Raw genomic sequence first — 288358 nt, forward strand, 5'->3', positions numbered from 1 at the left:
GTTTGCTTGTGTTTTTTTTGTTTATTCATGTAATTGGGTGTGTAAAGGGAAAACAAAAACAGATAACCTTTCCATTCACAGGAACATATATAACTCTGAACCGTTTACATAAATAATTATGCGGAAGTAGGTGACAAAGAGAAAAATAAAGTAATTTACCAGAGGTAACTCATGTAATCGAACACACAGGCACTGGCTTCCTTCACGCCCCAGGATGCTCAATCCCCTGCTCCCCTCCACCTCCTTCCACCAGACCCCCACCCCTGCCCCGCCTCTCCGCCCCACTCCGCTCCCACCCCATCTCTTCTCGCCCAGTTCTGTCCCCTACTCTGAGCGTGCCCCATCCCTGTTCCTCCTTCCCTTCCCCCCCCCCCCCAGGAGAAATGTCTCCTGCATACCGCATAATAGCTGATCATGGTGGGCTGGCAGCACTGGGTGGAAGGGGGAGGAGTTGATTGGTGCAGCTGCCAGTGTTCAAGAGGCACTGGAATGGGAAGGGGGAGCTGGCTGCCAGCTGGCTGCTAAGCACCCACTAATATTTTTCCATGGGTGCTCCAGTCCTGGAGCACCCATAGAGTTGGTGCCTATGATCTGACAGATTTCTTTGGGGGGGAAAAAACAAACCAACCCAGTAATTCTGAAAAACATCAGAACTTAACTAGGCTAATCAGCATTTACAGATTTTCATGGAAAATGCTGCCAGAGTGACACACTACAAGGTAACATACAGTAGCAAGATGTTAAGGTAATGTCATTCATTCAGATGTGTTAATGAATATAAGGGATCAGTTAATGTGTTTTTTCCCCATTTTCATGGAAAGTGGGTATAGCTGTCCCTGACAAAATTCTATCTAAGAGCTTGTCTTCACTACCGGAGAGATTGAGGCTGCTGCAATTGATGCAGAGGGTGTCGATTTAGCAGGTCTAGTGAAGACCCACTAAATTGATGGCAGGGCACTCTCTGGTTGACCCCGGTACTCCAGCTCCCCAAGAAGAGTAAAGTAAGTCGACAGGAGAGTGTTTCCCATCAACATAGTGCAGTGAAGACACTGAGGTAAATAAATCAACCTAACCTATGTCGACTCCAGCTACTTTATTCACGTAGCTGGAGTAGCGTAACTTAGGTCGACTTATCCCGCTAGTGAAGACAAGTCCTCAGAATAAGGTGGTTAAATAGAGACTATTTCTGAACCTATTGAAGTTAATGACAATATTCTTAATGAGTGCAAAATCAAGGCAATAACTGGTAAATAGGACACAAAAATGGACTGAAATTTTAGAAATAGAACTGTGCAGACCTTCTGTTTACAAAACCAACAGCCATATAACATTCCATGTTTTGTAACAAACTTGGAGTCCTGGCCCAGTTTGCCCAAAGGTAGGCTACACTGTGCAAACATTCAGAGCAAACCTGGTTCTATTCACAGATAATGCCAAAACTATAAAAATTGTGTCATTTCCCACAGATTTGACACAAGAACTGATGAAAGAGCATTGTTTTGACTGAGTTTCATTTGAAGATATTGGTGCACTCGAGCCCACACCCACCAACTCTCCAGTGTTATGCTTTGGGTGGGACATCCCACATCTGGCCCTGGTTTTTAAAGTTGCCCTGTGGTCCTGCATTGCCATTGCAAAGTCCAGGTGATACCACTACAACAGACGCCACTACAAAAGGGGGTGGGACAGGCAGGAGAGTTAACAAGCCTCAGCATGACGTTGCGCAGCTGGGAATAATAGCGATCAATCTATCGGATAGTGTGTATGGGGGGCAATAACTAACTAATAACCCCTCCTCCTTCAGGGATATGGGATGGTACATCCTAAGCATTCGGTGTCCAGGCAGGATCATCATAGCTTCATTCGGGGAGGGTTCACATTTATGTGTGCTGCACTGAATAGCAGCTGGCATGGGATGAGCAGAGTGCTTAGCAGCAGCAGTGGAGCTCAGAGGCTGGAGGTGGTTGCAGCAGCAGTGGCACAGCATAAGATACCTCTGTATTCACGCCTAGTGATTCCCAAGTGTTCTCTTCAGACACTTGTTGCTTGGCCTTTAGCAAAGGGATTTAAAAGGAATGAGAATCATTGTTTAGTTTCTTTATAACAAAGTCCTATGCTATTTGAATGTTTGTACATTCGGTCACAATTCAGGGCAACTGCACTTGTATTCTCTCTTCAGTGTCTAGCAAGACACCCACTCTAAGCTCCAGGCTTCTCAGTCGTCATCTCTCTTGGGTGGAGACATATATTTCTCTTCTTCCTAACTGGGGTATTTCCAGGCTGTTTAGTTCACTGACTATTCTGTGATATCCCTGGCAAAAGACGGACCGCCTAAACTTTTCTCCTGAGGTACCACAGAGAGTCTAATTGCTCACGGTTTTAAGTTACCACACACCGCTCTTTATAAGCAATCACATTTTTTCTTAAGGTAAAAGCATTACAGAGAAAACATATTAAAACCCATAAACGAACCTACACACATGGAAAGAAGCTTAACAGAGGTCACACCTCTTCCCTAACTCTAACAGGAGATCTGGTCAGTGATTACTCCTTCAAGCCCCACACAGGTTTTTTGCTGTGGTCACAAGTTCATCACAGCTTCAGCTCCGAACAAACACTCAATTCGTAGGAGCTCTGCAGGCCAAAGGCTTCAACCCTTCTCTTCCCCCTGCCCAACATCCTGTCCATTTGCTGGATCAGAAAGAAAGCCCTGAGTCAGTTTTAACTCAGGCTATTTAACCAGAAGTGCTTTGCTTATCTGTTGATTCATGGAGAATCAAATTTAAACCAGTATATGTGAGCCTCTCTCCAGGTGGACATAGCTCTCTGGAGGTATTATAACATTCTTTAATTTGCCTAACCACTTCCCACTGTCCTTAGTTACTGAAGGACTGTGGTCCCCCTTCCCCATGGAAATACATACAGTCCCTCAAGAGTACATAGATATTTGCATTTTAATACCATATATTCCTAAAAATTCAGTAATGCTTAGCTTAAGTTCAATAAGGTTTGTCCAGGATATTATTGTAAGCAGAGTCAGGATGAACTCTACCCTGACATCGGGTGGTGAATTATGGCAAGTGTGGAAAAGAACTCCAGGGGCTGATCTTGTTTGCATGGCACACCCACCCGCCTGGCATGAGACAACAGCAACTGATAGTGGTTACTTTGGATGGGGTGGGATCTCCAGTTTCTCTGTTATTGGAGCAGGAGGAATAAAGTGTTGTTACCCTGATTATGTGAATCAAGGACAATGAAACTGTTTTATGACAGAGTGTCTCACCATCACCTAAGTAGCACTCGCTAGATAAGGGATATGGGTTCCACAACCCAGTGAATTGAGAGAGGATGGGGACAGATATTTGTATCTGATGGCATGGGCCCCCTTTGAGGGCTTGAAACACCAATTGCACCATCTCCTCTCTCCACTGTTGAATGTCAGAGCTAACTTTGATTCCATTAGGAATCTAGTTACAGGCTGCTGAGCTCAATTCACTTTGGGCCCATGGTGCACCAGCACTGGGGCTCCCCTACTATGAGCTGAAATCACAAAAGAGCTGAAATCACAAAAGAGCTAAAGTTATTAAGAGCTGAGAGCACTGAGTGCTGTGTTAACTAGTGGGGGAGCCTGAAGCTATATTGCTAAGCGGCTGGCGGAGCAGTTTGCGGGGACGGCTGGAGCGGCTCACAGGTCAGTGAGTGGAGCCATTTGCGGAGACAGCTGGAGCGGCTCACAGGTCGGTGAGTGGAGCGGAGCATCTCGTAGAGCAGAGCAGTTCGTGGGACGGCAGGAAGTGGCCTGGCTCGTGGTGAAGACTGCGGCGGAACCCCACGGAGAGATGGCCGGTCAGCCTCAGATCATGTAAGGTGCCCCTTAACACCCTGCATGCCCCCCTTTTACTCTGAGGCTGCACTGACCAGGGACAGAGACTTTGGGGGTTGTTGGACTTTTGGGACTTTGGGTGGTTGCTGGACCCAAGAGACTTTGGGGGTGTTGGACTTTGGGGACTCTGGGTGATCTTTGGGTTGCTGGATTCAAGAACCAAAGGGAAAGGACACAGCCCAATTTGCTGGGGTGGGTCTTTTGCTCATGGTTTCTGTTATGAATCCTGTTTGTGGTGTTTTTCCAATTTAATGCTGATGTCGTTTACCTCATGTTATTAAACATTTTCTGCTACACTCAGACTCTGTGCTTGCGAGAGGGGAAGTATTGCCTCTTAGAGGAGCCCAGGGGGTGGTATGTAATTGTCCCAGGTCACTGGGTGGGGGCTCGAGCCGTTTTTGCATTGTGTTATTGAAACGGAACCCCTAGATACAGAACCCGGCCCTTGTTGCTGCCAACTTAGATGGGCAGAAGGGTTACATTATCATATCTGTCAGACATATATTTTTTAATAAAACAGTGTGTTCAATTTTTTTAAAAAAAGGTTTACCACATTGTGTGCCTCATTTCAAGGTGTGTTGTCCCGCATTATCCTTCATTTTGAGGGTAACTTTTTCTAATTTCAGAGTCTGGTGTTTGAGAGGTAAACTCAAACCTTAAAGCAAAATTCAGGATAATTTTTCATTTTTTGCTGTCTGAATCTATGTGAATGACAGAATTCAGAATAGCAAAAAGGAAGATGTTGGAGATGGAGGAATTTGAATGCATGATTTGACATCATAGATGGGCAAACCAGTTGTGAAACACATGAGAACTAGCCTAGATCTGTTGTCTCCAATTTATCCAAACAAAAGACAACCAAATCTTTTCTAGTAGAACATAAACTAGATACACTTCTTAACAAAATTTCATACTAAGCACTCTGCAAATGTTTTCATTAGTGCTAGATAGAAACAGAATCTTCTGATGCACAGGAAATTCTGAAATTAAAAAATATACATTGTTCCAAATCAGTGAAAAGCCAAAATTTCAAAATTTCCTTTGGAATGTACATTCAAAAATATTTGGATTCAGAACCATGGAAAAATTTGGTGTCACTAATTTCAAATGATATTAATTTGATAACAATGATTGACTTTGTTTTGACTTTTATAGTATATTAAAATATTAAGTATAATATTAAAATTTATACTGTAATACAATGTACAACTCAAAATAAAACGAATCTACATTATCCAAATGAAACATTTTGACATTATCTAAGTGAAACAACTAAGTCAAAATAAAGTGGTTTGACTTTTTCCAATCATACATTTTGTCAAAGTTATGTTCCTTCAAAATGTTTTGACTTTGACAAAATTGCACCCCAACCCAATCTTTCACTTATCACCTGTTGCCTCTTTTCCCCCACAGTTCTTCCCAGTGTGTGCTGGGTACATGGTGGCTGATGTAGGACTGGTATGGTTCTTGCCTTGTATATAAGTGTAGCTGACTTCAGTTATGAAGTGCATGGTTATGTGGAATTATATTGTACAACAAACTGACATGAAGTGACATACTGTGATTCCACGTGGCATAACATGATTCAACATAACATGACACACCATAACTCCAAAATTGGGAAGAGATCAAATTTCCTTTCAGATTTAATATTATTCTGCCTCCAAATAGCCTGTATGTAGCCTGAATGTTGTGCAGATGTCAAGCAGACTGAGAATGTGTGAGAAGTGCATCATTTGAGGTAAGGACTGTTTGGAATTCCCCCAGGCTCAAACTGAAAACTTGAGAAGAGAAGTTCAGCAACACAGCACTGAATTTTCCTCTTTTTCTGGCACCACTAGACATATTTGCTACTGGTGCTGAGTTTAAGGATCATGCTTAGTCTGGATATTTTCCCTATTAGTGGCAATGAAATATCAGAAAATAAACTTTTTCCCTGAAAAGCAAGTTGCTAGCTGAAATCTGTGTGCATATTCTTGGAAACCCTATGGTTATTTATAGGACGTTAATCTGCCTTAAACCAATCTAAACCCACTTTTATTCTATTTTGAATGTATATTGACATATAATGTGATATACCCAAGCAAAGGGCTAATTTCTGCCCTTGGTTACACCCTTGATGTCCCGTGGTGAAATGGCTGGCAAAACTGACTCAGAACCATTATTTTAATGGGTTGGGAGCTGGGATTATCAATCTGTAGACCACCCCATTAAAATTCAACCTGCAGCTCCTGAGCTACAAGTAGCACGTCACAGCCCTGCACGTTTCACACTCTCTTCTGGTTTGCATTATTGCACAACAGCTTGGCGTGATGATGATGATGATGATGATGTTGATACAGACAGACTAACGTAGACAGATGGATTAAGGCTGGCAAGGTACTTTTATCCTGAGGTAAGTGAAAACATCATATTGGCATATGCTACAGAATGATTTTGGATGGCAGTGCTGTGGAACAGAACAAGATTTCTCAAACCAGTGACTGGAATGTCAGGTCAATTATTATTAAGTTTTACAATTAACAACAATAATTATTCTCCATGCAAAAAAGCTTTGTGAAGTCATAGCTAAGGCTGCAAGCTCATGTCAGCATTCTGAGTATGTATCACCTTTCAAGAACACTAAAGAGTTAACGTTGCAATGAGCCACAGTCACAATATAGCAACCACCAGAGCAGAGACAACAAATGCTCAAACTTGAACAGTAACAAAACAATCCAATTTTTGTGTGTGTGGCAAACCTCACCCTCTCAACGCTTTGAAGGCCTCCTAAATCTATAAGGAATTTGGAGTCCATATGCCACAAACTTTAGGAGGCACCTTGGAGCCCTAATAAGCTCATCACCTCCTAAAGGAGCCACAATTAGATTGCCAGCCTGTCCCAAAGAGGAAACATAGGCAAGTCAGCTTTGATCCAGCCACAATAGACTTGTGGAGGGGCAGACAAAGGTATTGATGACTGGGGTTGAGATATACATTGTATTACAATAGAACCTCAGAATGAGCAACACCTCGGGAATGGAGGTTATTCATAAGTCTGAAATGTTTTTAACTCTGAACAAAATGTTATGGTTGTTCTTTCAAAAGTTGACAACTAAACATTGACTTAATACAGCTTTGAAACTTTACTATGTAAAAGAAAAATACTGCTTTTAACCGTCTTAATTTAAATTAAACAAGCACAAAAATAATTTCCTTACCTGTCAAATCTTTTTCTAAACTTTCCCTTTATTTTTTGTAGTGCTTTTGGCTTCAATTGGGTACAGAGTGGTCAGATAGCTTCAATGATTAGTCATGTTAGTAAGGAGTGGAAGATGAGGCCAGAAGGAAGGAATTACTATCTACAATTCCCCATAGCACTGCAACTTCAGTGGACAGAGATGGAAAGAACCTATCCAGTTAGGCCCAGAGCCTCAAAAGTTTTTAGGTGCCTAACTCCCATTAATGGGAGTTAAGCACCTAAATGCCCATGAGGATCTGAACCCTGATAACCATAAATGAAAACTTGGCCCTTGTTTTGCCATTGACTTCAACGGAGCCAAGATTTGACCACATGATTTCCAGAATCTGCTGTTAATGGGACGCCTACACAAAGGGTGTGTCTTACGATATGTTTGTTCTAAAAGTGGCCAGTCTTCAAATAGAAATGCAATAGGCACAATGCATTTGTGACACATGCTTGTGAAATTGTATGTATGAAGGAGAAATGTCTTTGACTCATGATGTCTCAAGGGGTATTTGCAAACAGGCATTGGAGTTGTTTTTATTCCTATCAACACCATTGAGTGCCTAACTATTGAGAAATCCTAGGGCTCTCTGGGCTTGTCTACATAGTGCCAGCAAGGTGCACTAGAGGGGTACCTAGTTCACATTGGTGTAAAGGAGGTAAAGGATTACACAGCTGAACCCACCACTGGAATATGTGATTTATAAGAATACTTCAGCTACAAGAACAAATTTCCAGAGAACTGATTCTTGGCAATAGTCTTAATCAGGTTCTCTCCCTCCCCTGCATTTAACAAACACTCTAAAATTGGAGACATCCATTTTTATTTAAAAAAAAAAATCTTCAGATTTAATTTGGTCTTTATGGTCTCTTTCTCACAGTATGTCAGGCAAGGTTAAACTATTTGTACTGAAACCAATACAGTACAGAATTCTAGTCTTTTTTTAGTCTGCATTGTTAGGTTAATGTGCTGATGTGATAGGAGAGAAGCAAAGTGAAGGTTCAAGAAGGCTGAAGGGCTACCTGCTTCCTACTGCACTTTCTACTGAAAGAACTCTCTCAACTGTAAGAACTCTTTTTATTGCCACTGTGAGGACATTCTTAAGAGTGGTGAACACTACAGAAATCCTGAATGTTATTTTCTGCCACTGTAGAATTTTTACAAGGAAAGGACTGAGTTCATGGATGGTTATAATTTCACAGGCTATAAATGGGCATTTAAAACAATAACACATTGGTGAAAATAGTCTAAGCACTGTGATCACTGACTGCTTATTCCCTATACATATATAGCATGTAACAAAAAAAGATGGGTCTCATGAATTTTTGCAATATGTCATTTTCTTAAAACACCTTAATTAGAGAAAACATGCCAAAATACAGTACCATCTTTATTGCAGAATGTAGCAACCACGTTTCTTGGTAGTCAATTCAATATTTTTATTCAAGTTTAAATTGATTGCTTGGGAAATGAATGATAAACATTTTTTTAATTGAAATCCAAGGCAGCTGGATGCTTAACAGGAAAGCTGAGTATGTAACTAGTAATACTTGAGAGGTTCTCCAAAATCTTGAAAGCTTCCAAAACTATGATGATTATAAATTTTTACAAGTTTTAGATAATTATGCATGACATTTAATAGAAATCTTCCAAAGTGGCTGGCTGGAGCTTATCTGAGCTCAAATGAAATTAACCATTAAAAGTAAACTTCATATGCAAACCTGCATTGTTTTGTGAAACTGCTATTACAACTATAATTTTACAAAACTGATAAAACTCTAACTAATATAAACGGTGAGATGGAAGTCATCTGTCTTTTTAGACAGAAGATATAACATTTTTTTTAATTTTCTTTGACTTCTCTTGCCTCAGTAAAATCTCTGCCTTTGATGCAAATACTTATTTGCTTTGATACAATTTTCTTACATCAGAGCTTTAACCACATCAAATAACGTTTGTGTAATCACAGCATTTTAATATGGAAGAGTTTTGCTTGATATTTGGTAATAAGAGATCTAAACCTGCTCCCACTAAAGTCAAGAGCAAAATTCCCATTCAGTTCAGTGTGGTGCAGGATGAGGGCCTACGTGAATGGGTTACATAGAGGATATGATCAAACAAAGGGATCAAAAGAATTTTATTTATCCTGCACGCTTTATTCCAGCTAAATTCCCATTGGGTAAATTGAATCTGAGGTATCTTCATAATAAAAATAATACTTTATACTCACATAGTGCCTGTTATCTAATGACCTCGAAGTGCTTCACAAATAACGGCACACAGAACTCAAAAATAGCTGATCAGATTTTGCTGGTTTTTATTTACTTTGGGCAGAGACCAACTATGGAAAATTTAATCCTGAAAGGAATGTGTTTGAGAAAATTCTTAGCAACTGAAAAGTGGAGTTGTAATACAACAATCTAAAATATTGCAGTCAATGCCACCCCTCATATATAATATTCCTATGGCAAACTCTAAATCTAATTACACAATGTAAATTATTTATTTAAACAATTTAAAAAAAATCAGTGGGAAAGTTAAACAATCCAACTTTAGTCTTCTTTCAGAAGGTTTATTATCATAGTCTCTTTAATATCAGCAAAAAAGTAAATGCTAACACATGGAAAATATAGGGGTAAAAACAACGGTATTTGCTTATTAAAGGAATTTTGAGTGGGAATTCTTAAATGATGGCCAGTAATGGAATACCATTAATAAATTGCTTTGAGAGTTATAAATACAAAACATTAATGGAAAGATGTTGGCTAATAATGTGTCTGTTCTATTTAAGATGTCATCCTGAAACCCATCACTGATGTGATGAGAACTGTCCTTACATGAGTAGTCCAGTTGAAGTAATTGTTTACATCCCTTTCTATTGCAAAGAGACATAAACAAATGGGCTGGTACACAGCTAAACTAACTTTACAGAAAATGGTTTTAGGCCTAACAAGAGCAGCAGCAATAGTGGGAAGTCACCCTGCTCAACTTAATAAAGTTACAACTTTAAACCCTCATTGGGGCTTAGTCCCAATCTTGCAAAGTCTTATGCATATGCTTAACTTTAGATGTTGTGAGTTCTCCCATTGATTGTGATGAGCCTACTCATAGGGTGAGATTCTGTGCTGAGCCTCTGAGAGCCACATCACAGAAGTTAAAGTGTCAGTTAGCCACTTTTGCTTCCTCTCGAACTTGGGCTTTTTGGTGAGGCTCCCAGTGTAACTTAGGTCCCCAGATCTGCCTTTCTAAGACCCAACAGACTTCTTAGGCTGTCCTATGGGCCTCAGCACTGCCTGGAATCTCTGCAGCACTACATACAGCAGCTCCACAATGCTACTCCCCCTCAAACATATGTCCCTCCCCTCCTGCAAAACCCCTATCCAGAGCTTGTGAGGGTGTCCTAGGAAGGCAGGAAAATACCTGCACCAGGAAAATACTTCACCTGCTGGAACTAGGTCATTTAGGACCCCTTTCACTCTGATCCATTTACCTACCATAAAATGGCTGGAGTAGGCATAAGGAGCTCAGCCACAGTGTATAATATTGTGTACATGCTTAAGTCTTTTCAGAATGAAGTCTGTATCTAGGAGCCTTTAAGTATAACATTGTTAATCAAGGATAATGTTTATATATTTATTAAAAATGCATTAGTCAGAGTCATTTTTATAGTGCTCCTCATTGTATTATCCTATTACCTATTTGTCTTTCCCATTCAAATAAAAAAAAGTTAAAAGATGGAAAACCAGAAGCAGCTGATCTTTATAATAGAGGATTTGATCAAATACATCTTCTCCTTTAGTTTAACTTATATTGAAATCTAATATCATGATACATTTTGCCAATTTTATTGGATGTCTATTTCAGGATCTGCTATCTTAGAACCCAACAACACTGCACTGTGGAGTAAATTAAAGCTACAATCCTACAAACATTTCTGTCCATTCCTAAGTTCAAGCTTGTGAGAATTCCACTGACTTTAATTGGACTACTCAGATTTTTAAAGAAGGACATGTGTGTAAATGCTTGCAGGATCGGGGCCTACATGTGAAGTATGTTGGCACAGTTCCCCAGAGTACCATGTGTTGGGACGGTGCTAAGTTATTATGAATTACTGTGGCTGATATGAATAAGTGTGGTAAGCATGAGTTTGGTATGAGTTGGTATGTATGAATTTGCTAGAAGATTCTGGGAGTAGGATTCTCTTAGCATTAGACAGATAATGTGAAAATTTACTGGAAGTGCTGAAATTGCACTTGAATGGTTAATAAAGGCTCTCTCCATGTGTATGTTTCAACATCAAACTTTGGAATATATCAACCGGGGGACTAGCTCGCCAAAGTAAAGAAGATGTAAAATCATGTGATCAGTGGGCGTGGTACAGGCTGACATGGGTCAAAATGACCCCTCTGGATGGCATCACACTAAGAGATGATTGAGGAGAAGGTAAATGTTGATTGAGCTTTGGTCTGTGTCTGTTTTGCAGCCTCCCTTCTAAAATATTAATGAGAGAAAACCAGTAATGAACACCAAGAGGGCATATAAATGCTAAACAAAGTAAATCAGTTAGTTAGTTCCCCAATTAACATGTGAAGAGGTCCGTGATGCTGTGAGACAGAAGGCATTGGGGTAACCAAGACCCTGCTATGAGGGACCTTTGCGAGATTCTAGAACCAGAAGGCCTCAGGGTAACCAAAACCCTGCTTTGGGGGATATTTGACAGACCAAATACCTGAGTGGGGAAAGAAGAGACGAAATCCCCATCTAGAATTGTTAGCTATGTCTGCTTTCTTTGCCAGTCAGGATACTGTGTAAGGTCAACAAACAGGACTGAGGGTTTATGCTTGGGGAATTGAGGCTTATTAGGGAGATGTGTATTATGTAACCCAGGGGTTGGCAACCTTTCAGAAGTGGTGTGCTGAGTCTTCATTTATTCACTCTAATTTAAGGTTTTGCGTGCCAGTAATACATGTTAACATTTTTAGAAGGTCTCTTTCTATAAATTTATAATATATAACTAAACTATTGTAGTATGTAAAATAAATAAGATTTTAAAAATGTTTAAGAAGCTTCATTTAAAATTAAATTAAAATGCAGAGCCCCCCCAGACTGGTGGCCAGGATCTGGCTAGTCTGAGTGCCACTGAAAACCAACTTCAGCACGCATGCCGTAGGTTGCCTACCCCTGATGTAACCTTTACTGCTTGTGTGATTCTTTCTCAAATAAATTATTATGCATTAAGAATGTTGTTCCCGAATCTTCACTGGTACCGGTAATTATCCACCCCATTGTGGGTCATTAAAGATCCATGTCAACACCATGGAGGTACAAATATGAGTGTTAAATATTTAGAGTCTTATGATATCCTTCTGTTACATTGTACTATGCATAATGGAGTCGAAAGACAACCATATAGCTGGTAACAGCACTAAAACTGTATCATCCTCCTATTAATAGTGACCAGAAGTCCTCACCATTTATCATATTATATGGTCACTACATGGTATAAAGCTGATCACTGGGGTGGTTGAACATCAGATGTATGCTGTTTATTCCTCTGTTTTAAACATCAGAACTTGTTCTGCAAAGTATAGTTGAAACTGCTGGTTTAGGCAGTTTTAGCTCTTCCTCTGTGATTTTCCCATACCAGTTATACCATCCATGGAAAAAAAGTCAGTGTACTTGGGGCTTGGGAGAAAAGGGAAATGTCTCTGTTTTCCCAAGGAATCTGGAGCATGCATAGAAGACCACACATTTCAGCACTGTCTCAGTCTCCCATCTCAGTCCACGAAGAAAGCATGTGGCAGATTTCCCCGCTTCTCAGAGGATGGGACATTTTTGAACAAGTACTCCCCTCCATGCCTTTTTATGCGCAAAGGCCATAATATTTTGGGGAAGCTATTAAGGCCTAGTTTTTCATCCGTATTATGTCATCTGCAAGTCTGGGGAAGACGATCTTTCAAATTCCTGACCAGAACTTTGGAACAACCAAAGAAGAAATGGCTCAGAGATAATTCATCCCAATGAGCCCCATGCAATCCAGGACAGGAGTTTGGGAGGTTAATCACAGCTGTGTGAATACCAATGCAATACAGACACGGTGACTAAAATTCATAGTTGTTTCAATATTGTGTATCAAAGTCTTGATTTAAGGAGCTTGCAGTAATTCAAAACACAGCAGGTACTGGTCTTAATGAATAGCTTGTAGCCTGTGGCTTAAATTCTGCCCTCAGAATTGTGTATAAACAGAAGTCCCAGTAATTTTAATGGGAGTTTGGCAAGTTTTAGCAAATTGTGGGGAGTTTTCCATCACATTTCAGTGCCATTACATTTGTTCTGTTGCCTTGAATAGTTGGAAATCTGGATATTTTTCCAGGAAGATGAAAACCCTTATACTCTAGGTAATGTAATACAGTATCCTGTATATCTGTAAAATAGCAGGCATGCTGCAGTCACTATAATATAAATTCAATCCATATAATCTCTAATTCCCTTGAGGGGACATATGTGTAAAGACAAAGCCTAAAAGAAAAAGTTCCTAGTCATGTTAGGTTTATCATTTTTTAGTGGGTAGTCTTAAGGTTTGAGAGAGGGCCCTAAATTAACTAAACCAATTTTGACATTGTAATACCATCTTTTATATAGTGGGATATAGCCAACTCCAATCTGATACTGCAGTTCTAACCATATTTCATTTAGTCAGCTTCACAAATGAAAGCTTTATAAATGTCAAATTAAAAAGAAGAAGAAGAAAGAAATTAGGAGCTACCCTGCTGTCTGTGTTCAGTGAGATTGGGGACATGAAAACCACAGTCTGAGTACTCTGCAAATAAAAACTGTATCAAGCTTAAAGTATGATTGTCCCAAAACAAAAGTAAAACTTGGTTCCACTTTGTAGTATAGATGAGTCTTTACTGTGCTTCTGAACTCTACTAAAGTTTTTGACAAGCCCTTGACAGAGAAGCATTGCAGAGGATAGTAGCTAGAAAGAGGGTTTAAAGAGAGAACGGCAGGTACAGAATGTGGTGTAATTGATATGACTGTATTTTCTCAATTCTTTTAAATTTCTGTGTGAAGTGTTGAAAACTGTTAAAATTATAAACTATCACTTTTAAGTTTGTTAGGGGTTTTCTGATCCTGCCTATAGGCTAGGGGGCTCTGTAAGGAAGCATGCATTCTGGGTCGAGCAGTGTCTCCGCAGAGAGCCAGCTTAGAGCAAGGTGGATGAGTTGTGTCTCTCTGCCTTAGGGAACAGGCTGCTTTGTTCCTTTCATTTTGGGGTTCTTGTATGGTGTTATTCTGGATTCTAAAAAATAAAATGTGTTATATTTCAGCCTTCCTAAAGAATACTGTATGTTTTTCTCTGTGTGTGCTATGAACACAACACTGTGGAGTTTGTCAGTTTGTCTGATATGAGGTCCAACTTTGGAGAGCAGTTTCAGTAGAAGAAGTCTGATGCTACAGTGGGAGTTGTACATACTGTTGACTTTATATTCTTTCTTTCTAGTTTTGTTGGATTTTATTCATACTATAAATAAGTCATATGGATTGAATGATTGATCTTTTTGTATGGCAAACATAATAGAAGAGACAGCAGAGTGGTCTCCTGGTATATTAGAACCTCTTACACAGCAGCAGTAAAGCTGCTTTGGAAATACAGTGGCAGATCTGAGAAATGAGAGAAGTAACTTAAAATACAGGAAATCAATAAAATAACCAGACTTTCCTCAGCAGCATGAGAAGAATGAGATAGTAAACATTGCTGAGGTTTGGTAAAGTGTGGAGCTGACGATTCCTTTTCCAGAAGGTCCCAGGACCTGAAACAACCTCTCTAGGAGAGCAAAGAATCCCCATTCATGTATTAGTGCCTTCAGGAAGTGTAGCCCATTGGTCTTCATACTACATATGCCTCCCAGCTTCTTTGAGTGTGGCTTGATGGCCATACTCCACTCACAGATGTGCAGGAGCTTCTAGCTGGATCACTTCCACTCTCTGGAATCTTCAAGGACCACCTTCATAATCCAACAGGGTAAAATTGTCAAAAGCATCTAAATCACTTAGGAATCTTTGAAAGTCAATAGGTCTTATGCTTTTAAATAGAGCTGTGAAAATAATTGATTTTTTGATTTGTTGGCAATTTTGAAATATTGAGGGAAGGGAACTGGTTTGGGTTGACCCTAAAGTGTTGTTGTTTTTTTTTCAAAAGTTTTGGCAAATCCAAAATTTGGTTTGACCTGAAACGGAATGTTTTATTTCAGTTTCTAGCTTTATTTTCCTTACTAAATAAATAAATAGAATTAATGGTAATGTTGAAACAAAAAGTTGTTTTGAATAGAAAAGTCTAAACATTTTTTGACTTTTTTATTTTAGAGGAAGAGGGAACTAAAAAAAATCATCAAAATCTACACAAATTTGCAAAATGTTTCAGATAACCCAGATATGCATTTTTCACTGAAAAAAGTTTTGGCTGAAAAATGTTATTCCCTCTCCACTCTTAACTGACTGAGGTGCTTTTGAAAGTTTTACCCATTATCCCTACCATCACATATATAAATTAGTAGCAAACACCTTCATGCATTAGGTTGCCTGTTTGCTCAGCTACCCATCAAGCAATCAAAGGAAAAGGAAATTTCAGTCTTACTACTGACATTTTAAAGGCCATTTACCTGCACTTAATACACCCCAGAATGCATTGCACTGTGATGGAATATCCAAAACAGGATGAAACTTGTTCACATTGCAGTTCAGTTGGAATTATGCGGTTTGTGAGAAGAGAACCTGAAACTCTGTGTGAATTGTATTGAGTGTGAACTCTTACTGATGAACTCTAGATACATTGCAAACATAGTAACAGTTCAGTATATGAATAAAAGTGAATCATAATACAATATGTAACTATATAGCATACCACATAGTCTCTAGGGAATGTCTGTATACACAGTGTGTACTGTGTGCATGGTACAGTGCTCTCTGATTAAAAAAATAATTGCTTCTTTAAATTCTATTATGAATTCTTTCTTTTCTTCATACCCTCTCATTGGCTCCCAAGAACAATATTAAGGTATGGGAACACTGTTCGTAATCTGTAATCTAAAACATTTATTAAAAATTCTATCATGTAAAGGTATGATATCTATTTTTAAAAAACCAACCACTTTAGAAATGAGAGCATTGTTTAGATGGTTAACTGGTAAAAAAAAATACCATTAGGGCTAACTTAGTCTCCTGCTGTGATAGAAATTCTGAACTGAGAAGAAAAACAGAGTTATCTCTAATTATGACTCATCTATAGGGTGACCAGACGTCCCGATTTGATCGGGACTGTCCCGATATTTGCTTCTTTGTCCCGCGTCCCGACCAACGTTTGGTCGGGACACTGGACAAAGAAGAAATTTTCCCTGCCGCTCCGGCACTCGGGCCCCCCCCGCCCCGGCTCCGCCCCCTCCTTCCCCCATTGGCTCCCTCCTCAAATCCCCGCCCTGGCCCCGCCTCTTCCCCAGCATTCCTCCTCCCTCCCAGGCTTGCAGCATGGCGGTGCAAGCCTGGAGGGAGGGGGTGGCGGCGGCAGCGGTGCCTGGATCCTGGAGCTGGTGAGTCAGCTCCAGCACCCAGGCACCGGGCGGGCGGGCAAAGGGGGCCTTGCAAGGGAGGGAGACAGGGAGGCTCAGCTGTGAGCCCCCCCGCCGCGCCAGAGGGCTTCTTCCCGGGCTGCTTCACCCGGGGCCGGGAGCGCAGCCTGAAGGCTGCTCCAGCCCTGCAGCCCGCAGGGCAGCGCGGTAGGTCCAGGCGGGGACAGCGCGGAGCGGGCAGGGGATGGGTGGGTGGCGCGGGGGCATGGGCCGAATCCCAGCTGCTGCCGGGGAGCCCCACCCCACGCCTCTCCCTCCCGTTCGCGGCTGCGGCTCCTTCCTGGCGGGACGCGCCCCCCGGCCTGCCCCACGCACATGCGGCGCACATCCAGCTGCTCCTTCCCGGCGGGAGGGAGACTAGGCGTGGGGGACGCGCGCCGCATGTGCCCGGGGCAGCGGGGGGCGCGTCCCGCCGGGAAGGAGCCACAGCCGCGAGCGGGAGGGAGAGGCGTGGGGCTCCCTGGCAGCAGCGGGGATTCAGCCCCTGACGCCCACCCGGTTCCTGCCCGTTCCGCGCTGCCCCCGCCCAGACCCACCGCGCCCCGCATATGCCCGTGGCGGGCCAGGGGGCGGGAGGCTCCGCGGGGAGGGCAGCGCACGGGGCCTGCTAATGCCCCAGGCCCCTTAAAACTTTTTTTTTCCCTCCGTTCCCCCCCCTTTTTGCTCCGCCCCCTTTTTTGGCTCCGCCCCCGTCCCGATATTTTACACTGGTAATCTGGTCACCCTACTCATCTATCTAGGTCATTTAAACCTCTAACCCTTTTCTCATGTGGTAATGTAGCAGCTTTGGTAGATAATACATTCCTACTCTAATCACTGCATGTGTTATTTCTCAAATGTGGGTTTTTAATATACAAAATGCATTGGGAGAAATATATTTCTCTACTGTTTTTCCTGAGGATGATAAGAATGAAAAAAACTATAACTGTGTTACTGGGGGGGAGGGCGGGGGGGGAGGGGAGGGGAAGATACTTGTTTTTGTTGTTGTTGTTGTTTTTTAATAAAAGAACAACCTGAAAAGGATTTTAACATTTTACCTTTGAAATATTTCATGTGCTTTATTTACTATTGTAGGCTCTGGAGCCTTTTGTTAACATCCTGGAAATTTAGAGATATGATTTTGCCCACTGCAGGGCATCTAAAATATTTGCATGAATTCATTAGAATTATGTTGAAGATGACTAAGAAAATTAATTAAAAATTGAATATACACTGAGGGCTGTAATTCATAACCAATAAGGTTCAAAATATGTTCCCTGGTTCATACCATAGTCCACATGCAAGTTAAAATTCATGAAAATTAGACTTGATACTATATATCGTGTTTCACTTTTTCATTAAAAAGTTATTTAAATACTTTCATTAAATGCAGCACATGTTTGTATGTTAAAGGAAATTGTATTGGAAATGTAAATGATCCATTTGACATTGAAAGAAAATAGAGACTAACACTTTTAATTAAAAATGCAATCCTAACAGGGTTTGCCCTCCTCAGCTTTGAAATATAATGCAAACACCTCATTAATTTACAAATTATTTAGTTAAGAACCATGCTTACTGACAAGTTTTATATACTCTTCCTCCATGGTGGGTCCAGTTTCTGAGGAAGTCAATAGCAAAACTCTGACTTCAGTGGGGAACAGCGCTAACTTAGGACAACTTCACCATAGTTACCTTACTCCATGACAATCCAACATCTTGACAGATGAAAGGAGAGGCGACAAAGTCAGTCTGTCAGTGGTACTTAGCAATAGTATGGGAATAGAGCCCATTGTGTGAGTGGCAAACCTTCCCACAGTGGCTACTGGTCCACTAGCCAGATGGAGGTTGAAGCATACTCCGCTTCCTGGCTCACCTGCAGGCCTCAGCCTGGCTCTCTGATGGCTCTCCTTGGCCTTAGCCTGATTTCTCCAAACTGAGCAATTGTGCGTGGGATTTTCCCAGTTGTCAGTGGGAATGCTGAATTTCTTGAGACCTTGCTTGACCTTGTCACTGTATCAGAGTTTTTGGCCTTCCTCTGCATCGTGGGCAGTTCTTAAGTTGGCCATAGAACACAGCCTTTGGCAAATGATCTTGAGCCATGTGCTCCATGTGTCCCAACCAGCAAAGCCTGTGAATGTCCAGCAGAGTCTGCATAGACTGTAGGCCAGTTCTCTCAAGGATTTCGATATTGGTGATCTGTTGGTCACAAGTAACTCCAAGGATTTTTCTAAGACAGTGGAGGTGGATACTCTTCAATCTCCACTCCTGCTTGCAGTATGTAACCCAGCTTTCACAACCATAAAGGAGGGTACTAAGGACACAAGATTGATAGACTGACGCCGTTGTGTTCAGAGTTAACAACGTGTTATTCCAAATAAGTGAGGTAAGTTTGCCAAAAGTGACAGAAGCTTTGCCGATTCTAGCATCAAGTTCTCTATCAAGGTTAAGTGAGCCAGTAAGAATTGAGCCAAGATAGCAGAAGTGATCCACGTTATCCAGAGCTTCATTATTGACATAAATTTTAGGTGGAATCTTAGTACTTTGTGACATGACAACTATTTTCTTATTATCGATTACTATGCCCAACTTGGTGCATTGTGACCTGCAATTCATCAGATGAAATAGAGACAAATCCATCATCATCTGCGAAAAGCAAATCCCAAATAGTAAGCTGGGTGACATGTCTTCTGCTGTGCAGTCATCTGATGTTAAAAAAGCTGATGTCTATCCTGGATTCAATTAGTACACCAGATTTCCAATGGTGTACTTAAGAAGATGCCAAAACCAGTGGGCATTTAGACGCAGCCTTGCTTCATTCCAGGATCAATACTAAACTGGTATGATGTCTTATTTTCCGACAGTATGGTTGTCTTCGTTCCCTCTCAGAACTCATGGAATAGGGAGAGCGCCTTTTGTGGACAGCCAATTTTCAACAGGATCTTATAAATGCCTTTCCTGCTAAGTATGTCAAAGACCTTTTGTGGGTCAACAAATGCTATGTAGAGAGATGTCTGTTGTTCACAGCTTTCTTTTGGAACAAGCACAATGTGAAGGACATGTTGCTCATGTAGCATCCAGCTCTGAACCCACATTGGCTCTCAGGATAGATTCTCTCATCAAGGACTTGGTGTCTTTTCAGCAGGACCTTTGCAAGCACCTTGCTGACCATGGTGACTAAAGATATCCCTCAATAATTGTTGCAGTCTTCTCTGTCCCCTTTTTTCTTATATTGAGTAATTATCTTTGCATCTTTCGGATCCTGGGGTATGTGGCTTTCTTCCCAACAAGTGCAGAGAAATACCTGGTGTCACTTGCAAGATTCCTCCCTCCTGCCTTTAGGAGCTGTGGAGGTATCTGATCATTGCCTGTTGCTTTCCCAGGAGCAATCGCGTTGATAGATTTCTCTACATCTTCAAGAGTCGGTGTTTCAGCTCCTGCATCATTGGAATCTGGGGATGGCAGCTAAGGCAGTATCACAGATAATGGAATCCTTTGAGTTGAGTTCTTTGTAATGCTTAGTCCATCTGTCAAGTTGTTCTTGCCTGTCAGTCAATATAGTAACAACTTTCACTTTCAGGTTTGCAGTCTTTTTACAATGTGGCCCAACTGCTTCTTTAATTCCATTATAGATACCACGAAGGACACCTCTTTCAAAGCAGATCTGAATCTTTCTGCACAGGTCTTGCCAATAGTTCTGGGCATATTCTCTGGTGGTGTTCTGAAATGCAGCCTTAGCCTCTTTAAACTTGAGAATGCTGAGCTTGGGTGGGTAGAAAGATGAAACTTGCTTTTTCTTTTCTATAAGTGGGAGCAGCAGATGTTCACACACTGTGAACCACTCAGGATGTTTTTTCTTTGTTGTTCCAAAGACATCCGGGGCAGTAGCCAGTGTCTTGCTCTTAAAATTTTCCTACATAGTGTCAGAATCAAGGGAAACAGGTTAATCATTTTCAAAAACACGCTCAAGTGCACACTGAAACTTTGGACAAGTGTCAGAGTCCTTCATGTTACTGATTTGAGACAAGGTTTGCCTTTTGGCTTTGCATAACAGATCTTTTTAAGATGTAATTGGAGCTTTGCCCTAGCAAGAGCATGATCAGTGTCACAATCAGCACTACGTATTGCTACAGTGTGCACTACATCGTGAATGTTTCTGCGACGCTCAGGACAGGGCCGGCTCCAGGCACCAGCTCACCAAGCTTGTGCTTGGGGCGGCACCTGGAGGGGGGCGGCGCGGTGCTCCGGCTCCGGCCGCCGGGGAGAGCAGAGCCCCGGCCGGCACTCCGCCCTCCCCCCGCGCTCTGGCCGCCACTCCGCCCTCCCCCCGGTACTCTGGCCATGGGGGAGAGTGGAGCCACGGCGGGCTCGCCGCCCTCCACCTGGCGCTCTGGCCACGGGGGAGAGCGGAGCCGCAGCGGGCTCACCGCCCTCCCTCCGGCACTCTGGCCGCCGGGGAGAGCGGAGCCCCGGCCGGCACTCTGCCCTCCCCCCCGCGCTCTGGCCGCCACTCCGCCCTCCCCCCGGTACTCTGGCCATGGGGGAGAGTGGAGCCACGGCGGGCTCGCCGCCCTCCACCTGGCGCTCTGGCCACCGGGGAGAGCGGAGCTGCAGCGGTCTCGCCGCCCTCTTCCCGGCGCTCTGGCCGCCGGGGAGAGTGGAGCCCCGGCCAGGCTCTCCGCCCTCCTCCCGGGGCTCCGGCAGCCAGTGGAGCCGCGGCAGGCTCGCCGCCCTCCCCCCGGCACTCTGGCCGGTCGGGGAGAGCGGCCTGCGGCCGGGCTCGGTGCCCTCCCCTGCCGCGCTGGGGTGGGGTGGGGCGGCGGGAGGCTTTTTTCCTTGGGGCGGCAAAAAAGCCAGAGCCGGCCCTGGCTCAGGATGAAATTAAGGTGATGCCAGTGTCCCGATCAAGGGTGCCTCCATGTGAACTTGCTGTGGCTTCTGCCAGCAAAATAGATGTTCAAGTTTATCAGCTCACCAGATGCACAAAGCACAAGGCCGCACTGGCCATTTTCATTGAAGCTACCTGTGCCATGTTGGCCAATTATTTCCCCCAGAACTCCCAATCCTTACCCACACAGGCATTGAAATCACCAAGAATGGTAAGTCTGTTTTTTGCTGGGATATTCTTAATGGGTTGTTCCAGTTGAAAATAAAACTCATCTTTTTGCTGTTTGCAATAATCAAGTGGTGGTCTGTAAATGGACTAAAGAGTCAGGGTTCCTGAGTTCGTGTTTTCATCCAGCCACATGATCCTCTCGTTGATAGGTACCGGAGGGATCCATGCACTGAGGACAGACTTCTTGACAGTGAATCTAACACCTTGTATCCTTGGGTCATTGTCAGGTTTCCCAGACCAGTAGAAGTGGTAATTTACTTCATCTAGTGATCCAATTTTCAGAAGCCTCATCTCGCTGAGGGCTGCAATATCAATGCCGAATTGATGTAGTTCCCTATCAATTATGGATGTTTTCCAAAGTTCATAGTCTTCCCATTCAAGTCTGGTTAACATAGTGTGAACATTCCACCAAGCAATGATTAGTTTAGAGCCAGGAAAGAAGAAGGTGGAAGGAAAGATTTTTATCCCACCTTTTCTAGGGCCTTCACCAAATTGGGGCAAGCAGACCACCATTAAATAGGGCTGCTTGGACATCTGAGCTGAGCTACTGCCAAACTCCCAGGTCCTTTCCCACCAGAACGAGTGACCATTGAGCACAGACCCTTGACGCCTAGGCAACACAAAGAAAGAAGGGGTTGGCCCTCCACCTTTTCTCTCGGTAGGAACTATAGAACTCTAATAGCAAGACAAAGATCAAGACGATTGGTATAGGCCTACTGTAGCTGAATTGAAGAAATTGTCTACCTTTTCGCATCCTCAATTGTAACTTTTCTAGACAGGTGTGGTCCCAATAGTGTGGGTACTGCTGGCCAACAAAATACTGGCTCATCCACTTCTGTGGGGACATTTCCTTCACCCAGGGAGTTCTGCTACCCCACTCATTTTTCTACCCACCCAAGCTTAGAACTCTCAAGTTTAAAGAGGCTAAGGCTGCATTTCAGAACACCACCATCTGCCCAAATCTGTTAGAGCTTCCCAAGGGGAGACAGGTTGTCACTCGCCATTGTGTTGCTGGCTGCACTGTCTACACATCCAGTGGAAAATCCCAGGAGAAAGACCGGCCAGACCCTTGGGGTTACTTCATTGGGACAAACATATTTAGTGGACTAGAATGTAGCCCTGACTGTGTGCCAATAGAAAGGTATAAGAGAGAGTAAATCATACACACACACACTTACCCCTTGGACCTCTGCGTGGGCTCTCCATACTTTAGGTCCAGGTGTGCAGGGGTAAGGGATGCTGAGTGTCTACTTTCTCCCTCATTCTGGTGCAGGTGGGCAGGGAGCAGGCGAAGAATGGGTGGAACTTTGGCTTTGCCGCCAGTGTACTAGGAAGCAGAGTTGAGCCTGCTTTGGTACAGGTAGAATCCAGCAGCGATTTTCTATACCATTGGAGCGGGTGAGGAGCAGCAAAGAAAGTGCAGCTCTGCATATTAGGAATTTATGTGGTATTTCCAGCTCTCAAACTAGGAGGTGCTATAGTGGGACCTTGGTTTCTGAAAAGCCTTAAGAGTGAGTCTGCCCCTACCTCTTTTCCTCCAAAAGATGCTGTTAGAAGGAAATATCTACCTTTTACCCCATGAAGACCAGGGCAAGGGAGAGCTCAGTGGTTTGAGCATTGGCCTGCTAAACCCAGGGTTGTGAGTTCAATCCTTGAGGGGGCCACTTGGGGATCTGGGGCAAAATCAGTACTTGGTCCTGCTAGTGAAGGCAGGGGGCTGGACTCAATGACCTTTCAAGGTCCCTTCCAGTTCTAGGAGATGGGATATCTCCATTCATTATCTTGTCTGTGCAGACTGTTCACACAACCCTATTTGCATCTTCATAAGCCTTTCAAAGGTGTTCTATTAACATGCTAGCACCTCAGGAATTTTCACTGGAAAATGCTTATATGGCAAAACTGAAATATTTTGGTTTAAATGAACTTTCAACAAAACTCAGGCGGGGTTCTGATGGTAACCTGCCTGGTTCCCTGCCACCTGGTCTGATGGGCTGCTGGGGAATCTAGGATTCCAGGGTCCATAGCTCTGGGGAAACCCCACCATGGAGACTGCCTTGAGATGGGGACACCAAGGATTGGAGGGCTTCTACTTGTAGGCTTCCTTCTTTGTGCCCATGGTCTGCCCCCAACCCCTCCAGGCTGCTCCCAACTCTGGGGGACTCCCTCAGTTGCACCCAACTCCTGGGGCAGCCTGGGGTGTACCCCAGTAAACAGGTGCAGAACAGAAAGTCCCTCAGAGGTGGGGCAGCACAAAGAGTTACTCAGAGTACAGGAAGCCAATTGATTAGATTCCTAAAAAATCAAACCAAAACTGTTTGTTGTTTGAAACTTTTTTTTAAAAAAAGTTCAGTTTCCTTTCCCTGGGAAATTTGGAAGTGTCTAGTTTTCATTCCAAATTGGAACTATTTTTTTCCAAAATGTTGGAATTTTCCCCAGAATGGGAATTCTGAGTTTTGACAACTTAATTATTATTTAAATCAATTTAATCTTTCCAGAACTAAGTGCCCTTGGAAGGGCTAGACAACATGATAGAAAGTTATCAGCAAAAAACCCCCAAGACATTACAATATTATCTTCATAACTGGTGAGAGACCATAGAGGCCAAGGGAAATCTAGATGCATTTAGAGTAGGGTTTAAATAAAATAAAAAATTGTTACAAATTTGAAACTGAACCTCATTTTGAGATTTTAAAATGGATAGTTAACTTTGTAAAAGCTTAGACCCTGATTGTGTCAAATCTTATCCAGGTGAGTAAGTTTGTGAAGTCACTGGTTCTATTCACATGCACAGAGTTATTCATGTGGATAAGTCTTTGCAGGACTGGGGGCCTTTTTCCCCACTCCTCATTCTCTCCTACTTCAGCAATTCCAGATGGAACCAGAAAATGGGGAGCAATAGATTTTAGGTCAGGAACTACTCTTGTGTGATTTCCCAGACAGTCATTCAACCACTTGGGCTTTCAAAAAGGTTCTGATCAACATGAAAAATTACTGGTATTTATCCAAAGCTAACTGAACCTTTTTCTCCTGAGACATATCTCCTCATGTTTGTGGGATTTGATTGTTTGTTTTATGCTGAATTCCGGAGACTTGGGTTTGGAATCCTTATGGGTGTTCACCATAGGAAAGACAGAACCACATCCCTCATACTCAAGTACACTAAATAATAGGTGAACCTCAAAAGGTTCAGAAGGTTCAGCTTGCTTTGGAGAAACACCTCATATTTATGATGCTTTCCTTGGTCTACAGAACATTCCACCAGTCCTGGGGGTTCTGCTGCAGTGCCTTCCATTTTTGCTTGGTAGGGGCCTGTTACTAAAAATATTTTTTTCCATTTGTACTATACGAGGCTCTAACTCTTAAGAAAACATCTCTTGAGCAGTGGAAAGGACAACATAAAAAAAAAGTGTGTTTTCATTTTAGTTGAGCATGTGCTATCAGGGACTATGCCATTTGGGAGATAACCCTGTCTTCACTCTTTGAGCTTCATCTGAAGAGGGCAAGATAACAAAGTGTGTTCTTGTGTGAGCTGAGCTTGTGCAATCAGGGATTATATCACTGGGGAGCTGTCTGCCTGTCTCATTGGTACTTCACTGGAGCAGACTGAGACAAAGTTACTGCCTTTAACAAATGTGTATATTTGGTTTTAGTTAATAAACTTGTGCTGGCATGTCAGAAGGACTTTGGAGATACTTGTTTTTATTTTCTTCAGTGTTATAACATGTTAGGGAAGAGGTGAAAGTAAGCCGGTACGGGCTGGTACGGCATACCGGCAAGAGCTGGTATGCCGTGCTGGACCAGACCGGCTTCTCCGGCAGTGCTTTAAAGGGCCCAGGGCTGCAGCTGCTGCCGGGAGTCCCGGGCCCTTTAAGTCACTGCCAGAGCTCCGGCAGTTGGACTCGGGTGGGGATTTAAAGGGCCTGGAGCTCCGGCCCTTGCAGGGAGCCCCAGCCCCTTAAAAGCACCACCCAAGCCCAGCTGCCAGAGCTCCGGTGGTGCTTTAAAGGGCCTGGGGCTCCTTGCAGCAGCTGGAGCCTCGGGACCTTTAAATCACCTCCAGAGCTCTGCCGCCACTACCCAAGCCTTAGCCCAAGCCCTGCCACCCCGGGGTAGTGGCAGCAAGGCTCCTGGGGTGATTTAAAGGGCCCAGAGCTCCACCACAGCCGGAGCCTTGGGCCCTTTAATTCACCCCAAGGCTCCCAGATGCTTCTGCAGCTGGTAGCTCTGGGGTGATTTAAAGGCCCCGGGGCTCCCAGCCACAGCCAGAGCCCCAGGGCCTTTAAATCTTGAAAGGCCCCCCCTCTTCCCGTTGAGGCCACGCCCCGCTCAGGACTCCAGCATACCGGTAAATCCTTTAAACTACTTTCACCCTTGTGTTAGGGACACTAAAATCATAGTGTCTGATTCTCCACTGTCTTGCATCTTACGGCGCCATTGCATCTGTGCAAAGCAGACTTGCAGCTCTAACTAAAGTCAAAAGGAGCAGTGGGTGATCAGCACATTTTAAAACTAGACCCAGTGAATATAAAACACTATTGGATCAAAATGATGACATTTTACCCCAGCTGTGCACTCCCTCTATCCAGGTGCAAGTACCTACACAAAGTGCAAGGTAGAAAGGAAACCAGGCCTACCTTGAAAAGCTCCTGGAAGTGTTAGAGTTATACACCCCTTCTTTCTACCTTAGAGCTAACCCCAAAGGGTTAGTCTAAAATATACTGAATGGGAGAGTAAGTGTAGAATGCAACTATACGTTAGAAATTGAAGAACTGATTCACATTAAATAAGGCACTTCTCAAGAAGTTAACCAAAAAAATGACCCAAATCTTTTTTTGAGATTCTTAAAAGTTTGGTTAAACTAATTTGTCATTATTTTTCATTTTTACGGGTCAGTATCCAAACAGAAATAACTAATTTCCAAGAGGCTGTACTTACAATATTTTCAGTTCAGTCAGAAGGAATATGTTCTAAAAGTTTCAAGAAAATAACCCTGTTCTCATGATATTTCCTCCCAGATTTGCAGACCCAAGAAATTTAGATAGATTGGATGAGCTTCTGTGCTGTTTGGTGCTCATTGGCATAGAACTGATATTGAATATTTTGAGGTTCTCATATTGCTCCTAATTAGACCAGTTGGAAATCAGACTTCCTGTTCCCTAGGAAATTCCAACATTCTGAAATTTATTTTTATTATGACTCAGAGTGAAAAGCTGAATTTTTTTGTAATGTGCACATTCCAAAAAATCCAAATTGTATTCCGAATGATCAAAATGTTTAGTTTCAATAATATCTAAAAATTGAAATGGAACATAAATTAAATACAATTTATATATTATATAATAAATGTAATCTATACTTATAATGTTAAAAATCTATATTTAATACAAAAGTCAAAAAAGAATCAAACTGATACTGAAATTAAACATATCAACATTATTGAAACAAAAAGGGAAAGTCTAAATGATTTAGACTTGTTCCCAGAGAAAATTTCATCAAAAATCAACCTGTTTTCCTAAAATATTTTAGTTTTAATGAAGTCGCATTTTCTAGTGGAAAACTGTTGCATCAAAAATGTTTCACTCTGCTCTATTGCTAATAAAAACCTGCCAGGATTTCCACTGCCAGTCCAGTGGAAAACACAGAAACCAGTATTATTAAAGAACAATGGCAAAAAAAATAATGTAACTATATCATCAGGTAGCTGACACTTGGGTGGGTGGGGAGGGGGAAAGTTGCCGGTACCCAGCGTACTTGTGGCAGGCTCCACAAAGAGAATGGGCTAACACAGATCCATCTATGAGTACTTAATTACCAAGGTGGCTGGGCAGTAGTTAATTAGCCAAGGAACACTTGAGCCTGATAAAGGCTTATGAGGTCTCAGTCAAGAGACCCCAGAACACAAAGAGGCAGTTACGGAAGAGAGGTACTTCTCAGGGGAGCTGGTTAGAGAGCAAACCAGAAAAGGAGACCTAGGAAAGGTGATCCTGAAGGGAACAGATTCAGAAAGGGTTATGAGAGGCAAGGGCAAAGCCCTAGGAAAGTTCAGTCCTAGGAAAAGAATCTTACCAGGCACCAGCAAAAGTTCTGTGTCATTGGATAACTATACAACACTCCAGAGCTGCAAAGTCCAGGAAAGAAACCCTTCCCTGGGAAGCCTGACTCCAGAGGAGGATCCCAGGTCAAGACCCCAGGTGAGGAGCCTGGATGCAAGAGAAGGAGGGATTTGGGTGGGGATAGGCTGACTAAAATTAATCCTACTCCTGCCACATACACACAGTAGGATGCATAATTTAAGACTTGTTGGCATACTGTGTTTGGCCTTTGATGAAATAAACTAGACCCCTGAAGGGGCACTGCTCACTGTATATAAACATCACTGCATGTATTGATAACTCATAAGGGGAAACTGAGGCAGGGACACAACTGTGGTTCCATGATGAGCCTCCAGGTGGAGCTCCAGGGATAAGTGCTTGCCATAACATGTCAAGTAAACAACCTGAGGAGAGTGGATTCTACACTATTCATCGTGTTCATTGAACATTTGATGATATGACTCATTTCAACCTCTGTGCAGAAACTAACATTTGTGAAATCTACTAATGCTGAAATGAGCTTTTTTTTTTTTTTAACTAAACTACTATAATTATACTATCTGAGGCTGATAATATAATTACCACAGTTCAACTCCATTAGGAAAACCCTTTCATTGTAACATCAAGATTAAGTTAAACTGAGTCAACTGCTACAGAGGTTCGATTAAAAAAAGAACCTGGAAAGTGCTGGAAAGAAGTGTAGTGTCACAGAGGCATTTGAGGTTGGTGGTGGTTGTTTTTGTTTCTGACATGAATAATTAGGAGGTTAAGTTGGTTAGGTAACAGTCACAGTAAATGTAGTATCAGTGCCGCTATATAGGTGCTGGGGAAGAAAATCTTGTTCAAAATAAGAGTATTTTAAGGTCCCACATACTAGATACAGTTCTAATCATGAATAGCCCCTGCAAGGCCACTAAGGTGTAAGGAAGAAGCTTCTTCCAACCTCTTGTGGTCTGGGGAGTTGAGGGATGTTTCACTCCCATTCTGCTTCTGGATGCAGGAGTCCAAAAACGGGGTGAGTTGGAGATAAGAACATGGCTTATGCTTCTTTCACCTTCTATCATTCAGCTGAGTGTGGTCAGTGCACTGGTGGGCAGCAATCTGTTCTATCCTAGTAGAAAGAGAGCAGATTGCTTGCCCCTCCATCCCCATCTCCAAAACCATGGAACAGCTTGAAAGTGAGAGTACCTCTTGGGTTATATCTGTGCTGCAGCAGGGAGCTTGTCTCCCAGCCTGTGTAGACAGACTTGCAGTCGCTCTATTTGAACTGTTGCACTAAAAATAGCTGTGTGGACAATGCAACGCTGGCAGAGGCTTGGGGTAGCCGCTGAGGCCAACCCTGCCCAAGCCGCTGGGTCTGAGTTAGTGTGAGTCTGTCTGTCTTCCCAGGCTGGGAGGCACACTCCCAGCTGCAAAGTAGACATAACCCTCTGAGTGCTCGTCCTGAGGCAATGCAGCTCCACAATGACCCTTGTGCAATGCTGTGGCTTAAACTCTGACCCGCTCTGCATTGTACTGAAGATTTCGGGATGATTCTGTAGACTCCTAAATGACTACATACATTGGGCCAGAGCGTTAGATAGTGTAAATGGGAATACCTCCATTGGCTTTAAGGAGCACACCAATTTACACCAACTGAAGATCTGGCCCAAAGTTGTTTTTAGCAACTTTATCTCACATCTCTTGTATCTCAAATACATTCTCATCTGTGCTATAAAGTGCAGAAGAAATGTGGAATAACTGCTCAGTTCCTTCCTTATTGATTAGAATGCTAAATACCAAAGATGGGATACTCACCCCCACTCCAACCTCTGTGTTCCACTCCAGTGCTGTGCAATGGGCGGGGGGGAGGGGGGAATCCCCCTTGTGATATCATTGTATTGGGCCATAGTCAGGTCTGGGGAGAATGCTGTAATATAAAGTAGTCCCCAGAATAATGTAGGTAGTCCTGGGGCCTATTCTGAGTCCCAGACCAGGCCAAAAGGGAGAGGATGCAAAGGCAGGTGAAAGCCACCTTTGTGTTCCCCGCCCACCTGCTTCCCTGTTCCCTCCCTCCTGCACAACTCCCTGAACTGCTTCTTCTCTGCTGTACTTTCTGGAGGCACAGCATAGAATGTCCCCCTACAGATTGACGATCTTTTTAAGTGATTCTGATTCTTTTCTGAAGTACCACTGTGAAAAATGTGTTGTGAAAAAAAAAATCATACCCAAAAGAATAACTACACAAAATAATAACTATATTAGACAGTCCCCAGTTCCGTTTTGGGTGTGAAATGTCAGTTGTGTTAATGTTGCTTTGCAGTTTAAAAAAAAAAACCAAAACAACAACTTTGAGTTTTTATGACCAAGCAGAGCATTGCCTGAGCATGAATCTCATTGTTGATGGCATTCCCCACTGAGCAGAGGGGCCAGCGCAAGTGCACTATTTCAACATTGTTTTGAGGACTTAAGTGGTCCTTAGGCCTTCTGTATGGGTCCTCCACACTCTGGTGAATTTCAGTCTCTTGAGGGCTATGCTCACTGTGTGTTGGGAGTCACTCTTTAGCCCCTATATATAGGTTTCCTCCCATAACCCACTTGTTTCTTCCTGCCCTTGTTTCCTTTCTTTTTCCAACATGTCTGGACGGAAGCTTCAGGACATGTACACAAAATGATGCCATTTCCTCATATATTTGTCTGTTTCCTCATATATTTGTTTTACACAATTTTGTGGTATCAAGTATCAGAGGGGTAGCCGTGTTAGTCTGAATCTGTAAAAAGCAACAGAGGGTCCTGTGGCACCTTTGAGACTAACAGAAGTATTGGGAGCATAAGCTTTTGTGGGTAAGAACCACGAGGTTTGTTGCATGGGTTGGTTCCTGAGTTAGAGTTGTTATGGTGTGGTGCGTGGTTGCTGGTGAGAATATGCATATTCTCCCATGCAACAAACCTCGATGCCAACTCTGCCCACATGTCTACACCAGCAACACCATCACAGGACCTAACCAGATCAGCTACAACATCACCGGCTCATTCACCTGCACGTCCACCAATGTTATATATGCCATCATATGCCAGCAATGCCCCTCTGCTATGTACATTGGCCAAACTGGACAGTCACTACGCAAGAGGATAAATGGACACAAGTCAGATATCAGGAATGGCAATATACAAAAACCTGTAGGAGAACACTTCAACCTCCCTGGCCACACAATAGCAGATGTAAAGGTAGCCATCTTACAGCAAAAAAACTTCAGGACCAGACTCCAAAGAGAAACTGCTGAGCTCCAGTTCATTTGCAAATTTGACACCATCAGATCAGGATTAAACAAAGACTGTGAATGGCTATCCAACTACAGAAGCAGTTTCTCCTCCCTTGGTGTTCACACCTCAACTGCTAGCAGAGCACCTCACCCTCCCTGATTGAACTAACCTCGTTATCTCCACACTGATTTATACCTGCCTCTGGAGATTTCCATTACTTGCATCTGAAGAAGTGAGGTTCTTACCCACGAAAGCTTATGCTCCCAATACTTCTGTTAGTCTCAAAGGTGCCACAGGACCCTCTGTTGCTTTTTACAATTTTGTGGTTATCTGACTCGTTACTGCACTTCTTCCTCCTTTAGGTTCTTCCTTCCTCTCTGGATATAAAGACACCAGCTTTCTAACTGCCATTGCCTTTCCTGCTCTCATTTAGTTGTCCCTATCTTTAGGAATTTTTGTTTGTTTTGTAGCTTAGATCGCTTTTCTGTTTTCTTTGTCGCCTTCCATATTTGGAGTTACAGTGCTCCAAAACCACTTAGATTATTTTTCAAGCTTATGTTTGATGTTGTGTGTCCTCTGACTTTGAACTTTTACAGGTTTGACTTTTGAATCTTTGCAAGATTTTTTTTTCTATATCATCTTTTCCCTTGGTTCATTTACAACTGCCCTTTTCTTTGGACTTCATGTCTCATCTTACCATATACAGATTTTCTACTGCCAGTCTACATATTTTCTTTCATCTTCTTTCATCTAATATTTGCTCATTAAGGTTGAACTCACCTGCCATTATATTCAAATCTAAAAATACCATGTCAGCAGTTTCACTAGCTCAGATAAAAATATATAAAGGTTTACAATTATCATGCATTTAGAACAAAGGCTGATCAACAGATGCAACCAAAAAGAAACATAATACCACAGTAAAATATTGTATTACTATAGGTAATTATATTACTAGGTGTATTACTAATACCAACTTCATAGCGGGACTGTGAAGACCAATTCATTAATCTCACAAAGCTATCTGAAATCCTTGGGTTATATACATATGAATATGACTAAATTGTAATTGTCATATCAGAACAGACCAATTGTCCACATACTCCTTAGAGCCTGCCTCTGGGTGGGTTCTAAGCAATGGAGATCAAACCCGAGATCTGTGAATCTTAATATGTGAGCTTCTACTGTCTTAAAAAAACAAAACAAACAAAAACATGTTGCTTAGCCAAAGGCTGTACCATCAATCTTAGATATCCTAGTCACCACTAGAAGGGGACAGAGTACCACACCAAGTGAGCCTGGTTTCCACTCCAGGAGTAAGGTACATATCCTATCCTGGAGTCAAATTAATTTTCAACCAATGAAAGTGTTTGTTAAAAAGTTTGTTTGGGTTGAAATTTTCCAGATTTTTGATGGAAAAAAATAAACAAACAAAATTGTTTGTTTTTATTTCAGTTTTCTTTACAAATTTTCAGTATTGGATTTTAGTTTCTTATTAAAAAATAATGGGAAGTATAGAAAAATGTAATTAAAAAAAACCTGAAAAAATTATAATTTTTGACCAGATCCACCCTTTATTTCTGATTTACAGAAAAAAAAAATTGAGGCACAGACATCAAGTAACTTGCCAAGGTCACATAAGAAGTCTGTCGCACAGTGAGGAATAGTTCCCAGGTCTCTTGTTTCTCAGACTTAACCACAAGACAATCTTTCCTGCTATGTTTGTTTGTTCCACCTGATGGAGTCTTCCCATTCATTTTGATATATTGCCATAGAGGAAATTTGCGCTAAGCAACCAAGTCAGACTTATAGTGAATGTGTCCATTATTATTTTAAAATGTGATTTTTCTTTAACAAACAATGCTGAACTCCTGCTATTACAAAAGCACTGGACATTGAATTCTTATATTCATCCACGGGCTTAGTACAGCCTGCAGGCAGTTTCAGTACATCTCTATTCTGCCCATGATTCAAATCTGATCCATAGGGATTGTCTTCTTTCTCTCAGTGAGAGATAATTCAGTCTACACTGTTGAGCTTGACAGAGAAATTTGGTCAGTTACAGATGGCGTTTTGTGCTATTCAATTCTGTTCACTAGGGAATTGGATAAAACTACAAACTTCAATCCCTTTAGGAATCTATAAAACCTCAAAAATTTGCCTGAAGTCCAAAGCTTCATCCAGCAAGCTAAACTGGCTTACTCCTCTATTACAAACAGTTTGCATTGGTGAGTGTTAGTACATTTATTTATATAAAGACAAGGGGTTCCTCTGCAGGTGTAAATTGGCATAACGCCAATGATCTCACAGTGCATGGAGATCAGGGCCGGCTCCAGCATTTCTGCCGCCTCAAGAAAAAAAAAAAAAAAAAGCCGCGATCGGCGGGGGCAGTTCAGCGGCAGGTCCTTCGCTCCTAGAGGGCGTGAGGGACCGGCCGCCCCCGAATTGCCGCAGGTGCCGCCCATCTCCCTTGGCTGCCCCAAGCACCTGCTTGTTAAGCTGGTGCCTGGAACCGGCCCTGATGGAGATATCACCAACATTCAGTCTGCTACTAGTTTATTGTTCTTTATGTGTTCAGAACTCATACGTTTCTGTTGGTTTGCAGATTGTCTCTGTTCTTATTGTAACAACTACAGGGACTGGGTTATTTTTTTTGACAACTTTTATAGAAAAGTAGAAGATGGATTGTTTAATATTTTTCTCCTCTTATGGATGTTATAGCAACCAAAAAAGAGAGAGAACTATCTTTGGGATAAGGATTATCAGTCAGAAATGTCTGCTTTGCGCATTGTGTTTTAACTACAAACAAGCCAGGCCTCTTGTTACACTCAGCTGTGGCACCAATAAATCAATACATTCCTGTGTGAATGCAACTGACCCTAGAAACTTCTGATCAGAATGGAGGAAAAAGTCTGTTGCCAAAAAGAAAAAGCAAGGGGAAAAAAACCCTATCCCATGCTGAACAATTAATGCCTCTAAAATCAGTAACCAAGAGATAGTTATAAATGACAGATTAAAGTAAATGACTAGTTCCTGACCAAAAACAAAGTTAAACTTTCACCTTTCATGTATAACCTCCCTAATATGCAAGTGTTTGGCTTGAGTCAGATGTTTCATGGTTCAGTCTAAGGGTATGCTTTGTAGCTCTTTCTTCTTTAATTATTGTAGTATCAGTTTAATGATTCCGTGAATAAGAAAGCTTTTGTTTTGCTAATCTTCCCCAAGATAACTGGCATATTGTCTCCTTCTCCTGTTTACCCTAAGCCGAAAAGGTATGTAGGGGACTTCATGCATGAAGTGCATGACACTTTCCTCCTTTGATCTGATTGCAGTATACAGAACTAGTTAGGATGGAAGTGAAACCACTTAAGTGCACTGTGCTAACCAAATAATAGCTTCAGCTTCTGAGAATGTGTGTGTGGGGGAGGGCGAATCAATAGACTTTTAAGTTTTCATTGTTCTCCTCCATCTTTGCCATTTAAATCTAGTTGTTGATTCTTTCTTATCTTCCAAATATTACAAGCATCTCATATTTTGAGATTACTTCCTGAAAGCTCAAGTTTCTTTGTGCTGGCTGTGAACTTTCTCTCTTTCCATCAGCCCAACCTTTTAATGTTTAATGCACCCAATTGCTTGTGGTTTGGGAGCAGCTCAGCAATCTTGTACAAATCCTCAATTTCACCAGTGCTAGAATTTTATTTTATTTATTTACTTGGTATTTCTTTAAGGAGATTGACATGACAAGCTATTTAAATATAATATTGGTTGAGTGACTCCTTGTGGAAAAAAGAAAACTAAAAAAAAATGTGGAAAATACCATATCATGTATACAAGGTAGAGAGAGCAGAGATACTGATTTGCCTCTGTTACATCACTTTTTTAAATTATTATTATTACTATTTATTTTGAATTGCTGGGGAAATATAAGGTTTTAAAAAACTGCAGCAACTTTAAGATCTTGGGTGTGCAGTCATGATATATGAGTAATTTTTCAACCATATTGTCTAACAGTTCATTTTTGTCCAGTACAAATGGGCAATAGGATTTGTATACTTAGGAATAGATATATAGTTTTTATTAAACTAAAACTAGACATGGGCCTGAGGAAAAACCTCAGACTTGAGCACCCCAGATCCAAACTTAGTGTAACAAACTGTGGCCACATACAGACATTATGTTGGTTAGATTAGCAGGGATCAGAACCAAGGCCTTCAGTACAAAAAGCAACATCTACCACTTTAGCTAAAGCATCACTTCTTTAGCCCGCTAGAAAATATAGGCTCTTATAGTCATTGGGCCTAGCCACTAGATGGAAACATGATGCAGTGTGTTAAGCTGGTATATTACTTAAGCATTTTAGGCCATCTCTAGGTCATTTGCTGTAGATAAAATGAACTTAAGGAAAACTTATGCTGAGGATCATGACACAATCCATTTTAACATTAGAAAACATTTTTCTCCTTTTGAATTAAATATTTGTTTCTCAGAAATAAACCACAAATAAGACAATTCATATGCTGATTTTTTTTATATATGTGCAGGGAGTAAATAGAAAAAAAATAAAGAAAAAAATAAATAAAGCACAAATACATAAGGGGCAAAGTAAGGTAAAACTAGAATTGTCTGAAATGTTCCCCATAAAGCCTATGGTTTCAGGTATCTTCATTTGCTCAGTGGTTTGATCATTGGCCTACTAACCCCAGGGTTGTGAGTTCAATCCTTAAGGGGACCATTTAGGTAGGGATCTGGGGCAAAAATCTGTCTGGGGATTAGCCCTGCTTTGAGAAGGGGGCTGGGCTTAGATGATCTCCTGAAGTCCCTTCCAACCCTGATATTCTATGATTTGCATACATTTTGATTAACCTGAGCTAATTTATGGTTTTGCAACAAGGGCACAGAAAATACACAGGTTTTTGCATAGTTTCTCAATGTGAAAGTTGGTCATTTTGACTGAGATTTGATTAAAGGCTTTAGGTTAACTTCATCTTGAAATTCAAAACAAAGCCAGGGATTGCCAACCCATTCAGACTGCAATCAAAGAAAGGTTGAAACAAGCTCCAAGAAAGTGAAACTTCTGAGCTCCATGTAGTTCTCCTTAAAACCCAACTAGAGGAGAAAGGGGAAAGAGACAATGGGTTTGTGGGTATAAATGCTCTCTGGCCAATTTGAGGTGCTTTATTTCTAAGCAATGGCCTTGATCTCACAAAGAAAGTGCTTTGAAGCAAACGAGGGTCTGTGTGGGCAGAGGGATCTGCCCACAGGTATGAGATTGCATGATTGGAGTCAAAACTACTATACCACAGGGCATTCAATATTAGATCAGAAAATTAGTTCCTGTGCCCTGAGTCTAAGCCCTATCTCCAACCTCATTCTTCTCCCATTTCTCCTATTTAGCTGCCCTTCCTATAGGAATGATTGAGAGTATTTGCATAGTAAGATACTAGTCAGCATGACTGAGGGTGGAAGAATATGACATCAGCATTACCCAAAAGTATGATGTGAAAGTGGTCCTTTGATCAGAGTAGGGTGACCAGAGAGCAAGTGTGAAAAATCGGGACGGGGGTGGGGGGTAATAGGATCCTATATAAGGAAAAATACCCAAAAATCGGGACTGTCCCTATAAAATCAGGACATCTGGTCACCCTAGATCAGAGGTATGAGGAACACAGGCCAATAGCCAAGTGAAAAAAATGTGGAAGCTGTTGGCAATTATACACAGGAGGGCTTGGGGGTCCTCCCCTGGAAAACTGTGAAGTGTCAAAACCAAGGTCTTAACTTTAGAATAATGTAGACAAGATTTTTTGTCTAATAAAGCCAAAAACGGAAAGCCGGTCTGCTTTTGATTTGGATTTCTAGAATAACACAGCAAATAAATTACCATGTATCAAAAAGCCTGGGCTAGCAAAAGCAGCAGTCATGTCATTCTCAGATACACTAAAAAGACATCATTTTCCCTTGGCAATATAGTGGTAGCCTGCACAGCTGAACAAGAATTATTTCTCTTGATGGGTTCCAGTAACAATCCCAACCTCTGACTTGCCCTTTTAAGGGCCTTCATTTTCCTAACCTGTCTCTCTGGGGTTGGCCCTTTAAATTTGGCAGATCCCAGCAGCTACAGCCCTAAAGTAGCCATTTTGCAACTGACTGCTGCTTGCTGCATCTTCCTCTTTTCCAGTTAGGTAAGTATTCTTATCACCATATTTTTCCTCTTCCTTTGCTGAAGGAAGATGGCTGCTCTTATTCCTTAAAATGTTAAAGAGATATGAGAGTATTGTGTAGTTCTGTGATTGGGGGATGCTATGGTATGCTGTTTCCTGTAGTAACAAATGACATAGGCTTGTTACTAGCACTGTAAATAATTTGTGGGTGTCTCCCTTGTCAGAAGATACTACATTGCTACTAACATGTTCCCACTGTAGCTGTGTGTCTCTTTCCCTTCATTTTTTGTTTGTGGGGAGGCGTACTGGATGAGAAGAGTTCAGTCCCCGAGTACAGGATGAAAAAACATTATATATTTGCTGTGGTTAGCACATACATAAGAGGCCTTGCTCGCTGCCTGCTCCTGTGCCCATTGAAATCAATGGCAGAACTTGAGTGGTGCTGGATCAAGCCCTTGGAGAGCTGGTAAATGTAACCTAATATGTGCCAACTTTTCAAATGGAAAGTAAGAAGGATCTCCAAAAGCCAGAAGTAGCTGTGAATGGTGAGAGCATCTCTCTCTTTTGCTATCTACCTTCTTTTTGTCTACAACTGGGAAATTTATTTCCTCATTCCCCTTCCTCCCCTCCCCCTCAAAATAGCCAAACAAGCACTACATCTTAGATTTAAAATGTTGCAACTCCTCTCACCCACCCTCCCAAAAAGGGCGGGGAGGGGGGACTTTTTATACATAATAGTAACAAATAGTCTTGTCCTCCTGGTAACTTTAAGTTTTTCCTACTTTATCTTCTTATCCTTTACTTTTCTCTTTGTTTCTTGCTCCATTTTCATTCATTTTTGGTTTCTGTGATTTTTCTTACGCTAACTCTTCAATAATTTTTCATCCTTTTGTTAAATGTTAAGATTTTCCCCACCTAAAAGTCTTTCTTCAAGAAATCTTGCTTTTCTGGTGTAAAATTTCTCTCATCTAGTTTTACCAACAGTGTCTTTCTTTTCTCTCCCTTTCTGTTTCAATTTTTCGTGTGTGTGTGTGTAGAGAGAGATTAGTAAGACTCGTACTTTTCAGCTTGGAAAAGAGACAACTAAGGGGGTTATGACTGAGGTCTATAAAATCATGACTGGTGTGGAGAAAGGAAATAAGGAAGTATTATTTACTCGTTTTCATAACACAAGAACTACTGGGCACCAAATGAAATTAACAGGCAGCAGGTTTGAAACAAACAAAAGGAAGTATTTCTTCACACAATTCACAGTCAACCTGTGGAACTCTCTGCCAGAGGATGTTGCGAAGGCCAAGGCTATATAAAAAAAAAACTAGATGAAATCATTGAGGATAGATCCATCAATAGCTATTAGCCAAGGAAGGCCAGGGATGGTGTTTGGCAGAAGCTGGGAATGGATGACTGGGAATGGATCAGTTGATGATTACCTGTTCTGTTCATTCCCTCTGGGGCACCTGGCATTGGCCACTGTCGGAAGACAGGATACTGGGCTGGATAGACCTTTGGTCTGACCCAGTATGGCCGTTCGTGTGTGTGTGTGTGTGTGTGTATATATATATACAGAGAGAGAGAGAGATTTTGTGTGTATGTATATATGTATGTATACACTCAAACACACACACACGTGTTCTCTTTCTCATCTTCTTGTCTAACACCATTGGTCCCCTCTCCACACTAAATACAATGTTCTCTGCTGTTGAACCTATTGGGAATGAGGTAACATAAGGGGACCTACTTACCTTTAAACTATGGGTGATGAGAGTATTTTGTGTGGGTGAGTGCATCAAAACAATTTTGAGGGTTTCACTTCTCAAATGCTAGAGTGGGTTATTAGACAACTGTGCAACTTTAGTTGCTCAACTTCTACCCATAATTGCCATCAGGTGATCCAGACTGCTCTCTTGTTCAGTTAACTAATCCATAATACAGGGAATCATGTCCAATAATTGAAAAATATATACTAAGGACAAATTACTATTTGCCTTACTCAAGTTGGCCTTAAACTTCTTAAACTTTTAGAAACCAGAAAGGGCAGTGTCTGGCTTGATGGTAAAGTATCAGGCTTAAACCTTAAGAAATTAAATGTAGAAATAACCTCTCAGGTCATTCTGTCTATTCCTACCACAGGGTAGTTCCCTATAAAATATTCTTAAGTGTTTTGTCTAGTCTACTTTTAAATGCTTGAGAAACTGAGTTTTTACCCTATGTTGAGGGTGATTGTTGCTGAGTAATTTGCTGCTGTTTGAATTTGTATTGCACCTTTCAGAAGATTTAGAATGCTGTACACAATTAGAAGGTACAATTATATACATTCAGTTTCACTCACCACTGGAATATAGTCCACTGTGGAGAGGATGAGGCAATGGACTTCACTGTTAGGAGATAGGTCCTGAAAGCTTCAGTTCTACATTGGTTTGTTTCATTACATGGGACAATCAAAATATTCCTTCTCCCTCCTGGCTTTTCTTTTTTATAAAACCCTTCACACACTTGTAAAAATATAGAACACTTAGGCAATAAAAAGGGGGTGGGACTGGGAAGAGAGAATAAGAATTCTTAAGGTTTGGATGAATAAATAAACTTTTGAAACTTAGCTAAAGTTTTCAGAATTTATACATTTTCTGCAACATCAGTCAGAAGAGTAACCATGGTATTAATGAAGACCAGGACCATTCAGTGCAATAAATATATGAAGAATACTGGGATTCCTGAAAATTGCAGCAGTTCTGTTTTATGTTTAACAGAGGTTGGGTTTTAGCAATGACATTTAACCTGAGGAATCAGTAAACAGGTTAAACATTTGTTAACCAATCCTTTAAGGTGGCTTTTGTACTCAGCACTTTGCTGGATTAGGTCCTTAGCTAGTTACAGAGCCAATGGGAAAATATTGTCCCTTTATTAGCAGAGAAATGTTTCAGCATCAATCAAAAACTACAATCTACTTATTGTACACATCAGAGCTCAAAATAAACTCAGATCACTGAGCCTAAACTGCTTAGCACTATGGAGTCCTTAAAAATGACTTTAAGTACACACAGTTAAAATGGTCCTGTGTTAACCTTTTCTGTGGCCAGGACATAACATAATGCCATTAACACTGTGAGATCTTACAGCCACAAGTCATTTGCTTCTAAAGGAAACAGCAAGACACAAAAACATCCCTTACAAGATCAGCATGAAAATCACATTCAATCTCCTGGCACATACAGATTACATGCAGGTTACCAAGGTGCATGTTATCATTTTCCATACACAAAGAGCAGTCATATACATTTGTTTTGAATTACTTTTCTTTTAGATTAAGGGGGGAAAAGGAGGACAAAAGAAAGTCTCCTACTGAGAGAGCACAGTGTATGTTGTCTTTGTAACTTTCTGCATCACTTTCCCTTACAAAATGGAAGCAGGCAGATGTGAGGTACATATTAAATATGCTACAGTTTATAGAATAGTAGCTGATGGCACCCGGGGTGGACAGATTTCTGTGATATTGTAGTGGAATGTTTCTGCTATCTAAAGTACTTATATTATGGTAGTACCTGAACACCTCTCAATCTTTATTGTATTTATTTTCACAACACTTCATAGATAGAGCAGTGCTGTTATCCCCATTTTACAGATAGAGAACTGAGGCACAAAGAGACTAAGTGATTTACCCAAGGTCACACAGGAGGTCTAAGGCAGAGTAGGGAATTGAATAGGTCCCTTGAATTCCAGGCTATCACCCTAAACACTAAATCATCCCTTCTTCTCTCTCTGGTATTTCTCTTCTAATGCTTTTATAATGGAAAGTAGTTCAGTGTACATTCAAAGATGGGTTATAGACTGAAGAGTTTAAATCCCTAGGATTAAGTGTGTAACTATTTCTGCCATGAGTTACAGTTAGAGCTGGAGTGCAAAGAATATCCTGTGGAAGAAAAAAAAATTCTTGCTATTTTACAACAATTCACTATGGTCAAAACATGTGCATGTATCTACCTGTAAGTCTGCAGCAGCTGCAAGAGATACTTTTCCTTGTTTAGTCACTGTCTCTCCTTTCTTAAAAAAAAAAAAAAAAATGTGTGTAAATGTAGAGCTCGTGAAAGGGAGGAAATAATAACACTAGTTTAAGCCAGCCATAGTGCTGGCACTGTGTAAACTTCCTTACCCAGCTGTGCCTGTATACTTCAATCCTGACCTACACAGCCTCCTGCTATTATGGTCTTGGACATTTATTGGGAAGAATCAGCCAACTGTGGAGGTTTTGTGATATCTTCAAATGAAAGCTAACAGGAGAGACCACCAAACTCATTTTCATTTACAGGATTTGAACTCTGCTCACCAGAATGTAAGGCAAGTGCATTAACCTTTATCCCCACCATACTGTGTGGGTGTGCCCTTCCTCATATCGGAGATCATAAACTGCTCAGGAAAGCAGGCAAAGATGAAAATCCTGAGAAGCAATCTTTTGGATAGTATTGGTCAATATTGGGCACAATGCCAACATAATGGTATTCTTAGCCCATATGCCATTGTCGTGTTCAGAAACAGCTGTAAACACTCTAACAGAAGTGGGCATGTGAAAACAAGTGACCTTTCTTTGAATGCCAGTGATATTTCAGAAACAGTGTTAAACCAAACTGATGTGGTTTACAATGGAATGCAGGTGTGCCGCATGGCTAGAAAGGGTTGAACATCCTCAAAAGATATGCGGGGAGAGACTGTTTGTGTTTTTGTGTATTTACATATGTGTGACTAGGGTCAACAATGTAATCAACAGTCCCTGTCTATGCTGTATTCTGATAATTCAGAGGTCAAAAGAACATCCTATCATTTAAATGAATTGTAAACATGGGATATCTCTGTATTCATCTCTCTTTGAAATGTATAGCAAATAATCTGTGAATGGTGGAGGAACAAGCAAATTGCCTTATGTTAATTCTATAGCTAAGTACAGGTGATGGACCTCCTTCAAATTCATGCTAATTACCTTTTGAACTCCCAACTTGTCAAAACACATGAAATTGTATAAAACAATGTTTTTCAAACTGCGGGTCACAACCCAGTATTGGGTCGCGGAATGTAAGGCACTGGGTCGCGGTGGCTCTGGTCAGCACCGCCGACCAGGATGTTAACAGTCCCATCAGCAGTGCTGCCCACCTAAGGCAGGCTAGTGCCTACCTTTTCCAACACCGCGCTGCACCCCAGAAGCAGCCAGCAGCAGGTCCGGCTTTTAGGCGGGTGACATTGGGGCTCCACGCACTGTCCTCACCCCGAGCACCGGCTCCGCACTCCCATTAGCTAGAAATCCGCCAATGGGAGCTGGGGGGGGGGGGGGGGGCGGTGCCTGCAGGCAAGAGTCGTGCCTCCGCCTAGAAGCTGGACCTGTTGCTGGCCGCTTCCAGGGCACAGCGCGGTCCATGGGTCCAGGACAGGCGGGAAGCCTGCCTTAGCACCCCCACTGCACCACTGACTGGGAGCTGCCGGAGGTATGTCCGCACCACAACCCCATGCCCCAATCCCCTGCCCAAGCCCTCCCAAACTTGGAACCCCTTCCTGCACCCCAAACCCCTCATCCCTGACCCCACCCAAGAGCCTGCACCCCCATCCCAGAGCCCTGACCCCTTCCCGCACCCCAACCCCCATCCATGAGCCCCTCCTACATCCCAAACCCCTCATCCCCAGCTCTGTTGGGTCATGGGCATCAGCAATTTTCTTCAACTGGGTCCCCAGAAAAAAAGTTTGAAAACCACTGGTATAAAAGATACTTGGGTCCTGATTCTGTCATCTCAGATCTGCTTAACCTTCATCGGAGGAAGTTTGAGTCGCAAGGCTGATGTCCCAGTTATGCTGGTACGCCTTGAATATGATATTTGGACATTGGACTATGACCTCTGAATTATTTCTGAAAGAACTCTTTGCAACTACAAAGCTCAGCTTCTTTGCTGTGAATCTGAACCTCAGTGAATTGAACTCATGTCTCTATGTATTATGATCTTTTAACCATACTCTCTCTCTTCTGGTTTTTAATAAATTTTAGTTTAGTTCAGGGGTGGGCAAACTTTTTAGCTTGAGCCCCACATCTGCGTGGGGAAATTGTATGCAGGGCCATGAATGTAGGGCTGGGGCAAGGAGTTGGGGTGCAGAAGGGAGTGTAGGGTGTGGGAGGGGGTGTGGTGTGCAGGAAGGGGCTCAGGGCAAGGGGTTGGGGTGCAGGAGGGGGCTCAGGGCAGGGGGTTGGGATGCAGGAGGAGTGCAGCAGGGTGTTGGGGTGCAGGAGAGGTTTGAGGTGCAGGCTTTGGCCTGACGTTGCTTACCTCGAGCGGCTCCGGGATGGCAGAGGCACGCAGTGGGACTAAGGCAGGCTCCTGGCCTGCCCTGGTCCCGCGCCGCTCCCAGAAGTGGCCAGCATGTCTGGCAATGGCTCCTGCAGGAGGGTGCGGGGGGGCAGAGGACTCTGTGCGCTGCCCTCGCCTGCAGACACCGCCCCCCGCAGCTCCCATTGGCCGGGAACGGGGAACCACGACCAATGGGAGCTTAGGGGGTGGTACCCGCAGGCGAGGACAGCACATGGAGCCATCTGCTCCCCCCCCCCCCCCCACCAGGGGCCACATAGATATGGTGCTGGCTGCTTCCGGGAGTGGTGCAGGGCCAGGGCAGGCAGGGAGCCTGCTTTAGCCCCGCTGCACCAAGGGGCTGACAATTCCGCAGGTTAGATTGAAAGCCCTCACGGGCCAGATCTAGCCCGCGGGCCGTAGTTTGCCCTCCCCTGTTTTAGTTAATAAGAATTGGCTGTAGCGTGTATTTGCGTAAGATCTGAAACATTCATTAACCTGGCAGATAATGTGTCCGATCCTTTGGGATTGGTAGAAACTTTTCTTTTATAAGATGAAATAAGATTTTTCAGAAATCATCATATTTGACTTGGGTATCTGAATGGAGGCCTGAGGCTGGATCACATTAAGGGAACTGTGTTGTTTGGCCTTCTGAGTAACCAGTAAGGCAATAAAGAAGCTGTTTTATGCAGGCTTGGTAAATCTAAGTATTGGAACATCCACCAGCTTTTGGGGGATTATCTGCCCCATTCTTTGCAGTTCACCCTAATTGAGTGACCACAGATGGCCCACACTGGGACCCTGGTCACAGCAGGATATATTCCTATTTACTTTTAGGGTAGATACCATAGGGAGGGGAGGAGAAATCAGAATCACCCAATTCAAGGTGAGTCTGTCTCCATGATGAGGTCTACATCACAAATTTACTATGTCATGGAATCCAGTTAGCACAGTTGGTCATAATCTTGTAGATGGAACTGAGTTATTTTAAACTGTTGCCATAGTCATAGTTGCATCTCTGTCCCCTTTCTGGTTTCTCTGAGTGTACCCCCTAGCTATCAGGCCTTGTATCTTTATCTCTCAAGGGGTGAAATTCTGCAATTCTCCCAGTATTATACCAGGCCCTAGGTTACAGCACCCTGTGCATCAGCTGTGTACCCAGCAGGTCCAATTGCATTTGGACATTGACCATTCTTCCGTTCAGGAGTCAGTGACCAGTGGTGTATATAGTATTGACAGCCTTCTAACCAAAGTATCGTTTAGTGAACAGTAGGAACAAAACATTTAGAGAAAAAGGATTTTAAAACAACAGTCTACACACATGTCTATCTTACCTAATGATCCCCTGATAATAACCAAGGCAGGTCTCGCTTCTTTAGGCACTCCTAGCAGGCTCCTGTGTGTCAGTCTGGTTCCCCCAAACAACTTCCCAATCTCTTTAAAGGGAGAGACCCTTTTTAAACCACTACAGTCCTTTTGTTCTTGTGTTCCCAGGCTTTGGCCCTTCTGGCTAAAACTAGTTTTGGAGATTGGCTTGGGAACAGGTAAAATCTTCCAAATGAAGAGATTGGACATTATCTTGTTACCCGTCCTCAGGCTTATCTTGAGCCATTCTGTTTTCTTCCTGCTTGCTTTTCTTTACAACTCCTTATTGAAGAAAACCAATGTATTTATACAGTAAATACCCCAATAACCATGTCAACATGATATATTCATACATTATTACAGAGCAACTACACTCAGTCAAAACTCTATCCCTGAACAGGATATGTTATACTGGGTCCCCAGACAGAGTTGATTTTGCAGTGTAGATGGGATCCATAAATTTTAATAGGATGTTACACATTTCTTCTAATAATGTTGACAAGCCTTTGGGAATGATTTGCTACCCAGTTCTGGACAAGATGGGCAAATTCTCCATGAGTGTAAATTGGTGAAGCACCATTGAAGTCAATGTAGCTGTATTTGAGCAAAAAATGGAATGCTGCTTTCATATGGACTGCTCATGCAGTTGCTTTGTGTGGAACTCCAGTGGAAGTTAATGGGAGGCTGGAATAAATAGTTCTGCATATAGTGTGAAGCCCTATAATGAGCTGTAAGGAATTTTCTCTCTCCCCCTCCCCCAACCCTCACCCTTTGCAGCAGTAGAACCATTTGTTTTCTAAAATCATTAAGGAAACAATCAGAAAAAGCCCAGGCATTTTTTAGGGTAAATGATCCTCTTTGTTTACAGTGGTTAAAAAAGTGATAAAATCCTAGATTTGTATGCTGAAGACTACAGGCAGAGCGATTTCCTGCTTCTTCGCTCTCTTCGCACAATCTTCTGTTCTTGCTACCCTTGTATCTTTTTTAGCATGTGAACTTTCCTATTTTTGTCAAAATGAGGTAAGAACATCCATTAACTGAATTCAGCAATGAGGCAAGAACAGTTAAGCATTTAGCATCTGTTTCCATAGAAATGGTAAGTCACCCTTGATTGCAGTACAGTTATTGATATGCATAAAAATGTCAATATATTGAGATTTAATTGACAAATATTATTTTCAATCTAAACCATAAATATATTGAATATAAAATGTGTCTAATGGAAATTTGCATGTGTGAGGTCTATAAAATGCCTATTTGTAGAAGTATATATTTGTTTTCTATTTAGTGCTTTTACTATCTGTTCAAATCTGAAATCAAATTTGAGATAGGACTAGTCAGAAGAGGTAATCCCCAGACTGAAACACTCCGTATTATTTTTAGTCTGATTCAGATCCAAAATTGGAAAAGCCTGTCCTATACCAGCGGTCCATTCTAAATCTTGAAAAAGTCACTGATTTTTGTAAGGTTTCCACCATTCATGATGGCAAAAATCTCACAACTTTATTTGATCTCATGAGATTTTAGATATTTAGAGTCACAAATCCAAGTTCCACATTGTTTAATCCAAACCCTAGCTCTAATTCACTCTTCAGCCCACACGCTGAGCCCTAGTGTAAACCTAATTGGATCAGGATCCAAGCAAAGTACTGGGTCAACCCATCTCTGCTTACTGCAGGATATCTCAATTATTTATGTATGGTAATTATTCCACAGTCTGGTGGCTGTCACGTACAAGAGCTCATGCAAAAGATTTGGAAGCTAAACAAAGTATTTCTCTGGCCTGATCCGCCACTCACACTGGTTTTACACTGGTGTAACTCCATGGACTTTGGTGGAGTTATCCCTGATTTCCATTAGCGTAAAAGAGGTGAGAACTGAGGCCCCGGTGCTCTGTTCATTCAGAAAGAGTGTCATACATGTAGGCCCTTTTCTGCAAAGACTTACACACCTGCTTAACTTTACACATTGTAAGGAGTATCACTGAAGTATAGGGACTACTCTGTGTGTGAATTTAAGCATGAAGAATAACTGCTTGCAGGATTGGGCTCTGGTTTATAACTGTTTCAGGGCTGCAGTATTGCATTTGTAATTAATCAAGTTATTAATCAGAAATTCCATGCAGTAAAAAATAATTAGATGTAAATGGTAACTTGTATTGTCATTTTCATTTGTTTGTCATGTTTGATAGCTTATCCATGCTTCCTCTGTGACTTGGCAGAGAAGGCATACTACTGAATCACTGTACTCTGTGGTGTTCATAAGAATAGGATTCTGGTGTGATTGCAGAATCAAGCAAAAGGAGAAGTTGGGCTGGGAAGGAGATGGTTTTAAACAAAAATATCAACAGGCACAAAGAACAGAGGAAAATATCCACCATTTGTGTGTTTAAATATTATTTTTTGTTCAAATTTACTCCACTGTGAAAGTCCTTCTATTAAAAAAAAAATGGTAACAGGCAAGGAAAGCCGTTATATCACATGAAATCACCTGGGCACTTCCCTAATCATGTATTTGTAAACTATCATTAAACAGGGGAGAATGGAGGTGTGACGGCTTCGGTCACAGAGACCCCCTTGGGATTGTCACCTAACATGCTGAGATTACCTCTGAGCCTGTTTTCCCTGCCGGCTTGGGACTCCAGAACCCTGCCTTGTTGAGCCAGACACGCTAGCCTGTTTCAACACAGTCCCAGGTCTGGTCCACGCTTCCCAAAGCTGCAGACTTTAACCAAAAACTGCTCAGCAGGTCACCTATCTCCAGCAGCCAGACACCCAGTTCCCAATGGGATCCAAACCCCAAATAAATCCGTTTTACTCTGTATAAAGCTTATACAGGGTAAACTCAAAAAATGTCCACCCCCTGTAATACTGATAGAGATATGCACAGCTGTTTGCTCCCCTAGGTATTAATCACTTACTCTAGGTTTACTAATAAACAAAAGTGATTTGATTAAGTAAAAGTAGTATTTAAGTGGTTTCAAATAATAACAGACAGAACAAAGTCAGTTACCAAGCAAAATAAAACAAAACACGTAAGTCTAACCCTAATACATTAAGAAACTGTATACAGGTAAATCTCACCCTAAGAGATGTTCCAATAAGCTTCTTTCACAGATTAGACTCCTTCCTAGTCTGGGCCCAATCCTTTCCCCTGGTACAATCCTTGTTAGTTCCAGCTCAGGTGGTAACTAGTGGATTTCTCATGACTGGCAGCCTCCTTTGTTCTATTCCACACCTGTTTATGGCTTTGGCACAAGGCAGAATCTTTTGTCTCCCTGGGTCCCCACCCCTCCTTCTAAATGGAAAAACACCAGGTTTAAGATGGATTCCAGTACCAGGTGACATGGCCACATGTCCTGTGAGACCCCAAGCCTCCATTCCTTCCAGCCTGGCTCACAGGAACGCAGGAAGGTTTGCAAGTAAACAGAGCCATTTACAACCAATTGTCCTAGTCAATGGGCACCATTAAGATTGTAAGCCACCATTAATGGCCCACACTTTGCATAATTACAGTAGTACTTCAGAGTAATACTTCATATTTCTAGTTTTAGATACAAGAATGATACATACATACAAACAGGATGAACACACTCAGTAGATTATAAACTTTGTAATGATACCTTACAAGAGATCTTTTGTATAAAGCATATTCCAGTTACATTATATTCACACTCATAAGCATATTTCCATAAACATATGGAGTGCAATGTCACAGGAGGATCCAATTCTGAAAGGTACAGAGCATCATCAACTCCCTGGAAGATGCTGAGAACCCTCCGCTCCCAGTGGAAGTGCTCAGCACCTTCCTGTATCAGGCCTACATGGACATGGAGGGTATTATTTTAATGATAGAGCATTGGTTTAAAATAGAAATTGTGGCTGAATCTTAGGGCTTAACTACCCATGGTGTTATTCAGGAATAGTTACTGTGCTTTAAATTTATGCTGAATTTTTAACATTATCACATAGGTATTGTAGTTCCTATTAAGAGCCAATATTTTCCAACAATTACCATGTTGTTGTATTAATTATCACATTAATTCTCTTTACTTAGACAAGGAAACAATTGTGTAAGCCACTGATCAGTGTATTGGTGTCCTCTGTGCCTGATTCACCAAGGATGTGAGTCTGTTACGCTTCTCAGCTGGAGAACCTGATTCTTTTGCTCAAGCTCTAAAGACTCATGCTTTTAGTTCTGGAGGTCTCCAATTCTGTCCCCGGTGTCCACTGTAATACTTTAGAGAATATGGTGTGGTAAATGTTGGCCTTCGTAACATGGACAATATTCGATTGTTCCAAGACCTGGGGTGTACATTTATGGGCAATGTCTGGGGCTCCTTGAGACTTAAGATCTAAATTGTCTCTTCTGTATTGTGGTATTTTGGTGGGGGGGAAGGATGGGAGGTAGCCAAGCAGCCATATGGGGGGTGGAACTTGGTACCACCAGTATTTTGTGGAGGAGGGTTTATGTCAGATTTAGCTAGACTACTCTAGCATGATCCGTTAGATGTGTTCTGGTGGAGGAGATAACTGAATCTGCTTATGAGGATCAAATGACCCAACACCCCACATAGGGAGTGTCAAGGGCTGGAATAGCTGTCTCAGAGAGGTTGTTTTTTTTTCAGTCTTTCAGCATGCCCAAAAGTTAGGAAGTGATGGATTCTCTTACTGTCATCCCCACAGTTTTGTCTATTCAAAACCTAAAGAATTAGGCTTAGTGAGCTAGAGGAGAGTGAGGACTTGTCTACATGGAGCAGCCAGGTGCTCTGTGGGGTTTTGACTTCTAAAGTACTCTAATGTGTTGCACACTACTTGGTGCGTGTAGACCCCAAAAGTTCCCTAGCACGCTTTAAAGCAGCACTATGTTACAGCGGACTAGTGAACCTCTAGTGCATACCAGCAGAGTCTACATGGACCAAGTAATGTGCAACACATTAGTGTACTTTATAGATTTTCAGTGGCACCCACAGTCATACACATGTTAAGCACAGTGCATACCATTGGCAGTAACAAATTAAGGCATTGGCAGCCCAGTTCATGGGGGCGATGGGGCGCAACATGAGTTCCAGCTGGTCTGGTTCAGGAGCCAGCCCAATGTCAGTGGCAAATGGGGAGCAGAGGTGGCTGCACCACTGCGCACTCAGATTTGGACCCATGGCCCCTTCTTCATGAGGTGGGGACTGTAGGGCTAAACTTAGGGTTGCCAATATTGGTTGGACATATTCCTGGAAATTTCACCACATGACATAATATTTAATTAAAGATTAATCTTTAATTCTTTGAGACTCCTGGATAATTCTGGAGGGTTGGCAACCCTAGCTAAACTTGAGTGTCACTGTAACACCTGTGCAGTAGGTTGCAATGCCACTCAAACTATTTTGGCCCCGCTGTCCCCCCTGTCATGACAGAGCAGCTGTGGGTCCAAACCTGAGTGGGTAATGCGGCAGCCATCGCTTCTCCTCCTCACTGCTGCTGTGCGGCCTGCTCCTGCACCAGAGCTCCCTCCTGGCAGCCTGTATGGGCTTGCCCTGCTCCCATCAGTCTGCATCCCTTCTGCTCTGCCCACAGACTTGCTCAGCGACAGACTCAAGAGCTGATACAATTACAGGGTAGCTTACACTGAGTGCCTACATGGGGGAGCCAGCCAAAGAGGGGAGTGGGGATCCCTGACGGGAGCATACACAAGGGATATTGCCTAGTATAAGATTTTTTAAAAAGTGTATGTGTAGCTGCCATGCTAAATTGAAGTCAAGAATTTTTTGGAACAACCCAGGAAATCATGCCCCCATAGGGTGCAGTACCCCACTGTGTAGACCAGCCCTGAGTTTCACCATTACTGTTCATGGGTAAAGACTAGAGTGTAGGTCCAGGGCAAAGTTTCAACTGTAATTCTGAAACTCCTCGTTTAAGGCCTTCACAGCTTCTTACCTTCTTGGGATATGTCTATACATGAGGTTTGAGTCAGTTATATTTTACCACATGTTGATTAAAACAATTGTACTCTGTAGCATAGACACTATACAAATGTTTGCTCCTGGATGTGTTTAACCCTATGTTGCATCCCTGGGTTTTAATACAATTAGCAACAACCTCTGATTCCTACAATTGTAGATACATGTTAAAACATGACTCAAAATTCCTGTAGTACAATTACAGAGAAAATAGAACATTTCCCCCACCAATCCCTTTAACCATTCATCCTCTGTAATGACCCTGATCTTAATTGTGTGTGTGTGTGTGTGTGTGTGTGTGTGTGTGTGTGTGTGTGTGTGTGTGTGTGTGTGTGTGTGGAAAATGAATACTTCCTACAAAAATTACTCTAAAACACTAAAAATTTGAATAGATAATTAAACATTCTATAGAAAGAGTATCAACTAATCCATAGAATTAAAGAGATTTATAACTCTACCATAGTGTTCTATAGATTGATTTAAAAAATCCTACAAAAAGATTCATTGCCTATTCAATTCTATGGAATTTTCCATAAGGAATACATTTGGCAGGCTTTCATTTTGGAAGCCTTAAATGTCAAAGTTGCTTCTTTTATTTAAAAGGGTTAAACTTTGTTTTCCTTGTCTGAATTGGCTTGAATCAGTTTTAAACCTAACCCAAATGCTATTTTGTTATTTATTTCCTATTTAATAGTCCTTTAGGAATTGCTGTTGCTTAATATAACTCTAAAGCTACCAGTTACAAACTACGTAAATATATAATAGATGCATGAGTGCATCTTGGGATGAATGCATTATGGATCAAGAACTGTCATCACATCCTTCACAATTACATTATCAAATGCTCCCGTTGTGTACACCTGTGGCTCGTTGGCAATGCTTTTTATTCCAAGGGCTATTGATCACTGTGTACTTTCAGAGAGAATCAGCTCAAAGTTATTTAACACAGGTGTTTCTGTAATTTAGATACATTGGGAGATTCACCATGATCAGTAGTCTTCAAAATTATGCTCTCCACCTGTGTGTGGTGAGGTAGTCTACTATTACCTCGCTGCTAAGCATGCTATGTTAAAGTTAAGCACGCATGAATGTCTTTTCAGGATCAGAACTAAAATTTCTTACACTGACTACTCCTCAGTTTCTATGTTGAAACAGCATTGCCAAATCTCACAGTATTTGTTGTTTCTCTTAATCTCAACAGTCTACAAGTTATTAGATGAGAATTTCAGCTGCTGCTGCTTCTTTTTTTTAATAACTTTCTAGCTATCTTGGTTGTGGAAAAAAGCTCGAAAGGCACAAACCCCAACATGTATTATTTTTAAAATCTCATGATTTTTAAACCAACCTGCTGATTTTTGAATGGGGTTGGCAATACAGTTAAAAGGAAGACACCAGTGTTTTTTTTCAAATATTCCAAAATAATTGGATCTTGTTTTAATAAAAACTATTTTGACACTCTGAAATATATATATTTAATATATAGCTACATATGAAAGCCTGGAGGATGCCATTTTGAATGAAACTAGCAAATGACTTAGGGGAAAAGAAGAGGGATTTTGCATTTCAGTGAAGGGGAAAAGCAGGTGATGTCTGGTTATTTTAAGTCACTTTTACCTTTTAAATTCATTTTTAATTATATATTACACACAAAAAGACTACATCAAAAACATTGCTGAACCCCTGTTCTTGTCCCTTCTGCATTGGAATCAGGCAGCTTCGTCCTCCACAATGGCTAAGCCTAGCAGAGAGATCATTCTTTCTCCCAGCAAAGGAGGGATAAAGTCCCTGCTCTCATTTCAGGTGCCCAGACCCAGCACAGCCAACAGCTGTCTAATGCTGCAATTTCAGGGAAAGTCCTGCTCAGCAGTGGGCTGTTGCATGCCTGCCCTACATGGACACAATCTTTCAGGAATTTAGCTCCTAAAATCTAACAAGTCTCTACTGAGCATGTGCAAACTGCAGTTTTTCAAAGGCTTATAATTTTGCCAAATTAATGTGGTCTTTCAAAGGAATGGCAAAAGGCAACGCCCTAACAGAGAGATTAACCCCTGCCATGTTCCAAGTCCCTGCTCCAAAGCATGACAAAGAATTTATTTAACTTTGGCAAAACGAGGTATTTTTCTGTAGTCTCATTCCTGTAAACAGCTGAACTATTTTCACTGAAAAAAAACATTCAGCCTGAGGCAGAGACCAGTCATGGAAAATTTCAGCCGAAATGGTAAAGTTTGGCAAAGTTATAAGCAACCGAAAACAAGATCTTATCATGGGAAGTGTTAGACAACCTTAATAACATGCTGTGCTATCAGCTCACATCCTCCTCATCCCCTGTATACTAATTCATTGCTGTCACTCTAGTTTTACACTGTTGTAACTACTCATTTCACTGTAGTTACCACAGCAATTTTATTTAAGTAAAAAAAATCAAACTATAACTTCCAGAAACTAAACCATACCAATAAGCTACATTTTCCACAGTAATACAGAGAACAGAGTACATAATGAGATCTGATAGCTCAAATACTATCAAAGAAACACTCCCATGAAACTCTCACAGAATACAAGAGAAATATAATGAGTGAAAACGTGCTCTGAGTGACAAGGATGTAAATTGGCAGTAATTCCACTGAAATCAATGGAGTTACCCCAAATTTACGTCAGCATCACTTAGAACAGACTTTGCCCTTTTGACTTCGTTTGTAAATTCTAGTGAGAAGGCAGATATCTGCATTCTAGGATCTCTTCCAGAGAGTTGGCCACTAGGGGGAAAAATCCACAATCAAAACTATCATCAAGAACATATTAAAAAAATAACCCACAAAACTAGCATGTCAGAGAATGAGTCTTTCCAAATTAGTAATCTAACCCCTTAAATCTCAGATATCAGAGCACAATCACCCAGGGCCAAATTCAGATCTGATGTAGTTCAAGTTGAAGGCTTTGGTGTTATATCAGGAATTAATTTGGGCCCTGAATAGTTTTTACAGAAGTATTTTACAGAGTCCTTTACATGGACTCATCCAGTACCTCCTTTTTGATTTGTTCAGCCAAACTGAAAAATAATCCTGATTCCTGAGCCTCCTCTAGCGTTCTGAAAATATAAACAAGTCACATATTCAAATTTAAGAGTGGCAGCATGCAGACTCCTCAAGGAAATACCCATTTTGTGGAGTGGATCTCTTCACAACCTGTAAAATGTGCTTTCCTTTTAATCAGATAGGTTGAAAGAATTCTAACTGGATTCCCATTCACTTAATATTTTTCCCATACTTCTGTCCATGCAAGGTTGTAACTTCTTAATGCTGCTGTTTCACAAACTACCAGCACAGTGTTGAACATTGTAGAAGAAACAACCTATTTTAGCAGGAGTTCTATCTGAGACAAATGCAACAACTATTCCAGGGATATACATGTCCAAAACCTGAGTAAGCCAATTACCAAAGAATTTTCCAGGATCACTTTTAATTATAGCCCTGGTTTTTAGAACAATGTATAGTAGAACTTCATTTTGCTAAGTATCAAGGGCATCGTATTCTGAGTCAGAACTGTTTATATCAGACTTTTATATCAACTTCTTGAATGTTTTGAGTGTTTCTTTTTCAGCTAGTTGTGTGGGAAGTGAGAATGGTTTTGAATCCAATTTTAATTGTACTACCCCTATTATTTACATGTAGTTTCAGAAAAAAATGACATGGGTATGCATTTATGACCATTTTTTCCATGCAGACCATAAGAAGTTTACAAACAGGCAAAGTACTGGCATGACAATGAGGTGGCTTCCTCACTATTAGTCAGAGAGGTAGAAGTGGTGAGCCTTCTGGAAATCCTGATGGACTGGGGCTATGGAGCAGAATTTAATCTCTTGCACTGGTGAAAATCCAAGATAATTTTACTGATTTCAGGAGGCTAAGGGCCTGATCCAGTGGTGACTGAGGTCAGTAGAAATTCTTAGAACGATTTGATCAGATGCCTATGTTGGATATTACCCCAGTGTAACAAGGATCAAAATCTGGCCTTATATATGACTTACTTGAAAACAACACCATATTTCAAAGAAAGTAAAATATCCTCCTAGAGCTTCATCAGCTTGTGGATACAGAGAAGTAACAATGGGCAAATGGGAAAATATGTTGTTCTTTTAAAGCAATAGGGAACCACTGGGGCTGTTTCTCTTTTTCCTTATACAGATGTAAATCAAGAGGAACTCCACTGAAGTCATTGTAAAACCAGGCAGAAATATGTCCAGTGAAAGTAAATATCCATAAATCAGTGTCCTTTGTTGCAACTCCCTAACTTACTAAGGTAAAAGGACTATTTAAAAATATATTTTTTTTTCTTAAGCCTCATTATACATTGGTGTTACTAATGTGAAATTCTTCTCATCTACCTTGAAGAAACAAAACTAACGCTCAAAAGTCATATTTAGTAAGGAATGACAAGTCCATGAAATGTTGTCTGCATATCAGCGTGGGTTTTTATGTTCAGCATGACCTGCTGCTTTGATATGAAAAGGCATCTGAACTGAAAATAGTTCACTGCTAATGAAATGCATAGTCAAGGTCAGAGTAATTGCTTGTCTTCATTCAAGTACTTACTCCTAAAGCTTAACCATGAGATACTGCCTCCTTCCACTCCCCTAATAAAAAATAAAAAGTCCTGCATTACCTTGATACATTCACTTTTAAATAATAAACTGAGATGTTCTCTGTTGTGTCAGAATTTCAGGCCAGGTGGTCAAAAAGATAACATGACAACTTTAGGAAGAAATTTCCTGCTTTTTCATGCCTTCAGAGCTGACTTTTTCACTCCTTCTTAAAAGCTGGCAGGCAAAAGCAGGAACATTCCTGAAAAAAGTAGAAAAGTCACATTTCAATACACAGCAGCTTTCAAAGAAGTGAATGGGCTCAAGTTTCCAAAGCCTAAGTCCTGATTCATGTTAATTTTTGTGAAGGCGTTGACAGCTTTTAAACTGTGGGGGATCCTCAGCCTCAGTAGGGAGAGATGAAAATTTACACCAGCAGAGAATCTACTTCATGGGATCAGCTTTTTACAAGTGCTGAGCATCCCCAATTCCAGACTCAAATTAAAAAATGGGGCTGAGTGCCCATCACTGTACAAAATTTGTCAGATTTCACAAGTATTTGATATGATTTTTTTTCAATTGCAGGCTGGAAAGGAAAGACTCAGCCTTTGTGTGAGGTACTAAACTGGCAAATATTTATTATTAAAAGCAAGTTCCTGAGAATTATTGTGGGTGCTGGACATTAGATTCTGCAGAGACTCTTAGGCAAAAGGACAAAAATGATCCGATTTTAGAGCTGATGTTCATCAGAGCTAAAATTCCATACGTTTATCTTTGGTTCACAAAATACTCCAGATTTTTGTCAGTTTTCTTTATTATTTGCTGAACAGTATGCTAAAAAGTGCTTGTCTACATTATTCACTTCAGCTATTTATTATTTCTTTATAGTGTTTGGTTCCATGCTTTTTTAATTTTAAGTCCCTGATTGGGTGATTGAATCTTTTAAAGAGGAGGATGAGAAATATCAGATGAGTAGCAAGCAAATACACTTGCAATATACATTTATGAAACTTCTGGGATTGAAGAATAATGAACCCAAGAATATCTGAAAATTGAATATGACTCCAGTATGGTCCATTGGTTAAGGCATTGAACTAGGAGTCAGCAAGCTTGGGTGTGATCTAAAGCAAGTCATTTCAAATCTCTGTGCCTCAGTTTTCCCATCTGTAAAATAGGGATGAAAACCTGCAGTGTAAAGTGCTTTACAGTCTATGGATGAAAAATACTTTGTAAGTGCTAAGTCTTATTATTCATAAATACATTTGGGTTGTGGCTGAAAAGTGAGGGGAAAAAACCCAGCTACATCAGTGCCAATGTAGGGAAGGAGATAGGGTGGGAAGAAGTGCAAGGGAAGTACAGCTATTCTATTTCCTCAGCATTTACTATCAGTAAGGTCTGGTCTGATTCTGATCCCACTTCATTGGTGTAAATCTGTGGGTAGTGGAGTTATTTCTGATTTATATCAAATCAACAATGGATCATCTGTTTCCAAAGCCAGGCTGTTCAGGTTTACACTGGGGTGCAAATCACTGAAGAGAAGGTCTCTGAATAGTCTTAGTGAAGATGATGTTTTATTCACTGTTATCACCCACCCATTCCTCCTTTCCTACTCTTTTCCTTCTTTATGTGTTTTGAAATAGTAAAGGATGCGTCCAGGCACAGTGACATATTGTATGCTCTCCTGTGCTGCCTAGATGAGAGCAAACATTTGAAATGAAGCCAGAATAACCATCTGTTGGGGGGGGGAAGGCAGCTGTAAGACATGCTTATCTCTCAAGGTAGCCACCACCATCACCCCAATACATTGATTCAGGAAAACATTATTAGTGAGATCCTGGTGTGGAAAGAAGGCATGAAGAATGGCAACATGTTCCCACTTGAAACACCACTTAAGATGCAGTAAATCTTTGTATCAGTTAGTGCTTAAGGTATTGACATTAACTTGGTCTCTACAACTTCCACACCCCAGGTAAAGGGCACCTATGCTCATTGCTGGTAAATAGCCAGTGATATCAGGGCACAGGAGCAACTCAAGTTGCTGATTCTGGATGGAAGCTTGGGGCTGAGAGTAAGCTCTTTGTGGCAGGAAGTGCCTCTTTGTTCTATTTGTACAGCACCTAGCACAAAGGGGGTCTTAGTCCAAGACTGGGGCTTCTTGGCACTACAATAATACAAATAATAATAAGATTATGATAGTGCACTGGCTTTATTCTTCTGACCAGGGGTCATGAGGGTTTGGGCCCATTTCACGTGGGTCTTCACACTATCCAGCTGTTGCTGGCTTTTCTATGACATCACCACCCTACTTCACCCACAGGGAGATATAGGGTTTTTACTGTTCCTTAGGGCACTATCCAAAAGTTGGATTCTCAGTGTTGGGAAGGACAAAATATTAAATCATCAGATTTTACTCATCTTGATTGTATGTCTTGTCTGAAAATATCATGTAATCCTGGTACTGTCCACTTACAATAAAGCTCAAGGGAAGTTTACCTATGTTGTTTGAGCTGGGCTTGGTATTCTCTCTATTCCTAATTGTCTTTCCCTAATAAATCATTGTATGCAGAAAGGTCATGAACGGAATGTAAGGTGCCAGACAAAGGAAGGACCAAAAGCTTCCTCTACACTTGAAATTATCACAGCAACAAGGAAATTCCTAAAATACATTGTGGGAGGGGGGAGGAGGGAGAGAGAAAAGAAAGATAGTTTAAATATGTGCATTGGATTGACATTACATTAGATACACTTGGCCTGATCCAGGTGTCACTCCAGTGCAAATAGGAGTAAGGACAGGTCTACTCTTAAAAAGCTGCAGCAGCGCAGCTTCTTCCATCAGTGTAGTTAATCCACTTCTATGAGAGGTGGAAGCTAAGTCAATGGAAGAAGCCCTCCCGTCAACACAGCACAACAGTCTATACTAGGGCTTAGGTTGATATAACTGCATTGCTCAGGGGTGTGGATTTCACATGCTTGAGCATTATAGTTATATCGATGTATGTTTATAGTGTAGACCTGGCCTAACTCTACTCAAGTCAATGGAATTTTATTGGTGTAAACTGCTGCAAATGACAGAGTTAAAGTCCAGAATTTCTTAGTTGTGTTGTTTTGAGAGTCCACCCATTTCAGCCATTAAAAATAGCAGCAACTCTCTGGATTTCTTATTTAAAAGACCTGTTACTATAAATTAGATATAAATGCAGAAATGGACAATAAGCATACTTTAAAACACAATTATTCACTTAGGCCTCAATCCTGGAAAATCTCAGGCTATGTCTACATTCGTACTTATGTCAGAATAACTTAAGTCTCTCAGGGCTGTGAAAAAACATTCCCCTGAATGCCATAAGTTTTACCTATGGAAACACTGGTGAGGACAGCGCTATATTGGCAGGAGATGCTCTCCCGCTGACGTAGCTACTGACGCTTGTTGGGGGGGTGGTTTAATTATGTCGACATGATAGCTCTCTCCTGTTGGCATAGACCAGCTACCCGGGAGTTGGTGCAGCTGCATCAGTACAGCTGTGCCGCTGTAAACTCTCTAGCGTTAACATGGCTTTACGATCATGCTTACTTCTAAGTGTATAGGTAAGCCAATTAACTTTGATGGGACTACCCACTTGATTAAAATTAAGCATGTGCATAAGAGTTAGCAGGATTAGGGTTCAAGTAGTAATATGAAAATGGTCAAATGAGAAAATCAGATAAATGATTATTTTCATAAATCCTGAATTATACATAATGAACACTTCCTCCCAAGCTTCTAAATCAGTTACAAGCATAGCCTCGTTAGCACTGAATTTTTATGGGTGTTCTAAGACCTATTTAACATTTACAGTGTAACCTTGATTGTAGACATTCATGGTTATAATTCAAAGGCAGGGGATCAATCCATATCCAATCAATCCATTCATGATTTTTGCATCATTTCAGCATAGATAGTATTTTGAGCATTGCTAACAGTGTTTAAATGACTGAGAAAGAAAACAGGATGGTCTGGCTAAATGGTGTCTGAGGTGAAGATGAGGAATAATGAATAGCCGCTGTTCACATAATTACAGCAATCGCTTAATCTTATGGCTGTGGAAGAAACTAAAAAATTGAATAGTCTAAATAATAGGCATGAGGATGAACATTGATTGTTTGTAAATACATATTCTTTGAAAGAGACCACTCATCAGAGGAACAGGCAAACTTATTTTATGAATTTTGGAATATAGTATTGGCTAAAGGCCTCCAATTAAGTTGTATTGTGCTAGGCACGGCACAGATATTTAAACAAAAAGGAAGCCAGACGAAATATAAAAAGCAAATAATTTTAACGGAGAAGATTAGAATCTTATTTTCAGAATTAACACATGGAATTGCACAGACCAAATACACGTGTAATACCATGTTCAAATTACGTTCGCCCTTACTGTGATTGTGCATGCAAACTGGGTATTTCAAATATCCAAACAGTATGTGCATATTATGTTGTTTTCCATGGAGACTGAATGTTTGCACATGCACCTCTTTTGAAAATTGACCCCTTAAAGTCTCCATCTGACCTACCCATAGGAACTGGACTATCAGCTTCTCAGAAATTTTTGCCACCCCAAAAGGAATTGATTATCTCTTTTGGCTTGCTTATTAGAGAGGCCAAGCCTGAGCTAGCCTCTCACTGCAGAACAGGCCTGATATATATCACCAAGGAAGTCTGGAGGATGTTTGCATACCACTGATTATGCTGTGCCTGTTCTGTAACTAAAGAATTTTAGTCCTAATAACTGTCTACCAGCAGCGTTCAGCTAACAAAATGATAATTCAGTTAATGCTTCCCTTCAAATGGCAAATTTTTAAAGTTGCATTGCAGGTGAAAGTGTCACTCTTCTCCCAATACTACTACTCTTTTTTTCAACATACTGTTTGTGTCAAGATATTGCACAAAAACAATTCATGATTCCTGGAGGAGCATAGATGTGTAAGTCACATTGTGCGGGTATGTGACTATCAACTGATGTTCAGCCATGTGGTCTGTGCAGTCAATGTACTTCAAATGTTTATTCTGGTGAGACAGATTATCAATGATATTCCCTATACTTAAAATGGGAAATAAAGCTAGAATCAATAATATCTTATAGAGTTAGAATTAACTTTAAAATGCTCCCACTGTAATTTTTCCTTCCCTCCCAATGTAAGATACAAAACCTGTGTGGTTGGGGGTAATTCCTGAAACTGGGCAATTTATTCTTTGGTGCATAACTTTAAAATGACTAGATTAATTATTGTGGGGTTTTTTTAATCTTCTACGCTAAGGCCTTATGTGCAAAGCTTTTGCCTGAAATGAATTTTCATGGCTGAATTTTAAATCCCTGGAAAGAGTGCTTTATAATAACAATGCTGACACATCGTTGGCCAAACAGTGCACATGAATGATGCTGCAAGGAGACAGAGGTGGAAAAAGGGAGACCATTCAGACCCATTTAAACCCAAGCAGAGAAGGCTACTTGATTAAAAGAGAGGGTAAATGTTTTAATAGGTATTAACACGGTTTATTCTTTTTTCCACGTTGTTTATTACAGTATTGGGTTAGATTCTCTACTGTCAGGGCCGGCTCCAGGCACCAGCTTAACAAGCAGGTGCTTGGGGCGGCACCTGTGGCAATTCGGGGGCAGCAGGTCCCTCACTCCCTATAGGAGCGAAGGACCTGCCGCTGAACTGCCACCGCCGATCGCGACTTTTTTTTTTTTTTTTGGCTTGGGGCGGCAGAAATGCTGGAGCCGGCCCTGTCTACTGTGTTGTGACCCTTTTTTCATTGCCCCTACACCAATGGTACAGCTTAGACCAGCCTGACAACTGCATCGGGCTTGAGACTAGCCCTGAGACCAGGAAGCCGTATCTGGTTCCCGCATGCAAAGCTGGAGGAGCAAAGCTCTGGTGCAGGAGAGAAATCTCCCCCTTTGCATTTTAGAATACCCTATCTCCCAACAACCAGTGGTGACGATGTACAAATAAAAAAGTTAGAGTGTGACTATCTCTGACACATATGCATGGGGAGGTCAGGGACAAGGACTCAAACACACACATGCTTGTATGTACTAGAATTACAGACCCTGTGCTTATGGGACTGCAAGGGCTGCTACTGACTTGTTCATCCCATCTCCCCTAAGACCAGCTCTCTGGAAAGAGGGTAAGGGGTAGGTAAAATTTTGATTCTACTCCATGTGCTAGTGGTACTATTCTGCTGTTTTTAAAGTACTTTACCCCCAATATAACCTAGGAGCTCTGTGAAAGATTGGGCTTAACAGTGTGCTAATTTTTAACTCAACAGCTCAAATACTATAGTTCTTCAGTTACTATCCTGACAGGAGGGTCTGCAATTGTTTGGGTTTTTTTTAATTTTAAAGCCTTCTGAAAACAGTAGTGAAATACCTGATTTTATAGATATTATAAAACTGCTTTGGGTTTTTTTTGTTTTTTTTTTAAAGGTTGATCTATTTATGCTGTTACTGTTTGATCTTCCCCCGTACTTTCCTGTGGTAGAATAAAGCACGGGATTCTCATGGTGAACAAAGGCTTGAAGGGAGTGGGCAACGGAGCAGTGCAAGAAACGGGCCCATTTTTCAAGGTGTGGGAGTGCATGGGAATTTGCTGCTTTTCTGAGCTGTACATCAACCCTCATGAATGGCAGCTTATAAGCAGTGTGTGTATTCCTCCTCCTCCACAGGATTTATCAGGCAGCTGCAAATGAAGGCAGTTCTGATAACTGAACTAATAAAATTCCAGAGAGCGAGAGTGGGCTGCTCTTGCTGGCATTTTAGGGGAGGATTGAGGGAAGAAAAGTCAGTTTTGCTACAGACAGAAACTTTATTTCTTTAGTTTGGATGAATTCCAAACAGAGCTAAAGCATTTCTGCAATCCTTCTATTTTTCAGACAAAGCAAACAGTTTGGTGATGTTTACCTAAGCACACTGAGACAGGAAAAATCCACAGGCTTACAAGAGCGCAGCCTCCTGTCCTTCAAATAGCAGTTTAAACCCTTCGATGAAGGGCAGTGTTGTTTAATTTCTGTGGATTGCAGGTTAAGTGAATCAGGCTGTTAGCAGGACACAAGTCCTCTAGGGGCTGATACTTCCAGAATGAATTTTTAAAAAATGAAAAATAAAAAAAGCAGCCAGCCAAAATTGGGGAGAAAAAAGAAAGAAACCCTGAATGATTGAATGAAAGTTTTCAGAGTGCACTAAAAATATAATATATATTTTCCTTTCCCCAAATTCCTGCCTCTCCCATCTAAACCAGGGTTGAAGGTTAGGGTACTTTAAGTGAACTTAAGTATCTTGTACAACAGCAGGGAAGTTGTCACTTAAAGATAAGTCATTATGAGACAGAACCTCAGTGGACATAAATCAGTGTAGCACCATTGACTTTGATGTAGGTATGCCAATTTACAGCAGGTGCAAATCTGGCCCGATGAGGTTAAGGTGTCACTGTATTCCCCATTTCAAGCAAGTAATAAAGGGCCAGTGCTGTAAATCATTACTCATATAAGCTGTCATCACTCAAGCCCTTATGCAAATAGTCTTTACTCAGGTGACTAGTCTCAGTGCAGTCAGTGAGATTACTCAGGCAAATAAGGGCTTCTCATGTGAAGAAGTGTTCAAGACCCTGTTATTGAATAGGTCTCTGTGTGGATCTCTCCCCATTGGCACTGAAGAGGGACTCAGCAGCTGCCCAGCACTGTCCCCACACCTTCTGGACTCTGTGCTAATCTAACTGTGGAGTGCAGGGCCCACGCAAGGAGGAGGAGTGGGTAGGACAGGTGTTTGCAGCACATCACACCACCTGTAGCCCTATGGAAAATAATCATCTCTCCCACTCCCCACCCACCCTAGGACAATAAAAAAGAAAGAATACCACTTGGCACTGTTTGTGTCTGCTTAGGGGTGTGAGAAAAGCAAATGCAGCCTCAGGTGGACATGGGACAATTTGGAATATGGATATCCCTAATTATTCAACTCCAACAGAGCTGTACTGCCAAGGAGTTGGGAGTCCATTAGGGTCCAGAGCCTGTATGGAGGCACAGGGCTTTCTTTGTAGATGGGCCCAGTGCTGACTAGGCACAGGGGAAAAGGGGGGCAATTGCACTGAAGGCTCAAGCTTGTGGGTGAAATTTGCAACTGGGGTGAAATGGAAGGAAATGGGACCTCAGTGAACAATGAACCAGGCCCCAAATTTCTCTTGACAGGCCTGGTGGGCCTCTTCTTCCAGGGATCCCTGGGGAACTAAGTCTGGGAGTTGTCCCCATCGCCTTATCTCAGTTTATCCTCCCCCCACACACATACCTGCCATGGAAGTATGGTATGTCACAGATTTCCCCCCCTTTCACCCCCCCCCCAAGGGAATCAATGTGGATATTTCCTCCTTTGGAACCCCATGCTATAGGATTTTTCTGCAGGGAGGGAAGTGGGATCATCTGAGCTAATGTAAGAGGCAATGCTTGTGGAAGTACTGTGGTTTTCTATTCATTTATATCAAGCACATGTATGGAAATGCATGCACATGTTTGTCTATAAATTTCTAATATTTAGTGATGAAAGAACCTTATATAATATATACATGAGGACACTACATCAGGCAGTAACACAAATAGCATTTAAACAAGAGAAGAAGTGTGCAGAATCTAAAATCCCACAAATAAGGAGCTGTGTAACAAATTTTGCAAATAGTCCTTCATATGTTCCATTGGTAATTAAGCTTTCATCAGGAATGATGAACCCTTGTGTCATCAAACAGTCCACTTTAATGAGATCATATTAATTTGATTGTTTGAGGAAGTGTGCAACTGGAGCATAAATAATGGGGAATTTCAGCAGAAAGTATTCATTCCGCCCCCCCCTCCCCCTCCAAAAAATATTCGGGACCTTAGGTGAGGGGGAGAAATCAGTTTATTTAAAAATCAGGTCCATACCCTATTTTCTTCATGATGCTGATCAGAATTTCTGGCTCAGCAGTCTCCACAGCATCACTGCGGTTGCCATTGTGAGGCCCCTCTGGGTAGTCCGTGGTCCCTGGAGGATATGGTGTGTTGATTATTAGACTGAGCTGGAATACCTTTTATAGCCAAAAATGATATGTAGAGTAGTGGATTGTTTATTTAAAAGGTAAAGTTCTTTACCTGCACTTCTTATTCCATTATTCTCCTGATCAAGTTTTAATAATACAAATATTAGCTAAGGCTCACATCATAGCTGTATTATTGATTTTTCCCAGCATTGACATTCTCGGGTCAATATATTGAAATCTTAAGGCACTTCCTAGCTTACTGTGGGTTAAGAATGTAATTACTTTTTTATTTAGACTCTCTGGTAGATTTATACTACCTAATTACTGGTTCCCCACCCAATTTATCCAGAATAATCTGAGTTCTTAACACTTTTCTGGTGGCTAATTTAACACATAGGCTTCTTCATTATAATTGTTATCACGGCAGTGGTGTTGAGTATCTTTAATAAAAAGTGTTAAGAACTGTAGTGCACAATTATTTTTTTCTCTGAGATTCTGCCCAATAGCAACAAACTGGAGTATCTCTATCTGTGGCCAACATATTTACGCAATGACTAGGGATTGTGATTTATTAGGCCCTGATCCTGCAAACTCATTCAATAATGGGCTCTCTGGTCTTGCAGAAAGAGGTATAACACAATCTGATGGCAGGAAGTTGAAGCTAGACAAATTCAGACTGGAAGTAAGCCATAAATTTTAGATAGTGAGAGTAATTAAGCATTGGAACAATTTACCAAGGATCATGGTGGATTGTCTATCACTGGCTATTTTAACATCAATAATGGTTGTTCTTTTTTAAAAAAGATCTGCTCTAGGAATTATTTTGGGGAATTTCTATGGCTGGTGTTATGCAGTAGGTTGAACTAGATGGTCACAGTAGACTCTTCTGGCCTAGGAATCTATAAATATGGATAATTTTACCTATGTGAGTTGGCACAGTGGGTTCAGTAGGATTACTCACATGCCTAAAGCTCCTTAAGTTAATAAGTGTTTGCAGAATCAGGGTGTTGGTTTGGATTTACTTAGTGGAGTATACTACCTGAAGAAGAGCTCTGTGAAAGCTTGCCTCTCTCACCAATAGAAGTTGGTCCAATAAAAGACATCACCTTGTCTCTCATTCATACTAGTCAGTTGAAATGTGTTTCTTTTAGAAGTGCACCAATCCACCACTGCCTTAACCATAGCCTGCCAAGATTGTGGTTCATCCTTCAGAAGCAAGAGAACAGTATTTGTATGAGTTATGACACCTATTTAACTACTGGGTATTTTCACTAGAACAGTGCTTTTCTAGCAATGAGACAACTCACACATTGCATCATGGGTATTCCATTACCCCCAAATGCCCAACTTAAATTTTGATGCATTATATTATCTTCCTTCTTTGCATCATGAATTTACAACTACTGAAATCAGTTCTTATAGGAGTAATAATGCAGTCTGCTAATAGGCATAGTGCAACCATTTTTAAGAGACCCTTGAAGGAACAGTGCTTATTTCTTGAGGTGAATATAAAAGCACTGTATCTTTCCCTGACCATCCCTTGTTTATCTACTTGTTCAAATGCCCATTCATGTAATTACAATCTTTCTAACTGTATTCTTTCTGTGGTTATGTAATGCACTGTTAAACAGCTGCCACATTCTACTTCAGGGGTAGCTGCCTTTCAGTGGTGGGCCAAATGGTCCTGGTATGTTAAATCTGAACTCAGTTATTTATAGCTGAGTCTTCCACTAAAGACAAAGGTAATTTTGTCTGAGGGTAGTACTGCAAGATAAAGTACAGTATGTTGTTTGTTTGCCAAGCATTTAAGCAAAGGTGTTCAATAGGGGGAGCAGTGTGTTCCAGTACATAGGTCACCGGAGTAGGAATAAAGAGACCCAGGTACTATTCATAGGTCTTCCACTGACTTTCTGTGTCACTTTGTGCCTCAGTTTCTCAATCTGTACAATGATACTTGCCTTCCTTTGCAAAGTGCCTTGAGATGTGTGGATGAATTTTATAGCTAAGTATAATTGAAAAATTCAAGTTTAATTAATAACTAAGAATAAATATTTTAGTTTGGCTACAATATTTTCCCATATCATGTAATGTGGGATCTTCCAGTATGCTCCAGGGGAAAAAAACATGCAATATATTTACCGTGGGCAGCATGCTTAATAATACGGGTTCATAGGTGAAAGAGCCACAAAGAAAGATATCACTATCAGAGGAGAAAAGAATATGCTCATTACTCAGGGGGAAAAAAATCCCTGATACAGCACATAATGGGAGAGTGCAAGAAAGAGAAGTAAGCAAATCCTTTTAAGTCCATTTTTTTCACCTCTCATAGATAAGCACATTGACTAAGGACAAAACACTTACTTCACACATTGTTCATGCTTTCAAAGTGTATTATGAAAACAAACAAACAGGAAGCAGAGACAGAATGTGCTCAAATTAAACATCAGAAAAGGTTATGGTCCAATGATGTACTTACCTATAATAAGAGCACTGACATTAATTAGAACTGTAATATTTGTGCACAGATTATATGAAGCCCAGAATCAGGATTGTAAACAAGTGTTATACTTTCCATCCCATATCCTCCTATTTAATCATCTTTGCATTCATGTAGTAGCCTGCAAAGATGAGGTGCGTTAAATGGATAAAGTGACAGCAGCTTGAGATAATAAAGGGTGCAAGTACTGTGTGATGCCTCATTTGGGGCTTTCAAAGGTGCAGTGTACAATCTCAAGTGAGTTTGAGTTTTTGTTGTGTGCAAAAATTGGAAAGTGAGATACTAGTGCTGCAACCTACAGTTCTACATTATCAACCTGTTTGTTGTTCGTGCTTGATTTTCAGAGGATGCTGCAGCTCCTGCTGATTTCAGTTGGAGTTGTGTGTGCTCAGCACCTCGGAAAATCAAAGTGGAATAGTAGAATAATATTTTAAAAGAGAGGAAGGCTCTGGAGTGGGACTCAGGAGAGCTGGAGTCAGTGTCTGCTATGCCACCAACTTTGTTTCACCTTGGGCAAGTCGTTTCTCTCTGGACCTCAAATCTCCACCTGTGAACTCTGGAAGATAATATTTCTTTTCTCCCAGTTTGTGTCCATTTAGACTGTAAGCTCTTGAGTCAGAGACTGTTTTCTGGGGCCTAAGCAAGCTATTGAAATGCAGATAATAAATAGGCCTTGTGTTTTATTTAAGGGAATACAATATATTAATCAGTGAAAAGAAGGCGCCTGTCACTATTTTCTGAAAATATTTCCTGGAAGTATTTTGGCATCAGTGTTGGTGCCATGAGAATAATATTACGTCTCAAAGTGCATTTTAATTTCAGTCCTGAATACAGCTGTGCCAAAAGTGAAGAATTAAGTGGCGTCTGAGATGGACAGAAGGGAGAAACAAAATAAGGATGAAAAGGAAATAATGTTTTGTTTTTATACACATTTCATCTCCAAGCATTCCAGTATTTACCCATGGACATGAATCTCCCTTCCCATTGTATTTTAGTACAAAAGGACAATATATATGCATTCACAGTGCCATCTTCTGCACTGGAACAGGAGAAATAGTAAAAAAAAGTTTTAACTTGCCTGAAACTGGCAAGCAAGGAAATTTTCTTGTTACACTTTATAGGCCAAATCATGCCCCTATTGAAATAAGTTCTCCATTGATTGCAGTGAGGACTGGATACAAGATGCAGACGTATATGCAGATACTTTTACTCAGTCTAAAGTGGGACTCAAAAAAGTGTGAATACATGCAATTTACATAGAATGCATATTCTGCCTCAGGATTAAAGTATTTAGTTTTTCAAGGGGCAACAGCCAGTCCATTGATCAATGCTTCATTCTCACATTTAATTTTGATAGTGCTTTGCCCAGGAACTCACATTAGATGGCCTCATTCCAATGTAATGCTTAAATTAATTTCAAGTTCAGCAGTAGGATATCATGAAGGAAGCAGATTGTTCTATATATCCATTGCAGTAGAAGGCACAGCCAGGTACATATCAATGTAGTGACTTTGTTTCATTGATAACATATATGCCACAAAGATCATTTGAGGTTTAAGGCCATCATTTTTTAACGTCTGGTTGGTTTGTTATGAATTATGTACAGCTAAATGTGTTCAAGTTTATTTGCAAAAGGCAAATGTCCTGAACCAAATAGCCTTCCCTATTAAAGCTAAAAATAGAGAGAGACTGGGAAAGCAGTAAACACTAATATGGCTAATTTCACATGGTTAATATATATATTTCTCACAATTAACCAGCATGATACAGTATTTGTACATAAGTTATGTTGAATATTTGATGGAAGGCAAGATCAAAGTTCTGACCTAAAGTGTTTTCTTTCGACATATTCAGCCTTCCAAGATCATCTCTTGTCATAGCATTTTGTAATGACATTTTTGGAGGTGTCCCTATGACAGCGTGTCTACAGAGATACCTACAGGAAGTGAAAAACAGAAAAATAAAGTTGCTATCTATCATTTTTAATTGGGCAGAGTGGAAGCAAACTTTCAAAATAGAGAGAGTCTGGCTGATTATAATGGCAGTCGTGGCAAAATCCTTATGTAACTCTGAATGTGTTCCCTTTATTATCTAGTGCTCTGCCAAACCTGATCTGAATAACTTGTAGGACCATGGTTCAGAAACTAATTCACGCTTATTATTTTCATGAGATACAGAATACACCATTTCACCCTTCAGTAGATGTATATTCAGATTAGTTGTAGTGCACGTTCTAGCCTAAATCCCCAAATCTCTCACTAATAAACACAAAAAGATACTTAATGTACCCAAAATGTATGTTTCCACATTTAGCAACTCCCTGCCATATTCTAAAAGAATTGGACCTGTTCCCAGAGTAATAGTATCAATTCTACAGCGAGTAACTACTGTATGCAGCTGCTAATCCACCAGATGCTTTCAAATATTGTAACTGGAAGCCATAACATTCCATTGACACCACATCTGAAATCACTCTGATTTCTATTACCAATCTTGATTTTTATATATGTACATAAAGTGCAGTATTATAAATAAGTCACCTTTCACCAATTGTGTGAAGGTTAAATAGCAAAAAGAGAACTATATATATATTTTTTTGGACAACAGCATTATATCTTTGGAAATAATTCTGACAAATAAAAAGCCATTAGTCCCCCCAAAATTGTAATGAGATCATGATTAATAAATGCCTCTCAAAGGTCTACATCAAAGTCAAGGCTTTTCTGTGATAAATGCAAACATGCAGACCTTGCTTTGCCAAAAGCTGTGTGTTTCAGTTACCAGGTTCCACTGATTGATCTGTTCATTACTCTGATAAATAATTTATCACCTTGAAGAGGACAATTCATTATGCAGATAGTATGAACAAGTAACTATAACAGCCAAGCCTCTAAAAGAATTAACAGTGCTACTAGTGCCCTGGTGTTCATGTTTCTGGTGCAGAGCTCAAACCTTCACAATAGCAATTAAATTAGTATAAAAACATTGTTCAGGATCCTTTATAAGCAGTGTCCTATGTGAGCTAACAACACTAACAATTTGATAGTGTTGAGGCCTGTTGAGGCCCTTTTAACTAAAATGCCTTGTCAGTCATGAAGAGTTATATGTAGCCTTCTTTAAAATGTCATAGAATTAGATTGCAGTATACCCTACTTTCAAAATTGGGGTGAAAGTAGGTTAGGTTTGCAAAGTCTGAACCTTTATACCCCGTCACTCTGTAACCCCTAGAAGCACTGTGTTCCTAACAACTCTTCTCTCATTGGGCGTAGCAGTAAATTGTGAATAAATCTGGTGAAAGTCAGACAGACCATGTCATTTCTCGGACTATAGGAATAATCAATGAGGGGATAGGGTTGTAATTTGTTATGCCAGGGAACTGCTTCTATCTGCTTTCAATTAAAAATAAAAAGGGAGAGGGGAACAGCCATTTGTATCCTGGCAACACTTGAAGAGATGGGGTGGATACCGGCACTGATCACTTTACCTCCTTGCTGGAACACTGAGAATAATAATTATATATTGCTCTGGGATGATGGAGATTCCTTTGATACACCTCAGACTGCATGAAGGAGTCTCTTTGCTTTAAATATAGAAGTCAATCACAAACAAATGCCTTTATAATTAAAATTCATAAAATGTGACTAAGCAATCTGATTGTTCAGCAGTGTCACATATCACTCATGCGGCTGCACAATTCACAAGCACTTACCCATGTTTTCCTTCCTCTCATCGCACACTGGGAGAAAGGCAACATTTTTTTTTTTTTCATAAATTGTAATGCTAACATACATACACTAGAGCACTGGTGGGCAACCTGCGTCTCGCAGGCCACACATGGCCTAACGGGATAATCCGCTGGCAAGCCGCTAGACAGTTTGTTTACATTTGCACGGCCACCCGCAGCACCCAGTGGCCATGGTTCACTGTTCTCGGCCAATGGGAGCTGCAGGAAGCGGCATGGGGTATAGGGACGTCCTGGACACTGCTTCCCGTGGCTTCCATTGGCTGGGAACGGCGAACCACTGGGAGCTGCGGGCGGCCGTGCAAATGTAAACAAACTGTCTGGCAGCCCGCCAGCAGGTTACCCTGACGCGTCGCATGTGGCCTGCAAGCCGCACGTTGCTCACCTCTGCACTAGAGCCTTTAGTAGTCTACTATAAGAGATACCGGTCTGTAGAAATATTCAGAACACCAGCTACTATGCTTCAATCATAGCTAAATCACTGATATTCCCAGGGGTTTAGCATCTTTGGTGGCAAAGACATCATCTGTCTTGGAATATCAGAGTGTTCTCCATATAGCAGTCTAGTTTAGAATATAAGCTTTTTCTCCCACTATTTATGTACTGGATTCCTGGTTTTAATAATGACTCCCTTGAACCAGTATGCCTAATATTCTTGTAATATACGGTTCTTCCACACTGTAATAGAGTTCTGCAACTGGTATGTATAGATTGTATCATGTGATGTCAGTCCCATGGATCTCTCTACTTTCATGAGTTTAAGGGAGTCTGCACCCATAGATCGGGTCTGTGGAGTCGAGGAAAGGGTGAGTGCCACTCCTGTAGTTTGTCTGTCACTAATCTAGAACTTGATGATCCTCCTTTGGCAGGGTAACTGAACTGCTGCTTGCTCCCCACCCAAAACTGTGCTTTAATCCAGAGTAAATTACTCCAGACCAAGTCTACAGTAACTTCTGTGACTTCCTCCTAGGTGCCATGGAGCAGCCTCCCACCACTGCTCCCAGAGACAGTGGCTCACAAAGAAAATTCTAGTAGTGTGATTCCTCCAGGAGCCATACTATTAATGGCAACAGAGTGCTCGAGTAGTCAGGTGGTAGTGCAGAGGCACAAGGTCTCCTTGGACCTCACAGCATCTATGGGTTTGTTTAGTGGACTGAACCCCAGTATTTTTGTGCAGTGCAGTTTTGTGCACTCACCACCAGTAGAAGAGTTCCAGAGAAGTAGTAACATGGAGATTCAGGTTTTGCAAGGCCAAAACATGGGCATCTATTCCTCTTCCAAATCCTTAGTGTTTAGGCCCTGATCCTGAACCTGGCCCCATGAAAATGGACCCCTACGTCTATGTGGAACCCCACTGAAATCATGGAACTCCATATAAGCACAAAGATTCACCTATGAAGCATCAGGGCAATAGTTGTTGCATGTGTTTTAACGTTACAATACTTTACTCCTTATTCACAGTAAGCAGTACTTAAATGAATAAGGATTTCAGAATCAGGGCCCATGTTGTCAAGCACATTTGGGATTCTTTAGGAGGAAAAATACAACAGACATACAGATTAAATTGTTATATGCTGAAAATAAACTTGATTAAAACAATAGTAATGAAAAAGATAAACTTAATTTTTTTAATATTGTTGTACTACATAACATTACATTTTCTCCTTAGAGCATTATAATACATTTATTAACTAAACCAAACAGATAAAAATGTTCCCATTGCTATGAAACATTTCAGGATGTGCAGTCATAAAATAAAAATGTGCTTGCAAGATATATACTATATCAGCAACATACATCCCCTAGAATGTGTTATTCCCATGTGCTATTCCTTTCTTATTGAACTGAACAAGTGGATGTGACCATGGAAGGAACAGAACAAATTAAAGTCTAAACAAAGGTTTCCTCCAAATAGCTTATAGTGCAAGCAATATCCAACAAGAAATGGGATACAGCTGATAAGCAGAAAGCAAACTTTATTGATTTTTTTTTCCCAATTAGGTTAGGTAGATTCTGTTCATCTGCTCACTTAAATGGATATGAATGTAAACCCTCTGAGGTATTCTTAACAAGTTTTCAGTAAAAGTGTTTCCATATCACTTCACTAATGGGGATTGGAGGCAGTTGATAGCTGTAGGAAAATAAATTAAATAAAAGATTATCGATGTATTTAAAAAAAAGCCTTTTCCTCCAAAGTGTAACTCTCCAAAAGAATTCAGGGCTCTCAGAGTCCAGGGGAACAGGATTCATTCTCATTTTCCAGAGCCCCACATTCATGAGAGTTTTGATTGTTAAAAGTTATTTTGTTTTAGATGGATCTATCTAGCTACAAGTATCTCTCTTGTACTTTGGGCTTTTGACTATCTGTCTTGACACCTAGGTGACTAAGGAAAAAATGTGAATTGGAGTGAAAGTCCATTACTAGCTGTTTGGTGGGCTATGGAATGAGTTGGCGGTCTCAACCCACTTCCAAATGGACCATTATCCTTATCACAGAAACCACAATCACAACTAAAACCCTGGTTGATGGTGTCAGAGGCCACAGCCTGAGGGCGTGATACTGCAAGGTGTTACAATGGGAGTTGAAGATGCTCAACTCTTTATAGGATCCTTCCCTTAAAGGGCATCAACTCTGAACTACTCTCATACTGCTTTTTAGATGGTCCCTCCAGAACAAGATACTAATGTACATACAACATGAGAGAGTTTGTACTTGTGACTACTCATGCTATCAACCCGCTCGTCCTCTGGCTTTGAGAAGAAAAAATAAAATAAAAGATGGTCTCCAGGAATGTCAATCCAGTACCATTCACAATCACTGAAATTGTTCACAAAGAAAAAAATGTGAATTTGCTGTTTCAGCATTAAGAACCACATGTATTTTTGCCTGTTTAACAAAATGTAAGGGACCAGATCCTGCTCTCAGTTACCCAGGTGTAAATAGGGAATAACTTCATTGAGTCACTCCAGACTGACACCACTGTAACTAAGAGCAACATGTTACCTAGCTAGAGAGATTCATGGTCTGGAGGATAGAGGTTAGTAGGTCACTTGTGAGTGCTTTGTGTAATGAGGCAGACAGCTGCGGGGGGAGGGGGTCTAACTCTTTGGAGCCCCTCTGATTCAGGATATTAGGAAGACAGTAAAATTAGTGAGGCAGAGGAAAGGTCCTTGTCTGGGGCTGAGATGAGATGAAACGGCTCCTACACTGAATGCGGGTATCAGTGCTGGGGAAATGAAAAAGGCAACTGTTTAGAAGTATGGATATAGGAGGTTTGCTGAGAAAACATTGATGCATCTGGAACATAAGAGAATTCTTGCTGGTGAAATGAGGGCTGCAGCAGGAGACAAGGCAGGTTTGGGTTTGAATTGCCACCCAACCCTGAAGGTTCCCTTGGGTAAAGGCAGCTTCAATCCCCAACTGAGGCAGCATAGACAGGAAAAAAATAAATAGGGGATAAGCTGAATTGGTGCATGGCCTGACTGCTCTGGGCCCCCTCAGTTATCCATTTCATCTACTTTTGGGGATGCACTGGCAACTTGTGGGTTCCTCAACTGAGGGGAGGTGATGGGTACCTTGTACCACCATAATTCTATTCCAGGCAGAATCTGCAACGATGGGATCCCTCCACTAGCACTGAATATGGACCATTAAGTGTAATATGGTATCTTTTCCTTGCTCATTACTTCACTGCCCTACCTTTTATACACATGCACCCATCTGATCCAATGTTGGATCAAACCACCACTTCCTCAGTCCATCTCTCATTTTTAATAGCATTAACTTACATTGCCTTTGACATCTGTTTTGTTCAAAGAAGGCTGAAGGTTGCTTTAAACTATGAGGGCAGCCAGGCAGCTTTGCACAGTGCACGCTGCCTGTGCCCACAGGTGCAACTCTTGCAGTTCCCATCGGCCGCAGTTCCCGGCCAATGGGAACTGCGGAGCTGGCGCTGGAGGCAGGGGCAGCATACGGAGCTTCCCTGATCGCCCCTGCACCTAGGGACCTCAGGGACATGCCAGCTGCTTCCGGGAGCTGCTCAGAGCCAGGGTAGGCAGGGAGCCTGCCTTTGGCCTGCTGCGCCACTGACTGGACTTTTTTATGGCTTTTGACTATTTGGTCAGTGATGCTGACCGGAGCTGCCAGTGTTCCTTTTTGACCATGTGTTCCAGTTGAAAACCAGACGCCTGGCAACCCTAGAAGCAGGGAAGATGGGGTTGATGGTTCCACACCACATGAGGATTCCCCTACACCAGGGAAGGTTGATCACCTGTTTTGCATCACCAGAGGAGTGCAAAGCAACCATAGCAAGACTAAGGAGCTGGGCCTTTAAACATAATGCATAAATAGGGGGCGAGATCCTCAGCTTGTGTAAATTGGTGCAGGTATTTTGAAGTCAATGGTACAATGCCAATTTATATCAGCTGAAGGTGTGTTTGTATATTTTTTTTCTTTTCTGGCAGTGTTTAGTGTGGGTTTTTTTTAGGCTGCCTACTTTAAGCATATTTCTGCATGCTTCTTTCAATTAATTTTGAAGGTGGGAACATATTTTAACATCAAGTTTGCTTCTCAAATGCTAAAAGAGAAACCAGCCTTTTTTTTAGCTGTTTGTTGAGCAGGGCCGGCCTTATGGGTGGGTGACATGGGCAACTGCCCAACTGTCGGAGGAGGGGGGCACCATGGTCATAAAGCAAAGGGCAAGAAAGGCTCGTGGTGTGAGACTGCGAAAGCGAGCTTGGGACAGTTGTGGGGGGTGCAGGCAGCAAGACACAGGGGCAATGGGGGTTAGTTGGGTAGCCTGGAGAGGCAGTGAGGCCCAGGGCTAATGAGGGGGTGGGGACCCTGGATTGGCAGCAGGGACCAGGGGCACCAAATTACAAGTTCACCAAGGATGCCAGTTTCCCTAAGACCGTCCCTGTTGTCGAGAACTCTGGAAGGTAAGAATATATACAAATTGCTGTTGCAATGGCTTAGTGCAGTGGTTCTCAAACTGTGGGTCAGGACCCCAAAGTGGGTCGTGACTCCATTTTAATGAGGTCGCCAGTGCTAGCTTAGACTTGCAAGGGCCAGGGGCAGAAGCCGAAGCCCGAGCCCCACCGTCGGGGGCCGAAGCCTGAAGGCTTCAGCCCTGGGCAGTGGGGCTCAGGTTACAGGCCCCCTGACTGGGGCTGAAGTCCTCTGGCTTCAGCTTTGCCCCCCCGCACTCGGAGCGGCAGGGCTCAGGCTTCGGTCCCCTGTGCTGGGGTCATGTAGTACTTTTTGTTGTCAGAAGGTGGTCACAGTGCAATGAAGTTTGAGAACCCCTGGCTTAGTGAAAAAGGAACATTTTTGTCTTTTTAGAATATTTTTTTACCCAACTTGAGAGGAAATGAATGCAAAGGGAGTGTAACTACTGTTGGTCTTCCATCTCAGACATACTCCTCATCACCTTAACAGTTCGCTTTTTTAGAGGCACTAATAATACCCAGAGAGCATCTATTATAATGAAAAAAATGTTATTAATGTATTTAGCTTTGCAAACGCTTTTATTTGCTATATTATAATTATGCCATTATAAGTGGAATGCACCATCATTATATTTACGTCACCAGCCACTTCTACTGAATGGGAAACCACGGAGGTCGCTGCACTGCAACCGCCTGGTATTGTGGCCATTTCAAACATCTGGCACTGCACTATTAGAGATGTCACAGAGAGCTGTAGAGCTTTTAAAGAACCTGTTATCATTTATACAGATGAGGGCTGAGGCGGTGTGATGTGATTGGATTTAGAGAGAGTGTTTTGTTGTTGTTATTCTGAAGAGCCTAGAGCTTTAAACACTGTCTGTTTTTCTAGTCAGTAAAAATTCCAAACCAGAAAGGCTTCAGCCACACCAGGAGTTTGATCCCTCATTGCAAATAGGATAGCCATGCAATAGCTGTCTGGCATTTCTGAAGTGATAAAATAAACACTAAGAATGCATAAAACAACCATTTCAAAACCTGCTTTCCTTTTTTTCTTGATTGTATGGATTTTAATACACTAAAAATATCCTCCACTCAGAGGAAAAGTGACAGCTATGGTATGCGGGAAGACACTAGCATCTTTCTCAGCTACAATTATGTATGGTCTTCATCAGTGTCAAATGTTTGTTGACTTGAAAGATGTTTCAGGCTCTTTGGTCCCAATTCAGAAAAGCTCTTAAGCATGTGGTAAACTTTGCATCAGTCAATTGAATGTAAACACATGCTTAAAGTAAAGCACATCCTTAATTGCTTTCCTGAATCAGGGTCTTTAAAAGCACAACAGGTAGCCATTTTCACTCAAAACAAACTGAGGAAAGAAACTTAGGAAAGTATCTTAACTTAGGGTTACAAGTTCTAAGGAACTTAGGTTAGTTGAATTGCCTCTGAATGTATTAAAACAGCTCTACTATTAGTTTGTTTTATACTAGCAATGCTTGTCATGAGCCAAATCCAGCCCTCATGCAACTTCAGTCAAGCAAAAGGAGTTGCTACTTATACTAGGTCTGAATTTGGGACAAAACCAACGCCCTTCTCCACAGCCACAGAGACACCCTTTGCACCAGAACTGGTATGGTACAGCTAGAGCAGAAGGGGATCATGCAAAGGATGTGTACCCTTGACTTGTATAGAGCTCCACTCCATGTGAGCTCCTTATGTGGCAACAGGTAGGGGCAGGGCGTGACTGGGCACTTTGCATGGCATCCTTTGCCCCCATCCACAGGGGCCTTGGATAAGTGCTTTTTTGTAGATGGCTTCAGCTGTTGGGCTGAAATTGCCTTTGCCTTTGTAGAAGAGTGAGGAGAATTCTGCCACCCTGGGCATCTGCCTGGCACCTGGCCCGAGTACTTGGACTAAGTATTGGGCACAGGGTTGTCTTCTTCTTTCTATGGCTGATGTAAATGTAGAGCAACAGATATAATTTTATATTTAGTTGGGTATGCCAGATAATTGCATCTGGAATAGCAGAGTATATTGCTGTGATGCCTCCTTCATATTTGTGAATTGGGCATTGAGTTGTTATATGTCCCGTGGTCTGCTCTGTGTGACCACAGTCGCACACTGGACAGTCTTTAATTTATTTTCCATTTGTATCATAGGATATCAGGGTTGGAAGGGCATTTGCGCAGCAAGGATTCGCATCTGCCATGGTTTGTGCAGATGCGGTTAGGGTTGCCCTGGAGCTTTGTGGGAGATCAAAGCCAGGGATTTTCTGCATCAGGTTTATTGTTTATTTGTGACTTCTTGTGAACTACATTCAGCTTTCCAAGCTTCATCAGAGTCAAAGATGCATTGTTGAAGGTTAAATGTGTGGGTCCAAAAGGGCTTATGCGACTTCAAGAGGTGACGGACATTGTTAAGGTCCTGATGGATGGGAAGATGTTCATTTTCCATGATCCTCTGGAATTCCCAAAGGGTTGTGGCATCACAGAGAATGCTCTGTCATACCTGGGACAAATTTATTCCAGATTTACAACAGTGAAACGGAGAGCAGAGTTTGTTCTTCTGAATTCTTGCTGTGTCCTTGTGTCAGGCTTTATCCTTTTGAAATCTAGCTCTGCCTTAAACACAACCACTATGAAATATAGCCTAAAACACCTGTAATGTTAAGGAAAACCAACCAACCAACCAACCAAAACCCCTTGTCTATTCCACATTATTTTCTTTTATTCATTTTGAAGCAACAATACAATGGGACCTAACCTTTTCCACAGGAAAATCAGAAGATGAGGTTATCTACAGGTAACAGATATTACTGAGCCAACCTACCAGACCATAGTCTGGATTTCCAGATATACTATGGTGCTGGAACATGCTTATGAGAGATTAAAGACTGCAAGATCAAGGGCCAACAATCTGTTGCCAAATTCATAAAAGCAAGCCAGAGAAATAGAATATGTAAAAAAATAGGTCATTGTGTTTTTTTCTGTAACAAACACCTTGTTTTTGGGTCTGATCGTGAAATCAGTGGCACAATTCCCAGGTGTAGGATTAGGTCCTCTGAATAGTTTCCTAGACATGCAGACGTGACTGCGTCAATAGTTTGGAAGACTGTAGGATGCAGTAGAATGTTCAGAGCACTAGTCGAAAGTGCAAAACACAGGAAAAAAGTGCATGGGAACAACACTGAGGTAATCATTTATTTATTGTATTTTTTCTCACTGTTGTTTTACACCACCTTGGACATTTGTATTTATTTATTTTATTTGTATGAGATTTGAAAAAGAGCCTACCCCGAGGCTGGAGACATCCTTGATGAGATATAAAAATTCAGTCCTTGGCAATTGCAAATTCACTGTTCTCTCATCTTGAAACTGTTCCACTTGATATAAATAAAACAAAATAATAATTGAGAGAGAGAGAGAGAGAGAGAGAGAGAATGTGGTTAGCCTGGTCATTAGGGCACTTACCTGTGAGGGGGACACCTGGGTTCCAGTCCCTGTTCCATAGGGGGGATTTGAAGCTAGGTCTCCCACATCCTATGTGAGTGCCCTAACCAGTGGGCTTTTGGATACAAGGGAACACTCATCTCTACTGGGCTGCTGCTCTCCCCAACTGGGCACAGAGGTGGCTGAGAGGGTTTGGAGAATGGATGGAGTCTTGATTTCCCCCCTACATTCCAATGTGCCAGCCTGTGGAGCTGAGCTGGTGTAGGGGTGGTAAATAATATGCATTTTTTAAGTGGCTGTCTGAGATTATTTCCCTTTTGGAGCAAAGGAGGAGTTAGGGAAGGAGTGATGACTCTATGGCTAGATTGTACAACACTTGGGAGTAGTTCATCTGAAACCAATGGGATTGCTCATGTGAATTAGGCCTTGTGTATATGAACACCTAGTCTACCCTACACTAGCCTGACACATGCTAGCTGTCCATGTGGATCCTTCTGATGGACATTAACAGTTCCCTAGAAGCTTTGATTTACACCCCCTCCCCTTTGAAACAGTAGATCAAAGCATGCTAAGGAACTGTCAGTGTGTGTCAGCAGTGGACTCAGTACGTGGCAGGCTAGTGAGGGATAGATTTACACCCCAACTTGCCACAAAGTAAATGTTTGTATAGACATGTCCTAGGTCCCTCAAACAGAAGGATCACACAGTATATTCCTAAGTTAATTTCTGCTCTAAGGTGCTCCTGCAGCAGTACAACCATGCGTACCCCTTCTACAAAGGGCTGTACCTGGTAGCAAGTGTCGTTTAAAAGCACATTACAATGATCCTGTAATCAGACTGCCAACTTTCAGATTTCAGCCCTGTTGCTTGTTTAATGGGTTAAATTATATTAAGCAGCAGCAGGAATTAAGGAAACATGTTTAATTGATGTAAATATCTATAAGAACAGACATACAATAACATTATTTGGGTTTTTCCTTTTTTTAAAATATCATTAGACACTGATGTGTTAAGTATCTGACCTTTATTTTTTGCATTTCAGCTATTCTCTGACTTGCAAGAGGAATACAATCATTTTATAGTTTGGTCAAGTGAGAAAAATTCGGCCTTCAGTAATGCTAGTGAAAGTTCAGAGTACTGCCACTGACTTTGGTGGAGTTATTCCAGCTTTGTATCAATCTAACAGAGAAAATTTTCCCATGCTCTAGAAAATAACAAAATATGGGCTCCCGTCACCTTCTTCATGAGTCTAAGCCTGACCCCACTGGAGTTACCAGGGAGGAAAGATGAGGCCACTAATCAAAGTTGGAGACCTGGGTTCAAGTCTCTTAATCGCATTCTGTGCCTCAGTTCTTCCTCTGTGAAATGGCGTTGATATATTCCTTCTTTTCTCCCACCCTTTAACTGTCTTGCCTTTTTATTACAATAGCTTTAGTGTTTGTATAGCACCTATCACAGTGAGGCTCTTAGCTCTGTTGGGGTCTTTAGGTGCTGGATGAGACAAATAATAAAAATGTTATTTCATCAGCTGAATAGAGAATGGTCTGCAGTCTTTTGGTTTAGCTTTGGTTGCTCCGGTTTGAGCCCATGTCTTTGCTAAGTGGTGCCTGCACCAGTTTGAGATACAGTGCGGTCTTTACTAACTGATGTAATGCTGTCTCAGTGCACACCTTTTTGACATGTAACCATCCCTATTCTGTGTTTGAGGTTACTGTTTAGAGCTGATTCCCTTTTAAGCCTGTTTATTGATAACATACATTAATTATGTGTGCAGTATTCAATTGACTTATGTATACTCAGTAAATAAAATATTCCAAAAGAAGAAAAGACCCTATTTCAAGATATTCCATATTTCATCACTACACGTTTCTCAAGATGGCATTGCATTTGTGGTTGAAAAAGGGTTGCATTAGCTCTCTACTTAAATTGTAACAAGAGCCAGAATGTACAGTCCATAACTGACAAGAGAATATGGGGCCTAAGCAGAGTGTCAGGTTGGAGGGTTGCTGACTGTGTCGTTTTATTAATTGGTGCTGAGAGTATGTGTTCTTTGGCAGTTCTTTGATCTGAAGTGTTATTTTGTTACTTTCCCAGTCAGTGCAGAGGAGATTTCTGTCTGTGCAACTAGAATAATGTTCATTTTGTAGGTCAGCGTCAGTGAGATAAGTGTTGCATTTTGTGTGTGTGCGTTTATTTATTTTTTGCTATCTGATTTTCTCCCTCTAATAAGGAATAAGAATCTGGCGAAAGATCACAAGAAAGAATGTCTGTGGGAGGGTAAAAGAGAGAGAATGCTGATCCTATGCAGTATAATTACTAAAGCGTTCTTGTAGGAGGAACCCGTTTTCTCTTTGATTTCATGGATGGTTGGGATTTTCCATTTGAGGTTATGGGAATGAATGTGCTCACTTGTCCAAAAATGTCTATTCCTTTCGACTTGGGCTTTGTCCTAGAATGTGCTAAAAGGGCTTAAAAAACAACATCCACCCTCAAGCTCCCACCTGGTTCAGTTTTTGGTTGCTATTTTAAGCAATTACAGATTAGCTATTTTGTGCTTTATACAATATGGGTATTAATTTATACATGAAAGAAAACTGTGGGGGACTAGAGTTGCGGGGCAGGGGTCCTTCACTCACACTCAGGTCCTACTTTAAGTCAGGGCTACCAAAGATCTCAGCAGTTCTTGTGTAACCAAGGACCTGGTTCAGAGATTTGGAAGAATAGTAGCAGTAAATTTTAATATATGATAGGACCCAAAGACCCCAATGGGGATCAGGGCCTCTTGGTGCTGGGTGCTGTACAAACACAGAAAAGAAGCAATCCCTGTCCTGACAGGCCTGCGATCACTGGGGGGGGGAGGGATTTCTATTGACTTAAATGGGGTTTGAATCAGTCTTAAAGGTGTTAAAATGAATCAAAGTTGGAGGCTAGGGATAGGAAAGGGCTGACTAACTCTGCCTCCCAAGGTGTTGTAGTTGCTAAACCTGCTTTGCTTTAGTCCAGAGTCTCATTGGCCTCAACTGATACTTGAGAAAGAGATTACTATAACTTCCATCTGTCCTGGACATTCTTAAATAACAACCAGTTTTAGTTATGAAATAAAGTTGGCTGTCTCCTGATCAAAATGGAGTGCTAGGAGCCCTAACAATGATCCCTCTTAGTAACCTCTTTCAGTCTCTCCCACCCACAAGTCTCTGAATTACAGACTCTGATTTACAATAAAGCTGGACAAGATAGAATTGATGCTTCTTTCAGAGACAATCAATGCCACTAAGTAAAGTGGCCAAAAAGATTTGTTTTGTACATAAATTCCTTGCTTGTTATGCAGGTCACTACTATAATACTCCAACCTCAGCCACTTTGTAGAATGAGAGGCTGTATCTAGAAAGTCAAGCTGGTTTCTGACTGTTAACCCAGGCTTAGGTTTGGACAGTCAAGTTTGTTCTGCTAAACACTTTCCTTAATTCTTTTTTGATAGTTCTTCTGGTCCTGAGTGAACAATTGTGCTTACTTCCTGCCAAGATAGGGCCAATCCTTTGAGGTGTTGTGCTCCTCTCCTCCCAGTGAAGACCATGGGAGCTACAAGTGTTTATATCAGGCTCCTAGAAGGTCAAATGCATCCTCCATGGAATTCCTTAATGATGTTTCACTAGACGTGAATTTGATGTTGCCTTAACTAATCATCCATTTTATTTATTGTTGGTATTATATTAACAGCCTGCATGCCTCAAGCAAGATTAGGGCCTTATTGTGCTAGGCACTGTACAAAGACATAGTAAGAGACAGTTCCCACACTAAGGAGTTTACAATTAACATAGACAAGAAAGACGAAAGGAGAGAGGGGAAAGAGGCACAGAGAGGTGAAGTAACTTGTCGAAGTTAATACATGGGACAGCAGGTCAGTGGCAGCACTGGGAATGGAATCCAGGCCTTCTGACTGCAGTTAGTGGCTTATTCATTAGACCATATTGCCAAGCCATAACGTTTTTGAGTCAAAGTAATTATAGCAAGTACCTGGCTCCTTCCATCCTCTTGTTTTACATGCTGGAATGTAGTATGAAATTATATAAGGAATGGAAGCAACCTTGTGGGATGTGGCAAGCATACCCATGTTATGTCCACAGCGTACACATGGAGAAACTGATAAAAACATAAAATGCTCTTGGTGGAAGAGGTGGGGGGAGAAGAGGGGAGAAAGCAGGTTGCTCCCTACAACGGAGAGGGACAACTCACCCACCTGGCTCTCTGAAGAATTGACTCTGATTACATGCTTCCATACAAAGCTTCTTAGGCTACACCTACACTGCAATAAAAAACCTGCAGCACTGAGTCTAAGAGCCCAGATCAATTGATCCACGCTGTAGGGCTAAAAATTGCAGTGTAGAAATTTGGGCTCAGGTTGAAGTCTGGGCTCTGAGCCGCCCAGCCCCCCCACACCTTCCCTTGTGAGGCTCTAGCCTGAGCCGAAGTGTCCACACTGCGATTTTTAGCCCTGCAAGCCCAAGTCAGCCGACCTGGTCTTTCATTGCAATGCAGATGTACCCTTAACCTGCAAGCAGGACCAGGAAACCCCCTCATCATTTAAGTGATAGCTCACAATTTTACTACAGTTCTCAATAAACCACAACCCATATATGGCATCGCTTCAGTATGTGATTTCAGAACATCCTGATGGCAGGAATATTAACCCAATAAGTCTGAAACTGGCATTCATTGGAATGGTGGGCACTTTCTGAAACCTGTGGACAGATTTTCCTAGAGTTTTTTTTTATTTATTTCTAGTTAATTTTACTGCTGGTGAAGTGTATTGGATGTACAGTCCTGGAAACTTATATATACATTCCCCTCCCCCCTCCCAGTACCATGTACAGGATAGACAGCACCAGAGCATGATGCTTAATATTGTCTCACTAATATGTCTCAATAATGACCAGGAGGGACTGGCTTTAGGGGTATTTTCTTCCCTGTTCAGTCCTTAATTGGCCTCTCTCCTGCATCTGCAACAAGATTGTCAACTGTGATAGTAGATTCTGTCATGTGGATGTGAGTCCGCTAGGAACTGGACTTCAGCAATCAAACTCATTTCACATACGTTGCTTGACAAAACCACTTTTTAAAAATACTAATAGATATCTATACTTCTAAAGGTGTGTCTCACAGCATGGTAAATGCAGGCCTTGGAGCAGGGCCGGCGCAACCCATTAGGCGACCTAGGCAGTCGCCTAGGGTGTTACAATTTGGGGGGCGGCGACCGCGGCGGTATTGCGGCAGCGGGACCTTCCGCCGCCTCTGTGGGGGGCAGCATTTCGGGGCGGGACCTTCCGCCTCCTAGGGCGGCCGAAAAGCTGGCGGCGCTCCTGCCTCTGGGACCATAGCTTGTGGACTCTGTGTTTCCAAGCCCACGCTTGAGTGTCCACACTGCATTGTAAGCTTGGGTTTACAATTGCTGGGCTCGGCTCTCTCAGCCATCCTAATGCATCCATACTGCACAACAGACACCCTGACCGCTTGACCTGTGTCCACGCTGCAAAATGACAGGGCTTGGCTCCAAGTCACAGTGAGACTTGGATTCTGACCTCTCCCACACAAGGTCCTGGATGTTTACAGACCCAAGCTACACTGATTTGTGTGCGTATGGAAGAAGGGCTTGGGTTCAAATCTGAGTAAAAGCCTGGTCTTAGTGCGCAGTGTAGATATACCCTAAGAGGCAGACATTGTTGAGGCTCTCATTTTGGTGCAGGTGACTTCTTTTTCCGGCTAGATGTGATCCTGAGCTGCAGTGTGCTTGTGTAACAAAGCAGCATGGCCCCTCTCAATAAAGCTCCATTAAATTTTCTCTTTTATGTCATGGGAATCATTCAGGGGTGCCTCTACCCCCAAGCAATTCTAATCCACTCACCTGAACAATCCTGGGAAGGGGTTTTGTCCACCATACATATCTTCAAACTGTTACATGTCACTGTATTGAATTTCTTCAGATTTAGCTCCTTTACTGGCCCCTCCACTTCTTGCCCCTGCAGTTTGCTTCTGCTCAGGAAAAGTAACTTAAGTTATGTCACCATGGTTTTGGACTATGGGGCAGTGGAACTTTCCTACTATGCAGGGGAGAAAAAAAGTGTTTGCCTATATTTTACATGTCTGCGGACGTGCTCAGTTAAGGCCATAACTAATATTCTCCTAACTAGTCAAAAGACACATTCACAGTGCATCCAAGTTCATCTGAGCAGGTTGCCAGGATGCAGAGTAAAGCTGTACAGCCTTCTCTAGATTTACATGTAAGGAGAAGAGTGCATAACATTTAGCATGAATAAATCAGGAAGAATGATGCACCTGGAATGCAGTTTGAAAAGGGCAGCAGACCTCCTAAAAGCTTTGGAAGCTCACTTTTAACTTTAAAGAGAGGGTTGAAAGTTGAAATTCGGCTTGTGGTATTACTAGAAGGATTATTGTAGCCATTATCTTTTTTCCACATGTAGAAAAGACCTATGACTCACAGGCAACATTAAGAATGTTCTCTGGAGTTGAAGAAACATAATAATCACTCTTTGCTGTGAAGAGATTATGTTTATTCTCCAAGAACCATCTTTCATATTAAATGTCCATAGATTTGCCTTGAATTAGCATTTACCTTGAAAAATGATCCTGATTGGGATGCTGCTCAGAAAAAAGGCTGTATTGCCATTTCTACTTTAGCTGCAGTACTGTACACTACTGATTTTTTTCTTATTGTGAAAGTAGTCCGCTTTCACAGAACAATAGAAGTCATAATATCTCTGCAATATCACAGGACTCACTTGATGAAATAATAAGCACAAGTAACACTATTTGATGATTTAAGGAGTAAGACATGAGAGCGCATGTGTTATTGTATAATATCCATACACAAAGGTGTTGGCAGCCTGAAGCCAGCTGGCTCTTTACATCCATGCAAACTGCATAGTGTAGTCTCTGCTATAAAATGTTGTAACTATGAAATATTTTTTTATATTTTTTTTTTATATTTAAAAAAAATATTACTAAAGAAAAACAAATCCAAATAGATTCTGTAAAGCACTTTGAGATCTTTTGGTGAAAAGCTCTATGTAAGAGCTAGATGTTGTTGTTTAATTTTAAATAAATATACCACACACTTATTAGAACTTACATAAATTAGGGATCTGTTTTTCAGGGGATTCAGTTTGACTTTTTGGTGATGAGTTTGTGTGCATGAGCAGGGGATCTTGTATTATCCAAACTTTTTTTTCATTCATTGCTCATTTTAGCCATGATCATTTAGGGGGCGGGGGAGGGAGGAGAGGGAGAATTCCAGTCTTTTGTCTCTTTCTTCATCTTTAGTTCATTATGTTGCTGTATTGGTTACACTCACACACATCCTACTTATTAGTTGTCTGTTTAGTACCAGGGCACAGATGCCAAGGACAGAAATTCTAAGGATAAATCAAGATTGTCTGAAAAACTGTTAACATTTTCCCTGTCATGAACTGGGCTAGGCCCCCATTCAGCAAATCATATGCTTAAGTCTACCCCTATTCAGCAAAGCACTTAGGCATGTGCTTCAGTCCATGGGTATATGATCATTTGTTAAAAATTAAGCGTGTACTTAAGTGTTTTGCTGAATTGGAGACTTAGGAAAGAATAGGAGACTCTGCACTAATTTCACTTATGACACCATTGAACTCTTTTGCCATGCAGCTGAATTATGGGTCTCTGTGTGCTTCTCTTCCATAATCAAATTGATTTTTCCCCTTTCCTTTTCATTTCTTAACACAGGCTGTACTGCAGTAAGAGGTATAAATGTTTCTTACAGTTCTCCAAGTGAGATTTTGCAGTAAATCATGATGTAACTACAATGTCTTACCATCCACTGGTTAGACTCCTTAAACTAAGCATCCAATCAGTTAATCCAAGAAGATTAATTTTACTTTCATCTCAGAGTGGAAGATTCATTAATGACACAGAAACAAGTTTGCATTTGGTTAATTAGTTGAATGAGGGTCATCCATATCTATCGCCAGTGGCAGACAGCTGAAGCTGTTAAATCCATGAAAATAAATTCACTCTCAACACAAAAGTATTAATCAGCTCAGGAGGGCTACTTCAGGTCCTGGCAAGTACCACAAAGCTTTGAAATAGAAACGTCAGAATGTTTGTTTAGTAGATGTTGGTCCAATTGAGGAACAGATTTAAAAATTGGAATTCACAGCTTTAAAAATATTCAGTGACCTCATATGAAAATAATTTCCCTTCCTTTGGAAATCAAAACTTAAATCTTAATGCAATTTTGACTTTCCAGTTTTCCTACTAGTTTTCGGTTCCTCATTTTTCCTTAGTAAAATATTTTTCATTGGGAATCAGTTTCCTTGGGGTTTTGCTTTTGTTTTTGTTTTAAATAAAGGTTATTCTTAGTTTAAAAAAAGAAATGAAGGAAAGAAGTAGACACTCATGATTCTCTATTGCCTGAAATAGAAGGTCACCTTCCAGTACAATCCATGCTGCTTCTATGTAACCATTCTCTGCACTGGGTTACATTTACAAAGCAGTAAAGGGGGACTTATGCACACAAGTCCCATTGATAATAACAAGCTGTGCACATACAGCAACTCCACATGCATTTCTTTGAAAACCTATCCCACAGTACATAGAGTACTTATTTGTTCCCTTGGTACATTCCAAGGGCAGTGAAAAGCAGCCGGCTGAGTAGTCTGATGTCTGGCAACACTGGGATCAAGCACTATTTACTGAACACCTTGCTGGGATGACCACATTTGATAGATTTAAGAATGAACAGAATGACATACATTCACAAACTTTTGAGCTCTAAGCAAGGGAATTGACTCTCTCCTCTCCTCTTCACATTAGCCGCTGAAGCACTGGCTAGTATGATAAGCAATAGCTCACCAATACAATAATAGGAGTAGAGAACATTTTTTTTCTATATTCAATCTATCGCATCTCACAAAACCACCCCCTTAAAAAAGCCCAGGGCTTTTTAAATATTATATACATTTAGTATAATCTCCAGATACATAATAAACCCATTAGAATGAAGCCACAATGGTGAATCACGCTCAAGAATCAGCAATCTTGAGTCTTGTAAAGTGAGTCAAGAGGGACTCTGATATCTAGGAAGAATAAAAATACACCTGAATATTAACATCCTCTAGGGAAAATATTACAAGTAGTACCTCAGGCTACTATATTTGAGCAAATAAAAATGATTTAAACAAATGATTCATTCTGCCCCTGGCATACATTGTACAGTGGAGGCTACTAGAATTAATTTTCTATTCAGGTTCCTCTTCTTAATCTAGTGCTATCCCCAATACACACGCTGTGCTTGTTCTGATCCCTCAACTCACAGTTTTGGAACTATTTGACAGTGAGAAAAGAGCAGAATCCAACATCGGTTTTCTACAGGATAGCAAAGAAATCAGGTTAGTAGCATTTGCACATTTCACCAAACGTTACCACCTAAATATTGAAGAGATTGGGTATCAGACATTACACATGCAGCTTGAATACCCCCAGCCCTTTCAGCCAGTCTGCTGAAATCAATGCCATTCATAGATAACACAAGTCCCTCCAAACATGCAGGCAAATACCTTATAACCATTTAGAAATAGAAAGAATAAATTAAATGGCAAAGCTTACATGTCTCATTTAGGCTCTGGGTAATTTTTTTAGTGCCTAAGTGACTTAGAGACAGATTTTAAAGGTATTTATTGATTTCAGGAACAGTTAGGAGCATCAATACCTTTTTAAAATCTGGCCCTTAGGCACTTAGGCTCCTAGATTGCACTGAAAGTCAATGGGATTTTAGGCTTCTAAGTTGCATAGGCCCTCTTGAAAATTTTATCCTCTGTCACACTCAGGAAAATGCACCATGTTGGGAAAATGTGTTAATAATGTGATGTTAAACAGGACTGTGCACAGAGGGACAAATTGTGTTTAAAAAGTTGTTAGCTGGCCATGATGAACCCTATAATCATCCTTGGGAGAATTACGAACAGCTAATACATTTTTAAAAACACCTCTCCTTTTCTGATATGTTCAGTGTAGATAAGCATTTAGTAAGCATTTCCAGCATCCTAATATTAATCTCTAGCTTCTCATACAGACCATAGCTGGATGGACACAAAGTAATTTACCTAGATAAAGTCTTTCAGGCTAATTGTTTGTATTATGGTAGGTTTGAATCTGTTGTAGTAGCAGCCTCTCCATTTCAGTAGTTCCATTTTTGAATGAATCCAGGGATAGCTAAAGAAATAGAATAGGGAAAATGTTTTTATCCCAAACTTTGTAAACTTTCAGAAAAGGATTGATTCAGGTCAATTCTTTCTTCAAACCAGTTTTCACATTCCTCCCAGGGAACAAGAAGTGAGTTTACTATTAATAGTTTATTACTCCTGCAGCACCAAAGACGTGCATAGTGCATTACTGTCATTGAGGAAGTTTGTTCCTGGGCCAAAGAACTTCCGAACAAATGAGACATAACACAGAAAGCAATGGCAATAGTCAAAGACAGTGGGTGAAGGAATTCAGTGGGGAAATGTTGTGTGATACGTTTATTGAGATCTTATGTATTGCTAATTTCAGATTTAGTTTAGTTTTGGCGAGTTGTGTTTTAGCAGTAAAACATAGACATGCATATAGGAGTTAATGGTACTGTTGAAGTAGGGCTGTGGTAGGAACATTTACAAAAGATGTATGCTTTAAGGAAGGACTTTAACTTTCTTCCCTTAACCTCCTCCGGCCCTGATCCAGAGCTGAAGTCTTTCCAATAACTTCAAAGGATCAAGCCTTTGATTTAAAGAAAAGAGTTGACTGTTCCAGGTAAGGGACAGCATGAAGAGTTTGTAGCCTGGAATTCGCTAGTCTGTGTTGCTTTTTCACATGATTTGTAGGGGATACATTTTCATCACAGCACACCTCTGGATTAGACTTACCTACTCTGCCAAATGGGGTGCTGAAAATATAGTGCCAAAGCCTGTCCCCCACTTACAACACTGTAAATCTGGAGTAAATCTATTGCTTTCAAAAGCATTATTCCAGATTTACAGACTTTGTCTCGTATTCTCTAATACTGTTTCATTATTTCTTTCTTGCAAATTATGTCTTTTGGAATCTGTCTTGTCATTTAGAAAAATTAAAGCCAGTGCCTCCTTTCTGACTCCCACTAACTTAAGATGCCTTGCCAAAAATAAAGAAAATTCAATATATTTGTATATATTTGCAATTTATCAATTCCCCAAGGATAATAGATTATTCAATTACTAATGGCTCTGCTCTAAACATCTTAGTGAGATAATTAAAGCACTCTGACGCATAATCAATAAATTGATTAATCATCACTCCCTTTTTTCCAAAGATGGTAATTTAATTTAAATTCCTTTACAGAGTCACAAAGCAATTGCCTTGCATGCAACTTTTTGGGAAAAGAGAAGCAAAAGGATACGATGTTCACATCTCATTTGCTAAGCTTTTTGCAAACAGAATCCATGACAGAAAATCAGAGAAGGGGAAATGATTCACTCATTTTAAGTCTATAACATATATGTGACAATAAAAATAGAGATTTTTTCTTTCTTCTCCTATTGCTTTTTATGAGAATCAATCCAATACTGTATTGGGGAAAAGTTAAAACCTGCAGAAGCTTGAAAAGCATAATTGTGTAATTACCTCCCCTTTAACCTTTTTTCACAGGAATAAAGACATTTAAGCTGTACCTTTATTCTTTTTTTCCCCTTCAGCAAAGCACTTAACAACATGCTTAAAGTTAAATGTGTGTTTTAAGGATTTGCTGAATAGTGATGGACTTAAACATGCTTAGGTACTCTGTTTTAAAAGGTGAAAAATTGATGAGTATTGAAAAGGTGAAATATAAAGTCTTCCAACATCCTAAAAGAACTCTTGATTTATTAATACATAATGTGTGTGTGTGTGTGTGTGTGTGTGTGTGTGTGTGTGTGTGTGTGTGTGTTTGAGAGAGAGAGAATTTATATATGAGATCTATAAATATAACTTTAACATTAAGAATATGTTTGTCCATCTTTATTCAGCAAGCCATTAACTTGTAATATATTTATCTATGTACTCAGATACACACAGATGCATACCTATGTGTGATGCACGATTATGCATCTGTGTATGTCTCTGTGTGTGTGTATACATATAATGTGTACGTGTGTGTATGTAAATAACATACAAGGTTGGGTGGATGAATAATAGAGAAGGTACTGTATTTTGTCATACAGGAATGTTGCATGCTATGTATAGGCTCAGAAGTTTCTGAAATCAACATGTTAAACGTGATCTGAAAATAATGTATGATCCTTTGAACAAGTAACAGACATTGCTAGTAAACTGCATATTTGTGTGATCTTTTTTTTTAAACATTAAGATAATACAATTCTGATATCTCTATTATCCCGTGTACAAGCTTGCTAACCTCCACAAATGAATACGTGCGGCCTCCCAAAATAGAACAAACGTGTATGCTAATATTTCCATATCAGCAAATCAATGCTATTTTGGAGGGAGTGGGTGGGATTCTTTATGTCAGGGTTTGGTTCAAAGAATGGAGATGGGTTACTAATGTTTTCTGAATGGTTGTTATATTACACAAATTCCTGTATCTACATGCAAACTCCTGTATCTACATGAACAAGAGTATTTGCTCTTCATTATTCTTCCATTTAAAAGATTTCACTCATATAGTCATGGAGCGCCAACAATACCAGGTGACCAACTGCACAATATTTATAATGAGTAGCAAATATCTGAATTAACAGTTCATATATAGCCCAGAAGTTGAAAATGTGTCTCCAAATTGAAAGGTGAACATGTTTGTGTAGGATTGGTTGGTGAACAATTCAGGAACAATTCAGTCCAATTCCTAGTGAAGAAGCATCTATGTCACAAAACCATATTGCCAGTGCAGAGAAGCTTGCTCTGTCATGTCTCTCCTGTAGCTTTTCTGTGGATAAAGGGAAGATGTCTTTCACTAGATTCCTCTATCTGATTCCTTTCATTGGTGTTAAATTCCTTTTAAAAATGCAAGCAGTCATATAACCTGAATATTTGCAATCTCAATTGCCTCTTACTAGATTGAAGAGATTTCTAGGATAGTCTCAAACATGAGGCACCATTTTGAAGGACAAGCCAACACATAATGTTCACACTCCCACATACTAAGCTAAGAGAAAATGTACAGATTTCGTCTGGACCATCTGACCATTCTTATTTTTCACTACAAACAAATGATGCAGTTTTTCTAATTAATACGTATAACTCATATACAAAGCACAGCAGGTGGTTTTACCAGTGTGAATTTCTGGTGACTTTCACCCATTCTGAAATCAGAATAAGGGAATCAAAATAACTCGATAATGCTGATTACATCAGCTAGTGATCTGACGCCTTGTATGAATTCCCAGATTAGTCCCTGATGATCTCTAATAGCTACCAAGGGCAATCCGACAGCATTCTGTATGAAGCAGAGAGTATAATTTGGGTAAATGCCTATGAAACATGAGACATTTTTATGCCACTGCTATAAATCATGTACATGCACCTCAAAATTCTAAATTATATTTGATTTTCATTTAATATACTTTCAGAAATCACACTTCATTAGTGGTATGCAAATATCAAAAATTCCACCCATTTATACAAATTAGGGCTGCTTGAAAAATTGCAGACACAACAATTTCATGATGTTTCACCAAAATCCAAATGTTCTGTGGGAAAGATGGAATTTTCCATTTGGAAAAACTAAATGAAACGTTTTGGTTTGAGGTGAAGGCAGGGTTGCCAAGTGGATAGAACACAGGAATGGGCCTCAAAAGACCTGGTGGCTATACTAGTGACCTGCTGGGTGACCTTGGGTAAGCCATGTCACCGGTCTGTGCCTCAGTTTCTCCATCTTACCTCCTTAGTAAAGTGCTTTGAAATCTACTGATAAAAAGTGCCATATAAGAGCTAGCTACACAGTAATTTTTCACCCCTGGAGCCTGAGACCATGAGCCCAAGTCAGCTAACTCAGGTCAGCCATTTTATTTATCCCTTTGTAGACATACCTAATGCCTCTAATATTTGACCTGTATCTGTATGGAGGGGCAGTTAGGCCAAATTTCAGTGGTGTTGTGACCTGGCATAGGTATCCACTGAAATTTGACATGGCCACCCTTTCGTCCAGAGGGAGGAGTGGCCACACCAAATGGTGTTGTGACCTGGTGCATGGGGAGTTGTTTCCTGTACAGCAGAATGCTGGGGAGTCTGTCAAGAACTTGATGCCTGGTGACACTGGCTCATTCACTGTGTGGATAAGAAAGAGGGGAAACTCTGAGGGGTCCCTTTGAGGGAGGAGGGGGAATGAGCAGGGACAGGAACGGGGCCCCTCTCAGGAGGGAGGGATGCAGGGACCAGAATTTGACCCCCTCTCCGGCAAGAAATATTGAATTAGCGTCACTGGATGTAAGAATTTTTGTTTTCTCCTGTTTGCCACATGAAAATGATTGCTTTACATAAAGTGGAATTTGGGGGCATGATTTATTTAAATAATCAACACAGTCTCAATGGCAAATTGAAAATATTTTCAACTAACTGCAAAGAACCTGTAAACCACTGAAGAAATGTATGAATAACTTCAAATAACAGACCATTCTGAATTTTTCACCGTGGCTTTTATAACTAGGAAAATAGGCGAAAACCATCATGTAAATTCCTGGTTGTGAATTATTCACTCTACTAGCTATAATTTGAGTGTATTTAACTGTGAGGGACCACAGATTGCTTAGAGATTTTGTCATGTATGTGGTGTGACTGGCAGGGCCATTAATGGGAGTCACATTAAATCATTGAGAGGAAAGTACCCACTTTAGTCATTGCACATAGTACTCTAACTCTATAGTTGCAAAAGTAATGACCATGACACTGATACTCTGCACATTGAGATGCCATAGTGTTTAATGCATTAGCCTTCCATTTCCAAGGGCCAACTGGGCTCAAATTGTACTTAGTTCTCTTATGAAATAAGATTTGCGGGTTGAAGCTAGCTGTCTTTGTTCACAAAAATAACAACATATAATTAGTACCATGATGGGCATTACTCTGGAGAGGCCCATTATTAAAGCTATAGAAGGGATATTGGAGGTCAGCACTGAAGTGCATTAGCAGAGTTCTCGGGGGCAGGTTCTACAATACCTGGTTCTGGCTACTCTTATGCGTTATACTTTCAGGATTGCTAGCATTAATATACTGGAGAGAGGAGACTTAAATTCACAGGAGGATTGTTCACATTCTACTTCTGAAATGTCAATAGCACTCTAGCCCTTGAAACCTTGACCTCGCAAAGAATAAAACACATAGACGAGAACAAAATTGCCTATGAACCAGAGATATGAGTGGATATCAAGCAGTGCTATGAACTTCAGAAACCGGTTCTTCGTTACTGTAAAATAGTTCTGATTCATGGGGCTTTAACAGTGGCAAAGATCCAAACTTAGAGAAATACTCCAATCCTGCAAAGTTCCTGCCAATATAAAATGTGAAATTACATCAAGCTGAACATATTCAAAGCGGGTATTTGGTCCCGCTATCTGGTTGCACATGATTAATGTGTTTTCCTGTCAGACATTTGCTAGCATTTAGACCATTCTTACTCTGTACAGCTAGCATCTATTTGTCCCTTTGATTTTGTTCTTCTGGTGCTGTCCTGAACCTTTACCTTTGCCAATACTTTATGCATCTTATTCTTCTGCTAGCCTTTTTTCAGTGTCCTTAATTGAATATGTGAATGCTGATTACTTCTTCACTTTATTTTTCCTTCAATTTGTCCTCAATTTTGTGCCCTTTTTTCATTGTAATTTTGTTTTGGTTTCTTTTAGTTATGTGGTAGCTTCCTACCATCAATAAAATAAGAATGTCATTTGGGAGGAGGCACCAGATAATGTCCATTTTGCACACGCAGACCCTGATCCAGCTGTGAGTAGTAGTTCCTTTGACCTCAGTGGAGCGACTTGTTTACTTAAACACATGCTTTGTTGGATTGGGACCAAAGGGAACGTTTTAAATATAACCTAATCATGAGAAACTAATAGGCATTCATATTGAGATCTTCAATAACACACATCACATCCTATCCTGCTATTCTTACTGTAAAACTCCTATTGGCTTTTTGATTTCAAAGGAACGTTGGCTTGAGAAAGAACTTCAAAACTATGCCCATCATAACTTTGCACATGCAACCTGTAGCGGGGTGGTCACCGGCTCCTGCCCTGAGGGGTTTAAAGACAGCCCTGAGAGAGGGCTGTGGCAGGGGAAAAGCTACTAGGCTGATTGGGGAAGCAGCTGCAGCTGGGCCATGCCCTAATCAGGCCTCAGTTGGCCCTATATAAGAGGGTGGGAGCCAGGAGCTCAAAAGTCTCTCTCTAGCTGTAGAGGGAGACGGGCCTGGCTTCAGGGAGCTAGAGACAGGGTACCTGAGTGGAGCAGGGCTGGGGAAAGGTAGAGGAGCCGGGGAGTTCCAGCCTGGAAAGCCCCAGGCTGCGGCCTAGCATAAGGCTAATAGGTACTGGGGGTTGCAGAAGGCAGCCCAGGGGTAGGCAAAGGCAGCAGGTCCAACCCCTCCTAGCCAATGATGAGTGGCATCTGCAGTCTGCCCCAGTGAACGGGGGCTAGTTGGTGACTGGCAGTAGCCTTACACTGAGGCAAGGTGGGGATAGGGGGTGGGGGTTCCCCTGGGTGGGGAGACCCTGAGACTGAGGGGTTACTGCCACAGGGGAAACACGCCAGAGAAAGGGGCACCGGGGTCCTGGGAGGGACACGGGGGCCAGCGGTAAGGTGGATCACTGGTCTGCAGAGGGCACTCCGGAAGCTGGATGAGCTAATTCCCTGAGAGACCAGCAGGAGGCGCCGCAGAGGTGAGTCTGAAACGCTACACAACCATACAGAAAAATGCCATCAATCAATTTTTAACATTCAGGTAGGAGACTCAGCAGATGAACTCACACTAGGTGGTAAGCACATACATCTGTGGGTACAGTCCTCCTTATTTCATCTGCAACTGGAGCTCCATAACTAGCCTATTCAAGTCAAATACCTCCCCCCCCCCCAAAAAAAAAAAGTTGTTGCTATAACAGTTTGGATTTTAATTACAAACTGTCCACAGGCAAATTAATTACTTTGAAAACTTAGCCAAATAAAGCAAGTTAACTACTCATAAGTGACAAAGCACTGTAATGAATGGGGTTTGCAATACAACTCCCTATTGGCAGTTTACTTAAGTATGAAAAAGCAAGGAATATTCACTGCTGCTGGGTGCTGTTGAGATTAATATCTGTGCTGTAAAGGATTTAATACTTGTTTACATAAGAATAGCATCTGCAGTTACACTAGATAAAACAGTAAATAACAGGCGTTAGTAATCCTTGTGTTTAAGAGCATAAGTAGATTGCAGCTGGGTAGTGGATGGTTAATATTACTAGACCAGATTGCTCCATCACACAGTATCAGCCATGGGAAAGGGTTAAGAGGAAAGGAAATCTCTGAGAGGATCCCTTTGGGAAATTCCTCAGGGGGCCTTGTTCCATCAGGGGCCTCAGTTCTTTGGTCTATGGGCCAGGAATATTGTTATTTAAGGGCTAACAGTGTGTTTGGGCACTGACCAAGACACAAAATGAAGACCATCTCTGCTTGGCAGAGCTACGCATATGGAGAATGTGTGTTTTCAAACCAGAAATGTATTAGGGCTATAGAAATGTGAGGAAAAGAAAGTTTTTTCTAACTTGATACCATGATGGACATGACAGGGGAACAGTAACTATTCTCTTAAACTCAAGCTTCCTCTGAAGTAGCCAGTATAGACTTAGTTGGAGACTTTAGGCTACATACATGGATCATTCTTCTGCTCAGGGAAAGTTTTCAGATCCCCAAACTGTGGGCAGACAGCCAAGACAGCCCTGACCATGAGAACCAGGCAGCTAAGAGTTCAATTTTTTCCTCCTTTCTACCCCACCAGTGACATGGTCTGTAAAGTACACACTCTATCTCCCCTGTGCTCTGGATAATTTACTGAGTTAGCAGCATCTAGGCTAACCCAGGATTTCTCAAGCTCTTGTGTTCTGGGCTGCCCTGGCCCTCTGCCCACTTTGACTCTGTTGCAGTAAGAAAGAACATTTTGGGAAAAGCCAAGATAAGTCTCCCTACTGATGCTATGGCATGACACTTCCGGTACTCACAAGAGATATGCTGTATTCCTGCTTTTGTTAGCAGCGAAGGCTGGCATATGTACCATTTCATATGCTTTCCAAAACTTTACAATGTTTGGGCCAAAATTTTGTGGAACTTCCATTGAATATGGCCCTTTGACTGTGTCTCTTGCTCCATCCAAAGTAGAACATATAGAAGAACTATCCAATCATGACTTACTAACTTCCACTGAAGAGTTAATACTGTCCAGAAAAAAACAGTAAAGCTATTAGTGTGTAATGCTTGTAAAGCCACCATGTCCATACTCTGTGACCACAGCAAATTATCGTTGATGGAACAGGATGAAATCTAAAATGCATTCAAAGCCAAAACATAGCATTGTTACTGTTTCTTTAAATCTTTAAATCTTTTTTTTTTTTTTTAATCTTTGGGCATACATGTCAAAGACATTAGCAGTTAGAGCAGAGCACTTTGATGTAATTGACATTGAATTTACTTAATGTTAGATCAGCCTGGAAAGTATACAAAAGTTTGGAGTGAGTGAGGAAAGAAGTGTAAGCATGTGTGTAACTGTCAGAATGTCAACAAGGGAACTCCTAAACACCAGAATTGCACAAAGATGTAAACTAGAGTGTTTCTAAGGGTAGATTATTCTAATAGATTATCACCCATTGTAGTTTCACTCTTTTTTTTTTCTTCCCCATTGGAAGCATTAGTTGCCACAAGCTTTACAATTGGTTGTAATTCAGATAGATGAAGTCAATTAGAATAATCATTATTTTTTAACACATTAAGGTATTTATTTAACATCTGTCTAAAGAATAGCTCAATTTGGTTGATGCAAACCAGCAGTTCAAAGAGACACTATATTCCAGGTAAGGTTGTTTGCTGAATTACACTGGTCTACAATTTTTGAGAAGTCGTCTGCTTCAGAGATAAAATGTGCTATTTATTATGTATTTTGATGTGCTGAATTCAAATATGACAATTAAAACAACTGATTGGCTACTGTTTCTAAGATATTTAAGTTTTTACATTTTATGTCTATGTATATTATGTAGATAGTAGAGTTTTAATCATAAAGTGTAAACCTAGGCCTTTTCATGTGTTTATGGTTGCTTTACATGATAATATTTCACCTGTCCTGTTTATGTAACACTTTAAAAATCAGCAAAAGGGTTATATAAATAAAATTTATTGTGAAACAAAAGGCAAAAAACTATTATGTACATAGTTTAGTCCTATTCAGTGTCTACTCGGCGCTTCTTGGCTTGTCTCTTGTATTCATTAAATGGAGCGTCTCTTGTCACTGTCCAGCAATAGTCTGCAAGCATTGATGGGCTCCATTTGCCCTGATATCGTTTCTCCATTGTTGCAATGTCCTGGTGAAATCGCTCACCATGCTCGTCGCTCACTGCTCCGCAGTTCGGTGCAAAAAAATCTAGATGAGAGTGCAAAACATGTATCTTTAGTGACATGTTGCAACCAAGGCTTTTGTATGCCTTGAGGAGGTTTTCCACCAACAACCTGTAGTTGTCTGCCTTGTTGTTTCCAAGAAAATTTATTGCCACTAACTGGAAGGCTTTCCATGCCGTCTTTTCCTTGCCACGCAGTGCATGATCAAATGCATCATCTCGAAGAAGTTCACGAATCTGAGGACCAACAAAGACACCTTCCTTTATCTTAGCTTCACTTAACCTTGGAAATTTTCCACGGAGGTACTTGAAAGCTGTTTGTGTTTTGTCAATGGCCTTGACAAAGTTCTTCATCAGACCCAGCTTGATGTGTAAGGGTGGTAACAAAATCTTCCTTGTTTCAACAAGTGGTGGATGCTGAACACTTTTCCTCCCAGGCTCCAATGACTGTCGGAGTGGCCAATCTTTCTTGATGTAGTGGGAATCTCTTGCACGACTATCCCATTCGCAGAGAAAACAGCAGTACTTTATGTATCCAGTCTGCAGACTAAGCAAGAGAGCACCAACCTTCAAATCGCCACAAAGCTGCCACTGATGTTGGTCATAGTTTATGCACCTCGAAAGTTGGTTTCATGTTGTCATAGGTTTCCTTCATATGGACTGCATGACCAACTGGAATTGATAGCAAAACATTGCCATTATGTGGTAAAACAGCTTTAAGACTCGTCTTCGATGAATCATCTGGATCTCCACTCATCTGGATCGTGAACCATGTTGAGGGCTGCCATCACACCATCGATATTGTTGCAGGCTAAAAGATCACCTTCCATGAAGAAGAATGGGACAAGATCCTTTAAATATATCAGAGGGATAAATACCAGGGAGGGAGAGGAATTATTCCAGCTTAGTACTAATGTGGACACGAGAACGAATGGATATAAACTGGCAGTGGGGAAGTTTAGGCTTGAAATTAGACGAAGGTTTCTGACCGTCAGAGGGGTGAAATATTGGAACGGCCTTCCGAGGGAAACGGTGGGGGCGAGGGACCTGTCTGGTTTTAAGATTAAATTAGATAAGTTTATGGAGGGAATGGTTTAATGGTAAAACATATTAGCTGAGGAATACCGAGCAATAGCAGGTAAATAGTATAATGGCTAACAAGGGTCAGGCTGGAGACTCTTACCTACATGCTCGGGGTCTTACTGATCGCCATATTTGGGGTCGGGAAGGAATTTTCCTCCAGGGTAGATTGGCTGAGGCCCTGGAGGTTTTTCGCCTTCCTCCGCAGCATGGGGCAGGGATCGCTAGCAGGAGGGTTCTCTGCAAATTGAAGTCACCAAGACACAGGATTTGGGGACTTCATCCGCAGAGTCAAGGGAAGGGTAGGGACGGTTTTGTGGCCTGCAGCATGCAGGGGGTCAGACCAGATGATCATAATGGTCCCTTCTGACCTTAAAGTCTATGAGTCTATGAGTCTATGAGTTTTGACAGTCACGGAACATGGAAACCCTAACATCACCTGCCAGGAGATTCCACTGCTGTAGTCTGGAGCCCAACAGCTCTGCCTTACTCTTGGGTAGTTCCAAATCCCTGACAAGGTCATTCAGTTCACCTTGTGTTATGAGGTGTGGTTCAGAGGAGGAGGATGGGAGAAAATGTGGGTCCTGTGACATTGATGGTTCAGGACCAGAAGTTTCATCCTCTTCTCTTCCTTGTCTGACTCAAGTGAGAATGATTCTGGTGCACCAGGAACCGGCAGTCCTTCTCCGTGGGGTACTGGTGATACCAGACACCTCTGTGTTCCTTGGGAACCTGGGTGCAGTATCCAGCCAGACTCATGAAAGACACCCCCCACCCCAGCCTCTGCTTAAACCAAAACCCATCAGAAAAAGAAAGCTTGCAGAGAGCAGTGAAGGGCGTTGGGAGACACACCTAGACCCCTCCTGACAAGGGTGACAAGATTAAGACATCTCCATTAGCATACAGAATGGAGAGCAAAGACAACTCCCCTAGCCTCATCTGCATGAAAGATGGGACAGGAAGACATCTCAATTACATACAGAATGGAGAACAGAGAACCACACTGAATTCTGGGACCAGAAAAAGCAGGGAAGCACTGCATCCTGGGAATCTCTGCTCCAGATGCTAATGAACCTACGCCTGCACACACACCCAGCTCAGCAGTTATCAGACCAATTCTAGTAAGGAATCCTTAATTGATATCCAAATGCTGAAGCAGTCTAGTTGCATTGTGAGCTCCCTGGAAGAAAACACCACCCATAGCCAAAAGTGATCAGCTCCTATTGTCTAGTCTAAAGAAAACCCTTGAGTCATCAGCTTACCTATAAACAAATCTAGTGTTCTCCCTTGAACCATTGTAATTTCTCTACAAAAATCCCTACTCACCCTCTAGTCAAGGTTCTGATGCTTAGATCCACACTGTGCATCAGTTCCACTGGAACTCCATCTCCTGACTGATCGTGCTGGGGGCTCTGCCTGTCTCCAGCATTCAGAACCCTCAGCTACCACCATCATCTGGGAACCCTGGCCAGTTCAAGCCTCATGGAGTGGGTGAGACCCCCCCTCTTTCTCTCTCTCTCTGTTTTCCTTTCTACCTTAGGTATTAACCTTTAATCATGTATGTTATGTTGGTTTAGTCCTCCTTGTGTAGTTATTACTATTATTCAATAAATAACTTCTATGGTTAAGTTGGTTGCTTCTCTCTCTCTTTCTGAACTTTACTCGTTTGTGTTTTTAGCTTTCCCCATTCACTCTACAGCAACGCTTCTTTTACCTAAGCTAAAGAACCCCGCAGCGCCCAAAATACTGTGGGGTTTGCTCATCGAGTAGGTTACTGCCAGTACAATTGTGTTGGGGGAGTGGGGATAGGGACGTGCTGAATTTGGGACGCATAAGGGTAACAGCTTGAAAGTGCTGCTTGACCCAGTCCATGGAGCCCAGTGGTATATAAGGAGAGACAGCTTGAAAGTGCTGCTTCCTCCAGCCCAGTGAGTCCAGAGACATATAAGCGGTCAGCTTGACAGTGCTGATTGACCCTGTCCGCTCAGACTTGCTCTGTTAATGTACGTATGGGTGTGTGGGTGTTCATCCGGTTCTGGGGTGGGAGTAACCCAGCCCTAGGGACCCTGCAAGATAGCTCCATTGGGAGGGGACTTGCAGAAGGGAGAAGTAGAGCTCCATATGTAAACACAAGTGACACAAGCAGTACGTTGACAGGATTACAGAAGCCCCTTCCCTGAGGAGTAACCCGAATAAATGAGCATACCCCAAAGTAATGGGCAAATCTGGTAACACTGGGCGTATAGCTGATGGAGTGTTTGGATAATGCACAGTCCACTTTTTCTTCTTTGACACACCTTTCCCAACTGGAGACACCATGCAGAAGTAACAATTGCTGGTATGATCTGTTGGCTCTCTCCAAATCATTGGCACTGCAAAAGGCATAGATTTCCTTTTCCTGTTCAACCACTGGCGAAGATTTGTTGCACAAGTGTTGCAGCATATGTGTGGGGCCCACCTCTTGTCCTGATCTCCAATTTAGCAGCCAAAATAAAGGTGATAGGCTTTCTTAACCATAGTGGTTATACTACGCTTTTGTGATGCAAAAGTCACTTCACCACAAACATAGCAGAAGTTATCTGCACTGTTCACACAAGTACGAGGCATCTCTGCTCACTTTGGCTAAACAGAAATGTGTCCCTTTGCAAAATCAAACACTGACAAATAAGAGAGCACGACACTGTATGATTTCTAGAGTGGATATAGGGCAATTTGTTCAGCAGAGTGATGTAAGCTTCGTTATGATTGCATGATCCATGACTTCTAGGAATAACATGATGCAATTCATATCATGTATGACGCAATACCAGTTTAAGATTTCATCATTCATTGTTTTGCCTAAAAAGAAAGTACTGTCCAAACCCAGTCATAGATTTATTCATAGATCCAGTCAAAGATGTATTTTAGTCATTTCTGGTTTAAATTGAGATCCCTTCCCTTTATAACTCACTTATCCTCCGACATTCCCAAGTCCAGGGTCATATATACTGACCCAGTAGCATATCTTGAAAACTAGAGCCAATCAACAATTTTAAGCATCATTTTCGTTCTCAGTGACCCAGAATTAGTAAAGTTTGACTACATTTATTTCAGAAGCATTTTGGCTGTAGAGCAGTGTTATCAAAGATAGTAAATATCCACATGAAAATGATATTACAAATGTAACCTATATAGAGCAGCACATGAAACATTGTTTGAAAAACATTAATGCAGTTTCTGGATTTTTCAAAGTTTTAGATGCAAGTATTAGAAATTCAGGACATACACATTAAACATTTGTAAAAATCTATGATATAAGTAATTACATCTTTGGGAATGACAGTATTGAGTATTCAGGTCTCTTTTGCTTGTTCCTTTTCTGAATTCTTTAGGCTCCCTTTCTTTATACAATTATTTTTTTCTTCTAAGAGTATTCATTTACAGTGGGGGTGAACAGCTGAAACTTGTTTCATTGAAAAATACAGATTTGAGTCACCAGAAACATTTAGTGAATTCATGTAGAATTCACTGAATTGTTTTGAGTGGGAAAAAAACTGAAAAAAAAAATCAGAAAAGATTGAAACATTTTATTTTTCCTCTTCAGAAATGAATGTTTTGCTCTTTTTGATTTGAAATGACTTTTCATTTTTAAATTTCCTTTCATTTTTTATTAAAAATGTTTTTAAAATGCTTGCAATTCAAACAAAATGTTTCATTTGACCTGAAATTTAATTCTGTCAATTTTTCAATACACTAAACATTGTGTTTAGAGATTCAGTTCATTCATATTTGTAAAGTACTTTGACATATTGGCATGGAAGACACTGTAGTATTGTAATTGCTTATGCACTCCCAATAGTAGAGGGCAAAGTTTACTGTCTTACTGGGAAAGGTAAAGGAAGGAACGCAAATACAGAAGAGATTCATGACCACATCACAAAAGGCGATCATGTCTTTTCAATTTAACATGTTTGAACTTTCAATTTGGTTGTCTTTTGAATACTTAACCAAACCTTCAGCTTTGTCTGAGTTTCACTTACCTCTTAGTACATGCTATTTCCATTACAGGAAAGTATTACGATTATTATTTTATTTATTATTACTTTTAATATAGCCAAAGTTGATCTTATTTCTATGAATTATTTGTTGCTTAAAGTAGTTTCTCTAAAAGGAAAATATGGGGAAACAACTTCGTATTAGAACTCAGCCTGGTATTACAGGGGGTAGCTTCTTTGAGAGGGAAGTTAATTTTAGAGCTGGTCTGGAATTCTTTGATGAAACATTTTTTTGAAATTGTTGGAAAATGGCAATTTGTGAAACTAAAACTATTTATGGGGAAAGGATTGGGTTCAATTAATTTCTTGACATGGAAAAAAAGCTGAAAAAAATTTTTAAATTATGATTTGACATTTTTTAAATAATAAAAATTGTTTCCATTTTGAAATAACTTTTTGTTTAGGAATTTAAGGTGATTATAGTATTATTTTTAATGGTCAGAGCAAATAAAACATTTGAAAAGTATCAAAATAAGATGTTTTGACTCAAAGAAATTTATTTTCAGATTTTCAGCTCATGAAAATTTTCAAGATTTTGACTTTTTGTCAAGATTTGGGATAGAAAATATTTCCAAAATCTCAATTATCACTGGATGGGGAAAAAAAGTTTTGTATCCAGCTCTAGTTAATTTGTTCTATCATTATCTCTACCATATTAAACAATAGTGAGGTGATGCAGCAGTGCTTATTTGCAAGTGATGACCCAAATACATTCCAGTTATATTTTATAAAGATGATTATGAAAACTGCATTGTAATTAGGATTGTCAGAAACCTTTGAAGCTTGTGTTTCTGGTTCTAATTTAGAAGAATTCTACAGGTTGTAGAGAATTAGAACTTTGCCCAAATCTGTTATTTTTGGTTTGGCCACTCTTTCCAAATGACTTGCTTTTTGTGGTTTTATGAACCACTATTTTCTTTGGAGTTTTTTGTGTGTTCTTAAAGCCCAAGCCTCCCATGCAAATTTAATCACATCCATCACAGAGTCACTTAATTTAATCTTTATTGCTATGAAATGGGTAGAATTCCGGTATTTTGTTACAAAACTATAGCAATGAAACACTTTGGGTTTGGGCAAACCTTTCATCAAACCCCATCTCTTTGCCACCTCTACATTAGTGTTCATTAGTTTTGCTGGTAAGCCCAAATCTTGAAACCATGTTAGTTTAAATTTCTACTTTAGTTTTATAAAAAGTTTTTGTGCAGACTTAGCTAAAATCTGTTTTAGAACTATAATGATTAATATCCTGGGCTACAGAAAGAAGAGAGTAGGAGGCTCTAAGGAACAAATGGGACAGAAAAATTGAATACAATCACCCTGGCCCTAAATCTGCTGAAAGAGTCTGTTTACAATTTGATGTTGAGTTTCCCTATTCTCCCTTCATTTCTTCAAACTTTAGAGAGCAATGACACTTTATCCTTTATTTCCTCATCAATTACAAATGATTCTCCCAGACTCACTGGAAGGTCTCCTATATCTGTTGTAATTAGTGGCTTAAAAGAGATTTCTTCTGCTCTTTTCGCATTGGAGCTACCTGTTTTTTTTCCTTATTGTTGTTGTTCATGTATCTATCTCCCTAAATTAAATTACACCATAATATTTTTACCACCAGCAAGTTGCCAACTGCCATAGACTCTCTAATGTGTTAATTTAGAAATACAATCTGAGCATCAAATCTCTATATGAGTTCTAATCTTAGAACTCATACTAGCAACACTTATTGTCATATAATTAAAAAGAAGAACAGGAGGACTTGTGGCACCTTAGAGACTAACAAATTTATTAGAGCATAAGCTTTCGTGGACTACAGCCCACTTCTTCGGATGCATCCGAAGAAGTGGGCTGTAGTCCACGAAAGCTTATGCTCTAATAAATTTGTTAGTCTCTAAGGTGCCACAAGTCCTCCTGTTCTTCTTTTTGCGGATACAGACTAACACGGCTGCTACTCTGAAACCTGTCATATAATTGTGGCTGCTTGATTGTATGAACATTGAATAGCTTTAAACTGCTGTCCAGGAGACCAGACTAAAATATATCACAGACTAACAGCCTAGATGTGGGAAAATAAATTTGACTTACAATTATGTTGGCTGGACCAATAGCGTGACAGGATCTAAATTGACATGAAAAACTTTCAGTTTGTCTGGAATCTTATTTGACATGTAATCGATGTGTTTACTGAATGATAAAGTGGTGTCAAGCAACGAGCAGGACTCCAAGGTATTTGGTAGATAGATGTAATACAGGCCAAGGAAAAGTCACCAGTTTGAACTTCACAATCTTTAGTCAGATTAGACTGAATGCTAAAGAAAAGCATATAATGGCTGGATATTATTTTCAAGGTTGAATGTGAAGTAAGCTAGCTGACCTATTAAGTGAACTCAAAGGAAAACATTCTAGACAGATGATGGGCCAGATCCTCAGTCAGTATAAATGATACACAGTGGTTGTGTGGATACAGTTGTTGTTTGGACAGATAGAGTTTTTTGCGTGAGTGCATACAGTGGGTGCCTTTGGAAATTCAGCATTTGCCAATAGCTGTCAAGCAATGATATTTGGGGTATGGCAGCTACTGTCTGTTGGGAGTGTAGGATATTCTACTCAATATAGTTTCTTATAATGTGTTCAGCTTATCATAGGTGCACAGCCTCACACATGAAGGCTGAGGGAAGTTGTAACTGCAACTATTGTGGGATTTTTCTTAAAGGTATTCCTTGATTTCTGTAACTTTATTGTTGTTAATATTCTTGGGAGAAGACGGGAATGGGGAGGAAAGTGGACCAGGGAATGAATAAACACTGAAGAACAGCTTTAGGTTCTGTGCAAAAAGGAATTCCAGGAAAGAAATCTCTATAAAAAAAATAACCTATTGATATTAGTTAATGAGTTTAAAAAAATTCTCCTCCCATCTGGAAGAAGCAAACCTCCCTTCAAAGAAAGAAGAGTTACACGGAAAGAGATCATCAGAAGGAGGAACAGCGTTTCAGTCCAGTGAAATGTCATTAAAAGAAAAGAAATGGAGGGAGGGGGCATCCAAGGGTCATCTAAAAGATTATAGAAGATAGAGATTAAAAGATCCTCAAGTACACCTCTACCCCGATATAATGCGAGCCAATATAACACGAATTCGGCTATAACGCGGTAAAGCAGTGCTCCGGGGGTGGGGGTGGGGGGCAGAGGGGGGGGGGGGGGGCTGCGTGCTCCGGCGGATCAAAGCAAGTTCGATATAATGCAGTTTCACTTATAATGCGGTAAGATTTTTTGGCTCCCGAGGACAGCGTTATATTGGGGTAGAGCTGTACATGGCCAGGGGGATATATAATTGCAATAGTGATTTGGATGGTAATGCTCAGTAAGCCTACATACATTTTAATGACTTGGATGAGAGGAGCTCAGACTGACAGCATAGCATCCAATGTCCATGGCCACATTGTACGGTTTTATTCCAGGCTTCTAAATGCTCCACAGGGAGATTACTGATCTGGTGCAGCCAAGAGAATTGCAGACTACCTGTGTCTGCTACCAGTCTATGGCGAGGAAGTGTCTCCCCTGGATCTCAAGTCTGATCTTCAGGGCTTGATGGAAAGGGACATTATCTCCAACGTGGGCTATATGATCAAACAGCGCCAGCCAGCGGTGTCTGATGATGAATCCAAATCCTCTTGAGGCAACTTCTCAATATTTCCCTATTCCTGATAAAATCAAACCCTCTTATGCCCAGTAGTCACCACTGGCAACACAGATGAAAGGCCTCCAGTCTCCTAATGTCTTGTTGAAGCAACATTCATGTTTCGGATCCATATAAGAGGATCAGAAGTACACAGATTTGATAAATTCATGATTTTGTATACAATTTCACCTTTTTTGGGCTCCAGACTCTATGCAGGTCCTTCATGGTTAAGGCTGCTAGACAGAGTGTCCTTAGATGTCAGGCTGGTTGCACCCATTTAATAACAATTTATTGCCTAAATTGGTAAAATATCCACTACTTCCACGGTTTGTCCAGCAGCACTGCTGTCTTGTGTCTCAGCTCTTGTTCAGATGCTCTCATTTTTTGTTTTTGCCCAAGAAATCCTTAGCCCAAGGGCAGCTGCCAAGTGCTGGAAGCTCTCTATTGTATCTTTAAGGTGGTTTGAACCCTGACCAAAGAGGACAACATCCACATAATCCAGGTCAATAGTTGAGCCAATAGTTATTCCAGTATTTGCAGAAACACGTTCAAGGAGCCAATCCACTGGGTCCAGGACACATCCCTCCTTCACCCCGGGTCTAGTGTAAAACATGACAGACCTATGGGTCTGCCATCACAGCCATGCTCCTAGTCATTATGTAGCTCTTGAATTGGAATCAGGAGTATGTTGGGAATTCCAGTGTTCTATAGAACCTGCCACAGGGCAGCTCTGTTGACAGAATTGAGGGCTCCCTTTAAGTCTATATATGCTGCTGACACAGGAGGATTGAATTTGCAATGAATTTCAGATAAAAGATGAAGAGCAAGTATAGTGTCCATTGTATATTGCCAAGCAGTGAAGCCCAATTGCTCTGGGCAAAGGTGTTTCATGGGGATAGGCTGACGTTGGGTCAGTAGGACATGTGTAAAAACTTTTCTGGGAAAATATAACAGAGTTACTGGCCTGTAGCTGCTGTACTCATTACGTGGATCTTTACTGTTGTAAAGTGAGATGATGATCCCTTCCTTCCATTCCACTTGTGCTTCCCAGTAGTCCAAGCCCAGACAAAAAGATACTTTAATGCTACACTCTAAAGTGCACATGAGAAGTTTGGATCCAGTAGCATGCCCACTTCAGGTTTTTTTTTTTTTTTTTTATGGCAGAATGGACATCTTCCAATGGAGGTAAGTCGACACAGGTTTCAAGGTCAAAGATTGCATCTACTACTAATGCATCCAGCTCTGGGCATGCAGTTGTTTCAGGATGGTTAAATGTAGTCTCATAATTTTCTTTCCATCTCAGCATGACTTCTTGAATTGAGCATCCACATTATTTAGCAGCATAAACCCCAGGCAAAGTCCAGTTTTGGATCAAAATGATGGAATAGCTTTGAATGCAGTTTGTAATTTATTAGTTCTTACTCCCTCTTCTGCCTCTTTTGCCAAATTCTCAAAATAAGCTTCATGATCCACTTTTGTTCTCATCTGAAAAATACCTTGTAAACATTTATGTTCAGTATCATCATGGTGCTGTCTGGCCACTGATTTCTATTTGAAATGTCTGATTAGAAAGCCAAGAGTGTCATTTGTAGCATTCTGGTTTTGTAATGGCATCTGTGTCTTCTCCGATGACTGTGTTTGAGTTTCCAAGCTCTTTTTTCGTCATCTGGGACCGCGCCAAGTGCATTGAATTTGTTATGCACTCTGATAAAGTAATTGTTCCTAAATGCTGAATTTTCACAAATGCATTGTCCCTTATGGGTCATAACAGGCACAATATTGTGTTGAAATTGGGAGGTAGTTGTCATTTTAGAACAAGAAGATAATGGTCTGTAGTTGCCGGGGCGTCTGCATCTCTGTAAACTCTATATGACCTTATTATACTACAATTCTGGACCAATATATGAAATGTGATCATTGACAAAGAAGCTGCATAAATTGTATGTATTCTACCTCATAATGGAAAGGGGCTTGGGAATGGAAATGAATCTGTACATAAGGGATCTAGTACATTTACAATATATTTTTAATAAAAACTGAGACTGCATATTTTATTTTGTTCCTAACACAATTGGTGATTGTTGGATTGAGAAAAGGGGAATCTGTAGAAAAGAAAATGCAACAAATCTCCCCTGCAAGGTAAATATGGAATCAGCTACCATTCATGCTCACTTAGATTAGTAATGGCTAAAGTGCCTGTTTTCCCTAGCTTTCACCTGTTGTGTGAACCATTCACTTTCAACACTATTTACCGATTTCCAATAGACTTGTCATTTGAAAGAATGATTTTGTACAGGGTCATGAAGTAATAATGATCATCTTTGTTTCCTTAGTGTGAATCCTACATATGCACCCCATTCTTCCATCCACACATTGAGAAAGGGAATCCAGAGGAAGAGTTCTTGAAAATGAAATTAAGAAGGGAGAAGATGGATGTGTGAGGGTAAATGGACTAGAAATGAGGCAGAAAGGGGGGAAAACTTAGCACCTTGATAATTTGGTGACTGTTATTAAAATACTTAAGAGTCAGATCGTAGTCCATTCTGCACACCAGAGCAAGGGGCAGTGTTGGGTACCTATTACTCCCTTGGGTTGGTCTGCTGAACTATATGCAGGTAGTAACTGGTTCCCTAGAGCTGCTATGCCTTCCCCCACTCCCACCCCTCATACAGGTGAGGACAAAAAAAGGGTCAGATCCCTGACTTTTCCACCCCTCCTTCCCAACACACCTAGCAGCGTAGCTACATTGGTCTATCAGAAAGCATATCCTCTGGCAAGTATAAACCTGTCACAGTATACTCCCTCCTCAGGGTAAGGAGGTTGTGACTCCTTCTCTGGTTGCTTCAGGGACAGCACAATCACATGCTGCCCTTTATTCTGGCCTAGATAATAATGTCATGCCCTAGCCATAAGACAGACAAATAGAATGGTAATGCTGGAAATTGGGTATAATTAGGAAGATTTCCATTGTTTTTCCAGATATAGTTAAAATTCTACCCATAGAAAAATACAACAAACACCATTCTGTGGACTTGACTACGCTATAGAATTTTATTCAATCAAAGATTTTTAAGTAAATATGATGCCCTTAATAGATGTTATGTTTAATATATACTTTCTTCTCTGCTGGTATAATAATTTTATGTGTGCTTATTATTTTTGTAGGTCAAGTGTAGACTGAATGGGCAAAATGGATTAATAGGATCATGAATATTGATTTTTTGCAGTGTTTACCAACTGCTCACTTGTTCCAGTGTATGTGTACCCTAACTATATTGGCTACCATACACGATAGCCATGTATGAAATATGAATTAGTCTTTTCTCAATTGCTGTTTTATATCCCTGTATCTTAGATAGAGAGGGCCAAATGTTGATGCCATTTACATCAGTGGGAATGTTGCCATTAACTTCAATAAACCAGGGATTTGGGTTTTGAAAAATAATTCCAGGTAAACAGCACTAAGCTATGTCTCTTTTGTAACTCAAGTAAGTCCCTGAGCTTGCTTTGGTGCTAATTGTGCTCTTTAGTCAGATAATGAGAATAATGCCTGAGTAAAGACTGTTGGATGTATTTTGTAACATGTTTCTGAATTCGTTTTAAGCTGTGTTCCACAACTAGGTAATTTGTCCCCACTGGTTCAGCTCATTCGTAGAAAGAGGCAATGGGGTCCTGTGGAAATAATATGTAATCACGTAATTAAAGGCTGTCATAAGGAATATGGAAGGAAGCAAGACTATGTATCATCTTAATTTTGGCATTTTCTGACTTGTGAGGACTTTTCAACCTTAATATTCTTTTAATGTGAATTTTTAAAATGTAATTTCTTCTATTAAAAAATAAAATCGATAGAAAAAATAAATTCCATGCTGCGAATCTGTTCACTAAGAAGGACTGGAATGTGGGTCCTAAATCAGGTGTACAATCCCAGAGCCTGCCTTCACTCACTTATCTTAAAATGTCATATGGAATAAGGCAGTGTGCCGTTGGTGGCCTGACTCACTCAACATGACATCTGGTCAAACCATTTCAAATGAACCCTTTATCTGAATGGAAAATTGAATTATAAACTACATGAAAAAAAACACAAAAAAGTACCTGTCTCCATCGAAAAAATTTCAATTTTTCATCAAAAAACCAAGAGCTGAAATATTTCTGTTTGGATATGCCACCCCAGTGCCACAAGGGAGTTGTAGTTCAATCTCTTCCTGTCCCTTTTCTAAACTATCAGCTGGACTCCCAAGCCTGATACATCTCCCATGATCAGAGTTTTTCCATTGACTTCAGAATTTCACCCTTTGTGCCTAGCCACCTGCTGGCAGACACAATACTAATACGTTCAAATAAAAAATAAACTTTCGAATACCACTTTTACCCTCCTAGCATAAATGCCTCCAAAATACATTAAAATTAAAGCAAGTGCTATGCAGTCTGACTGTGAAAATTACTCCAGCATTGTATTAGCTTGGGAAAGTCAACATCTGTGTCTAAACTCTCATTAGCTACATTTGAGCTCCAACTCTGTATTTTTATGCATAGGGAAATGATAGGTGGCTTGTAACTGCAACCTGCTCAAAGCAAGCAAGTCAAATGGTCAGGTCAAAGTTCTCATTTTTCTCCTGCTAAGGACATCTTCAGGGTAAACAGCAGGTAGAATTCTGATCACTTTGCCAGTTTTCTTGCTGCCTGATAGCAAATAACCCAATATTTGTTATATCAGTGCAGTGACAAATACTTCTTAGTACTGTACACTAGGAAAAAGCTTAACAAATCCAGAGTCTTTCACTGCCTACAGTTTGCTAAAGTAAAAGGAAAGAAGCAATGACAATGATGATAACATGGCAAACTACAATATGGAGAGAAATATGATTCCAAGTCCATACTATGTGCTATCTAGGGCTGCATGCTCAATTTAAAACAACAAACAAACAAACAAACAAAACCATCAATCTTAAATGCATGATTGTTGACCAGCTGGGTCAATTTTTGTGGGGATTCACAAAATAGTGATAGAGTTGTGAGATTGCTGAACCAAGGAGTCTGTGTACAGTTTAGCCCGTGGAGTGTACCCAAATTAAACTGTTCCCAGAAGTTACCCAGATCACTCATGGTTTCCTTCCACTTGACTGGACCTCCGGCACTTCTGAGCAGGACAGGATCAGGCAGTCCTTCTAACCTGATAAGAGCATCTTCTCTTTCGGTCTCTGGTGTGGTGTTTCCCCCAAAGTCCTGTCAAACAACATGCAGGGTTGTATGTCCCTTGTACCAGCAGCAGTAACCAGAGTTTGCAAAGACTAAGCTGAGGGCTTTAGCGAAGTCTTCCGTTCCCTTCCAAACTCCCCAGTGTACTATTCCATTGCTCCCTCTCCTCCCCTTGGAGAAAAGTCTCTGGCTTCTTGCATTGTTTAAAATATCTTTGGTGACATTTATCCACCTCTACAAAGTACTCTGCAAAGGACTAAAATCTCACTGTGGTGGCAGGTGGTGCCTGGCATGCCCACCACTGGAATAGGGCTCAGGGCAGAATGGGGGAAGACCACAGCAGAAGACTCTATATGTGTAGGTGTAGATGGTGATGGGGGATTGAAATCTTTATCACTCCAGCAGAGGTCTCTTTGTAAGGGGGCAACTGCAGTCAGTGGTCCAGCAGAGTAGTCTTCTGGGTAATGGCAGCAGGTGTTGCCATACATATATGGGGATGACATTTTTTTTCCAATGAGAACCGGTCCCCATAAAATATTAATTGTCTCTGTATAGTAGCATCCTTGTTCCCACATTTCTATTTTGTAAGGATGGAGCCATACATAAGATGTTGCTTATCAACTGTCTGTTCTGCACAGTTTGTAATATTGTGTATAATAGGACCTTGCATGGTGACATTGATCCATGGTTGACTGTGCACTTTACTGCTAAACACTTACTTAAAAACAAATGTAGGAAAAGAAAAAAGCCTTAAAAAAAGAAAAACAAGCATCAACTCTGACAGGTAGATGAAGTGATGGAGACAGGCTCACATATTAAATTGCAAAGCTTCAAAATCTCTCAAATGTGAGGCTTTTTTTTATTGTGAAAAATTGCCAGCTATAAGTTTCCTATGAGGCACAGCCTCTTCTACTTTCTAGTTATAATGTTTTCAAAATTCCACAACTATAGCAGAGTCTTCCAAGAAACCAAAACTGTCCTCCTCTGAATTTGGGATGAGTGGTAATCCATTGAAAATTGTCACCCATTTATTTTTTGTTTTATATAGACCTAAGTACACGTTTATTTTCTGGTTAAAGTGAGATGTGTTTTTATTAGAGATGGGCAAACCATGAGGCGTTCAGGGAGTCTTAAACCTGTCAATTGATTATTTGGGTTCACAAAACTAATTTCAAATATGGAAATCCCACCTCACTCCCAATGTAATTTAATCCTGTTTGTCCCTTGAGAGAAATTAATAGATTTTCTGGCCAGAAGGGATGATTAGATCTTCTAAAGTGACCTCAAAAGTGCTCCTGGTTGGGTCAGCTCCAGAGACTGAAAGTGGGATCTCTGGATTGAAATGCATGAGGCTTTGCTTGATCTACAGGACCAGATTCTAGATTTATTCTAATTAGTAATGTTTCTCATCTAAAACATAGTCTGTATTATAGATTAGGCATAATAGGTGTCCAACCCCGGGGTCTCCTCAAAGACCAAAATTCCTCCTGGAACTCCAGCTACAACATGGTCCCATTTTACTCTGTCCAGCACAACTGAGATTACCAAGGGCAGATACTTACCCATATTGAATTTGTTTTTTATTCAGCAAACTTTTCCTCCCTCTTGTCTCCACTATGCATAAGTGGAACATCAGCCTAAAAATAGCCAAATTCAGCTTCTGAATCCAAACTGTTCAAGTGGGTTCAGAATTGGGCAGAACAAGTTCAACTACACCTGATTGTCTTTGGCAGAAAATATACTAAAACAACGATATTCAGAATGAAAGTTTCATTTTGACCTTAGCTCTTTCTTGTGCATATTGCAACTCACAGTATAAGTTGCTATGAAACATGGCCAGAAAGACACTCTTAAAACCTGTACAAAAAATTGCTTCCAGGATGAAATATCATCGACTATATTCCAGCTCAACGTACATTTAAAGATGAGTTATAATAATAAACCCTTGAAAAACAGGGTTCATCATTAAAATGCCGACAGCTAACATAATGAAATGACACTGTGAATGAAATAATGAAAACGCTGCAGTGGAAACATGCAAAATAAGATGGGAGGGATGAAGATCCATCAGTGCCTGCAATAACAATGAACATAGCGTGGGATATGGCCACCTGAGACTAATGAATTAATCCCTGCTCAATACTCCATATGAAGTGTAAATACTTTCTCCTCCAAGTCAGTTCCCATATGCCCTGGAAAATTTCATATTTTGCATATGACCACAAATCACCATAATTATGCCTCGATTCTTACTTATGTTTTTCTTGCCTCCTTCAATGTGCTTTCAAAACTCTTGGATTGGCCCTTGGATTTAGATTAAAAAAATGACTAAAGACAGACAGGTTACAAAGCTGAGTTAAGGCTCTAGCTGCAACTTACTTTGTATTGTATCTATATATTTTTTCTTTTATTATAAGTATGGCCAACTTCTGTTATACTGGTATGAAACTAGTGTATTTCACCTAAAATCTGCAGAGTTACCCTAGATTTAAGCAGTCTAACAGAGCAGAATCTGTCCCATTGAATAATACTTTAACTGAAGATGTCCTGATTTCAATGGGACAACATTCCTGGTCAAATACTTGTCACTGTGAGTAAGGATGGCAGAATATGGCTTTTAGAAAATTCTCATTTTCTTTTTTGTATTTTTTTTTTAAATCAAATGACTTTTCCAAACAGCTTTGGGTTGGAGTGGTATCAAAAAAACCTGATGGTTAGGAATCTGGAATTCTGGACAAATTTAAGAGAAAGACAATATAGATTGAAATGTAAAACTCATGGGGGATGAACAGGCTAAGTACATAAAGATTAATAGGAATATTTCTTATCTACAGAGTGAATCCAAAGCCTGTTGATGTTAATGACAAGGTAACCCTTTCCATTGACTTCAATTGGTTTTTAATCAAGTCGTTCTGGCTTTGAGGGAGGTTATACTAAATGGTGAGTTTAATAGAGTTAGAGAATTTAAAATTGGAAGATTGCTCAAGGAAACTTATTCTTAGGAAATTTCAGCTACGAATTTGAAAAATATTGGAAAATTAACATATCAATTATTAACAAAGCTACTTGCCTGAAGCACTTATAAGGGTAGCTTGTTGGATGAGGTAGTAATATGACATAGCTATCACCAGGGCTATCTAGATTCAGCAGCACTTGAGAGGAATGGGATATTGTTAGTCCTCTTCTCCTAGGATTCTTTGAAAACCAAATATAGCTTCCACATGTAAAGCACAGTTGCATTCAGCTTAGCGCTGCAGACTATGCTAAAAGGGTATGATTGTAATCTGAAGGGGAAAACAATGGCTTTACAGAGATGGCACTGAATGAATGAGGCTTAACTCTATGAAGAACCAGAGGGTTTGATTAATTATGGAGATGAGCATGAGCTGCAAAATTAAGATCCAGATCCAGATTCCAAACATCCCAAATTTCAGGAAAATTCAGATTCAGACTTTTCGGTCAAGCCCATCTCTAACTGATTATGAAAACAATCTTCCTCTGCTTGAACTACTTACACTGATTTGAGACCATAAGATAGTATGAGGTACTAACATTACGAAAGTACCTCACTGCTAATTAATGTAACTGGGGTAAATACACCATTCCCTTCAAACACAGCACTGAACTGTGTTTTTATAATACAAGTAAAAAAAAAGTTCATTAAACAAAAGGGCATGTGACATTAACAGAACTGACATAAGTAAAAAAGATAAATGTCAAGATGGTTACAAGCAATTAAAAGTGAATACATGCATCTAAAATCTAAAACTTAATCTAGCAAGATACAGTCTTTATTCAAGCGGGTTTCTCTCACCCACAATCTCCTTCCAAGCTTTTTACTGACCAGCCTGGCCAGGACACTGCACAGACATCAAATTGCTTGGTTTATTTGTCTCTTTAAGGTGAAGAATAAAGATGGAGTCTCTCTCTGTTTCTTATGTCCCCAAAGAAATTGCCTTTGTCTGGCAAGTCAGGAAGGCCTGCTGGGGATTCAGTCTCTTGTTTCTCTCTGAGGTCCAGTAGACATGTTAATTCTGTGTCTCTCAAGCTCAGGATCAGGATTAACCCCTGTGAGTTTGCTTTCCAGTAATATATCAGTTGATGTAAACCCACATTCTTTAGTCTAGGACAGACCTGTTTATCTTCTTTACCTAGACTACGCTGTCTGTTCTTAAGCATGTTCTAGTAATATCATAGGGAGGAAAATTGTAACTTCATATATAATTTTAACATGGGGTCAGCAACCTCTGGCACGCGGCTCGCCAGGATAAGCACCCTGGCGGGCCGGGCCACTTTATTTACCTGCTGACGTGGCAAGTTCGGCCGATCGCGGCCCCCACTGGCCGCGGTTTGCCGTCCCAGGCAAATGGGGTGGCGGGAAGCAGCGGCCAGCACATCCCTCGCCTGCGCCACTTCCTGCCGCCCCTATTGGCCTGGGACGGTGAACCGCAGCCAGTGGGGGCCGCGATTGGCTGAACCTGCTGCGTCAGCAGGTAAATAAACTGGCCCAGCCCGCCAGGGTGCTTACCCTGGCGAGCTGCATGCCAGAGTTTGCCGACCCCTGTTTTAACACATGCATTTTACAATACTATTAATAGCCAGTGTGTTATTAGCTTTCTTATTATACTTCACGAGTCATAGTTTGTACAAATGTTATTACCACAGGGTTTTGGATATGAATACAATGGTGCCTGGGGTCACAATAGTCCAGTCAGCCTAATTTCAATACCTGGAAAGATACTGGAACAATTTATTAAACCATGAGTTTGTTAGTACCTACAGAATACCCAGCATGGACTTGTCAAGAACCAATCATACCAAACCATCCTAATTTCCTTCTTTGACAGGATTACTGGCCTAGTAAATAGGGGGGAAACCGTAAATGTGATATATCTTGACTTTTAGCAAGGCTTTAGACATAGTCCCACATGACAATCTCATAAACATAGTAGGGAAATGTGATCTATATAAAATTACTATAAGGTGGGTGCACAATTGGTTGAAAGACCTTGTTCAAAGAATAGTTATCAATGAATGACTATCTATCTGGGAGGTCATATCTACAGGTGTCCCATAGGGTACAATGCTATTCAATATTTTCATTAATTACTTGGCTAATGGGATGGAGAGAATGCTTATAAAATTTGCAGATAACAACAAGCTGGGTGGGGTTGCTAGCACTTGGATGGTAGGATTAGAACTCAAAACAACCTTGACAAATTGGAGAATTGGTTTGAAATCAGCAAGATTAAATTCCATAAAGACAATTGCAAAGTACTTCACTTAGGAAGGAAAATTCAAATGCACCCCTACAGAATTGGGAGAAACTGGTGGTAGTACTGCTGAAAAAGAACTGGGGGTTATAGTGAATCACAAATTGACTGAGTCAACAACATGATGCAGTTACAAAAAAGACAAATACCATTCTCCGGCATATTAAAAGGAGCATTGTAGGTAAGATATGGAAGGTAATTATCCTGATCTACTTGGCACTGATGAGGCCTCACCTAGAGTTATAAGTCCAGTTCTGGGCACCACACTTTAGGAAATATGTGGTCCCTGTGGAGAGAGTCTAGAGGAGAGCAACAGAAATGATAAAAAGGTTTAGAAAACCTGATCTATGAGGAAAAGTTTAACAATGGGTATGTTTTGTCTTGAGAAAAGAAGAGGAGGGAGGGGATGGTAACAGACTTCAAATATGTTAAGGTCTGTTATAAAGAGGATGGTGATCAATTATTTCCCATGACCACTGAAGGTAGGCTAAGAAGTAATGGGCTTAATGTGCAGCAAAGGAGATTTGGTTAGATATTAGGAAAACAATTCTAACTACAAGGGTAGTTAAACTCTGGAATAGGCTGTCAAAGGACGTTGTGGAATCCCATCGTTGGAGATTTTTAAGTACAGGTTCGATAAATACCTGTCAGGAATGGTCTAGGTTTACTTGGTCCTTCCTGAGCACAGGGGCAGGACTAGGTGGCTTCTTGAGGTCCCTTCTAGCTCTACATTTTTGTTATTCCATGATTAACTACTTTTTTTCTTTTAAATAGTAAACATTTGCTCATGCACAACTTTTTTCAGCCATAGCTCTCAAAGCATTGCACAAACTATCAGTCAGTATCAGTATCCCCATTTCACAGAAAATGAGTCACAGAGAGGTGAAATGACTTGCCCAAGATCACAAAGCCGTTCAGTGGCAGAGATGGGATTACAACCTAGCTCTCCAGGTTTTTAGTCCAAAGTATTGCACTCTGGACTATACTGCCTCCTCTAAGATGTTGGACCTTAACCAGTTTGGGGCAGGGATTTTCTTTCCCTGTGTATTTGTATAGTGTGTAGCAGAGTGGGTCCCAGATCTTTGTTAAGGCCTCTTTGCATTACTGTATTATAATAATACACTTCTACCCCGATATAACGCGACCCGATATGACATGAATTTGGATATAACGTGGTAAAGCAGTGCTCCGGTGGGGGATGGGGGGGAGGCTGTGCACTCTGGCAGATCAAAGCAAGTTCGATATAATGCGGTTTCACCTATAACGCAGTAAGATTTTTTGGCTCCCGAGGACAGCATTATATCGGGGTAGAGGTGTACTTAGTACTAGTAGTATTAACATTTATTTGCATGGGAAACCACGAGTATATAGTTTAGCTCTCTGCAGCTTTTCTAATGCACAGTCAGTGTAGAGGGACACAGTGTGGCTGACAACTGCACAGTGCTATGGGATGGTATTTGAAAAACTCTTGGCCTCTGTCCTTTTTGGCCCTGAGCTCTGATCTCCTCTGCACTATGTAGTAGATAGGGCCCATGAGACTAACTTGTGTTCAGGATAACATATATCTTTTGGCTACTGGTATTAAATTCTGATTATTATTTTTTTAACAGAAAATCATGAAACTGTAGGGAAAAGCTTTTAAAAAGCATTTAATTTAAACTGCAGCTTGTCAGCCAAATGTTTTTTACTGTGCTGACATGCACCTGCCAGACTACCTGCAGCAGAATTGGACTCATATGATTAATGGATGCAACTCAGAATCCTTTCTGTAGGATGGGCCTGCAGGGCTCTGGTCATTTGGGATTTACTTATTCTCAGTGTGATGGCAAGTGCTGGAAATGTAGCTAAAACACCACCACTTCTAAAACTTGGCTTAAAAAATAAGTCTTTGTATGTCCCTTTTCTCTACACCAAAAGAATTAAAGAAGTGAATACATTTAGGATTAAAAGATAACAGAACCATAAAAATACTGCTAAAATATCTTCCATTAGAAGATAATGGTGCCATGCGGCTAAAATAAAAACCTTTTTGGGAAAATATTGCCATGGTTTTCTCATCACTTTTTAAAGAAACAGTTTGGGTGGTATTTTCCACATGGCTAAATGTAAAGATGAAAGATTTAAATTATTCCCTTTCAGATGACAATTCACTTTTTATTTTCTATTAAAAATCATCAAATTCTGTTTATCGATCTATTCTATTAAATACTGCATGTGATTTTTGGAGTTGTTAGTATTAGCAGCTACTACAGTCCTTAAGCCTTACATTTTCCTGACCTAGAGGAGATATTTTGTTCTGCAAGCTAAATTTTATTGAATAATATTATGTTCCTGATTTTTAAAAAAGGCAGTGGAAAGTGATGCTCCAGGTCTTGTACCATAGGTAACTCACTGGGATTATTAGTTCTCCTTCCATACATGTTATAAATATATTTATAACACAGAATAGCCCATTAATTCTCTACATATTTATGTTCACCATTAGTGATAAATCATTCTGCACATATTTTTCTTAAATTGTAAATTCATACAGCACAAAAGCATAAATCATCAGTTTATTGACCATAACTGATGCATGTGCATGTGTGCACACACACACATGCAGAAAGAATTCCTCTGATGATCTTGCAATTTAAAATGGCATATGAAGCCAACTGTCTTCCTGTTTGCTATTAATGTGGGGGTGTAGTGAGGCTAGGGTATAGTAAATTCCCATGAGAGTGCTGTTTTTGCTGATACAGTAAACCAAGTTTTTTGATAGTGTTGATTTCATGGTTGATCTTGCACCACTGAAGTCAGTAGGAGCCAGACTGGTACCCTAAAACAAAGTCTGGAGGGAAGGACAATAAGAACAACCAATTCAGTAGCACAAATAAAATATTTTGTCACTTGCAGCCAGATGCAGGACGGTGAAATCTTTATACCCCACAGTATGTTTGTTCTGTGTGTGTGTGTGTGTGTTTGTATATGAATAGATATACATAATTTATATACACACGCATATTACGGTGCAAACAAAGACATATCTTAGTCCTAGAACTCAGTAAACGAAGGCTTTGGGGGTAACAATGAATGTTAATGTTTTATCATAAATACAGTAAGCTAGAGAATATACTTCTAAGTGTAAATTGAAAACATTTAATCAGCGCATATTATAAAATGTTCTTGACATTTCAGTTTAGATACTTTAGTAGATAGACAAGCATGAGTCATATCTGTCAGATTTTTCAGCATAGCAGCACCAATTCTTGCCAGAGCTTTCTGCTACTGAACTAGAAATTTGCCCTTCAGGGGTCTCAGCATTTTGTCTTTTTTTACATTTTTATCATAAATCCCATCATGCTTGGGGACTCGTGTGCACATGCTAAAAGGGAAGATCTGTATCACAAATGGCATGCTAGAAATACCTAACTTGAATTCCAATTAAATGAAACAGTTCAGATTTTAACTGACATCATAGTAGATAGATTACAAATTGGCAATTTCAGAAACGTCCAAAAACCTGCAGATTTTATCTGCCAAATGCCGATCAGTCATTAGAGTGGACTTCACCAAATAATGGAGACTTCCCACAGACTACTGGCTGTACTTAATGTATATGGGCCAGATTTTCCACTGGTGTAAACTGATGTAGCTGGTCTAAATTGGTGTACCTCCATTAAATCAATGGAATTATATTGATTTATATTAGCTAGAAATCTATCCCTATGTGTCTATCATATTAACACAGCTGAGATTTGAAGACAGACCCTCCTAGTCCAAAAGCCAGGGCATCTAGGAGATAAGCATCAATGTTGATTGATAAGTGGCATTATTCTTCTCTCAGTGGAAGTTACCGGTTTTATACCTTACACTCTCATAAGCTCATAGCTACAACAGATAGATCCCAATTATCCACATGTTTCACATAATTGGAATTCAGATTAAACAAAATTTGTTTCTATCAGAGTTTCAGACTGGGGAAAGAGATGATGTATCCAAATTCTTAATAATCTGACATTTGGATCATAAAGGTTTGTGTAATCGACATTTACCTATACCTCTTAAAATGTGTTGTGTTTTTTTTTTCTCCTTTAAGACCATTACACTGCTTTAGGCTTCCTGTCATTTGAATTGTTGATCAATAAAACAGCAGTCATGATTTGCCAGTTCTCTGTTCCCTGGTGGCAAGACAACAGAGTATTTCCTTCTATTCATTAAGTTTTCCTTACTGGCAATTTGCTTCAAACAGTCAAAAAATCACAGGCCAATCTGGTATGGATCAGATGCAAACAGCAATACAAAATCAACTTTGATTTAATTTTTCTACAGGCACATTATATTTCAGTAGTGTAGCATCTCCATGGGTTGTCTTGTTGAAATCCTTGTAGTCTAAATCTACAGCATCACTTTTCAGGATAATTATCCCTTATTACAGCTACATGAAACCTCTAGGATTTAAATCAAAATAAAAATGTAAAAATTCTCCTAAAATATTTTTCCAATATCCAAAAAATTCATTCTCATTAGATGGATTTTAACTTAAAATCTTCAGTGTTTGACCTATTTTTAATTTTGATATTGTGAAATTGAAAAACTAGGTTTTGAAATAGCCCTTCTCCCTGCTACACACTCTAATAATTACATGTAAGAACTGAGTTTTGTTACAAACTATTCACCACCTGTAATCTGGATTAGATTGGTGAGATGTTTTTCATGACAAGTGAATACTTCTCAAATTGTTTCTGAGGAAAGCAAAATATTTTGCTGTTTCAACTCCATTTTCTATGGAAATTTGGGATTGGATGGAATTCTATTGAGTCCCAGGACTTACGCTTTTCTGAGACTCAGCCCCCTCCAAACACCACCAGGAATGTATCCTTCCCATCTGAACATTGTCCCTTCTGCTCAATGGGACCCTTTTTAGATAACTTAATGGAGGATAGGTCCACCAATGGCTATTAGCCGGGATGGGCAGGGATGGTGTCCCTTCTGTTTGCCAGAAGCTGGGAATGGGCGATGGAATGAATCGGCACTGGTGAAGCCACATCTGGAGTATTGCATCCAGTTTTGAGACCCCCACTGCAGATAGGATGTGGACAAATTGGAGTCCAGCAGTGGGCAATGAAAATGATCAGGGGGCTGAGGCACATGACTTACAAGGAGAGGCTGAGGTAAATGGGCTTGTTTAGTCTGCAGAAGAGAAGAGTGGGGGGGGGGGATTTGAAAGCATACTTCAACTACCTGAAGGGGAGTTCCAAAGAGGATGGAGCTCAGCTGATCTCAGTGGTGGCAGATGATAGAACAAGGAGCAATGGTCTCAAGTTGCAGTGGGGGAGGTCTAGGTTGGATATTAGGAAACACTATTTCACTAGGAGGGTGGTGAAGCACTGAAATGGGTTACCTAGGGAGGTGGTGGAATCTCCATCCTTAGAGTTTTTTAAGGCCTGGCTTGACAAAGCCCTAGCTGGGATGATTTAGTTGGTGTTGGTCCTGCTTTGAGCAGGGGGTTGGACTAGATGACCTCCTGAGGTCTATGATCACTTGATGATTACCTGTTCTGTTCATTCCCTCTGGAGCACCTGGCATTGGCCACTGTCAGAAGACAGGATAGTGGGTTAGATGGACCTTTGGTCTGACCCAGTTTGGCCGTTCTTATGTTCTTATCTCCTCGTAGGATTTGTAGTGGGGGTATTATAGGGTGACCAGATTCAGTGTTTAATTTGTAATTAAAGAGCTGCCAGGGCTCAAGCCTCACCCCCACCCTGAAAATAAAAAAGTGACCTGATATTTCACACTTGCTATCTGGTCACCCTAGGATTCTATGTAACAGTTTTCAGTGAATATATGGGGAAAGGAAATTTATTGGCTTGTAGCCAGATTGTGTCCCTAAATCATGGGCAAGCAACAAGATTTGCTGGGTGCATCATCTGTTCTTATACATCATCCTCTGCCATGAACTTCTAGTGGCAACTTCTAGTGGCAATTTCTAGTCCTTCCTGGCCTCAGTGTGAGGTTATTGTCATTTTAGCTCATAGTCTGCAGAGGGACAGGATTTCACTGCAGTGTCTACTAACACTAAAGTGAAGTTTTGTACTTCCAGAGTTCCTCCACTCTTCCTCCCATCTCAGCACTCCTACATGAAGGATTTTGAAAGAATTGCTTACATAATATACCCAGAGATTGAAGTCAGTCTCTCACCAAATCTAGTGGAGTTATGTCAGACTGGCCACTGAAAGAGGAGAATACCATGAGATACCATGATAAAGAGGCAAGGACTTACAATAAGATGACCAGAAAGCAGTCAATGTCCTCTATTTACTACCTTGAAACACTTTTCCTTTTAATGGCTTTGACCTACTATAGTTTTTCCCAAGGGAGGAAAGGACTAGTTCCCTTTGATGTATTTTTTTTAAGATTTAGGGGAAGATTTTGAAATGTACAAATAGTAGCTAATGTTAGGTGCCTAGATACCATTGGTAGCCAGTGAGGACTGGGCACTTAGCTGCCTCTTGTGCCTTTGAAAATCTTCCACTCAGCTTTCTTTGACTTTTTTAATTCTAAAAACTGCTCTTCCCAACAATGAAACTTCTGGGAAAATGCTAGAAATGTTTGCATGCATAAAGAAGTGGGTGGGTGGGGGGAAATCAAATAGTCAGGGACACTTCAGTCCTCAGTTATTCAGAGCAGCCTCAGAAATCCATGGAAACCATCTGGGTACATCTGCAAGCAAACTTTGCAAAAATTCTGAGCAAATTGTTCGCACAGGTTTAATTTTTCTCCCTTCCATCCCTACCACCTCATTTGCATGCTACACACTTCTGCAGGAGCTAGCACATGTAAAATGTTCTCTTTTATTTCAATTAATAAAACTATCATAATGACATAAAGGATTGCTCGTCATGAAAAGGGCACGTTTCAGTAAGGTTGTCCTTTAGATTTATTTTAACCTCACCTCCCTGCTTTGTAACTATATCATTTAAACCCCTTTGTCCATTTAAAAAAAAGGCTTAAGCACATTTATTCTCTTTGCCATCTTATTTCATATATTGTCAAGTAACAAAGACCACTGAAGCTAAATAGGTCACCTCAAAGTCTTCTCTTTTCCAAAGTGAATAAATGTAAACTGTTTTTCCTAATAACAAATATTCTGAAAGCCTGAACTCTCCCATCTGTTTTGCCTTCTGCACTCTCCAATAGAGTAATATTTTTTGGTATGAAAACAAAACCAAATATGGCAATTTAGACAATGCGTAACTAAAGCTTAATATAAACGAATATATATGCGTGTTTTGATTTGTATGCTATCCCAATTGCCTTTTCTACTTGCAGCTTCAGATGGCTTTAGGGATTTCCTCTACACTAGCCTTTAAATCATGGTCAGTGAGGTACACGATGTTCCATTAATAATATATGTGATCTCTCTTTTGGATCATTGTTAATTCCAGACCAAAAGTATGGGGAATTTCACTGAGACAAGTGTAGTTAACTAGAGTAGGGATGAGCAAAGTGGTTCACTTAAGATAAGATTTCCCAACAAACTTTTTATTGTCCTTCACACTGAATCTGAAGCAAAAAATTGTGATGATTCTTTAAAGTTTGCATAAGCATGGGGCCTTCACTCCATCCCATGATCTGCCACTTACCTGCAATGGCAGGTCCTTCTTCAGGTGTCTTTACCTCTCATCTCTGGGCAAGGTGACTCCACCCACTCAGTCAATGTTTTGACTTCCCAATAAGAAAAAGCAGCTCTTTCCCCATTCTTTGAGCCTATGAAGTAACCTATTTGCCTGGAAAAAAGGGACCCTTCACTGGCCTCTGCTGCTTTCAGCTTTTGAAAATGTAAAGCCATAACTGGGTTTATCTGCAATTGACACCCTACAGTGCATCACTTACTTAATTCTAAATCTTGGTGTTTTTTTCCATACCTCGTGTTGAAAGCTGCTAATTGTGGAGTAAGGAATTTTAAGAACTGTAGCCATTCTGCATGCAGGTTCTGCAGCTTCACATCTTGCAGCATTCTGTATGGCAGAGTTGAGGCAGCTTGCTGGGTGGTGGTAGTTACAGCTGGAGCTAGAATCAAAGAATAGAATGACTGAGTGTAATTTGTAAACAAAGACCTCTTTTTATTGTGTTAATTCTATTTATTCATTTATTGGTTATTTTAATTGGATCAGGGCAACAAGAAAAATAAAATGATTGTTAATTTAAAAAAGGATATTTGTCTCATTGGGCTACTGGAAAAACATCTGCTGAGCCTCCAAGCATAGTCCTTGTTGCTGACAATAGTAGACAACCAAGTACTGCATTGGTTAAGTGAAGTTACCAACTACAAGAAATGCAAGATTATGAAAATGAAATATTCCTCCATTTTTCTTCTTCTGTCCAACAGTAGTATTGCAGGAGAATCCTGTTTAGGTTATGGATGACTAAAAGGAAAGTCACTTAAAAAAAAAAAAGTGGAGGCCTCATCCAAAGCTGATTGAAGCCAATGGAAAGTCCAAGTTTATTTGCTGAATGCCATGCAACTGATCACTTACCTACTGCTGTTTCATTTCATATTCCCTGTAATTCTGATTCACAGAGCACACAATAGCATCAGCTAAATAAGGCAAACAGGGAATTGTGTCTATTCAATGTCCTGTGTTTCATTCTCTTTCTTCTACCAGTTGTGTCCTTTTATGGCCCAAAAAGTATGTGAACTGGCAAGTCACATGAAATGCAAAATTATCTGGGGACTTGGTTGCAGGTACAGTCTCTGAAACTACTTTTACTGTGTGTGTGTGTGTGTGTGTGTGTAATTGACTATATTTCAGGTTGCCAGCATCCCTTTAAATATATTTCATTGTTTGGATATTTCAAGCCTAAGGTCTGGGTTGCTCAAGACTATGCAATGTGACACTACAACATGTCTCTTTGGTATGCTAATTGTTTCCTCCCAGCTGCTACAAGAGCATCTGTTGCACATTGCACACACAGAGCAACGCCCAGGGTGCAGCCCTACTCATTACCTTCTGCTGTTGATTCTGCTACCTCCAGGCTTTTAAGGTCCGTTCTGAGGCCCCTATGGAATCTGTTAACAGCAGTTGCAAACAGGAGAGAAATTCAAGTAAGCATAAAAGTTACAGTTCAGAAACATTTCAGTGACACATGCCAAACAAGGTATGACTGACTATGATTTCTGCAGTGATAGGAAAAGCAAAGAGGAGTTATTTATTAATTTAGATTTATACACTAGAGGCAAAGCCCCTATCTAGGGCTTTATATGCCTTGCCATATGTTAAAAATGTAATTGTGCTAGTATTAACAAAAGCAAACACAGAAGCTTCTCCAAAACCAGCAAGGAAAAATATGTAATTCGCCCCAGCTACAAACAGCAGCCTGTCTTGAAAGCTCAGAAAAGAGATGTGCTTTGCAGCATGCCCTGAAGATCAAAGTGTTTGGGCTATTTTGGACTACAGTGGTGGAGGCATGAATTCCAGTTCAGGCTCCAACTTAAGCACCTCTGCAGACCCCCTTAGCTGTGGCAACTAAGCATTTCCCAAGGCTATTAGTTATTCTAAGATATTACTCTGTGTCAGTGAAAGATAATGATACAGTGGAACACAAATATAGTGATACTCCACTTGTGTTAAGTAGAACAAAACTTACACATTAATAACAATAATTAATTAATCTTTTGCACTTATATAGAATTTTTCAGCCAAAGATCTTAAAGCACTTCAATAAGATTGGGAACTATTATTATCATCCTTTTACATAAAGGGGAAATGAAGCATAGAAAGGTTAAGTGACTTATCCAGGAGGCACATGCCTACACAGCAAAATAATAATAAAAAACCCCTGCAGCAATGACTCTTAGAGTCTATGTCAACTTATTCAGGCTCATGCTATAGGGTCAGATCAGTGTAGTTGTTCTCACTTGGGCTGGAGCCCAGGCTCTGAAAACTGGCAAGGGGGAGAGTCCGAACTCCAGCCCAAATGGGAAAGTATGTCCTTCTATTTTTAGCCCCGTAGAGTGAGCCTGAGTCAGTTGACTGGGCTCTGAGACTTGCAATTGCAGGGGGTTTTGTTTTTGTTTTTTGTTTTGTTTGGCTGTGTAGACACAAGTGTCAGTGGCAGCAATAAAAGCCTGGTCTTAAGGCAGTGCGGCCTCCCTTTGTATCAGTGCATTGCAATGTGCAAAGTGCAGTTCTGTTTAGGAGGAACCTTGTCTTGTAGGGATTGATCCTACAAGGTGCGGAGTACTCTTGATTGCCGCTGAAGTTTATGGAAGCGAAGAGTACTCAGGTCCTCTTGGAAGGCTTCAGCACTTTGCAGGGGCAAGTCTGCAGTGATGATGATCTGTAAAAATAATCATTACACAGTAGAACTTTTTTACAGTGAATCTTTTAATATACTATACACTTAGGATAGAACAGGTCAGATTTAGCTTTTGGTTTGCAATAAAGGTCCTAAGTGAGGCACAGAAGTTTAAGAAACTAAGAAAAAAATGAGTCAATGGCTCAGTTTCAATTAGAAGCCCTTGATTCTCTTGGGGTATGTCTACGCAGCAAAGAAAACCCCCTGGCTGGCCCATGCCAGCCGACTAAGGCTCCGGGCCTGTTTCATTGCTGTGTAGTAGGGTTACCATACGTCCGGATTTTCCTGGACATGTCCGGCTTTTTGGGCTCCAAATCCCCGTCTGGGGGGAAATCCCAAAAAGCCGGACATGTCCAGGAAAATCGGGACATGCGGGGCCGGCGGTGCCGAGCCGGGGGCCGGGGGCCGGGGGCCGGGGGCCGGGCCGGCGGTGCGGTGCCGAGCCGGGGGCCGGGCCGGCGGTGCCGAGCCGGGGGCCGGGGGCGAGGCCGGGGACCAGGCCGGCGGCCGGCGGTGCCGAGCTGGGGGCCGGGTCGGCGGTGCAGTGCGGTGCCAAGCCAGGGGGCCGGGGGCTGGGCCGGCGGTGCCGGGCCGGGGGCCGGGGCCGGGGCCAGGGGCCGGCAGTGCTGGGCGGGCCGGGGGCTGGGCCGGGGACCGGCAGTGCTGGGCGGGCCGGGGGTGCTCGGCCGGGGGCCTGGGGGCCGGGGACTGGCAGTGCTGGGCGGGCCGGGGGTGCTCGGCCGAGGGCCCGGGGGCCGGGGACCGGCAGTGCTGGGCGGACCGGGGGTGCTCGGCCGGGGGCCAGGCCCAGGGCCAGCACCCCAGGGCCCGAGCCGACCCAGGCTGGACACGCCGGGGAGGCCAGACTGGGCCACGCCTCCTCCCCCCACCCCTCCCTTACCTGCTTCAGGCTTCCCGCGAATCAAATGTTCGTGGGAAGCAGGGGAGGGGGCGGAGTTGGAGCGGGGACTTTGGGGAAGGAGCGGAGTTGGGGGGGCGTGGGGGGGCTGGGGCGGGGCCCTGTGGAGTGTCCTCCTTTTGGACACTCAAAATATGGTAACCCTATGTGTAGACTTCCAGGCTCAGGCTGGAGCCCAGGCTCTGGGACCCTCTCACCCTACAGGGTCTGAGAGCCTAGATTCCAGCCCAAGTCTGAAGTCTACGTACTAATGCAACAGCCCTGCAGCCCGAGCCCTAAGTGCTCAGGTGAGCTGACATGGGCCAGCTGTGGATTTTTCTTTGCTGTGTAGACATGCCCTTGGTGCCTCAGCCTTTGCTCTAACTACTATGACCATTGCCCTCTGCTGGATAGAATCATAACTTCTGAGTTGAGTGTCATATGCCCTTTATTGCTAGTAGTCAGCAGATTCTTTTTTGCCTCAAGTGGTAGAGAGAGGCTGTGTTCTTGTAGCAGAAGAATCTGAATTCTATGCCCCATTATTACAGTACCATGACATTTAAAGTGGCCATAATATACAGTGCTCTGGTAACTATAACTGGTTGAACAATTTAGAAGAATGGTTATGAATATACCCCCTCTTTTGACTAGTTGCAACTTCACAAACCTAGAAAGGTTTCTGAAAATATATCTGTTTATTTTCTTACATGATCTCTAGATGTATTCAGTGAATATCTTCAGTTCCTGGGTTGTACGCAAACTAGTCATATTGTATGGCCAGTTGCTTAAGACTCACGGTATTGTTTCTGTTCCGTGGTTGAAATTCCTTTATAAACTCTAAAATAACACAAATACAAACTTTAGCATAATTTTGTGCTAAATTGGTGACAATTTCAGGATTCACAGATAATTTCAAACTAATTGTTTGTTCTAAAACTAGGGAATAATGAATCCTGTGGTCCCCCACATCGATCTTGGAGCTTATTTGTGAAATTATAATTAAATTATTTTTCTGTTCAACCAGCATTAGCATTTACTATGAAGTTCTAGGCAACCAAAGATTTGTAATTGTATTATACACATACATTTTTTTGTCTGTGTGTTTCATAGATTGTGTGGACAGGTGAATACGAATTTGCACAGGTCAAACCAATATTGCATTCCCTACTGCAGGCTACTCATCTGAAGTTCACTCTTGGATACTGTCAGTTTCCTAAACTGCTTTCAGAAACATGAAGGCTGAGTGACAGAGGTGACTTATCTTGACAAGGGCTATTGCTGCTTGAAGAGAAGAAAATGCAAAATGAGAGAACCAAGAGAAAACTATTGAATTTCTTGTTGTATACAGTACTTCTGCACTGCCAAAGACACAGAACTCCCAATGAGGAATAATTTATCTATAGGCAAAATGCCAGGCTCAAGTATAGATTAGATTTATTTTAAATTTTGTGTACATAATGTGGAAGGTAACAATGGATATCCTAGTCACCCATTGCGTTCAGTACTCTGTGGCTGTATCCTGTTCACCTATCCTCTTTTCTAATTATATATTTTTTTAAAATTTCATACTGTAAACCATTTTGGGCAGGGATTTTGTCTTTCTATATTTCTGCATGGGCCTTGCACACATGGAGACTCCAGTCAGTAGGAGCAGCAAGCAAAGCTGCAGTTGGAGGGAATAGGTAAAATGAGGCCCAACCAGAGCCACCCCTGCCCCCAACAGTTTTCCTGGACCAAGAATTTGCAGGTGAGACTCCATATCACTTGGGAGACATGAGGCCTCAGATGGTGCCTCCCCTGCCCCCCACCACATGACCTTGGAGACAAACTGCGGAGAGGAACCAGCCAGATACTCTAGCTGTGAGTAGCAGCTGCAGAAGCAGCCAAAGCAGGGACCTTCAGACATTTTGTGTTGAGAGAGTTTTCTCTGCCCCGTACTGATTGGCGGTTTGCTCCAAGCTGTTCCTTCCGCTTCCTTCAGTGTCTTCACCTCACCATCACTCCATACCTTGTAGCCTTTTATTGTATTTAAAGGGAACTTAGTGATGTTGTATTATTCAGCTCTGGTTGCTACAGGTTCTGGCTCAACAGAGTAAAAATTGCCTCTGGTGCTTTTCTCAAATTTTGAGACTCTAGAAACACACAAGGTCCAAGGATCGTTCCCACAGACACAATCACAAGTACAAAGTCTTGTCCATGCTACAGGTTTTATTAAACCAACAAGTACAATTACAATTAAGCATGCATATAGAAATCCTGCAAAAACCCATGCGATAATTATAATTGTAGTCATACATACTCAAAGACATTCTATGATCTGATAGATCGCGCAATAGACGATCATTGCTAGAGGAATGGTTCCTGCTGGGGTTTCCCGTGGGGTTGATCCGTGGGTCTTCCCACTTTTACCCAGCCATGGAACCCTCTTTTATATTGTAATTCTGACCACACCTAACACCTTATGCATATCCTTATCTATACTTCTACACCCTATGAATATTGAAATACCCCATTTTTAATAAGTTGTTCTTAGTTCTTCTTAGTCTCATTAGCACAATATGTACTATGCAGTCAGGATCAGATATTCAAAGATATTACAATCAAATGTCTAGTGTTCTTGGACAACACATTGCTGTCTATTGAGATCCACTTTTCTGTAATGTCACCTACTGGCACATTTTTACAGTAATTTTGTGACCATACTAACATAGGCTTATTTCACAGTCACCCACTCATGTCAAGCATTCTTAAGTCTATGGCCTCATATGGCTAAGCTAAAATCTTACAGGTCTCAGCCTGTAGGCCTTACGTTTCAGTCCTGCTTTACTTATCTACCTAATACAAAATCATCACTCCTAAATACTTATCAATCTTATACTTCTAAAATCCTACAACTTAAATCCATTTAACATACATTGATTATCTATGAAATAGCATATGAATTGACTATAACACCACCTAACACAATGATAAATGGATGATGAAACGAACTAATTCCCTACAACCTGCTGCTCTTAACCTTCTCACCTGCTTTGTTCCATTCATCCTCATTCCCTTCCCTTTTCATTCCATGTAGCTGATACCCTCCTAAGTAAACCAACCACCCCAAAATTTGTGGTATTTACACAACATTTCCTACCATCCCATTGTTCACTCTGTTTGTGTGTTATACACCTACCCCTACCCTATGACTCTCTTGTCTTGAAGATGGGATGGAAGGAAATGTTCTGTTCATTCCCTCTGAAGCATCTGACACTGGTCACTGTCAGAAGACAGGATATTGGACTAGGTGGGCAATTGGTCTGACCCAGCATGGCTGTTCTTATGTCTACTTAGATTGTAAGCTTTTCAGGGCAAGGACCATCTGCTAGTCTATTTGTACACTGGCTAGCACAATGGGGCCCCATTCATGATTGGGTTTTAGGCACTGCCACAATAAACAGAAATAATAAGAGGCAAATCATTAGCTGGAGTAAATGAATTGAGTTCAGTGGGCTTATGACAATTTACAAAAGCTGCGGATCTGCCCTACAACTTTAACTCTTAGCTCTGAGGCATCTTTTCACCATGGCTATAGGTCTTATGTGTTCTCATAGATGCTATTCCTCCTCAACCCTTGTATTTTTAAAAATAGAGTTATCAGAGATTAGCGGTTACATTACTGCAGTCCATTGGGCATACTTTGGATTTCACTAGTTTGCTCGAATGATTTGAGTGTAATGGGTTATTGTTACCACGGAGCTTGGAATGATGCAGGACAGAGAGGCAAGTCTGAAAAATCCACTTTTCATAGTTACTATTTTCCACCTTGAAAAAATTGGAAAAAAAAGGAGGAAAGCTTAAAAACTGTGGGGGCAGCCTGGTTTCCCAGTTTTTACAGTTTTCTAATTTATTATAGTGGGAGGGGCGAGAAGAGGGAAGCAGGAAAATAAAACCTCAAATCCAAAAACTGAAAATGGAACACCAAATATTTTATTTTCCAAAAACTGAAATGAAACATTAAGTGAAATGAAACTTGTTTTTACTATTTTTCAAAATTGTCAATTCAAAATGATTTTTTTTATTTTGAATATTCCCAACAGAAAATTGGAAAAAAATTAGTCAACATTGGCCATGGAAAATTTCAACAAAACCACATTTTCAGATGGGAAAATATTATAGTAAATATTTTTTGTTTTGGACTAGCTCTGCTATCTCCCTCCTTTGCTAACACAGTCATGGAGATCTGCCATCATTTCCAACTGCAAAATTGCACCCAGAATTATTAGCAGGTGCAAAATGGCATGCAGAAAATGGAAGACTGTTTTTAAACTTCAAGGAACCATATAGGAAAACTTACTTCAGAAATAAATGGGGCTATATACTGAAGGATAATATCAAGCTGCATGTTTTCACAGGATTTATGGAAGAGAAAGAAAGAAATAAAAACTTTTTATTTAGTTACAAAGGTCAAGTTTTCATTATGCAAAAGGTCCAAATTTGGAGGAACTACAACATGCTGAATGAAAAACAATAATACCCAATATGACAACATCCTTCCCCAACCTTGGACTATGACAACCAGATCAAAAACAATTATAGCATGCAGTAATCTTGTGCAGATTTTTAATTAAAATGTATTCATCTCATTATGTAGAGGATTCTGGTGTCAAGGATCATCAGAACAAAGAGATTGTAGTAGACTTACAAAAATTGCTGTTGAATAGAGAGATAATCCTGTATAGATAACAATGCTAATGTTAAAATGTTAACACATTATTGAATTTGATTATTATAATATTTGCAAAGTGAAAGCTTAGTGCATGGATCAAAACATTCATGATAATATTTTAGTAGTACTACTTCTTCTGCCTGTATTTGATAGAAAATTAACTGCCACTTTCCATTTCACAAAAGGCTGTGCAATGCCTAGAAAGTCTGCAGATCTTAGCTTCTAATCTATACTGAAGACTATCCAAACCTCTGGGACTAACCTGCCATACAGCTAACTTTCTTGGCTACCTGGTTCCAGTATCTGAGACATCCCCACCCTCCTCTTCCCCTCATATGTCTTTTAAAGGACAGAAGGCTTCCATCTGTTGATGTCTGTGGGTTCTTCTGCTGAACAACATTATTCCTTACATAGGATTAATTTTTGTTACGACAAAGAGTGGATGAAAGTTTTAGGTAGAAATCCAAAATTTCCCAGGCCATCTCACTATGACCCAGATAGCTGATCAAACCATTTAAGGGTACATCTTCACTGCAAAGTTAACCCAGCTACTTATCCAGGTGTTGCCCCAACCATCCACACAAACCCTTCTCCTGAGTTTAATGGTGTTTTCTATCAAGGCTAGCTGGCCCAGCTGGAGGTATGAGTTAATACATGGGTACTACTTCCACTTGGGCTGGTAACCTGCTCAATTTGCAATAAGGGTGAAGGTTAAATTTCTTGAGTGCCGGTAGTCCTCCAACACCATCCCACAGATCCTCCTGGGTGCCCAAAGGACAGAGAAGTTCTCCCACAATTCACTAGGAAAGAATGAGAGAGTGGCTTCTAACTTGGATATATCTTTGCAGCGTGGCTACACTAGCCAAGTGCTCAGACACAGATGCTGGTCATCTGGGTTAAATTTTTAATGAAGTCATACCTATATTGTGAATCCACTTCAGCAGACAAAACGGTGTTATGCAGTGTGCTACAATTGGCCCAGATAAGCCCATTTGCTAAGAGCTCATTCTTGAAGTATATTTAGCAGGAAAGCCTAGCTGTGTGGAAAAGCATTAAGGCTAGATGAGCCCTGCATCACCCAAAGAAACACACAGACACCATGGTGGCTCAGAAGATCCTGCCTTCTGGAAGCTTGATCATTGAGTACAGGTGGTTGTTCACATGGTCTTTGACTTGATTAGGTCAAATTATCCAGTTTAGGTTGCGTTTACCTGATATGCTACGTAAGCCTAAACTCCACTCAACCTTTTTCCTAGTGTAGTTTCTAGATAAAACCTAGCACCTCAAGGTAAAACCTAGTGGGTCACTCTGTTGGGTAGATTCCTGCTGCAGCTTGAATTCAACCAGCTGAAACTGAGCTACAGTCATTACCCTGAATCTACAGTAAAAAAAAAAAAGTTGAATTTAGCTAGCATGTGTCAGCTAAGACTGAACTAAATTCACTTTTCTAGTCAAGACAAAACCATGAAAAACATCTATTCAAGAAGAATGTTGTAATGCAAAAGTCAAACTCCAGAACCTGGGTAGAATTGGGAGATTAGATGTAGGAGCTATTAGTTTGACAAACGTTTCAATTTCAACCAAAATCTAAATCCAGAGTTACTCAGGTTTGCACCCCTTGTGCTATCAGAACATACCCTAACTGTATTTAGATGAATGCCAAGCAAAGGGCTATCACTCTGAACTGGATGGAAGAATAAAGAAAATAATGACAAATATTTGCTGCATTGTCGTGCTGCCCTATTAGAACATAAATGTTTTACATTTCCTCGAATGCTCAGCAGTTTGTTAAATTGCTGGTATTATCATACTGAATTGCTTTTTCTTACTGAATTGAACCCTCTGCTGATGTGGTATTCCAGCCTCTGGATTCCTTGTACTTTTCAGGTCTCCTTTCAGGGACATAAAATAGTGTATTAACTGTTTTTCGCCTATTATTACTGTATTTGAACATACATGTAGTACCCTTAATAATATGGCAGTCTTATTGGGTTTTGATATGAATGCACTCTTCCTAAATCCAAAGAGAATATCACAAAACAAAACAAAACAAAGATAGGAAAATTCAGACTAGGAGTATTAAAAAAACAATTAAAGATGTCCTGGAATGCATAGTATGTTCCTAATTGCTCTTCTTGCACAGGTTAATATTTATGTTTTTATAGCAGTCATTTTAATCAAATTTGTCTTTAGTACTACATGGATTCAGAGAGGATTTAAAATTAATGTTTATGATTAGCAAAGACTCCACTCTACTGTTTCAAAAAGAGCTAGTGGATATGGAGAAAGAAGACTGTTTAGTGAGGGAGGGAGATACGTATATATTGGGAAAAGAACTGAAGGTATTGCAAAGGGATTTGGTTGGAGTGGTGCAAATAATGAATTTTTCAGTTGGTTGACAATTCCAGCAAAACTGAGGGGGTGGGAGGGATCATTTCAGGTTGCGGTGACCAGAAACAGATTTTTTTTGAAATTTTCAGTGAATCAAAAAGTTTTAAAAAATCAGTTTGGATAGACTAAAATGTTTCATTGACTGGAAATGAAAGATGTTATTTGTATTTTTGGCATTTCATTTTTTTAATAAAATTGAAGGAAATTTGAAATATAAATTCTTTTCAAACTGAAAAATCAGAACATTTCATTTAAAAATATAAAAATGAAACATTTCACTTATTTTCTGATTCTTTTGCTTTGTTTTTCCCCAACCAAAACAATTTGGCAAAACCAACGTGAAGTTGTGAAATGTTTTAATGTCACCAAATCTGCATTTTTCACAGGAAAAAGATTTGGAAGAAAAAATTCACTCAGCTCTAGTTTTGTTTCCTGTTGAAAATACTTTGGTTGTTCCAGAGAATACCGCACAACCATCCAAGTAATCTGGAATATTTTCATTGACTCAATGGACTTTAGATCAGGCTCCAGGGGAGCACAGAAGCTAGACACCTGGAATGTGCTCACTCTGATGGATATGTTGAAGTCCTCCCAGTAAAAATCTCCAGGAAATCTCTGCCAGTGAAGTAAGGCTGAAAATTGGTAGTGATTAACAAAAATAATTGTATAATTGCTTGGGAAAGATTGATTTGTCCATGATTCTGGAATTCTTGGAAACAGAGCATTCTGATTGTAATGGTCTCACAATACCAAGGATTGTTACCTTGTTACCCCTCCTGCCTCTAGCAACAGGTAGCCTTGCCTGTGGTGGCTACCTCCCTAACACAACAAGTCTGTTATTAGCCATTCAAGCACTCTCCTCTGAGCTATGCCATGCATGTCTTTGCCTTGCAGGCTGACGGGAGGTGCACCTAATCCCCAAGTCCCCTTGAAACATTCTGCTGTGATATCTAGCCCCTGAGAGTGGCTACTCACAGAAATCCCATATTCTCTGCCCTCAAAGGAGCAAAGTATCCAGTTTTACCTTAAATCACTGCTCCTGTGTATCACATAGAACTTGTAATTGAACAAGAGAAGATTTATTTAAGAAATAATGGAGGTTCAATTAAAAACAAGAAAGTGCAATGGAAGCAAATGTTTACATACAAAATAGCATCATAACATGTGAACTAGGGCCTATTCTTATTAATAATTACCTTTCCTATCTTATAAAATACGTTTCTCCACAAAGTTTAGTCCATTGGAGAGCTGACTGTTTTTACAGGATCCAAACATTCATGGAAACACTCCTGCTGCACAAGATGTTTCCTCAGTGAATGGATATAGAGTGCATCTCCCCACTCTGTAATACTAAAACAATATTTTGTCTCTATTTATAGACAGGACAATCTCCTGCCTATTGCAATGTTCCTTTTTTACTTTCACATGGTTTAGATGGTTTCCCATTGATATTCTTGGGATGGCTAGAAAACTGAGTTTTGCAGTGCATCACTGACTAACCTGGAAGGGCTGACATCTTCCTTCTACTTCCATGGGCCATCACTGCGATACATTATCCCCTGATGACTAACTTTTTTATTCCAGGACCTCAAAGCATACTTTCAGTATAGTCACATTATTCCTTAAATATTCCCGTACATACATCTCACGATGATAATGAGTCTTGATAAGTAATAAGCTTTCTGCAGATACCTTACATGTTACCCCTTCAAGGCATGTGTTTGGTGTAGTGAGATGTTTGCAAAGAACAGGGGACCCTTTGCCAAGGGGTCTTTGTGTCACACTGATATTCATGGATTATCTTGGATTGCACTGCTATGAAGAATTAACTACTTGAATAGCAAGTGTATGAGTGTGGTTTGACTCTTCCATCCAGTTTGAAAATGTATCTCCATGGGCAAAGGAGAAGCTATAAATATTTAATTGTGTCAGCCTGAGGGCAACTAATTAACTCTGAAGAAGGAGATGATGTCTTGCCTGGATGAACTAAGCGAAATATGGGAAATAAGGGAAATTTGATCAAGGCTATGGAAGAAAAGCAATTTTCATCATGTATGAATAGAACAGTGTAGAGGACCTTCAAGAAGTTAGCATCGTTCTGGGGGTGGGCAGGATGGTTGCACTGTGTGCCAACTTCCAGGGGATGCCACCACACCACTGTGGTGCTATTTTTTTGGTTCTCATGGGTGAGAGACCACCAGTGAAAAGTTTTCTGTCCTGGCTAAGGAAAATGGCTAGGATCATTTCTTGTTAGCAGAGGGACGGTGGGGGGCAGAGGGATGTAAGCTGGTGTCATGGGCTTCAATGGATATAAAGATATAGTTTAGCCTAGTCGTGTTATTGGTGCTAAAAACAAATAATTATCCTTATGAGAGAGAAGAGATAAATGGTCTGGTGATAGAGTGTGAACCAGAGAGGTACTGGTAATGTAGTTATATCAGTGGGGAAGAGACTAGCCAGTGGTTAGGCCATCACATTGTCAGCATTGCCATCAACCAGAAATACCAGAGACAGTGTCCAGATAAGAACTATCAGTATCAAGGCACTAAATTAACAGTTTCTTATGAAACATGTTATCCTAGATATATACATTCTATGGACTCCTACACATTAATATATACAAAGATTCCTGTGTTATGTCAGACACATACCTGTGTCTCCTGGTGAGCTTCATCTTTGTGTATATCTTCTACTAAGATGCATTCTTCTTTGTACTTCCTATCTGTGTGAATAGTTGTTTTTCACTCTGACTGCATGCTTGTATGGTTACCTTATTTACCTTATCCAATTCTGTGATTTTTAATTACTTCTGGTCCTAAAGTAATTACTGTTTTATACTGACAGCATTGCTCAGGTGTGGTCCATTATGAGCTTAAAAGTGCATAGGTTCAGGTATCACTATAGTGTTCCTCTCACATAAGGCTTTATTAAGCAATTCAGCAGCACTGGCTGTGTGTGACTGTAGAACATACTTAGTTGCATATTTTATGGATAATATAAATTCAAAAGACTTTTTGTAGCCACAGTGAGGGACTTTTCCCCCTCTGATAAACGTAGTAGAGAGATTTGCTTGCAGGAAATAAAATATTCAGATCAAGTTGCTACTCACAAATCATTCTACAAGGAATGAAGCAGGTCGGTGTACTGGGAGGGAGGGGGGCTGTGTGAGGAGGGGGTAAAAGGGATTGGTGTGGCAGGGGGAAGCTTCCACCAAAGACATTGCAAATGCATTTGCTTTGGTGTCAAAATCTGCACTGCCACTTTGCCTCTAGACTCCATGGTGGTGAATGCTTGGGGGGAAGGGGAGGAGGAGGAAAGAAGAAGTTTCTAGGTATAGGATCCTTAAGCATCCTCTTTGTTTCCTTCTCAATAGAGTGAAACCTTCTTCAGTGTGTGGTGGGTTGGATATGCTTTCCGGAGCTATTAGTATTGCCAAATCCAAGCATTCCAAACATTACTATTTTTTTTTAAATTGATGCATTACTTTTATTTGCCTTTTTGTTTTTGAGTCTTTAGGGTTCAAGCTTTTCTCCACTGGATAACTGGATTTTTTAAAAAATGAAAGTAGAGATTCCCATGTAATTATATGATTCTAGGAGCTGTGGCTTAACAAAAATTACCAAATATCAGACTTGTGATAAAATTGTAAGAGCTGCTAGTTATTACTGACCTGGGATGACCAAAGTGAGGGTGATTACAGAAGCTCCTTCCCTATATTCTCCACCTGAGATGAGTTTCGTTGGACTCTCAGGTCCCACCACAGATCTAGCGTTTGGCATTATCATGTTACCTGCTAGTGGTTTGCCCAAGTGGCCTGCTAAACTTTGTTTCATGAAGCGTGAAACTTCATTTGTAAGCATTAAAGTCCAAAGGGGAAAAATTGAAAGATAACTTAAAATGCTTGTGTAGTCTAGTGGAAAAAAACACCTATGCAGCAATTTTTTAATTAAATTATTTTTGATTAGACAAGGACTATGCAATGCATGCCATGCACTTTTCTATAAAGGCAGCAAAATAGTCAGCTCTAAAAATGGTTCGGAATGGTAATATCCTCAGCTGGGCATGACTAAAGGTTTGGTTTTCTTTATGATTGCACAGAAGCAAGATTATATTTAACATAGGTTTTTTTAAAATGCCTAATTTGAATCCTGAAAGATCCACATTTTCCTCTATTTTCTGCTTTTCTTCATTTAACTGTTTTGAATACCTGTGTGGTTGAAAGGAAACTCACCATGGTTCCCTGAAAGCCATATGCCAATGGAGGAAGTGACAATAGTAAGACAAAAATATGTCTAGTACTAAAAGAAGAAGTATGCAAATATGGAGTGGTCAATAGGGGTTAAATTCCTTTACTGTAACATTGTGCTGTTCCAAGGTTGGCACCACTACTAAAGGAAAAGTAGAGGAAGGGAGATGGTGGAGTAATGAGGGCAATGGCTCCCTCTGTGGTTTTGAGCATGTCACAAGTCTTTGGTCATCACTGGATGTGTTTAAGAACAGGCTAGACAAACATCTGTCAGCGATGGTCTAGGTATACTTGGTCCTGCTTCAGTGTGTGTGTGGGAAGGACTAGATGAGCTCTCATGGTCCTTCCAGCCCTACAGTGCTATGATTCTGTTTTCATACTTGTTTATACTCCTACAAATCCTGTTGACTTTACTGGAAGGTCTGAGCATCTCTGAATATCAGGCTACTTTTATTTAATTGCCTAAGCATGAATTCAGGTGCTCCTCTTAAGTTTTTCAGCTCTGAAAATTTTGGCCTTAACATTCCTTGCTCCAGTTTTCACCAGCCAAAGATATCTTTAGGGGCCAAAGAAGCAAATTATGAACAGTGTGTGAAAGTAAACTTAGTTATAATCTCTGCTTGGTATATAGAGACACCAAATTTATTTTGGATACTGCGATCAGCTCATCATCCTTAGCCTCAGCATTCAGTTTTATATTCAAGCAGTATTTTTTTTTCTTTTGAGAGTTTCCAGTACTCTTTAATTGTTTACCTCACCCTGTCAGGGCTTCCGCAGTGAGTAATGGAAGACAACCATTACTTCCTGTGCCTATTCTTGAGTAACAATGCTGTATGATATTTTCAAATAGAGTAATCGTGAAATTAAGGATTATTATGAAAGAAGGTCATAACGAATAACTTTTTAATGTGCTTTCAAACAGAAAATTAAATGCAAGGAGTGAAATCCTGCCCCTACTGAAGATAATGAGAGCTTTGCACTGATTTCAGTTTGGTCAGGATTTCACATCAGAGTTTCTGATTTTTTTTTCCAGTTATTTGTAATTGTATGTTTTATACTAAAAATATGATTGTGTGTGAGAGCCTGTAAATTGTGGTAAAAGAATAGTGCAAGTCAAGGTACCCTAACTACCATTTGTAATGTTTCAAAATCAACCTCGTAATATCTACCAGTTGGCATGAATTGGAAAGAATGGTAGAACAGGCTCTTGCATGCACTTCCTTGAGTAATTGAAACAAGGATAAAATAAAGTTGTTAGGCTCCTGAAATACAACTGAGATAGTATTACCAGCATGGCAAATGCTTGCAGTGAAATTTTGAACCTTGAAATTACACATTTTCATCATTTATTTGAGTTTGTGAAAATGTTACAATGAAAACCATAACATTTTGTTGGTTTGGCTCAAAATAAGACTGACTTGAGTGAAAATATACTCATATTTTTCAGCAAATATCTAGAAACTGGAATTCTAAATACAAATTTGCACTCTAGCAAAAAGCAATTTTCAGATCAAAAGATACTCTATTTTTGGGAAGGCGGGGGGAGGAGGGTTATGGCTCAATGAAAACTATAACATCCCTTCCTCATCCTTACAATATGATTGGGGAAAAAACACTTGATGAAAAGCAAAATTTGAGTTCTACAACATGGCCTGGAACAACATTGCTAATCTTTTTTTGATTTAAAAATTGGGTTTTTTATAGAAATTCATTTTTTTCCACACCACCTTCATGTATAATGCATTATAACTTCTGCATCAGAGATGACTGAAACAAATAAGAATTCGGAAACGGAAAAATTATTTAGCAAGAATCAAAATGCAGGAAAGATAAAGAGAGTGAAAATGTGGTTCTAAGACCTGCTGGCTGATGTAAGTAATTACGAATATATATAGATAATACATCAATCCAAGCTAAATATAAATGCATACATTCTTATTTTTCATTCACTGAAAAGGTCTTTCATGCAGATTCTCAGTTGGTGTAACTGTCACAGTTCCATTGGTTTGATAGTTTACCCCAGTGGAGGATCTTCCCCTGGCACAATTGGCAGTCTGTACTGAGAAGTAGCAGAGACCTGGATCAGCAGGGAGTAAAAGGTTTTGACTCAGTTAAACTGATAGAGCTTGGAAGACCAGCTCACCTAGGGCCATCTTAGGCATTATGTGTGTCTCAAGCCAGTGTTGTTTTAATCCCTTACTTTCATGCATACTAACTTTCATCAGAACTTAAACATTTAAAACTAATTCAAAATGAATATTCTGTGTAGTTTTTCAAAGGAATCACTATACTCCATTAGTGCATGAATTCACAAACTGCACATTTTCTTAGTCGACTATAAGCTGGTAGCCAACAACATCCAGTTTTTAATAAGACCATAATAATTTAATAGCACAACTGTTTATAAAGGGATACAAAGGAGTAAATCATTAGAGTTTTTAAGACTGTAATTTTCAATTTAATCAACAGAGCACAATAGCTGTAAAGGAGAATTTACATTTCATTGTCTTATTTTTCCCAAGCTAAAATTATTTCTTTGTCTTTTGTCAATGCAATCATTTTTAAAAGAGGATATTGGACCACCAGAAACTGCATTGTATGAAGCACTAATGCATTCACTTAAACCAACAAAAGCATGGAAATCCTGAGTAAAGTCTGAAAATCTGGGCTGACACTCTATATTGACTCATGCCTTGTGCCATTCTTCCTCTCACACTCCCACAGTGGAGTAAATTAAAGCCGGAATGTCAGTCTAGATTTTCAGCCTCCGCTCTGAAGAAAAAGAACAGTGATGTCCACGTAAGTTTTAGAGAAAGGTGTAATTAGAATCAGAAGCTCATCTTTGAATTTCTCTGCATCCACAGGGTAATTCAGGTCCCCACAGTGATGTTACCTAAGCAAAGCTTTTGAGCCGAATAATGAATCTTTCTTTCTGACCAGAAACAAACTGACTCTCATCCATCAACTACGATGGGAAACTCCAACAACAACATGACTTGTTTACACACGCCTTTTGTAGAGAGGAAAAAAGAAAATTCCCACCCACAAAATTGGATGTGTTGTTCAAGCCTGTCATTAGTAACGGTTGATATCATTCTCCCCCCACCCAGCCTCTTTTGTTTTTGTGACTACACCAAGTAAAATGTACTAGTTTTCTTTTTCTCCACTTTTCCCATATAATTCAATTTCAGAACTGACTCATCATTTTTGACTCTCTTTCCAAAGAACTATAATTAAAATACTGGTACTTTGCCTCATCTTCTTGGTCACCAAAATATCCAAAACACACTGAATATGGTTGACCTGGTTGAAAATTTCCTGTAGAAAATGTTTTTCAACGGAAAATTTGGCTTTTGATTACATGATTCTTTTTTCTCCAAAAAGTGCTTTTCACAGAACTTAGTTATTTTATCAAAAGGTTTTAGCCAAAATCTTTTGAATTCTGAGTTTTCACTGAAAATTCAAAGATTTCTGTCGAGAATTTCAGGAAAACCAGAGGGTTTTTTTCATCTTTGTCAAATTTTCATGAGTGGAAAAAATTGGACTAGCTTGTGTGTGCGTGAATGCTTCTGTACACTCTACTATACAATGGGATACACACATACATATCTCAGTGTACTATACTATCAGGTATATTAATATTCAGGGGTCAATCCTGTTTCCAATGCTTTCAATGAGCAGGTTAGACTCACAGCCTTTGAGACAAAAATGCTATACCAATGGCATTTTAAAATAGAGAATATTAATTCCCAAAGACAGGAAGTTAAAATATTCATTTTCCCAGCACCTTTAACTCAGTCATACCATGACTAGATTGTATTTTATATTGATGAGTATATTGTCATGTACAGTTTAACCTTGGAGATGTGATAAAAATGTTGTGCAAAATATTCCGAATGGAATCTGAAAATCTTTTAATCTGGTTTTATTTCCAGGGGGAGGGGAGAAGAGTAATACATCATGATTGACAGCTATTTAGTATGAGGTGACAGCCATTTTTGGTTCTGAAGCTTGTAATAAATTTCAGAATAGCTTTGTGCAAATATAAATCCAGCCACTTGTCCAGAGGCCTGGTGGAGGAGAGTCTTTTAAAAATTAACCCTCACATTCCACTGATCTGAGAAATGGAGAGACAATTAGGAGAGGTGATAAAACTTGTCTGTTCAGAATGTGAAATGTAACATGCCAGAAAGCAACATTTGTTTGATGGTATTAGCCGGGTGCTGATACTTTCTGGAGCTTTCTTTATTCAGACTCTGATTTTCAGTGTGGGAAGATATCCTATGCAAGAGGAGACCATCATTCTTATGCATTTCTCTTGTTATTGACTACAATAGACTTCAGAGTTCCCACTGACTTCAGAGGGGCCAGGATTTCACCTGGTTTCTCTGAGAACATTCCCAAACCACAAGGTTTAAGGGGCTTTTTCATTTCATCAAATGGAGTGGACCAAATTCACACCTGGCACAATTTCATTGAAATTCACAAGGAAGCCCATTGACTTTGCCCTATATCCCCATCCTTAACATATTGTATATTACTGTATTCAATAATAAAAGAGAGAGAGAGAGCAAACTAGACAGATCTGAACCTATTGTCAACATATTAACAGAAACTTAGTAATATCTTTATATAAATATTATCTTTACAACCTTCATTTTTCACACTAAAGCATTTAGCAAACACTATGGGACTCTATTCTCCACTCAATGCCCATTAATTGGCATTCATGTGAGTTGTATGGACACCAACAATAGTGGATAAGTCCCTAAACAAGGCAACAGCAATAGAGCTTAATTAATAAATGCAGTTTTTGATGTAAGCTGGAGGGAAATTAGAGGTGCCTAGAATGGTTATAGGAATGGTGAACAATGATGTCTCTACATTTTCCCACATATTAAATAAGGCAATAAAATGATAGCCATAAATTTAAAACCTGTTTTGTCTTTCAAACTGAGCCCCATTTAAATAGCAATAGACACCTCTTGGAACCAAACAGGCATGTTTCAAATATTCAGAGCAAATTGAGTCTAAACAGCAGCAAGTATTTACTGCAGAAATGTTCTGCAACTTCTCAGTAGTAGAAGAATGACAGATAGCATATTCAGTCTATAGCACCCCTCTGCCAGGAATAGATAATGCCTTATCTTTATCTCTTAGAACAGTTGTTTTGGTGATCTGGTCTACAATGAATTTGCTGTAAACCTTACATTTTTCACCTGAACTCTGTCCTCTAATCTTGGGGGGGTGGGGGGGGAGAAAGAAAAAAAAAGTTACACCGGAAGGATGCTGCATACAATTTACTTTTCTTCTGACAATAGGGGTATGACTACAAAGCAGCTCGGAGTGTGCTTCCCAGCGTGTAGACATGCGCTAACTTTCCTCAAGCTCTTGCATTAAAATATATATATATATAGCAGTGTGGCCAAGGCAGCACAGGTGAGTTTAGATTAGCCACTCAAGGATTTACCCAGTGATCAGGTGGCATTGTATTCAGGCAGTTTACCCAAGCTGTCACTCATGTCACCATTACCATACTGCTATTTATAGCGTGCTTGCTCAGCATGCAAGCAAGTCTATATACCCACACCGAGAAGCACCCTCCCAGCTGCTGTGTAGACATGACCCTATGTGGTTTGCTAATTTTCTGGGTTTCTTTTTAGATCTGTAAATTTACTGATGGATTTGAGGATGTTTGTACATTCCTGGGATCAAATCCTGAGCTCCTTACAAACTTCTTTCTTAGACCTCACTTAAACTCCCACTGAAGACAGATTGGTTGCTTAGTGAGTACAGGGTAGGATTCTCAAAAGCACCTAAGTGACTCAGGGGTGCAAGTCCCATGGACTTTCCTAAGTCACTTTGGCACACTATCGCTTGACGAATATACAGCAGAGCAAATAAACAAAAGTATAGCAGAGGATGTAGACAGGCATTTGGGGACAGATTTTCAAAAGCACTTAGCATCCAGCAGCAACAATTATTCTCGACATAACAATTGTTATAAATTGGAGGGTAGCTGCTTGCTGCTTCTCAGTGGGAACTACTGGTGCTGAGTGCTTTTGGAAATCTGGCCGGTAACATATTGCTAATTTTTTATTTGTGGAGCAAAGTATATTTTGGCAGCTGTGAATAATGGGGAAGAAGGTATACCAGTAAATGTTATGCAGTAGATAAGTCTCACAGTTTATCAGATCTGTTAAGAGGAAAAGAAAATTAATCCAATCCACAGTAAACCAAATATAATTATTTATCTTAGGTGCTTGTCTGGCCCCCATTACCAGAGCATCTGAGCGCCTAACAATCTTAAATTTGTTAATCTTCACTACACCCACATGCAGTAGGGATATATTCTCCCCATCAGAAGTGAGGCTCAGAGAGACTGAGGACATCTGTACACTTCAAGATGGGGATGTGATTCCCAGTTCAAGAAGACATACTTGTGCTAGCTCTGATGGAGCTAGCATGCTGAAAGTAGAGTGCGGTACGGTGCTGTGAGCTGCTAGCCAACTTGAGTGCATACCCATCTGAGATGCTAGGCACATACTCAGGTTGGCTTATACCTCCTTGCCACTAGCACCACTGCAGCTACACTCTATTCTTAGCATGCTAGCTTCACCAGAGCTAGCATGGCTGAATTCTCAAGCTGGGAATCACACCCCCAACTCAAAGTGTGGACATACCCTAAATGACTTGAGCAAGGTAAAATAAGAGGCCTGTGGTAGAGTAGGGAATTAAATTTATGTCTCCTAAATCCCAAGCTACTACCCACTGGGTTATCCTTATTCTGCCATTTCTGGTGCAATTAAATTGCATTGTTTTCAATAGTGCTACATCAGGAATTAAACTGGCTTCATAGTTCCCCAACATAAATTGTGATCCGGGGCCAGACAAAACATAAATGTGCTCTACAAAAGGCCCATCATTTTCACTTTTTTTATTTTGTTTAAAATTTCCCTGGAATTTATTAGTATTTGTTACAAAAATGGGGAGGGGGAAAGGTGAAAAGCAGTGCAAAAAGTTAACTTCCAGTTTTCTTGATAAATATCAGGGTTAATATTAAGGGACGGGAGGACAGAAAAAAAGCAAGAAATAGAGAAAAGAGTATTGAAAGTAAAAGCTGTTTAATTCTGTGGTTTATTTCATGAATGTACATTAATAATACACAGACACACACACGTGTGCATATGTGTATCTTCCACTACATTGCTTTACTTTAACAGCCTCACATTTACACTTTGATTAACTTATTATTAACATAAGCACATCTACTTCACGTAGTCAGTATTTGCATGTACTTCAGTGGTCAAAAATTCAGATGAAAACCAGTAAAAAACTGAAAATAAAGTACCTAAGCTATACAGCTTGCCTGCTCATAAAATTGCCAATATACTGCTCGATATAACATAATTAGACAAACATATGGCATAAGTACAGCACTCTGTGCATGATCCAAAGCAACTGAGTAGCTTTTGTTCACTCTAAAAAACTGATCTGAAAAAGACAAGGCCTGAAAAATTTCATGCTGAAAGGTGAAAATTTCAAAAAAATATGAATGCCTGAAAACAGGCAGTTCTAATGAAAACCATTAAGTAGCTATCCCAGTAATTTATTGTGATAATTACTGCTGCTTATGTTAACACTTAGTATCTATACGGCACTGTTCAATTTCAAAGCATTGTACAAATTTATGCATTAATTAATCTTTCCCACATCCCTTTGAGGTAGGTAAGTAAACATTATTAACCCTCTCTGATGGATGGGGAAACAGCACAGCTGGATGAAATCCTGGACCCACTGAAAACAATAGAATCAGGATTTCACTCAGGGCTTGTCTATATTACCTGCCAGATCGGTGGGCAGCGATCGATCCAGTGAGGGTCGATTTATCACGTCTAGTCTAATCGACCATCGAGCGCTCTCCCATCAACTCCGGTACTCCACCGGAGGGAGAGGCACAGGCGGAGTCGATGGGGGAGAGTCAGCAGTCAACTCACCGCAGTGAAGACACCGCAGTGAGTAGCTCTAAGTACGTCGACTTCAACTACGTTATTCACGTAGTTGAAGCTCCGTAACTTAGATCGATCCCCCTCCTCCCCCTCTCAGTGTAGACAAGGCCTCAGAGAGTTTAAGGGCTTTGTCTACACACAGTTTTGGTAGCACTTGAATTATATCAGCTTGAAACTGGTATAGCTAAAGTGGAACAATCCCTAGTGTGGATGCAGTTATGCCAGTATTGTTTATTCCTATTAAGCTATTCTGCTCTAAGCACTTTGTACCATTATAACTGCATTCACACTAGGGGCTGTACTGACTGAACTATTTCAGTTAAAAAAAATCATGCCCCTAAATAAAATAGGTGTTTTTTTTTTCTATTTCAATAAGTCAGTTCCTCAGCAAAATTTCCCAAACAGATCTCCATAAGAAAGGAGAGAAGAAAGACAGATAAGATACAAATGACCCACGCCCCACTTTAGATAGGAAAAGAAGCCATGTGTTTTATTTATCAGAACAGCAGACTTTAATAACAGATTTTTCTCCACCTCTTTGCTTACCAAGGGATGAGCTAATATCTGGAACTATGCTTCAAACAGACGATAAAAGCATGGGGGAGCTTAGATAAAAAGGCTGCAGGGAGACTAGATTGGTTTAACCTGGAGGGGCCTACAGCAAAGGAGGAAGGCCTTTAACCTCAATTTTCTACTAACCCAGGTCATGAGCTACTCACATCTGCGTGGGACTAATAGACAGAGATACAGAAAGCTAAGATTAGTCAATGCTGGCAGCATCTGCCATTTCTGCCATTAAATCTTGTGCCTTTTTCCAGATGATAGAAATATTAGCCCCTTTAATTGCTTCATGTTGCACTTCATCACAATCTCCCCATGCCTATGGAAGAGCAGGAAAGGGAACAAACTCATCCCTAGCACTTACACAGGAAAAAATGAAGGCCAGACTTCAACAACGAGCCATTTTGAATTGTGTCTCACAAAGGATAAAATTATGACCTCTGAAGATATCCTCTGAAGTATCTCTGGGAGGTCTGCAAACAAGCATGCAGATAACAGAGAGTAACAACTTATATGGCATGAGAAATGAAGAGGTCAGGTTGGAAACGAATTTGGGGTCTCAGACTTACTTGGAAGATTCAGGCCTGAAAGTTATTTTCCCACATCATACTGTTTTATCAAATATGAATGGAATCATTTTTTCAATGCAAAAGAACTCCTTTAATAACATTAAGGCTGTGAAACAAAACCAACCAAAGCTAAGAAATGTAAGGATAACTCCATTTCAAAGAATATAGTCCACTGGGTCTGCTCAATCCTTAGTGCAGAATGATTGCCTCAGTATAGAATTATTGCTACTTCCCTTTCTTCCTTCTTTGGTTTTATTTTTTCCCCCCATGTGGATTATTTCCATTGCTTTTGTCTGTGCAGTGAAGCTGCCAAGTCTGCTTGATTTGATTTCTAGCTAGTTGTTAAAATAGAAGTATAGCCCCTCCTCAGCACTAAAAGCCAAGAAGCTGCTGCACTTAAAGGAAACAAATATACATAGTCGGTGATTCATATCAATATCTGTTTATGCATTCAAAGCACTGCACATTTAGTTTTGTGATTGTTTTCCCTGTGAGATCTTCCTGGCATTATAGGGCCAAATTTTGCAAACTAAAGTTAATGGAGCTGTATGTGTGCCCAATCAGATATCAAAAGCATATATGCTCTTTGTATAACAGAAAGTCTTTTCTACATTCTTTTCTATCTCTGTCCATATAATGTCCCAAATTATTTTCAGAGCCGGGTGCCTAAAGTTAGGCTCCTTCATAAAACTGACTTGATTTTTTCAAAAGTGCTAATTATCCCAGAATCCCACTGAAGTCAATAGGAGCTGCAGGTGCTCAGCACGTTTTAAAATCAGGCTACTGTTGCTTAGGAGTCTAGCGTTAAGCTTCCAAGTATGAAAATGATTGCTTATAATGCTCTGATTCTGAACTATGCACTTTAGTGTGAAAATTGGACTCAGGAACACAGACAGTGCAAACTAACTGAACACATCTGATGTGGTTTCTGTGGCTGTGGAATGTTTTCTGTTAGTGCAGTGGATCACAACCAGGGGTACATAGAGGTCTTCCAGCAGGGTACATGGACTCGTCCAGATATTTGCCTAGTTTTACAATAGGACACACGAAAAGCACTAGCAAAGTCAGTACAAACTAAAATTTCATACAGACAATGACCATTTATACTGCTCTATATACCATATGTGTTTCTCATCCTGGTGTGTATGTTTAATTTTATTTTATAATTATATAGGAAAAATTAGAAAGTAAGCAATTTTTCAACAATAGTGTGCTGTGACCCTTTTGTATCTTTGTCTAATTTTGTAAGCAACTAGTTTTTAAGTGACGTGAAACTTAGGGGTACGCAAGACAAATTTGCCTCCTGAACAGGGTACAGTAGTCTGGAAATTTTGAGAGAAGCGCTATCAATTAATCGTAGTTAACTCACACAATTAACTAAAAAAAACTTAATTGGTAAAATATAACAAAAAACATCTATATCATGAAAGCACAACTTACAAATGAAGAGATTGCATTATAGTATTTGTATGAGGTGAACTGAAAATACTATTTCTTTTATCATTTTTACAGTTTTAATTGCACTCTTAAACAATAGAATACTAATTGAAATGTATTAAATATTTTGGATGTTTTCTACATTTTCAAATATATTGACTTCAATTACAACACAGAATACAAAGTGTACAGTGCTCACTTTATATTATTTTGTTGCCCTTCTCTGTAGAGTTTCCAATTCTAATACATCTTTTTTGAGATGGAATGACCAAAACCGCATGCAGAATTCAAGATGTGGGAGTACTGTGGATTTATATAGAGGCATTATGATATTTTCTGTCTTATTATCTATCCCTTTCCTAATGACTCCTAACATTCTGTTAGATTTTTTGACTTCTGCTACACATTGAGCAACTGTGTTCAGAAAACTATCCAAGATCCTTTTTGAGTGGTAATAAGTAATTTAACCCATCATTTTTTATGTATAGTTGTGATTATGTTTTCCAATGTGCATTATTTGGTATTTATCAACAATGAATTTCATTTGCCATTTTTGTTGCCCAGTCATCCAGTTTTGTGAGATCCCTTTGTAACTCTTTACAGTCATCTTTTAACTTAACTATCTTGAGTAATTTTGTAGCATCTGCAAACTTTGACATTTCACTGTTTAACCCTTTTGCCAGTACAGATCCTTGTGGGCCCCTGCTTTAACCTCTCTCCACTGTGAAATTGACCATTTATTCCTTACCATTTGTTTCCTATTTTTTAACCAGTTACCGATGCATGAGAGGATCTTCCTCTTATCCCATGGCTCCTTACTTTGCTTAGAGCATTTGGTGAGGGACCTTGTGAAAGACTTTCTCAAATCCAAGTACACTATATTGACTGGATCACCCTTGTCTACCTGTTTGTTGACCCACTCAAAGAATTCTAATAGATTGTGAGTCATGATTTCCCTTTATGAAAGCCACATTAACTCTTCCCCAACAAATCATGTTCATCTATGTGTCTGATAATTCTGTTCTTTACTATAGTTCAACGAATTTCCCTGGTACTGAATTAGGCTTACCAACCTGTAATTGCCAGGATCACCTCTGGAGCCTTTTTTTTCCTCAAAATTGGCATCAGAGTAGCTATCTGCCAGTCATCTGGTAGAGAGACTGATTTAAGTGTTAGGTTACATAACACAGTATTTCTGCAATTTCACATTTGAGTTCCTTCAGGACCATTTCAGAATGAGCTAGTGATTGTAGATGAATCGGTGTTTTGGGTGCCCCGTTTGAGATGCTTTAAATGGGCTGGATTTTCTGAGGGTGGGTGTTCAGCACTTTCCGAAAATCAGTCCCTTTTCAAAAATGAAAACTAAGTCACACAAGGTATACAATTTTCAAAAGTATCTATATTTTAGTCCCAATGGGATTTATGCTCCTGAGTCACTTAGCACTTTTTTCTGAAAATATATGCCATATTTCTCTGACCAGAACTATAATAATGTATTGTTATTTAGTATTATTTTACTGTTAGTATTGTATTTAATTGAAAAACCATACGTAACACACCTGTGGGTATCTATATGAGTGGGGGAGGAGGAGAATATGTATACTATGTGCCTAGATTCACTTCAGATCTGTCCTGGGAAATCCCTATGGGAGGAGTTGAGTTTCCACAGCACACTTTCCCTCTCCTTGTCCAGGGGAGTCCCTCCAATTGGACTTCATGGCACTGGGTCAGTAATGTGCCAGAAATAACAATAGAGGGAGAATGAGATGGTACTGGGGACAAGCTACTTTTTGTAGCATTGTTCCTGGCTGAATTTATAAATTTTTCTAGTTGAAATCTGGTCAGGAACTGAAGCTGATTCAAGCTCTCCCTCTGGGTTCTTTCTATGGATACTCACCGGGGGAGTGGCAGTGAGGTGCCGGCAGAGCCACACAGAGATGAAAGCACCTATATAGGACAGTTCCTGTCTCCATGGATCTGGATGATCCTTAGATCTCCAAAGTGTGTGGGCCCACTCCTTATCAGACCCCTCCTACTAGATGGAACAATTTCTGTGAGATGAATCTTGCAGAGTTTTCAGTCTTCTCTTACCCCTTTCCCATTAGGAGGGGTCAGTTTGGCTCCTGGTTCTGCTGTTTCCATGATGTACCATGTTATAGTGCATTTGTGTGTATTGTGAAAGAGAGCTTGAAATATTCTTTATCTGATTAAGATGTTTTGCTCAGTTTAGCTCAAACAACCTCTGTCCAAAGTCTGACAATATGATGGACGTGAACATAAATCATGTTATCTCATGTTAACGTGTCCCTCAGAACAATTCTTTAACATAAATTCTCTTGTAGGGTATGAACTGGATCCTCAGGGATAAACAGAGAACTTATAACAGTAGCTTAACTCCTATTTACATAGTTCATTTGAGAATTTCATTTGACTTAGAAGAGCAAAACTTTTTAGGAAATTAATTGACAGCGTGAAATAGTGTTCAAAGATCCAGTTCATTCCAGAAAATGAATGTTTTTGGGGGAGGGTCTTTTTTATCTATTATATAAAGAATACAATCATGCTATATATAATGTTCACACATCTAGAACCAGGATTGGAAGATCTGCAGTATGAATAGAGAAGGAAAAAGTCAAAAAACAAAACCCTCAGCCAAATATTTATTATTTAATTTGTATTTGTATTTATTTTGACTTCAAACCAAAGGATACATGTCCACGACTGAGTGCCCTTGATATCAATTTTTTTTAAAAATAGTACAAGGAGATGCAAACAAAACCAGTCACAGCAACTGTACTTCCTTTCTTCCTTCTCCTCAAGGGCAAGATTAAGGTATAGGCTCCATAGGCCTATGCTTAGGGGCTCCATTTTTTGGAGTCACGTGACTACATAAGCATCTCAACTTTTATTATTATTTTTAAGGAAGTTTTTAGTACTCACAGTTGTGAAAGAAAGCTTGAAAATATGATCTGAGCCTAACTGAAACACTGATATCTACCGGAGTCTGCAGATAGCCTGGAACAAGAGCTCTGGGGGGTGTGAACTTCCCCTTGATGGTCAACAGGGTGTTAATGCCAAGATCGACAGCTCTGAGGTCTGTAAGTGTATGTGGCAAGAGAAGTAGGGCAGTGGGCCTGGTCCATCATCCAAACAGATATCCCACTAGCTCAATGAAAGTACTGAGAAACCTCTTCTGCCATCCCTGTATCTTTGGGGGAAGGGAGCTCCTGTTATCCCAGGTAGAGGGAGGTCACTGCTGCTCTTCAGGAGTTAAAGCGGCCACTTGATGTTACCTCAGAGTCAGTGCCAATGGGATAGATCCCATACCAGTTCCCCTCTAACTGGGGATGGTGCCACGGTACCTATGCTTTAATCTGGCCATGACTTATACCTAAGTCACTCCATGGGCATTAATAGAGTCTCTCTGGATTTACAGTGATAACTAGAGCCCCATGGCCTCTATAAACTGCAAATTTGTGTACATATGTAATTATTTCTGTACATCTAAATGTGTGAATCTACTTACGTAAATGAATATGCACAAATGTTTACTCTTTTTATTTGGTGAGCTTTACATCTGCCATGGTGTGAGTGTGTGTGTGTGTGTGTGTGTGTGAGCCTTATTCTGCCTATTTATGAATGTATTTTAACCAAAAGGATTCCCTTTTGGATTTTAAACAAAATGCATTAATTGTGCACAAAAATAGAGCAATTTTTGCACCGAGATGAAGAAACACAAACATCCCTCATGTGGTTTCAGTTTCACTGCAGATTTCTGATATAACTCTTATAGAGACTTGGGAGTTACCAATAGACATATTTGCAATTACCAAAAAAATAAAGACATGATAATTTCATCCTTTACTAATCTGTCAAGACCTGAGTTCATATTTCGGTCCTTGTGGCGCCAATAACAAACTTGACCTCCCTTAAATCTAATGCAGCTTTATGAATTCAGCTCACTCTGTTGGTTAAGTACTAGTGTTATCTTTTTGTTGCAGGAGAAACATAAACTCAAGTTTAAGCCAGTTAAAAGAAACCCCCAAAACTTTATATTTCATTTTAGATTCTATTGGATATTAAAAGGAAGTAATATATTTGTTTCACATTATTACAGTCATGTTTCAAATTGTCTCTTATTAATGAGCTAGTTCTTGGTGTGCCAATATTTTGACACTTCAGTCCCATTCTCTCTGTGTTAAGTGATAAATAATCAATTAACAAGCATGACTTTGGCTCCAATTTTCCAATGGTTTAAAAGTCAGCACTGTGCATTTTTTTTAAGGTGGTATTCAATTCAGTCCACCGCAATCTGTGTCAATGACATCACCTACAGCATAAAACCTGGAGCTCTAATACTTGATTAGATTGCATTGCTATGTTGCTGCCGTGCTCCTGTAAAACATTTGAATTGTCCTGATACTTGAAAGAACAGAAGCCTTTGGAGAATTTATTGTTTTCCTGATGCACACAAGATTGAGGTGAGGACAGAAAGATTTTGAAGAGAAAAGCTATCACTTTTTCCTCGTTTTAACATCAGAGGGATCACTTGGATAAAACTTTGTGAAGGAGGAGTGATAAGATGATTTATCAAAAGGTGGTAACACACAGGCAGCTCATTTCAAACTTACATACACAGCTTGGATTTGGATCCAAGATAAATGTTATCAAGGAAAAAACAGGAGAGCATCATTTTGTTGACAGTTAAGAAAAAAGGGACCCTGGGATGCCAAAAATATTCCTGGAACTGCGAGTGGGTAAGTTTCAGTTTAGGAAAGGCAATCAGGCTTTTTTTTTTTTTTTTAATGACTTGACCTTTCCAAATATTTGGGCTGCAAAGTAAGTGACACGTTAGATATGTTCACAGAGGAATTTTGAGCATTTCTATTACAAAGCTGCACTAACACACTGAATTTTAACAAAGCTAGAGACTCTGAAGCACATCTGCTTTAGAGAAATTAATCCCTCTTCTCTGTACCATGTCTCAAGGAGCTGTCCCATAATTCCCTGAAACGAAAAACCTTCTTGTACTTTTTAAAGCAGTCTAAGGGAGTTGGGGACTCAAATCTCATTGAATTTTAATGGCATTTAGGTACCTAACTCCCTTAGGCTCATTGGGAAACCTGAGGTTAAGAGTATTCTAATTTTAATACACAAGTACACATGTGCATCAGGTTCTCTTTTCACATGCTTGTGCATCTTTCCAATTTTATTTGAAATCCCCATCAGAATGAATCTGCTACAATTATGGAGAATATACAGTACAAAATTCCAGGATCCAAGAATTAAATGAATAACCGAAAGAGGCAGAGTGGAGAGAAGGTGATGGGGGAAGGATTTCATCCTTTTTTGATACCTTCTTATATCCTCTACCCTTTTTTTAGATCCTAAACTTAAATTAAATCCAGGGCTCAAATGTCAACTTTTAGAGATCCCTCTTTTAAAATCAAACATTTATTACATCCTTCTATCCAGATTTGTGTGGTACTAAATTCACCAGCTATACTGTCTTGAACATACTGGGACAAATTGCCTGCTAGTATGACAACTTTCACTTCAGTGGAGTTATGTCACCAAGCAACATGGCCCATAATTTCATCAAATGAGGCAATGTGATTTGATCCTGCACTGTGCACCTTGCTTTGGGACCCAACCCTGCAGCTGGATTTATGTGGGTAGACGTAGGGACTTTATTTCTGGAGTTAGGGTAAACTGAATTAAATGATGAGCCTCATCCATGTACACTTCATCTTCTTCCTTGGGTCTTTTATCCTTAATTGGTCCCAATTGAGCAAGGTATTTGAACACATTATGACATTTTGGATTGCAATCCAGACCAGCAAGGGGCTATATCACCCCTGTCCTGCACACTTCGATGCCTCTCGATGCTTTGCTGCTGGAGCTCCAAACTGGGCCACTCTCACATAGCCCTTCCAGCACGCAGGTAATACCCTGAGTGTCTGTGTATGGCTGCAGCCTGCCAGCCACACATCAGTCACACTTTGGCTTTCCACCAGCCTTGGTTACCACTTGCAAGGTGACCCCAATACACTCGCAGTCCTGATTTTTGCCCCAAAGTGTGTGTTCTGCACTGCCCAGCTCTCTCCTGGACAGTCCGGATATATTAGTTAACTTGCACATCTAAGGGGATCAACATACAACAGTTTGCTACTTTAAATGGAGTTACCCACACAGTTCACAACACTGAATTCGTTTTTATTAAAGGAGAAAACAAGTTTATTTAACTACAAGGAGATAGGTTTTAATTGAGTACAAGTATAGCACATTAAAATTAGAAATGGTTACAAGAGAAATAAAGATAACACGAGTCCTAGTACTAAAACTTGCCAAATTAGAATTGGTTAAAGATGAAGTCCCTTACCACATGTTCCCAGTAACACTGCTGATCAAATTCTCAGGCCAGGATCTGCTCCCAAAGTCCAACGGCTGTTTCTTTTATCTTTTTAGGTGAAAAAATCGAGAGAGAGAGAGAGAGAAACATATCTTGGGGTGGTTTTGCCCATCACTTTTATAGTCCAGTACCCCTTTGAAATGTATTTTCCTGAGGGTTCATTATCATCATCATGATGTCCTATGACACCTCTGGCATTTAGGGCAGTGACAAAGCTCCTCCACTACTGTCTGTTTCTGGCAAGTCTTTCAATGGTTCCCCAGCTGTGTCCCAGGTTTTTCAGCTCAGCTTCCACAGCTCTTTGCCATGTTGTTTTCAGGCGGCCTTGTTTTCACTTGCCTTCAGGTGTCCATCTTATTGCTACTCTGGTGATGGAATCAGTTTCCATCCAAAGCACATGACCGATCCATCTCCAGCGCCTCCTGGCAATGATGGTGCTCAGATCCTCTTAGCTGCACTGTATCAATAGATCTTGGTTTGAGATTGTTCTGGGCCAAAAGATATGGAGGATTTTTCTGAGGCAGGTTGTATGGAATGAAGACAGTTTGGACATGTCATACTTTCTCATTCCCAAGCATTCTACATTATAAACTAATGTTGAAAGTGCGCAGCTCTGATAAATCTTGAGTTTGGTTTTGGTGTTGTATTTTGATGATTTCCAGACTGTATTTAAGATCCTGAAGGTGTTCCTGACTTTATTGATTTTGTTCCGGATGTCCTGGCTTGTTCCACCATCCTGGCTGATTGGTGCTGTCCAAGTATGTGAATGTTTCTACATTGGTGAGAACATAATCCTCTATCCGTACTGGTGATGGTGAGGCAATATTAAAGGTCATGATATCTGTCTTATTGCGGTTGATTTTCAGTCCAATTTGCTGTCTCAATGCGTTGAGTCGAGTTGTTTTTTCTTGTATATGATGTTGGGTATGTGATAGGCAAGCGAGATCATCTGCAAGTCCAGGTCTTCAAGGGATGAGAAGGGTGTCTATTTAATGCCTCTTGGCATATCTTCTGTTGTACACTGTTACCCAGTCGATGGCAATGTTGAAGAGGATTGCAGACATGACACACCCCTGACATACTCCTGTTTTAACTTCAAAACTGAGCTCACTGTGATCAACACTGCATGTAAAGTTGAAATAGAAGCTTTTGATGACATTGATTATATGGAAAGGAATTCCATATGTCCACAGAATGCACCATAGGCTGGTCCTGTGAATCCTATCAAAAGCCTTCTCAAAGTCTCTGAAATTTATGTAGAGTTGCTATTGCCATTCTAAGCACTGTTCTATTATGTTTCGTAGAGTGAAGATGTGGTCTGTGCATCCACATCCTTTCCAAAAATCAGCTTGCTCTTTTCTGAGAATGCTATCAACTGCCTCTGATATACTCTGGACTATCATCTTACACAATACTTTGCTTGGCACAGATAAAAGTGTGATACCACTCCAGTTATTACAATCACAGAGTTCCTTTCTTTGATATCTTCACTATAACCCCATTGGTCCATTCATCTGGCACTTTTCCCCTTTCCCAGACTGATGTAAATAGAGGGGCCAGGATAGATGCTGCTAATTTAGGATTTACCTTGAACAATTCTGCATTCAAATTATTCTTGCCAGGAGCTTTCCCATTTTTTAAGGATCTGATGGCTTGAATGATCCTTTCCTTAGTTGGGGTGTCTGTTGATATCAAGATCTTCTTCTGCCTCCTGGATGTTTGCTTCCTCTTTAGGTGGCTCCCTGTTCAGCAATTCTTTGAAATGCTCTGTCCAGCGCACTTCTTGTTCTTTTTTTCGGTTGTTACCCTTAGATAAATTTAATTCCTGCTGTGAAGTTGGAGTCATGGAATCTTGTGGTGAAAGAGGTTTCACCTTGTTGTTTGCTAAGATGCAGATGAATGGCCACTGGACAGGTGATTGCCTATCAATGTTGATGACACTTGGCTAGAGGTGCCAGTTTGTCCTTTATCTTTGAGAAACTGGTTTACCCACAGGTTTCAGAGTAGCAGCCGTGTTAGTCTGTATCCGCAAAAAGAACAGGAGTACTTGTGGCACCTTAGAGTCTAACAAATTTATTTGAGCATAAGCTTTCGTGGGCTACAGCTCACTTCATCGGATGCAGTGGGCTGTAGCCCACAAAAGCTTATGCTCAAATAAATTTGTTAGTCTCTAAGGTGCCACAAGTACTCTTGTTCTTTTTGTGGTTTACCCACAGTTGCCACATTTCAGGCTTAATTTCAGGGTATGTTTATAACTTTATATATAATATTAGTACACACATTTCATCATGATATTATTGACCAGTGAGTTATTAGTTTTCAAATAATACTTCACAATACATTTTGTGCAAAGATGACTACAGTAGTGTGTAGAATGTGAACACAGAAGTGCACTTGGTCACACACATGCATAACTTAAGTTCATGAATAGTCCCACTGAAGTCCGACTACTAGCCTGCCTATTTACCTTTCCCAGACCCCAACTTGGAAAGCACTTAAGCATGTGCTAAATCCTGAATATGGATGCTTTCCTGAAACAGATTCACTTATTTTATAAGCCCCCCAGGGCATGGATGGACTGTCTGTCATCTGTGCAGTGCCTTTGTGTTTGGGTGCTGTAATAGGAAAATTGTAGACTCCAAGCTTATGCTAATATGATTGTAAAAGAGATTGTCGCCCTGTTGTCTTCATTACAGGCAAAGCTGCAAAAGAAATATAGGACCAAAACAGGCATGTCTTTCCTATGAGACTATTCCCATTTAAATAGAAAGGACTACTCATGTGAGTAAAGTGACCAAGAATTAGCCAATAACGTTTTTAAAAAGCTCATAAAACAGCTATTTTTAGAGTGCTGCTTCCCTCGGTACTGTGCTGTAGTAGTAGAGAAGGAAGTGTAATTTCCACTTTTATAGAGTGATACTGCTAATAAAAGTCATATATGTGCAGTATTATTTAATTAGTGCTATATCATCCACTAAATTCTTCATGAGCAAAGAACAGGAAAAGGACAAAAATCACCGCTTTCATAAAATGAGATTCACAATCAGTAAAACAGATTTTCAAGGTACATCTAGGCAAGTTTTGTAATGAGTAGATTTAATAAAATTGCTGACAATTAAAGCAACCATATAATAGACCACACCTGCACAAATTCTGGCTTATTTCCAAAGTTCATTGTGAATTGTGTTATTCTGTCAGTGCTTAACTTTTATGTGGCACTGGGGTAGGATATAATCTCTGATCATCATCCAGTTAACATTTCCAAATTTTGAAAACCCTGATCTGCATTATGCAGTCTTACCAGTTACTCCACAGTTAAAGTTGAGTTCAGTTTTTCAACTACACTGTTGAAATCCCATTGCAAGGCATAAAAACAAGTTCTGATTGCCTTCAAATGTACATCACTTTCCCTTAAGGTAAAGCGTAAATGTTTGTGAAAGTTGGAAGTGAAGCTGTTCAATAGTTTTAGGAATTAGAACATCCCTCTCAGTTATAAATGACTTAATTTTAACTATTCAGATATACAGGGGCATGAGGATTTAGACAAAATGTTAGGGGGGATGATTCTTTTAAAACAGAAGTGTATTAAAAAAATAGGGGGGGTTTTAACCACTTTTCCTCATTCATTTTTCTGTATCATTCTGGAAAGCCAACAGAGATAATAGCAGAATCACTTCTGGCCATCTTTTGTTTAGTGTGGAGAACTGGAGTCTTGCCAACCACCTGGAAGGACAGTATTGTGATCTCACTTTATAAGGGCAAGGGACCACAGTGAATGTAAAAAGTACAGGCTGATCACCTTGCTGTCCATTCCAGTGAAGGTGTTTGTGTATGTTCTGCTGGCACACTTGGAGCTTCTGCTACATCAGAAGCATCACCCCAACAGTTAGGCTTTACAAGGAACAGGTCCACATTAGATGCGATTTTGGCTCTCTGCTTGTTGTCAGAGATACACCATGAGTTCACGAAGCCCGTGCACGGGATGTACGTCGATCTTAAGGCTACGTTTGATTCAGTTGACCATGTCGCTCTATGGAAGGCCTTAAAGGGCATAGGTGTCCATAATATTCTGCTGGACTTGATTAGAGAGCTGCATAATGGAACCACTGCCTGTGTACATTTGGGAATTGTATGTCAGCATCTTTTAAATCAGTATCTGTTATCAGGCAGGACTGTGTCTTGGCCCCTGCACTCTTTTGTCGGGCAATGGATTTCATAATGCAGCATCCATCAGGTCCATAGGCATTAAGATTGGTGATCTCTCGCTCTCAGTCCTTGACTATACTGATGACGTTCTTCTAGTACAGAGTCCTGACAGGTTTTGTGAGGCACTCCAGCAAATGAAGGAGGAGTCGGCGAAGACTGGCTTATATGTTTCCTGGTCAGAGACAAAGCTGTAAAATCTAGGACCAGGTCTACCTGCGTCTCCAATCTCTTTGAATAATGAAATTGTCAAAGCAGGATCCAGCTTTTTCTATCTGGATTCTATACTCACCAGTTCTTCCAACTCTCACATGGAGATTCTTGATTGGATTGGTATGGCAGCATCTGCCATGGGTCATTTACAATGAGTATATAATCAACATAAGCTTAGCACAACAACCAAGTTCGGGATCCATTTGAGCTGTATCCTCCCCATACTGTTGTAGGGCTGTGACACATGGACACTACACCACTCAGACTGGGCAAACCTGGAGGCTTTCCACACAATCCCATTCCTGCACCTAGGAGTCTCTGCTACACTTGACTGGGGTTTTCTTTCAAGTGTTGGTGGTGTTGCCAAGGGTAATTGATCTGAAAGACTTCAGGGATAACTCTTCTAGATTAGTTCACATTTTCATGGCTAGTTTGACAATAGTGGGACTAACCCACATAATTTCTGTCTTGATTCGTGCAGTTGCATACTGGGGATCTAGTGTTTGGCCTGGGATAGCTGATTGTGGGAGATTATGACGGACTGATCCCCTTTGTTTGGGGATGGGGGCAAATAATTTGTTTTCATGGTCCACGCTCAGGGTTTATAAGACCAGCATGTTTGCAAGGCTTCTAGAGGACAAATGCTACACCTTTCTGCTTCAGCCACTCAGGTTTTGGAAGTGGTTGAGAAGGCTTTGCAATGTAATCAGTGATTAAATGTAAATTCTTCATGGCTGGTGAAAGCTGGTTTGAAAACATTATGCCCACTCTTGGTGGAGATTGTCAACTTCTCTCTGCAGGAGAGAAGGATGTCATATGTTTTCAAGAAGACATTTATTGAGCCAGAGGCCCCAGCAATCTTTCTTGATATGGGTAGTCCTGGTGTCCATTAACCTGTACTGGATCTCCCTTTACTGGAAAAGATTGCTTAGCACCAAACTTAGTGTCTCTGGCATCCTCAGATTTCATGGGACCCCATCAATCTATCATTAGGCTTAAGCATGGCACAGAACTGTTCACCAATTGCATAGGTCAATGCCTTCCTGAAACACTTGGTACATGTATAAATAACTAATAGCAATGTTACACAATCCAGCATAAAGTTTTTATTGTATATAATAAAAACTGGTATCTCTGTTGGGTCATCATCAGGGTTGTATCCTCAATGCTGAAATCATCAGACTATGTCTTTGAGCTAAAGAAACAGCATTGTTACCTGTAGTTGACTTATTAAAGCTGGGGGAACTAGAATTGGAAAGGCCTGAACCAAAGTCCACTGTCATGAAAGGGAGTCCTTCTATTGTCTCAGTGAACTTTGGATCAGGCTGAAGATAAATAAAGTATCTGAAACCAGCCACAAAAAAGAAGAGAATGGGTTACTTACTTGTTAGGATAGAGACGATCTGACACAAATACATAATATGTTATCCTAGTCTAGTATTTTAGAACAGAGCTAGTAGATGGTAAACAGCAAAGTATAGATTGAAACCAACAGGACATCAGACATCTGGATTGTTGTTAAAAAACAAAACTACATATTCCAACAATTTTCTCACTACAAGACCTCACCATCTTGAAGCAAGCCCACTTGCATTATTTGACTGCAGCAGTGTAAGCCCTCGGGAGTCAGGTTTGTCTGGAAAGAAGACACAGCATGTTTTATTAATTGCATGAGCTTCAGACTGAGTCTGCTCAAGTTTCTGGACATGTCTAATTCACAAAAGGCACACTCAGTGGCCTAATGGAGTTATAAACTTAGCTGCTCCCAGGGAAAATACACATAATTTATTTGCGTAGTCTTATGCAGTACCCTACTAGTACACCTCTACCCCAATATAACGCGACCTAATATAACACGAATTTGGATGTAAAGCAGCGCTCCGGAGGGGCAGGGCTGCGCGCTCCGGTGGATCAAAGCAAGTTCTATATAAGGTGGTTTCACCTATAACGCGGTAAGATTTTTTGGCTCCTGAGGACAGCATTATATTGGGGTAGAGGTGTATCTTGAAACGTATCCTACAATGACCTTGAATGTTTTACAGAGGAAGAAGCCCAGCTCAATGATGAGGTATCGGTCGGAGTGTTGAGCTGAACACCATTCTGCCTCAAGATCTCAAATACCCTGATGATATTGTCTGGTTAGCTCTGTTTGGTGAATTGCTGCAACTGCTCACTGATCTGGTTGGTGAAGAAGCAGTGCACATTAATCCAGAATGGTCTCATTATTAAATTAAACCCTATTAATCCAGATTGAACTAAATCCCTGTCCATTACCACCAGGTAGCCTCCTGCTCCAGATTATAACCAGCTCAGTATTATCTCTCTGAATGGGGCACTGTCCAAATATTAGACAGTTGCCACCTGCTCCGTGTCATGGATAGTGCTGCTGGTTGCTCAAAAGATGTGGTCACTCAAGTAGCAGCAACTGCTGCCAAATCTGGGGCCTTCAGGGGCCTTTGTGGCGATGTCAAGACATCAAGCTTGCTGTGAAATATAGAACCACAGTTATAACTCTGTTGTATGGAAATGAAGTGTGGCCACTGAGGAAGGCTGAAAAATACCAAACTGACATTTTCAGTTCTCATCATGTTCATCAGATGCTCTATATCATGTGTCAAGACAAGATCCAAAACAAGGATATTAGAAGTTGAAACCAACAGCCTCCACTAGCGCTAGTTTGGTTTTGGCAGCTGACTTGGCCATATTATAATGTAAGACCAACAAATCCTATATCGTGTGTATATATGCTGCTACACAGCCGGACCATGTGGGCATTAAAAGTTTCAGTGGCGTGACGAGATTGCCAGGACATAAGCTGGATATACAACCGGACCATTTTAAGCACTTTGACATTAGGGCTGTCGAATATCACAGTTAACTCATGCCATTAACTCAAAAATATTAATCACGATTAAAAAAAATTAATTGCAGTTTTAATTAAAATTAAAAATTAATTGCACTGTTAAAGTATGGAATACTGATTGAAATTTATTAACTATTTTTGGATGTTTTTCTACATTTTCAAAAATATTGATTTAAATTACAACACAGAATATATAGTGTACAGTGCTCACTTTATATTATTTTTGTTACAACTATTTGCACTGTAAAAATGATAAACAAAAGAAATAGTATTTTTCAATTCATCTCATACAAGTACCATAATGCAATCTCTTTATCGTGAAAGTGCAACTTACAAATGTAGATTTTTTTTTGTTACATAACTGCACTCAATAAAAAAAACAATGTCCACTCAGTCCTACTTCTTATTCCGCCAATCACTAAGACAAACAAGTTTGTTTACCTTTACAGGAGATAATGCTGCCCTCTTCTAATTTACAATGTCACCAGACAGTGAGAACAGGCGTTCGCATGGCACTTTTGTAGCTGGAATTGCAAGGTGTTTATGTGCCAGATATGCTAAACATTCATATGCCCCTTCATGCTTTGCCTACCATTCAAGAGAACATGCTTTCATGCTGATGATGCTCATTAAAAAATGTGTTAATTCAGTTTTGACTGAACTCCTTAGGGGAGAATAGTATGTCTCCGTCTCTGTTTTACCCGCATTCTGCCATGTATTTCATTTTATATCAGTCTTGGATGATGACCCAGCATGTTGTTCATTTTAAGAACACTTTCACTGCAGATATGACAAAACACAAAGAAGGTACCAATGTGAGATTTCTAAAGATAGCTACAGCACTCAATCCAAGATTTAAGAATCTGAAGTGCCTTCCAAAATCTGAGAGGGACGAGGTGTGGAGCATGCTTTCAGAAGTCTTAAAAGAGCAACAATCTGATATGGAAACTACAGAACCCAAACAATCAAAAAAGGAAAATCAACCTTCTGCTGGTGGCATCTGACTCAGATGATGAACGTGAACATGCGTCGGTTTGCACTGCTTTGGATCATTATTGACCAGAAGCCATCATCAGCATGGACGCATGTCCTCTGGAATGGTGATTTGAAGCATGAAGGGACATATGAATCTTTAGCACATCTGGCATGTAAATATCTTGCATCACTGGCTACAATAGTGCCAGGCGAACATCTGAAATGAGAACAGGTGACACTGTAAAAAAAGAAGCAGGGAGCATTATCTGCTGCAAATGTAAACAAATTTGTTTGTCTGTGCAATGGGATGAACAAGAATTAGGACTGAGTGGATTTGTAGATTCTAAAGTTTTACATTGTTTTATTTTTGAATGCAGTTATTTTTTTGTACATCTGCATTTGTAAATTCAACTTTCATGATAAAGAGATTGCTTTACAGTACTTGTATGAGGTGAATTGAAAAATACTATTTCTTTTGTTTTTTACAGGACACATATTTGTAATAAAAAATAAATATAAAGTGAGCTCTGTACACTTTGTATTCTTTGTTGTTATTTAAATCAATATATTTGAAAATGTAGAAAACATCCAAAAATATTTAAATAAATGGCATTCTATTATTGTTTAACAGTGCGATTAATCACACAATTAATCACAATTTTTTTTAAATTGTGCAATTAATCATGATTAATTTTTTTAATTGCTTGATTGCCCTATTTGACATACATTGATCCAGGTGGTGCACAATTTTCAAGGAAGCCACATCCTTTTGGGATATTACCATGATGATGATCTCATTGCGGGTATAAGAGACCACATTCATTGCTGGTCCAAGTGTCAGCTTTTAACAGCCACATTCTACAGGCCATTATCCTCTGATCCCACTGATAAATACCAAAAGAAACTACACCATCTGCTCAAGAAACTCCCTGAAAAAGCACAGGAACAGATCTTTTCAGACACATGTCTAGAACCCCGACCAGGGATATTCTATTTGCTACCTAAGCTCCATAAACCTGGAAATCCCGGATGCCCCATCATCTCAAGCATTAGCACCCTAACAGTAGGATTATCTGGCTATGTGGACTCTCTCCTCAGGCCCTACGCTACCAGCACTCCCAGCTATCTTTGAGATACCACTGACTTCCTGAGGAAACTACAATCCATCGGCGATCTTCCAGAAAATACCATCCTGGCCACTATGGATGTAGAAGCCCTCTACACCAACATTCCACACAAAGATGGACTACAAGCAGTCAGGAACAGTATCCCCGATAATATCACGGCTAACCTGGTGGCTGAACTTTGTGACTTTGTCCTCACCCACAACTATTTCACATTTGGGGACAATATATACCTTCAAGTCAGCGGCTATGGGTACGTGCATGACCCCACAGTATGCCAACATTTTTATGGCTGACTTAGAACAACACTTCCTTAGCTCTCGTCCTCTAATGCCCCTACTCTACTTGTGCTACATTGATGACATCTTCATCATCTGGACCCATGGAAAAGAAGCCCTCGAGGAATTCCACCATGATTTTAACAATTTCCATCCCACCATCAACCTTAGCCTAGACCAATCCACACAAGCGGTCCATTTCCTAGACACTGCTGTGCTATTAAGAAGTGATGGTCACATAAACATCACCCTATACCGGAAACCTACTGACCACTATACTTACCTACATGCCTCCAGCTTCCATCCAGGACACACCACACGACCCATTGTCTACAGCCAATCTCTAAGATATAACCGCATTTGCTCCAGTCCCTCAGACAGAGATAAACACCTACAAGATCTCTATCAAGCATTCTTAAAACTACAATACCCACCTGCTGAAATTAAAAAAACAGATTGACAGAGCCAGAAGAGTACCCAGAAGTCACCTACTACAGGACAGGCCCAACAAAGAAAATAACAGAACGCCACTAGCCGTCACCTTCAGCTCCCAACTAAAACCTCTCCAGCGCATCATCAAAGATCTACAACCTATCCTGAAAGATGATCCCTCATTCTTACAGATCTTGGGAGACAGACCAATCCTCGCTTATAGGCAGCCCCCCCAACCTGAAGCAAATACTCACCAGCAACTGCACACCATACAACATAAACACTAACCCAGGAACCTATCCTTGCAACAAAGCCTGATGCCAACTCTGTCCACATATCTATTCAAGTGACACCATCATAGGACCTAATCACATCAGCCATGCCATCAGGGGCTCATTCACCTGCACGTCTACCAACGTGATATATGCCATCATGTGCCAGCAATGCCCCTCTGCCATATACATTGGCCAAACCGGACAGTCTCTACGCAAAAGAATAAATGGACACAAATCTGACATCAGGAATCATAACATTCAAAAACTAGTGGGAGAACACTTCAATGTCTCTAACCACTCAGTGACAGAGACCTGAAGGTGGCAATTTTGCAACAACAAAACTTCAAAAACAGACTCCAAAGAGAGACTGCTGAACTTGAATTAATATGCAAATTAGATACAATTAACTTAGGTTTGAACAGAGACTGGGAATGGTTGGGTCATTACACTAATTGAATCTATTTCCTCACATTAAAATATGTTAAAATAGCCTCACACCTTCTATGGGTCATCTCAATTATCACTTCAAAGGTTTTTTCTCTCTCCTTCTGATGATAGCTCATCTCAATTGATTGGCCTCTTACAGTCGGTATGGCTACTCCCACTTTTTCATGTTCTCTGTATGTATAAATATCTTCTTTCTGTGTGTTCCATTCTATGCATCCGATGAAGTGGGCTGTAGCCCACGAAAGCTTATGCTCAAATAAATTCGTTAGTCTCTAAGGTGCCACAAGTACTCCTGTTCTTTTTGTAGTTATACATTGTCACTGCTAGTGACTGAATGCTGTTCTGCCCGATGTTCTTTCCAAAATAATATTCACTACAAATATTAGTTTCACATCTATTCCCCTTTTGCATTTTCATGAAAATTAACACATTCTCTTTCAGGCCTGGGAAACCAGGCAACGTTTCAAAAATGTGTTTTAAAGGTATTTTATTTTCTCAGGATCTAACTGTATATTGTAGTAATAATGTATGAGACAATATCCATGTATCACAGGCAGCCTTCTGTCTGAAAGTTTTCTAGAAAAGGTGCAATCTATTATTATCTATTGGTCCTTGCAAACAAGAACTTCTTTTTGAAGCTGTTCCAGCAGTCGTTTTTATGTCAATTTCTCTAGATAGGATAAGGAATACTTTCTCAGGCATTATTCAATTTTGAAATTGATACAATTTTGTTTCTATTGCAATGGAGTTGATCTATTGTTGTTACCTGGAGATTTAGTTGGATTTAGGTTTCTGCCATTCTTTAATCTTAGAGCTGTCTGTATTTGTTTCCTTTTTTTAACTTGTGAGTCTCTTTATTATCCTTTTTGTAGCAAAAAGAGAAGAGCATATTTTTAATGTTTTTTAAAAAAGTCTGACTTTCCCTTAGCATTTTGTTTGAGCCCATGCATTTCTGTCAGATTCAATAGAACCTGCCACACCCATGTGAAGTGCCACTGAGCAGTGACTTGCTTACCTGAGTTCTCTCAGAATATCAGTCCTTTCACTGAGCCCAGCTCTGAGAAATGTCCTTAGAGTGTAGCTCATTCTTCAAGGACTTTATCTGCTCATTGCCAGTTTCTACTAAAGAAAAGCATAACCTGGTTTAGCTTTCTAAATCTAATGGCAGAACTTCAGAAAATTGTGGTACATGAATGAGTCATGTACAAGGACCTGTCTGTGCACAAACAAAATGTCCCATTATCACAGGGGTATTTGGGCATCCCAGCAGGTAGCTGGCAGATTGAAGTCTGTTCTTAGACAATTAGGTCATGCACTACAGGAGAATAGCAGGATGTGTGAAGTACTCTTAAAAGTTCCTTTATTTGTTTTAAGTCTAGACAAAGGCAAATTGCTTTTTAAATATTGTGTGTGTATACACACACACACACACTTTCTCTTGCATGCACATGTTTCTTCCTGCCCCATCACTCTGCCCTCCCCAATTTAAATTATTTTGCTCCTTTTTGGATCACACTTCATCCACTGTGCTCCACTGATGCCAGTCTGTATCCTTCTTCCATGCTGTCCCCTCCATTCCTTATTCAAGATTCTGCTTAAACTACTGTGATGACTGGTGTGTGTGTTTTCTTCCTGCTCCCCGTTCCTCTTTGTTTCCTGTTTCCTGCTCCCTGAACTCAGTGTTCCAGTTCATGTATATAGTGTTGGTTGTGTGCAACTAGTTTGGATCTGCTGTTACATAGATCTCAACCCTGATATAACGCTGTCCTCGGGAGCCAAAAAATCTTACCGTGTTATAGGTGAAACCATGTTATATCGAACTTGCTTTGGCCTCAAGCATTTCCGTTATTAATAGTCAGCAAATAGCCCCGCCCCCATCCAACCCGCACCTACTTCGCGCCCCCTGACTGACTTCTCAGAACTCCCGACCCATCCAACCCCCCCATCCCTAATCACCCCCAGGATTCCCATGCTGAGCCATGCACCGCACCGGGACGGACGCTAAGACCCAGGGAGCCTGCGCACGGAAGCACTGTCACGTGTGGATCATACCCAGGCCGGCGGCTGAGCCCGCGAGGGGGAGCAGGGTGGGCAGCCTCGCCCGAGGTGCCCGCGTGCGCCTGGTCCTCACCCCCTGCCCACGCGGTGCCGGGGGGGTGAGCCATCGGCGGGTGGCTCCTGCCATGAGTGCCCATGCTCAGCTCATCTCTTCTCCTCCGCAGAGCCCTGAGCAGCCTGTCTCTGGTGAGGACGCCGCGGCCACCAGGGCGCACGGAGCCCCTGACTGCACACAGGTAGTGCGGCACGCTGTGGACCCGGAGAGCCCTCCCAGCGCTGCTGTGAGTGGGCTGCAGCCTGCAAGCCGTTCCTGCTGTGTGTTGAGCCCTTCAGCACCAGGACAGGGCACCTGTACGGCTAGGACGGGCACCTCTCCCTACCCTCGATCCACAACTTCCCTGCGTGGACCAGTCTTCCCCAACTTCTTGGCTCCAGCTGGAACCTGTGTGACATTCCCCTGAACTGCAACTCCCCTCCTCGGGCAGTGGCTCCCCCTGCTCCCTGTGCCCCTGATCGCCCCCCAAGACCCTCTGCCCCTTATCCAACCCTTCGGCCCTGGCCCAGCATCCTTAACACACCGCTCAGAGCAGCATGATGGAGCCAGACACGCTGATGTGCTGATCCGCCAAAGCGTTCAGCCCCACCCCCCAGAGCACTGCTTTACTGCGTTATATCCGAATTTGTGTTATATTGGGTCACGTTATATCAGGGTAGAGGTGTACCTCCCTTTCAAACTGTTACTGCCTGAACCAATTCATTCTCTGTATCCGCAGCCTGAATATAAAAATTAAAGAAGTCAGGTAGTCACTACTGTTCCTGTTCTGAAATATAGTAATTAGATATGCCACTGAGTCCAGCTGCCTTTCCACTTTTCAGGGTTTTCATAGCTATTGTCAGCTCCTCAACATGAGATGCTGATTGTGGATTTTGCTGTCTCAGAGGAGTGAGCGAAGTCCCGTCTTGATTGGTTTCATTTAGTGCTTTGCTTTGTGTTCTGGTTAACCATTTAGGATGAGTTTGGTGTGTGACTTTGTTGGGAGAGACTGCGGAAAAGCACTTTGGTTGTCCTCCATCTTGAGAATGAGGGCCCAAGCTTTTTTGCTATTGAAACAACAAATTTGTGCCACAATTAGCCCCCTCCAACAGTCACACTGCTCAGTTCCAATCTCTCTCTAAGCAGTTCCCCGAACCCAGTGGTTTCTTCCCAAAGGTATCCAAGTCAAACAACTCTGAATCTCTCTTATACTGTTGGCTGGTTTGATGTTTGATGTCCCTGTCTTCTGTTGCGGTCTCGGTGTGTGTTGTCAGATTTGGTTTCTCCCACGCTCAGCTGGAATGTGAGATTAACAGGGTTCGTAACATCAACGTATCTGACTTGACCCCCATTGTTGTGGTTTAAAGTACCTCCTTGCCTCTTGCAACCAATGAGCTTGTTCACAGCTGAGAACACAACAGAATAGATAACCACTCCTGGTTGACCACAGATGAGGTGTGAACTACAGACACCTTGAATTTGCTGCTGGTGGTGGTCTGATCAGGATTGTGAACCTTATGTAGATCAGTGACTGGATCCCCACTCTAGAGCTGGTGAAAGGAGGGGACAGAGGGAAGTAGATTTTGAGAGGAAATCCCAAGGGAGGAACAGGTAATCAAGAAAATGAAGAAGATAAATGGGGTCCAGCAAAAAGAAAAGATAGTTTATACCTTATGCCATTATTTCTTTCCCCTTTTTCTATTCTATTCTATTCTATTCTATTCTATTGGAATTCAATTCAATAAGTCACAAAATGGCCACTGTATGAAACAGTGAGTAAAAGATGGAAATGGTGGGTGAGGGAGAATAGGTGGTTGGAACAGTATAATTTTATACCCCAAAAACTTTTAAAACAAATGATTAATATTAATTCCTCCTGGACATTTTACATGGTGTGGCTCTCTATAAATAAGTGATAATCTCCCAAGAAAAAAGTTTAATCATTTGGTAATACCCATGTTAAGAGGTTTTCTTTGAATTTATCATTTTGTATCTCCTCTAAAAATAAGAAAGTCAGTGGGATTAAACCTCTCCGTCTGTGTGGAACTGAATACAGCAAATTTGTCTCCCTCTTTTTGGCACCTTTTTTGCATTCATCACGTGGAAATTATTTGCCATTGTTGTGTTCAGTTAGAGAGGTACAAATATTACATTCTATCCCTAGGATGTAGTAAATAGACACATCATCCATTTGCCTATGCAGCGTCTTGAATCATTAGGTTGTAGTAGGTATCACTGAATATATTTCATTGTGGGGTTTTAAGTACTCATAAATGGTATCATTATAGATTAGAGATGACATTTTCTAAAAATGTCTCCCCTGTTTAGAAATGTAAATCTTCTGAAAATACTCTGTGGTCCCCAATGTAAAATTAAGTTATACAGCTTTGCATATTTGTATCCTGATGATTGGAATGTTTTATCTACAGAACTGAAAACATTCATGCTTCTTTAATGTGTATTTGATTTTTTTTCTACATTCCTTTCCATTACACTCCTCCTACCTCATCTCTTTCTCCCTCCCTGCACCGTCACATTAGATTAAGACCAATATTTTCAAAATTGGGTGCCTATAATTGGGCTCCCAAATACACATTTAGGCACCTAAATTAATTTCTGTTTAGGAGCCTGATTTGCAGAAATGCTGAGAGCCAAAACTATTGATGTTAATGACAGCTGCAAGTGCTCAGCATTCAATATGATCAGAAAATGGAGTCTCTGTCCTGGGGAAAATTCCAATATTTCAAAAGTTCCTTTTGTCCTGACTCAGGATGAAGAGTCAACATTTTGAAATTTACCATGAAAAGGAAATTCCCAAATATTTCAATTTCAGAAACATCAAAACTATATTATCAAAATGTTTCATCATTACAATATAAAACATTAAATATTATATTTACGTATAAAGCAAATATTAAAATTGTGTTTTAAAGATATTAAAATGAAGCCAAAACCAAAACTAAAATGTCAAAATGAAATAATCTATTTTGATAAGAATGATTTCAAATTTTTTGCATAGAAAATTTCATCAAAATTGACATGTTCCTTCAAACCATTTTGATTTTGACAAAACAGTCTATTCCAAAAGAAAACTGTTTCATCAAAAAAAAAAAAAAAAAAGTTCAACAACATATGAGTCAGGTATCAATACTGAGGAGCTACTATGAGGCATAAGTTCATGATCTTTTGTATTCTGGTGTTATTCAGAATTTACTGTATGAATAAGAGAAATTGGTTTTCCTAAGTGGCCCTGCATTTCCTTCCTGAATAAAAAGGCATGAAAGGAGAACACTTGCCCAAAATCTGACCAGGAATTTAGAAAGCTGTGTTTTCAGTGGAGTTTTGACCTTTGTCTGTTGAGCCAAATGGTCTGCTATAAAGGCCAAGGGAGTAGTCCAGATTATCATTTTAGGTCAGGAATCCCTGGGAATCCCTGACTCAAAATCTGACCAAACCTCTCTCACATTCTGCTGTTCTCAGATACCCATCCATGCCCCCAACAAAAGCCTTCATATCCTCAGCTTCCACCACCCCTCCCTGATGGTGATCTCAAAATATGGAGGGCATGATAATGCTTTTCCACACAGGACTAAGTAAATGCTGTAGCTTTGTGAGGTTGCATATATGGGCAATATGTTGCAGTGAGTGATGTCTATCTGAGCACAAAGATTTTGCAGAAAGGCTGGTGGCAGCTACATAGAGGATCATGCTGCATAGCTGGCTTTCTCTTCTTGTGCTCCCATTGTATCTCTTTTGTAAGAGTGTAACAATCTTTCCCTAGAGAAGAACTCTGGGCTTCACGAGACAACACTGATCACATGACAGCATTTGCTGCTCTCTGAGATTGCCTTGTAAATCACATGCTTTGTCATAAGAGGTTTTAAATGATGTATTTTGGGGGGAGGGAAAATACAATAAATAGAACAGCCACATATGACATATGGAAGAGCGAATCAACTGAAAACCTTAGAGAGATATGAAGAGAGATAAAAGTATGTGAATATATTGCTGGTGGTCTTTAAAATAAAGTAGATTATTAAAACCAATATCATTGACAACAAATGCTGGATTTAATTATACCAGTTTGTGAACATCTGGATCGGCTAGAGTTGGGCCCAAAATGGAAAGTCACACTGAAATTTGGAAAAAATCCAGTTCAGATCTGAATCTGGGTCTTAGCTTATCTGGTGTATCCCTAGAATTAATCGAAATTAGAATCATGAGTATAAAGCCACCTCACTTTTGGCATTTTGGGAAAATTCAAACTGAGATCTAACTCTGGATCTGTGCCCCATGATAGTCAATACCAAGACTGTAAGCACTTTGTGACAAGCTCTGTTTTTTGCTTTGGCCTAAATTTTAAAAAGTGACTAGTGATTGTGGGTGCCTTCTGTTATGGGTGCCCAACCTGAGACATATTAGAAGGGCCTGATTTTTAAAGGTTAGATGTTCCTAGTTATCCGTAATGGTGTCTATAAGGTGTCAGGCTTAGAGACCAAGAATCAACTATCACTCTTGAAAACTTAGCCTACCTAGTGTAATGGGACTTTGCTCCTTAACTGGGATTTCTAGGACCTGAAGTACTACAAATAATTATAATTATTATCATCTAGTTCATTGGAGGAATTTGTCCTCTCCTAGGCCCCCAATTCTCCCCCTCTTCCTCTCCCCCCCAAAAAAGTAGTAGGGTTTTTACAAATATTTTGGCTCATTTCATGGCATGCTATAAGTCTACATATTGCTTCACAATTTCACTTAACTTTTTTGTGGCTTGTACCTCTTGGTGGGATACATTACGCCTGATTTGTCTTATGTGTCTACAAATAATAATAACTGGAAGAAGACTGCTTTTTGTTCAGGGGTATTGGGATTCGATGAAGTATCTAGCCTGTCTTTTGAAGATGACATTAATTTCTAGAGAACCAGCCATTGTTTAAAAAAAATCATCTTTTATGGAATATATTCAGGCATGAAAAACGGAGTGCTGCCAACCTAAAGATAAGCAAAGCATGGGAGTATCTTGATCTCGAAGCAGGACTCCATCGCTGGGGCAGTACGCAGAATGACATCTTGATCTTTCATAAAGCTGTTGATCAGCTATTATCTGCTGTATTTTTCTTTGTTGGTCTGTCTTACATGACTATTTTAGCACACCATAGTGAATGGGATTCAGTGCCATGGCACAGCAGGATGGGCAGAGGTGGTTAAGACTAATTTTACACACCAGCAGTGCAGGTGACTGCTTGTGGCACAGTACTTTGTGCATCCCTTCAATCTAGGGTCCTGGGTTCCTGCCATGGGGCATAGCTTGGGCACTTGTCCCTTCTTGCAGAGCACCTGGCAGTGCTGCTGTCACTGGGTCTGCATTGCTGACCACCCTCTCCCCTCCTTGCTGTGCTGAGATATTGTACAACAGTACCCGCTATGGTCAAGAAACAGCCTGATCTGGCAGAAGGCATATTCAGACCTCCCCTGGGCATCCTGTTCTTCAAGCCTACAGGCCTTGCCAGCCTTTGCTTATATGAACACAGGGGAAGTCACGGAGGCTATGTCTACACTGCAATTAAAAACCCATAGCTGGCCCATGTCAGCTGACTCTCGCTCATGGGGTTCGGGCTAAGGGGCTGTCTCATTGCAGGGGAGATGTTCGGACTTGGGCTGCAGCTGAAGCTGTGGGACCCTCCCACCTCTTAGGGTCCAAAAGCCCAGGCTCCAGCCTGAACCTGAATGTCTACACTGCAATTAGACAGCCCCTTAGCATGAGTCCCATGAGCCAGAGTAAGAGGGCATGGGCCAGCTATGCATTTTTAATTGCAGCGTAGAAATACTCTTAACCTCTCCATTACCTCAGCATCCCAGCTGTAATATAGGGAAGTGTTACTCTCCCTATGTTATAGGGCTGTTGTGAGGATAAACCTGTTAATAAACCTGTGGTGCACTCAGATACTACAGTTATGAACAGTGAACACAAGACAATCCTGCAAATAGATACATCCTCTCTATAAATTAAAAAGGGAATAAATTGATTATTTAGTCACTGCTCTGTCTTTCAGATCATTAGAACATGTTCCTTCAGACTAAACAGAAAACCAATGTTTTTACACTGGTTATGAAATGGGCAAAAGACTGTGGTCAGTCATCTTTGAAGTCTTGTATGTGTTGTTTTGATTGCTGTAATAGAAATTTCTTAAAAGAATTATGCTTCAGTAGAAGATGGGGTAGTGACATTTTGTGCCTCCTCAATTTATAAATTAGGTTGAATATTAATATTGACTATTGCTTTTGTTTCTGAATATTTTAAATATACTCTGGGAAATGTGTGTTGTGTGTCCCATTTGAAGCATTTTGTGGTATTGTATGATATGCTCTTGATCAACCTTCAAAAGGATGGTAATGCCTGCTTTGTGCCTTCAGGATTGCAGAAATCAGAGCTGATCTTAACTAGGCTTTTAAAAATGAACATCCTGCACAACGGGATTCATTGCACACAGAAATAAACCTATGCTCTTTGGTATCTCTGCAGAGCTCTGATGCCAGCAATATTATGCAAATATCTGGGCCTGCTCAAGTGAGTAAAGAAATGCATGGATCAGGGCCTAAGTCATGTTACAGTTTAGTTTAGATTTTGCACGTTGTTCATAAATGTTTAGCCTGTATCTTTGGCTACTATTTTTGTGGTATGTAATTTGTCATCTAAGCCATATGGTTTTGCTTCTGTTCACTGACTGCATCTTTGATAAACAGGAGAAGGGATGTCAACAAGATTTCTAGATAGTTGCTGAACACTAATTTGACACTAAAAGGGGTAAAAGTGATTTATACTTTTATTTGAGTGAATGTTCAGTTACTCTTTTTTGCTGTTTTCACCCAGCTTTAACACAAATGATAGGATCTACAAATAATTCGCACATGCAATTTCTATCATTTTTGCATATATGATGTACAGGGTCCCAATATTCAGTGCACATGTTTCATGCACAAATAGAGAGAGCAAGATGGGACTTCTTTGAAAATGGCCAATACCAGTAGCTTCACAAGTATCATTGTCTGTTGTGGTGATGTGGTTTGCTTTTCCCATTTGTGAACATTTTCCCAATCGAGACCACTAAGCATATTTCACGTTGTCCAGTATAGAGTGGACTGGTGGTAATTTTTGGGCACTGCTACTGTTTTCAAGTAAGATGTTCGACAAATTATTATTTTCCCTATTCTAGACTACTTTATTGTACTGAGTCATGGGTCTTATTATACATTATCCCAGAAGTTCTCATTTAGCATTGTGAAAATTGAATCACACCCCTTCCAAATTGCCTTTACTCCATTAGATACTCTGGTCACTCTAGATTCTTACCCTTTCTACATCAGACATTTCTGTAGCCTTCATTCTTGTTCTAATTTCCATTACATCTGTATCATTTCTGTTGCACTCAATCAGGGATAGCATACAATAGCCTAAAAATGGCTTAGCAAGTTTCTTATAGATAATTACACTTCTTGTGTTCAGGGGTCCCCAACTACAATATATAATTCTCTTTGCTTTTTTGATTGCATTGTACTAATGTCTTCACTGTTATGTCCACTATCAAGCCTAATCTTGCAGAACACAGAATAATAGTAGGATGTTATCAGGAATCGGGACCTGAAGCAGATCCAGTCTCCACGCAATCTAATAAGTGCCGCTGGCTGGTAATAGGTAATAGGTAATAGTCAGCAGACCCCTCTTAAGCCCAGCAGCTTGGTGCCGTCTCAAACATTTACCCATGGCTGCCATAGTTCCGGTGCCTTCTTGTTCCCAACCATGTTCTCACCTTGTTCCAGTCCTGCTCCGGCCTTTCTTCTGCCTTGGACCCAGGCCTGTTCCTGTCTTGCCTTGCTGCAGGTAACCCAGCTCTGACCCTTGGCCATGGCATCTGTCCTCTGACTCGTGCTCTGACCCTTGGCTCCAATTCCTGGCTACTGTCTTCGGCTCAAACCATTAGGCATGACTGCCCATGTGCCAGTCTCTGACTGATGATACCGTTTTACATCTATTCTTTCTGAGCCTGTCCCTAATAATGTCACACTTCTTTAAGTTGAGACTCATGAATCATACTTGTATTACTTCCTGTTCTCTTAACCAAAGCGAGTCTGAATTTCTTCCGTTAAATAGGAATGAAACATAAGGGGTAACAGAGATTTGAGTTTTGGATATTTATCTCTAGAAAGACATAGACGAATGGGTTGGAGCACTTTTACAGATATCCATAAAAATTAATTTTGGGCAGAATAGTTAAACTATGAAATGAAACTGTGGGGATTAAATAAAGTTTCCCAGGCAAGAGATGAAAGTGCAGCTGTGCCAAAGGAAGTGAGAGTCCCACTGCTCTATCTTGCCCCAAGAAAACATGATGTGCAGGTGTATATTTAGAATCGAGCACGGATGTCAGATGGTGACTTCCTCAGGCTACCTGACGACCTGCAGACTATTAAAGAAGAGGTAACAGCTGCTTCCAGTAAAACTGCAATGAAGATGGAGGTGAATTACACCCAAAAGAGCTACCCAGATCTCAAAGGGAGAAGTTTGGAAAAAGGCATCCTGTGCCTGAGGAAATGGCTTAATATCATCAACTGAAAGTGCTCCAATAATGTATCAAAGAGCGAATATGTTGCTAAAATAGATGAAAGACACTATGCAGCTGGAACTTCATGAACTTCACAAATGTGATACAGCAGGCCATTCTGGGAAGTGGTGGGTAGCACGTGGGCTGCCTGGATGGTGACTGTACACTTAGGCAAGGTGTTGTGTATAGAGTCAAAAAGAATGTTAAAAGCCCAAAGACAGACTGGCACGTCTAACTGCATGTCGGAGCTCTCCAAAATTATATGCTAAAGCTGCTAATTACATTTTCTCGGTTATTAAAAATAAATAAATAAAACCCAGCTCTTCTAAAGAAGGACAAAATACCGAATCTACCCAAAGGCCTGTGAGACCAATCGGAGGAGATATGATGAGGTAGGAGTGAAATCCTGGCCCCACTGAAATCAATAACAAAGCTTCAATGGGCAGCAATGAAGCCAAGATTTCACCCTGGACCATCAGCTGCTGTAAATTGGCACGGTTTCATTGGCTTCAATGGAGCTTTAGTGATTTACATCAGCTGAGTGACTGTTCTTACATGTTTCTCTTAGCCCTGTTCAGTGGTGGTGATGTAGTATGGGGCTGTTTCTTAAATTGAACACAGGGCACTAAGAAATTACAAGACAGAGAATGGAGTACTTTTTCTCGTATGGTTTAAAAACTTTAGGGGTTTAAGAAGCATAACTGGACAAATCTGACACGTCTGTTTCAGAATAGAAAAATAAGTAGCATTTTTAAGAGGAAGGCATTTGAAATGCCTAGCACTGTGCTGTATTAAGGGATTGAACTGTAACCCAGTGAAGTCAGTGGGTGTTTTTCCACTTCCTCCCTATGGGCTTTGGAACAGGCCCAAAGAACTCAAAATTTAAGGCAAGCTAGCCAGTGCTGGCTGCCACTGAGATGGTAGAGTTTTAAATGGGCCATGTCAGTACATGAAGATATTCAGAGAGACCGGCAGCAGCTTCTCACTTTAGTCCCTATTTATAGCACTAGGCTAGAGGGTGGCTGAAAAGGCCATTAACACTTATAGAAAATCTACTGTTCTGTTTAATTCCTATCTTAAAAACAGTAAGACACATTCCCTGTGAGAACTCAATTTCCTGGAGTTTAGGAACATTATTGCAAGTTATCCTGTGCTGCTTTCCAATTTTACATTCTTAGATTGTGCAATATATACTGGGTTAAAAAAATCAATGCATTTTCCATTAGTGTCAAGATTTGGGGCAGAATCTTCTCCTATGTTGAGAAGTGGGGAGAATGTGTCTCTAAGCCACCTTTCAACTCCCCTCATCCTGGGGATGCCAAGGACTGATATGGCCTCTGACCTAACTGAGCGCTCCCTGAAAGCTGCTCTAAGTTGTATCTCCTGGAATGGCCACACAGGGACTGTTTCACAGGCCGAGGATAAGCCAGAGTGCTGTGCACTCCGGGCTGCTGTCTTTCCATGCCTCATTGTGCTCTCCCATCTGGGTGGAATGGATGGTATCAGGGTCTCTATCCTGCGTTTACACCACCCAAGGAATTCCTTATGTCAGAGAAACATTGGCTGCCCCTTTTATGGCACCTATTCAGTGTTTTGTGCTTCCTGAGGATCGCAAGGCAGCTGGAACTAGGGTGACCAGACAGCAAATGTGAAAAATCGGTACAGGGGCCAGGGAGTAATAGGAGCTTATATAAGAGAGAGACCCAAAAATTGGGACTGTCCCTATAAAATCAGGACATCTGGTCACCCTAGCTAGAACAGAGTCCAGGGATCTGGCCCTTTTATTTCAAGTGGGCAAGGCACTAGTTCAATTATTTATACAAGGAGCTGAACAAATACTGAAGTGTTCACATTTTGCTGAAACTTCAAAGTGACCATAACATTTAGTGGTTCAGACCATTTTCTTCTTTATTTAATCTCTTCTTTTTTTTGTTCAAGACCAAGAGCAGAAATATTAAAATAGCACTCCAGGAGCCTAAAGCAAGAAATACTGAACTGAAAACCACATTAAAAAAGCCTATTTAAAAAAAAAAAAAGTACAACCAAGACTCCCAACTAAAGAGGGTCAGATAACCTGCAGAGATGTTTTGGATACTTCTTTAAGCTACAATGCAAAATGGTTACTATGAAAGGGAAAATGGCTTAGAAATTTATTAGACCCTACATGATATTACCATGAAACTTGAAGTCGTATATTGCAGGACCGTTATCCTTTCTAGAGCTGGGCAATGTTTTTGGATAAATAGTTTATTTGATAAAAATGCAGTTTTCATGGACCTGAAGCTATTCATGGATTTGACATAAATTGGCCAAATATTTTCAGCCAGAAATTTTATATATATATAGCTCTGACACCTCTGATTTGTAACAACCATTTTGTACTTTGTGTTATATCAACAATCATCCTCTTACAGTTGCATGCAGCAATGCTATTTACAGTGTCATACGACCATCACCCCCTTTTGCCAGAGAGAATCAAGGGAAGAGCGTTCTCCATACAGCAATCTTCCTTTACCCTGGCCCTGCTGATCTCTCTCTTCCCTTCCTTCTCCTGTGTACTTTTTTAAACTACTTGCCTATTAATGGGCTAATTGACCCTTTAATTTCCTAAACCCAGTCTGGTCTAAAAATCAGGCACACATCTGACCAATAAGACTTTTTCCAGGGGAACCTAATTGGTACTAATAGTGACCAGAGTGCTGGCTCAAGCTCCATCGCTTGGCTCTCTATTACATACCTCCCCACCTTTCTAACGCAAGGGAGTTTCTTCCCCCTTACTTTCCCTCCATTACTGAAGGTTTTATTAGAGCATTGCCTCTCCTCACCCTCAGGGTAGTCATCTTGCATCCTCCTATAGGATCCGTCCATTCTCCACCAGCAAAAGACACACACACACACATTTTGTGGGTGGAGGTCACCCTCATAGTTCTGTCTCCTCCCACAGGTCCTCACACCAAGGGCAGCCTATTGAGTTATTCTCCCTGCTTTTACCTTCTTTGTTTGGTGTCATGGTTTGCTCTTGCCCTAGGTCTCTGTTTTGCCCAGTCCTCCAAAGTATCCCAGGAATGCCTCCTATTGACATTCTAGAGGCCTACCTTAACTAATTCTAGGGGCTCAACTTATGGTTCAACCTCCATGGACAAGCTTGTGTTACTTCAACCCGTTGATTCTGTATGTTTGTTTTCTTCCTTCTTCCACTCAGTACCTTGCAGGACTGCTCTGTCATCCCTCTCTATGACCTGAAATTTCATGTCTAGATTTCTCCAATTCCTCTGTTTGTTTCCTTCTTATCTTGCCCCATGGATTTTATTTCCACCCACTTGGGGTAGCGTTTAGTCTTTTGCTTCTGTAATGGGAAGGGCTCCCAATCTGTGTCGAGTACAAGTGGGTGTGGTAATCCATCCACTGATCCTAAACATTTCCACCTAAACTTGCTCTTGACTCTCAGGGGCACCACTGCCATAGAGCAGAATGTGTCCCCATATACACATTCAATTTTGACCCTTGCTCTGGAAAGTATCAGGTGAGGCATCGCTAGATCTTGCCTGATTAATGAGCAGGCTGAACCTGTATCCACTACTCTTTTGGTGCCTCCTCTCTCTCATTACTTCTTTTTTCTTCCATGCCTGGGGGTGTCAGCCCAACCACAAAACTGTGCAAAACCACAGTCCATGAATGGAAAGTCTCTTTTTATATGTCCTTCACATCCACACTGAAAACACACTATGGCTAGAGCCCCTACCTGAGTTTCTCAGGGCTCCTCACTCTTCTTGTTGATGCCCTTTTCTTTTCAACTACAGCTGTAGGTTCTCCAGTCCTTCTCCCCAGATCTAGTCTCTTAAACTGACTCACCCTGGGGAATGTCTGTCTCTACATTTTCCTTGGTAGGTTTAACTGTGGTTTCCAGATTAATTGGCTGATGCCACCTAATCTATACTTGGATATTGTCAGGGAGACACTGAAGAAATTGTTCCAGAATCAGAGTCCATAATCTCCCCCAGAGTTTGGGTATTTGGATTTAACCAATGAGTGGCCCAATCTGTTAATTTCTATGCAAACTCACGGGCTGTACTCCCCCAGTCCTTCTTGCCACTCTAAATTTCTGGCAGCATTTTTCCAAGGACAGGCCGACTGCCTCCAGCATGACTGCCTTAACCACATCATAGTCTTATACTTGCTTGTCACTTAGAGCCATCTAGGCCACCTAACCTTCCCCAGTTAAACAGGGTGCTGTAGGACCTAAGTTTCCTTGTCTCAACCTGCACCCATTGCTACTCCTTCAAAAGTGACCATGAAAGAGTTAATGGACTAATTAGATCATTCATTTCCTAACCACAGTCTGGGCCAGTAATCAGACACCGATAAGGTACCCTGACCAATTAGACCTAAACTCATAGGTGCTAACAGTAACCAGAGCTGGCTGAAGTGCCATCTCTCAACACTCTGTCACAGAGCTTTATTCACAAAAAGGTGGGGAAGGAGTAAAATGTGTTAGTGCTCACTTATAACTTTTGGACTAATGGTTAGTGCACTCACCCAAAAGGGAGACACCTGGTTTTAATTCCTCCCACCCAATTAGATGAGGAGACAGGATTTGCTCTCCCAGCTTGCAGGAGCATGCCCTAACCACTGGGCTATGGGGTATTCAGGGGCAGGTTTCTCTCTTGGTGAACCTGTTCCAGTTAAATACAAATTGGAGCAGGGACTTGAACTTGGATGTCGTACTTCTCAGGTGAGTGCCCTAACCACTGGCTAAAAATTATAAGACAGGCACCACCTTCTCTGGCCATTGTGTGAAACTAACCTTTTTAAAATGCCTGAAAACAAACAAACCAACAAAAATAGGTCAACTTCTAGAGGATGTTTTCACTTTGCTGATTTTTGTTTTTTTTTTGGTGGGATTTTCTCATTTGGTTCAACCCAAAATGATTTTTTTTACCCAAAAGATCTGTTACTTACCCAGCAATAATCCCTTGCCCCCATCTCCCCCCTGAGGCCTCCTTAGTTTAAGTGATTTGATTCCTTTCCTAACCACCAGTTTTGAGTCTCTAACCTCACATTGGGAATTGCTAGCTTTCTTAATCTACCCAATAAGAAATCTATAAAAGAGAAGAATTTCTTAATCTGTCCAATACTCCCACAGAGAACATGCATACATAGCTGATTTTGTAATTCCAATCTATTTACTCTACATATGAGTAAAGAGGGGGGAAATAAAAGGTTTGTTTCCACATACTCTACGGCTACATAATGCCTTCTTGAAATGGGCAAGTTGTACATTCAGGACACAAAAAATATTACAAGATCAAGGCTAAATTGAGGATTTTTGAGTAATTCTGATTAAACGGTGTTGTACTAAACTGTTTTGTCTAACCATGTAATCAAATACACTATATACAGTCTGTTGCTAGCAGCTTGCAAGCACGATTAAAAAAAATCTAATAAAATATGCAAGTACAAATTCAGGCACTTTACTTGAAAAATATAAAAGCATAAAAGCCCAAATCTGATCAAAGATACACTTACATGCAATGCGCTGCAGACACAACAGTACAGTACATTATGTTAACGCAGCAGCCTGCATCAGAGTAAGAACAAGTAGAAAAGGTTTTGTAAAACCTGGCAATTTATGCAATGTATGTGCAGCCAGTTGTGTAAAAGGTAATTTTCTCACAAAGGATCCAACGGCTAGTATTATAGGCATCCCACATATGAGTTTTGATACACTGTATTCTGGTGTGACAAGTCTCTTAAATTAAGCACAGACCTTTTTTAAACATAAGCAAGAAATATTTCTGTGGTTCAGATCCAAAGCACATAGTCTCATGGTTGAACAGGCAAAAAGGAGCAATATTGTGATCTAGTCTGATCATGATGCAGCCCAGAGAATTTCACCTAGTACTTCCTGCACGAAGACCAATATCTTGTTGAACTAGAGGATATCTACTAAATAGACATCCAGTCTTGATTTAAGAACTCCAAGTGATGAAGAATTTACCATATGCCATACTAAGCAGTCCCTGTGGTTGCATACCCTCATTGTTAAAAGGTTGTTTAAATATTTCTAACTTTAACTTCCAGTCATTGGACCCTGTAAAATATGTCTGCTAAATTAGAGAGCCTTCTAGTATCAGATATCATCTCCTTGTGGGTATGTACTTGTAGATTTTTATTACAGGTCACATTGGTGCTCGAATGGGAGCTCTTTGAAGTCTCTATACAAAAGTCTCTACACAAAATAATAAATGAACACAAATCCGACATCAAGAATTGTAACATTCAAAAACCAGTAGGAAAGCACTTCAGTCTCCCTGGACCCTCAATAACAGACTTAAAAGTGGCAATTCTTCAACAAAAAACTTCAGAAACAGACTGCAGAACTGGAATTATTTGCAAACTGGACACATGAAATTAGGCCTGGAAAAAGACTGGGAGTGGATGGTTCAGTACAAAAAGTAACTTTCCCTCTGCTGATGCTCACACCTTCTTGTTGACTGTTACAAATGGGTGACGTCCACCTTGAGTGCATTGGCCTCGTTAGCACTACAAAAGTACTTTTCCCTCTCTTGATATTCACCCCTTCTTGTCAACTGTTCATAATAGGCCACTTCCACCTTAATTGAATTGGCCTTGTTAGCACTGACTCCCCCCCACCCCCCCACTTGGTAAGGCAACTCCCATCTTTTCATGTGCTGTAATATTTATACTGCTTACTGTATTTTTCACTTAATGCAACTGATGAAGTGGGTTTTAGCCCATGAAAGCTTATGCCCAAATAAATTTGTTAGTCTCTAAGGTGCCACAAGGACTCCTCGTTGTTTTTGCTGATACGGACTAACACAGCTACCACTCTGAAACCAGGCACTCAAACAGTGTCCCAGTATGGTGTTAGTAGGCACTGTGCTGCTGGAGGACCCATTTTTAAGAAAGAGGAAGTCATTCTGGTTTATTAAAGATTGTATGGGACTTATGGTGTTTGACAAATTCTGCATAGCAGAACTTCAAAAGAATTGTGAAATCCACACTGCACACTTATCATTTCTCCCTGAACAGAGGATTCGAAATAATGCTTTCATTATCAGGGCTGACAAGAGCGGGGGGGAAGCCAGTACAAATTACTGGGGCCCGGCGGTCCGGAAGGGGGTCTGGGGCCCGGCTTCCCCGGCTTACCCCGCACACTCGTCGCCTTACTGGGGTCCAGCAGTCCAGAAGGGGACCCAAGGCCTGGCTTTCCCAGCTTCCTCCCCGCCCCCCTCGTCGGCCCTGTTTAGCCAGTCCGCCCTTGCTGGGGGGCCCAAAAAAAATTTTTCACCGGGGCCTGAACCCGCTCTTGGCAGCCCTGTTCATTATGAGCGGAGTCATGTAAACTTCCTTAAAAGTAGTGAAGTCCTGGCAACAATATTGTTGTATCCCTGCTGATAATGAGAGTGCTCCTTTTAATTTTTTCTTGGCCATAAATATCTGCAACAAATCTGGAATGAGTTCGGATGAGATTTTAAATTTGCCAGTCTAGACATGAGAGATTTGAAGTATCTGGGCGTTCCGTTGTTCAAAATATTGCATAGGATTGTAAATGTAGTCAAAACAGCATTCTTCTGTGCTCCTTTATCATGTGCATCATAACCCTGTAAAACTGTAATTTCAGCTGTGGGGGAAATTATAAGGGTCTATGCAGACTACAAGCTAAGCAAGTTAGGTTTCTAGTAGTTAGTCAGAAAAGTTCTGACAAAACAGTTTTCAGAATGTACAGATTCATCAAAATCGAAACATTGCATGGAGATAATTCCATTTCAGTAAAGTTTTTTCTGGAAACCAGGCAGGGTTTTGTCAGAAATCTGCCTGGTTTCTTGCCAGCTTGCCTGCCTGGCTCCTCAAAAGCATGGGCTTCCAGAGGTGAAGGCTCTGTGACAGCCATCCAGGCGGGCTACTGTAGGGCTGGGGACTGAAGGGCACCAGCATCCACAATTCCAGGACAGACAGTTGGATTGCCCCAGGACTCAGGGCCCAGGGCTTTGAGAATCTATAACTCTAGGGCAGTTCTAGCCAAAGTTCTTTCCTGAAGATTTCACCACATATGCATTGTCCCCCAGCACTGTCAGTAGGATCATACCAGTTTATCCTTGGCGTCTCCCTCTTGCCTCCCCACACCAGCTTCCCCCCCCCCCCTTGTCGCCTTACCGGGGCCTGGTGGTCCGGAAGGGGGTCCGGGGCCTGGCTTTCCCCCCCCCCATATATCCCCTCCACAGGGTGTAAAAACTGGAGAAAAGGGGATTTATGCTGCACACTGCCTCATTAATTAAGCCACCCTGAAAAATGAATGTGCTGCACAGAGCAGCTCTTTCCCACCCAGCTAACCAATCCTTCGTCCTCTTCCTGGTAGCGTTCTGGTCACATGGGTGCCATAAAAAAGTTTCAGGCAACTACATGGTGGGGTGTGGGAGAGAGAAAGACATTCCATAGCTTCCATTCATCTGCTCTAACCTTTTCTGTGGGGTTTCAATTCCTTTGCTCCATTCTACCGTGCTCAGCAGAAGGGAACATATGCCCCATAGATTACCAGTTTCTAACTCTGTAAACACCATGGTCCAGATTCTGATCTCAGTTCTACTGGTGTGGATTTGGAGTAACTCCATGGATATCCAGCTTTATACCAATGGAACTGAGATCAGAAACTTGCCCTTCGTAGATGGAGAACAGATACCTTTCATAATGTTCTGGGTTTTTTGTTTTTGTTTTTTTTTACTTATAGAAACACATGGCCACAGTCATTTTTATAGAATGTAATTGAGTGGGAGATTCAGCAAGAAAGAGTTTAAATAATTTAATCCTGGCAAGGATTGTGTTTAAATTGTGTTTATTGACATTACAAGGCAGATAATGGGCAGCCATATTGTTTCTTATGGATTATGCATCTCTCATGTTCTCTAGAGAAAATCCCATCAGGATTTCACTGTATAAGGAAGGCTTTTAACTACTTTGTTTCCTGGGGACTTGAGAAATTTACCTCTTGCTTTCCAGTTAAGAACCTGTGGCTTTACTAGTGTATTTTCCCCATGTTGCAGGTGCCTTGTGGAATAGGGATTTTAAAGCCAAAACATTGAAATGCTTGAATTTAATTCCAAATGCATCGAAATAGACAAAAGAGTAAATATACAAACTCAGTGTTCAATTAGGGGAAGGGTAATTTCCCACACTTCCCCTCAAGTTGAATTGTATGAGTTTTTTTTTTTAAATTAAATTAAATTAATGGAGATATCCCATCTCCTAGAACTGGAAGGGACCTTGAAAGGTCATTGAGTCCAGCCCCCTGCCTTCACTAGCAGGACCAAGTACTGATTTTGCCCCAGATCCCCAAGTGGCCCCCTCAAGGATTGAACTCACAACCCTGGGTTTAGCAGGCCAATGTTCAAACCACTGAGCTATCCCTCCCCCCACATTTTGTAATGTTAGTACTGTTTATGTCATTCTATAATCTGTTTACATTCTGAAGTATGTAAAATTATGTTTCCCATAATACCTTGTACTGAACTGGAAATGAAATCTTGGCCCCAGTGAAGTCAATGGGAGCTTTGCCATTGACTTCAATGAGGCCAAGATTTCACCCCGGTCATTGTCAATGATTAGGAAAATACTTATCAATAAGTAGAACAAGTCAAATAGCAGACAAATAGAACAAATGACCATTAGACACGGACCCATACACACACACACACACACACACACACACACACACACACACACACACACACACACACGTAATGGTGGGTGGATCTGGCTCTGGAAGCCCCTCATCACACCTTAATTTTCATTGACAGTGTGGTCTGGAGGATAAGGCAGTGGACTGCCAGAGGAGGGGCTTGAGTTCTGTCCCTGCATTAGCCACTGACCTTCTGTCTGTCCATAGGCAAGTCACCACAACTTTTTGTTAGATAATTAAACAACTGAAACTACAAACTCGTAATGGGTATTCCATGGGCATATAAACTCAGTTTACACATTATTCTTTTTTAATTATTCACTCAATTCTACTTATGAGTGCAGATTCTCAGATGAGAAGAATTTTGCCCTGTAATGTTTAGTTTTATTCAATGAGAAAATAACTAAGTTTTGTTTCAAGTAAAAGTATCTAGGTCAGTGATATCCTACTGTACCACTGCACATACTAGAGCCAGTTTCCAGTCTCCTGCTTGCAGAGTTCCATCCTTTCTGGGTACAGCATGGCTGAGGGAGTTGTGTCCCTGAGTAAGGTGTGTTTCATAATTTAAAGTGCTGAAATCACTGGTGAGGTATAGTAATAGCATTATTATTGATCATATCTGCACTGCATGAGTATACATGCAGCACTAACTAACCGGCCCAAACCCTGTCCCAGAATTCACTGTGCTCAATGGAAAACCTGAGACAGATGTGAGGATGGTCTCCTCTTTGATTTTTCCCCAGTCCTGGTTAGGAACTGCAATGGATATGCCAGGTTATTACATGGGCATCATCCCACTCTCTTTCTTTTCCTCAAGGAAGCTGTGTGGGAGAAGAATCTTACTCTTTGTTGCGTGAGTAGGACCTTGTTGCTCCTCCTTGGTTAGGTGTTTTTGTGCCCAGAGATAAATCTCTGGGCACAAAATTCTCTATTAATTCATGGCATGCTATACTTTAGTCCAAGTACAGACTTTAACACCTGGTGAGATCTGCTTATTTAAACCACACAATAGGAGGGCTCACTCCTGCACATTTAAGTCTTGGAGAATTTAGGACCAGAACTAACCCCTTTGTGTGCAGCTTTGGGGGATAGTCTGTCCTTTGGTAGTCAGCTGGCCCTCCTTGATCTAGGATATATTGTTTTCACATGATTCAAAAGAAATTTGATTTGCTATAAAGTAGCACATTATATATAAACTGTATAAAGTACACATTTTCAGGTTCAAATGTATCACCAAAAGTTTTGTACAGCTCCCATAATAGAAGTCTGTAATACAAGGATTTAGTGCTTTTTTTTTCAAATCAAGGAACCACTTTCCTCAGAATAAAATCTCTATGATAAACAGTACATATAAAAGTGAAAAAATTCATTTTGTCATGAAAAAGTGAATCCTGCAGAGAATTATTAAAAGGGGAGTTGTGTCATATTGACATGAAAACTTTCATGCTGATTTTTCCAAGACAAGAAGTATTTTAAATTGTGCTACATTAATAAAAGATTAGCTAAATATGCCAATTATCTCTTCAGTGTAAGACTTTTGCCTGATTCAGTAGCACTAGGAAGTTGGAAACTATTTTAACGATTTGTTCCACTTTAATCATCTTCATACAAGACAAAAATTAACAAAGAAACCCCTGAGTTTGATTAAAAATAGCAGCTTTCTCTTTTTAATTTGCACCATATTATTTTTGCTTCAGATATTATTAGAATAATTATTAAAAGTTATAGGCTTGATTACTCCATGAGTTCCATTGTCCTCAGTGGGACTGTTTGTGAAGAACCTGGTTCAATGCCCACTGAAGTAAATCAGAATCTTACCATGGGCTTTAATGAGAGCTGGATTAGCTCTGTGGTAGAATTCAGTGAGTAAAAATGTCAGAGGCTGCCCTGGAGTGTGTGTGTGTAATTTAGTAGTGTGATATTCTTTACACAAAAGGATTATATTCTAATGGAAATGAACAGTTGTATAATGTATTTTTTCTTGACATAATTTGTTTACTTATATGCAGCTGACAACGATCAAGATGCCAGAAGCAGTTTGTATATCTAGCCTGATCTAATCGAGTTGGTATAAACTATTGATTTTGGTGAGGGAGGACACGAGCAGTCCTGGTTTGATGAGAACTGTTTTGATTTGAGTGCATATTTCTGAATCAAATCCCATGGTAAGAATGTCAACTGCTCATACAGAAGCTTAAAAACTGCTGCAATCAAAGCTTCTTGGAAGATATTAAGTGAAAAGAAAATAAAGGAAAGAAACCATATTAAGCATAATACATGCTTGTATACTTTTCAGCTACATAGAATAGGGAAAAAATGTTCCTGTTTTGTTAAATTAGCAGATGTTATATATTTTAGAACAATCTACCTATTATACAAATAGACATACATATGACACCATTAAAAATGTGAAAATTAAGGATCTATTGTTTCCAGCAGACTTCCTCATTCTTAAGTGAGGGAATATCATTAGAACTACTAGACTCTTTAAAAATGGAAGAACTTTTAAAATGTGCCCACTACACGTAGACTGAGATTTCCAAATCTGCTTAGGGTATTTGGATAACCAGTTGCATTTAATTTCCATTGACAATTGAGTGTCTAAATCCCTTACATGGGTTTGAAAATCCCACTCATACACATGCACGCTTCCAGAAGCATCAAAGCCCCAATCAAATAACCATTAATGCATGTGCTTAATCTTAAGCATGTGAATAGGTCCCATTGACTTAAAATTAAGCACATATGTAAATATTTGCATCATTTAAGCCTAATATTAGGGCTTGATCTAGTGCCATCAAAGTCAGTGGGAGTCTTTCCACTGGTTTCAGTGGAGGCTGGGGAGACAGCAAAAGACATACTATCATATCCTGTCTGCCATTTCTTAATGCTCATAGCATTCCCTACCTATCAGCCCAATCCCCCTTCTGATGAACTGGCGAACAGTGAAACAGACGCAGCACTCTTCTATCCCTCCCACACAGGCCCACAGAAGAAACAATATAATCTGCAGTTGCAAAGATAGATTTTAATTTATACATGTAAACTTCTCTCTTCCTCTTTCATATATAATCCATATCATTCATATATATGAAAGAGGAAGAGAGAAATTTAAGGGGAAGAAAGTAAACTTTCATCTGAGATTTGAAAGTAGATGGAGAATCATTGCAGCAGAAAGATATAGGGAAGTTGTTCCACTTGGCAGTTGCTATAGCAAGAAGGCTCTTACAGTGATGTGACTGCAGGAAGAGACAGAAATAATGCAGGTTCTGAATAAAAAGAGCAGGTTAGAGAATAAAGACAGACTACATCTATTAGGTATGTTATATATTCCCCCCATTTGAGGTATCCTGCTGAGGTCAAGCATGTTTAGGAAAATGTCCTTGTATTCAACCAACTACTGGGTAGAAAAAAGATTTCAGTTTCTATGCAGAAATTCTGGAATTATCTGCCCAAAGTGATTAGAAATTCTGACTCCTCCTATTTCAGAAACAAAGCTAAAGCCTACTTACACTATATTTATTTTCAGAATTCATAACTGTTATCATTGCTATTCTTCTCTTTGTCATTCCTTATTTAGACTGAGGCTCTGAGGTACATTGTATAAAAAGCACTTTAATAAAAAAAGTGTATTAGGAAGACAAAAGGCTTAAAGAGGATCATGCTACAGTGCCAAGTTAGTATTCTTAGAGATTTTAAATGACCTGGTACAAGTTAGGTCAGGGCTCCCTATAAGGCTGATGCTCAGGTTCAGCTCATTGGCTCCAACATTTTTTAGGGTTTGAGGGGATTTCTTCCCCCCCCCCAAATATTTTTATACTGTTCATCAAAACTATATTGCCTTTAGCTGCCTTATTACACTCAAAAATGTGTGTGTGTGTATTCTTCTCTGTAACAGGAGGCGTTTCTTCATATCTGAGAAGCAGCTGGAAATCTTCTATAGGACTAAGGTAGGATTATGGTTCCATTTTAATGTTTATACTCACAGATAAAAGCTATCGTCCATGCAACAGGGGAGATAAGATGGCTGACAGCACTAAGCTGCCTTCAGTACGCAATGCTGATGGCTGCTTTTTTGGCAGCCTGGGGGAGTATGCATGATTAAAGAGAGAAACTTAAGCTAAACCAGACCTTTTTTAAATTTTAAATACACTTTGGAGTAATGTTAACACATAGCACTGAACATTTCACTGTATATCTTAATAGTCTTAAGCAACTCCCTTTGTAAACAATTCATCCAGGAGTTAATTTGTCAAGTTCAATATGCATCAAAAATATTCATTTGTATCTTAAAAGGGTCTTAATGCAGAGAAGCTTTTCATCTTGGACATGTCATCACCAGCCTTCAAAGCAACTTACCAGAATATATGTCCTGTGGTACAGCTATGCCACAAAAACAGATGGGCATGATTTTTTCAACTTTTTACATCATTTTCCCATACCCTCCACCCCTCCCCAAAACTCAATTTTTAAAGAAATTTGGAAAGGCTAGACATATTTTACACATGTGCAAGAAATCCAAACAAAAGCCCCTTTTGCTAGAAAATATGTACTTGTAAAATTTAAAATCTGTCATCTTGGTTTAGTGGACTGAGACCAGGCCGGGAGCCAGGAAACCCTGAATTCTGATTCCACCCCTTCATGCACCACCACTGTCCCTATGTAAGTATTTGTAAGTATTAGTAGATTTGCTAGGCTATTTTGACGCACTGGAAACTAAGTGATTGATTTTGGCTCATGGAAGGCTGAGGAGCCAATTTTGGGTCATTGTTGAATTCAGCTGAGTTATACTAATTTACATTAGTTGAAGATCTGACACTCTATGTGATCAGAAGGGAAGATTTTAAACTGAGATCGGTGTGGGTGCAGAGGTACGGTAGTTTAATATTAAATATAAAATTCCTAAAAGGTAAAATATACTGATTTGGGCATGCAACCTTAACTAAATTTCCTAAGGAAGTATATGCACATGCAATATGATAAATGGATATGGATGCACACAACATGAATATAAAGTACGGTACTTTATTCACAGTACTTGTATGTGGATTAGGCATTTGGATTGATGAGCAGAAAAGTCAATGGGCTTTCCAAAGTTTCATGTAAAGAAATAACTTTAAAAAAAAATCATGTAACTGCTCACCTTCAGTATTACATTTTCATACAAACAAAGCTTCTAAATGGAGCTTAGTTAATAATGCAGTCTATGGAAACAAAGGCTGAACTTTCACTTTATAATCTATATGGCTTCAGAGAGAAAATCATATAGGCTTACAGACAGGCGGTCTGTTAGCCAAGGAATCTGAGTCATGAAAAACACCATCAGATTCATGTAGCAATAGAAATGATACATTGGAATGTTCAGGTCTTCTTTGTTTATCCTGGAACAATCTTTAGAATTCCTTTTATCTGAGTATGTGCATGAGCACAAGATGAGCTTGATCTTGTTTATGCAAAAGAAGAGAAATTGTGCATTTTATCTTTCCATCTTTGGTTACATTAATCCCGGTGATGACATATTCCCCTTGGATGCTGATCCCCAAAACAGCATCTATTCTAAATTTCTTTTCTCTTGGGATAGATCCATGATGTTTCAAATCCAAATTGTTTACCTTAAATTCCAATCTACATCAGGATGTTCTTTCTAGAACGCTATGCAAACTTCTCTATACTTTTTGGTAAGTAATATCGACAGTTCACACTGAATTTTTGTAGAACAAACTCATAATCTTTTCACATACAATTTAACATAATTTGTTTTGTTGAATGAGGGACCTCCTTGGTGATAGCTCTATAGGACAAATGCAGCTGATTAACACATTCTCACCTTATGGAAAGTTCTATTGAATTCCATAGAAAATGATGGGTTTTTTTAAACAACCTATGAGATCTATTATTATTTGTAGTACAGTAGCACCTAAAGGTCCCAATTAAACCAGAGCATCTATGTAAATCCTAGAATAGTTTCTGGGCAAATCAAGTCTTTTGACCAATTTGAAAAATATGCAGTACATTGAAGATACCAAACTCTGTTGCAGATGTGATTCACATAGCAACAGGTCCTGCCCCGGAGAGTTACAATTTGAATATGCTAGACACAAATTGGTAAAATGAAAGTGTTACACAAGAAACAGAGGATGGAGAAAAATTAAGTGGCCTCCCCAAAGCCACACGGAACTAAATGGAAATCTCTTGAGCCCAATGTCTTAACCACAAGGCAATATTTCCTGTCCGAATATTTATATTTGCAATAGAGTTTGTAGAACAGCTCAAAAAAACCCATAGGAAAGTTATCATTTGTTCTATACTGTGGGTGAAATCCTGGCCCCACTGAAATCAATGGAAAACTCCCACAGACTGACTTAAATAAGACCCAGATTTCACTTTATTAGTCTTAAACAATCTTTCTGTCATAAAATGCTTTAATGGTAGTATTGTGCAACAAAGATACTACTTATTCTATAGTTGCCAATTAGAAAATTGAAACTAAGGGCTTAATCTTGCAACCCATATTCAGTTAAGAAGTTGTTACCTTATCTTATATATTTTATTCACTTACAAGTAGCCCTCATACTTCATATGGATTACTCATATGAGTAAGGGTTCATTTTAAGGGAGCAGGTCCTTAACACTACAGTATTCGGGATCACAATAACTATTTAATCTTTGTATCATGGTTAATCATCATATAGCGATTAGCTTAATTTTGATTACTGGCCCTGGTTATTAGTTAACAAAGCCCCCTTTACATTATTCTGGAAATGTAAAGGGGCTTTAAAGGCCCTCTGAAGATGTGCCCTACACAATGGGGTTCCCTAGTAAGTGTAGAACTGGCACAAGTACTCTAACCAGCGCCAGGTACATGAGGAGCAGGATGGAGACAAAGCTAGAATGCACTGCCCTAAGGTTATATACTGCTTCCCAGAGTTCATTGGAAACAGAGTGTGATTTTGAGTAGACTGGAGTGTGCTCTAACTTATACCATGGGCCAGTCAGGACAGACCCAGAAAATGATTCCTGCAAAGGTGGCATAAAACTACATTTACCTCTCACTATCACTATCACTCTATTCTTGTGCAAAGCTCAGGTCAGAAATTTGGTGTTGGTTGAGTTAATTCACTGGATTTTATCCTATGAAGAACTGAGTTCAAATTTGTTTTGGATCACAAGTTATGAATTTCATGTCTTCAATCTACTGCACATTTCTCAAAAAGGCCCCAAATCCTGAATTAATGTTAACTGTCCTGGATAATTTGCAAACATCCCAGGCATTCACAGTCCTGGTCAGTGTTCTCTGGGGGCTAGGAAAGAGATCTCTAGTTCCGTAAAGAATTGTGAGTATTTGGAAAACATTTAATCCTGAATCTGAGAAACATTCAAAAACTTGAAATTTTTCACAGAACCAGAAGTCCACAAAATTTTGTTTCGGATACACTGAAATGAAATAAGTTTCCCGGGGTCTTCTGGAGCCTGGCAGCCCTGAGATCCCTGCCTCTGCAGCCATTCTTTCAGCAAGCTGCTAAGTAGCAGAGGAGCTTGGGAGCTGGGCTTCCTCATCAACCTGCCAGTAAGGCTGCCCTGAAAAATGTTACATCAGAAAAATTTCCAACCAGCTCTAATCCTGGGTACTGGGCATGCTGGGTATACCTCAGAGTGGGCAGAAGACCAGCTGGATATTGCCCATTTCCCCTGTTTCATTTGCTATTCTGTTCTGTGGCCGATATATGTATATGTGCAGAGGTGAATGATTATGGGGCAGGGAGCACATGGCTCTGTTTTTTCTACTGCAATGGTGGGGGGAGAACAATGGAGAGGAAAGGAGGGAAAAGTTCATTATCAGGTAAGTGAGGGAAATGTACAGAATAAATTGGGAGTCAGAGGCAGTTGGGGATGGAAGTGATTCATGTGGGAGCGAAGGGGGGGGGAGAAATAATGGGGCAGATGAAATAGAGTGTAAAGGGGGGAGAAGGAGAGAATCAGCTGGGAGAGGAAAGAAATGGACTAACAAAATGTACAGGAAATTGGAAAAATGCTTCCTGAAGTTGACAATAGGTATAAGAACAGGCTTGTGATCCTCCCTCTGAACACAATTAACAAAGTTATCAAGAAAATGGTAGGCATAGTAAGTGGATGAATTAGGCACTGATCCTACAATTGCCTACAGACAGACGCTTGCATGCACTGGGAGTCCTGTTGAAATCAGTGGTGCTCTGTGAAGGTGCACGAATTCATCCAGGTATTCATTTGTAAAATTAAAGCCTCAATCAGCTAGGGCCTGATCCTAGTAGAAACGGAATGCCTCAACTCCTATTGAAGCGAATGTGAGTTGAAGGCACTTGGCAGCTCTGAAGATTGGGTCTCCAGTTTCTCATTAGCATCAGAAAAGAGGTAGGTGGTCAGGAGGGATTTAAATGTGCAGGGGGAAGCAGTTTTTTGGATCAGGATCCTCCATGGCATGGGAGAAAGCATACAGTTAGCTGAGGTAGAAGCAGACAAACAAGGTGGTGATGAGGCATCGTCGGCCGAGTGAAGGGTCTGGGGTCGGACAGGTTGGGCAACAAAGATAATTTATTTATAGGGGTTTTCACAATATCACAAAAAGGGTGTCTTTATGTGGTTCAGTTTTCATTCTCATAATAAAACAACATATTATAAATGTACTGTTATGTGCACATGCAGTTCTCCCGTGAGGTGTCTTGAAGGTCTCCACACATCATCCTACATGAAGAAGTGACCTTGGGTAGAAAAACTGTTAAATCTTGGTTACAGTGATATTGTGGACATCACAAAGCCACCACAAATTGATATCAGTGGCAGTCACTTCTTAAAAGAGATCCAGGGCTGGAACAGCAAGGGGTCTGTGAGTCGTCAAAACTAAGGTGTTTTGTCAAAATTTTGTGAGGAACCTTGAAGAGGATCTGTCTGCTTCGCTTTAACTAGTGCTGTTACTTTGGTAAGTACTAAATTCACTCCCATGACAAAGTCCTAGATTTCTGACTTGCACAATACATCCACTCAACAGAGTAATAGTGAGTAAAAAAACCTCCTTGCAGCCCTGTGCAGGCTACCCAGACCTTGTGTCTGGGCTCACAGGAGTAAGCAGATACTACTCCACTTAGTCTTTGCCAATTGGATTGTGAGTTAAGTGGGGTTGGGAAACCTGGCTAATTCAGCTGACCTAACACATCATAATTTGTTGCTGGTATAGGGAACTCTCGTGGAACAATGAAGAAGCAGGGGTGTAACTGTGACTCAGAGGAATGTGTCTTGGTCTCCATGGTTCCTGAGGCTACTCCTATGATGGTGCAGCTTAAGCACCCTCCCCCTTTCTACAGAGCTGTGTATAAAGTATCAGTGTTGTCCAAAGCAGGTGCTGCAGATGCTCACTTTGAATGGCGAGACTGAGGGATAGGAAGGGGAGTTGGTGCTTTGCCAAGGGAGTAGCTGAGATTCAGTGGGGGCCGAGAGCTCATGCCAGGCTGGGAAGGGCGACCTGGTGGTTTGCATTTCTCTCACTGGCTGCCAGGGGGGAAGCAGGCCCCTGCCCCAGCCTGTTCATCCTGGTTCCTACCTGTTCCCCAGCCAATCTCTGGCACCACAGTGGCCACTTCAGCTCCTCTGAATCCTGCTCCCCCTCCTTCCTCACCAGCATGTGTGCAGTTTACAGGAAACATTGGTTCCTAAAATATGTAGTGGCGGAAAGCACAGGGGTAGAACATGGATCAATCCCCACAGTATTTCCATTGTTAAGGTGCTAGCTTCCCCAACTCAAAGAAAGAAATAGGTTTTTATCACGTGTCTTTATTTTAAGAAGAAAACTGTATTTTACACTGGGAACATATAGGTTAACTTCAAAAAGACATGCAGTGTTACACAAACTCTTATAAAATATAGTGTCAGGTTGAAATGCAGCAATCAAATTTACCAGTTATATTATTAAATTGACTTCACTAATAAGTACATAGTGCATGCTGTGGGAAAGGATCAGTTAAAACAGTCACAAGTTTATCTTAGGGTTGAATTTCACCATTTCTGATGCTTTTATCATACTTTCATAATGAAACTGACCTTATGATTAAAGTTTAAACATTTTACAAAATTCCACCAGGTAAATGGACAACACAACAAAACCAAACCACCGACTACTCATCATTTTTAGCCAGTTTTGCTAAAAGTAAGATTTTTTTCTAAGGCACAATCACAGTCTTAGTGCACCCCTCAGTAATAAAGATCATCCCCACCATTTACATCATCCAGTTGTTCCATAAGAAGCAATACCAGAGACAAAGCAACACAAAATGTGAAACTATCATTTCACGTTTATCCATGGACTCTTGTATGTTATATCCCTTTTCCACACCCTCTGTCTGTTCTGTTTGTTTAGAGCAGAGGTTTTCTACTGTTCTGTTTGTACAATGCCTAGCATAATGGGGCCCCATTCTTGTCTGGTTTCTAGGCACTATCATAATAAATATGATTAACAGTAACAATGATCAAAATGTTAATTTGTAAAAAGACAGAATTGTTTCCTAGTTGTGCTTTAATTCCTTCATGATTTTGAATTAAAGCTAACCCTTTATTTACACTAGGTGGTCGAGACATGTTACAAAATGTAATTAAAATATAGATTCTCAAGGTACTGATGTACCTAACTGAAATGATTTCAATGGGAGATGCTAGGTGCTGAGTAGACATAGTTGAAAAATGTATTATGAAAAGAGGCTTTTGACAACAAAGTGTGGTGTGGTTTTTTTTTTTTTTTTTTTGCAAATTAAAAAACAAAATCCATTGCTTAAACAAATGGAAAAAGATATTTTCATTTTCATAAAATTTTTTTGCAGGGGGAAAAAATAATTTCCTGGCCCGTTCTTGTGGGTGAACACAGTTGAAAATTTGTTCATGACATTAATAAAAGAGCACAATAAAAATGCCAATGTGAAAAAAATACCCTGTTTAACTAAAAATTAGGAAAACATGCATAAAGAAGGATACTTCATGAGAGTAGGGGAGTGTTCATTCTGTTTTTACAGAAGTATTTTATAATGGCCTTAAATAAAAATTTCCAGTGTATTGTTAGTCTCTCCAATTCTCTGCTATAATCTCTCTGACTTTTTCTTATATTGTGGAGATAAAGATTTTGTGAAAGAGGATTGCTGAGATTTTATAATGCCAACTACAGCAAAACAAAAACTCAAAAGAGAAAAGGCAGGGGCACCATACAGCAAGTAATCTCTTGAGGCCAATAAATTATGACCACAACTAGAGCTGGTATCATTTAAGTACTCTTTAGTTTCTGATGATAAAGCACTAGCTTATCACTGTGCTGACAACTGCAAGCCCCTGTGGCCCCAGTTTATAGCTTGTCCATTTGTTACCCAGCCAGCCACACTGAATTTAACACAATGCAGTAAACTATCAAGTGGATCAGAAGCAGGGATGAACCCAAGCTTAGTCCAAACAAAAAATCCTTCAACATAGAAAGGGGAGGGTGGCAGGAGAGGATGTCCAGAGGTCTTCTATCCATACACCATTTGTCTACTAAACATGTCAGTAATTGACTTCAGTAGTGATTAGAAGCTAGTCTGAACTAGCTATGGAGATGTTCCAAGAGGGGGCATTTTGTTCAGGTAATTGAAAGTCCCTGTGGCAGAACACTGAACTTTGTTACCTTTGGTACATGATCTCTGCAAGTAAATAAATATGTTAGCAACAATAATGCAAATGGTATAATTCTGGCTTGGTGCTAGTTCCACTTGGGTGCTGTACTGGCTAAAAAATTGACCTGGCTTAGAGGGGAAGTGGAGACAGATATCAAACAAACAAACAAACAAACAAACAAACAAAACCCACAATATATCACAAATGGAAGAAAGGGGGGAAGTTGATAGCAATTAATATAAACCAGAAGCTAGGAATTGTAGACGATTGATATGGGAAGCAAAGAAAAAATCAATGGGCTGCAGAGTTAAGGACAATAAGAAGGTGGGTTTTAAGTATACTAAAAACAAAAAGAATCCTAACATTACTAGATAGAAATGGTAGCATTATCAATAATAATTCAGAAAAGGCAGATGTGTTCAATAAATATTTATGTTCTGTATTTGAGAAAAAGCCAGATGGATGTAGTCATATCCTGTGATGATAATGATGACAATCTTTCCATTCCAATAGTAATTGAGGAGGATGATAAATAGCCACTACTAAAGTTAGACATTTTTAAATCAGCAGGTCGGAAAAACTTGCATCCAAGAGTTTTAAAAGAGCTGACTAAATGAGCTCACTGAACCATTAATGTTAATTTTCAATAAGTCTTCGAACAGTGGGGAAGTGCCAGAAGACTGGAAAAAAGCTAATGTTGTGCCAATATTTTAAAAGGGTAAATGGGGTGACTTATGTAATGATAGGTCTTTCAGTGTGACATTGATCCCAGGGAAGATGACGGATCAGATGGTAAGGGACTCTAATAATAAAGAATTAAAGGAGGATAATACGATTAATGCCAATCAGCATAGATGTATGGGGAATAGACTCAGTAGGGAACTAAGAGCCATTTTACACGCTGAGTGTGGCTGCTGCAGGGGCATTGTAGGCAAGAGGATGGAGGATCCTGCCAGACTGAAGCACACAGATCATCTCCAAGTACTCCCAACCCCTCCCTCACCCCCGGAGTTAAACTGTAAACCAGAAGTTTCACACCTGGGAGAGTCAGAGGGGTAAGTGCTGTGCCCAGAGGGTTTAGATGGCTGGGCAGTGGGTTCCAACACTTGGAAGAGGGTGTTAAATAGAAGAGATGCACCTTGAGAGTGAACTGAGGGACCCTGAGATTGGGGCTGTGGCTGGGCTCCGTTCAGGCTCCAGGAGCTTTAAAAACCCTGAGGAATCCAAAGTGCAGAGTGGTGGATACCCCACAAAGCAAACTTAGTGAGTGACCAGGAAAGGGATCTGTGACAGAGCCAACTAACACAAACAGACAGCAAGTGGACATCACGATTAATAGGCAAGCTGTAGAGGCAGTAGAAGGATTTAATTATGTGGCCAACCAAAGAGGCTTTGCTAAAGAATCAGAAAATGACTCCGTATGGCTTACTCAGCTATTGCATCTCTTAAGAAAGGGTGGAAAACCATGGCATCTTGAAATGATCGAAGATGTGACTGGTGAAAAGCCTAATTTTTTCCATAGCAATGTATGGATGCTGCTGACAAGAAGAAAATTGAAGCTTTTGAAATGTGATTCTGGAGAAGAGTCTTGCATATCTCATGGATAGAAAACCAGATGAATGTCTATGTTAGAAATATTATTGGAGAGAAGCAGACCCTAATGTTAGAAATGAAAAAAACACAAACATATGTACTTTGGTTACGTTAGCCATAGAGATGGAAATAACCTTGAGAAAGTTATTATGGAAGAAATGGTCGTGGGTTATCATAGTAGTGGCCAATCAGTGAGGAGCTGGGTGGATGGTGTGCAGCAGATCACAGGAAGGTCAGCTGCTTTATGCTTGAAGTTAGCATTGGATCATGAAGGTTTCAGAAAATGCTGCTATGATTTTTTGTTACTTATTTACATTAAATTGATTAAAAACTGGATAACGGATAGGTCTCAACAATATAATTGTAAACAGGGAATCATCAATGAGCAGGTGAGTTTCTAGTCAGATCTCACAGGGATCGGTTCTTGACCCTATGCTATTAAGTATGTTTCTCAATGACTTGGAAGAGAACATAAAATTGTCACCGATAAAGATTGCAGATGACCCAAAGATTGGGGAAGTGTTAAATAATGGAGAGGACAGGACACTGATACATAGTGATCTGGATCATATGGTAATCTGGGCATATGTTTTAATGTGGCTAAATGTGCATGTTTTCATGTAGGAACAGCAAATATAGTTCATATTTATAAATGGGGGACTCAATCCTGGGAAGCAGTGATTATGGAAAAGACTGGGGGATCATTGTGGATAATCAGATGAACATGAGTTCCCATTGAGATGCTGCAGCCAAAAGGTTTAATGTCATCCTTGAATGCATAAACAGGGAAATTGCAAATAAAAGGAGAGAGGTTATTTTGCCTTCTTATTTGGAACTGGTACAATGGCTGCTGGAATAGTATGTCCAGGACTGGTGTCCACAATCAGTAAGGATGATGATAAATTAAAGAGGGTTCAGAGAAAAGCCACGAGAAAGACGAAAAGATTAGAATACATGCTTTATAGTGATAGTCTCAAGGAGCTCAGTCTTTTTAGTTTAACAAAAAGAATGTTAATGGTGACTTGATTACAGCCTAAAAGTACCTACATGGGGAATAAATATTTGATAATGGGCTCTTCAGTCTAGTAGAAGAAGGTATAACATGGCTGGAAGTTGAAGTTAGACAAATTTAGACTCTAAATAAGGCATACATATTTAACGTCTCTAGTTAAATTACCCTCTAGTAAGATAATTAACCCTTGAAACAATTTATCATGAGTCATGTTGGAATCTCTATCAGTGACCATTTTAAAATCACGAATAGATGTGTTTCTAAAAGCTCTGCTCTGGGAATTATCTGCTCTGGGACAGGCTCCACCTAACGAAGAGAGGGAAGAGCATCTTCGCCAGCAGGCTGGCTAACCTAGTGAGGAGGGCTTTAAACTAGGTTCACTGGGGGGAAGGAGACCAAAGCCCTGAGGTAAGTGGGGAAATGGGATCCTGGGAGGAAGCACGAGCAGGAGAGCGCAAGAGGGGAAGACTCCTGTCTCATACTGAGAAAGAGGGACGATCGATGAGTTATCTTTAGTGCCTATACACAAATGCAAGAAGCCTGGAAAACAAGCAGGGAGAACTGGAAGTCCTGGCACAGTCAGGGAACTATGATGTGATTGGAATAACAGAGACTTGGTGGGATAACTCACATGACTGGAGTACTGTCATGGATGGATATAAACAGTTCAGGAAGGACAGGCAGGGCAGAAAAGATGGGGGAATTGCGTTGTATGTAAGAGAGGAGTATGACTGCTCAGAGCTCCAGTATGAAACTGCAGAAAAACCTGAGAGTCTCTGGATAAAGTTGAGAAGTGTAAGCAACAAGGGTGATGTCATGGTCGGAGTTTGCTATAGACCACCAGACCAGGGGGATGAGGTGGACGAGGCTTTCTTCCGGCAACTAACAGAAGTTGCTAGATTGCAGGCCCTGGTTCTCATGGGAGACTTTAATCACCCTGATATCTGCTGGGAGAGCAATACAGTGGTGCACAGACAATCCAGGAAGTTTTTGGAAAGTGTAGGGGACAATTTCCTGGTGCAAGTGCTGGAGGAACCAACTAGGGGCAGAGCTTTTCTTGACCTGCTGCTCACAAACAGGGAAGAATTAGTAGGGGAAGCAAAAGTGGATGGGAACCTGGGGGGCAGTGACCATGAGATGGTCGAGTTCAGGATCCTGACACAAGGAAGAAAGGAGAGCAGCAGAATACAGGCCCTGGACTTCAGAAAAGCAGACTTTGACTCCCTCAGGGAACAGATGGTCAGGATCCCCTGGGAGAATAATATGAAGGGCAAAGGGGTCCAGAAGAGCTGGCTGTATTTTAAAGAATCCTTATTGCGGTTGCAGGAACAAACCATCCCGTTGTGTAGAAAGACCAGTAAATATGGCAGGCGACCAGCTTGGCTAAACAGTGAAATCCTTGCTGATCTTAAATGCAAAAAAGAAACTTACAAGAAGTGGAAGATCAGACAAATGACCAGGGAGGAGTATAAAAATATTGCTCAGACATGCAGGAGTGAAATCAGGAAGGCCAAATCACACTTGGAGTTGCAGCTAGCAAGAGATGTTAAGAGTAACAAGAGGGTTTCTTCAGGTATGTTAGCAACAAGAAGAAAGTCAAGGAAAGTGTGGGCCCCTTACTGAATGAGGAAGGCAACCTAGTGACCGAGGATGTGGAAAAAGCTAATGTACTCAATGATTTTTTTGCCTTTGTCTTCACGAACAAGGTCAGCTCCCAGACTGCTGCATAGGGCAGCACAGTATGGGGAGAAGGTGACCAGCCCTCTGTGGAGAAAGAAGTGGTTCGGGACTATTTAGAAAAACTGGACGAGCACAAGTCCCTGGGGCCAGATGCGCTGCATCCAAGGGTGCTAAAGGAGATGGCGGATGTGATTGCAGAGCCATTGGCCATTATCTTTGAAAACTCATGGTGATTGGGGGAGGTCCCGGATGACTGGAAAAAGGCTAATGTAGTGCCCATCTTTAAAAAAGGGAAGAAGGAGGATCCGGGGAACTACAGGCCAGTCAGCCTCACCTCAGTCCCTGGAAAAATCATGGAGCAGGAATCAATTATGAAACACTTAGAGGAGAGGAAAGTGATCAGGAACAGTCAGCATGGATTCACCAAGGGGAAGTCATGCCTGACTAACCCAATTGCCTTCTATGATGAGATAACTGGCTCTGTGGATGAGGGGAAAGCAGTGGATGTGTTATTCCTTGACTTTAGCAAAGCTTTTGATACGGTCTCCCACAGTATTCTTGCCGCCAAGTTAAAGAAGTATGGGCTGGATGAATGGACTGTAAGGTGGATAGAAAGCGGGTTAGATCGTCGGGCTCAACGGGTGGTGATCAATGGCTCCATGTCTAGTTGGCAGCCGGTTTCAAGCGGAGTGCCCCAAGGGTCGGTCCTGGGGCCGGTTTTGTTTAATATCTTTATTAATGATCTAGAGGATGGTGTGGACTGCAGTCTCAGCAAGTTTGCAGATGACTAAACTGTGAGGCGTGGTAGATACACTGGAGGGTAGGGATCGGATACAGAGGGACCTAGACAAATTAGAGGATTGGGCCGAAAAAACCTGATGAGGTTCAACAAGGAGAAGTGCAGAGTCCTGCACTTAGGACGGAAGAATCCTATACACTGCTACAGACTAGGGACCGAATGGCTAGGTAGCAGTTCTGCAGAAAAGGACCTAGGGGTCACAGTGGACGAGAAGCTGGATATGAGTCAACAGTGTGCTCTTGTTGCCAAGAAGGCTAACGGCTTTTTGGGCTGTAGAAGTAGGGGCATTGCCAGCAGATCGAGGAACGTGATCGTTCCCCTTTATTCGACATTGGTGAGGCCTCATCTGGAGTACTGTGTCCAGTTTTGGTCCCCACACTACAAGAAGGATGTGGAAAAATTGGGAAGAGTCCAGCGGAGGGCAACAAAAATGATTAGGGGTCTGGAGCACGTGACTTATGAGGAGAGGCTGAGGGAACTGAGATTGTTTAGTCTCCAGAAGAGAAGAATGAGGGGGATTTGATAGCTGCTTTCAACTACCTGAAGGGGGGTTCCAAAGAGGATGGAGCTCAGCTGTTCTCAGTGGTGGTAGATGACAGAACAAGGAGCAATGGTCTCAAGTTGCAGTGGGGGAGGTCTAGGTTGGATATTAGGAAACACTATTTCACTAGGAGGGTGGTGAAGCACTGGAATGCGTTACCTAGGGCGGTGGTGGAATCTCCTTCCTTGGAGGTTTTTAAGGCCCGGCTTGACAAAGCCCTGGCTGGGATGATTTAGTTGGGAATTGGTCCTGCTTTGAGCAGGGGGTTGGACTAGATGACCTCCTGAGGTCCCTTCCAACCCTGATATTCTATGATTCTAAGATGACCACAATGGTCCCTTCTGGCCTTGGAATTTCTGAATCTATCATTCTATGAATAATGTCACACAAACTCACTTGGAATATTGTGTTCAGTTTTGGTCACCCTATCTCAAAAAGATATAGCAGAAATAGAAGGTGTCCAAGTAATGATCACAAATGTAAGTGTTTATCCATGTGATCAGAGAGCGAGAGAATGACTCTGACTCTGTAGTCCAGTAGTTAGGGCATTCACCTGGAAGATGGGAGACCCAGGGTCTGATCCAGTCCCCCTGCTCCTACCACTCTTTGGTTATTTATCCACAGTGGAACAGTTTCAGCAGGAAAGTTGGAGGGAACCCCAAATCAGAATATTAGCAGTTAGAGCACTCTCCTGAGAGCTGGGAGACCCCTATTCAAATCTTTTCTTCCCATCAAGCTGAAGCGGCAATTGAACCTTTGTCTTCCTACATCCCAGGCAATTGCTCTAACCATTAGTATAAAAGTTCTAAACTTGGTATCTCCACCACCTCATTTCCCTCTCCCGTCTGCAGATTTTAAATGGGACCTGACCTGGTAGATGGCCTCTAAGCATTTCTACCAGATTCAGCTCTACACTTGACATAAGTGGCTGAACTCCATCTTTTCCTGGTTTGTAAATCACTCTAGGTCTTAGGGGGAGACAAGCATCCAGACACTAGAGGGAGGCAGCAGTGCACATGCCCAGAGATGGAAATATGGGTGCCTAAAGAAATGTATGCTGAAAATTTAAGTGCTGAGTGAGTTTAGGTGGTTACAGGGTTTGGAGGGAGTTTTATGGATTGCAGTGGAGCCAAAACTGGGACTTAGGCACGTAAGTCCGGGGTTTAGGCACCTAAGTATCTTTGTGGATCTGGGCCAGAGAAATTAAAGTCAAAAGTATCCACTAATGTTGGGTACCCAATTTGAGACAAATTAAGCATGGGTCCTACAGATAGCAATCTCCTTCACTATACAGCCCTGATACATTCCCAGAGCAGGTCCATCCTGAATGAGGTGGGGGTCCTGAGAAGAAAGTTTATGGCATCATGTCATTAAAGACTGTATTATAATATATATGCACAAGGGAGCTGAATTAAGGATACAGATGCAACCTTAATTTTGGCATTTCCTAAATTTTCAGTGCTTCAGTTTGCAATCTCAATAATGTTCTTTCAGTGTAGTTTTCTATGTGTAGTTATAACTAAAACTTGAGGTTAGCCTCTACTTACTGTGAACTATCATCTGTGTTTGAGAACATTTAGAGCTCTCTCATCCAGCTTGGTTATCATCTGTGAAATAGCATTGTTGCTAGTTTATATCAAAAGAGACAACTAAGCAAATAAAGCTATTGTTTCAAATGTGGGGTTTTTTTGTTTGTTTTTGCAAAAGAGAAAAAAAGGTTATTAAAGGTCTTTTATTTTATAAAGCTTCACTGAAAGTGACACAACATTTCTTATTTCCTGCTTTTTATCTATCTATCTATCTAGGATGGACTAATCAGGCAATCTTTATTTTTTTCTCAGTTAAACTCCCTATCAGTCTCTCTCCAATTACTGATCTGTCCCAGACAGATCTACAGTTTCTCTTTCTGTCCAATTTCTGTGACAAAATGCCACAATGTGCTTCTACTCCCTGGACTCTTTCTCTGCCCCTGGAATTGCTTAAGCTGCTAAAAACTGGTTCTTGGCAGCAGTTGCTGACAACAGTTAAATTTTAATAACCTTTACTTATAATTACAAATGGTGCCATGAAGAGAGCTATTGAGAAAAGTGGAGTTTTTTTAATGTCCTGTAAACTGCACAGTGTTAATATCCATCTGGGAAGAAATAATGGGATTCCTTCTGTTCATAATTATGTTCAGTTTGAAATTAGGATATCTCTAATCTATTTCTAGGTGCCTATTTGGGGGCATTTGAATACTTCTTTTGATATTTAAAGCCTAGAGTCTCTTTACTAAACTTATATTAGCTGTACTTTTTAGGTTTTATTAAACATCATTACAGAGGATTGTGGCCAACAACTGATGTGTGGTTAATTAATTCATGTTTTTTTTTTCCTCCGGAGGCAATTAACACATCAATCATAATAGATTTTTAACAATTGGTAAATGACTGCTACCAGACAATACTGGCTATAAAGAAAAAAATCTCTCTGTGAATAAGAATATATAAATATTATGACAATTACTGGTGTATTACTTCACCAGTAAGTGATCAGAATGAAAATTCAATAATAGTGGCTTATTTTATGTATCCTCTATTAGGAAGAGGTGCATATACATTAATATAAGAGGAAATTGAGCGTATTGCTTGGTTTCTGTTTTAAATATTAATCAGTTCCTAGGTGTTTCTGTCACTTTGTACTATCCTGCCAGAACTTTCTAAAAATAAAATTAAAGGTAAAACTTCTGCCCTGACTTAAGCAGAATGCAACTTCTAATGACACTGAAAGCAAATTCCACACAAATTGAGTTCTGGACTGCAGATTCAGAACAAATTTCCATTGACTTCAAAGAGGTTGCACTTGGTTTAATTCAGGGCAGAATTTAGCCCTTTGTATTTGTCCAAATAATAAGATCCTGGTCTCCTTAATCATGTAATATTCTGACTGAAGCCAAGAGAGGAAAGATTAGTTCCATTGTTTGAAAGTTTGATTTAGTACTACTGAGAGCTCTGGCTTTTATGGTCAGATAAAATATGTTTTCTGTATATCTTCTGGAGCTAACTTTGAAATGCATGTAGTGGAATTTGTGTTCTGTGAATGGAATGTGTATAGTCTGTGCATGCATGTTGTGTCACTGTGGAATCTGTGTTTGAGTGTATGTAACACTGACAGACCATGGTCATCAGTGGGCAGGATTGAACGTGGGGCTTCCAGAGTTTAATTCATGAGCTTCTACCATATGAGCTAAAAGCCAGCTGGCTGTTGGCTAGGGTTGTAGAGTAGACTCATTTTATCTATCTCTCTAAGTGGTCGTGGTGCCACTAGATGGGACAGAACACCGCACCCAGGAGGTGTGTGGGTTACATGTACATTACAGAGCCTGTTGTTGAACCATGTTTCTGAATTTTCAAAAGTTCTGAACATTGTAGAATTTGTTTTGCTGAATGCCAAGTCTCCTTAACTTGGGGCAGTAAGTTGCTTGCTAGCATTTATACAAAATAGTTAAACAGACACAGAGCTTATGAATAATAACTCACTTTAAAATGTGCCTTTCAAAGATGAAATATAATGCCAGGCAATATGAGTTTAGCACTCAGGGTTGGATATGGACATATGTTCTGAGTCTGTAGTCCAGAACTCAGTTTGTGTGCTTGCTGTTGTATTTCTTTCTGGATTTTTCCAAAACTTATGAACATTGTGGAATTTGCTTTCAGTGTCACCAAAAGTTGCATTCTGTTTAAGTCAGGGCAGAAGTATTTTTAGAAATATGGTAGACAAGTTAAGGGCTTTTTCACTTCTGGATAAGAAAAATTAGATCATGTCTCAAAGATGAAAAACTGTGGTCTTAAACTTGCAAACATTTAACTTCAGACAGGTGACTTTCATAGGACAACTCTTAAGAGTTTTCATACATCCTTAACCATGTGCAAGATTGTGGCTTAAGTACGATATTGCCCTGAGTCCGGATTCAAACGTGAGTTCTAGGAACACCTAGATGCTGTGGGAAGAAGTAATAGTAATTTAGTAGGCAGCAGTTTTTCTCTGTCTAAGTGATTACTGAACCAATGACACAGCATTGTGGTAGGGCACACTGTGCAGCTGAAGATGTTGAGGTTCCAATCATATAGGGAAATCCTATAGAATATAATAGACCAGGGGTAGGCAACCTATGGCACATGTGCTGAAGGCGGCACGCGAGCTGATTTTCAGTGGCACTCACAATGCCCGGGTCCTGGCCACCGGTCCGGGGGGCTCTGCATTTTAATTTAATTTTAAATGAAGCTTCTTAAAAATTTTAAAAACCTTATTTACTTTACATACAGCAACAGTTTAGTTTTATATTATAGACTTATAGAAAGAGACCTTCTAAAAATGTTAAAATGTATTACTGGCCCGCAAAACCTTAAATTAGAGTAATAAATGAAGACTCGGCACACCACTTCTGAAAGATTGCCGACCCCTGTAATAGAAAATCATAATATTTGAATAGATTTGTTTTTAACGATACTGGAGAATTCAAGAGTATTACATCCATACTATAGAATTGAAAAGGATGGTGTCACAACAACAAAAAACTTACAAAATGGCTATTAAATTCTCTAGATTTAAAAATTCTCTAACATTGTGTACATTTTTATTAAAGAGACAAGGTATGGGAGGTACTTTCTTTTATTGGAACAACTTCTATTGGTGAGAGAGACAAGCTCTCGAACTTACACAGAGCTCTTCTTCAGGTCTGGGAGAAGTATTCAAGGCTTGTCTACACTTAAAATGCTACAGCAGCCTGCTGCACCACTGTAGTGCTTAAGTATAGACACTACCTGTGTCAGTGGAAGGAGTCCTCCCATCAGCGTACGTAATCCACCTCCTCATGAGGCCGTAGTTAGGTTGATGGTTGATTGGTGCAGCTATGCCAATGCGGCGTTTTAAGTGTAGACCTGCCCTGAATATCTTTCCTAGACCTGAAGAAGAGCTCTGTGAAGCTCAGTAGCTTGTTTCTCTCGCCAACAGAAGTTGATCCAATAAAAAACATTACCTCACCCACCTTGTCTCTCTAATATCTCGGGACCAAAACGGCTACAACAACACTGCAAACTCTTCACAGAACCCTATTATAGTTCTATTTACAAAAAAAAAAAAAAAACTCCCTAGGAAATTCTATGGGACTTTTTCCATAAGAATTAAGCCTCTTGCAAACATTAAAGATCCCTTGACATGTTTCATAAAAGCCAGGGCATTAATTTCTGTGTCCTGGCAAAATTCCAGCTCAGGTGATTACATCTGCCTATCTAAATTAGTGCTGCCATATCATTTGGATGCAGTATCCATCTTCATATCATGTGCTAAAGTGTTGGGAAGTTTTGCTGTGTGCTATTAAATTGTCTTCTTTTCTTTAGAGTTGTCTGCATTTTTAGTGGTGGGTGAAATATCTCTTTATATCCCTTACTTTTTTACAGTTATATTGTGAGAATCAATTAACATTGGTAAACTGCTTAGACAGGTTCAGATGAAAGGCTTAATACGAGAACAAAATATTATTACAAATTCTCAGTGTCAAGCCTTAGTGAGCAAACTCTTCCAAGCACAACACACTGCACCAGTTCTCCCTCTAGTGGCTAGTGCACTAGATTATAACTACTACTTCTACCTGCTAACAGAGTTGTTTCTTTAATACACATGATAGAGGACTATGCTTTGGTGTTGAAGGTCCTGGATTCAAATTCCACTGATGACCCACATGGGTATTGCTACACAAAGAGTTAATGGGTTGTCATCCTAGCTCACTTTTTGTTGTGACTGTACAATACATAATGAGCTAAACAGAAATCCTATGCAGGAGCCAGAGGACCTGCTGAAGCCATGAAGGGAAGTTCACACTTAGAGCATTGCCACTTGATCTCACCAATTTTCCTTTCTTAGTGGGGGTGATCCTCATCCTGGCTCCCTGTCAAATGATATAAAGAAGGGAGAGAGGGGGTGCATTGTCTAAACACCAAACTATATTTGTTTCCAAGTCATTTTGATTAATTTCAGTTTAGATGGGGGAGCCTCAGTAAAGAAAAAAAGAATGCTCATTTGGGTCTTGATCCAAAGCCTTCTGAGATCAGTGGGAGTCTTTTCACTGACTTCACTGATGTTTGGATCAGGCCGTCTGACCCTAAAACTAAAAAAAAACCTTTTAAAAAATGATCTTTTCAGAGTTTTCACTTTAGTTTATGTGAAAGTTTGTTTGCTTGTTCGCTTGTTAAACCTTGACGATGCAGGGTGAAATACTGGCATCATGAGACCAAATCCCAGATATTCTACTCAGACCTAAAATCAATGGGATTTTTGCCTAAGTAAAGAGCAAATAAAATATAGATGTTAGCCTATAAATTGTGTTTTCTGTTCCATAATATATATTTTAGGACATCGCCACAGCTTATTCCACATCCCTTCCCACCCAATATGAACACAAGCACATGTTTAATCATAGGATAACAAGTAGGCAGCCAAGTAAATGAAGCATAATTGGTTGACTACAGTTTTGTATCAATAGCACAATGTCTGATAATGTGACCTTTTAAATTAACCTACTTTAAAGCTGTAATCATTCAAAATAGACAGATACAAAGAAGCTTATTAGCAACAAGCAAAATGAAAATATAACCCATCAATCAGATTTCATGATTGCCAGATAAAAATGTTCAACCTCTCCCCATTCCAAATAAGTACCGGGGCCTTTTTACTCCAGTAGGAACAATGGCTTAATCAACAGTGCTCAGTTTCAAGGGTTAAATTCTACTCCACAAGAGTTTGTCTCGCTCATTCAACAAAATGTCATGCCATGAAAAGGAGATTACACCTGTTTTCCTGATGTTCACTTAACCAGTTTTGAGAAACTGTTCTTGAAAATAAATTATTTCATTTACCTTTGCATGGTACAGGCACAACTTGATGCCATTGAAGAAGCTGGAAACAGTAGCATAGTATCCAGAGCTTAAGGAAAATGATCTTGACTAATTACATGATCAGTCAGTCCTTTTAAACATAGTCATTCACTTTAGCAGTCAGTCATTTGAGACGTATGTCCAGTGCAATAGACCTCAATAAAGAAAGAAAAGTATATACTAATGTGAAGTCTGGACCTGAAAACATAGGTGCTTGATTGTGACTTTGCTACATCACCTTTGCGTGGGTATGATGCCCACTCTGGTTCCCCCGTGTTCCAGAGGATGGTCGTAATTTTCTGCTGGTTCACACTCCCATTGTCAGGCCAGCTCAGCTTTGCCATGCACTGATTCCCCCACCCATGTGCTTGGGAGAGAAGCAGTAGATGGGTGCAGTACCTGCTTACCCTTGCACATCTAAACTCCAGGTCCAAATAGCTCATGCAGCTGCATAAGCGGGCTTCCTACTCTCCCTTATACCATTATATAGGTGTGTAAGCTAAGTGACACTCTAGCACTAAGTTCAATTAGTACTTTAATTTGCAAGACAGAATTTAATTCAAATGTGGCATGCTGTTCCCTGAAGGCCAGGGTCTATCTAGTTGTACAACTCAGGTGATTTAAGCATGTAGAAACCTAAGTGAGCATTTGAAGGTGTCAGTGTCTCATGAGTATTGGGAGAATCAGTCCATCCCTCCCGCCCCCCCCCCCACTACATTAACAGTTCAGAAAGCATGTGATGCTTCCCCCTCTCACATTCACTATTTACAACACCTATTTCATGGCATAAGGAGGTAGCCCTAAGAATTGGGAACCCAATTAGTTTTATGTTTACCCTAGAATGAATTGTGTAGTTCCAGATCAGAGGAAGTGATTTAAGTTTGTCCTACATGGATGGACAGTTCTACACCCACGTCAGCTTTCCCCAGAAAAAGCAATAGGAAGATTCTAGCTATTCAGACTTGCATTAGTAATGAAGGTTCCTCTTTGTTTCTGACAATCTCTGAGCCAGAATCTGATAGAGATGAGACAACAAAGGGACTGCTTGACCTGTCATCCAAATGAATAAATAAAAACATTTGTCAAGCTTCACATAAAGCACTGCTTTTTACTCATTGTTGGCCGCTAAACACGAAAGATCTTGTTGGTTTCTCTTATTTAAATATAGTGAGATCAAAGAAACAATGGCATCTAACCTGTTGTCTTCCTAGCACTGTTTCAAAACAAGAATCAATTGAAAATTGCCCAGAAAATGCACCATAAGTTGCAAGAATGTAGCTATATTTTTTTTTTAGAGAAAAACATAAGTGAAATTGCAGGTGATCTTCCCTGACTGTTTTCTATTATCAAGCAATTGCTTAGGCATCAGACCAAGGTCTGAATGTCACCCTGGAGAAGCACCCACCATACAATTTTTTTTTGGAAGGGAATTGTGGTTGGATTTTAGAATTATTATTAGGTCTCTCCAGTGACACCCACAATGTTCTGGGTGCTGTACGAACACAAAGGAAAGCCTGGTTTCCTATCTCAAAGAGCTGATTAAAACTGGTTGAAAAATGTTAATTGCTTTCTGTGGAAAAACTTAAAAAATGCTTAGATGGGGGGTATAATTTTTTTTCCTTTCTCACCTTAATTTGCAGTTTCACCACTAGAAAAAAGTTGAGGAATAAAAATTGAGAGAAAGGGGGAGACAATTCTTGTTTCAAAGAAAAAAAAATGTTGACCAAACAAATTTTATTTGGGAAAAAATGCCATTTCCCCATGATGGGAAATTTTCAGCCAGGTCTGCTTACATTCTTTTCCCACTGACTCTCCATGCTAGAGAGATGGGTTCTGAGTGGGTTTCAGGGATCATCACTATCATGGTTTGTGGACAAGACACATCCAGAATTGGTAAGAACTGTCAAGAACCTTGAGCCTTTCTTCATCACTCTCTTATTGTTGAGAACTATATATGAAAGTGTTTAAGATGTTTCTAATATCTTCATCACCTGGTTAGTCTTCACTTCCTGCTCTTTTGGCAAAATCTTGATGCTACCATTCAGGCCTTTGCCATTGTATTTCATGGCTTGACCGTTGCAATTTCCTCTAGTCTAGACTGTCACTAGAATAAATTCATTGCTTGGAGCTAATGTAAAATGTAGTTGCATATTTGCTTTCTGGGATTAACATATTGTGCCCATTGTGTATTCTTGACACTTGTCAATAGAACAATGGGTGAATTACAGACTTGCTTTGATGACATATAGTTAGTTAGCTATACTTCCTCTATGTAGTGCTTTGAGATATATGGATGAAAAATGCTATATAAAGAAGGTGTTATTGTTATTTTGTGTATTATATATAGTGCCTTGAATAGTTTGATCTAGTGTATAATGGCTAGTTTTTTAAATGTTTTTCTTATTTTTTCTGATTTTACATTAAACATCTTTAAAAAGACATATTTAAAAGAACTCTTTGGACTGGCTGCATGTTCAAAGATGGAAGCAAAAGGATCAAAATGAGCATTCAATCTTCCAGCCCTATCCTATATATAGGGAGCTCCCATCAAGGACAGGAGGAGTTTTGTGTGAGTAGAGATGGAAACAAAGACAGCCTGTAAATACATTTCACTGCTGTATTTATTGAGCAAGGAATTTAGCTTGACTCACTTTCTAATTCTTATACTTTTCCAGCTGTAATGACCTGCTACTGTTTTGTTTACTTTTTTTCCCCCAACTGTATTTGCACCAGTCACTAATAGTGCACATTAGTGGTCTGTGAGAAAGTTAATAGCTCCATATACCTTATTAATCTGAGTTGGCTCTGTCAATATCTAGCAATATAAAAATTCAGATAATTGCTTCTCATTAGCAATGGCCTATAAACAGTTTATGGGATAACTGATACTGAATCTGTATAAATAATGGTGCATCTGTTTGCAGGACCAAAACAAAAACAAAAACCCAAAAGCCTAATAAACTCATTCTGGACACTGAAAGCAAGGTGCAGGCCAGGAAGGAAATGAAAGGCCAAACAAATAGCCATGTCATAATATAAGTTTTTAAGCAAAACCTCTGCAGAGAGTTCTGCAAAAACACAGACATACCATATGAGACAGAATTGTTTCTTATTCTTACCTTTATCCTAGCACTCTCTCCATTCCTTCCCATTATCATCCCCACTCACTCTGCCATCGGACTTTCACTTTTTATCTGGCTTTAATTAGATGGTAAACTCTTTCAAGCAAGGATGGAGTTTTTGCAGCACCTTGTATAAAGGGAACCTGCTCCCTAATGGAACTTATGACCATGAATAATTGTTCTAATGCTAACAATGTGTCAGATAGCTTAGAGACATGTAGGGCTCAACGGCTAAAATTTTCTAAAATTACTAGCGATTTTGGGTTCCTCAATTTTTCCTCAAGTCAGTGCTTGTTTTTTACACTTTAAGGTAGCCTAATTTTCAAAGAATGGGGGTTCAGCCATCTCTAAAAATAAGGTCCTTTTAAGGTGTCTCCTGCTGGGCACCCAAAAACTGAGAAACCCTAAATCACCAGCCACTTTAGAAAATCTTGGCTAACTTCACTGCTCTGAAGAACTTTCTGTCTAAACAGGCCACATATAAATGGGTAACAAGAGGTAACAAAAAGCAATGGTCAAAATGTGAAAAAAAATGATGCCTAAAGTTAGGCTCCAAAATCTATATTTAGCTAAATAAGTGGCCTGATTTTCAAAAGTGCTGAGCACTCAGCAGCTCCCACTGAAGTCAATAGGATTATTTACTCAGAGTTTGCTGGATGACTGAAAAACAATATTATGTGTAACTAGGTTGGATTTACTCACATTCCCTTTTTAAAAAAAAAAATGCCTCGTATAATTAGGACTGTGAAATTGTTCCACGCATGAACTGTATAAAATGTCTGTAGTAAATACCCGAAATTCTTTCATGCAGTACAATGCAGCTTTAACTACTTTTTCATTTTATAAAAATATATGCAATTAAAGTGCAATTACAAAGAAATTAGAGTGCCAGTACAATTAAAACACATCAAATGTATACATCTGTCCACAGCTCCTACTGATTTCTTTGTCTGCTTAAACTTTCTTAAGCTTTTTCTTTGTGAGTTTCCTGTTTAGCATGTTTAGTTAGAGGAAAATACATGTATATCACGATCATTTAATCTCTTTCCAAAAACAATTAAATGAACATTTATTTCAAAATTAAATTATACTTAACATCAAGAAAAACAATTCAATTTACTCAGAACATTGTTGTAGCAATCTTACTACCCAACGTTCAAATAACCCCCAAAAAACTGAAAAAGTCAAAATCATGCTATAATGGAACCAACTTAGTACCAAAGAAGTCATTAAAAAAAAGAACCAATGTCTGTCTGTTAAAAAAAAATGTAGTTCTTCTTAATATTTTTTGAAGAGTGTTATGCATCAGTTCATAATGTATGGTTGGAATTGCATTTCTGCAAGAAGATGTTCTGTTTCTTGCAGGCAACATACTATATATGCTATGTGTTGCTGTAGTTGCTATAGTAACTGCACTCATTTTTTATTGAATAGCAGAATTAATAGTGCATGGTCAGATGAAACCTACACAAATGGCCAGAGCATAATTATAAAGCTACTCTAGGCAGTCTTAACTTACTCACTATCCTTTTATTAGAAACTATGCTAATTTTGGTGCTATTCTAAATATGCAAATTTAGGTTTAACCCTGAAACACTTTTTAAATTGACATCGGTTTTGTTTTCAGTATGAAATCTCTTGGAAGTATCACAGAGATGATACTTTGTACTTAACCTAGTATAAAATCACATTCCTGAAAGAGCTATGGCAATACAAATAACAAATAAGAAGAAATAACATCTTCCTTTTTTCTGAATCTGCATGATCACATGACCTTCCACCTTAAATTATAAACTGTGATTTCATTTGAAAAACTCTTAGACAGACATCAGTTTCAGGAACTCAGAATTACAGCAGCGGGGGACATATAAATACTTAGATAGAAAAGTAGGGATTTATATATGTAAGCAACAAAGAGAGAAGTGAAATTTAAATTTAATAATGGAAATTATTAATAACTTAAATGCATATTCATATTTAATAAACAATCATTAACATTAATTCATTTAAAATGAAATAATGTAACTACACACCAATTTTGTTGTTGGTTTAAACTACCCTTTAATACAAATACCCACATTCTGCTCACATTTAAACTAGTGTAAACCCAAAGTTAGCTCTATGACTTTAGTCAGGTTACTCTAGATCTATCTTGGTATAACTCAGGCAAAAGGAAATCTAAAATAACTAATGACATCAAGATTTACACCATCTTCTGAAAATAGTTCAGAATAAATTCTTAACTGGAAAAAAATCAGCCCTTGAACTTTTCCATCATTTCAGAAATCTGAAATTTGCAAAGTGTTTACCTGACCAAATAATTCTCTGGAAGTTTGGTGACGATCAACACAATTATTTTTTTCATATCAGAAGATAGTTTGAAAATAAATAAATAAATATAAATATACAAGCTCAATGTATCTGAATATATATATATATTATATAATTCAGATAAACATAGTGAGCCTATGATTTCTATTTACAGAGATTTCCCTTTGCTTAACAAGTTACTCATTGTCAAGGCTTTGTGTTTTGTGTCAAACTGAAGTCAGAAGTGATTGTGCTTTCAACTCCTTGCAAACAACAGCAGTGACTACTCTTCTCATCTCCCTACACAGAAAATGTAATCATTTTACAGCTCAAGTCAAGATGAATAATTGTTAACCTTTCTCTGCCTTTTGTGACTCTGAAACCTATGGCTCCAGAAGACTGCTCATGGATATCTACGTGGGAGAGTTGTTTTTGAAAGGTTTAATCATTATTGGCAGCTTGGGTTGTGACTTCACAGCCCAGAAATTTCTTTTTACATTGGTGGTTTCACATGAAAGATCTTGGGCAAAACCACATTGTATCCATCAGAGGCTAGCTAAAGGAGCTAAAACATGAAAAGAGCACATTATCTGGAAAACTTGAGGGTTATTAAGGATAATTCTGGGCATCTTTTCATTTCATGGGCATGTCACAGGAGGTGAGGTGCAGATGCTCAGACACTATGGAGCCATTCAGTTACCACAGTGATGCGGCATGGTACAGTATTAACAGAGAGATTGATATGATGTGTGTGTTGCTGTTCAAAAAGTGAGACATAAGAATTTCCGTAATAGTTAAGATATTCAGTTAAAGTAATTGAATCTTCATCTTCACGTCCTTGAAAGGGGTCAGGGTAAGTATGGACCACATAAGCAAATGGATACCAGTTGCATTGTTTCTAATCTTCCAAGATAGATTCTGAGGTCTACACTGCCTGGTATTACTGGTCCAAAACTTGCAAGACATTTATCAACATCAGTTCTCTTTTCAGCATCCGCTAGTCAATAAGGATCCAGTTATGCTCCCACTGCAGTCAATTATAAAACTATTAAAGCCTGATCAAAAGTTCATTGAGGTCAATGGGAAGATGCACATGGACTTCAGTGGGCTTTTGATCAGGCCACAATTGCAGATCAACCACATTTCAAGGATAGTCTATCATTAGGACTCAAATGACCACCAACTCAGTCTTCTATTTATAGCTTAATTCCAAATTTTAAGTGGATAGAAAATCTTTGTATCAAAGTTTGGAACTGATTTTTACTTTTCGTTGCCAACTTTATTGACATATGAAAAACCATGTTAGACTGAGTGAGGTCTTTGGGGCAGCGATAATGCTATGCCCTGTGCACTTAGCACAAAATGTGGGTGCTCCTGCCAAATAAATAATCCATAGTAATAATAATGAACTGTAGTTAAGATTACTAAGAGAACTAATAATGAAACGGCAGTACAAAATATTAAAGTAAATAATAAAGTCTGGGATTTTGAGATTATCCATTAAGGTTGCCGAGATGGTAAAGAAATACACAACTGGGACAGTTAACAAAAAGGAAACATTTAAAGATCTAGAAATTCATAGTGAAAGTTACCCAAACCACTGTCATGTTCTCCCACTGTCTCTGTCTATAATTCACTTATGATATGCCCAGAGCATTGTGTTCTCTGTGGTACAATTAACCTAAACTTGGTAGTGGTCTCAGGTTTGTTTGCTAAATTCCTCAGGAAGCTGGAAATTCTATGGCTGCATGAGATGGATAGAAAAACTTTCAGAAAATGAGTTTTAAGAGCTGAGTTGTAAAGAACTTTTTTTAAAAATTCAGTTGAGATCTATTTTCATTTAAGTCTGCTTTTGAATGTTTCCCACAGATTTCAGGCAGCTGCCCATTGTTGTATTTGCCAGAGTACACTGTCTGCTTGCCACACAAATCAAGGGGACTTGCTGCAGTGTCCAACCACCCAAGCTGGTGAATGTAAGTAGCAGGCCACTTGCTCTCACCTCTGAGAAGACATTCTCAGGTGATGGTGGGAGCAGAGTGTGGGAGGGTTTGCAAAGGCTGTGTGGGATGTTTTCAGCTTGCAAAGTCCTGTTTAGATATGCATGCTGTAAAGCTTCTTCCCTAGCAGGCTCAGGTTTCACATTTGTCTGTAGACTTCTTCCTTTGAAGGGAAGAAGAACAGAACAGCCAAACAATAACTAGTTTAGTCCAGCTAGGGGCTAAGATAAAAGTAAAAATGGCTGCCAAGATTCCAGAAAATATGGATTTCTGTGTCTGGCTGGTTGATTTCTCTGAAAGGAATCCTCAAAGAGTAGATTATGCGGCTCTAGACTTGCAGAATTTACATGGCCTTGGTTCCAGTATGCGGACTCTGTTGTATGATAACTACTTTATGGTGAGCAACCTCCTGTACATCAGGTAGATGAATGGGATAGTAGAATACAGAGGAGTATTCTAGTCAACCGATATACTTTGTTGTGTGGATGAGATAGATTGGATTATAACTGGAAAGGGACAGTTTTGGTATTTTAGCACAAGAGGGTGAAATGTTTATGTTTCTCATTATTGATGCAATTTAGGTCTGGCTACTGGGCCACAGTGATATGTTACCCAAGTTGTTTTCTAGATCTTTGTTCACAATATATTAATATTGGTGAGATGAAATATGAGGTGCAGACAAGTGATATGTATTGGAAGCGTGGTAAAATATGTTGGTTCTGGGGTATAATAGCTTGTGGTTAACATGTTGTGGCTGGTTAGACAGAAACTGTGATGTTTAAACTGTTCTTGGTATTGGTATAGTGTTCTTTTCCCCCAGACTCCAGGGTATGTTTGTTGATGGGTGTAATTGCTGGGTCACAGTGTGTGTTGTTTCTCAACCCCTAACTGCACTTCTAGAACTTCCAACATTCAAATCTGTTCTGTAGCACACGTTCAGTGGGCTTGATTCTCACCTGTCCTTTCTATTGTGCAGTCATTTACCACATCTTCATACTGGGCTCAATCTTCAGCCCCTGATCAGCTGGGCTATGAAGGTACGGAAGGGGAGAAGAGGGATCGAGCACCAGATGTTACACCTGATTCTAGGCTGATACATCAGTCCCTATGGAATCACTGCAACTGCAGCAGTTGTAGTTTAGAGCATTTAAGTTTCTCTAAGTTATCACGGGAGATATTTATTGCCATCCCAGGATCATCTCAGAGCCACATTTCCCCCTCCCACTGGTCCTCAGCTGTGTTCAGTGTAAACTAGGTGGAGCTAAGAAATGAGCCCAGTGAGTGTAAAGTTAGGTGAACATGCTATCAGATCAAAATAATAGTGATTTACATGCATGCTGCACAGGTGTAAATGACTGCACAGAACAAGGGAGAACCAGGCCCTGTATGTCTATTATCTTATCTAATAAGGTCGCCTATAGTCCAGAATGATGTCCACTCTGATCCTGCCCAAGTAGTAAAGCGTCTGTGACAGAATCTCAGATGTAAGTGTTTACAGGCAAAATGATGAAATGGAGTTGGAGGCCCCTGAAATCAATCATTCCTTTTTTGTGTTCATAGATTGTGTAACCCCAATACGCCACCAAAAGTCTCTTTTATATTTTTAGCCAGAAGGAAGAACCATCTCAGGGTTATTTTCTATAGAGTGAAATGCCAAAGAAAAGAGACCTAAAAAGCACACACAAACCTTTGAAGGGCTCTGTCAATTTTTTTTTTTATAAATTATGCCCTGAGTCCAGGGTGGCATCACATAAGCAGCAAAGCTTTACATGCTCCACATGGACTAAGGATTTTGACATGAGGCTTTTGTCTGATATCTTGTACTTCCTAAAAGAATATTTATCAGTGTGCTCTTATGCATTTCAATCTGTCCAGTATCACAAACATTATCATATTTATTTCCTGATCTGCTCTCTACAAGTTACAAACGACCATGGGCTGCTAAAGGCCATTTGCACCACTCTAGCTGTTTAACATGGACCCTAAAAGTGGGTGTGTAAATGGATGGCCTGCCCCTTTATTGGCTATGGGCCTGGGGTTGGCCAGTCCTGGTCACTAAACAGTTCCAGCTGAGCAAGGGACAGATGCTCCTTATAAAGAGCTGTGGAGAGAAGCTGAGGAAAGGGGAAGTTTCCTGAAGTAGTCCCTGGAAAAGACTCCAGGAAGGAAGTCCAGGGGACCAGCCCTGTGGCCACTGTCCTGTACAAGGGCCAGTGAACTGGGGGAGAACAGAAGTTGAAGAAAGCCAACAGCCTGCAGTGGGGATGTTTCCTGCCAATCTCTGAGAGTGCTGACGTGAAGGAAGATTCAGGGGAGGACCCTGTTGCCACTGTCCCATACAAGGGGCAAGGAGTCAGTTGGGACATAAGCCTTTTATTAAGCCCAGATTGGGCAGACATTGTTTTATTTGACAGAAAGACTGAGGACCAAAGAAGAAATGAGAGTGATAAAAGCTGGCAGAGACTGAGATGTTTTGACTGACTTTGACAGTATGGGACTTTAGCTTATACCTTTGAGAGGTGTAATAATAAATTACCCTGTGATAAGATGTCCTCAGCCCAAGAGAGCGTACAAGGAGTATAGACCCTGGTGGTGGGGGAGGTGGAACTGAGGCTGATTCCTGTGCTCGGCCATGAAGGGGTGCTCCAAGATGGCAACCCTAGAACAGGGTATAAATTCAATATAATGGGGTTTTCTGTAGATGAGAAAATGTAATAACGATCTGTGAATGTTTTAATTTAAATGTATAATATTTTAAAAGCAAACCGAAAATGGTTCCATTTCCAACACTTCCAAATTACAACAACTTTAACATTTCATCTCGCCATCACCGCCTTTCATGAAAATAGGTTTATAGTTTTCAAACAGCTCTTGTCCTGGCCAAAACATCTTAAATCATTTCTGGCCAAATTCATCTCTGGTATAAAACCCACAGTAGGGATGAATTTGACTCATTATCGGTTTGGTATATTGCTTCTGGAGCACCTAAGCACAGAAAAGCTACGGGCTCAGCCTGTCAGATCCTCTTTACCAAGGACATCTTTATCTTGGTCATGTGAAAATACCAACAATATAACAGCCAAATCTTCCCCAGATTTGAGCTTCTTATGCAGACCCACAACCATGGGTTTAGATAACATCCTTCTCTGGGCAACTGTTTTAGAAGCTCTTTGAGCCTGAGGTATATCTACACTGCAGCTGAGAGCATGCTTCCCAGTGTGAGTAGGTAGCCAGGTATGTTACGGTTTGCTTGAGCTAGCACACTACAAATAGCAGCATAGCTGGGGGTAGCCCTGGCGGTGGCTCCAGCTAGTGGCCTTCGTACAAACTCTCCCGGACCCCCTACGTACATACTTGGGCAGCTAGCCTGAGCGGCTGCCTATGCTACCCCCAGCTTCACTGCTATTTTTAGTGTTCTAGCTTGAGCAGAGCTAGTACATGCCTGTTTCCTTATGCTGGGAAGCACGCTCCCAGCTACAGTGTAGACATATCCTATGTGAACTCATTTACCAGGGACAGGGTAGGGTATCTGAATCCTATGCAATAAGTTACTTATAAATCAAATGACACAGTCATGTTTAATGTCTGCCTCACTATTATATTCAAGACTGACAATAAACTATTTCTCTTGCTGAAGTCGAAAGCAAAGGGTGCATCATGACTTAAAGACATAATTCATAATGGGGTATTGATCCCTTTGGTTATGGTGACAGTTTCCTTGGTCCCTATTTAAAATTTGAAAATGGTATTTTAAAATATTTTGAATATTAGCATGCTTGAAGAAACTCTTCACTTTTGTGTTGATAGTACTGACCACAACATTAGCAAAGCCCTTCGGTAAATTACAGCTGTGTGTTGTCTCATCGGTTTCTTATCTTACATTCTCTTATTGTGTTAACATCACGGGTAAAGTTTTTTGGTTTTGTTTTTAGCGAGAACAGGGTTAGACTTTTTTGGTTTGGTTTAAATCAATGTAAGATAAAGGGCTTACACTGAAGACTCCCACTGACTACAGTGGACATTGGATCATCAGCTAAACGAACAACACATTTCTAATTCACTTGGGAAATTAATCGCCGAACTCCATCACAACCAATTCCAAGACATGATCTCATCCTTATGATATGTGTTGGGCAATTTGTTTCTGTAATGGATGTGCTGGCAAAAAGCCAGAGAGGATGAGTAAAAATCCCTTTCTCTCTGTTATTTTTGTCAGCCTTTGCAAGCTATATTAAACTTGCAAAGCTCCACTTAGGAGCTTTGACTATATTGCTAAAGACAAAAGGCCAAATTCTGCCCTCTGAAATATGCAGTGGCTCCCACTGAGATCAATGAGTGCAGGGCATGCACATCTGAAGTTAGAATTTGTCCTAGAGGACATTGTTCTGCCTTGATATTCTTTCAGATAATCATGGGTCCCTCCAAATTCCCTCCTATTCAGATGATTTGATGTGATAATTCTGTTGGGGGCATATCTGTAATTTACATCACATCAGCTAATCAGCATTGGCTTTTAGATCAGAAGCTCTTTCAGACTGAATGCTCTTTAGGAACAGGAACTGTCATTTACTATATGTTTGTACAGTGCCTAACACAAAGGGACCCCATGGGCTTGGTTGTCATCCAAGCACTACCATATTATAAATGTTAAATAATTGTCTGATTATATTCATAGTACTAGAGCCAAGTGCGGGATTATTTTTAATCCCGCTCCTGTCCCACCCCACAATACCCCCTCCACACCCACTCCCGCTATTATGGCAGAGGGTCTTGCAGGACTCACGGGATCCCAGTCCCACTGCAAGTTTCTACACTAGTCCCGAACAGGGTCTAAGGCTGCTCTAAACTTCTCTGAGACTAGGCCCAGGGATGAGAATCAGGGAACTGTAATTGGATCAAATGATAAGCAAGCATAAATGAAGCACAATTATTTTAATATTTAGGGTGATTAAGCTCTGGGACAAACTACCAAGGGAAGTGATGGATTCTCCATCTTGATCAAGATTAAGACTGAATGCCTTTCTGAAAGGTGAGTTATAGTCAAACATAAGCTATTGGGCTCAATACAGGGGTAACTGGGTTAAATGGCCTGTGTTGTACAGGAGGTCAGATTAGATGATATAATGGTGCCTTCTAACTTTAAAATCCATGAATCAATAAGCTGGACAAACAGAGACTTTGACCCTTGGCCTCCAGAAGTAGGACATTTCCTTATTAAGAGAGACAAGACAAAGACTCCAGATAATCTTTTCTAGTCTATTGTGTATTTATGTATAATATTTACATTGTTATTGCTAATGCTTAGAGCAAAGATAGATATTAAGAAGCAAAAGTTACAACTCTCATTCCTCCAAAAATCAGCTGAGTTCAAATCTTCATTTTCACAAACTTTGTCCTGATTGCTATGTCATAACAAACACATTAAAATCCTTTGTTAAGAGGATGGCCCTGGAATGTCACTAGAGCTTGTTGAATTATTTGTCTTGAATAATTTATCCAATTAATTTTGGCAATTTTGTTGGAAGAAATTATTCATGAATACCGTTTTATTATTACTCACATAGCTGCAACTGTCATTCAAAGTCACTACCTTCAGCCACTAGCCACGGGTGTCGATCAAAATCACACACCCAAACTAGTGTCAATCTGTCCAGGGCTAGACAAAAGAGATACATTTGCAGTCCTTTCTATTCATTATATTTCAGATCAGCTTTACTTTGAAAACAATAGATGCAGTAAAGATAGCAATGATTGAGTCAGGTTGTTACTTAAGTCACTCTAACAGATCACCCAAACTGATAATGAACCTCACAGACGGAATAGCGCTCTGGGCTATAGAAATACATAGATATAGATAGACTTCTTTCTTTGGGTACAGTCATCTCACAGATGAACTATTCTAATGGATTTATTATTTTCATAAGTTTAGCATGTTATCTACAGTATTAATTTGTTCTTTACATCTTTCCATTGGTCCTTGTACTGAGGGATGATAACTCCATTTTACTCCTGAAGGTACATGCATGCCACACAAATTTAGTATCCCTCTCACTTCTATTGTTGAAAATGATTCACATCAGAAGCAAAGAATCATTAAACTGAGGCTATAGAAAGATCTATTTACACTACAGGAATGGATCCCACAGAATTTCAAACTTCTTCCATAAGAAAGCTTTTGTATTCCCCATTTTGTGTCTTTGGCATACACCACATCTCACATTTTGGCCTTACCAGGGTGCAAAGTATATTGTTTGGTGGATAACAGACAGGAAATTATGACTTTAAAGATGGCACTCCACCAAAATTAATACCATTGGCAATGATCCTGGTCAAAAGCAAAACTCTTTGATTAAAATATCACCAGGCCCCACATGTTTATATCATTATGCAACAACGATATGTTTGAAGAGAGGGGAGTTTTGGTTCTGTTTAGTTTATCCAAGACAAATAAGAGGGGAAATGATAGTGGTATACAAAATAATGAATGATATAGAGAAGATAAATAAATTCTGCTCTTCTATTGACATTTTCTCATAATACAAGAACAGTGAGATGTAATAGTCTATAAAACTGATCAAAAGGAAACACTTTTTTACACAATTCATCACTAACTTGTGGAACTCATTGCCTCATGATACTTTTTAGGATGAGGGCTTAGTAGGATTCATGTGCATGGACAATTTGAACATCTACAGTTATATTGGAAAAGAAAAAATAAATATAAACTAAGGGTATAAACCCTCATGCTTCAGGTCATAATCCATCCACTAACTGACAAAATTAGGAAGGTCCAAAAAGTCTTCGGAACATTCCTATGAAAACATTGTTTTCTTTTTTGTCCAAATTTTCCCTGGACACTCGCCCTCTCCCCTGGCCCTCATTTCCTGACCAGCTTTAATGCTCATGATGAGGTGGGAGAACAGGCCCCTAGTAATTCTTCATTGCAATTTTGGGCATAAGTGTTTACACTGTGGATTTGTGCGTGTGTGCCTTCATGCACACACATTGACAGAATAGGAACCAGAGAGGAAAACATCATCTCCCTTAACATGTGCATTTACGTGTGTGTACACAGACAGAAATATATACACTCACATACATTGCTCCATTATATTGTTTAGCACAACTCTATATTCTTTGCCTGTCTAAAATACTAAAATAATGAATGAGAGCACTGGAGAAAGTCTTTAGGATTGGTATCATTGAATAGAAATCTTTATATGTTCTATTTATATTGTTTTATCTAATCTGTTTTACTAATTCATTAGGGAGAGCTTGGTTGGTGGAGTCGCTAACAGAGAGTGTGAAAGAGAAGAAGTATCCCTAAGGGAAAAACTTGTTAACAGCTATTCAATGAATTTAATTCTTTCTGGAATACTGCCACCAATTACTTTTTGGCACGCTGACTTAAACTGTATGTTATACCTGTAGTCATCGTGTACACACACCATAAGCATTATCCTATTTGGCTAAGCAGTTGGAAAATTTCAATCTGACCTGACCTGAGCTTGCATTGAAGAGAGAAATGAGAAAATATAAATTAAAAAGTTGTTATGAATGTTGCTGATGAAAAGGATACAGAGACAAATACATTAAATCCTTCAAAGCCTGGAGAATCTTAGTTAATACTAAAGATTTAGGGCTGAAAGGGGTGGGGGGAAACATAGCTTATAAGACTCATCTGAAAATCTTAAACATTTCTATAATGGAGGATCAAAAAAAAATGCCTGCAACAACTGCTTGAAGAAATTTATGGATATTTTTCTAGCCATTATGCATGTAAGGGCAGATCCTCAGCTTCTATAAAGTGTATTAGCTCCACTGAAGGCAAAGGAGCTATGACTGTTTGCTTTATGTGGAGGGGTCCTCAAGTACTCCTTATGGCCACTGCCATATGTAGGGATGCTTTAAAAGCACAGCTTGCATGGGTGTTGACAGGTGTAACCTATATTGAAGCACACAGAGCTCGGACTGAACACTTAAATTATTTGTTTATAAATCCAAGCTTGGTTCTGAGTGCACCAACCTGTAGTTCCTTGCAGTCCAGGATTCCACTTTTCATGATGGAGAACGATCTTTGGTCTCTGCAGCCACAATCACATTTTAAGATAGCAGTTCAACACATCCTTCCCTGGTTTTATTTTAACATAGCAATCCTATTCCTCTTTCCCTGGTTAAACTGGCAGAAAACAATTGCAATTAAACTTCTGTGTTTGTGAAGGATCCTAGAGACATATGCTACTGGTCTAAAGGCTCACGCTTCCCTTTGCAGTAGTACTACATCTAATTGTGGAGTTGCTATTTGGCTGTAGATTGAAACATGCTGTCAGAAATGGTGCTGCAAGTCTGGTTCTAGTTTTGGTTGCTCTGAATAATTCTTTAGTAGTCTCTGTTCATCTTCCTGAAGCTTGTTCTATAAAGCTTGAGGCTGCTCCCAATAAGGTTGTGCCCAAGGGCAGCTGGGGATTATTTCAACATAGGGTTTGGCTACATGGAATGTTAGTCTGCACAAGAGGGATGTAAATTCCAGTGCCCATTGGTTTGTCACCTACTAACTGGCCCGGGTGGACCCTGCTGGCATGCAGCAAAAGTTCCTTAGTGCATGTTAATGTAGTACTGTTTGAAAGGGGACTACATTACTACACGCCAAAAGTGGCCATCCAGGCCAGTTAGCATGCAACGTGCTGGGGGCATTAGAATTTACACCCCTTTGGTGCAGACTAATTGCACCCTGTAGACAAGCCCAGAGTGTTTTGAGGCCACACCCATATCGTTCCTCCGATATCACATTTAGCAGTATCCTTGCCTGTAACACCAGAAATGTGAGATCTGATCCTTCTAAGTTGATGAGAAAGTATTTCTTTCAGAGGCTGTTTTTCAGACTTCATTTTATGTAAACTAGTTATATGTCTCAAAAGTAAACTACACAATAACACTGAATAAAAGAATAAAATGTCTCCCAATGTTGATGGCAAGATGCTTTCCTGAGTAAGGTCAGAAATGTACTTCAACATAATGCCTACATCACTATTTAACACATTCTTGGCTGTCTGGCTGGCACTGTAAATGCCACATGACATTATATGCTAATGCACTAAATCAGTGGCTTTCAATCTTTCCAGATTACTGTACCCCTGGCAGGAGTCTGATTTGTCTTGTGGACCCCCAAGTTTCACATCATTTAAAAACAACTTGCTTACAAAATCAGACATAAAAATACAAAAGTGTCACAGCACACTATTACTGAAAAATTGCTTATTTTCTCATTTTTATCCTATAATTCTAAAATAATTCAATTGGAATATAAATATTGCACTTACATTTCAGTGTACAATATATACAGCAGTATAAACAAGTCATCGTCTGTATGAAATTTTAATTTGTACAGACTTTACTAGTGCTTTTTATGTAGCCTCTTGTAAAAGTAGGCAAATATCCAGATGAGTTCATGTACCCCCCCTGGAAGACCTCTGTGTACCCAAAGGGGTACGTGTACATCTGGTTAAAAACCACTGCTCTAAATAATTAGGGGCTTGCCAGAACGAATCCTGAACTAATCCTGAATAACTTTGTGTGGACATTCTTAATCCAAAGTAAGAGTTTCTTGTTCTGGTTTATCATGGTCTAGCTAAACAGGAACGAGGAACACTTGCTCCTGAATAACTCCATGTGTAGAGAAGCTGTAAGCTTTCATATGAGGGATGCATCCTTTGCACATGAAAAAGGAACACAAATGAGGCAAGCTGGAATCATGAACATGAAGGACCGGAAGGGACCCTCAAGAGTCATCTAATCTATCCTCCTTGTAGTGAGGAGGCAAGGCCTTCCTCAGAGGTGGATCCAGAGGGAACGCCGCAAGCTGCTTCGTTGGTGAAACCAGGAGGGCCATGCCCCGCATACCAGAAGCAGAGGGGTGGGACAGAAAGAGGAAATATAAAAGGCTGGCCCAGCCGCTCAGTTAGGAGGGAGCTGCCAAGGGAGACAGATGCTTCTTCCCTACTACTGGAGTGGAACGCCGAGGAAAACCACAGCTACCCCGAGGACCAGCCCGAGATTCTGGAGAGCCCTGCCATTCCTTACGCTGAGGAGCTGCTACCACTACCCTTGGCAGAATATCTCGGGGAGACTGAGGATGACTCCTGGACACTGGTACACCCAAGAGGGAGAGTAGGAAGCAGCTCAGGGGAACCAGACTACCATCTGGCTGTGGTGATGCTGGAAACACGGTCAGCGTGTTGCGGCTGGAATCCCCGCTGACCCACTCTGGACCACTCTGCCACTGTTAAGGCCCTGCACTGGGATGCAGTGGAGTAGGGAGGGCCTGGGTCTCCCCTCATTAGGCCAGGAGGCCTATGCTCGTCAGTTATCATACTTGCCAACAGCTAATTTATTCTTAATTATCTTCTCAGCAAAATGCTATTGGACAGAATTTAAAGAACATTTGTAGCATGGGTAGAGGTGAAACAGACAATTTAACCTCTCCAGTAATACACAGATTCATTTCACAAAATGTTCCCATCAGTTTGCATAACAGGCTTTACTCAGGGTTCTGTCCATCATTTGGGTAAAGGGTCATTCAAGATGTCTGTGTGCAGTGAAAGGAGGTCATGAATCATGGGAGGAAATGCTAGGGGGAAAAGAGAAAGCTCTGGTAGGATTGAGAGGAGAAAAGGGGAAGAAGGAGCAAGCAACTTGCCAGAGGACTTTGTATTCTTCTCTTAGTTCATGTGTAAAAAAATCAGAATGGAAGAATCTGAAGAAAGGTAAAAAAGAAAGCCTTGAGTTGCTGGGAAAGAAGTAACTGGAAGGTAATCAAGGAATATTTCACTGGTGCAGAATAATACTAGAGTACATTCACATTGCAGAGAAATAATGAGAGTTGAATGGTTATATCCCTGCATACTATGCTAAAAATTGATCCCATACTGGGGTGACATTCTCAAACCAGGTGCAGGTTACATTTCTAAAAATACTTAGGTAATGGAGCTGTAGGTGGGAGCTGAGCAAATCTGGTGCAATGTGCCTTTTCCTTACAGCAGTGTGCACAAATTCACATTAGACGTTAAACTTCTTTGTTGGAAGTACAAGCTAAGCTTTTGTTTTTTTGGGATGAAAATTTCTCATTTCCTGAAGATCCAAACTCAGTCTCACAGGCCTCAGGCTAAGGGACTGTTTAATTTTAGTATAGATGTTTGGGCTTGTGATGGAACCCAGATCCTACAAGGTGGGAGGGTCCCAGAGCTTGGGCTGCAGCCTGAATTCAAATGTCCACACTGCAATTAAACACCCCTTAGCCCAAGCCCCTTAGCCTCTATCAGCTGGTGCAGGCCAGCTGTGAGTGTCTAATTGCAGCATAGACGTACCCAAAGAATGCAGTAAGCCTTAATGTGTACGTATTTGTAAAGTATTTTGCTTTGAGATCCTCATATGGAAGGTTGCAATTGTAATTTTCGTTAACCTTTTTCCATACTGTGTCCCCATGTTACAACAGAAGAAAAGTTTTGGGTTCTCCTCACCCCACCTCCTAGACATAAAAAAGGAACGGATGTCACAACCTGAGCTGATCAGGAATTTTTTGATGAAATGTTTTTCATCTATCAGCATTGATTTGTCAAAACCACACTTCGAACAGAAACATATGGGTTTCAATGAAATCTTCATCAGGAAAATTTCTTGGATCCAGGGTGACATTTCTGGTTTGAACCAGACACAAAGAAAGAAAAACTGATGCAAACGCCTGGTGATTACAGCCTTTTCCTGGTTTGTGGGCAAACCAGGTTTAGAATTCCTGCTCTGAATCAGGCAGAGCAAACACTTGGCTATTCTAGTGTCTGTTATGTACACCCATTTCTGACAAAAAAATGTTTAAAAGATCTCAATTGAAAAATGAAATACATGGGGAGGAGGATAGTTCAGTGGTTTAAGCATTGGCTTGCTAAACCCAGAGTTGTGAGTTCAATCCTTGAGGGGGCCACTTAGGGATCTCGGGCAAAAATCAGTACTTAATTCTGCTAGTGAAGGCAGGGGGCTGGACTCAATGACCTTTCAAGGTCCCTTCCAGTCCTATGAGATAGGTATATCTCCTTATATTATGTCTGTCAGCCAGCCTAGTCATAAGCTTCTAGAACCTGACTGTGACTCCCAGGCTGAGAACCAAACCAACACAACTCAACAAGCAAGTCCTATTCAAGTATAGTATGTGATGACCTTCTCCCCCTTTTTTGAACAGCTGCCACATTTACACATATATACTTAGTGACTCTCTGTCTGGTACCATTGCTATCACCATCCAGTATTCACTCCCTATCTCTTTGAGACTTAAAATCTTAAAGAGTCTAGAGTTAAAAATTTTTAGTCTTTCCTTCCCAGGGACTGGAAAACACAGAGATACACTCTAGATGTTGTAATTATTATGTGGCATCACTTCGACAAGCAGCAGTTAGTTGTCTAAATAACTTAGTAACACATATGATGCTTAGCCTTAGAGTTAGTGAAAATAACAGATTTTGTTTATTACGCTCAGGACAAATATAATGTAACATAGAATTGGAAACATTAAAGGAATAGTTTCATTCACAGAAACCGCTCATTTTGTCCTGTCTGTCAGTCAATTTTGAGCTTCTTAATTTTCTACAAATATATACATGTATTGTGCCATGACCTTACTGTGTCTGGAGTCACCTTCCAGCAGAAACCCTTGATGCTGGGTTACTTGGGACGGGTTTTCGAGTACCTCATTTTCTCTGAGGAATCTTTCCCCTCGAAAATCCAACACAGTTTATCTATGTGGGGAGCTTTGGAGGCTCAGGACACCACGCTGAGCTCTCTTCAGCCCTTTTCTTTTAATTTCTCAGAGCTTTACTAACCTTCTTAAGTCGGCCCATCTCTCCAGGCGAGTTTAGCCTGACCTTCCGTCTGAACATCCCGATTCCTTGTTCCCTGCTACCATTCCCAGATCTCCCTCTCTTGAGATCCACTGTCCAACTGTCACCTTGAACAATGACCCCCCAGGAGCTCCATCCCCTCTGGGGATGTCACTAGCCTCAGCAGTTCCTTCAGACGTGCAAAATATTCTCAGCAGAGCTCACTCCACAAAGATGAAGACTTTCACAGGAGAGAGTATCCCCTCTTACTCATGTAATGCATGGTTACAGAGCAAACAAATATAAAATTGCAAATCAAGTCAGAAATTAGAGAAGGGGGGCGGAACTATTAAGCCATCTAATCCACATCCCCATTTGCCCCAGCTGCAATTCACAATTTTACCTATGGTACCCCTAGGATGTTTTAAAAGTAAGATGCCTATATACATATGTGTGTGCATATATATAAACTATCATCACCCCTACAAAAACAATAACAACAAAAACCCTTCCAATGTCAACACTATATCACACACACAATTCGACTCCTGGGGAGAGGCTGTAAGAAAGAATGAGTCACACTTGACAGATACTAGTTATGTCACTTAATGCAATATTGGAAAGTTCTCAGGTACCATGGTGACAAGGGCAGTATGTGAACCGCTATAGAATAAAATGGAATTGTATTGGTACTTGTGGAAAAGCTAATGTAAAGCTAATGCAGCTACTACAGTGCTATTGCCAACCTTAACCATTGTGACAGACCCAGATGAGTGGGGTACAGGAGTCTGGTAGAGGGCAAATATATTGGTCCTGGTCACATCATTCCAGGAATCGTGGGAGATAACACTGTTTTATGGCAACGAGAGTCTTTTAAACAGCCTTAGTGGAACGTTCCTCACTGTTTTGTTGAATCTAGTTTTGAATTACTCAGATTACAGGGTTTCCAGCACTCCATTTGGGATGTTGTTGCACAATCTATCAGGCTCCCAAGGAAGTATTTCCTGATAATTTAGCCTACATTTTCACTTGTTTAAATTCATCTAATTATTTGAAATCTGCTACATTTCCTGGGACAGGGCCTTCAGCTAAAATTAATACAGGGCAGTTAAGGAACCAAAACAGTACCCAGTTCGGGTGGATGGAAAAAGTTTCCAAAATTATTTAGTGACTATACGTCTATAACTGCAAAACATTAAGAACAATAAGTAGTAATCTAAGGGCCTTTTCCAAAACTCACTGAAGTTGGTGGAAAGACTCCCACTGACTTCAGTTTGCTTTAGATCAGGCCCTAAACTTTTTTGACAGACAAGTTTCATGTGTGCTTTAAAATATAACAGAATTGTTTGGAAAGATAAGTGAACAAAATTTTAATTTGTATTCAAGTCCATGTCTGTTAACAGATGTCTCTGAGGTAAATGAAGTACCGTAAGCACAGCTGAATCAGAATCTTTAAGCTAAAAGAATAACTGGTAGACATTTGTCAGGACAATGGTGTCATGACCTTACCAGAGTCATCTAACCAATCTGTGATTCAGTTTATTCAGAGATAAAATGGGTATAATGCCACTTACCTACAGACACCACTACATTAGGTAATTTATTTCATTAATGGTTGTAAAAGTATTTTGGGTTCCTTGGCCCAAAAGCTCTATAGAGTTAAGAAGAGTCATAGAATTCAAGGCCAAAATGGATCATGAGATCATCTATTTTGACCTTCTGTATGTCACAGGCCACCAGCACTGCCCAGCAGCCGCACACTAACTCAATGATTGAAATTAGATAGATCTTACTACTTGATGCCAGCACTGTTTAACTGATACCTCAAAAATTTCACTCAAAAAAATACCTAAAAACCCCTACTGGATCAATAGTCTAGTAACGGAAACTCAGTCTAACTCAATGTCCAAGATGACAGTAATGTGCTAGCATTAAAGCAGAGAGGCAGATAATTATTTAACTAATAAAAAGCGATGTGAGATGTGCATCCCGATCTGGATTTTGACACCCCAAAGTGTGGGTATATTCAGAAGATGAGTTGTGAGTCTTTTCATTAGTAAAATAGAGGCCATTTATAAAGCCTGGATTTGGATTTTGATCACAGGTGGGGCATTGGCACTATTTGTTGTTAGGGGTTTTGATTCGGGCCTGTCTTTTGTAAAATAAGAGCTAACTGATATTTTTCTTAGGGCCAAAATTAATGTTTTGTTGTTTTCTCAAATAAATTCCTTTACTTTTTTGTTTTCTTTGTTTTTATGGCCTACAGGATAGGGTACTGGACTGAGACTTAGGAAACTTGGTTTCAATTCCCAGTACTGCTTTGGTGGGTGACCTTCAGCAAGTCACTTCCTCTCCCTGTATCTCAGTTTTCCTATCTGTAAAATGGAGATAATGAGACTGACCTCCTTTATAAAGTGCTTTGAGATCTACTGATGAAAAGCGTTACCGAAGAGGTATGTATTTTATCTTATTTTATGTGTCTGTAATTTCTGCCTGGACATTCATCATACCAGTGTCAGAAATACTGAGAAAGAAAGGCTGTCCTTACAGTATTTCCACCTAACTCAGGAAAGTACTAGAGATTTTATGAAAAAAACTGTTCTTGTGAGATTTCCAACATAATTTGTAGAACTTGTCTGGGTGTTTTGAAAAGGTTTAGTAAAGGATTCAGATATTAGAATGAACCAGACTGAACCAAACTTCTCAGCCTTTTGAGGTTTGCTTCATCATAGCAAAACCAAAAGAGCATATGAATTGGGCTTTTTTGTTATTGTTGCATAGTGAGTGGAGACCTGAAGAATAAATTCCTTCAAGTCTTAAACTGCTGTTGATCTTGGCTGACTAACAGAGGGGAAAGGCTGCAATGAGTTAGAAAAATGTGAATCAGACTGATAAAAGGAACTGGGGGGATGTGTTTGTAAACAATTTTGTTAGATAACAAAATGACTAAAAATCACTTGGAATTCAATATATCACTTAGTGCCAGTTTCTGTTATCCAGACACCTACTAAGTTAGTCCCAGGCTGGTGGAATCTGGCCCTTACTGCTAAATCATACAAACTACTCAAGATCTAAGGCTGATGAACCTGGTACCTCCGATTAACTTTAATGTGAGTTGTAGGAGCTCAAAAATTGTCAGGATCAAGCCCATGTGATTTTCTTCAAAATCCCTTTCTTGTCCTTTCAAAGAACATTGATTGTTGAGACTGGTAGGTTCAAAATATAATCTTCAATTGCTTTTTTTTACTATTATTTGCAAAGTCCATGTAATTTTTTATACACCGTAGGCCTGATTCCAGTTTCACGTGTATGGTCTTCAGTGGAATTATTTGGATTTATTCTACTGTGAGTGAAATTAGAATCTGGTCCAGTACCTTCTTTATTTTCTGAATAAAATCTTATTTTTTTCTTTTTGAAAATTCCTTTTATGTGAATTGAAGATCAACAATTCTTTTGCGTTGTTCAAGTAGTCATCCAAACATTAAAGCCATACTATATATATCAGACAGTTAAGGAAGTGGTGTCTGGCATGGGATTATAGACCAGTCATCTTAACTTTGGTGCTCAGTAAGATAATGGAAGAAATAATCAAACAATCTATTTGAAAGCACCCAGAAGATAATAAAGTGATAAATAACAGTCAATATGGATTTGTCAAGAGCAAATCATGTCAAACCATAGAACAAGGTCTTTCCTAGTGGGGGAGACCAAAGAGAAGTGTGTCAAAGAAGGGGAAGATTAATATCATATGCAAGAAATCCTGTGTCATCTGAATTATAGTCCTTCAATCCATCAGTGTCTGGGTGCTCACCTCAAGAGGGAAGCATTATCTTCAAAGGGACTACTCTTAATATGCTTGAAGTTAGGCATGCTTGTTAAGTACTTTGCTAAACTGGGTCCTTGGTGGTTTAATACCAGGATTGATGTGATTTTTTCCATTAAAAAGTGATTGAGTTTTGCATAAGAAATGTGTTTCCACAAAATTATTTTTCACTATCACAAAGTCCCTTCTCTTTCCCTGTGTGGCTGGGCTGGTATCTGGGGAAAATAGCAGTTTGGCCCCTATTAATTCTGTCTTGTTGAGTATGATCAACGAGCAGAATTCTGTTTCTATCTTTCTGATCAGTCAGAGATGATGATGGTGTTTCCTCCCTGGAAGTTTTCATAGGTTTTCATCATAGGAATGTGTTAGCCTTTTTCCAGGTAGACAGGATATTCTTTTACATCTAGACTCAGAACTTTTGGCAAAAGATTTTTCAATAAAGGAATGTCTGAATCATCTCTCCCTGGAGGATGGTGTATTAACTTTTTCTTTCAACAGAAGAAACTGAAAAACAGAAATAAAAACCACCTATCACTGGTTGAGCAATCCGGAGCATTAGGTTCAGGCTACCACTTAACTTACTGTTCAGGCTACATCCTCTCAGTTATTCTTTCTTTATAAAATAACAATGAGATGAGCTACCCTACCATGATGAACCAAATTGAGGCATCAATTTTACAGTGATTCCAGGAAGCTTTGGAATCCAAATCTGGCAATTTCAAATGCATGGAAAAGTGAAAATAAGATTGAATGGAGACTAATATTCCAATATTTATATTTAGAAATACTGATAGTTTTCTGATTTAAAAAAAAAGTAGTCAATGAATTAATATGATCTTATGCTACTTGATATACTTTAATCATTGGTCCTTCTGCTTAAGCTATCAGAAAGGTACCAGTTTTGATGGTCTTTTATGTGATCTGAACACTTTTCTTCCAGGGACTAGACAGAAACCACCAATTAATTTTACATAGAGCATTGAATAACTATTAGATAATGACAGCTTTTGTTCCTTGAAGATTTGGGCACGATATATACTAATACATTCCAGTTGAAAAGTCCATCACGTCCAGTCCCCAGAAATTTAATCCCTACCTAGTTACTGCAGCCAGCGTAAATGATAAGAAGTCTTTGTTAGGGAGAAGTGCTGCTATTTCCTGCTTGCAAAGAAAGCTCACTGAAAGATTTGTCATCACAGGTTTCTGCTTCTCCATACTGCCAATTCAGTTATTACCACACATCTTCATGCCGGAATTGGCCTGAGGCAAGCAACAAGGAATGAGTAGTACAGCTGGCATTGCATCTCTGTCTTCAAGCTTTGATTGTAGACTAAGGAATGGGGAACACTAGCTTCCTTAGTTCTGCAGCCGCTAAGTCTTTTCCCGTGATGCCAACAGAAGATGGCGGAGGGTGTTGTAAAAGAAAAGAGAGCCAGTGTCATAGGTGTAGGGTCTGTTTTGTTTTTGTTTTAGTCAAAAAGAAAGACACTATCTGTCTAGAAAAGGAGATAGTAGAAGCAGCAGAATAAGCATATGGGGAGAATCATTCTGCTCTGAGAAGTCACTTAAAATTAACCATACCAATGTCACCACTACACTCAGTAGACAGAAACGGAGAGTGTGCAGTGGCTACCAGCCTGAGATACAAATTATATCAACCCCCACCCCGAAAGCTGGGAGCCAAACACCCAACTGTGCAGCACCCAATGGCAGCGGCACTGGGCAGAATAAACCCTAGAGCCTGGTCCCAAATAGGGTTGCCAACTTTTCAATTTCTCAAAATCAGACACTACAGCTATGGTCAACATTTTTGAGGCTGAAGGGGACCGTCTCTGCTGCTCCATCCAGCAGTGACTCCAAGGCAAATAGTTTGCAGGGAGTGATGGGGGCAGGAAGGTGGGGGGCAGGGAGCTTCCTGCAGCCAGAGGAGGTTCCTGGAGATGGGTGTGAGACCCAGCCCCGGGAGCAGCCAGTGCAGTGGTAGAGGAAGTATCCCTCCCTAGCCCAGCCAGGTCTAGCAGCTGGGGTTCCTCCAGTTCTGCCCCTCCCCAGCTCTAGGGCCAGCGCTCGGGGATGAAAGCAGCCTTGGGCTGGCTGGGAGAGGGAGGACAATGGAATTGTGTCAAGTATCAGAGGGGTAGACGTGTTAGGCTGAATCTGTAAAAAAAGCAACAGAGGGTCCTGTGGCACCTTTAAGACTAACAGAAGTATTGGAGCATAAGCTTTAGTGGGTGAATACCCACTTCGTCAGATGCAAGTAATGGAAATTTCCAGAGGCAGATATAAATCAGTATGGAGATAACGAGGTTAGTTCAATCAGGGAGGGTGAGGTGCTCTGCTAGCAGTTGAGGTGTGACCACCAAGGGAGGAGAAACTGCTTCTGTAGTTGGATAGCCATTCACAGTCTTTGTTTAATCCTGATCTGATGGTGTCAAATTTGCAAATGAACTGGAGCTCAGCAGTTTCTCTTTGGAGTCTGGTCCTGAAGTTTTTTTGCTGTAAGATGGCTACCTTTACATCTGCTATTGTGTGGCCAGGGAGGTTGAAGTGTTCTCCTACAGGTTTTTGTATATTGCCATTCCTGATATCTGACTTGTGTCCATTTATCCTCTTGCGTAGTGATTGTCCAGTTTGGCCAATGTACATAGCAGAGGGGCATTGCTGGCACATGATGGCATATATAACATTGGTGGACGTGCAGGTGAATGAGCCGGTGATGTTGTAGCTGATTTGGTTAGGTCCTGTGATGGTGTTGCTGGTGTAGATATGTGGGCAGAGTTGGCATCGAGGTTTGTTGCATGGGTTGGTTCCTGAGTTAGAGTTGTTATGGTGCGGTGCATGGTTGCTGGTGAGAATATGCTTAAGGTTGGCAGGTTGTCTGTGGGCAAGGACTGGCCTGCCTCCCAAGGTCTGTGAAAGTGAGGGATCATTGTCCAGGATGGGTTGTAGATCACTGATGCGTTGGAGAGGTTTAAGCTGACGACTGTAGGTGATGGCCAGTGGAGTTCTGTTGGTTTCTTTTTTGGGCCTGTCTTGTAGCAGGAGGCTTCTGGGTACACATCTGGCTCTGTTGATTTGTTTCTTTATTTCCTTGTGTGGGTATCGTAGTTTTGAGAATGCTTGGTGAAGATCTTGTAGGTGTTGGTCTCTGTCTGAGGGGTTGGAGCAGATGCGGTTGTACCTCAGCGCTTGGCTGTAGATGATGGATTGTGTAGTATGTCCAGGGTGGAATCTGGAGACATGAAGGTAGGCGTAGCGGTCGGTGGGTTTTCGGTATAGGGTGGTGTTAACATGGCCATTGCTTATTTGTACTGTGGTGTCTAGGAAGTGGACCTCCCGTGTAGATTGGTCCAGGCTGAGGTTGATGGTGGGGTGGAAGCTGTTGAAATCATGGTGGAATTCTTCCAGGGTCTCCTTCCCATGGGTCCAGATGATGAAGATGTCATCAATGTAGCGTAGGTAGAGAAGGGGCATGAGTGGACGAGAGCTGAGGAAGCGTTTTATGGCTGTTCCAGGTCAGCCATAAAAATGTTGGCATATTGTGGGACCATGCGGGTGCCCATGGCGGTGCCACTGGTCTAGAGGTATATATTATCACCAAATTTGAAATAATTGTGCGTGAGGATAAAGTCACAGAGCTCAGCAACAAGTTGTGCTGTGTCATCATCAGGGATACTGTTCTTGACCGCTTGTATTCCATCTGTGTGTGGGATGTTTGTGTAGAGAGCCTCTACATCCATGGTGGCTAGGATGGTGTTTTCTGGGAGGTCACCAATGCATTGTAGTTTTCTCAGGAAATCAGTGTTGTCACGGAGATAGCTGGGAGTGCTGGTGGCGTAGGGTCTGAGTAGGGAGTTCACATATCCAGACAGTCCGTCAGTGAGAGTGCCAATGCCCGGGATGATGGGGTGTCCAGGATTTCCAGGTTTGCGGATCTTGGGTAGTAGATAGAATAACCCCGGTCGAGGCTCTAAGGGTATGTTGATTTGTTCCTGTGTTAGTATAGGGAGTGTCCTGAGTAGATGGTGCAGTTTCTTAGTGTATTCCTCAGTGGGATCTGAGGAAAGTGGCCTGTAGAATTTGGTATTGGAGAGTTGTCTGGCAGCCTCCTTCTGGTAGTCAGACCAGTTCATGATGACAACAGCACCTCCTTCATCAGCCTTTTTGATGATAATGTCAGGGTGGTTTCTGAGGCTGTGGATGGCATTGCATTCTGCACGACTTAGGTTATGAGGCAAGCGATGTTGTTTTTCCACAATTTCTGCCTGTGCACGTTGGCGGAAGCATTCTATGTATAGGTCCAGACTGTCATTTCGACCCTCAGGAGGAGTCCATGTGGAGTTCTTCTTACTGTGTTGGTGGGAGGGTATCTGTGTATCAGTGCGCTGTTCAGTGTTATCTTGAAAGTATTCTTTGAGTCGGAGGCGGCAAAAGTAGGCTTCCAGATCACCGTAGAACTGTATCATGTTCGTGGGGGTGCTGGGGCAAAAAGAGTGTCCCCGAGATAGGACAGACTCTTCTGCTGGGTTGAGTCTATAGCTGGATAAATTGACGATATTACTGGGTGAGTTAGGGGTACCCCTGTTGTGGCCCCATGTGGCAGGTAGGATTTTAGACAGCTTACGGTCCTTTTTCCTTTGTAGAGAGGTGAAGTGTGTAATGTAGATCTCCCGTCTTATTTTAGTAAAGTCCATTTGTGTGGAGGGTTGGTTATTTATGAATGTCTCCAGGTTGGAGAGCTCTTTCTTGATGTTTTTCTGTTTGCTGTATAGGATGCTGATCAGGTGGTTCCTCCGTTTCTTTGATAGTGTATGGCATAATCTCTCACTGTGGTCTGTGCAGTATGTAGATAGCAATGGATTTTTCACCTTCAGTCCATTTGGTATGATGTCCATCCGTTTGAATTTGGAAAGGAAGATGATATCTGTCTGTATTTGTGCAATGGAATTGTGGTAATCAGACTTTTGGTGTCTGGTCAATACTTCTGACCAGAGACTGTACAGGTCCCCTTTAAAACTGGATTTTCTGGTCAAAACACAGACTCCTGGCAACATTATGTGATCCCTCCCCATTCTCCTCCCCTACACCAATGCAGCACAAGGAAGGATGGGGGTGTGAAGCAGCAGACTACACCCATCACAGGTGAAGGGGGCGGGGGGAGAGAGATAGCACATGGAACATTGATCAGACAACTGAGATCTCCCCTCACCACCTGAAGGGTGTCTTTTCTGCTGCCGTTCACTCGGTAGTGAGCAGTTTTCTTAATCATTAAAGCCATACTATATATTTGAAACTAAGATAGTGGTGTCTAGAATGGAAAGATAAACCAGTTGGCTTAAGTTTGGTAGCCAGTAAAAAAAATTGAGCAGATAACCTGTAACTGGAAGTTTTTAAGGACAGCTTAGACAAATACCTATAGGGGTGGTCTAGATAATACTTAGTCCTGCCTCAGTTCAGGAACCTGAACTTATCAAGGTCCCTTTCAGTCCTACATTTCTATCATTCTATGGATTTGCATTATGCTAGGGTAATGTCATTGGTAAGTGTGGAAGATTTTCCGGCATCCTGCTTCCATGGATACTGCTAAGCCATCTTCACCCAGGGATTTACGAGTGTGCACCAAATGCTATGTGGATTCTTAAAAGCTGCTTTTTAACGCTTCCCTGTCACACCCACAAACTATTCAGTTTATGGTTTGCTTAAAAAAATATTGCGTAGTCTTTTTCCTCCATCCAGAACAGCCCCGATCACAATATTTGCTATGAGTTCTTAAACATGGTGCAGGTTCGTGTAGCTCACTGGTGTGTTTAGAGTGCCTCATTTGTTTTGGGTTATGATATGGGCAAAACTCACATGGGGACTGGATTGGGCCCTAGGTCAGAACTCAACGTTCCATTTACTTACGCTCACTATGATTTTCTCAAAGCAGGTACTTCATAAATCAGTGTAATAGTCATGGATACCAACTTCGATATTTTCAAACCACATGCAGGGTTTTGGTTTGTTTCTATCATGATCCTGAACTCCAACCCAAATAACATTCAGTGAATGCCCTGGGAAAAAAAAAAACATTCAAACTCTTGTTTATTGAATGTCAAGCTGAGAGCAGTTATTGACCCAGTGAGATTAAAGTTTATTACAGGGTGCCAAGTAATTATAGAAGTGACATTAGACCATCATTTACACTCACAGTGTAGTCTTGAATGACAATGTCATCTTAAGCAAGGACAAATGAGTGAGGCCCCACAGTTTATAGTACTCCTGGCACAATGCTTCTCAGGGATAGGGATAATGGCTAGCCCAGTAGTTGCTCAGTTCCCTTGGAAAATTACCACCTGCTGTTCTTAGTGAAAGTTAACACCACCACAAGATTCCCTGAGCCAAAGCAAAAACCAATAGTAAATGTTTTCTGTTATGTGTCTTTTCAGTTTGGTAATGGATGGAGGAAATTACAGAAGAGACCTCTTAAGGACAAAGCTTAGGTACCTAGCAAATGTACTCCTTTATTGAGGAAGTATGTAGTAGAGTTTTTCAACTCTTACAGCACTTGCTTAAATTGGCACTAGTTTTTTTATTTACAGGTCAGATATCCATCCCCTTTACATATATTCCACACAGTTCTTTCCACACTACATGCTACCATGTGCAAACTCATCTGCTAGAAAGCTGAGAACTCCTAAGACAGGAAATGCCAAATCTTTCTGATTGTCATCGCCCTATGCCAGTGGTGGGCAACCTGTAGCCCACAGGCCACATGCAGCCCGTCAGGGTAATCTGCTGGCAGGCCACCAGACAGTTTGTTTACACTTGCACGGCTGTCTGCAGCTCTCAGTGGCCGTGGTTCACTGTTCCCAGCCAATGGGAGCTGCAGGAAGCGGTGGCCAGCACATCCCTAAGGCCCGCGCCGTTTCCCGCAGCTCCCATTGGGAACAGCAAACCATGGCCACTGGGAGCTGCGGGCGGCCGTGCAAATGTAAACAAACTGTCTGGTGGCCTGAAGCAGATTACCCTGACGGGCCATGTGCAGTTGCCCACCACTGCCCTATGCAGATCCCCAAGCAAAACTAAATAACCCAGCCCTGAAACATTCAGCAGAAAATAACTTTCTAAAAATGATCACATAATGGCAGTCATTAGGGCTTTTGACATAGCAACTTTGGAGACAGGAAGACTAGGAGAAATTTCTAGAGTTACTTAAAAGAAACTAGTAATGTGGCTCTCACCCAAACAAGACTTATTAAAGACTCTTGTGTAAACGTTAATGAAAGCTCCTCCTGGTGGGTGGTGGGCTCTAACATCTGAGAGAGGGATGATCAGCAGGTGAAAGATTTGTATGAACATGCCGGTTGATCCTGTCACCATGGCTGGATAAAGTCAATCTCTGGACACAGCAAAGTAGTTGATATCTGGAGAGCAGTGAATTATGTTATCAGGCTGTGGCAGGCAAACACAAAGGAAGAAGCCAAAAGACCAAGGAGGAGGTGAGAGCTGGGGCAGTTGTCTGGTGCCTTATTTATACATGTATTTATCAGGTATTTGCCTGCAAATCAGGTGTCCGTGTAGGAACAAAACAATTAGGAACCTACCTGGCCTTGTGCATATGTAAATATCTAATTTGCACACAGATCAGGTATTGCTTGTGTAAACAGAAGTGCACAAATGTATATGCATATTGACATACACATAGCTTTGATGATCTGGTCCACAAAATATAGATTATATACTGCATACACATTCTTTATTTCAGAGTGTGAATCAGCGATTTCCCTTGTCATTCTCAAGATTCAAGCTGGAAAGTTGTGGAACAGCCTACTAGAACCCCAAATAGATCAAGAGATTTGATTGAAGATTTACTAACAGAGATACACACATTTACTGAAAAATAATACTTAGGATATTTTTGTATGTTGTCCTTTAGGTAAAAAAATTGGAAAATTGTCTGTTTAAAAACAAAGACTCTATTTCCTGAAATCTTTTGATTTCTTGCTGTCATTTGCACATGAGTCTTTCAGTGCTGCCATTTCAGATAAATTGTTTTACCAGTCTTCAATACTTGGAGGCAAGTAGGATTTCTACCTCTACAAGATCAGACATTTGGCTGCAAGAGCATCCTGAAGAAGCTTGTTTCTGGGATTCTTTACACGTTTTAAGAAATTATTGTTAAGTAACTTTCACTCCTGGGGTCGGAATTATTAGCAATTTACATCCCTTGTGGGTGTAGCTAATTAAATACTCCATTGTTAGCCACTGAAAGCAAGGAATGATTAGAACTCTGCTCTTTTGCCAGTGAACCTTGTAAGTCAAAGCTTAAAATATTCCACCACCACCCTACTTCTGCATGTTAGTTTTCAGAGATCTAGAATAACGGAGACATGTCAGCAATAATCTAACAAGCAGTCCAGTTGTTTTGCAGATGTCTGAAAGAAATTTGTACAAGAGCTAAAGTAAAGTAAAAAAAGCTCTAGAAGAAAACAGCTATATCTTTGCTATGTTATGTAACTAGGTAGCTGCACTAGAGTGAGGAAGGGAAAGTGTAATTTTCTGGAACTCTTGTAAAAGAGAGGTTTACCACAATTTTTTTATATCCTCAAGCAAATGAAATGCAATTAAGACATGTTTATGGGATAAAAAGAAAGAAACATAGCAAGAACTGGGTGATATGTGTGTGGAATTGGAATCCTATCATTAATCTAATCATCATCTACCTTTAATGTTGTGGTGGGGTTTGCATACCCCGCACTGGACAAGAGGGGGTTAACCCCACACTATGGGCAGCAGAAGTCCTGCCCCTCAGACCATGCTGGACATGCGCCAACTATTGCCTGAGTATAAAAAGGAGCAGCCCAGCTCATTCTAGGCTGACCGCCAGAGGGGAAGGACCTTGGGTGGAGGCTCCAGCCAAAGAGCCCTCACAGCCTTTGCCTGCAGGAACTGGAGACCCTGAGAGCCAGATCGGAGGGCTGCAGCCGACGGAGCCACAGGGAATCACCCACACTGAGGAGCCCGGTGACCCTGATATTCTATGGACTACAATGCCTGGAAATGCAGTAGGAAGTGACCCAGGGAGGGTGCACGAGTGGTACCTCACACCCGAGTGAGGTCAGCGTGTTTTGGTGGGAGTCCCTGTTGACCCAGTGGTGGACCACTCCGCCACTTTCCGGGCCCTGGGTCGAGGCTCGGTGGAATCGGGTGGGCCCAGGCCTCCCTACCTGGGCTGCTATCGCCATGGTGGCGGTCCCTTCCTCCTCCCCAGATACAGGCCCTTAGGCCTCACTGCCCCATGCCTAGGAGCTGCGATATTGACTCTGTCCATTGGGTCATGGGTTGTGACATTGACCCCAGCTATTGAGCCATATTACCCCATACCAGAGGGCTGTTATATGGACCCTGGCCACTAGGCCATATTGCCCTGCACCTGAGGGTGGTTATATTGACTCTAGCCACTAAACCATGCTGCCCTGAATGTAAGGGTTGCTATAATTGACTCTGGCCACTAGGCTATGCTGCGCTGAAAGTAAGGACTGCTGGAAATGCCTCTGGCTGCTTTCAGCCTAAAGTCTATTGGGGAGACTGCAACAGTGGTGGTATCACAGTCCTGCCCTGCCCTAACAGGGGGACGGGGTGTGCATACATTGCAACAGGTGTTCATTAAAAAACAAAAACTCTGGACAGCGACAGCTACAGCAATAAATGTCTCTGTCATAGCTCTGTGTCTGCAAAGTACTCAGTACCTTAGGCCCTGATCCTGCAAACACTTATGCATATGAGTACCTTTTAATGGAGAACTCAATTAATGGAGAATGGTTGATTGGGCTATCTTGTACAACAACTATCCCATTGGACTACTCACAACACATAGTGTAAAGCATGTATATCACTTTGCAGAACTGGGGTCTCAGATTGAGTCCCAACCCTGTAATTCATTATGTGTGCCCCATCAACTCCAGTGGGACACTGAATGGCATACGCGAGGTGAATTACAATATCAAGGATGTCAACTGTAAGCTCTTGGAAGCAAGAACTACCTTTTTTTTAATGTGTGTTCATAGTTAGCTCCAATTCTTGATTACTGCCTTTAGATATTGCAATTATTATTAGCTCTAATGATGATAATAATAATAATAATAATATATATCCTGCAAGATTCTGAGCACTCTCGATGTTTATTGATTCAAGTGGGAATTGAGGGAGCTCATAAACTCCTAGGAGAGCTCAGCACCTCCTAGATCAGACTCCTAGTCACAACCACCCTATCGCAAGTGAACTTCTAAAGGTCACCAGCAACTGGTAAGGGAAAATACCCATCATTTCTCTTGACAAGGGATATAGCAGTGAATTATGCATCTCTCCCCTCCCCCACCAAGTCAGGAAGCTATAATAATGGCCTTGGCTAGAAAAGGCCAAATAATGTAATTTTTACTTTGTGAAATTTTCCAATACAAAATTAAACATTTTAGCAAATCTGAAAAATTATATCGTATTAGCAATATGCCCATTGTTGTTTGACTTTGAATTTTTTTCCCTTTCCTTCTCAGCTTTTCTTCGTCCTCCTTCTGCTTAATTGGTGTCCTGAAGATGAATTCACTACCGACCATCCAGGTGGGCCAACTCCTGCCTTCTATTGTGTGGTTGGACTGGGGTGTAAGGGGAAATGGGGGAACATCTGCCTCACTCCTATTAAATGTACCTGCCTAGGAGCAGGGTCAGACTGGTCCATTACAGTCCCATCTATGAGTGGTCTCCTAGCTAGTGGGCAGGATGGAGTTCCACTCTGCTATTGTTTGTGTTGCATTCTAGAGCACAAGCTTGCCAAGGACCACAATTTCAGGGCAGTAGTAAAATACACCAGGAAACAGGTTTCCAACTGTCAGTTTTCTCTGAGCTATTCATCCTAGTAGGATGGTTCTTGGATCAGATAGATGCTTCACCCCCAATGTTCCTGAGACTCCTGAGAGATTTTAATTTGATCTGCTCACTCCCCCCACACCTGGTAATGATGTACAATTTCCAGTTTTCATTGAGTAAAAAGCAGTTCTTACTGTCACATCACAATGGCAACAATTCTTCCTTCAAACCCAGCCCCTCAGCCATAATCCTCGCAGTTCTATTTTCTGAAAAATGTCCAGAAGTGACACCAGCAGTGACAAACTATGAGCAGCAGACTAGATCTTCATCTTATAAAGATTTGGACCAATATTTCCTATACTGCTGCTAAACAATGGTCAACATTAAAAGTCAACAGCCATTCACAGTTAACCATCTGTTGATATCTGATGTAGTGCAGTATTTCCCTGTGCATGGATGCATTTCCCTATGAATTTCACTTTATGGATTTATTTTCTTTTGTTGTTATATTTCCTATTTCCACCTCCAAAAACATCTAAGAACCAGAGTGAAAACATTACAGGAATAAAACATCTGAATGTTTGGTGGACTTGTTTGAAATGTCATGTTTTGTTTAAAAGGGGGATATCAGGAATCTTCTCATGGTTTTTTATTGTTCTTGAAGTTGGTTCTAAATCTTGCTCATCAAAATCAACAGGAGAGCAGGGTTTCTTCTAATTAGTTAATTTTGAGAACTTGACCATTGGTTGATATTAAAATTTGGGTACAATCCATCTTCTTTAATCATCTGATTCATGTATCTGAATAAAAGTAAAGGTATTATCATTGGATACAAAATTTACCCCAAAAGTACTGCTAATGTACAGTTTCATTGCAGAGTTACTGTTGCAAGGTAAAAAGCTAATTAAATTAAATATCAAAGAATCATAGGGTTTGTGCTCTGAGACATAGGGTAAAATGTTCAAAAGCACCTAAGTGATTTAGGAGACTCATTTCCATTTTCAGAAGTGACCTGGGACTTAGGAGCATTTCAAAAATATCCTCTTAGGCACTTGGAAACCTAATTATCACTTTTTAAAATGGGCCTTAGATTGACAAGTCATGTAGGCACTTTTGAAAATGTTACACTTCCAATACAGTAGTGAGGCAGTGCCATTTTAATTGTTGAAAGATATGTTGGTCTGAATTCACTTCACACACTGTTATAGCTTAGGATTAACTCCACTGCAGGTGATGGTGTTATGCTAGTATACAAGCAGTGGCAATGAAAACAGAATTAGACTCAGTATTGTTCCTATAACATCTGTTAAATATAATAATAATTAATAATTAATAAAAAAAATCAAGGGGGACAAAGCTTCTAAACCAACTACCATTTGGAATAACAGAAATAGAGCCCTATGCTAGAGCACATTGATCTCCCTAAAATGTTAGTATACACATCTTTTCTGACCTCCTGTGCCCTCCCTGTACAGCCCACCCACATTTGGGCCAAGAGCATGAATAAACTTTGCACACAATTATTCATAGAGATCATTGCTGCATCATCAGCATTCATACATAAGTGTGTGGACAGTCCCATATGGAAAATCCAATAGAATTCAATAGGAATGAAACCTAGAGGCTTTATAGGAATTCTGTAATTTCTGTTCATTTAAAATCTGCTAGATTTTAATAGAGATGATTTCTTTTTTAGAACCATCCTCCTGAATTCTACAGCAGGCTTGTATTCTCTATTGAATCTTATAAACTTGTTAATAACAAACAACAGGCTATAACTTGCTATTCACTTTGATAGGCCTTTTCAGTAAAAGACCTAGGCTTTTTACAGCTTCTGTCATAATTAGGCTGTAGCACAACCTCTCTTTAGAGTATGAGAGAGTAACTTGTGAGGCAGTCAACTTCTACTCCTCCCTTCTACTTCCAGGTAAGGGTAGCAAGTGCCAGTAGGGTACGTACACATGTAAATAGTCCCGTTGACTACTCGTATGTTTAAAGATAGGGAGGTGCTTAATTATATATGCAGTGCCTGCCAGATTTTGGCAGAGGTATAGAAGTATAGTAAACACTTTTTTATTTTACAGTTGCTCGGCTTAGAGATCACACAGACTGTATCACTTTGTCAGGTGGATTAGATACTAAGTGTCAGAAAGAACCTATATTTTAGACATTCTGATACATGCCCTGGTTGGCACAAAAAGTTGAGCTGTGCTTTGACTGCAACTCCATATTTTTTTCTTGGAGACAATCAATGTGTGTATTTATTTGTTGTTGTTTTTTATTTATTTATTTTATTTGCTTGCTGCCAGTTGAATGCATTATTGCCTCCAGGAGAAAACTTGTGGTTTAAAGGCTCTGTGATGTATGATACCATGGCACAGAATTCGGTTACTAATTTAATTAAAACTCACTCACATATGCTGTCATTATTACCGAGACTTATCTAAAGCTCTGAAGCTCCTGGGACTGCATAGACATTTTACATCCAAATGTATTTTATGTGCCAGGTTTCTTTGCAAATTCAATCCCCCCCCCCCTTTTTTTTTGGTCTCTTTCCAGCATACCTTTAATCACACAGGCAAGGAAAAAGGCATCAGCAAAGCTGTGTCTTTTAAAGATGATATTATCATTGTAGTCTCCTTGTTTCCTCTTGCCCAATATAAGAAACAGATTTCTTCACATATCTGTTCTTTCTCTGTGAGTAGGTTGAATGTGAATGCTGATGTCTGAATGATTTTGTATTTGAGAACAGAACTTATATTGAGAGTGCTTCCCAGGATTTACACTCATCTGTAGCTTCGCAAAGGTCAGTTGTGATATACCTCAACCACTTGATTACCAATAGTTATCCTGAAAACATTCAATTTTTCCACATGAGTCTATCAGTTATCTGAAGCCACTGCTGGCATCTTCAATGAAGTTATTCTTAGCAGAATGGCTCTTAAAAGCAGTCCCTCAAACAACACTGTCTGCCATTTAGCATAGTGGACACAGCCCCAGAGGTGGCATTGCTAGGGTGCATTACCCAGATAGGTAGGTACTTCTATATCCAGAATTATCTGAAGTTGTTCAAAGTCTGGTTATTAACAGAAGAATATAACAGTTGAAATTAAGGTGGGAATGGATAGACAGAAAGGCAAAGAGAAACATGAGTAACAAGATAGCTATAACTCGGGCTGAATAAATTATATGTATGATTGAACTCTGAACCCATTATAGACACCTAAAGGACTACACTGGTGGCAGCAAACTTTTTCTAGTTTTTGAGCCCTCCGATAGAATTTATTAGAGAATAACATCCCTGCAATAAATTTTTACTGGGTGTCTCAAAAATTCCATAGAATAGGTTTGCTTTGAAATTGTATAGGTTTAAATTGTATAGGCTAGAGTTAATGTCTGTAGAACCCCTTTGGCTTCATCTTTATTAAGACCTACAGGATGTTTGCTTACAAGAGTGCCATACTGATTTCTTTAAGCTATGCCAAAACTAAGAAGATCCACATAAAGTAGATAATTAAATTTTTCTTTTTTCTTTTTAATTTTAATGTTGTTGTAGCCATGCTTGTCCCAGGTGTTTTGTTTAGACTTTCAAGAAAGGTCTCTTCAGTTTTTGGTTGACACTTTGAATTAGTTTTTATTTTACTCAAACAGGTCTGCCCATCTCTAGAACATATCCCTAATTACTATTTTAGGATCTGTTATAGCTATTGTGTTCTGTATCATCTATAGTCCTTCCTTAATTATCTGCTTTTACAGTCAGCAAATACCTAAACTTGCCTTTCTTGGGCTTTTCTACAAATGGCATTTCAGTGCTAATGAGTCAACCAAAAGAAAAAAAGTCTGTTTTCAAACAAGCTAATAGCATGAATTTAAAAGAAAAATTAACAAATACCTTATTAAATGCATTTTAATGGATAATGAAGGCAAAGTCCATTGCTCTAGCTATAAAAAGATCCTTCTAAAGACATACAAGAGGAAATTACTTGAACAAGCTCTAGAATTGCCACACTCAGAACCAAAAAGTGTCTTCTCCTATCCTGTCCTATAGGCAGTGGATGATGAGGACTCAATTCTGTTTGACAGTCTCATCCCAAAGGCACAGCATCCCAAAAGGAGCTATTTGAATGCAATGGGCCAGATCTACAAAGGGTCTGAGCCATTTAAAGCCCAAATTTTTAATTTGCCTTCTGTTTCCTGAGTCTCTCAGGTTCACATTTCCCAGATTTTCTCCACAACCATGAGGGCTGGAAACTTAGCTCATTTGAAAAAAAAAAAAAGAAAAAAAAAAGAAGAGAAAAGAAACCTGATGCTCCCACATAATCACCTGACTCCAGGATCTGGGGATTTAAGAAAGCACTAAAAATTGAAACTAAAAACATGTCAAGTCCTGTCAATGGCTCTGCTAACAAAGGGGGAGCAGAGCGACTTCTGTGCCTTTGAAGATGGTCAATGTGAATCCCTTTGCTCCTTCCTCCCCCCACACCCAGCTATGCTTGCCAATACTGATGTAGAGTAAGGCCATGACTCAGCTGTCACACTAGCTATCCCCATTCCCTATAGGGAATCTAGCTCCAGAAGCAATACTAGATACAAGGAACAATAAAAACTACAACCCTGTCCAAACATTAGGAAGAGTCTTAAAGTTGAGGGGAAGGAGGAAGTCTCATCACCTTATGCTCCCTTAAGTACAAATGCCAAAGAGTACAAATTGCTTCTTTCTGTTATTAGGATTCACTGTATAGTATGGAATTTAGTATAAGGTACATTCAAGTTTTTTCTATCATTAATTCATGTCACTGATGATGATGTATCACTGTTCTGCTAGTCCAGTTTCCTCAGTGGAGAAGCTCTTTCACTCTTCTCACAAACCCAAAGGAATAATAATATATTTATTCAGCTCTGTTATTCCCAAAGAATTCTACAAAAGCCTTAATGTATAGACAGTACTATAGAAATGTAGTTGTTTCTGGGCAAGCATTATAAAGGACTGTGCAAAATAGACGTGAGGAAGATAATATTTTGTACAAGGATAGTGAGATAAACCTTGACATCTGTGAAAAGTGCCATGACATTTGTTTGTCCTAGTAGAAAGGTCTCATCTTAAAACACCCTGAGAATACAACATATCTCGCAAAGATAAATAGAGTAAGTAGAATCTGCATGGATATGAATTTCTGCTTTTAGGGAGTCTAAGCATTTCAATAAAGCAGAGGTTAACACCTCTAAGCTATTTCCTCCAGCCTAGGGACAGGTTTTACAAGGGCCGAGTGCCTTAAATTTACAATGAAGTCAGAAGGGCTTGAGAGAACTCAGCTCATTGGAAGTGCTCAGCTCTTTGCAGCACTGGACTTTTAACAAGCATTGAAATCAGGGCCAGCTCTAGGCACCAGCGTTCCAAGCGTGTGCTTGGGGTGGCACTTCTCAAGGGGTGGCATTCCGGCCCTTTGGGGGCAGCTCTTTTCAAGGGGCGGCACTCCGTTTTTTGTTGTTGTTTTTTGCTTTGGCGGTGGCACTCTGGCTTTTTTTTTTTTTTTTTTGCTTGGGGCGGCAAAAAACCTGGAGCCGGCCCTGATTGAAATGGACAAAATAATATAGTATTGTATTAGTCAGCAATTGTGATTCTATTGCCCCATTACCTGATCTCCAGCAGCTAGTGGGTCATCATTGTTCTCTTGCTGACAGGGGCTTTTTTGCTGCCCCAAACACGGCAGGCAGGCTGCCTTTGGCCTTTGGCAGCTTGCCTGCAGGAGGTCCCCGGTCCTGCGGATTCGACCTCCTGCAGACAAGCCACCGAAGGCTGCCTGACTGCCGCCCTCGCAAGGGACCGGCAGGATCCCCCCCACGGCTTGCCACCCCAGTCCGAACTGCGGGGCAGTATAGACATGCCATTAGTGAATAGCACAGTTGTTATCAATATCCATTCTTCCCTTCTTAACACACACACAAGTTATAATACAAGTGTTGAAGTAGAAATGGAGTGTTAGGGCCAAACTTCACTCTGTCAAGGTGACTTAGAAGCAGAACTGGCCAAAGAACTAATGTCTTATGAGTCTCAGTCTGTTTCCCAACATCCCATGCACCTGGTGCCTGGAGCCGCTGCTGCTTGCTGAGCCTTCATTCCTACAAATTCCAAAGTTGCGGAGAACTCAGTACTCAGGGATCAGTATGGTGAAGGTATGATGATATCCCTTTGGAGAATAGTGATAAGCAGATAGTTCAATACCCACCATAAGTGTGTTGGGTCATGATTTCCCTGCACTACCTATGACATGCCCAGTTATGGCCAATTTGGGGTCGGATTTTCAAAAACACTCGTTGTTGGCAAACTCTGCTCCTATTGACTTTTACTATTAATTTAATTCAGCAGAGTTAGGCCAACACTAAGCAATTTTGAAAATACCACCTCTTGTGTTTGGTTGCTCATAGTGACCTGAACAATGAGACCCCTGTATTAGGTCAAAATTTGAAATAGGAAAATGGCTGGTGTTCCAAACAAAAACAAAACATCCCCAGCAAAACAAAGTGGCTGTTCAAAATCAAATTCCTGCCAAACATTTAATCATTTTAAAGCCTTTAGGCGCTTGCATCTTCAGTGATATCACAAAGCTACAGTATGGTGTAAACAAATGTAGGGTCTCAAAGTCATAAAATTTATTGATCTTTATAAGGACATGGTCAGAAATTCTTGATTAATACAAGTACAGGGTGGCTTGTGCTATGTGTCAAAGTGACATAATTAATAGCAATAATAATAATCTAATGTGTTTTTGTACTTATCTGTGAAGTGCGCAATAGGGCATTCTGCTTTTGTAAAGTAATCAAATTGTGTGATGGGGTTTACAGACCCCACACTAAGGTTACAGAAGTGGTAGAACAGCATTGGGCGAAGAAAGCACCCTACTTGACAGGAGTGGCCCAGGCAGTGTACTGGGGTCTCAACACAGTGGCTGTACAAGACTCTCCTCTACTTTAAGCCTGCTATCCTAGATGCCATTGATGTTTCCGTCAAGACATACTGCTAGCGATTTTTGACAGGAAAAGTTCTCACCCACGGTGTGACTATGGGAGGTGGCTTACCACCTGAGAGAACACTGCAGGTGGTGGCTCCAACCCAATGAAAAGATGGGAGCCCAGGTAAAAAGAATTGTCCTAGAAAAGTTTACACCAATTCTCTCAGCCAGAGGAAGAGAGTGGGTGATGCCCTGCCATCCTGAAATCCTTTCTGAGGCCATAATCTTGGCTGAGAATTACCAAATCCCCAAAGGGCCCAGGAGGAGACACCTGGAGCTTGTCCAGCCCTGCCTCAACCAGCCCAGACAATGGAAGGGAGAGTGAGAAGGAGTGTGGGGGGTTCAGAAGGACAGGGCCTCCTGGGCCCAGCAAAGATAGAGTTGCAGTTCAAGAGTGGCAGGTGGGGATGCATCTCCAATAGGACCAAGGATTAAGAAATGTAGGGGTTTTGGGGTGCAGCCCCTCCCGGAAGTGGGTGGGAGCTGCAGAAGACCAGACAGAGCCCCCTCAAAGACAGGCATTGGGGGAGCCAGCCACTTCTGTCATGATTGCCCATACACGGACTGCTTCTACAACCAAATATGGGTGGCTGAATCTAAGGCCTGCAGGAGGGGTCTAATGAAACTATTAATATCCATGTGGGTCAATGGCATAGAGGTGCAAGGATTAATATACTCTGGGTCCTGCCAGATGTTTGGGAGGGCAAGTGTGTGTGTGGGGGTGGGGGAGGCTGAAGCAGTTCCCACGGGCACCTTCTATTTGCAATGCTTCCATGGGGATGTGTGCCCTTACCTCACAAAGAAGGTGCAGTTCAGGGTGCGACACCACAGTAAGGAGATCAGTGTGGTAAGGTAGCCCCAAACCTTGCATATACAGTGATAATCAGGCAAGATTGGAGGTTTTTTAGAGACCTAATGAGGTCTGAGAACAAGGAGCCCCTGGAGAGACCAACAGTGACACTGGATATGGAGAGATGGCAGATCTGCAAGCCTTAGCAGGTGAAGGTGTGCAAGAATACCCAGGAGACGAAACATCGACTCCACAGAAGATGCCTCGACTGGGGCAGGGTGGGTTTTTCCCCAGTGGGGAAAACAAGAGTGAGCCACCAGAGACTGACATATTTTCAGACAACACACATTTTGTGTTAGAACAAAGAAATAACTTAACGTTGGGATGAGCCTATGAACAGGTCATGTGGGTCAATGGTGAGGTGATAGTACCTCAACTCCTGAAGCCCTAGCTACACTTTAAGCTAGAGGGAGAGAAAATATAGAAAGCAGAGAAATACCACCTGATGGGAGAAGTTAAAATGCAGCTGATTATCCAAAAGAAATACTGCAGAAAACTACTATGCCTAGCACACGTCATAGCCTGTGTGGGACACCTTGGTTAGGAGAAAATACTCAACCGAGTGACTCTTCATTTTTATTGACCAGGCATCCACCAAGAGGTGCAAGAGTAAGGCATCTCCTGCCCAGAATTTCGGTGGGCAAATTAAAGGAAGGTACCCTGGGCTTCGCTGATACCTCTCCCCCAGGTAGGGACGCTATTTGAGAGGATTGGCATGGACCTGGTGGACTCCCTGGAAAAAAAGAGTGCAGCTGGATTCCAGCACATACAAGTCATATTAGACAATGCCATGCAATACCCCAAGGTGATTCACTCAGCTCCACAAAGGCAATGGCCCTTGTCTCAGAGCTCATGAAAATATTTGCTTGGGTGGGGATCCCTTGGGAAATAATCACAGATCAGGGCACCAACTTTATGTTCTGATTTATGAGGGAACTATGTAGTCTGTTGAAAATAAAAACCTTAAGAATGTTGGTTTGACACCCTCAATCTGATGGACTGGTAGAAAGATTTAATAAGATCTTGCAAAGTATGCTGCAGAAGTTCGTAGTTTTGGAATCTCACCAGTGGGACCAATTAATTCTGCCACTCCTGTTCATCATCTGCAAAGTACCTCAGGCATCAACGGGGTTCTCTCCATTCAAATTGCTATATGGGGGACAGCCAAGGGGAATACTAGAGCTCCTTCAGGAGGTGTGGGAGGAACAAAGTTCCAAGGCCATGAACTTGGTACAGTGTATGCTACAACTGAGAGAGAAGTTAAAGGCCTTATACAAGTTTGCAAGAGATAATCTAGTCAAGGTGCGACAGGGACATACACAAGCATACAACAAGGGAACCTATGCTCATGAGTTCCAACCAGGGGACTGGGTGTTACTTCTGCTTCCCACCTAGAAATCCAAATTGTTGGCCAGATGGCAAGGCCCCTTTGACATGATCACACTAATTGGAGCAGTAAACTATGCCATTTGTCAATCTGATAAGATGAAAGATACTAAGGCATACCATGTCGACCTGCTAAAGGCCTAGAAAGTTTGGGAAGGCCTCTGGTAATGTTGTTTCCCCCAGAACAGGAATTTGGGTCCCAGGTCCCCATAGACCTCCATCTCTGACCTAGTCCCAGTAGGAGAACATCTGCAGGTAGAACAAAAACAGCAGATTCAAAAATTCTCCCAGTCCCTTTTGGTGACCTTTTCTGTGGGTTCCAGGACAAACTCACTTAGTGTTTCATCATATAATGACCAAACCAGGGGAAAAGGTAAGAGAGAACTTTTGCCAAGACATAGGTGGGAAACAGTACAGAAGGAACTCCAAGCTATGTTAAACCTGGGGGTGGTCAAGGACTAACAGCTAGCAGTGAAGCCCTATGGTTATGGTACCTAAACAGTACTTGACAACCAGATTCTGCTTAGACTTCCAGAAGGTCAATGCAATGTCCATATCTGACATCAACCCAATGCTGCGGGTCAATGAATTGTTGGAGGTTGGGACTGCACAACCAGCCTTCAAGAAATTGAAAGACCAACTGATTTCTGAGCCCATCTTATTCCACCCTTTCTCAAAATCTTTTGTCCTGCAGACGGATGCCTCCGACATTGGTCTGAAGGCTGTGCTGTCCCAAGAAATGGAAGAAGAAGAATCCTTTACTTTAGCCATAAATTGTTCCCTTCGGAAGTGGTGTACTTGCAGGGGGGCCGGAATATGGGGGACCAAGGGGCCCTGACCAGTCCACTTTTGCCACAGGCCCCCCAGCCCCTCCTCCTCCCCCCAGAGGTCCCTCCCACCTGGCCAGGCCAGCAGCTGGATCTTTCAAACATCTAATGGCATGTCTATACTGTCCTGGAGTTTGAACTAAGGGGGTGTGAATAACTGTGAATAGTAGTCAAAGAGGACTACACTAGTGTGAGCTTGGGACCTCAGACTATAGTATCTGCATGGGGGAGTTACAGGACAGCACATTGGCTAGCCCTGCTCTTCACACCCCCTTAGTCCGAACTGCGGGGCAGTATAGACATGCCATTAGTGAATAGCACAGTTGTTATCAATATCCATTCTTCCCTTCTTAACACACACACACAAGTTATAATACAATTGTTTAAATAGAAATGGAGTGTTAGGGCCAAACTTCACCCTGTCAAGGTGAATCAGAAGCAGAGCTGGCCAAAGAACTAATGTCTGATGTGTCTCAGTCTGTTTCCCACATCCCATGCACCTGAAGCAGTGCAATGACTGCAGTTTCCTGAACTGTTTTTGATGTTGTTCATCAACCATTGAAAGAGACAAACCTGATTGCAAGTCCTGACAAGTAAAAAACCTTTTCATTTCACAGTTAGGACTATACGTTGAAATGAACAAACCAAGATTAATCACCTGAAAATGCACATACACTTGTGCTTTCTATAATACCTATATTTGCCCACACAAATGATCATTTGCTTGTGTAAGTCAGGCTCCTGTGATCCTAACTACCTAATTTGCGTGGATAAATGTGGGGTTTTGCAGACACAACAGCTGCCCCTGCTTGGAAACTTGCTTGTACATGTTTGATAGCTGTCAGATGAGGTATCTTCTTCAGAGGGTTGGTCAATTCACTAACTTCCTTTGAAAAAATTAGACAAGCTCGAGGAAAGCTCACAGCTACATAAGCAACTCCCGTTCTTTTTTCTAAGTTACAGAGCTGTCCCTCTGACAGTAATGGTCTGAAAAGCATTTGACCCCTGAGACTTAACAATTTTATTACCTTTGCTTTGTCTTCTACATACACTTCATCAGTAATACTTTTCTAATAATTAATTCTCATTAATGGAGTAAGTCGCTTTTTAAATGTAAAGAGTTAGATATTTAATAAGAAAGTCTATCACAATCTTGCCCAAACTCCAGAGTAGTACCTTACTCCATAGTGGATCTGCTCATGGAATAAAGTATTAATGTGCCTGAATCTGGCCCATAGTTATTTGGGTGTGTAGATTTCTCTGTTACATTGGGTCGGATCTAACACTCCTTGTACAAGAAATTCAAGTGAATTTAAGTCCATGGGAAATTGTGTTTCAGAAGGAGCTCTGAATTAGGTTCACACAGTATTGTAGTTAATCCCAGGTGATACATCTGAATAATGAATAAATATTTAATTCATAGTGTCTCTCTCTCATACACTCACACGAATCACTTTTACTTCCAGGCATTGAAACATGCTGCTGTGCATTCAGTGCTGAGCTATGTAGTGATCACAATAACACAAATGAATTAAATAAACTGAAAGCCTTTTAACAGTTTGTTTGGCTGCCCACGGAGCTGCCACTCTCATCTAATGAATCCGGCCCACTTCATGCTTCCAAATGCAAGGGGACAAAACAAAACTGAAGAGAAACAGAGTCAAAGCCAGAAACATGCTGGCAGCCGAATGCTTACTAACTGCTGTTGTTCTGTCAGAAAGTCACCCGTTTTTCATGTACCTTTTAAACAAATATGAAAAGAAGAGTTTAAAATATAGATTGCTGTATGACCTGATGGCAATGTTACCTCATCTTATGTAACATGCCATATCTCTAAGTATGATGGGAATGTGTGTGATTTATGTATTAACCTACATATTGTCTTTTTTAGAAGCAGTTATTTGTCACTGTGGTTTAAAAGAAATACATTTGCTACCCATGAAGTTCTGGCTTTGAACCCACTATTAATTGCTGCTCAAATCATATCTACATCTCTCATTACTACCCAAAACATTATTTTTATGTTGCCTTCCAAGCTGGCCTCACATTCTGCTTCAGTTGCATGTATACAGTATGTGCCTAGAGCTATGAAAAAAAAAGTCTCACTGGCAGTAAAACTGGGGAAAATTCTTATTTTCAGAGTTTACTTTTTTGTTTGCTTGGTTTTTTTATGCAGAATATGTTGCACTTTGGCTTAAAATTTCCAGAGAAAATGACAGGCTGTTTTTATTTTAATGTTTCCACAGAAAACCATCTTTCAACCTGAAGGGGAAAACAACCTGCTTTGGGTTTTTGCAGCAAAATAACATTTCAGACATCATGTCTTCTGCCTCACTGTCAAAGTAGGTAAGACTTGATCTAATATAAAAGTAAAACGATAACAGGGACAAATACCCAGTCACCGTTAGAATGAGGTTCATGACATCCATTGCTCTTACCTTGTCGTCTGAAGATTCAGAAACTGTCTGGTGAGCTTGTATATATTTCTTTGTGTCCAAATAGTCAGTGTAAGGAGTGTATATTTAAAAAACAAACAAAAAAGCAAACTTCTGAGGAAAAGGAGGACTGAACAACTCAGAGGATGGGTCGTGAACCAGGAGAAAGAGGCATCCTAATTACAAATCAGCTGATATCATTAAGTGATAGACTTGTTTGTTGAGTTGTTTGACCTGTTTTAAAAATTATTTCCATTTTCACCAAAACCAAATCCTCACTCTGGAATACTTAGAAAAGGACCTACAAAACCTTCTCCTAGCCTGCCATTAGTGTAAACTCATATCATTAATATAATCAGGTAAATGGTAACTCCTTGTACATTAATGATACTGAGGTCCCCGCCCTCTCCATGAAATTGATCTCCAAATATTTGCTTTGAAATATATTTTGAATATATTATTGCCCTTATATAAATCGATGGTACGCCCACATCTCGAATACTGCGTACAGATGTGGTCTCCTCATCTAAAAAAAAGATATACTGGCACTAGAAAAGGTTCAGAAAAGGGCAACTAAAATGATTAGGGGGTTGGAATGGGTCCCATATGAGGAGAGATTAAAGAGGCTAGGACTCTTCAGCTTGGAAAAGAGGAGACTAAGGGGGGATATGATAGAGGTATATAAAATCATGAGTGATGTGGAGAAAGTGGATAAGGAAAAGTTATTTACTTATTCCCATAATGCAAGAACTAGGGGTCACCAAATGAAATTAATAGGCAGCAGGTTTAAAAAAAAATACAAGGAAGTTCTTCACGCAGCGCACAGTCAACTTGTGGAACTCCTTACCTGAGGAGGTTGTGAAGGCTAGGACTATAACAGCATTTAAAAGAGAACTGGATAAATTCATGGTGGTTAAGTCCATTAATGGCTATTAGCCAGGATGGGTAAGGAATGGTGTCCCTAGCCTCTGTTTGTCAGAGGATGGAGATGGATGGCAGGAGAGAGATCACTTGATCATTGCCTGTTGGTCCACTCCCTCTGGGGCACCTGGCATTGGCCATTGTCGGTAGACAGGATACTGGGCTAGATGGACCATTGGTCTGACCCAGTATGGCCGTTCTTATGTTCTTATGAAATATATAGGCAAATGCTAGGAGTAATGTGCATTTCATAGATACAAATACCTACAAACTAAGGCCTTAATTCAGGAAAGCCTCCCTTTTCAGGAAAACACATAGGTATGTGCTTAAGTTTGATTGATACTAATGGGACTTCACCACGTACATAAAGCTAAGTCTGTGCTTCAGTGCTTTTCTAATTTAAGGCATAGCTCCATAAATGCTATCATGCAACTAACAAAGTAAATGTAGAACACATTCAACTTTAAATTGTTCTGTTTTCCTCTTTTATTTTCCTTTTGGGGGGCTTTTTTCCTTTTCTTTTTGTAAATATTCATAATACAGAAACCAATGTACAGTTTTCATTCATTGTCTTTGTATTGTCTGCCAAGCTGCCAGTACCTAAACAAATAAAAAGAGCATATGCGAACTGGAATGATTACAATATATAAGGCACTTAGCAGTTTTCTTGAGACAAGCAGCTAGCAGCTTTCCAGGCTTTGCTTAGCATTTTTTTCAATAAGTTGCTTCTATCTAAAACAGGGGTTCCCAAACTTGGTTCACGGCTTGTTCAGGGTAAACCCTTGGCAGACTACGAGACACTTTTTTTTATCTAAGTGACCGCAGGTATGGCTGCTCGCAGCTCCCATTGGCCAGGAATTGACTGGGAGCTGCAAGTGGCCGTGCCTGTGGAATCTCAGGTAAACAAAGTGTCTTGCGGCCCGCCAGGGGCTTACCCTGAACAAGCCGTGAACCAAGTTTGGGAACCCCTGATCTAAAGGCTTGTCTACACAGGGAGTTATGCTGAATTAACTAAAGACTTGAAGTTAATATGCATAAATTAAAACTAAACTATGGTGAACTAAGACCATTTTGCTTCTGAATAAGAGCATCCACCAGGGGGAATTAAATGCACTTTAACTTATGCTCCTTTATTTAATTCATCTTAAGGTTCCTGAGTGTCTCCATGTGTATTGTGATACAGGAGGGCCAGGGAGCAGTGGGAAGTGGTAGAAGGGAAGTATATAAACCCTAGGTTAATTAAGGCGTGGTTCCCTGTAGACTAGGGAGGGTTGCTACAGGTTAATTGGAGCACCTGTAATCAATTAAGGCCCTATTAGAAACCTAATAAAACCCCCTGCTTCAGGCAGTCAGGGGGAAGGAAGAAGGAGAGTGGACTGGAGCCTGGAGGCATGCTGGTAGACTTGGAGGAACAGAAAACTGGCGTAAGGGAGACCCTGCACCAGCGTTTAAGGACCTGAAGGTACTCCACCCAAGGGAGAAGAGGGTAAGAACCTGCAGGGGTTGAGAGGGGCTGGGACTCAGAGTGAGGAGCAAACCCAGACCCCTCCCCCGCTTCCCTCCTTTACCACCTTCCTGGGCCACTAGTGGGGCCCTTCGTGCCCCAAGAGCAGGGGTAAGGGGTGGTATTTTAGCCCCCCCCCACCAAGAAAAGCGCAGGACCCACCATACTATATCGACCATCTTGTCACAGTATATAAACTCTTAGGTACTTACATGTGCCAATTACCATCATATCTGAACATCTCACAATCTTTAATGAATTTATCCTCACAACACCTTTGTGAGGTTGGGCAGTGCTGTTATCCTGACTTACAGATGGGGAGCTGTGTCACAGAGATGCTAAATGACTTGCCCCAGTCACTCAGGAAGCCTGCAGTGGAGCAAGGAGTTGAACTCAGCTCATCTGAGTCCCCAGCTGGTACCCTAACCACTGGGTCATCCTTCCTTTCTCATGCTGGTCCCTAAAGCTGTCCTGAACAATTTGTTTAGCTGTACTAAACCATGTGCAGCACTGGTTCAGCTGCACCCATTGCAGATACTTGCTGTCAGCCACAAGTAATTTGTGTATTGTAGACAAGGCCTCATACTGTGATCCTTGGTTGAATGAATGCAATTGTGCTGCACCGTTGTAAGGTGTGATGCAAATTTCTGGCCCAAACTTGCTTCCATTGATGTCAATGGGATGGATTTTGGTCTCAGACTGATTGTACATTGATATCAATAAAATTATTCTGATTTCAGTGTGGAAGGAGAGTTATGCCCAATGAAATTTCTGCCATTGACCCCAGTGGGAGCGGGAACAGACCCTATCTGCCTTTCTATTTGTTGATTATTGCTGCTTAAGGGCCTGATGCTGCAGCCTTACTCATATGAGTGGTTCTCAGATACATTCAGCACTAACTTACTACAAAAAGGAAAAACTCAAAACTTAGTTTGAAAGGAAGAATAAGATTACGTGAATATCTTCATTTGGAAAAAGCCTGGATTGATTCCAATGTTTTGACCAGGCTGGCATTTGTCAAGGAGTGCTGTCAATAGGAATAACTGAAGCCTCTTCCACAATCATTTATTATGTATTTGTATGGTGGCAGTTCCTACAACCTCATTCAGGGATCAGGACCCCACTGTGTACTGTAAACAGACATAAAACAATGGTCCCTGCTGCAAATTGCTCAGAGACTAAACATCTAATTCAGGAAAGCATCCCTACTTAATCACATGCTGAAGTGATATCCTATCCGTACTTCACAGCTTTTCTGAAGCAGGGCCTTAGTAATCATCTGAATATATCTTTCAACTTAGACGTAAGATCACCACCTTTGTGCAAAAGTAGTGTTGTTCACCAGTGCTGGTGGGGAATATCCCCAATGAAACACGAAATCTCATGAAAGTTGTCTGATTTGCTTTTATTTTAACACACTCAGAGCTCAAGCAATGTTTGCTGAAAGGGTCACTAAGCATCATGAACCTTGCAAGCCAACTTGAGCCCAGTTTTTCTCAAAAATAGATTGATTTATGGTTTCACAGTAGAGCGCAAATCGAATAATTTGAATTTGACAGCTTCTCTTTGTATTGCACAGCAATCCCAGACAGACTGGTTCGAAGTCCACCCAAGCTGAGGTAGTGGGAGAAGGGATTGTCATTATTATTCACTGTTTGTGCCGAAGTAGTGCTGAGAGGCCTAGCCCCATCGCAAACAGTGCTGTTCAAACACATAACAAAGAGACAGTCCCTGCCCCGAAGAATATACAATGGAAAAAAAGCATAATCCCACCGTGCAAAGAACATGAGGGAGGGCTAGTCACACAAGTAAATTTTTGCCAAATCGGGCCCTAAATAGAGGAAAGCTCACTTTCTTCTGATGTCAAATTGTGAATCCTTCACAACTGTGGGGGCAACTAAATGAGAAAAAAAGATTTAAAAGAGAACCAAAATGTAAGTGACTTAATTACGATAAAGTAGTGAACATGATAAGACATGGTTAGCAGGTTTTTGGATATAAACTGTTTCTGCCCCTTTAGGTTGGATTCCCTATGCTGATGTAATCTGGAAATTGCCCCCATCCTGTACACTCTGATGAGGATTTGCTTTTGTTTTATTTTGCATTGCTTGACTAAAATAATTAGATTTTGCTTCCCACTGGGATTATCACATTTTACCTGATTAGTTTGAGGTGCAATATTGGGAAATTACCAGACCACAAGAAACGTTGAGGCTTATTTATAAGAAGTTTTATTTGCAATTATATTAAATTGTGTGCTACACTGGAAATTAATAAAGTTTTCCTGATGTGGAGCTTCACAACTAGGATTCCTTCAGACACTGATGTGTTCACTGCGAGAAGCTCTACTAACCAAGCACTTTGCTGGCTTTTATTAATTCTTCCTCTTTTTCACAGTTTGGAGATCATTTTTTAAAATTCCCACAGAGCAGCCAGATGCTACTGTGAGCAGTCAGCCTAAAGTAGTCTCTAGCAGTCAGCACCAGAAATTGAATTACTACAGAATGGAGGAAATATGGAGCAATTCCCCCCCTCCACACTAAAATTCAATTAATCTGGCAACATTTCTTCTGGTAAACATGCCATAAAGCCTGCTTGAAACACCATACATTCTTAATTATTTGTTCAAAGACATGTGTGCATTCTCTCACTCACTCACCCCCCCCCCCACACACACACACACACACGTACATGTAGTGATGGATGAACATCATAAAGTTTTTGAAGTTCATTGCCGTTCAGGTAAGCATTAAACATTTCAGATGACTCCACAAACCTTATCTGAACTTTCCAAACTGTTTGAATCTGCAAAACAGGGCTGGACATTTCACATGAACATGATTTCTTGTAAGATGTTGAGTACTTCCTGCTACTGGGCCTGATTGTCCCCTTCAGAACTAGACATGAAGAGAACTGACTCTCTTCTACAAGAAAGGAGTTAATGGGGGAAGCAGCCTTTGTGGCAATGTTTGTCTGTGCAGAAGCCTTTTGTGGGGTCAACAGTCTGCAAATAGGGTAGGCTAGGAGCCAATAACTCCTTTTCTGCCTTCCCCAAACCCAACAGTGAGTCCTTGGAAATATTAACACGGCCTGAGATGGCTGTTATAATTTTGCTGCCTCCCCGCTTCCATGTGGTTTTAAGTGGAGGTTCTGGGAGAAGCTGTCAACATGTTAATCCCTGTCAGCCTGGTTCCGCTCTGAGGGTATTCTTCACTGTGTTAATCGAGGTGATTAGCACCCAGGTTAACCTAGCCCAGGGGTGAGCAGCCATAGCAGAGTTCCTGTGTCCTCATTAGTGGTGCACTTCCCTGTGTCTCTCTAGGATTTCTGGGAGGCATGTGCTATGGTTCTCAGCACTGCAGTAAGCTGAGCCATTCTTTGATTCTTTCCCAGTGAATTATGGGGGAACTTGTCTATCCTTCTGGTTAGACGGGGGAATTGTGGGAAGGTAGTGGGGGACTATCCGAAGTTGAGTGACGGCACCTGCATCCTCATTGCAAAGTGGGTGGGTTACCAGCCAGAGTGAAAGGAACCCAGGCTCTAACCCATACGTCCGGCCATACCGGCTAGCCCAGGTTGAAAGTACCACTAAACTCCGGTGAGAGGTTTGTGTGTATCTAGATGGGAGGGAAATTAGAGGCAACAGACAACTAAAAGGCTGGGCTGACTTTGCATTGAAGACATACCCATCAAGAGAGAGTCACAGGTGGCCAGGTGGCAACATAGAGGAACAGGGTCTTCTTGCAGGTAGCCAAGCCGTCCCAAGGTTTCCTTGCTATCAGGACCCTGTGTACTTTGATTCCCCAGTTATGAAAATTGCTGCAGAATACTCTCTTGCCACAGGATGGTGTTCAAAAGTCTATGTTTTATTTATTTAAATAGTTTCTTGTCCTCATGGCACTGAAGAAAAGATTCCAAAAGTGAACTGTGTTTCAAACAATGCAGTGATGTCGTCTACGGATGCACATTTTACTGACTATTGTTAACTATTTCACTCCTTACCATCCAGCTAACATGCTATCCCACAAACCCAAGCAGTCTCCCAAAACCTTGCCAGGTGCCAAAAGCTCCAAATGTCCCCTACCAAACTGCCAAAACCTCCAGCTTCCCCATGGTAAATTGTATAATACACAAAACATTAGCCATAGTCTGCAGAACACTGAACGCTTTCAATGCAGGGGCAGCATAAATTGAATGTAAAATCAAATTAAACAACAGAGGGGATATTGTATGTTTGCTACAGGATCTCCACTCTGAAAATTCAGAGGTTTTACTGCAGAATTCTGGTCAAGCTTGCCATACACTACACGGGGCCTTGCATGAGTTCCTGCCATATCTTGGGAATCCAAGTGACTTGGCGACTGAATCCTTCTTTCTTCTATGGGGCTGAAAGGGGAACTCTGCCAGCTGCTGATGGAAGAATGTGGGGGAAACTCAGCAAAGTTGTCTATGGGAAAGGTGTAATCAACATTTTATTTGGATTATAAATGTCAAAGATTACCTTTTCTTACAGTGTTTTCTCACTTCTGCATAAAATAAAAACAGTTAATTCAGCCTTTTCAGTCCTCAAAAGATATTCAGACCAGGTTTGCTTCAACAAAGCAAAGCCCAAGCAAAGTTTCAAGTTATTTTTTATTTTCTCTAGCCTGGTTTTCTCACCACTAATCTCATGACGTGCAAGATGGTTTGTTATTCCTTTTTAAAAAATGCAGCCGGTTTCTAGAGCCTGACTTACAACCAAATTTCAAACAAAAAATAGGAGGATGAGATCCTTTGAACAAGGGCTTCCAAACAGAATTGTCCTCAGACATGGATTTTATCATGTATTGAGAAAAAATATTCTCAGTTTGAATTCTGACAAAGTTTATCAAAAGTAAAATTACTTTCTTCACTAGATGGGTCATGACTTAAATATTTAACTTCTGTCAACATTGTACTACATTAAGAGCAAACTTAGTGTGAGGTAGAGGGCTTTGATATATAATCTTCCAAGAGCCAGAAGAATCCACATACAATTTATTCCCTGGGGTGCAAGGTCTGTTTTTCATCATCTGGTTGCTCAAGTCCTATAAAACAAGGCTTATGCTTGACAGAACCCCAGCGCCTAATCTCTGATAGAGAGGTCATGTCTAAGTAACATGAAACCATGGCTCCTTGGTATTCGAAAATGAAAAGCTAAGTGATCTGTATTAATTATAAATAACACCACCCTGCCAAAACTCCAGTGGTATTGAAAATCTGCTGCAGAATGAAAGATTTCAGACTGATAGAGAGGCATTGTAAATTCACTGCAAGGTCTCTGGAGAGAGGCTGTAGAAATATTGTCTTAGCACACAGAGGAGGCTATTTTTTCAAACCCAATTAAACATAGTGAGTTTGAAGTTTGCTGACAAGTGCTGAAGTTTGATGATCTCCATTTATTGTGGTGCTCTTTAAAGGCTGGCCATGGAGAAGAAGTTTAAATAGTAGCTTACTCAACCCTATCTGCCCCAGCCAGTCAATCAAATTATAGCAGGTGGCCAAGCAGTGAAGCAGGAAGTAGATAGCATGGTGTATCAGCTAAATGGAGGTGGTACTGAAAGCAGTATAAGTGGCACGGAAAAGCGGTGAAGTTAGGCTTGGTTATGAAAGGAAGTGGGAGGGGACCTGGACAATAAAGAATAATATTTGATGGAAAGAGGGGGAAATGGATCAAGAAGTGAGAGGCCTGAAAGAGAAAGCAAGAGAGAAAACATAAAGATGGAGATGCATCTCTCTCAGTAAAAAGGAGAGGGGGCAATAGAAAAAGATAGAATTGGGGAAAGCTGGGCACCACAATCAGAGCAAGCCATAAAAACAGATCAAATGAGATTATGGTGCCTAATACACTCAGTACAGGGTTAATTAGCTCTTAGAAGTAATCAGGTAACAGTGTGTTGCCCTTAAGGTACAGTCAGACAATGAGGGTATGGTCAGCCAATTATAATAGTGTCATGCTCCTATCTTACATTTCATTAGTAGAGTGTATTGCCATTCATTATCTGGTGGAGGCGGAATTTTCATGAAGCTCAGTGGGGATGTAAGCTTCATTGTGTACAGCGTTTAGTTTTAACATAAAAGCAGATATCTTTTTTCCTAATTCACTTTGGACTCTTATTACCAAAACCCAAATAACAGGTCTTGAAACCAAGTGCAAAAAGATCACCTAATGAGTGTGTGTGTGGAGGGAGAGACTAAGATTATACTGTGGGGTTTAGACACTGATCCAGAAAACACACATAACCCCTGTGTGATTAATGAGGGGGTAGGTCTGACTGATGAGAGATGGCCTTAAAAGCCAGAGGCTAAGCGACCAAGGGGAGCTAGCAAACAGGGGACCGCAAACAGAGGAGTTTGACAGGGAGTTGGTGGGAGGGAGTTGTAATATAATTGTTATGGTTAGGAAGGGCCACATCACCAGTGCCAATGCGGCTCCTGTCTTCTCCACCTGCTCCTGTATCCAGACAGAGAACCTAACCGTGGATGTCTCTACCCAGATCCTGGTGTGGATTTACAGAGACTATGGCCTGCATTTCCCACTCACAGAAATCCAGGCTGGGGGGACCATCCAGTGTGAAAGCCTGCTGGTGGAATCTCTCAGGAAGCATGTGGGAGAGCTACAGAAGGAGGTGGCCAGGCTGAGGAGAATTCGTGCCCATGAGGAATTCCTTCAGAGTATTCATATGGAGACATCCAAGGCTGAGGAAGCTACCCAGCTACAGAGGACTGAGGGGGAGGAGGCTATGGGTCTGTCACAGGAAGGACACTGGCTGCTGGTTACTTCTGGCAGCAGGCAGTGCTCCACCCCTACTCCCAACCCACCCAACGTGGTGATGGAAAACTGATATGCTCCCCTGGCAATGAGTGATGAAGAATCACATCCAAAGGTGGAGGAGGAGAAGCCATGTACCCCCAAGGCTGGGAGGATCGCAGCCACCACTGCTGCCCCAAGGCTGGGAGGAAACATAGGGTAGTCATTGTTGGTGACTCTCTTCTGAAGGGGGCAACCATCTGTTGCCCTGCATGGCATCCCGGGAAGTATGCTGCCTGCCAGGGGCCCATATCTGCGACATTATGGAGTGATTGTCGAGGATCATCCGGCCCTCTGACTACTCATCTGGCCCATTCTTCTCATCCATGTGGGCACTAATGATACTGCGAGATATGACCCTCAGCAGATCAGAAGTGACAACAGGGATCTGGGAATAAGGATGAAGCAATTGGGAGCGCAGGTGGTGTTCTCTTCAGTCCTTCTGGTCAAGGGTAGGAGCCTAGATAGAGACAGATACATTCTGGAGGTGAATGCCTAGCTGCAAAGATGGTGTCGCCAGGAGGACTTTGGCTTCCTTGACTACAGGATGCTGTTCCAGGAACAAGGACTGCTAAGCAGAGATGCAGCCCACCTATTGAGGAAGGGGAAGAGTATATTTTGATACAGACTGACTAGTGAGGAAGGCTTTAAACTAGGTTTGAAGGTGGCAGGTGATCAAAGCCCACAGGTAAGTCAAGAACATGGAGACCTTGGAGAAGTTTCAGAGTTTGGGGGGGAGCATGGACTGTTATAGCAGAGATAAATGAGAGACAAGACACAACTGTGGGGGGGGGGGAATCAAATCAGTATTTTAGATGTCTGTATACTAATGCGAGAAGTATGGGGAATAAGCAGGAAGAACTCAAAATGCTAATAAATAAATACAATTATGATATAGTTGGCATCACAGAGACCTGGTGGGATAATACGCATGACTGGAATATTGGTATTGAAGGGTACGGCTTGCTCAGGAAAGACAGGCAGGGAAAAAATGTATATACTTGGACTGAGGTTGAGATGGAAATAGGAGGCGGAGTTGTTGAAAGTCTCTGGGTAAAGATAAAAGGGGTAAAAAAAGGGTGATGTCATGGCAGGGGTCTACTAACGACCACCTAAGCAGGAAGAAGAGGTAGATGAGACTTTATTAAACAACTAGTAAAATCATCCAAATCACAGGACTTGGTGGTGCTGGGGGACTTCAACTACTCAGATATCTGTTGGGGAAACAACACAGCAAGGCATAGATTATCCAACAAGTTCTTGGAATGTACTGGGGACAATTTTTTGTTTCAGAAGGTAGTGAAAGCTACTAGGCGAGAGGCTGTTCTAGATTTGATTATGACAAATAGGAAGAACTGGTTGAGAATTTGAAAGTGGAAGACAGCTTGGGTGAAAATGATCATGTAATGATAGTGTTCATGATTCTAAGGAATGGTAGGAGGGAGAACAGGAAAATAAAGACAATGGATTTCAAGAACGCAAACTTTAGCAAACTCAGGGAGTTGGTAGGTAAGATCCCTTGGGAAGCAAGTCTAAGGGGAAAAACAATTGAAGATAGTTGGCAGTTTTTCAAAGAGACATTATTAAGGACACAAGAGCAAACTATCCCACTGCATAGGAAAGATAGAAAGTATGGCAAGAGACCACCCTGGCTTAACCAGGAGATCTTCTATGATCTAAAAATCAAAAAAGAGATCAAACTAGCTAGAGACATAAAGGGTACAAGAAAATATCCTACAGATACATTAGAAGCAAGAGGAAGACCAAGTACAGAGTAGGACCATTACCCAATGAAGGGGGAAAACAATAACAGAAAATGTTGAAATGGCAGAGGCGCTTAATGATTTCTTTGTTTCAGTTTTTACCAAGAAGGTTGGCTGTGATTGTACATCTAACATAGTGAATACCGGTGAAAATGAGGTAGGATCAGAAGAAGCTAAAACAGGGGGAAAACAAGTTAAAAATCACTTAGACAAATTAGATGTCTTCAAGTCACCAGGGCCTGATTAAATGCATCCTAGAATACTCAAGGAGCTTACTGAGGAGATATCTGAGCCATCACCAATTATTTTTTAAAAGTCATGGAAGACCGGAGAGATTCCGGACGACTGGAAAAGGGCAAATATAGTGCCAATCTATAAAAAGGGAAATAAGGACAAACTGGGGAATTACAGACCAGTCAACTTAACTTCTGTACCTGGAAAAATAATGGAATACATAATTAAGCAATCAATCTGCAAACATCTAGAAGATAATAAGGTGATAAGTAACAGCATGGATTTGTCAACAACAAATTGTGTCAAACCAAGCTGATAGCTTTCTTTGACAGGGTAACAAGCTTTATGGATGGGGGGAAGCATAGACGTGGTATATCTTGACTTTAGTAAAGCTTTCGATACTGTCTTGCATGACCTCATAAACAAACTAGGGAAATGCAACCTAGATGGAGCTAATATAAGGTGAGTGCAAAACTGGTTGGAAAACCATTCCCAGAGAGTAATTTTCAGTGGTTCACAGTCATGCAGGAAGGGCATAACAAGTGTGGTTCTGCAGGGATCAGTTCTGGGTCTGGTTCTGTTCAATATCTTCATCAGTGATTTGGATAATGGCATATAAAGTTTGAAGACGATACCAAGCTGGGAGGGGTTGCAACTGCTTTGCAGGATAGTATTAAAATTCCAAATGATCTGGACAAACTAGAGAAATCGTCTGAAGTAAGTAGGTTGAAATTCAATAAGGACAGATGCAACGTTCTCCATTTAGGAAGGAACAATCAGTTGCACACATACAAATTGGGAAATGAGTGCCTAGGAAGCAGTACTGCGGAAAGAGATCTGGGGTCTCTTTCTGCAGTGGACCATAAGATAAATATGAGTCAACAGTGTAACGCTGTTGCAAAAAAAGAATACTTCCCAGAATGATGTTTGAGCAGGAGTATTGTAAGCAAGACATGAGAAGTAATACTTCCTCTCTACTCTGTGCTGATTAAGCCTCAACTGGAATATTGTGTCCAGTTCTGGGTGCCACATTTCAGGAAAGATGTGGACAAATTGGAGAGAGTCCAGAGAAGAGCAACAAAATTTATTAAAGGTCTAGAAAACATGACCTATAAGGGAAGACTGAACAAAATGTGTTTGTTTAGTCTGGAAAATAGAAGACTGAGAGAGGACAGGATAACAGTTTTCAAGTACATAAAAGGTTGTTACAAGGAGAAGGGAGAAAAATTGTTTTTCTTAACCTCTGTGGATAGGACAAGAAGCAATCAGCTTAAATTGCAGCAAGGGAGGTTTAGGTTGGACATTAGGAAAAGCTTCCTAACTGTCAGAGTGGTTAAGAACTGGAATAAATTGCTTAGGGAGGTTGTGGAAGCTCCATCATTGGAGGTTTTTAAGAGAAGGTTAGACAAACTCCTGTCAGGAATGGTCTTGATCAGAGGTGGGCAAACTTTTTGGCCCAAGGACCACATCTGGGAATAAAAATTGTATGGCAGGCCATGAATGCTCACAAAATTGGGATTTGCGTGCTGGATGGGGTGAGGGCTCTGATTGGGGGTGTGGGCTCCAAGCTGGGGCCAGGAATGAGGAGTTCAGAGTGCGGGAGGGAGCTCTGGGCTGGGGTGGAGGAGTGGGGGGTGAGGGCTCTGGCTGGGGGTGCAGGCTCTGGGGTGGAGCTGGGGATGAAGAGTTTGGACTATAGGAGGGTGCTCCGGGCTGGGACCAAGGGGTTTGGAGGGCGGGAGGGGGATCAGGACTGGGGCAGGCAGTTGTGGCACGGGGAGAGGCCCAGGAGTCCAGGCTCTGGGCGGTGCTTACCTCAAGTGGCTCCCAGAATCAGCAGCATGATACTTCTCCAGCTCCTACATGGAGTCATGGCCAGGTGGCTCTGCACGCTGCCCCGGGCTGCGGTTCCCGGCCAATGGGGCAAGGCTTGGATGGGGGCAGCATGCAGAGTGGAGACCCCTGTCTGCCCCTATGCGTAGGAACCATAGGGGGGCCATGCTGCTGCTTCTGGTAGCTGCCTGGAGCGGCCCCCGACCTTGCTCGCTGGCTGGAGCGCCGGAGCACTGGGCGGGGCAAGCCCCAGACCCCGCTCCCCAGCAGGAGCTCGAGGGCCAGATTAAAACAGCTGGCAGGCTGCATCCGGCCTGCAGGCCATAGTTTGCCCACCCCTAGTCTAGATAATACTTAGTTCTGCCATGAGTGCCAGGGACTGGACTAGATGACCTCTCAAGGTCCCTTCCAGTTCTATGAGTCTATGATTCTATGATAAATAGCTGTATCTCCAAAAAACATGCCATTAAACTCAATGGGCCTATGCATGTGTACAACACATGTTCACAAGATTAGGCCCAGCTTTGTATGGCCCTCTCAGCCAGTCTATTAGGTGTCTAATATTTTAAGTTAATGTTAATTACTATTTTTTGCCACTTGATTTAAATTAAAAAGCACACAAGGGCTACAGTCAACAGGTTTTAATTATTCTAAATGTCTTGTGATTAATTAAGTAAAGTTAAGTAAAGACAAATCAGTTGCTCACTTCCCATTATTGATGAGGCCTCATGCTTGGAGCTGGAAAGACACATACTGAGAGACAGTGACTTTAGTGAAAAGTTTCCAGTCTAAATAGATAAAGCTAACCAAGTGTGGGAAGGAGAATGGAGGCACAGAGGAGAAGGGACTTGCCTGAAGTCACACAGCACTTCAGCGGCAGAGACAGGAATGAAACGCTGTTTCCAGATTTCCCCTCTACTGCCTCCATCCACCAGACCAGGCTGTTAACACTCTCATATTAATAGTCTTGGCATGTTTGTATGAATTGCTATATTAAATATTCTGGGTCAAATTCTGCTATCATATGCACATGAATATATACAGGTGGTCAACCTTAAAATAAATAAATATTGGTAAACCAAAACTACAGATGTGGTCTGTCTGTCTGTCTGTCTTTCTCTCTCTCTCACACACACACACACACACACACACACACACACACACACACACACACACACACACACAATGTAAATGTTCATATATATGTGACTGTGTGTGTATACATAAATACATACACACAGTTTAAAATGTTAGTGGTCAATGAAGTCCAGAAACTCCTTTAAGCTTCCAAGAAGCTGCGGCCTTGCACATATGCGTTATGGACACTGTTACACGTCTTTCTGTTTCTCAGCTAACAAAGATTTTTAAAGGGCCATGAGACTCCAACTTCTACTTTTGCTGTCAATCTGACAGGCATGATTTCAAAATTGTCTATAGTCCAGGCCTCAGCTCTTCCTCTTATACACTCTTGAGCAACTCTCACAGGCTTTATAACCTTGGGTGGGAGGGAGACAGGGACATTTTCAGCATAGAGCAGGGCAGAGCAATGAAGGTAGAGAACTTATTTTCACATAAATTCATCTTTCTCAAGCTGCTTGGCAACAGCTTGGCACCAAAGTAAGGGGCGTTGATAGGGAGAGGGGATGCTTGTCTATTTGCAGCAGGCTGGCCTCTTTCTGGATAGGTTGTCTGCCAAGGAGTGAGCAACCAGAGTGCATATGCAAATGAGAGCAGAATTATAACCCTGTATCGCTAATAAGCACCCAGAGGTTGCCTGGTCTGGAAGGCCACAATTATTGCTGCTGGAGCTGGCCCAAAAGAATGCTGCTGATATAATAGCCTTCAAACCACACATTTACATTCCTGGAAATGCCCCATGGCTGAAACTCCTAGAGAACATGTTGAGTGAAACTGTGGCTCACAAACTAAACCCACCTCATGTACAAAATTATAGACATATTTCACATATGCCTTCTCCCTCCCTCTCCCCCTTTTAACCACCCACCAGATTCCTTTATGAGCTCACTGTTCTTCTGGGCAGTTGTGGTGCTGTGTTTTTAGTCTATCTCTGACTGAGAGTTTCTAAAATACCATAAATGAGGAAAAAAATCAGATATTTACAGGCTTATTCATGTTAAAGAATGAAGCAAAGCAACTGTAGTGTCAGTGAGCAAGGAAGCTGTCAATTGATAAAGGGTTTCATAAGATACACACTGAAGAAGGAGAAAAGGTGAAAGGTGCTAATCCAGCCATTTGGCCTTCCACCTATCTGAGGACTGCCAGATCCTCATCTGCTGTAACTCACTGTAGTCTCATTGATTTCAATGGAACTATCCCAGTGTACACAGGTGAAAATCTAGATCTCTAGGTTTTCTTTCTGCAGCCAGAGGAAGACATGGCAAGCAAAAATATAACTTCATTTTCTTATGGTTCTCCTGCCTTTTATTACTTTCGTTTACCCTTTACCTTATTGCTGTGTCAAGTTAGGATGAGGAGTGTAATTCTTTAGCCAGCAGTGCCAACTTTGCTTATTGCTCCCACTCCGTAAGTGCTAATTTATTGTATATTCACATACTTCCTAGCTCCCTATCCCAAGAGGTCAAAAACCAAAACTTATTTAATTATTTTTTCATGCAGCAATTGCAACTTCTGTTTAATCATTATAAAGGAAATTATAGTACTTTGCAGTGACGTAGCACTTTCCTTCACACAATGTTTCATTGTTGCCGAATCTGTGTTTTTCAACAACAAGGAAGTGTTTGGTTGAAACATTTTGCTCGGCTTTATTTTAGACATGCAGGTCACCAGTGGCAAATCTGAAAATCAAGAAGATATATGAAGACACACTGTTATTCCACTGGGTGATTAACATAGTCATTCTGGCCACTTCATGCAGATTTTTTGACCTGTTATGTATGTCATATAGCTATCTATGTATCTTCCTACTTCTCTATAACTTTTTGTCTGAATATGTGTGGAAATGAAGAATACAGACCCTCATCCTGCAAAAAACCTTAAGCATGTACATAACTTTGCTCACAAGAGTAGTCTCTGGCTTCTAATAGCCCATATCAGTGAAGATGTGGGAGTCTATGGTCAGCTACTGACCTGAAGAAGAGTTCTGTGTAAGCTAGAAAACTTGCCTTTCTCACCAATAGAAGCTGGTCCGATAATAGATATTGCTTCACCCACCTTGTCTCTCTAAAGCTACTGATTAGCAAGATAATATAATATTCAGATTCTAATCTCTGAATAGCAGGACCACTGGATCCCAAAATCCCCTACTCTTGTAATTTTCTTCTGGCCTTGCAACCAAAAACATATGAAAGAATCAGTGTTTGCTAACGAGCAAAGGATACAAAATCCAATTCTGCAGCCAGTCCATGAGCAGAACTCCCATTGTCTTTCATGGTTGTTCCTTCCATAGAGAGGCTCCAATGCTGGATTAAAATTTAGCAATGATAATTTTTTTTTAACTTCGGTGATGGTGTTCTCAACAATGGCTAATTAGAAATTATAAAATGTGTTCTGGCAGTTGGGATAGATTGGCCCTTCAGACTCCTATATTGGAAGTGAATGTGTAGAATCAAGCAAAGGTTTTTTAGGGGAAGACTGTGAAGAGGGCTGCCAGGTACCTGGTTTTTAACTGGAAAGTCCATTGAAAATGGGACCTGACAGTGTCTGATTAACACAGGCAAGTGGGGGTGGGGGGAAAGGCACCGTGTCATCAACCTGCACCCGCCCCCACTCAGCTGGGGCTGCCTCCTACCTGCAGGCAGACAAGGAGGCAGACTCCGAGTCAGCCTGCAGCTCCCACCCCCAAAGCCCAGTGCCGGGGAGGGAGGTAGAGACAATCCAGTGATGAGGAAAGGGAAGGGGAGAGAGTGCTGAGTGATGGGTGAAAGGGAGAGAGGAGTGAGCAGAAGGTGGGGCTTGCACGAAGAGGCGGAGCAGGAACGGGGCCTTGTGGGAAGAGGCAAAGCAGGGCAGGGCCTCAATGGAAGAGGAGGGCAGGGGCAGGGTCTCGGGGATCCAGTTTTCAGCAATTAGAAAGTTGGCAACCCTAATTGTGAATCTCTTATTTCCTTTGGGGGAGCAGTTACTCTCTGGAATAGTCCCACTGAAGATGGTAAGCCTACTTCAGTGCTTGCCACTGTGAATAAGGGGTTCAGAATCTAGCCCTCAGAATGCAATATTATTGAGGTAGGGACCACAAGTGGTCAGAACACTTTCAGCAAAAGAAATCTCACCAAAATGTGCTGTCTTATTGAAGCCAAAATGTTTCATGGAGATGTATCTGTTTCAATTAAGTTTTTGTCAGGAAGGTTTTTGAGATGGGGAGGGGAGAGTGTGACTGATTGACTCTCACACTCTATAGCTTGGTGGTCAGGGCAGTGAACTAAATTTCCACCATCCCATCAAATAGTCCCTGCGATGTGGAAGACCCAAGGTCAAGTTCTTGCTTCATTACAGAGTTTTTCATCCCAGATCACTCTGAATCAGACAGCAGGGACATGAAACTGGGTCTCCCACCTTCCAGGTCAGTGCCCTAACCATCAAGGGACACACCTACTGATCTTTCCGAATTGAAAAGCTCAGGTTTTGATCTGGAAATGGACATTTTGACACAATTCTGTTTCTGCGAAAACACTTAAAGGGTTTGAGTTTTGTTCCAATGCAGAATGAAAAGAAATTTTGAAACCTCAAAAGGTGCCACAAAACAGAATTGTGATCCTCCGGTCAGCTCTATAGGAACTGTGTTTTTCTGTCTCTGTGGACAATGCCTTACATTTTGTTAGTACAATAAGACTGTAAATAATGAATAAGCTACTCATGGACGTCATCAGATGATCTATTAGAGTAGTGTATTTAAAGACACTTCTATAACGCATGTTGTATAAAAACTGACAGCTGATTTATATTAAGAGTGGATCTGAGTCACAAATTTCAGATCCAAATTCAATCTTTGCCAGAGTTAGAGTGTGTTTTCATTTTGATCCTAGGTTTCAACTCTTCATCAATGTATACTGATTTTTTAAATAGCTCAAGAAGGGAAAAAAAATCAGGAAACAGGACATATATAAATAGCTACTCCAATTTGTAAACTACTTTAGGGTACAGCTTTTCCTGATGGGCAGTTTGTATGGTAGAACGTGTGTAGCATAACATACACACTAGCTGTAATTTTTACATCTCTGGTCCGATGCAACCGTTCTTAAAGCCCTGATGGAAGGTGAATGTTTTTCAGGCTTGCTGTATCTGTCAAGAACAGCTGACTTGCTCAGTTCTACTTTTTGAATAGTCTGCCCCTCAGCTTCCTGACAGAATGTATGGAAGAGATAAAAATTCATTTTAAATGAGGGAAATTCAGATTTAATGAATTATACTGATAGGGAAAAAAACCTCTAGTGTACCTGCATAGAAAATAAAATATGACCATAAGTGTAACTGTCTATTAGATTAGAGAGTAATTGTTGGAAGAATTTTACTGTTTTCACAATGTATTATAATTGTACCTCCTTCCCCAGTGTTAATTGTTAAGGGATGTGGGTGTGTTGTTTATAGTGTATTTTCATAATTCACCTTCTAATTACAAGGGTACAGGCAGAGCAAAAATGTAAATTTCTGGAGCATGAGAGAAAATAAGGTGAATCCCAATTTAGATTGTAAAATATGATTAAGAGGACTGTCTTTGGACACATTTTCTAAGCAACCACAGAATATGGCTTCCCTTTGTAATGCATAAAATTCACAGGAGGGAATATTCTAAAGCATGTAGGGTCATCGGTATTAAGTAACCAGTAACAAACTGTAAAACAAGATAAAATCTTATTTAGGGCTTGATCCTCCTCCGACTGAAGTCAATGGCAAAGCTCTCATTTACTTTAGGGGGAACAGAATCCAACTCGTAGAGTCATACCCAATGCCCATTGAAATCACTGGTGGTCTTTCCATTGGCTTTGATGGGATTTGGAATGAGCCCATAGTATATAAAGATTCCTTTCTATAAAGAATACAAAATAAATTAATCTTAAAAGCTTATGTTAGGGTCAAGTCCAATTCACACATACGGTAGGTTTAAAAAAAATCCAGGTAAAGTTTTGGAAATTAATTTTATTTTCTGAAGCTCTAACCACTCTTTTATTCTCAAGTCACTTAATTTTAATGGGTTCATGTTACTTGTTGCTTATACAGCTGGGGAAACAATCCTCAACAAACATTTTATTCAATAAACTGAGCTCATTTTCTTCTTATGTAGATAATCCTGAGCAGACTGTGATTGTTACCAATTTGTTTGCTCCTCAAAATTTGTTGATGAATGTTTTTCACAAACAAATTGCACATGAACTGTTTGCAGTGACTATTTCTTTGAGTAGTTATTATTTTAGGAATCAATATTTGAGCTGGGTGAGTGGTTGCCTAAATCAGTGATATTGTTCCCATGTCCTTATTGGATGATCTAATTCTTCTGCTTCCCCCAAGATGAATTCCATTTTGACACAAAACATTCTTTAACATAATTGCATAGGTTTTAAGGCAGGAAGAAATCATTAATCTAGTCAAACCTCATGCATAACACAGGCCATATAATTTCACCAGTAATTCTTTCATCAAGCCCATAACTTGTGTTTGAACTAGCGCATGATTAAATGAATCTTATCTGCAGTTACAAAATTTGATTTCCATGACCATTCATATTCACAGAACTTCACTTTCTTGAATGTTTGTGAAAAGCCGGTAAAAAGGGATGAGAACACCATAGAAGTGAAGCTCAGCTTAGAAGTCTCAGAAATATTTACATATCATTTTTCTCATTACTTATCACTATTCCACTAAGTTATATTGACCGAACTTCTGGTGGAGACAGCACAATGTCAACAGGAAGGCTTCTCCCAGCAACATAACTAGCGCCTCTTGGGGAGGTGGTATACCTATGCTGATGGAAGAAGCTCTCCCATCATCGGCATAGATTGCATCTTCTCTAAGCGCTACAGCAGTGCAATTGCCGCACTGTAAGTAGGGACAAACCCCAGGTTACTAAGGAGGCATGCCGGAGTAGGGATGAGCTGATTCTCATGCCATACAAAGAGCAGCAGGAAGCTGCAGAGAAATTCTCCAGGAAGACCTGGGTGGGGATACAGAGAAATGCAGAGTGAATTCAGAGGATTCTCCAATAGAAAAACTTGTAAATTTAGACTATAGTAATGAAAGACCTGGGGTGGGGATGCATGACCTGATAAGGAGGTAAATGGAGGGACCTCAGAACTTTATTATGAAGGTCCATTAATCAAATAAACCAGAACCTACGAAGGGATATGAATGCACAAAAGGGTTTGTGAGTTACTGAAGAAGCCCCTTGAATGGGGAAACTGAGGCAAGGAGTCCTTGTAGGGCTGTGTGGAGGCCATGTGGGAGTGTTTGGGAGGAGGCCACACTGCAACACCAATCTACAGCTGTTTGAATGCTACCCCAAAATTCTGTTTGCACCTATTTATTTAATTTTCTTATTAACTGTCATTTTCATTCTGAAGTATTCGTTCACCCTCGAAATCATGCCAAAACTATTTACAATAACAACGGTGATTGTAACTTAAATCTTAATAACTCATTAGCAGTTTGTCATATTGTCTCTCCTGGATTATAAAACTACTAGAATTAATCAAACTGTTGTTCTACTGTCCCAGAGACTCACTTCACATTCTTTCGCAACAGAAAGTGTGTGTGATTTGCATCAAAGAGGTACTTCTGAAACTGAAAACCTTTCCTATGCTGCCATTATAGAGAATCTTTCTACTATTCTAGTTTCCAAAACTTTTTTTTTTTTAACATTTGTATAATTGTTCTGGGCCTATGGCAAAATCTGCCTTATTGCTTGTTTGAAAACAAAATTACTTCAGCACGCCTAACTGGGGATATTAAAGTATATTTTAAACAAGCCTGAAGTGAATTGGAGACAAACTGAAAGGCAGTAGCTTTGAATCTGTAAGAGGAAGCTCTACACAGTCTCTAGGTCTGGCTATCAGCTGCCACTGCCATGATCAGTTTTGTTCTGTCAGCACCATTCAAAACAGGATGCCGCTGATCATTTGTGGTAATGCAGTATATTACAACATATAGATGTTCAATCAAGTCTGAAATAAACACACGCCTGGGATTAAGCCATGGACTTGTCTCTTTTACTCAGAACTCATTTTTGCTGGTCAAGTCTGATTATTGGTTGAAGGAACCAATTTCATTCCACTTTAGTTTCCTGTGCTTCTCATTGTTTATTTCATTAGCATGGTACCTGGCCCTGAGACTTCACAGCAGACTTAACTGGTCCATTCGCTCATTGCACTGACTGCCAAACGGGGGTGTGCGGGGGGGGGGGGGGGAGGAGGGGGACTCTCTAAAGAAAGGAATTTGTTAGGGATGTTTGTGGAGTAGTTTGTGCTGGGTGTAACTGGTGGGTGTAACTGCAGCAATTTTGAAAAAGCTGCAGTAGACCACAAAATGAACACACACAAAAAACTTATGATGAGGGGAAACCATGGTAACACAAAAATATTTTATGAATGTCCACACATGGAATAAGATATATTGAAATTGTTCTTCCATCCATATAATTGAAAGAAATGTTGGTACATTTTGTAAAGATCTGTGATAGTTATTTATTTCTGTTTAGTTCTCTTCCATGAGGACATTCTGTGGTTCTGACACAAGAAATGACTCAAGCCCAGACCTGGGTTCTATAGCCAGCTATGCCTCTGACTGTTATGTGATATTGGGTAAAGCCTTTCACCTCCTTACATTTCCATTTCTCAATCTGTAAAATGTAGATAAGGATACTTGCTTTTCTTTATAAGTGATTGTAGTTCTGTGAATGAAAAACAGTATTTATAATCTAATTATTTTCTCTTTCTGTCTTTTTCTTTTCTTTCTTTCAGGTTGTGTAGGATGAAATCCAGGCCACTTTGAAGTCAATGGCAAAACTCCTATTGACTTCAAAGGAGCTAAGATTTTACTCATAGTTTTTTCTCTCCTGAATAAACAGTTTGGCCCAATTCATTCCTAGTGTAACTCCAGTGACTTGAAAGAAATTACAGGAGCGATGAATGTTACACCTTTGGAACAGATCTTCATATCAATTACACCTGGGCAACCCTATTGCTCTATTGAGAGCAGAATTAGAAACTTTGTGACGTAGGAAGCTGATCAAATTCTCCATAACAATAATACATGATGCACAGCACCTTGTGGCTGTCTAGCAAAAATCATAAAGATAAACAAATGAATACACAATTCACTTGTGGAGTCTCTGAATCTTTTATAATATTTAACTCAAGTTTTTCCTCCCAGTCTGGTATGCCTTGGTCATATTTCAAACACCTGTCTCAATCCAATTAGAAGGTCCTTTGGCTGATGGACACTAATGAAAGAGAATGAGAGGTTAATGCTGAGCACTGCAGTGCTGTCGCTGACAGTAATAGATATGGATAGCAGCATCATTTATGAGGCAAGATTTAAGTTTTGGTCCCCCCAGATTTTCGATGGAAACTTGCCATGGCTCAGATTTCACAGTGTCTATTAGGAGAGATCTCAGTAGCCAGATGGTCAGGGAAAATATCAAGTTTCACATGCACTCCTTAAAGGTTAGTGATATGAGGAAGAGGATACTGTTACCTACACATTAGCTATGATGTGAAGATAATGCTCAATGACACAAGACCAAAACATGGCTTATTATGCATTATGCTTTATTTTTACTCTCATTATTGCTATCTTAATTCTTCCCAAGAAGGTTTTGATTTTCTTTCCAGATGCTGCGAGTTGAGCTGGCTTGCTGCAGTCAAATACTGATTGAGACTTTGTTTTTTAATTTTATTCCTCTATCAAACTTCACCTTGCCAGAAATGCCTACGGATGCTCTGCTAGAACATGTATTTGGATGAAGCCTGGCTGCCAAAATGGCAAATTAGAAATTGAAATAGCCATGCTATAGAACCATCTCTGCAGAAATGTAAAGAAAGAATCCAGTAAATATGCTGTCCATTCTTGGTGCAAGGTGAAAAGTAACTTCAATTGTCTACTACTATAGAAGAAAGACACATGTAGGTCTATATCCTGCCAACACAATTAAGCTCAGATGGGTTGTTCTTGCTCACTAATCCCAGAGAATCAGTCTGTATTGGGCTGAAACAGTGAGGGCTGCCTCAGCAATACCGCCTTGCCTAAGGCGTACCAAGTCTGAGGATGTCAGCTGCCATCTCTCTGACTGTTCTCAGAGCTCTTGGCAGTTTAATCTTTATGACTAGGGCTGATTGGAAATTTTCTGTCAAACTTGTTTACAATGGAAAATTAGGTTTTTTGATTTTATGTGTTTTTTTGCAAAAGGTATTTGCTTTCTGCAGAAAATTAGACTTTTTTGGAAAACTCAATATCTGAAAAAAATTGATTCTGAAATATTGCTACAGTTCCTCATGGGAGTTGAATTTTCCTGGTGCTCCTGTTCTCAGTGATATGGGATGTCAAGCTGGATTACATCTCCCATGATACACCACATCTACGTGAAAGCCATGATGCATTACATTCTCTCACCACAAGGGGAAACTGTGGTGCATCATGAGAGATATAATTCAACCAAGCAGCCTTACATCTAGAGAAGAATAGGAGCATGAGGTGCCTGAACTATAATTCCCATGAGGTACTGTGATAGCATTGCAGACTCGAAATATTGCTGTTTTTTGAAGATAGGCTGCTTTGTTGTTGTTTGTTTGTTTCCTGTGATAGGTCAGCTGTTCCAAACTAGCAGAAAAGAGCTTAAAAGCAGCCCTAGGGAGGCTGCACCAGAGCCAGCCAATTAGAAAGGGTCTGAGAGGAGCAGACAATCATGGCCCGGCAGGCACCTATAAGAAGGGCTGCAGAACAGAGCAGTGGTGTTACTCCCTGGAGCTTGAGGAGGGAGGTAGACTGGCTGCCTTTCAGGCTGAGGGCAGCAAACACACTGGACATAGCAGTGCCGCAGGCTGAGGCCCTGAGGCTAGGGCAAAGAGGTTGCTGGGGCCACAGGGAAGTGTCCCAGGGAGATCCACAGAGGAGTTAGAGGGGTTGCAGTAAGTGGCTGCTATCTATAGAGTCCCTGAGTAGGGGGTGGGCCCGGGTCCCTCCCCCCCTGCTCCTCACCACTGGGGAAGTGGCTGGACAGTGGACTGCGCTTACCACTGAAGGAAGTGGCTGGACAGTGGACTGCAGTTCCCCCGGAAGGGTGGAGAACCGAGGGTGACACAGTCAGAGGGCTGTGTCCTGAAGAGGACGCTGCAGTCCTTGGGATGACACAGGTCCAGGAGCAAAGGTGACGGCATGTGAGACACCACCTGAAGAGGGCACAGAACTAATTCCCAGGACAACCAGCAGGAAGCACCGCAGTGGTGAGTTGCACCCCATTACATTTCCAATACACTCATTTTCTGAGAGGGAAAAACTCCCCTTTTCTGATCAGCTCTAATCATGACAAATGCAACCTCTTCTCATCTACCCTTCTTCATGAACGGTGGGAAGAGGCACCTAATAATTGAAGAATGCAAGTTACATTAGCTCTGCACTTGAAGAGATACAACTTTTCGCAAGGGTAATATTTCCAAATGGATGAATTGACTTTTAATAGTAACTTTGTTCAGATTTTGTAGGCATTTATTGTGTTTAGAATATGTTATTTGTATGTGTATGGCAAAATTTAATAGACTTCATTGGAGTTGTGCCAGCTTATTAATTGATAATGATATTGTCAATGAGATTGCTAGGCAAGTAGAATCTGATCTTTTTGTTACCTGAAAATGCTGTCACACTGTTCTATTAGAATTAAGGTTGTGATCTGAGCATATCTGGAGCTCATGGGGCCTAATGTAGAGCCCATTCTAGTCCGTGGAAAGGACCATAAAGATTCCAGTCCTGTTCACAGTAATGTCAGTCACAAAGCTCCCAGCAATATGAAGCCAGATAACTCACATGGTGATATATAGATCATAGAATTGTAGGACTGGAAGGGACCTTGAGAGATCATCTAGTCCAGTCCCCTGCACCCATGACAGGACTAAGATATCTACAAAAAACATCCAAAAATGGTTAGTATGCAAATACCTACCATTATTTAACATCGGCTGTCTAGTAATTATATTCATACTTGTTTATCCCTTTGGGAATCAAAGAGTACATTAAAGCAATTATGTGTTTTACTGATGGCACTTAAAGAAAAAAGGTAAACAGTTAAATGTACACTATCAAGTAATATAGTCTCAAAAGGTAGGATCTGGGGAAAGAAAATGGGTATTTGTAAAACGTAACAGTGCCATATTCAGACAAGAGGCAGTCCCACTGATGTCAGAGGAGTTATGCCACAGATAAATTTGGTTCTCTGTAAAGAGAATTTTTTCCTATGAAATTAAATGAAACATTAACTGAAAACATGTTTAATGTAAACTTTCCCCGTTTCTGTTTATGTCCAAGCATAGCAGCATTACATTAATTCATTTGAAGCACCAAATGAAGACATGACTCTAAACAAAGTGACAATATGACCCCCCTCTTGTTTTTCTGTCCAAGGTAAATTTAAGTGCAATGAGTAAACAAACAACTGTAACTGGTGAACAAGTATTTTTTTTTTCAGATATAGGAATTTTAATATTCCTTAATATTGTCCCTCAAAAAAGCTGACATTTTAACTTGAAAAGGATAAAATCTTTTAAACTAACTAAAACATCTTAAAGTACATAAATTACAATGGTCTCACCCCATACATCTGACACTATAAATTCATGACTGAATTTACTCTAAGCGTGAAACTGCAGTATATAAAGTACATACACTGAGTTTTCATGGTTTGTGACATCAGCCAAGCCCCTCAGGAGTTATTGTCTTCATTTATTGTCCTATATATTCTGCTGATCAGGATTCCATACCATCTTGGATTGTAGTACAGCCACACAGGGGAATCTGTCTGGAAAGAAAGCTAACACTTCACTTGAACAAGAAAGTAAGGACTAATTCAATCATGCATTATACACTGCTTAAAGTGCATCACATTTTTGGGGGGGACCATCATGAGAAAAAAAATCCGAAAGCATGTCTGATTTCTTGGTCACAAAAGCTTTTGGTACTGGCTATTGTGAAAAAGGCCATGCTGTCCCTATTATTGTTTTTTTTTTTATTTGGCTTTTATGATGTCTAAAGTCGCAAGTCTAGATAGGGGCCCCGATGTGCAGAGCACTGTAGAAACACACATTTAAAGACTGTTACTACCCCATGTTATATGTATAAACATGTAGCCAATGATTTTAGTTCATTGTCCATTTACTGTGTGATGTTATGATGAACTAACATGTTAGGTCATATATAATCATTGTATGCTAAATAGAGTTAAATTGCAGGATTATTGAAGTATAAGATTGATCAGTAGTTAGAAGGGATAATTATGTATTAGGTATCTAAGTAAGTAGGTCTGAAATGCAAGGCCTATAAGCTGAGACCTGTAAGATTTTAGCTTAGCCATACTAGGCCATAGGCTTAAGAAATGCTTGGCATAAGTAAGTGACCAAAGAATGACCCTATGTTACAAGATTATGGGGGAAAATGTACCAATGGGTGATATTGTGAAAAATTAACAATAAGAGTAATTTTTTGCTTATGAGATACCCGGTAGTCACATTTTTCTAACACATGCCCTAACCACAGGGTGCACTGTGCACATAAATGCTAATGTGCTATAGTCAGAATCACATTATAAAAAAAGGGTGCCCAGATTGGGAAAATTGCATTCCTTATAGGAAAACTCCAGCAGGAACCATCCCTCTACTAATGATCGATTGGAAGGCAGCCATCAGACCTTAAGAATATTGTTATGGATGTGAGTATGATTATATTTGTAACTTTGCATAGGTCTTTACAGAATTTTTATATGCATGGATAACCATAACTTTAACTGTAACTTTAATAAAACTTGTAAAAACAGATTAGACCTTGTTCTTGTGTAATGTATGGGTGGTCACCACCCTTGATCTTTGTGTTCCTAGAGACTTTAAATCTGAAACAAGTAGCAGAGGTGACTTTCACTCTGAGCTTGAAACTGAAACCATCAGAGCAGAACCCAGGGTGGTGTAATACCACATTACAAAACTCACTTTAAATAAAATAAAAGGCTACAAACAGAAGTCTTATTTCTGCCTCAGAAGAATAGCCCATTTACAGCAGGTAAGTTTAGTCTCTGGAGGACCAATCTTACTTAGAATCATATATTTTAAGTCCCAAAGGGACCATTATAATCATCTAGACTGACCTGAATAACACAGACCGTAGGATTTCACCCAGCTAAAGTAGTTCTTGTACTCATTACTAACTACAGTATTTCATGGGATTTCATCCTAGCTTATGCCATAATATTTCAATGAGCTCCATTCTGGCAGGATAGGGTCTTTTGTTCACTAAATAATACAGAAAATGGCAAGTACTACTGTGCACTATATGCCACCTCTAAATGTAGGATATTGATTTTATGGCCTGAATATAGGAATTCCTGAGTGCTAATCCTTTTGTGGTCTCAGGCAAGTTACCTAAACCTTCTGTCTCAATTTCCTTTTTGATAAAATGGAGATAATCATATGAACTTACCTTTTGTAGTGTTGTGAGGATTAATTAATATTTGTAAGATGTTTTGAAGTTGGAAAGCACTAGAGCTAGGTGACTAATTTATTCAACTGATTGTTCCTTTTTTAT

The 288358-nt window shown here is 40.7% G+C and overlaps 2 long non-coding RNA genes across 3 annotated transcripts; both read left to right on the plus strand.

Annotated features, from left to right (window-relative positions):
* The first annotated feature begins 61572 nt into the window (after positions 1 to 61572).
* Positions 61573 to 194545, plus strand: LOC122172241 (uncharacterized). Its single transcript, XR_006172339.2, has 4 exons — positions 61573 to 61711; positions 192766 to 192817; positions 193454 to 193529; positions 194449 to 194545. It is a non-coding gene; the product is annotated as an uncharacterized LOC122172241 (long non-coding RNA).
* A 25825-nt stretch (positions 194546 to 220370) lies between these two features.
* On the plus strand, positions 220371 to 261866 carry LOC135981139 (uncharacterized). Of its 2 annotated transcripts, XR_010598101.1 has the most exons (5): positions 220371 to 220466; positions 225434 to 225519; positions 235620 to 235806; positions 247712 to 247775; positions 260341 to 261866. It is a non-coding gene; the product is annotated as an uncharacterized LOC135981139 (long non-coding RNA). The 2 variants fall into 2 exon arrangements; XR_010598100.1 differs by lacking the exon at positions 260341 to 261866 and having other exon boundaries at positions 247712 to 248635.
* Positions 261867 to 288358: the final 26492 nt, after the last annotated feature.

This window comes from Chrysemys picta, chromosome 2 (assembly GCF_011386835.1).
Source record: "Chrysemys picta bellii isolate R12L10 chromosome 2, ASM1138683v2, whole genome shotgun sequence".
NCBI lineage: Eukaryota > Metazoa > Chordata > Testudines > Emydidae > Chrysemys > Chrysemys picta.